Source organism: Capra hircus, chromosome 11 (genome assembly GCF_001704415.2).
Source record: "Capra hircus breed San Clemente chromosome 11, ASM170441v1, whole genome shotgun sequence".
Lineage (NCBI taxonomy): Eukaryota > Metazoa > Chordata > Mammalia > Artiodactyla > Bovidae > Capra > Capra hircus.
This window is the reverse complement of record NC_030818.1, coordinates 3,712,346-3,955,331: the sequence shown is the minus strand read 5'-3', so window position 1 is coordinate 3,955,331 and position 242,986 is coordinate 3,712,346. Positions and strand designations below refer to the sequence as shown.

The following is a 242,986-nucleotide window of genomic DNA, read 5'->3' as shown; positions in this document are numbered from 1 at the left end:
TCAGTTCAGTTCAGTCAGCTCAGTCACGTCCGACTCTTTGCAACCCCATGGACCGCAGCACGCCAGGCCTCCCTGTCTATTACCAGCTCCTGGAGTTTACCTGAACTCATATCCATTGAGTCGATGATGCCGTCCAACCATCTCATCTTCTGTCGTCCCCTTCTCCTGCTTTCAATCTTTCCCAGCATCAGGGTCTTTTCAAATGAGTCAGTTCTTCACATCAGTTGGCCAAAGTATTGGAGTTTCAGCTTCAACATCAGTCCTTCCAATGAACACCCAGGACTGATATCCTTTAGGATGGCCTGGTTGGATCTCCTTGCAGTCCAAGGGACTCTCAAGAGTCTTCTCCAACACCACAGTTCAAAAGCATCAATTCTTCGGTGCTCAGCTCTCCTTATAGTCCAACTCCCACATCCATACATGACTACTGGAAAAACCATAGCCTTGACTAGACGGACCTTTGTTGGCAAAGTAATGTCTCTGCTTTTTAATATGCTGTCTATGTTAGTTACAACTTTCCTTCCAAGGAGTAAGCGTCTTTTAATTTCATGGCTCCAGTCACCATCTGCAGTGATTTTTATTCTGCCATTATTTTTATTGGATGCTTGCTAGCATGTGTGATGGAAGAGGGTAGATGGCTCATTCTCTGATATTCTGATTAAGCCTCAGTCTTAGGAAACACTGTCAAACCTGGTTCTCAGAAGTATAACCTTCAGGAGTATTCCTGTCCCTCCTCCATGGGTAGAGGTTTTGTTTTCTGTTCTTCCCTAGCTGAACCATGTTTCCACTAGTAATCCTGGGGTACAGGATTTGTCACCCTTTTCTCTGCATATTAAGGCTTTTCTTCTCTAGGGAAGTTTTGGGATGTGAGTCTGCCAAGTGTGTCAATGGCTAATGGTCCCCTCTCTCAGCCAGTAATACAGGAAAGTTTTCTCAGAAATGCCTCTAATCCTGTCTGCCATCACCTGGTGGAATTTCCAAGAGGAAATCCTGCAAGAGAAGCCTCTCTTATATTATCCTCCTCTCTGCTGTTGGCAATTTGTTAGGGATTTCTAGCTGAATCATCATATTAACCTACACACTGTTCAATGGCTTCTGTTCTAGATAAACAAATGCTTGGGTCTTGTTCTCCCAGCAAACATCTGTCTCCAGATTTCAGGTAAATTGTTTGTCTTGCAACCTCAGTTCTCTAGCGGCTCCAAGATAAGTCATTAATTTGTAGTCTGCCGTGGTATTTGCTTATTGTGATTGCAGTAACAACTCTATTTCAAGCTGTCTTGAAACTGAGCTGAAACTGGAACCCTCCTTTGGCATTTTAATTAACACAATACTCTGGGAAGAAAACAAACAAATCTGATTTGTTTTTCCTGTTGCTTTCATGAATCAAAAGCCAGAAACTGGGAAAAAAAAAAAAAAGTTCTGTCAGAGTAAAAGCACCTCCAGGGCTTCCCTGCTGGCTGGGTGGTAAAGAATCCTCCTGCCAATGCAGGTTCAATTCCTAGGTCAGGAAGATCCCCTAGAGAAGGAAAGGGCAACCCACTCCAGTATTCTTGCCTGGGAAATCCCACAGACAGAGGAGCCTGGCCAGCAACAGTCCATGGGGTCACAGAGTCAGACACAACTTAGTCACTAAACAACAACAACAAAGGCACCTCAACATAGAGTTAATGCCTCCAAGATTGTTATTTTTCCGTTTATATCTTCATTATGACTTCAGATCATGGTGTAGTGAATCATTTTATCACAGTAAACAAGTGTCAGTCAGTAAGTTGTTAATACTGGAGGCTCTTTTCAGCCACTTGTAAACATTCCTATCCTATGTCCTTAATCTACTGGGTTCCTCCAGTATTTATGATTTGGTTGCTGGACAGTAGTGTCTTATTTACAATCCCTATCTTCTTTAATTTCTCTCACTTGTACTTCCTTTGATTTAAAAAGACTTTTTATAAGATTGTGATGAGGAATGAATCAAAACCTGATTTTCTAAAGACCTGCTGGAAAACTGGGCTTTTTGTTGGGGAAAAAAATAAGCAAACAGCCAACTAGACTCCTGGTTCTGCATGGCCTCATGGCTTCCATGCTAAGTAATCCATTCTCAAGACCACATGCATTGTGATTACAGACAGTGTCATTTAGGAATAAAAAGATTTTTGCTGTTTCTCTTCCCATCGTATTTGAAGTATAGTTGATGTACAATATTATACAAACTATACTTCAATAAATAATTAGTTTAAAAAAGAAAGAAAGAAATATAAATCTCAGAACTCTGTGTGACATTTTCCCCATGAAACTGCTAACAGGTATACCGTATAATGATTCATAATTTTTAAAGGTTATACTTGATAATATAAAATTTATATTTTAAAGGCAAGACAAGAAAAAAGTTGAACATTAAATTCTCTCCCCACAATGTGCAGAGGGTATGTGCATTATATGTTAACCAGAGCTCCCCAAAGATGGGCGTGCCTATTCAACCATAAAGACAATTTTTTGTTTTCTTTCTTCTGAGGCTAGAAATGTAACTTCTTAAAATAGCCTTCTTTCCCAACTCTGTAGGGGTTCATGGTGACTTGCTACTCACTTTATACGTGTTTACCTGGATTATGTATTGTCTGTGACCTTTATGTAAAATATCAGTATGTCATACCGATAAACAACTAAGCCTTTGACTTCCAGCAGCCAGGAACAGGGCTCAGGGCTGTCTGAGAATCTGCTTTCCAGATTGTAATTCTCAGTTTGGCTCAAATTGAATTCTTTTTTCTTCTTAACTTGATAGTAACTGCGTTTTCATCGACATACTTCATGTGCATGCGTGCTATACTGCTTCTGTTGTGCCTGACTCTTTTATCACGCTATGGACCGTAGCCCACCAGGCTCCTCTGCCCATGGGATTCTCCAGGCAAGAACACTAGAATGGGTTGCCATGCCCTCCTCCAGGGGATCTTTCCGACCCAGGCATTGAGCCCACATCTCCCACATCTCCTGCACTGGCAGGTGGGTTCTTTACCACTGATGCCACCTGGGAAGCACATATTCTATTTATGGTGGTGGTTTAATCACTCAGTCGTGTCCAGCTCTTGCTTCCCCACGGGCTGTAGCCCACCCGGCTCCTCTGTCCATGGGATTCTCCAGGCAAGAATACTGGAGTGGGTTGCCATTTCCTTCTCCAGGGGATCTTCCCGACCCGGGGAACTGAACCTGAGTCTCCTGCATTGCAGGCGGATTCTTCACCAACTGAACAGCTATTATAAAAGATTGGCTTGGTTCCCTATGTTGTACAATGCACCCTTGTAGCTTATTTTATACATGGTGGTCTGAAGGTTGTTCCCTGTGTCTGTGAATCTGCTTCTTTTTGGCTATATTCTTTGGTTTCTTGTGCTTTTTAGATTCCACATTTAAGTGATATAATACAACATTTGTCTTTTTCTGGCTTGTTTCACTTAGCACAATACCTCCAAATCCATCCATGATGCTGCAAAGGAGAAATTTTCCTTCTTCTTTTAGGACTTGAGTAGTATTCCATCATCTATCTATCTATCTATCTATATCTCAGATGTGTTATATCCATTCATCATCTATCTATCTATCTATCTACATCTCAGATGTGTTGTATCCATTCATCTTTTGATAGCTACTCAGGTTGCTTCCATATCCTGGCTATTATTAATAATGCTGCCATGTGTGTTGAGATGCACGTATCGGTGTTTTTATTTTCTTCAGATATATACTCAGGAGTGGAACTGCTGTATCATATTGTAGTTCTATTTTTAGTTATTTTCCACCGTGATTGCCCCAATTTACATTCCCACCAACAGTGCACAAGGGTTCCCTTTTCTCCACATCTTCGCCAACATTTGTTATGTGTATCCTTTTTGATGAAAACCATTCTGACAGGTGTGAGGTGACATTCTAATCTTGCTCTGCGTTTCCCTGATGACTAGTGATGCTGACCATCTTTTCATGTGTCTTTTGGCCATCTGCATTTACTCTTTGGAAGAGTGTCTGATCAGTTCTTCTGCCCATTTTTTAACCGGGTTCTTTGCCTTTTGATGGTGAGTTGTATGAGGTGTTTGTATATGTTGGATATTAACCTCTTATTGGTCATGTTGTTGGAATGTTTTCTCCCAATCAGTACGTTGTCTTTTTGTTTTGTTGATGGTTTTCTTTGCTATGCAAAAGCTTTTAAGTTTAATTAGATCTCATTTGTTTACCTCTTATTGTATTTAAACTTCAGGAGGCAGATAAAAAAATATTGCTACAATATATATCAAAGAGTGTTCTGCCTGTTTTCCTTTAGGAGTTTTTCGGTTTCTGGTGTTACATTTAGGTCTTTAATCCATTTTGAGTTTATTTTTGTATTTTAAAAATACACAAAATATACATTAGAGAGTGTTCTAATTTCATTCTTTTACATGTAGCTGTCCAGTTTTCCCAGCACCACTTATTGATAAGTCTGTCTTTTCTCCATTGTATATCTCTCCTCCTTTGTGAGGTTAGCTGACCATAAGCGCATGGATTTATTGCAGGTTCTCTACTGTCTTCCACTGATCTACGTCGAGACTTCCATTTCTTGAACTCTTTCCCCTTCTGCTGGGATCCATCCTCAGGTTCCTCATCTTGGTCCCCTTCTTTGCAGCTGCTGCCTTTCCTCAAGGCTATCTTGGATGTCCATTGCATCTGTGGATGAAAACCAGACTGGTTGATTTAGGGGGGTGTGCACTGTGGACACCTCTGTACATGCAAAACCCTTTCCTCCCCAGACTGTCCTCCCAGAACAGGAAGACCAAGTCCATGGACAGGGAGATTCAACTGATAGGTTCAATTTTAGGAAGCACGGTCCAGAAGCAGATGCTTGGTCCCTCCCACCTCCACAAAGTCCTACACGAGGAGGACTTTGCTCAAGAGTGGGGTGCCCACATCCACACTGGGCCCAACCCTGACCCACCCCCCCACCTCCACGTCATCCTCAGAGGGCAGCTCTGCTGACTTAGCAGGAATAATATCCGGAGTTGGAACTGTGAGGGGATTGCCCAGAGGGGCTGTAGTTCTTCAGAGACTTTTATAGAACTTACTTCTTGGAAGGAAAGCCAGACAGAGTATTAAAAAGCAGAGACATCACCTTGCCAAAAAAGTTCTGTCTAGTCAAAGCTATGGTTTTTCCCATGGTCATGTATGGATGTGAGAGTTGGACCATTAAGAAGGCTGAGCACTGAAGAATTGATGCTTTTAAGTGGTGGTGCCAGAGAAGACTCTTGAGAGTCCCTTGGACTGTAAGGAGATCAAACCAGTCCATCCTAAAGGAAATCAGTCCTGAATATTCATTGGAAGGACTGATGCTGAAGCTGAAGCTCCACCTGATGTGAAGCTCCACCTGATGTGAAGAGTTGACTCGTTGGAAAAGACCCTGATGCTACAAAAGATTGAAGACAAAAGAAGAGGGCGGCCGAGGATGAGATGGTTGGATGTCATCATGGACTCAATGGACATGAGTGTGAGCAAACTGGGAGATATTGAAGGACAAGGAAGCCTGACGTGCTGCAGTCCACGGGGTCACAAAGAGTCGGACATGACTTAGCGACTGCACAAACAATAGAACCAGCTTAATGTCAGCCCCTCTTTTCACCAGTGTGGATTGTGTCTGTGAAATTGGAACCTCATCGTCTTTGGAAGCAAAGATGAGGGCTCTGTTTCCAGGCCGTTTCCTCTGATGCATCTTTTGAGCTGTGGCTCACTCTGCTGTGGGTAAGTCAGCATTGTCAGCACATGCCCTCTCCACCTTCCAGAAGTATATCAGACTCTAATCTGCCACTGGGTACCACTCTCAGCTCTCTCGTGGAATTACTCCGTTTTCAATTCCAATTCATAGCATTCTCAGTGTAACTATGGGAAGGAGGCAACCCAGAAACCCTGAAGCCAGAAAGTACATTTGTCCACTGGATGAAATACACAAGGTCAATTTACCTTTGGCAAAATTTTAAACCAGATAATTCCTACAAATAGACAATATGGATAATCTTATAAAACAGAAATAGCTTTCCATTGGTTGAATATAAGCAATAGGCCTTCTTTTTTTATATAATTTTATTTACTTATTTTTGGCTGTGCTGGGTCTTCGTTGCTACATGGGCTTTCCTCTAGTTGCAGCAAGCGGGGACTCCTCCCACTTGCGGTGTGCAGGCTTCCTCTCATTGCAGATCACAGGCTCTAGGGATGTGGCTAGAGCTCTGGGGATGTGGGCTTCAGCAGTTGCGGCTCTCAGACCCCAGAGCACAGGCTCAGTAGTTGTGGTGCAAGGGGCTAAGTTGCTCCGCGGCATGTGGGATCTTCCCAGATCAGGGATCGAAGCCATGTCTTCTGCATCAGCAGGTGGATTCTTTACCACTGAGCCAACTGGAATAGTACTTCTAAAAAAGAGATTTGCCAATTTGGAGAGGTCTCCAAGACAGAATTTTAACCTAGGTTAAAGAGTAAGTGATTCTTCATTTTCTAGGGGTGTTTGAAAGAATATTATTCATCCATTAGGTAGAACTGGTTTTTCCTCCCTCCCCTGTCTGTGGATGTTACTGATCATTTTATAAGCCTGGAAAGCTGCAACTGAAGTCAACAGTCTCAGTGGCACTGAGTAAGTGTCCCTTAAAAGGTGCTGAAGGAGTTAATCCCTTGACCTTCTGAGTTGGAGAAAACTAGGTTCAAGGGGCTGAACAGGATGCACAAAAATATAAGATGTGAGTCACTGGTTCCAGGAACTTTATGTTCTCAATGAAAATCCATCTGAGCAGCCACCTCTAATGAAGCATCTTTAGATGAATTGGATCACTTCATAAATCCAAAGGATAAATTAAATAAATGAACTATGTGAGGCCAGTTGATTTGTTGTTCACTTTTCTTCTGGAAAGGCTCGACTACAGATTTATTACTGCATTTCTGAAGCCACTCGATTTAGTGCTGACATCTTTTGGAGCTTTTGATATCTGCCACAATGATTGAGACCTTGGAAGGTATGCAAATGTGTTTTCCTCAATATTTATTTATGTCCCCTGTCCAAAAAGCATAAACATGTTGCCGAGAATGTTACTTAAAATAGGAAAGAAACAAAAGTTGCCTTTTTTTTCCCTATAATGCACCACTTGGACTGCAAGGAGATGAAACCACTCAATCCTAAAGGAAAGCCCTGAATATTCATTGGAAAGACTTATCCAATATTTTGGATACCTGATATGAAGAGCTGACTCACTGGAAAAAACTCTGATTCTGGGAAAGACTGAGGGCAGGAGGAGAAGGGGATGACAGAGGGCATCACCGACTCGATGGACATGAGTTTGAGCAAGCTCCGAGAGATAGTGAAGGACAGAGAGCCTGGCGTGCTGCAGTCCGTGGAGCTGCAGAGTCGGACACAACTTAGTGACTGAACAGCAGAAACAACCCACCACTTACAGAGCAGCGGCGGACTACCACTGCTCGGCTTGTGCTTTATTACTCTGGGGGCCAGGGTCACGGAAGGCGGGACACACCAGGCTAGGAAACTGGTTTCAAAACTACCAAAGCATGTGTGTGCTCACTGGGTTGCGTTTCATAACAGTGTAAAGTGGACACAGTCTAACCTTTATTTCAGCCACTGTGAGGGAGAAAAGAGCACCACGGCCTCCGGGAAGAGTGGATTTTATGTGTCAGTTTGACCAGATCACGCAATGCCTGGTTAAATGTCATTTCTGGGCGTGTCTATGAAGACGTTTCCAGAAGAGATTCACATCTGATCTGAATAGCTGACCCCTGGTTTGGGGAACGTGACAAGTTCTGTTCTGCTCTGCACTTAGCACAGCCCTGGACTGTAAATCTGGAATAAAGGGACGTTCTTTCCTGTCACTGTGGTTGTAACTCTCCCGAGGGAACCCTTGAGTTACTCCAGAAGGCCTCACGTATATGCACACATGCTAAGTCGCTTCAGTCGTGTCTGACTCTTTGTGATCCCATGGACTCTAGCCAGTCAGACTCCTCTGTCCATGGGATTCTCCAGACAAGAATACTGCAGTGGGTTGCCATGCCCTCCTCCAGGGGATCTTCCCAACCCAGGGATCAAACCTATGTCTCTTAAGTCTCCTCACTGGCAGGCAGGTTCTTTACCACCAGCGCCACCTGGGAAGCCCAGAAGGCCTTGTGCCAACATCTAAATCCCAAGGTCACTTCCTCGTCTCTCTGCCCAAGCAGTTCGCAGTCACTCCCACTAAGAGGCGCTTTGCTGTATGCAACCAAGCCATAAATGGATGCACGATATAAAAATACTACTAAATTAGAGCCTGTGCTCCAAAGACAATCCCAGGAGAGTGTTGGCAAGTGTGGGGCTGTAGCAGCTGCGTATTTACCCAGGGTGGGGCTGGGGAAGGTCTCACCAAGGGGTCGGGTTTTTGGGACATGTTTGAAATGGGGCCAGAGAAAGGGAGGCTGCCATCGAGGAAATAAGCAGGTACATTTCCTGGCATCCCTGGGATCCTGGCATCTCTGAACACCCTCATGTCTCCTGAGTACACAGTTCTTAGCATCCAGGAGAGACTGGCCGGACTCCAGGCACCAGACGTTTCCAACACCAGCAACACTGGGATTTTCATTCTTTGGGGCTGGTTCCCAAGCCTCAGGAAGCTCATTTCATAACGTCTTCCTTTGACAGATATTTTGCTGATCATCCACCAGGAGCCGGGCACTGGTACACAGAGGGTTGGGGAGGGGGATATTCAGGGAGGAGGTCGGGTCCCATGGCCTCTTGTGTGGTGACTCGATGTGACAACTGCTATGGGCAGATCCCCTGGAGGAGGGCATGGCAACCCACTCCAGTATTCCTGCCTGGAGAATCCCAAGGACAGAGGAGCCTGGTGGGCTACAGTCCATGAGGAGGCTAAGAGTCAGACGCAACAAGAGCCGGACACGACTGAAACCATACGTTTACAAGTTACGTTTGGACCAGCGGGAGAGCCCGCTGAAAAGCTTTTGTTTTAGTCTATATGACATGACCACCGTCCACATGCTGACAGCTCTGTCCCTGCATCCCAGGCCCCTGCTCTGGCCCCACCAACCTCCTCAGCATCTCCAGACTCCCAGTAAACACCTGCAGCTCTAGACCACATCCCTGCACAGATCTGCTCTTCCTGCCATCGTCCCTGAAAGATTGTGAGAAAGAAATAGGTGTATTTGGTCTTTGTCCTGTTTCTGGCACTAGAGCTGCTAAAACCCTTGCAAGTTCCGGATGGGGTAATAGGAGCATCTATCTTTATTCAGAACAAGCCCTACTTCAAAGTTCGTGCTACTAAAGTGACTCTTCGAGGTTTGGGGCTGGAGGTTTGCCAGAGGAATGAACCTTGAGATTCAAGACTGGAGCTTTCAGGACTTCCCTAGTGGGCCAATGGTTAAGACTCCGCAATTCCAATGCAGGGAACGGGGTGGCACAAGTTCAATCCCTGGTCAGGTCAGGGAACTAATGTGCCGCCTGGGATGCAGCCAAAAAAAAGATTGGAGCTTTCAACCTCATCGCCCCAATGCCAGGGAGAGGAGTGGGTGGAGGTTGCATTCAGTCACCAATAGTCAGTGATTTAATCAAACATGGAACGGCCGTAAAACCCTAACAACAAGTTTTGGAGGCTGTCAGGTTGGGGAACACACCAAGGGAAGGGTGGGGTTCAAGAGAAGGCAGGAGAGATCTGTGTGCCCCCTCCCATGCCTCCCCTCACCCCTCTACATACCCCCTCTCCAGGAATCTCTTCCATCTGGTTGTGAGTTGTATCCTTTATAGGAAACTGGCAAATATATGGAACCTGTTTTCCTGAGATCTGCGAGTCAGTCTAGCACTCTGTCAACCCTGAGGAGGCAGTCGTGGGAACCCCTGATTGATGGCTAGTATGTTGGAAGCACAGCAGGCCTGTGACTGGTAACTGGAGTCTAATTGGAGGCAGTCTTGTGGAGCTGAGCCCTGGCCTTGAGGGCTGTGACCCTAGCTCCAGGGAGATAGTGATGGGATCGAAGTGAATTCTAGGATACCCAGACTGTGTCCAGAAAGTTGGAGCATAGATTGCATCCCGCATGCTCAGTTGCTCAGTTCAGTTCAGTTCAGTCGCTCAGTCATGTCCGACTCTTTGCAACCCCATGGACTGTAGCCCACCAGGCTCCTCTGTCCCCGAGATTCTCTGGGACAGATTCTGGAGTAGGCTACCACTTCCTTCTACAGGGAATCTTCCCAGCCCAGGATCCCCCATCTCCTGTACTGGCAGGCAGATTCTCTACCCTGAGCCACTAGGAAGTCATCGTGTCCACAGGGCGAGAATAACACGGATGACACCTTTCTGTGCATCTCTTCCATCTGCATTTAGAAATAGCAAGTTGGGAGCTTGAAATTGGCCATGATGGGAGTATTGACACCACAGAAATCAGGGACCTCTACACATCAGCGCTTTCAATAGCCCCAGAGAGCCAGTTGTTAGACATCTTCCAGCACACTATGGAGAAAGAGGGTGATGCTGTCCTCTTGGCAGACAGAAAGGAGGGAAGGACAGCAAACTCAGGTAGATTTGTGGGCTTCATGGTGAGACAGTGAGGCCTTTTTTTTCCTGTCGACTTCCACTTTTCTCCGAAGTCAGCTGCTTGCATGAAGAAGCGCAACAGGACAGAAGCCTAGCGCCATGGATCCAAACCAGCTCGACTGAGAACCCGAGGTGCTGGGAGGGGCAGAACAGGGCAAGGGGATGCAAGGCCCGCGGGATGGGTAAACAGGAACAGCTGAGAAGGCAGGGGAGGACGCGCACCACCTGCGCAGGGCGGAAGGGTGGGGAGACGGATTTGCGCACGGGCTTTCCGAGCGCTGCATTTTGACAGGATTCGATGCGCCGGCCCCGCGCCGCAGACAGTGGCGACGGAGATACGCTTGCACCTTGTCCTGCATTCTGGTGAGGAAGACAGCACCCCGGGAAGAAACCATTACAGCGTTGCGGGGCGCACTCTAGGACAGGGGTTCCGAAGCTTTTGGGCACCAGGGACTGGTTTCATGGAAGACAATTTTCCCACCGGGTGGGGGTGGGGGTCGAGTGGGGGTGGGGGTGAGCGGTTTAGGGGGTACTGCGAGCAGATGAGGAGCGATGGAAAGGGACTAACAGGCCACAGACCAGGGGTTGGCGACCCCGGGTCTAGAGGAAATAAAAGGAAATGCTGATGCCAGGTCACAGGGGGTTTACTGGGGTGATGGTGGTCAACAGAACTGGAAGCCCAACAAAACTGGTGCTTTTGTTTTGTTACCAATCTGGATTCTTGGACTCTCTGTAAGAGTTAGTGGCTCAGTGCCGTCCGACTCTTTTGGGACCCCATGGACTGTAGGCCGCTAGGCTCCTCTGTCCATGGGGATTCTCCAGGCAAGAATACTGGAGTGGGTTGCCATTCTCTTCTTCGGGGGATCTTCCCAACCCAGGGATTGAACCCAGGTCTCCCACATGAGACTCTTTAATCAATAGAAATTGATAAGTGGGCCCCTAGAGGAATTCAGGCAAGGCTTTATTGAGGCTCAGGGCTACAGTACAAGGCAGCAAAACCAGTAACAGGTGCCCTTGCTTGCTCCCTGAGTGGGGGTGGGCTAGTCCCTTAAACGAGGTGAGGGTGGCTGTGGCTCAGTGGGTCCAGCTGGACGAGTGGCTGAGATGGTCTGCCGGCCCCCTTGGTGGTGCTGTGTGCAGGGGGGCATGCCTAGGATCCTGCTTTTGCTCGGAGTTGGCAGTTAGTTTGTGGCGTTTTGTATCTTATGGTTCATAATTGCCCTGACTCTGCTAAGTCATTTTTAGTTGCTTGTAGTTTCTTTGTATTCTGTTGCTCAAGGAAATGAGTGTTTGTCCAGGTGCAAGCATTTCAATTAGGGCTTCTCTGGGGGCTCAGCCTTAAAGAACCCACCTGCTAATGCCAGAGATGTGGGTTTGATCCTTGGGTTGGGAAGATCCCCTGAGGAAGAACATGGCAACCCACTCCAGTATTCTTGCCTGGAGAATCCCACGGACAGAGGAGCCTGGCGGGCTGCGGTGCATGGGGTCGCAAAGAGTCAAGACACGACTGAGCGACTGATCACTTCCCTTCAGTGAAAACAGCAGCAGAGCCAAGAGACCGCCAGCATCACCAGCCCTAGAGCCTCCAGGTAGGAAAGGCTGGGCAGGTGACTGCCTGGACTGCAGCCTGCCAGGCTCCTCCGTCCATGGGATTTCCCAGGCAAGAATACTGGAGTGGGTTGCTGTTTCTTTCTCAGGGGATCTTCCTGATCCAGGAATCAAACTCGGGTCTCCTGCATTGCAGGCAGATTCTCTACCACTGAGTCCCAGGGAAGCCCCAAGCAGTCAAAGCATTTGCATTTTACCTTTTTTTCTAAATGGAATTTTGTTTTTAGCTGTACAACTTTTAAAAGAACGCTTATCTGGCTGCCTTGGGTCTTAGTCACAGTGCATGGGACCGTCATTGCCTCGTGCAGAATCTCCTGTTCTGATGCATGCACTCTCTAGGTGCGACAGGCAGGCTCTGTGGAATGTGGGATCTCAGTCATCCGCCCAGGGATCAGTCCTGCATCTCCTGCATTGCAGAGTGGATTCTCAACCACTGGACCCCCAGGGAAGTCCCTGGAATTGTTTTCAAAGAGGGGAAGGGCAGGAAGGTGGGTGAGGACCGCACACGGAAGGTGTCTCCTTGGTTTTGGTGAGACTAGCCCAGCCGGTATCACGTTGCAGCTGCCCAGTGGACACCTGCTGAAAGGATAAACCAGACCTGCAGGTCACGCATCACTGCTGGCGTTGGACACCAGCCCCTTCCTGTCCCGTTCCCATTCTTCATGTGGACCTGTTACTCCAATTATCTATTCACTGTGTACCAGATGGGCATTTTCTTCTAATTTATTACTTTTTTCTTGATTTACATGGTTCCATTAGAGTTTTGCACATGGGAGCCTACAGGGGCATCTTTGTTTATTACTTTATAACCTAAAATGGGGGCAGAAAAGCTCTTAACCCAGTTTTATCTTAATGCTAAAATTTTATTATCTTCTAATTCTTGAGCTCTGAGCACCGTGGAAAAACAATCCTTGAGGGACAAGTGTTATAAATTATTAATAACTGTTAAATTAGCATGGAGTTCAGTTCTCCCTAAGCGTGTTTCATAACTGTGGAGCAGGGAGAGGCCCTCGTGGGTCTCCCTCTCATACAAAGCTGAATACCTCATTAACATAACAAAAGACACCTTCACTCCCAATGCTCAGTGGGGGAGCTCTGTGCTCCCAGGGACAAGACCAATTATTTACTTCTTATAAATCACAACATCACACTTCCTTCTAGGATAGTGAGGATTTGATGAGTTAGTACATGATTTGCACACATCGCAATAGTGTTTAGTGGCCTTGTTGCAGTGATTAGCTGTGTGAGTCTTGGTTTCCTCATCTGAGACTTAGAGCTATTGTTATAAGTAGCAAATGAGATACTGAACGTTAAGCACTGCTGTTGCTCAGTCACTAAGTCGTGTCCTACTCTTTATGACCCCATGGACTGCAGCACGCCAGGCTACTCTGTCCTCCACTATCTCCCAGAGTTTGCTCAGACTTATGTGCATTGAGTCAGTGATGCTATTTAACCATCTCGTCCTCTGCCTACCCCCTTCTCCTTTTGCCCTCCATCTTTCCCAGCATCAGGGTCTTTCCCTGATCTGTTGGCTGTTTGCATCAGGTGGCCAAAGTATTGGAGCTTCAGCTTCAACATCGGTCCTCCCAATGAGTATTCAGGATTGATTTCCTTTAGGATGGACTGCTTTGCTCTCCCTGCAGTCCAAGGGACTCTCAAGAGTCTTCTCTAGCACCACAATTCAAAAGCAGTGATTATTCAGCACTCAGCCTTCTTTATGGGCCAGCTCTCACATTCATACATAACTACTGGCAGAACCATAGCTTTGACCATACAGACCTGTGTCAGCCAAGTGAGGTCTCTGCTTTTTAATACACTGTCTGGGTTTGCCATAGCTTTGCTTCCAAGGAGCGGGTTCCTTTCATTTCATGGCTGCAGTCATCGTCTGCAGTGATTTTGGAGCCCAGGAAAATAAAATCTGCCACTGCTTCCCTTTTTCCCTACCTCTTTGCCATGAAGTGATGGGACCGTGTGCCATGATCTTAGCTGTTCTTTTTTAATGTTGAGTTTTAAGCCTTGGCATATAGCAAATGCTCAGCTACTGTTTATTGCTTTCCCTCTTCTTCTGTTTAGGGGAAGCTGGTGATTTAGTAACACCTCAAACTGGCCAGAAGATCTGCTGACACCCGTGTCCTTGCCCATCTAAACACAACCAAGTGGCCAAAATAAGTACCACCGAGGCCATGTTCGGAGGACTCTGGCTTCCTCCGTGGTGACATTTTCCTTAGAACCTGTCGCTCTCTTCTTCCCAGACACAACATTCTTTCAAACACTGGCTGTGAGTCAGACACAAAGCAAGCAACATTCTGAGCTTTACCTCATTTAAGCCTCAAAACAACTCTTTGAAATAGATATTACCCCAATCGTAAGAAACGGGCTTAGAGAGGGTACCAAATGTGTCCAATATCACAGTGATGGTGTCCCAACCCTTCCTGAAACCCAGGTCTTTCTGACTCCTGAGCCTGGCTTTGAACAGCTCTGTAGTTTCCAGAACCAGAGCCAATAGGAAATATCTGATTCCATGAAACTGTCTCAGGCAGGCACAGGGACAGGAAGGCAAGGAGACAGGAGATGGTGCCCAGCAGGATCTCAGGGGGCAAAGGATGCTTCAGAGAGGAGGGGGATCTTAGCATGGCTGGCTCCTCCCCCAGCCCCCTCCCCACCCTACCCTCCCACCCTCCTCAGCCTCCTTCAGAAGTCTCTTCCTCTCCTCAGAACATTGCCAGCCTGTTTGTTTTTTTAGGTACAGCTTTGCCAAGCTGCGCTTCACATAAAGTGTGTTAATGCATGCAGGTGGCATCTAGAAAAATCGTAGAGGTGAATGTAGTTCCAGGGCAGGAACAGAGACACAGATGCAGAGAATGGGCGTGTGGGTACCCCCCTGGGGGTGGGGGAGGAGAGTGGAATGAATTGGGAGATTAGGATTGAGAGAGTGGAATGGATTGGGAGATTAGGATTGACATGCATACACTGCCGTGTGTGAAATAGACAGCTAGTGGGAAGCTGGTGGGAGCACAGGGAGCTCAGCTCAGTGCTTTGTGATGACCTGGAGGGGTGGGGCCCCACTGCAGTGCTCTTGCCTGGAAAATCCCACGGACGGAGAAGCCTGGTGCGCTGCAGTCCATGGGGTCGCTAAGAGTCGGACACGACTGAGCAACATCACTTTCACATTTCACTTTCATGCATTGGAGAAGGAAATGGCAACCCACGCCAGTGTTCTTGCCTGGAGAATCCCAGGGACGGGGGAGCCTGATGGGCTGCCATCTATGGGGTCGCACAGAGTCGGACACGACTGAAGTGACTTAGCAGCAGCAGCAGCAGCAGAGGGGTGGGTTGGGTGTGGGGAGGGAGCTCCAAGAGGCAGGGGATACATGTATACATAAAGCTATTTCATTTAGTTGTACAGCAGAAACTAATACAACATTGTAAATAAAATAATTAGTTATTTCTTTCATCAGGGTCTTATAGTTTTCAAAGTACAGGTCTTTTGTCTCCTTAGGTATATTTATTTTGATGCGATGGTAAATGGGATTGTTTCTTTAATTTCTCTTTCTGATCTTTCATTGTTAGTGTATAGAAATGCAAGAGATTTCTGTGTAGTAACTGTATGATGTAAGTTTACCAAATTCATTGATGAGCTCTAGTAGTTTCCTGGTAGCATCTTTAGGATTTTCTATGTATTAGGATTTTTCTGTGTATAGTATCATGTCATCTGCAAACAATGACATTTTTACTTCTTTTTTCCCACTTGAATTCCTTTTATTTCTTTTTCATCTCCGATTGCTGTGGCTAAGACTTCCAAAACTATGTGTGTGTGTTTTTTTTTTAATATTTACTTGGCTGCGTTGGGTCTTGGTTGCAGCATACAGGATCTTTCATTGCAGCAGGTGGGCTCCAGAGTGCACAGGCTCAGTAATTGCTGCTCTGTGGGTTAGTTGCTCTGTGGCATGTGGGAATCTTTGCTTCCAACCAGGGATCAAACCCACATCCCCTGATTGCAAGGTGGATTCTTAACCACTGGACCACCAGGGACGTTCCCAAAGCTATGTTGAATAAAGGTGGAAAGCTTGTCATTAGTCTCCAGCAGACTCTTGGTGTGGCTGTACCGCAGACCCAGCCCCTCCTCCTCATAGCCTTTCCCGCCCTGAGCTCCTCTCCTGGCTCCTCCAGCCCCCAGGCCCTTGTCTTCCAGCTGCGCACCCCCCAGCCTGGTTTTCTGTTTTTGCGAGCTGCTCTGTTTCTAGCTGATTGCAGCTGGCATACAGCCAGAAGCCTCATCCGCCACGGGCGGAAGTCGTCTAGAGCAAACGTCTAGGGTTCCCCTTAGAGAATTTGAACCGACCCGGCATCTTGCCATTTGTATGGACCGTCCTCATTCTTACTATAATGCTGTGTTTGATCCCAGAGCTGACAAGTGCTTCCCATTCTCAGTGAAGTTCTCATCTCTGGAAACTGTCTGGCCCACTTTCAGTTTTCTGAGCCCTGCATCCCAGTTACAAAAGTTGGGAAATCATATATCGAGCCTCACAGAAAGCTAGAACTCCTGTGCATACCTACAACCCATCCATTCACTATCTATTGCTTTCAAATTGGAGTTGATCATTTGGGTCTGAAGCCAGATGGTACAAGAATGATCTTTCACCCATGGGAGAGTCATCGTCAGTTGTTACATTCTTTCAGAGGGTGATTTAGCGATGCATCTGCTGCTGCTGCTTCTCAATCGCTCAGTCATGTCTGGCTCTTTGTGACCCCAAGACTGTAGTCTTCCAGGCTCCTCTGTCCATGGGATTTTCCCAGCAAGAAGACTGCAGAACCACCAGGAGAGCCCAGTAATGTGTCAGGGCCTCTTAAAAGCCCTTAGAATTTTTCATTCCACTCCTAGGAATTTATCCTAAAGACATCAACAGATGTGCACCCAAATTTGTGTGCAAGAATATCATTCAGACTTTCTATACTGAAGATCTTGGAAACAGCCTACTTTTCCAAAAATAGGGCTAAATAAAATATGGTGCACCCAATAGCGAAATATTATGTAACTATTAAGTCATTTCTCACACAATATTTTTAAAATATGAGAAATTCCAAAACTTTTAAGAATTTTTTAAAAATAAAAGCATACAAGTGAAAATTGGGCTATAACATTTTTTGTAATATTCCAGTTTTGTACAAAGAAATAAAAATGTTTGCATGTAGACATGCTTATGACAGAACCAAAAGTATTAACAGTATGTATCTCTGGGTGGTAGAATTTAAAAAATACATGTTTCTGTATTTTCTAAGTATCTAACAATCAATGTGTTACTTTCCTAATCAGAGAAACAATTATTTCTTTTTATTCAAAGAAATTAAGCCGCAAAAAGGCAAAAGCACTCAATATCGCCAAAGTCTTTGCCTTTTTTTCTTAACTGTTTCACGTCATCTATTCTCAGTAATATAGATGAAAGAGGAGCTAACATTTATCATGCTAAGAATCTAACTTCACCCCTTATCTCTGGAAAGTATATATTTTTCCCATTTTAAAAGTAAGGAAACAAAGTCACGGTGAAAAAGGGGAAAACCAAGACGTGAGGGAATTTGTTTGGTCCAAAGGCAAGTTCTCCTCACTTCTGTGCGATTTCTTCTTGTGATAATTTAAAAAGATTCTTTTTTGGCTTGCACTGAACGGCATGTGGGATTTTAGTTCCCTGACCAGGGGCCAAACCCAGGCCCCCTCTAGTGGACGCACAGTCCTAACTGCTGGGCCGCCACGGAAGTCCCGTCTTGTGATAATTTTAAGTTGCATCTTATTCTGTACCTTAGCAAGCTGATTTTATCAGAATAAACTTCCCCTTTGGTTAACAAAGATATTCTGCTTTTCATCAATTCTCGTCCTAGTTAACTTTCTGTAGCTAAGAGTTTGCATTGTGTGCTGGGCTAAGTCGCTTCAGTCATGTCCAACTCTTTACGACCCCATGGACCGCAGCCCACCAGGCTCCTCTGTCCTTGGGGGTTCTCCAGGCAAGAGTACTGGAGTGGGTGGCCGTGCCCTCCTCCAGGGGATCTTCCCGACCCAGGATCGAAGCCGCGTCTCTTACATCTCATGCATTGCAGGTGGTTTCTCACCGCTAGCACCGCCCGGGAAACCCAAGATTTTGGCTAACTAGCATCAACTCTCTGAATACTCATATTAGAAATGCAGCCTGATTGGTCTGAATAGAACAGGAAAGCTGTTCAAGCAGTCTGCCTGCAGCATTTTTGCACATGCCTTCTTGCTTTGGCAGGTCATCATCATCAACAAATATCGACACATGAATCTCAGAGAAGTTACAGTGTCCTGTGATAAGGTTAAAGCAGATTGTCATTTCCCCAGTGTCTCATAGAAAATGCTTATGGCTGGTGGTGACAGTACCCTCCTGTCCGGGTAAAGGCCAGCTGACAGGTTGTTGGAAGCCCCTTGGGGTCCCGAGGGGTGGAAGGGCTGACCAGGCGTCAGATGCTCTTAGGCATGACCCACTGTCCACATGTTGTGAAAACTGCCTTTCACAAACTGGCACCTAAATTTCAGATACGGCTGGGAATTACGTCACATAAGTCATTTTGCCATTTGTCTGCACCTGTGGTTTCCCTGCCTCTGTGGCACAATGACCACTGTGTCCTGCTAATCTGCTGTCATAAAACCAGGAGGGACTGAGCATACGTATGCGAGCTGGGCAAAGTCCAACTTCTCTCCTTCAGGCTTTATGATAAGGGAACAGGAAGCCCGAGACATTAAGCAATTTGCCCGAGGTCGCGCAGCTTTGAGTGCACCCTCCTGCCCAGGACTGTACTGTTGCATAAACAGTTTCATGCTGCTGCACACGTGGCTTCTAAGCGCTTTTCCTGTGGCCGGTCCACACTGAAAGGTGCCCTAAATGTGAGCTCCATCTTGAACTTCAAAGAGTTAATCTGAAAAACTAAAGTGAAATATCCCAGTCATAATTTTTCACACTGACTATATATTTAAAGGGACTTCCCAGATGGTGCTAGTGGTGAACCTGCCTCCCAATGCAGGAAATGTAAGAAACACAGGTTCCATCCCTGGGTTGGGAAGATCCCCTGGAGGAGGGCATGGCAGCCCACTCCAGTACTCTTGCCTGGGAAATTCCGTGGACAGAGGAGCCTGCAAGGGTGATAGTCCATAGGGTCGCAAAGAGTTGGGCATGACTGAAGTGACTTAGCACGTGCATATTTAAATGAATTATTTGGCATTTTGAGTGAAATAAAATATATCATCAAAACTCGTTTTACTTTTGTTTTTACCTTTTGAAAACGTGCTTACTGGAAAAAAATTTATGTGGTATAGTTGATTTACAATGTGTGAGTTTCAGGTGTACAGTGAGATAATTAGGTTATACATAATGTGTATATTCATTCTTTTTGAGATTATTTTCCCATGTAGCTCATTACAGGGTATTGAGTAGAGTGCCCTGTCCTATACAGTAGGTCCTTGTTGTGGAAAATCTGAAGTTGCAAATGTGATGCACTTTCTATTTCTAGGGATTCAGGTTGGAGGAAGCTGTTTCTTCATCTGTAGAATGCTATCAGTCAGTTCAATCTCTCAGTCGTGTCTGACTCTTTGCGACCCCATGGACGGCAGCACGCCAGGCTTCCCTGTCCATCACCACTATAAAGTGCTATAAGCAATGAGAACACATGTAAAGTGCCCAAGTCAGAGAATGTTCTTGAAATGTTTGCTTTCCTCCCACCGACCCCTCCCCACTTTCTCCCACCAGAACACCTAGGTCTCCTGATTCCCACATGCACACATGTTCAGAAACACTCAAAGAACCACTGTTTCTCCACTTCCATCCAGGCTCCTCTTTAGCAGAGGCAGTTTTAAAGTCAAGTCTTATTAGAAATCTTATAATGTACAGTTTGTAAACGGCAAGTCAGAAATTGGAAGCTCAGGCCAGGATCCTGAGACTGCCTGTCCGAAAGCAGAGGCATCAGAGAATGCACTCATTCATAAGCTCGCCAGAGACACGAGGTGAAAAAGAAACTGCCGTGGAGACAGGAAGTGCACGCAAGGTTAATTCGTTGCCCCTGAAGCTTGCTGAGCGAGGTCTGGCTGTGACGTAAGCTATTCATGCATTCCCCACAGCACCCTTATGAAGGCTGATGTCAGGACAGGATCCCAACTTCCTCTTCTGCCCACCCCGGAGCTGAGCGGCAGTGTACAGGGTTGACACACCATCCATCCTAAAATCCACTCTGTCCTCCAAGGGGGCCCACCGTGCAAGGCTGGCCACTGCAACTAGGCTTCCTTGTCCAACTGCCAGACAGATGGATTCATTCAGCAGCCAGCCCGATACCCCTGAGCAAAAACGTCCTGATAATGTATGGAACTGATATATGGTGCTCCTCTTGCCCTGAGAACGCATGGAGGCTGGACTGCCTAAGTGGCCTCGTGTTTCAGGTACAGAATCATCCTCTAATTGTTCATCTAATGTTTCAGATGTCCTAGTCAGGAATAACAAATTCACGTGCTATAGGGGCCCAGAAGCCACAGTGGTACAGAGCAAGATGAGAGACTTGCCTGGTGGTCCAGTGGTTAAGAATCTGCCTGCCAATGCAAGGCACATGGGTTCAATCCCTGGTCAGGGAAGATTCCACATGGCACAGAGCAACTAAGGCCATGTGCCACAACTACTGAGCCTCGTTCCTAGAGCCCATTCTCTACAACAGAAGAGCCACCGCAGGGAGAAGCCTGTGCACTGCAGTGAAGAGCCAGCACAGCCATAAATAAATAAATTTTATTTTTTAAAAAGTAAGATGATACGGAGTGTTGGGGAATGTCTGAGAGGAGATTGCCTGTCCCATCCTTCTGGACGGCTCAGCAGACCCAGCACAGATTGTTGCCTTCTGAGGACGCATGTCTTGGGTTAGTGCATCTTCTGATTTTTCACAAGAAGCCGGATTTTAACATGGAAATCTCCCAGTTTTTAGATTTAAGTGCTGAATGAATCCTTCCATTGGCCCAGTTCACCTAGACTGTTTCTAATCTCTGATCTTGTTTGTTTCCCCGTGTAAAGGGTAGCCTTTCACAGGAAGGGACATCGCTGTTTCTCCCGTATTCTCTTGTGTCCTCTCTTACACCTCATCATTCCTTCCATAGTGTGTAGCATTTATGTCAATTATGATCTTCAACCTAAGTCACCGATTTACTGCTCTGGAATCGCAGACTCTGTGTTCCAAGTTCCTCTTCATTATTGCTTTCTGTGTCTTCTCGTTTCTCAAAGGCCCCCAGACACCTCGAAAGGAAAGGCAGGGTGAACAGGAGTCAGTGATGGCTGTCTACCGACTACATGCCTTCATCTGTAAAACAGCATTTTCTCTCTTTCGAAGCCGGGTCGTTGCCAAGATGGCAGGAGTTTAGCAGAGAAAAAGGGAGGAATTCCAGGGTAGAGTCCAGAAGGCCTCTCCTTTGGTGTAAGGCGGCGCTAAACAGTTAATGCGTGCCCGACTCGCCTCCTAGCATCCTCCGCCCCTCCCGCTCCCAGGTCCCACGTGCCACCATCTGTGGGAGCACTCTCCCTTTTCCGGGGCTTGTTCTGTGGTGAGGGCCCACTGCTCCCTCACGCTCTCCCCAACTCAGCCCAGTACTTTGTGTTTGATGACAGGTCCCATGGGTCTGAAGAACCCTCAAGTAACCAGAAGCTTCAGGTAGAATTCAGTGACATCCCTGGCTCTTTGGAGCCTAACAGGCCATTTATTTTTTATTTATTTGTTTCTGTAGTATTGACAGTCACAAATTGACTTACTGTCCATAGAGAGCAGATCCAGACCATTTCTTTCTTGACGAAGTCAACATTAGGAGAACTACAAGCTGGAAAAGATACTAAAGCACTTGCGGGACTTCCCTGGTGGTCCCGTGGCAAAGACTCGGCGCTCCCAGTACAGGGGACCTGGGTCCGCTCGCTGCTCAGGGATCTATGGCCCAATTAAAGATCCTGCATGTCACAGTGAAGACTGGAGGTGCTGTGTGCTGCAGCTGAGACCAGTGCAGTCAAATACGTGAATATAAATCAGTATTTTTAAAAAGATACTAAAGCACTTTTTAAGGAACTGGAAGAAGACAGCTGTCTTTTCAGGAAATGAACTGAGAAACACTGGGTGAAGCAACGTGAGCTTCCACTCACGTGGAAACCCAGGCGAGCAGCAGCTTGTCCGCCACGTCTGTGCTCTCTGGGGTTGTGCCAGGCGCACTTGTAATCATGGCAGGGATCAGACTGGGTTCTGCCACAGAGTGTCTACTGGTAGCAACGCAGGAAGAACAGTTTCCTGTAAAATACTCCTTCTTGGTAGAAGAAACGTGACACAAAGCATAAAGTTACACTGCTGTCCACTGAGATCCAGCATGCTCAGAATCTGTTGTTTAAGAATTTTTCATATACATACAGCTGACTTTGCTTCCCCAGGGGGTCAGTGGTAAAGAACCCACCTCCCAATGCCAGAGATGGGGGTCTGATCCCTGGGTCGGGAAGATCCCCTGGAGAAGGAAAGGACAACCCACTCCAGTATTCTCTGGGAAATCCCACGGGCAGGAGAGTCTGGCGTCCTACAGTCCACGGGGTCGCAAAGAGAAAGACACAACTTGGTCAATAACAGCATTAGGTCCTACTGTATGGCACAAGGAAGTATATTCAATATCCTGTGATAAACCATAAAGGAAAAGAATATAAAAATATGCATACATATAATGGAATCACTTTGCTATACAGTGGAAACGAACACAACACTGCATATATCAATAAAAATAAACAAATGCCCTAATAATATAAGTTAAAAAAAAAAAGTTTTATCTACCCAGTCTTGAAGCCTGTGGGATTTTCTGAGATTTCTGCAGCTAATAATGCCAACATAAAGATTTCAAAATTCTCTGTAGGGAACAGAGGAGCAGCCGGATCCCCACTTTTGAGGACACGGGACATTCAGAGACTGGGTTTCATGTCTGCAGGCACACATTTTTGCCTCCCTGTTCTGTGTTGAGCGACATACACTGACTTGCCTTGGGTGTTTGGGGACGCTTTTGCTGCCCCACACTTTGGGCTTCATCTAGCACTTGTTGAGATCTGCCTTGGGGCGCACTGCATGACCCACATGTTCTGATGCCAGGCATATCTTGACGTCTTGACATTTTGTGTTCTGGGCACTCGTAGCTTCCCATGGTTCGAGTGTCAGTGTATAGCTTATGGTGTGTGATAGTCTCCTGTTTGAGGCATCCCAGGCTCTCTGTGGGCACACCTCCAAGGGTACAGTGGTTGGTGGCTGTGGCTGCTGTTCTTCTAACTCTGGTCCCCAGAGAGGCTGCACTGAAGAAAGGGTCCTACAGAACAACACAATCCTATACCTTGGTGTTTAATAATAAAATCTCAATTTCCCTAAAGTGAATATGGCCCACCCCAGGGGCTCCCTGTTCTTGCCATTGCTTCCCCTACGCCCATCCTATCCTCACCATAACTCAGGATTAGGTCTTTGGAAAACCTGCCTCCCAGCCACCGACAAATGGACAGCAATGGACACCCGGGCAGAGGGGAGTCATAACCCCTCCCTTTCTGGAATTTGGAACCTGGAAATCAGAAAGAATGAGTGTCTTTCCCAGTGGAGGAAATTGTAACCTAGGACTCTATTTGGCGGCAGGTATGTCGTCAGCAGGAAGACGGAGTTGGGGAGATGTGGAGCCACCAGGGAGGGCATCCTGGGGGTGTTTGTGTCTTGCTGTTTCTGAGGCTCAACTTCCACAGCTTGTGACCTAGCAATCTCCCCCCAAACCCCTGTTTTTGCTAAATTTTCTTCTAACTGGGTTCTACCTGTTGCTGTGTTTAGTTGCTCAGTCATGTCCGACTTTGCGACCCCATGGACTGTAGCCCACCAGGCTCCTCTGTCCATGGGATTCTCCAGGCAAAAATACTGGAGTGGGTTGCCATGCCCTCCTCCAGGGGATCTTCCTAACCCAGGGATCGAACCCAGGTCTCCCACATTGCAGGTGGATTCTTTACCATCTGAGCCACCAGGGAAGCTGGGTTCTATCACTTGCAATGAAATTGTGCTAATGATTACAGTGAAGTTGGCTCACATGCGGCCCATAGGAGCAAGGACAACAGAGCTGCATTTGATGTTGGGGGTGTGTTCCAAAAGACCTTTCATGGTTTATGCTGGACGGTATTTCCAGTTTCCAGCCAAGATGGCTCTGCAGTGTACCATTGCTATAAGTAGAGTGTACAAATTATTTGGCCCTACAGATTTTACTTATGTCAAAGTTTGCAGAATTTGTCCTCCTCCTTCCGTCCCTTCCCTCCCTCCCTCCCTCCTTTCTTTCTTTCCTTCCTTCGTTTCCTCCTTCCCTCCTTTCTTTAGTATTGAGAATTTGGAGGTGAGGAGGGGAATTTGGGGCCCTTACTGAAGACATTCAAAAATTCTTTCACATTTCTCCCTTCAAAAGATTTAAGACTTAGCTTTTTCTTTTTTGGATGATGTCACACAGTTTTCCAAAGTAATTACCCCAGCAGTGTGGAGATTTCCAGTTACTCCATATTTTCAGCAACATTTGATATTGTCAGTCTTTTTCATTTTAGTCATTTTACACCATTATACAGTGAGTAGAGAGTGGCCTCTCATTATAGTCTTACTTTGCGTCTTCCCAATGACTAAGGAGATTGAGCCCCTTTTCATAAGTTTATGGCCATTTGGATACTGTATTTCATGAAGTGCCTGTTCCAGCCTTTAGCCCATTTTCTTCCTTTCTTTTTTGCCCATTTTCCTGTTGTGCCGTCCCTCTTGCTGACTGATGGATTGAGGTCCGTTGTGTATTCTGAATATCAGGGTTAGTGCAAATATCTTCTCCCACACGTGGTTTTTCTGTCCAATCGCTCAGTATCGTTTGGTGAACAGGAGTTTTTAATGTTAATGAAAGTAAAATGAAAATAGAAATCTCTTGATTGTTTCTCTTATGGCTAGTGCTTTTCATATTTTATTGAAGAAATCTTTGCCCCCAAGGTCATGAGGTTATTCTCTTTATTTTGTCCTCTACAAGTTTTATTGTTTTATTGGCCCTGGTCAGCTTGTGCAACCACCGCTTTTTTCTGTTCTAGGTACTATCTTGTGTGTCCACATCCACAGCACCCAGCTATCATTCTAACTAGAAACACACTGGGAGTCTGAGGGCAGGCAGTTCCCTAGTGAAATAAGCTGATATCTGTGGGCTATTGAATTTGTAAAAAAAAAAAACAACAAAATTTAAAACCAGCAAAAACACAGCATTAAATAAGGCAGGGCAATGGTTTTCACCATTTGCTGCATTCTAGAATCATCTGAAAGCTTTAAAGTTGTTTTTTGTTTGCTTTAAACTGTATGCCTGGACTACACTGCATATCAGTTACATCAGAATCTTTTGAAGTGAGATCCAGGCAGCAATAATTATTTAATCTCTGGTGAGTGCAAAGGGCAGCCCTTTGGGAACCACTGAATAGGGGTGGTTTATTAGGTTCATCTCTTTTAAATGATAATAAAATCTGAAGTTAGGCAATTCAAGCAAGATGTGGCAGCTTCACTAAGTACTGGGGACCCAGGTTCCATCTTGCCTTCAGCTCTCCTCTCTCTGTGGGTAAGGCCTTTGTTCTCAGTTATAAAAATAGCAACAAAAGCTCCAGCCAGCAGACTCACATTCCACACAACAGGAAGGAGGAAGAGTCGAAGGTAAAAGCCTTCCCTGACCATTTCTGCTTGACTGTCAATGGCAGGAAACTCATCATATTGTCATCTGGTTTGTCAGGGAGATTGGGGAATGTATTAATTTAGTTGGGCACATCGTCATTCCCAATAAAATTGAGGTCCCATTAGCCAAGAAGAATGGAGGACATAGAATAGGCAACTATGTGTTTCTTCCCCAAGAGTTCTTGTTAAACAAAACAAGAACTGAGGCCCATTAGAGAGAATTCCTTCATTCCTAGGATCCATTCAGTCTGTAGTGGGAGAAACCTCTATGCCACATAGTCTAATTATAAACTAAAGCATGTTTTCTAGAAAGATTCAGATATATTGTCTCATTTTTACATCTGTCTTATTGAAAAAGAGGTCTTCAACTTAAAGAGAGATATTTTTGTTATCAAGCCTGACTTGGGTCCATTTGCCCATGTGATAGTAAAGCCAGTCTACTGATACCAGGTTGTGATGAGGGAAAGTTGACAGAGTTTATTGCAGGCGCCAAACAAGGAGTCCCGGCAGCTGGTGCTTAAAAGATCTGAACTCTCTGCTGCTTTTAGAGAATAGTTTTTAAAGAAGGGGGTGGAGTTGACCAATCAATCAACTGATTGGTTGGTGATGAGATAACCAGCAGTTAACATTATCAACCTTCTGGTTCAACCGGTCTGGGGTGTATGTGCTTGTGGAAGCGTGGGGTTAACTTCCACCCTGTGGGGTTTCAGTATTTGCAAAACAGCTCAAAGGACATGGCTCAGAATATTATCTATAGTCCTTGAGGAGAAAAAAAGGTCCTTGACTTTGTTTAATGGCTAAACTATTACTATTTCGTCTTGATTGTTTTCCTTTCTTTCTGCATTTTCTCTCTTCTCTGATTAAGATTATTCTTCACAACTCTAGGAAGACCTAGGAGTCTAAAGTTTTCCTACAGACAAGAGGCAGACAGAGGACATTGTGGGTGAGGAAGGGGTCCAAGAGGACCCTATACGGCCCTGCTTGGTTACATTTCTTTTCTGAGACATTTTTACTGCATTAGATCCCTGTTAAATGATAAAAATTCAACTGAGTAAATTTAAAGATCAAGTTGGGTTTATTAAATAATTCACGAATTGGACAACATCCCACCTGGCAATATAGGAAGGCATTCAGGTGAGCTGTAGAAACAGTTTTTAAAGGCATAAATGAGGCGGAAAATGCAAATTATTAGCAAAGAGTGCATTGTTTCAGGCAAGGTTTCCTAAGGAAAATGGAAGGGCCTGTCAGGTGGATTGCCTCACCAGTGCTGACCAGTTAACTCCAAATGGATTGGTTAAAGTTTATCCTCCTGAGTGGTTGACACTGCAGTTAGCTTGGGTGTCGAGTCTTAGATTGTTGACTTGGGGTTTAGTGCAGTGACTCCGCTTCGGGCCTGCTGTTTCCTTTTAACAATTCCTGTGTTTGGTTTCCCAGGTGGCTCAGTGACAAAGATAGCACCTGCCAATGCAGGAGACACGAGTTTGGTCCCTGGGTTGGGAAGATGCCCTGGAGGAGGAAATGGCAGCCCGCTCCAGTATTCTTGCCTGGAGAATTCCATGGACAGAGGAACCTGGTGGGCTACAGTCCATGGGGTCGCAGAAACAGTGGGACACGACTGAGCGACTAAACAATGACTATCTTCTCTCTCTTTCAGACACTCAGCTTAGCTGAGCTATGGAATCAAAATTTAAAGCTTCAGCAGCATTCTTGTCCGTTGCTTTGTAGTTCTCACAGGTTTTGTTGATCCTTTGTGTGAATTCGTAGATCTGGCCCTTTTTCTTCGGAGTCTCTGTGATATTTACAAGCCATGACTTCAGGTTTACAGTGTTGAAGCTGGTCACCGTCTTCATTCATTTTCTGATGTTCCATTCTTAGGGAGGTCACTGCTTGGTGCTTGGCAGCTGCAAACATGCATTTAAAGGTTTTGAGAGACTATGGTGCACCAGAGATTGCTATAGTTTTTATAAGCAGAAGAATTTCCAATGTCTGGAGTGCACTTCAGAGCCATGGTCCTTAAGACCCAAACTGATCAAAGTCACATAAGTCAAAGAAAGACTCGAGTGAAAGTCACCTTTAAAGCCAAGGGGCTGGCTTGGTGATCTTATGTAACTGAGTTTCAAGCTCCCCAGAAGTGTTAATCCAGGTGGAGAAAGTGGTGTTGGTCATGCCAGGAGGAGCCAGGCATGGACAGAGGAGCCTGGCAGGCTATTGTCCATAGGATCACAGAGAGCCAGACACGAGTAAAGCAACTTAGCACCACGCATGGGGGCACAGTTAGAGAACCTCAAGGTCATTACCTGACCGTGCACAGCGTCTAGACATTCATAGGTTCAAGGAGAGTGATAATCACCACTGCTGCTGCTGCTGCTGCTACGTCGCTTCAGTCGTGTCCAACTCTGTGCGACCCCGTAGACGGCAGCCCACCAGGCTCCCCCGTCCCTGGGATTCTCCAGGCAAGAACACTGGAGTGGGTTGCCATTTCCTTTTCCAATGCATGAAAGTGAAAAGTGAAAGTGAAGCCACTTAGTTGTGTCCGACTCTTAGCGACCCCATGGACTGCAGCCTGCCAGGCTCCTCAGACAAAGATAAATCCTGTCAGGGCACAAACCACTTCTGCTCAGGTGACACTGTCAATGGAATCCCCCAGGGATTATTGCATTTGCCCTTTCAAGCCACAGTTCAGTTAGGTTTTCTTCTGGCCTGAAATCAAAAGTTGCCCTAAATTCTGGAGGTTCTGCCGCCCCCTCACTGGCAGCGGTTTGGGAGATGTAGGTAGTGATATCTTTCTAAGCCAATGCCAGTGTAAAGGCAGAAAAGAGAAGAATAAATGGTCTCACGTTTAGGCAAAGAATGAAGTCTAGCTTCCGCATCTTGGGAGGAAGCAGTCTGCGTCGATGCCAGTTATTTCTCCTCCCCATCCATTTGATTCAGAGGTCTCTAGGGTCTGCACAGACCAAAGTCAAAGTGTATATCCGAAGTTCAAATCCCTGAAGCTTGGCTGCCATGTGGGGATGAGGGGGACCTGGTTTAGTCTCTTCCAAGGAAAGCCATGGGCCATCTTGTGTGTGTGTGTGTGTGTGTGTGTGTGTGTGTGTGTGCGTGTGTGCTAAGTCACTTCAGTTGTGTCTGACTCTCTGTGACCCCATGGACTGTAACACGGCAGGCTCCTCTGTCCATGGAATCTTCCAGGGGTGGGTTGCTATGCCCTCCTTTAGGGGAACTTCCCAACTCAGGGATCGAACCCGCGTCTCATGTCTCCTGCATTGGTGGGTTCTTTACCACTAGCACCGCCTGGGAAGCCGATCTTTGTTCTTACCGATCCCAAATCAAGAGTGGGAGAAGACTGAAAGAGTTAGTTTGGAGAGTCCTGGCTGGATATTTGAAGAAACTAGAATTTAGGATCCATTCCAATTTACAGGTGTATATCAAAACCTCAAAGAAAGTTATTAGGCCTAGAATTTAATGTAGACAAAGGTATGAATATAATTTTTCTCTTTACAATTACCCCCATTTCTTTATCAAAGATAATCACCATAAAACAAGTTTGTTTGTGTTAAACTTGGTCTTGCCGCCTAAGTGTGGCAAGAAAAGTGACTGGCCATATAGATTCTCTTTATGATTGCTTCGTCAGAACCTTGTATGCAAGGTATCAGGTCAGTTTTTCCAAGGGTTCTTATTAGCTCCATAAAGTCAATCTTAGTTTCTTAAAGGTCATATCTGAGTCTCTGTGTATCTTTCTCAAATATGACAGTTCTGTGAAAGCTTGGGTAATATAACTAGTATTTCCAATTGTGTCCTGTTACAAGGAGAACAGATTTTTTAACTGAATTTATGCAAATAATTATGTTGCCATGAAAAGGGTATTTAAGAGCTTCCAAATTCTGAAGGTGTCAGGGAGGGACAAAGGTAACTGTTTCAGCTTTGCTTACAAAGATATGGGCTTCCCTGGTGGCTGAGATGGTAAAGAATCTGCCTATAATGCAGGAGACCCATGTTTGATCCCTGGGTTGGAAAGATCCCCTGGAGAAGGGAATGACTACACACTGCAGTATTCTTGCCTGTAGAATCCCATGGACAGGGGAGCCTGGCGGGCTACCGTCCATGGGATCAAAAAAGTTGAACATGACTGAGTGATTTTCACTTTACAAAGATATATGTTATCAAATTGTTGTAAATTATAGATAGCGTGAGAAAAGAACTTTCCTTCAATCCAGAAAAGCAAAACATTAAGGAACCAGTAATATATTAAAACAAAAAGTCATGCAAGTCACAGCCATATTCCTCAGTTCATTCGGTTCCATGTTACCAGCTTTTGTTCTGCTTGAATCCAGTTTGTCTATTAGTTCTGGAGATTCTTACCCAGTTCAGTTTTATGATCTTCCATTTATGAGAGACCTGTAGCTGTCAAAAGTTCTTACCATGAATCCTCATGAAGATGAAGCACTTTTGCAAAAACATCAGAGTAAAGCAATAACTCTTTATAAATGACAAAAGACTTCGCAAAAATGGCCATTGTTAAAGATTTGATGACAGTTCATTGTAGGGGAATTGACAGGGAAAATTTGGTTATTTCTGTAGCACAGCATTTTAAGATAATAACTGGAATTGTGACTAACAGCATTATACCAGGACATAGCAGAATTTTAGAAATTTCATATAATTTCTGAAACATTTATATTAATAACATATACCCCCACAAATATAATCTAAGACGGTTTAGCATTACTTGTCTGATAAAGCTTCCACATAATTTAACAAATCAAATAAGCCTAATTGGTTTAGTATCCTTCTTTTTATCCTGGAGAAGGAAATGGCAAGCCACTCCAGTACTATTGCCTGGAAAATCCCATGGACAGAGGAGCCTGGTAAGCTACAGTCCTTGGGATTGCAAAGAGTCGGACATAACTGAGCGACTTCACTTTCTTTTTATAAAAGAGAACAAATCTTCTGAGATGTTCTGGGGTCCTTCTGGAAAATTCCAAGGTTACTTCTAGGTCAAAAAAGATTTCATTTAGAATTTGAATTTGGGCAGTTTTGTCAAAATTATAAAAGATTCGGACATTTGACTAAATAGGATCACAGATCGTTATGAAGTAACACTTAATTAGCTACTTAACCAAAATAGCAATAAAAGATTTCAAAGACATATGTGGGAGATTACATAATTGTGAGTAAAACTTAGCTCTTTTAATATCAAGAAGACTCAATTTTTTAAATTAACCAAAGACCTGGTGAAGACACTTGGTAAAACATAAAATCTTTGTTTTCTAAGTAGGCTGTCTCGAAGGTGAAGGAAAACCTTTCATAATCTCTTATCAAGCGCTGATCAATAGTCCAAGAAGCATTTGTCCTTTTAGCAAATGAGAGAAACTTAAGCTTTAGCTTTCTATAAGTACACTACTGATATTAAGGTTTATTTTTTTAAACCCTTGTCATAACAATTCAATTTTTAGCCAACTTGACCACACGAGATTTCCTCTTTTCTCCCCCGTCTCTTTTTTTCTTTTTCTTTCTCTCTCCTCTCAACTTTCTGTTTATAGTTTTTCCTTCATTTTCTTCCTTCCCATTCTGAAATAACCAATTTGTTTTAGGGCAAAATTATTTTCATTTTCTTTAACAAGATACATCTCCGTATTTTATATCTTATTTTGGCCAAACACATATTCTACTTTCTTTGCATATACATCTATTGCCCTTATTATTTCTAATAATGAGAAATAATTAGATTCTTTTTTAGATCTTTTTAACCCTCATAAACCTTAATTTCTAGTGAAAATAAAAAAGTAAGCAATTTTGAACTGTTTCTGATCTTTAGCATTCTGTGACTTGGCAAATTCAGAAATAGTTTTTAGAATTTCTACAAATACATCTCTTCATAGTACATTTTTATAGAACATGCTTACTAATAATCCCAAATGTCTTTAATTTTTCTATGAAAGGGAGCCAAAAATGAATAAACCTGTGTTCAGTAATTAATATTTCATTACTTTATCTTACTTGGAAATAATCCAAGTATTCAGTGAATTTCCATCATTTAACTCTGAAAACTCTAATGGTGTAAGTTACGAAAGAGATTTGGGAAATTATGTAAATAGACATGAAACAATTATCACTAAAGAGTTCATCTAAAAACTTTTATCTCATCTATATCTATTGTTCTTAATGAGCATACTTAGATTAATCATGAAAATTTCATGAGACATTAAAGCAGTTAACCATCATTCCAAGTTATATGCATGTTTTTTCTGAAAAATTTTATAGCAGAGATAACATAGGCTTATTTGACTTTTAGTAAACCTAGGTAGAATAAAATCATTATTCTTAATGTTAATAACTCCAAAGACATATCTGTATTAATTAAACCAACAAATATAAACTTGTTTTTATGTATTGAAAATCATCCTGGATCATGTGAACTTGAAAAATATTTGGATTTGTTTCTATTATATTTTTGAAACTTTTTATGAATAGTAAATTTATATAGGTGCTTGCTTGTCTGAGCCAATTAAATAGAGCTCTGTTACAAATTAATTGTAGTAACCATTCAGAAGTAGAAAAATATCATATTGAAAACATTTGTTGTTACTCAGTTGCTAAGTTGTGGCCACTCTTTGCAATTCTATGGACAGCTGCATGCCAAGGGTCCCCTATCCTTCACTATCTCCCAGAGTTTGCTCAGATTCATGTCCATTGAGTCTGTGATACTATTTAACCATCTCATCCACTGCTTCCCTCTTCTCCTTTTGCCTTCAATCCTTCCCAGCATCAGGGTCTTTTCCAATGAGTCCCCTCTTTCACATCAGGTGACCAGAGTATTGGAGTTTCAGCATCAGTCCTTCCAATAAATATTCAGGGTTCATTGCCTTTAGAACTGCCTGGTTTGATCTCCTTGCAGTCGAAGGGACTCTCAACAGTCTTCTCCAGCACCCCAGTTTGAAAGAATCAGTTCTTCGGTGCTCAGCTTTCTTTATGGTCTGCATCTCACATCCCTACATGACTACTGGGAAAACCATCAAAAAACATACATCATAAATGTACAAACAGAGATTTTATAATGCTCATTCAAAAATTTTAGCCATGAACCAAGTATAAGAATGAAAAAACTCACTGATTTATAAATAGCAGTTGGAATCAGCTAAGTTTATCCACTCAGACGGCTAATGTTTTTTGCTGTTCGTGGAGAAGACTTAAGATATCTATTTGCTGTGGACAAGTCATCTTATGGAGGATGTGGCTAGGGAGCATTTACAGCAGTTGGTATTTTTAAAATGCCTCTTTCCCTTTTTGTTTTTCCTTCAGTCTCCAGAGATCATGGACTGTGTTTACATTTCAAAGACATTATAAGATTTACAAGTTCAGGGAACAAAGAATGCAAGTTTTTTCCCTCAGAGTTTTGGAGTGTGCATATATATCATCAGAAACCTAGGATAATTATAGTTAACATTTTTCTTCCTTTTCATAAGGACAGGACAATTTTGTTTCCAATATCCTGATCTTTTATAATGTCTGCAGTCATTTTGAGAAGAATAGATGAGGTTTGGTGGATTGGAAAGATAAATGGGCCGTGAATTGCTTCTAGAGTTGCATTTGTGGTTTTGCAGAGCTTTGCAAGACAGTTGCTTCTAATGCCTCATGGAATCGGATTGTAACTTAAATGACACCATAAATGGTCTACTGGCCTAATTACAGTAACCCCAGTTAGTTTCTTTCCCTCTAGGTAGACTGTTTTATTTTAGCCTAGAAAAAGGCCTGAAAACAAAAATTCCTATCAGGGTCTTAGTTCAGCCAGATCAGTGACCTGCCTTCCATCTGATTGTATTTCTTAAAATTCTATCCATTAATCTTAGGAAGTAATCCATTTACAAATACTTTTAAAGATCCCACCTGAGTTTAAGAAATTTTTAAACTCTGGCCCTTGGTTTGGCCTTTGACCAAGGAGTAAAAGATGAAGAAGAGAATATTCTGTAGCTTCAGGTGGTATTATTTTAAAGGGAGGGGACACATGTGTACGTATGGCCGATTCATGTTGATGTTTGTCAAAAAACCACCACAGTACTATAAAATAGTTATCCTCCAATTAAAAAGTAAATAAAACTTAAAAATAAGTAAAGGTAACCCTTTAAATAGACTCCTGCTGGTGGAAAGGCAGTTTAGGCCAGGGTTACTTACTATTAATAGAATGAGTGTTTTATTAGGAGGCTAGCAGGGAACAATAGGAGTTACTTCAGTCTTACAGTCTTTCTTTTTAGGCATCTCATATACCTTGAATTTAATAACAGCTTTTTTTTTTCTCTTAGAAATTAGGAACTGGGTTTTATTATTTATTTATTTTATTTTAAAGATTTTGGCAGTGCTGGGTCTCTGTGGCAGCATGCAGCCTTCTCTAGCTGTGGTGTGCAGACTCAGCCTCCCCACAGTATGTGGGAAGTCAGTATTCCCAGCCAGGGATTGAACCTGTGTCCCCTGCATTGGAAGGGAGATTCTTTGTTTTTTTTTTTTTATTTTCTTTGCTCTGGGCTGCGCTGGGTCTTCATGGCTGCACACAGGCTTGCTGCAGTTGCGGAGAGCAGGGTCTACTCTCTGGCTGTGGTGGCAGGCGTTCACTGCAGTGACTTCTCTTGTTGTGGAGCGAGGGCTCTGGGTGCACAGGCCTCAGTAGCTGCAGTGCATGAGCTCAGTAGTTGCAGCCCCCGGGCTCTAGAGCACAGACTCAGAAGCTGTGATGCAAGGGTGAGTTGCTCGGCAGCATGCGGGATCTTTGGAGACCAGGGGTCAAACTCATGTCTCCTCACTGGCAGGCAGATTCTTTATCACTGAGCCACCAGGGAAGTCCCATTCAGCCTTTTACAATGAATCTTTCAGTGCAGCTATTTTGGAATCTTGAAGCCTTTTGGAAACTTTTGCATTCCAATTAAAATAGGTAGCTCATTTTGTTCATTTGATTTGGAAACTGTTACTTTTAAATGTACTGCTTAAATGATCTCACCTAATTGGCACGTTCCTCCTGATGGCCACTGTAATTCTAGGGTATAATTCCCCTGAGAGCTGGTAGTAGCTTCTTAGGACCCTTAGCCACAAATGGGGTGCGACCCACATCTCTGTCTGGCCATAATTTTGGGCCCCCAACCTGACAGTTACCAAGTTAAGTTCTTGACACAAAATTCTAGGTTGTCTTTAGTAAGTGTGGGGCCATTTTTGAAGCTGTTTGTAGCTTCTGGAACCACAGTTTTTAGACATAAAATAAGCAGGGGTGCCAGAGAGGGGATGCCTGAGGATCCCATTAACTAAGTCTTTGGGTTATTCAGAGAGAAACTAATCCCTCAAAGGGTTGTGTGACCAGGGGATGGTGTGGTATTTTACAGCACGCATCATCACACACATTTTCTTGAGGTGGCAGGTGACCCAGTGTCTAACCTGTTCTGTGAACAGCCTATCCTGACACAGGTATCTTTGGGCTTGGTGTCAGACTCTCCACCAGCTTTTAGGTGTTTGATCCATGCCCACTGATGTTTGCAGCTTTCTGGCCTCTGAGATCCTTCTTAACACTACAAACTAGTGGTGCCTCAGAGGTAAAGAATTTCCCTGCAGTGCAGGAGACACGGAAGATGTGGGTTTGATCCCCGTGTCAGGAATATCCCCTGGAAAAGGAAATGGCGATCCACTCCAGGATTCTTGCCTGGGAAATCCCGGGGATGGAGGAGCCTGGCGGGCTACAGTGCATGGGATTGCAAAGAGTTGGACACGACTGAGCAAACGAGCATACATTCTTATTAATGACAGCCTTTATCTACACAAAGCAAGGCAAGTGCGCACTTTAACACACCAGCAGTAACCACGAGAAGTTACTGCAGCCTGGCCAAGAGAAGGCCAGGCCCATCACCAGTCATTCCCAGCGTGGACTAACCCAGGAGACTCCAGTAAGCAGGCTAGAACTGGGGAAAGAGATGCAAACACATGAGGGATTGCAGAACGAACCAAGGCTAGCAACTAGGGTCCCAGATGGAACTCTCTGCTGCCTCCAGCTGACCTGCTAAGCCCTGGGCTGGAAAACCAATTAGATGGGAGAACGTGATGCAGAAGGAGCAGAGCTCAGAATGGAGAGGGAGGTTAACCATGGCCCCGGGAACAGTGAGAGAGAGAGAGTGAACCCAGAAGGGGTGTGTTTCTCTCTGTGCTTCTTATTGTCCCCAAAGCCCTTGGAAATCTTTGGTCCCGCTGCTGCCACCAGATCTGTTAAAGAACAGAACTTCAACTGAGTAAATTTAAAGATCAAACTGGATTCGGTATATTTGGTGTGTGTGTGTCTGTATATATATAAATGCGGACTGGGTCTTCACTCCAGCATGCAGGCTTTCTCTAGTTGCAGAGCCCACGGTCTAGAGTGCGTGGCCTCAGTGGTTGTGGCACATGGGCTTAGTTGCCCCACGGTGTGTGGGGATCTTCCTGGACCAGGGATTGAACCCTTGTTCCCCTGCTTTAGAAGGTAGATTCTTAACCACTGGACCACCAGGGAAGTCCTTGGATTTTTAAATAATTTGTGCACCAGGCAGCATCCCATTTGAAAACAGAAAGGAACTCCATCAAACACTGAAAAAGGAAAGATTTTCAAATGTAGAAAGAGGGCAGAAAAAAGAAATCATTATTGAAGAATGCATTGTTTCTGGCAAGGTCTCCATCCTATGGGGATCAAAGGGCCTACTGGGCAGATTATCTCAGTAGTACTAACCAGGTGATTCCAGGTGGACTGGTTAAAGGTTATATTCCGAGGGGAGTTGAGACTGCAATTAGTTATTAAGTTTGCTGACATGGGGCTTAAGAACAAGTGACTCCATTTTGGGCCTGCTCTCTCTTGTTAACACCTCTTATTTAAAATTATAATTTTCTGAATAGTATGAGGAAGGAGAAGCAGGAATGCTCATGATACGTGTTTTTAAAAAAAAATATTTACTTTTTTACTTGGCTGTTTGAGGCCTTCATGGCAGCACGTGGGACCTTTCGTTGCAGTGTGTGGGCTTCCCTCTAGCTGTGACGCATGGGCTTGGTATCCCTGAGTCGTGTGCGATCTTAGTTCCCCACCCAGGGGTGGAACCCGCATCCTCTGCATTGGAAGGCAGATTCTTAACCATTGCACTCCCAGGGAAGTCCCTATTCATGGTGCTTTTGAGGAAAAGTACCATGAGGTGGTGCAGGTGAGGCAGGAGGCTGCAGATCGGGGGCCGGTGCGCGGGCCAGGCTGTGAGTCTGGGGCTCACCCCTTCCCATAGATGGAGCACCCCACATGCCCTCCGCTCCCCAGGTCTCCTCTCCTATAAAGACTAATTCCTTAATTCTGGATGCACCTCAGTTTTTTGTTCTAGTTCTTGGTTTCAATCCCTCACAAAGCCCAGATATTGCCCTCTTTTTACATTTATGTTCGATTGCAGAGGTTTCTGTAACGCTTGAGGCTGAGGTCACCAGGGCTGGTCCTAATGAGGAGACAGGAGAAATGAGAGAAAACACGTGGAGAGTATCTGAAAGGTGGACAGATAGGAGCGGGCAGCAGACCCCAAGTGCAGGGGAGACACGGGGAGCGGGGAGGGACCATGGCTGAGTCTGAGATTCCAGCCTCAGGCCCTGGGAGCAAGAGGGTACCATCTCCTCCACAAGCCCCGCCGTCAGTGGAGACACAGGAGGAGGAGATGAATTTTGGAGAAAGATGATGAGCTTGGTTTGAGAAAGGCCAAGGACAGGAACCAGTTTGTAACACAGACAGAGAGCCCTGGTGTACAGTCAGGGGACAATCAGGTGAAGACGCAGCCAGCTGGCCCAAGTCAGGGTCCCGGCTCACCAGGCGCTCTGCGAGGGGCAGAAACTCAGATGGAGGAGGCGCTGGCAGAAAGGCTGAGGGTGCTCAGGGAGGCGGGGAGGGGGCGGCCAAGGGCCGAGCACTGGACCTTGCGTCCCTTGACACGACAGGGCAGGAGGAAGGTACAGAGTCAAGAGGAAGCAAGGAAGGGGCAACAGGCTCAGAGGAGGAAAGGCGCAGAATAGTGAGATGCTGTGCGAAGCAGAGGGGCTCGCAAAGGGCCAGGCAGAGCTGAAGGCTGCTGAGAGGGGCCGAAATCACACTGGCAAGACCTGTCAGACTTGGGAGTCTGTGGTCCTGGGAAAAACTGTCCATTTGGCAAACATAAAGATACAAGTGGGAACACTCCCCTCCACACTTCAGTGTATTCCACAGAGGATGGTTTTCAGACTTGGCACATATGTATACCCTTTCTTTCTTTTTTAAAAATAGAGCATTATATATATGTGTGTGTGTGTGTGTGTATACATATATTGGCTCAGACAGCAAAGGTCCACCTGCAATGTGGGAAACCTGGGTTCCATCCCTGGGTTGGGAAGATCCCCTGGAGGAGGGCATGGCAACCCACTCCAGTATTTTGCCTCGAGAATCCCATGGATGGAGGAACCTGGTGGGCTACAGTCCATGGGGTCGCAGAGAGTCGGACATGACTGAGTGACATAGTGCATATATTTGTATTTGTAATATATAGAGAATAGATAAAAGATATTCTAATATGTAACATGCACATTATTAAAATAAAGACCACAAATTCATGTATAACACATATACTGAATGGAAACCCTAAATCCAAAGACCACATCCGCTGGTTCACATCAAGGCAATGATGACTAAGAGCGGGTCACAGAGGTTGGAAGCCAAGGTCCACAAACCAAATATGGCCAGAAAATGTGTCTTGTCTAAAATAGGGTCATTAACATGAGAATCAGAATTTCAGCTTCTTGTGAAAAGGTGGGTCCCCAGAAGACAACAAGTGACCAGATTGTGCAGTGACCGCCCTTTCAGACACCCTGGGTGCCCTCCTGTTCGCCCCGCCCCATCACTCGCCCCTGCCTTCTTGCATCAGGGGCTGAGGCCAGCTGTCGTTCAGAATGGTGACTCAGCAGGAAGCGTGCTCAGCTCAGCTCCTGTCACTTGCTCTGATGCCTGTCTGGGTCCACAGACCTATGTTAGTCTTGGTGTAAGGCAGGGTTCTTGCTAGGATCATTCACTTTAAAAGAACAAACAAAAACTTTATTGAGGAATGATTGATGTATAATTGCATACATTTAAAATGTATAGGGACTTCCTTGGAAGTCCAGTGGTTAAAGCTCTGAGCCTCCAGTGCAGGGGTCACAGGTTTGATCCCTGGTCAGGGAGCTAACAACCCACATACTAGGCAGTATGACCAAAAAACCTCCCAAATAAACAATTTAAAAGAAAAATCCTGTTTAAACAAATATAAAAATACAACATATAACATGATTTGATACATATATACATTATAGAATGATTATACATTGTAGAATGATTGTAGAAGATCAAGATAACAAACAAAGGGAAAAATCTTAAACTGAGTAATATGCCATAACAAAGTACTAATCACCAAGAAAAGTATCTTTGTCCCCCAGTGTCCATAAAATCAAGCCCATATAAATAAGGGCCTATTCTATAGAGTCTCAAATTCAAGCTGGAAACAAGTGACATTTTTGTAATGTGGTTTTTTAATATTTGTAAATGTGTTTTTTAAAATATTTTCTATAAGTCATTTAATTTAATCATACAGAAGAGTGGCCTCAACATAGAACCTGTCTCCCGGCTGACTGCCAAAGATGATCTTGAGTAGTGATAACTTCTCCCTCTCCTGCCTCAGATTTAACACCACCCAAACAGCTGTACCAGTTTGGGGAGAGGCCATTATTTTGCAAAATGTGCCTTTTGTTTCCCAGTCTGTGGGTGGGGCCTTTTAGGGAACAGCCATATTTGCACAGTCAGGTTTTTGGTGGAAAGTTGTTTTTGCAGGAGACACTCATTTAGTGTATTTGTAGTACTGTCTCCCTGTTGGCAGCAAGATGAAATGCCATTAGAAGGTGAGAGTTAGCATCTGCAGCTCAGATACTCGGAGCTTCAGTGTGGAAAAGAAGTAGACAAATCCTAAAGAGAACCAGGACCAACACGACACAGTTCAAGTCGCGTGTTTTTGTATGACCATGTGTTTCTGTCCTGTTGGATCCAAGAGGATTCTGCTGAGGTTGTTTTCTTGCTTCCCTAGTGGATCTAGAGGAGATCCATGACACTACTATTCCTGGGCATGTTTGTCCTCTGATTGTTCACTTATCTATAGATCAATTAAATAATATTTATATTGAAGTATAATTGATTTACAAGGTGTTGGTTTTTGAGGTACAGGAAAATGATTCAGTTTTATATGTATATATTCTTTTTTTCATGGGCTTCCCTGGTGGCTCAGCAGTAAAGAATCCACCTGCCAATGCAGGAGACTTGGGTTCAGTTCCTGGGTTGGGAAGATTCCCTGGAGAAGGAAATGACAACCAACTCCAGTATTCTTGTCTGGAGAATCCCATGGACAGAGGAACCTGGTGGGCTAGAGTCCATGGGGCCACAAAAGAGCTGGACACACTTAGCAAGTAAACAACAGCAATTCTTTCTCATTGTAGTTTATTAGAAAATATTGATACAGTTCCCTGTGCTGTACAGCAGGTCCTTGTTGTGTATTTAATATATAATAGTATGTATCTGTTAATCTCAACTCATTTACCCCTCCCCCACTCCCTTTCCCCTTCGGTAACCATAAATTTGATTTCTATGTGAGTCTATTTCTGTTTTGTAAATAAGTTCATTTGTATCATATTTTAGATTCCACATATAAGTGATATCATAATGGTGTTTGTCTTTGGGTTACTTCACTTCCTATGATAATCTCCAGGTCCGTCCATGTTGCTGTGAATGGCAGTATTTCATTCTTTTTTGTGCCTGAGTAATATTACATGGTGTATATGCACCACAGCTTCTTTATCCACTCATCTTTCAATGAATGCTTAGGTTGCTTCCATGCCTAGGTACCTCTATGAACACAGAGGTGCATGTTTCATTAATTAACTAATTTAAAGTCGGTCTTAAAGCATTCATGTGCTGGGGCCTCACCAACATCTGGGCGCAGATCGTGGGACCCAGAGGTAGGGAGAGGGAGTGGGACTGGGGGTGGGAGCTGGAGAGACAGCAAGAAAAGGAGTCAGGCCAAATGGCTGAAAGGAACAGGCAGCCTTAAGGAAAGGCCTGCGGGGGCCGCAGCCTGCGGACAGCTCCGTGCCCGCCACCCTCACTCTGAGCTGGGTTCTGGGGTGCAGATTTGCTGCACCGCCTGCCACTTCCTCCTGTCTCACTGAACCCCTCTCCCCGTCTCCCCCACTTAACCTCCTCTGGGTGCAATGGAAAGACTCGGAACATGGAGACCCAGTCTTGGTTGGCCCTTAGCGGTATATGACCTCGACCCAGATGCTCTTCTACCCTGGATGGTGGTTTCTTTCTATGTTCAAGTAAAAAGAATGATCAAAGGGGACTTAGGGCTCCTCCTAGTTCCAAGAGCCCTCACTTCTGGGCTTATGATATTGGCATATTTTTCAGTTTACCTACATAGCTATTTGCCCCGAAACAAGTGTTGCCAAACTTAGCCTGTGTCATTTGCTAAGATAAACAAAATGTTTTCTACAGTTGTGTTTAGTTTTTGCAAAATTCCTAGGACTCCTTTAAGTGGTTTTGCAGTGGTTGGTGGAGGCCAACATCATGATCAAGGGCACAGGTGCCTGCAGGTTGTCAGGACTGAATCCCAGCCCACTTCCTTACTGTTGTTGTTGTTTAGTCGCTAAGCTGTGGCTGACTTTTTCGAACCCCGTGGACTGTAGCCCTCCAGGCTTCTCTGTCTATGGGATTTCCCAGGCAAGAATACTGGAGTAGGTTGCCACTCCTTTTCCAAGGTATCTTCCCAACCCAGGAATCAAATGTGCGTCTCCTGCATTGGCAGGTGGATTCTTTACCACTGTCACCAGGGAGTTGCCAGGGAAGCCCACTTACTTCCTAGTTTTGTGAATTTAAGCAACTTATTTAAAATCTCTTGCCTCAGTTTCCTCCTGTGTAAAGAAGTAAAATTAGTCTCAACCTTTTAGGGTCATCATGAAGGTTAAATTAATTAATATGTATGAATCTCTTCTTGGGATGCCTGACAGACTGTGAATGTTCTGGGAGTGCTAGCTATATTTACTATTATTTCAATCTTATTTGCAATTATAGAAAAATAGCAGAGGCCTGGAGAATGGTTTAAAGACACTGGGCTGGCAAATCCAGAAGGGCATGTTCAGTAGGAGGTGGCCTGTGATGGGGGGTGATCGTGATTTACCATTTAGATCCCCTTCTTGCTCTCCAGATGTTTCTGATCTTAGAAATAAAACCAGAATTACTTCACACCATGCTGCAAAACACAGTCCTGACTGTCTTCACTTCCTTACCACCCACTCATCCTTGGCAAATGGCCATGTTGCCCTTGCTGACACCACTCCTCTAAAATGTCCCTTGTGAAGGCGGCTGGTGACCTAGCTGACAAACCCCAATAGCTTCTACTCACCCCTCATCCCGCCGATGCCACCTGATCTTTCTCTTATATTCTAACATTCGTGTCCCCTTCCTGCCATAGAGCACGACCTCTGTGTCTCTTAACAACTCCCGTCCAGTAGGGTCAAGTCATCTTCCTCCTAAATATCTCCTTCCCTATGGTCTGTGCTTTGGTTTGGAGAGCTGCCATCAGCCCCATCTCTGGCCTCAAAATCTCAGTGCAACTTTTGCCTTCCTCCACTCACCTCTCCCTGTGTGTGCTAAGTTGCTTCAGTCGTGTCCGAATCTTTGTGACCCTGTAGACTGTGGGCCACCAGGCTCCTCAGTCCATGGGGTTCTCCAGGCAAGGATACTAGAGTGGGTTGCCACACCTTCCTCCAGGGGATCTTCCTGACCCAGGGATCGAACCCAGGTCTCCTGCACTGCCAGCAGATTCTTTTCCCATCTGAGCCACCAGGGAAGCCCCACCTGTCCCTGTAACAGCCTGAAATCAGGACCAATTAGTTCTCACTTGGAGGATCCACCCTCCTTCCCCTGCCACCCACTGCCCTGGCTGCCACCAGGAAGATCGCCTGACCCTTAGCTCTGACCAGTTATTCTCAAAAATGTCCAGTGACTTCACATTATCTACTGAATTAAATCCAAACTCCTTATTTTAAAAACAATTTTTTTTAATGTTTTTAATCGGAAGATCATCGCTTTACAATGTTTTGTTGGTTTCTGCTGTACAACAACTCAAATCAACTCTAAGTGTTTATATAAATACCTTCTTGATCCTCCCTCCCACCCCCATCCCAAACTCCTTATGTGAGCGCTGAATCCTCCCCCCGGGATCCCACTGCGAAAAAGGGGACCCCAAACCCCAGCCTTCTATGCAGTCTCGTTTCTTGTTCTAGCCCCTCACCCCAGACAAGTGGAAGAGCTGAGTTCAGTCTGGGCCACATGGTGCGTGGTGCCAGAACACAGTAAGCCCTCTGCAAATATTTGTCCAACAGGAAGGAAATAGGATACGTTGTCAGATAGCAGCTATGGCAAATGCCAAAATTCACGAGGAAGGAGCTTCCTAAATATTTGTTCTTTTCTGTAGAGGCCAAGATGATGATAACTTTTTCCCCTAGAGCTTGTAAGAGGAAGAAACTGGCACGTACTTTCCCTGCTAAGTTGAGGCTTTCACTTGAAAGGAGAAATTATTTCAGGTTTCTGGGCAGAAGGTATCTTCACAATTACAATAACATTTGACAGACACTAAAATGTAATGTGCCTTTACAGGAGGGCAATGAAATGGTGAATTATAAGGACCATTAGATGATGGGAAAGGAGTTTTTTCCCTCCCTCTTTATCAGATTTTTCTAATAAAGACTCAATTCTCATTTGAGGCAAATTCTTTTGGGCACTTTCCCAATACAATTCCAATTTATTTTTCCATTATCAGGGAGCAGTTCTTTGATTTTTTTTTTTCATTAGAAACCTGCAGTGCCACATCCTGCTGGAAGTGTCAGGGTTCCATTCTCTGACACTGCTGAGCGTCACTCTCCCTGCCTCTGTTGCTGCTGAGTGGCAGCATAAATGTGGCCAGAGAGATAGGATTCAGGGTGGAAAATTAGGAAACTGGTACGTATAGGAAATTGATATATCTATATCTATCTCTATATATATATATGGAGTTCTACAAATGCTGAAATGCAAGAGGATTTATCCAGGTAATCTCATGTCCTGGGTTTGGGGAGGATTAACAGAATGGGGAAACTGTGATCATCATGATTAGAAATAGGTCATTTTTATCCTCTTTAAGATGGTTTAAGACATGTATACCTGTAAGTCATGCATTGATTGAACCTTTACCTTTTTTGCATCTTGGGCCACCTAGATAATGTTTGGCATCTTGGTCTCTTTACCCCTTCAATCCATGCTCAATTGTCTTAAATTCAAGCTTCAGACTGAAAATAAGTATAACTACCTACTTTTCGGGCTTCCCTAGTGGCTCAGTGGTAAAGAATCTGCCTGCCACTGCAGGAGAAATGGGTTCGATCCCTGGATAGGGAAGATCCCCTGGAGAGGGGAACGGCAACTGACTCCAATATTCTTGGCTGGAAAATCCAATGGACAGTCCATGGGGTTGCAAAGAGTTGGACATGACTAAGTGACTAGCAACAGCAATCTACTTTTTTCGGCTAGTAGGTGACAGGAGTATGGCGTAATGGAGAGCAAAACACACGGTGGGTAATCGAAAAAGCCTGTTTATGTTTTTGATTCCAGAATGTTTTAGCTTTTCCATTTGAATGGGCGGCCGCGACCCGGCGCACGAAGCGCCGGCGGCCGCGACCCGGCGCACGAAGCGCCGGCGGCCGCGACCCGGCGCACGAAGCGCCGGCGGCCGCGACCCGGCGCACGAAGCGCCGGCGGCCGCGACCCGGCGCACGAAGCGCCGGCGGCCGCGACCCGGCGCACGAAGCGCCGGCGGCCGCGACCCGGCGCACGAAGCGCCGGCGGCCGCGACCCGGCGCACGAAGCGCCGGCGGCCGCGACCCGGCGCACGAAGCGCGACCGAGAGGAGTTACCCCGCGTCCGAGGTCAGGGGCAGCGGCCGAGAGTGCCAGGCTGTGACGGCGCAGGAACGCCGAGAGGAGCTACCCAAGTCCGAGGTCAATGGCGGCCGGAAGGAGACACCCCGCGTCCGAGGTCAGTGGCGGCGGCCGAGGGTAGCTACCCCACGTCTGAAGTCGGGCGGCCGGGAGAAGCCACCTCGCGCCCGAGGCCAAGGCTGGCGGCCTGGGGTGGGGGCGGGGGGAAGCAACCCAAGGAGCAGTGGCTTCGCAGGGCGAAGGAGGGCCTAGAGGAGCTATCTCAGGTTGAAGGTCAGGAAGGGCAGCGATAAGGAGATACCCCCGTCCAAGGTAAGGAGCAGCTGTGAAGAGATACCCCACGCCCAAAGTAAGAGAAACCCTAGTAAGATGGTAGGTGTTGCAACAGGGCATCAGAGGGCAGACACACTGAAGCCATACTCACAGAAAACTAGTCAGTCTAATCACACTAGGACCACAGCCTTGTCTAACTCAATGAAACCAAGCCATGCCTGCGGGGCAACCCAAGACGGGCGGGTCATGCTGGAGAGGTCTGACAGAATGTGGTCCACTGGAGAAGGGAGTGGCAAACCACTTCAGTATTCTTGTCTTGAGAACCCCATGAACAGTATGAAAAGGCAAAATGATAGGATACTGAAAGAGGGACTCCCTAGGTCAGTAGATGCCCAATATGCTACTAGAGATCAGTGGAGAAATAACTCCAGAAAGAATGAAGGGATGAAGCCAAAGCAAAAACAGTACCCAGCTGTGGATGTGGCTGGTGATAGAAGCGAGGTCTGATGCTGTAAAGAGCAATATTGCATAGGAACCTGGAATGTCAGGTCCATGAATCAAGGCAAATTGGAAGTGGTCAAACGAGATGGCAAGAGTGAACGTCGACATTCCAGGAATCAGCGAACTAAAATGGACTGGAATGGGTGAATTTAACTCAGATGACCATTATATCTACTACTGTGGACAGGAATCCCTCAGAAGAAATGGAATAGCCATCATGGTCAACAAAAGAGTCCTAAATGCAGTACTTGGATGCGATCTCAAAAACAATAGAATGATCTCTGTTTGTCTCCAAGGCAAACCAATCAATATCACAATTATCCAAGTCTATGCCCCAACAAGTAATGCTGAAGAAGTTGAAGTTGAATGGTTCTGTGAAGACCTACAAGACCTTTTAGAACTAACAGCCAAAAAAGATGTCCTTTTCATTATAGGGGACTGGAATGCAAAAGTAGGAAGTCAAGAAACACCTGGAGTAACGGGCAAATTTGGCCTTGGAATACAGAATGAAGCAGAGCAAAGACTAATAGAGTTTTGCCAAGAAAATGCACTGGTCATAGCAAACACCCTCTGGGGATGGTCTTGATCTCTGTCTCCTGTACAATGTCACGAACCTCATTTCATAGTTCATCAGGCACTCTTGTCTATCAGATCTAGGCCCTTAAATCTATTTCTCACTTCTACTGTATAATCATAAGGGGTTTGATTTAGGTCATACCTAAATGGTCTAGCGGTTTTCCCTACTTTCTTCAATTTGAGTCTGAATTTGGTAATAAGGAGTTCATGATCTGAGCCACAGTCAGCTCCTGGTCTTGTTTTTGTTGACTGTATAGAGCTTCTCCATCTTTTGCTGCAGAGAATATAATCAATATGATTTCGGTATTGACCATCTGGTGATGTCCATGTGTAGAGTCTTCTCTTGTGTTGTTGGAAGAGGGTGTTTGCTATGACCAGTGCATTTTCTTGGCAAAACTCTACTAGTCGTTGCCCTGCTTCATTCTGTATTCCAAGGCCAAATTTGCCTGTTACTCCAGGTGTTTCTTGACTTCCTACTTTTGCATTCCAGTCCCCTATAATGAAAAGGACATCTTTTTTGGGTGTCACTTCTAAAAGGTCTTGTAGGTCTTCATAGAACTATTCAACTTGGGACGCGAATCTGAGTGAACTCCAGGAGTTGGTGATGGACAGGGAGGCCTGGTGTGCTGTGATTCATGGAGTTGCAAAGAGTCGGACACGACTGAGCGACTGAACTGAACTGAACTGAACTGATTACCAAATTCAGACTCAAATTGAAGAAAGTAGGGAAAACCACTAGACCATTCAGGTATGACCTAAATCAAATCCCTTATGATTATACAGTGGAAGTGAGAAATAGATTTAAGGGCCTAGATCTGATAGATAGAGTGCCTGATGAACTATGGAATGAGGTTTGTGACATTGTACAGGAGACAGAGAGCAAGACCATCCCCTTGGAAGAGAAATGCAAAAAAGCAAAATGGCTGTCTGGGGAGGCCTTACAAATAGCTGTGAAAAGAAGAGAGGTGAAAAGCAGAAGAGAAAAGGAAAAATATAAGCATCTGAATGCAGAGTTCCAGAGAATAGCGAGAAGAGATAAGAAAGCCTTCTTCAGCGATCAATGCAAAGAAATAGAGGAAAAGAACAGAATGGGAAAGACTAGAGATCTCTTCAAGAAAATTAGAGATACCAAGGGAACATTTCATGCAAAGATGGGCCCCAGAAAGGACAGAAATGGTATGGACCTAACAGAAGCAGAAGATATTAAGAAGAAGTGGCAAGAATATACAGAAGAACTGTACAAAAAAGATCTTCAGGACCCAGATAATCATGATGGTGTGATCACTCATCCAGAGCCAGACATCCTGGAATGTGAAGTCAAGTGGGCCTTAGAAAGCATCACTATGAACAAAGCTAGTGGAGGTGATGGAATTCCAGTGGAGCTATTTCAAATCCTGAAAAATGATGCTGTGAAAGTGCTGCACTCAATGTGCCAGCACATTTGGAAAACTCAGCAGCAGCCACAGGACTGGAAAAGGTCAGTTTTCATTCTAATCCCAAAGAAAGGCAATGCCAAAGAATGCTCAAACTACTGCACAGTTGCACTCATCTCACATGCTAGTAAAGTAATGCTCAAAATTCTCCAAGCCAGGCTTCAGCAATACGTGAACCATGAACTTCTAGATGATCAAGCTGGTTTCAGAAAAGGCAGAGGAACCAGAGATCAAATTGGCAACATCTGCTGGATCATGGAAAAAGCAAGAAAGTTCCAGAAAAACATCTATTTCTGCTTTATTGACATGCCAAAGCCTTGACTGTGTGGATCACAATAAACTGTGGAAAATTCTGAAAGAGATGGGCATACTGGAGCACCTGACCTGCCTCTTGAGAAATCTGTATGCAGGTCAGGAAGCAACAGTTAGAACTGGACATGGAACAACAGACTGGTTCCAAATAGGAAAAGGAGAACGTCAAGGCTGTATATTGTCACCCTGCCTATTTAACTTCTATGCAGAGTACATCCTGAGAAATGCTGGACTGGAAGAAGCACAAGCTGGAATCAAGATTGCCAGGAGAAATATCAATAGCCTCGGATATGCAGATGACACCACCCTTATGGCAGAAAGTGAAGAGGAACTAAAAAGCCTCTTGATGAAAGTGAAAGTGGAGAGAGAAAAAAAGTTGGCTTAAAGCTCAACATTCAGAAAACAAAGATCATGGCATCTGGTCCCATCACTTCATGGGAAATAGATGGAGAAACAGTGGAAACAGTGTCAGACTTTATTTTGGGGGGGCTCCAAAATCACTGCAGATGGTGATTGCAGCCATGAAATTAAAAGACAGTTACTCCTTGGAAGAAAAGTTATGACCAACCTAGATAGTATATTCAAAAGCGGAGACATTACTTTGCCGACTAAGGTCCATCTAGTCAAGGCTATGGTTTTTCCAGTAGTCATGTGTGGATGTGAGAGTTGGACTGTGAAGAAGGCTGAGCGCCAAAGAATTGATGCTTTTGAACTGTGGTGTTGGAGAAGACTCTTGAGAGTCCCTTGGACTGCAGGGAGATCCAACCAGTCCATTCTGAAGGAGATCAGCCCTGGGATTTCTTTGAAAGGAATTATGCTAGAGCTGAAACTCCAATACTTTGGCCACCTCATGCGAAGAGTTGACTCATTGGAAAAGACTCTGATGCTGGGAGGTACTGAGGGCAGGAGGAGAAGGGACGACAGGATGAGATGGCTGGATGGCATCACTGACTCAATGACCGTGAGACTGAGTGAACTCCGGGAGTTGGTGACGGACAGGCGGCCTGGTGTGCTGCTATTCATGGGGTTGCAAAGAGTCAGACATGACTGATCAACTGAACTGAACTGATATCGTTTTTTAAGAGCTCAGTTTCCTTCATGAAAACTATCGAGTCCTGAAGACTTCCCTGACAGTACAGCAGTTAAGACTGCACTTTCCCTGAAGGGGCATGGATTCCATCCCTGATTGGGGAACTAGATCCCTCATCCTTGACTGCACATAGCCACAAAACATTTAAAAAGTGACAACAACAAAGATCAATCCTATTTATGAAGACTTGAGCTGCCTTCCCCAAATGCCTGACCCCTCTGCTCTGCCCTTTGTACAAAGTCATGTGATGGAAAGTTCTGAGAGCAGGAACTCAAACCTCATGGACAAGTTCAAGTCTGTCTGTCCCTGGCCTGTCAGCAGCAGGCACCCTCCCCAGCAGCTGGATCCCAGCTGGCTCCTGCCCCTGCCTCGGCCTCTGCTCCTCCCCCACCTGCTGCTTTGACCCTTTTATGGACTCACTTCTGTTTTGTTGTTTAGTGTCTTAGTCATGTTCAACTCTTTGCAACCCCATGGATTCTAGCCCACCATCTTCTCTGTCCATGGGATTCTCCAGGCAAGAATTCTGCAGCGGGTAGCCACTCGCTTCTCCAGGGGATCTTTCCGACCCAGAGATCGAAACTGTGTCTCCTGCACTGCAGGTGGATGCTTTACCACTGACCCACCTGGGAAGCCCCCACTTCTGTTTACTTTTTATCTTTTGGCTGCTTCTTCCTCTCTGCTCATGGCTTCTGCCTACTTCCTCTCCTGTCTTTCCACTTCTGCCCTGACAGCAAATGAGACCACATGTCTTTGTTTCAAAGATGTTTGAAGAAGAGATTTGATGAGTCCCCTTGGTCTCAGCTCTAAGTCATGCCTACAGAGAGGTCCGTGTGTCAGTGCCCTATATCCTGGGATATTGGCTAGCCTGTAAAACAGTTGGGCCATCTATCTCACTGTTATGAACCAGAACTTTTGATTTTTTGCCTACCCATGTATCACTTGATTAATAATAGGATAATGAGTAAGTAATACTCCTTTAGCTGGTTTGCTGTGTGGAAGCCTTGTTGTTTAGTTGCTCAGCTGTGTCCGATTTTTTGCGACCCCATAGACTGTAGCCTGTGAGTCTCTTGTGCCCATGAGAATCTCCAGCAAGAAAACCGGAGTGGGTAGCAGTCCCTCCCCCAGGGATCTTCCCCAGGCAGGGAGCCAACGTGCATCTCTTGCATGTCCTGCACTGGCAGGCAGGTTCTTTACCACTGAGCCACCAGGGAGGCTTTAGATAAGCTGGAGTCTTTAGGAGGAAAACCAACAGGAACAGAAGATTCTCAACGATAAAAGGATGGGGCACGTATTCAGCTGGTGAAAGAAGTCAACATCTAGGGAAAGGAAGATGGTTCAAGGCTGTGAACCAGGCCTGCCCTGCCTCCCCACAGCAAAAGGGAACAGGAACCCAATTGGCACAGACTCGAGTTCCTTTAGAAGGAGGCCTCTGTGTTCATGCATGTTCAGGCACCTCTTTTAAAACTGTTTCTCTTGTCCCTTAGCCTAGAAAGGATTTACTTACTTCTCCATTACCTCCAGTATAAGACATACACTGCGGCCCCTCCACGCCTTCCCATGCAGAATCAGAGGCGGGTCAGTCTTATGATGTACCACTTCAATAAGCCCTTTTAAATTCACAAAGCAAATTGCTGTCCAAAAGAGTTTTAGAGAGTTCTGACAAAATTAATTTTGTGAAACACTCTGTGGAGGTTGTCTTGGAATGTTTTATTGACATTTCCGTGCACCAAGATTTTCTATTCTGAGGCTATTCCTGATTTCTTACACCATTTCTACTTTTCCGAATGCCTTCTATAGGGACCAACTTGAACAAGGCTATTGAATGGAGTGTTCAGAATTCTGGAAGATGCTTTTCCCTGAAGAGACACCTTAGCTCTCACTCTCTTTCATTTTTGAAGCGATGCAACGTTTTCAGTTGCGTCTGAGACACTAAAGTTAGCTTGTTCAGTGATTGTTGTGTTTCTCTACTCTTCATCTTATCGAAACTGTGATTTTAAAAATAATTTAAAATGTTTATTTACTTATTTATGGCTGTGCTGGGTCTTCGTTGCTGCATGTGGCCTTTGCTCTAGTTGTGGTGAGCGGGGGCTTCTCTCCATCTGCGGTGCGCAGGCGTCTCGTTGCAGTGGCTTCTCATGTTGTGGAGCACGGGCTGTAGCATGCAGGCCTCAGTGGTTGTGGCGTGTGGGTTTAGCTGCTCCATGGGAACTGGGAATTTTAGTTCCCGGACCAGGGATTGAACCCATACCACCTGCATTGGCAGGCAGATTCTTAACCACTGGACCACCAGGGAGGTCCCAAGCCTTGTGATTTTGACCCTAGGCCAGTGTGCAATTTAAAAGAGGAAAAAAAAACAAAGCACTGAGCAAATATTTACTGGGAGCCTCTAGTGAAAGTACGTAGACAGGGCGGACAGTAGCAGCCCAGCAGATATTTGTTGGATGACCATAAGACACATTGCTTTCTCACTCAGGTAAAAGTGCCACAGCAACTTTGTAGCTGGGGCCAGTGACATAAGGACTGGCCTTGAGGATTTCTGTTATAACATTGCCTTTATATTCTGCAATCTTCAGTGTCTTGCTCTCACCAAAGTCTGAGGCTCCGTACAGTCTTCATCTCCTAGCCTTGTTTACCGTGATACCTCTGCTCACTCCCCCTGCCCAAGTGCCAAGAAGACTGGTGTATCGCCCTCTGTATGTGTCCTCCTCTTTCTCATTTAATGCTCACTTCCTTTCCCCTCTTGTTGGTGTTGTTCAGTCATCGTGTCCAGGTCTTTTGGACTGCAGCATGCCAGGCGTCCCTATCCCTCGCCATCTCCCGGAGTTTGCCCAGGTTCACGTCCATTGAATTGGTGATGCCATCCAACCACCTCATCCTCTGCCCGCCTTGTTCTCCTGTTCTCAATCTTTCCCAGCATCAGGGAAGAGTTGGCTTTTCCAATGAGTTGGCTTTTCGCATCAGGTGGCCAGAGTATTGGCGCTTCAGCATTAATCCTTCCAATGAGTAGTCAGGGTTGATTTTCTTTAAGATTGGCTGGTTTGATCCCCTTTTCCCCCTATATCTGCACAAATCCTATACTCTTTCTCCAAGGCTCAGAGCAAGTGTGTTCTCTCCCACAAAGTCTTCCTTCATTCTGTCAGAGACTGCTTGCAGTGGCTCCCATGTGCCTGCCGTACAGTGATGAATAAGATGGTCCCTAACCTCGAGCAGTGTAGCAGCTGAATGAATGAGGCAGATAAGTCAGCAGATGATTATATCTGGTGCTTCCCAGCTTTTTTTTTTTTTTCCTTTCACTGAATAAAACACAGAGATAATGATATTTGCCATGACTCTCAAGCTGCTTGTAACTGGAAGGTTCCAGCTGCCCAGATCTGAACCAAACACTTCAAAAGCTGAGAAGCACTGAAGTGTGCCCGTCCTCTAACTAATACCAGCTTGGGAACTCAGGCTGATACTCCAGTGTGATAAACCCACCAGTAGGAGCAGGAACAGAGTACAGTGGGTCCCTCTCCGGTCTCTGCAGAAAGGGAAATCTTCCAGCAGAGTTGGCATCAAGCTGAAATTTGAAGAATGTTAGCCGTATCTGCGACAACATAGAGGGCTAGGAGGGGGATTCAAGAGGAAGGGAACATGTGTCTACCTACGGCCGATTCACGTTGATGTATGGCAGAAGCCAACACCACGCTGTAAAGCAATTATCCTCCAATTAAAAATGAATATATTAAAAAGAATGTTAGCCATAGCGGGCGGTGTGGTGGGGTTGTGGAGTGAGTTGCTAGGAAAAACCAGGATAAGGTGCAGACAGAAAATGGTCCAGGATGGTGTCACTGGGCTTGCAGGATGGAGGCTAGAATGTGGTTCTTGTGGCAAGCAGGCATGAGATGAGGAGAGTCGTGTGTGTTCCTTCAACCAGACTGTGAATTCCTAGAGCGTCGAGACCACATTTTACAAGTCTGTGTCTTTTAAACCCCTACTCCCAGAAGGGCTCAACACAGCTTCCCCGATTGGTAGAAAAGTCTCCCGTCCCAGGTGACAATATCATGAGACACGGGGACAGGTCTCTCAGAAGACTGTTGTGACTGTGAAAGGCGTTTCCTAGAGTTCCTAAGAGTCTCACTGGGGCGGAAAGACCCGATGGGCTCCATTCCCTCGTTTCCAGGACAAGCTCTGGTTTCACTTTGAAGAAGGCCTAACGCAGTGTTTCATCCTGAAAACCAGGTTGCTTGTTTACTCGTGTCTTGAGCCTCCGGTGTTGCTGCCGTTCTCCCCTCTGCCGTGTGATGCTGGAGCTGCCAGTGGGCGGGCTGCAGTTGCTGGGCTTCCTGGAATGGGCTTTCTGTTAGTATAACAGCTGCCCACAGAAGGCAGTGGCTGGAGGTTAGAAGGCAGAGGAAGGAGAGAAGCTTCCTGCTTCTGCCTGCAACACTGTGGCAGCTGTCGGAAGTTGTTGCCAATAGTCGCAGAACAGTGGGTTGTGGAGTGATTCCTGTGTGCAGCCACCTAGGCTAAGACAGCATCTTTCAGGGTTCCAGACCAGTAGCAACAGTTCTCCAATAATGCATCAGCAGATGCAAGCTCCAAGTGTCCACCCAGGGCCACTAGCAGCCTCTGATCCTTGGGTATCAGTCCTGCATTCTGTTTGCTCTTTGTGACCCTTCTTTCTTCATTCAACCCTTCCAACACCTTTGCAAGCAATTTCCTGTGTAATAGTCCCTCCATCAAAAAAACAAAACAAAACTAGAATAGTTCCTTCCTTCCCTTTGTCCTTCCTTTCTTCCTTCCTCGTCTCTCTTTCCTGTCTGGTCCATGGCTGCTGACACCTGCAGAGTTGTGTTCAGTTGCTACTGTTGCTGTTGCTGTTGTTCAGTCACCAAGTCGTGTCCGACTCTTTGTGACCGCATGGACTGCGGCATGCCAGGCCTCCCCGTCCCTCACCATCTCCCAGTTTGCCCAAGTTCATTTCCATTGAATCGGTGATCCCATCCAATCATCTCATCCTCTGCTGCCTTCTTCTCCTTCTGCATTCAGTCTTTCCTAGTATCAGGGTCTTTTCCAATGAGTCGGCTGTTCACATCAGGTGACCAAAGTATTGGTGCTTCAGCTTCAGCAACAGTCCTTCCAGTGAATATTCAGAGTTGATTTCCTTTAGGAAATCAGTTGATACAAAAAAGGGTAGACAAGCACTAGATCTATGAAAAAGATGACATAGATTATGTTGTCCTGTTATCCAGCACTCCAAATGGCCTAATATTGGACAGTCATGGTCCTGAGTGCATTATTCAAGTACAGGTTTTTATCCCGTTTGAAAGGTATTGATGGAGTCACACAGTTGAGCTGCTCAAATTGGCTTCATGTATGAATGGATTTCAGATGCAGGGCCGTTGATCCAGGATCTTTTCCAAGAACCAAATTCACAGAGGAAGAGTGAGAAAAGAAAAAACCCCCCAAGGCTCTGCAGTCCTCTGGCACACAATTATTTTCCATTTGACCTTTGGAATATACATCAAATATAATGAAACCAGTGAGTCAGCTTTAATGGTGTGGCCAAGTCACTTAGAAGGAAAGCGAGATCTCTCTAAGCCTTCTAAACTTCCTGCCACATGGCATGCTGAGGGCACCACTTCCCAGTAAGACAGTTGGATTCCCTTTTGTTTTGGGATTTTCTTGAAAAAACTGTTTGGCAGTGCCCTGTACACATATGTGAACACCACTGGCCACAACACTTCAGTATGGCTTGCGGGCATGCTAAATCGCTTCAGTTTTGTCTGACTCTTTGCGACCCCATGGACTGTAGCCTTCGAGGCTCCTCTGTCCATGGGATTCTCCAGGCAAGGATACTGGAGTGAGTTGCCATGCCCTCTTCCAGAAGACCTTCCTGACCCAGGGATTGAACCCACATCTCTTAAGTCTCTTGCATTGGCAGGTGGGTTCTTTACCACTAGGGCCACCTGGGAAGCCCGTTCAATATGGCACGGGCTTATAATTCCACAATCCTATAGCCACACAGCCTGGCTTTTGTTGAATAACCTTATAGGTTCATCTACCCTGAGGGGGTGAATGTGGACAAACAGGAAAGGGATCATTCAGGGGTTCTCACACAAAGAGATGAGCAAAGGTGTGGGGAGAACATGTAGAAATGAAAAAATTTTCTAAATCTAGCTCTCTGCTGTCTTTCATCTGGATGAACCTTAATGACCACCTAGAGTTGAATATCAAATATGGTGGTTAGTTCGGTTTGAATTCTCCCATTAATTGCTTGGACCTTATGTGCCCTGTTGCTTTATACAACAGAAATACTGCGTACACTCTGTCTGAAACACTCTGTGGCTGAAGGAGAGTTAATAAACCAGCCGGGTCCTAGTTCCCCTATAGCTTCTGACTAAAGGGATAAAACACACAATTTGTGAAGAAAAATGGGAGGGCTCCTGCCGCTGGTACATGTCGTTCAGTCGCTCAGTCGCGTCTGACACTTTGTGACCCTGTGGGCTGCAGCACGCCAGACTTCCCTCTCCTTCACTATCTCCCGGAGCTTGCTCAAACTTGTCCATTGAGTCAGGGATGCCATCCAACCATCTCATCCTCTGTCGCCCCCTTCTTCTCCTGCCTTCAGTGTTTCCCAGTATCAGGGTTTTTATAAAAGTAAAGACTATCAGAGTCTTTACACCTCTGCATGAACCATTTACAAAAGAGTCAAAACAAAACTGGGAAGACCCTCCAGTGTGATTCTCATGAAGGTTTTACAACTGCGAAAAGAAAAAGATCCCATTTGAGCCAGTAGCCAAGAAACCAGAATCACAGCATTTATCAACACTCATAAAATGATGCAAGTTTTATTGTTCATGCATAGAGGGGACTGGAGCAGAAAAGAACTAAAGATCCTGTGTTTGATTTCTTAGAAGCTGATTGCTACAGGCACTGCCCCACCAAAAACTACTCACCTTCAAAGTGATGAAGGATTAGTTTCCTGTGTGTGCTCTGTTTTTAGGTCGGATATCACCTGCAGGAAGCCTTCCCCCACAGAGAATCTGATAGAGGGCCCCGGTCTGTCTTCTGTCCCAGTAACTAGAGCTTCTGGCCCTGCTTGTGGTCTCATTCCGTCTGCACCTCTCTCACCAGTCTGGAAGCACCTATGGGTAGGCACCAGCTGCCCCCACACATCTGAGGAACTCAGAACAGCCACCACATCCCAGTTCTGTTGGAGGCAGAGGGTAGAATGGTGAAGTTGCAGGCAGAACTTGAGTCTAGATGCCTCCCCAGCTTCCACTGATTGCGTGGCCTTAAAGGCCCAGAGAAGGCAACAAGAGAAGCTGCAGAGTAATGGAACTAGTGAAGCATCACAGGGATGTCGCTGGTGGTCCAGGGGGTAAGACTCTGACCTCCAAAGCAGGGTGATCTGGTTTGATTGCTGGTGGGGGAACAAAGGTCCCACCTGCCTCAGGGCCAAAAAACCAAAACGTACAATGGGAACAATATTGTACCAAATTTGGTAAAGACTTTAAAAATAGTCCGCATAAAAAAATCTTAAAAAAAAGAATCTTTGCAGAAAAGATGAAGAAAAGAACTAGATGAGACTCAGTGGAGTTAGTGGGAAGGTGTTCGTTGCTCAGTCGTGTCTGACTCTTTCGGCCCCATACACTGTAGCCTGCCAGGCTCCTCTGTCCATGGGATTTCCCCAAGCAAGAATACTGGAGTAGGTTGCCTTTCCCTTCTCCAGGGGATCTTCCCAACCCAGGGATTGAACCCAGGTCTCCCACATTGCAGCTGGATTCTTTACCATCTGAGCCACTCGGAACAGAAGTGATTGGAAAATCCAGGATCATGTACTCTGCAAAGTGAAGGTCAATGACAAATCCATTCTAACCCATACCTTGGTGTATATCCTGTGATGTTCTCATTTCTTAGAACAACAAACTGAAATCCAGACTCTGTGGAGCTAAAAGTGATTGGTTTACGACAAGTTTAACTGTAACACCAGATTTCTCCTGAAACCCGTCCTTCTGCTGCCAGGTAGAGTAGTAATAAGCCATCAAGAAGGGCCCCAAAGGAAGGCAGTTCTGTTTGTCCTGCTTTTTGTCTTTTGATGTTAGTTCTCCGCTAACCTTTGTCCAGGGGGAATTCTGCTGTCTTCCTGGATAAGCCCATTGAGTCCATCGTCGAAGCTTGCCCTTTGCAGCTGTCCTTTCTCTCTGACATATGCCTCTGCTTCTAGAATGTTTCTTAATGCTTTCATTTCCTTCCTGAGAGGGGAAAAAAAATGGAGAAAGTGGAGTGAAATGTATCTTTTTAATAGTCATCCACTCAACAAGATTTTGTCAGCTGCTGAAGATAAAAGCAGAGGGGTACAGAAATGCTGCAGGGACTCAAGCCCGGTCAACCAGATCTGGGTTTGAATTCTGATTGGATCGCTTACTAGTGCCTACATCACTATCAGTTTGCATTGTGTCATGTATTTATTTTTGCCTGTGCTGGGCCTTCGTTGCTGCCCACGGGCTTTCTCTAGTTGCGGCGCTGGGGCTTCTTACTGCAGTGTCTTCTCTTGTTGCAGGGCACAGGGCTCTGGACAAGTGGGCTTCAGTAGCTGCGGCACTGTGGCTCAGTAGTTTTGGCGCATGGGCTTAGTTGCCCTGTGGTATGTGGGATCTTACTTCCCAGATCAGGGATCGAACCTGTGTCCCTTGCATTGGCAGGTGGATTCTTAACCACTGGATCACTGGGGAAGTCCTGTATTGTATTATTATTTGTACTGTTAATCTCTCAGGGCCTCCAGTTTCCTTCCCATAGAATGGGGAGCTCCCTGGGCAATTTAATCTTTTGGCCAGTCTTGTGGACATGGCTTTGTTAAATGCTAGTGCTTTCTTCTGTATGGAAATTGCCTGTCATTGAGCATTGTACACCAAATAGAAAGCTTTGGGCTTTCCATTCCCAAGACATATGTCAGGCAAGATATATCAATGTATCAAAGGTTGTATCCGAGTAGGTTTCAGCCTTTATTACTTACATCTGGTCATGAAATTTTTGCCAGCTTGCTACTAGGTATTGTCTTTGTCATAGACTATAGGAAATCTGGCCCTCAAGCCAGTTACTAACCCAAGTCCTAGTACCAAAGGATACTAAGAAAAACAGGCAGACCACTCAGACCTCTCAATAGATGATCATCTATCTGGTTCTCAAGTTAACTTCCAACTTTACAGAAATGGTGATAGATTAGGACATGGAGCTTGCGAGAAAGGGACAGGAGAGCGTGGTGTAGTGGGAAAATCAGCAGCTTTAGCACTCAAATGATCTGCATTTAAACCCTAGTTTATTTATCTTCTTGCTAGTTGCTAAAGCTAGTCCTGGTCTCTTGGTCGGTAAACTGAGGATAATAATGCCCATTAGTGGGGATGTCGCGAGGGCCAGAGACAGTGGGTGAGGAGCCTCGGAAGCTCTTGCTGGATTAGGGCGGGAGCTGGCCCGGGACCGGTCACTGGGAATGCTGCCCAGGGGGGTGCGGCGGGTTGCGGACCGCCGTTGGGGGAAGGCGCTGAGGCCGCAGCAGCCCGGGTGGTCGGGTCGCGCGCCAGGCGGAGGCCGGGGGCTCCCCGGGGCCTTTTGTTGGCAGCCTGAGCTGCCTCCGCGCACACGCCCGAGAGGATTAAAGCCAGATGTGGCGGCCCGGCGCCGCCGAGCGCGTAGAGCCCGGGCCGGAGACGCCGCTCTAGACCCGGCGGCGACAGTGAGTGAAGCGGGGAGATCTCACGAGAACGGTACAGGCTGCGAGGCGGCGCCCCTATAATGACAACCGGGCCGGGCCTCCGGCCGGCGGCTGGGCCGCGCGGGGGCGCCCGGGGGACGGCACAGGCGGCCAATGGCTGGCGGGGTCCCGGGCGGGGCCGCGCGCGGGGGCCGCGGCGCTCCGGCGGCGGGGCGGAGCCGCGCGGGGAGGCGGGGGCGCCCGGCGGCGGCTCGGTGGCGGCTCGTCGGCGGCCGCGGCAGGACTGGCAGCGCCGGCGGCGGGTGAGGGGTTCGCGGCGGCGGCATGCGGGCAGCTGCGAGCTGGGGCGCAGGGCGGCTGCGCGGAGGGCGCGGGATGGAGGGGCGGCGCCGGGTCGCGGGAGATCCACCTGCTGGTAACGGAGCCGCGGGCGCCGCGGCCGGGCCCGGAGCCCGTGCGCCTCCGGCTGCTGCGGGGCCGTCTCGGGGCGCGGGCGGGCTGGGCCTCGGGGGCGGGCGCGGGCCGGGCCGTCCTGGGCGCGCCGTCAGCCCCGCTCCGCCGCCGCAGCCCCTCGGTGCCGCGCGCTCCCTCGGTGGCCGACCGGGCGCCTGGTGCGCTCTCGGCGCTCCGTGGCGCGGCGGGGCTCGCTGACTTTGGGGCAAAGTGAAGGAAAGTGGGGGTTTGGGGGGTGAGGCAGAGTTGCTCGCGGGACTGCCGCAGGGCTCACGCCCGTCCCGGAGTCGGCGGCGTCCCGGGGCCGCGGGGCAGGTGGGGCGGGGGCGAGGCGGGCCGGGGTTGCTGCCAAGGCGTGCACCGTTCTGGCGAATTTTCCTACAAAGTCAAGACCTGGGGGTCCTCTGTGTAAGCGCACCCCCATCCCCAGGCCTCCAGTTCCTCGCTATCGAGGAAGCTGCGAGTGGGATCCTCGGGTCGGGCCGGGTGATTCCACTGAGGGTACCACCAGGTGACAGCGGGAAGGCGTGTTTTATGAGCTGGCAGTCAGACCACTCGCGCGCCCGCTTTTTATTTCTCGCAGCGAGTGTTTCTCTGGATCCCGCTCATTGCTTACAATCCGGATTGCGAAATAGAAGCAGGCGCAGTGTCTGTTTTCAGTCCTCTCCATATATTTTGCTGTTGTGCTTTTGCTGTCGGACGACTTCTGGCCAAAGAAAATGGCAACGTCGTTCGTTTGAATTTAGAAGCTAAATTTAGAAGTGAATAATATGCGTTTAATGGCTTATCTTTCTTTTCCTGAATGTTAAAAAACAACAACACTGTCATTAACAGGTTATCCTAACAAAGGTTTCTTTAGCCGCACCGTGTAAATCTGAAAACGCACAGGACGATGAAGTTATGTAAGCTGTATTAAGGAAAAATAGAAATCCTATTATAAATATAAAACCAATGAATTTTAACAAAACCGCGCTGAATAAAGTTACAGGGCTTACATCATGGTATTCATGAGGGTGCCTTTTCTTCAGGCACCCCTGTTCTGTCTGGAATGACAGTGAAATCATATGTCAAGCATTTTTAGCCGTGGATCATACTATTTCGGAGAACACTTTAAAATCAAAGGTTATGTATCTAATAATAACATAGGACTGCAGCCCTGAAAAGACTGTTAATAAAACAGATTTTTTTCCAGCCTGAGATCTGGAGTTGAAAGTTCGAAACATCTTTGTCAGGATGGAGAAGATGACCAGTAACTTTAGCCACTGCCTTTTTGTTGTCAAGGATTCCGATGTGTTAAGTGATAGTCTCAGAGAGCCTCAAGGTGTTAGATTGAAATTTTTGTGAGCGGGGACGCTGACAACAAATAGGGGTCACTTCTGCCTTAGGCAGTTAGTCAACCCAGAGGGCTCTTGGCTATATGAACTACCTCTCCTGGTTTGAGAGCATAGGGATCACTGGTTTTGCTCTTTAATGATGCAACTAAACTTTATTAGTGTGGAAACCCTGATTAAAAATGTATGACAATATGCTGAGTAAAATGCCCTAGTATTTGTCTTGCTGAATTTCAGGTCCTGTTTGTTGGTAGAGTTTATTATTTGCATTTTCTTCAAACCAGATATGAATAACTTCTGGATCCAATATTTAATATTCCTTATGTTTTTCATGTTACCAATACTGTATCTATAATCTACTTTCATTATAGAGTTCACACACTTTTAGTTGTCTCTCTACCCATTTATGCTGACTTTCATACAAATAAGTATTTAATAAAACTGTGTTTCAAAAAATCTTTCATTTTCTACTTCTTCACTTCCCCTTTCCTGTGATTACTGATTGAATGTTTATTCTAATAATCTGGATCTCTTATCAGGACAGTATCTTTTTTGAAGTAAAGTGGGGCTCAGGTGGGGCTATAGCAACAAAAAGTTACTTGCATCTTCATATAATGCCATGAAAAAATTAAAATTCCATAATTCACTGAGTTAACCCTTCATTTTTTAATAATCAGAATCATTAAGTGCTTTAAAAAAAAATTATCTGGCTGTGCTGAGTCTTAGTTACAGCATGTGGGATCTTGTTCCCGGACCGGGATCAAACCCTGGCCCCCTGCATTGGGAGCACAGAGGCAGCCACTGGACCACCAGGGAAGTCCCTTGAGTGCCTATTGATATGTTAATAAGACAGTATATTAGGTACTTATGGAATTGAGTTGAAATTTTGGGATTTCACCATGAAGACTGTTGACATGGATATGTTAGGTGAATAACTTTGGTTTTAGAAAATAATCATAATTTGAATGCGAGAGTATCTTTGGAAATTCTTGATTGCAGAGAGTAAGGGGAAGCGAGGAAGTAGTAGGAAGTTCAGTGCCTCTAGAATATTATATCAGTACTACAGAGCTGCTGGTCAAGGAGGGTTCACAGGCTGCTTGGGTGAGTAGGGGAGAGGAGGGCCCAGCCCAGGGTATAGGAAGTGAGAAATTCATTCAGGTTTTAAGTTGAAACTGTGAAGTTGCCTGTGAATTTTGCAGTTTATTCCATAATAGATCCGAATTTGTTGTAGTCTAATTTTTTTTTTTTTTAATTCACACTTTAAACTGTTGGGTAAAGATAACACCTCGGGAAGATTCTCCAGTGTAACCTGAGGCTTGGAGTGCCCCTGGAGCTTCTTTTCACGGGACTGCGGTGCAGAGGGGCAGAGGGTGGGGGCGGGATGAGAACTTGGACTTTGGAGTCATGCAAATTAGGGTTCCTTCTCTGGGTTCATTTCATTGTGTGTACGGTAGGGCTAGCAGTGCCTGCCTCACAGGAGTTGGGAAGATGTAGAGCGCGTGAGGAAATGCTTAGTGAGTTGTAGTGTCTCATCATCATCATTAATCCACATGATCTTTTCTCACTAGTGGAGGTTTCTAGCCACGGTCAGTTTTACAAACCAGCTGAGATGGTAATTTCTGAATTGCCTACAAATGGCTGCTTTAGTCAGAGAGAATTGTCCCTCGGGCTTCCCAGGCCTTTTTGGAGTTGCATTAACTCCCCCTACTGGAGTGACATGTAGTGGATTGCCAAGTGCATCTCGTGGTCCCCCGGGGCCACCAGGAATCAATGCACATCTTGTCTGGCCTGATATGCCCTGAGGGAATGAAATTAGTTTTGTGCAGAGAGGCCTAAACCAGTGACTGGCTGCAGGTTTTTGGTTTTATTTGTTTTTATTAATACAGTTAACATTTATTGAGAACCTAGAATTGTACTAGGTGACTCTGCTTAAGTACTTCCAGGGACATGATTTCATTCTATTTTCTTTCTAAAAAGATTTATTTATTTTTGGCTGTGCTGGGTTTCTGTTGCTTCAAGCAGGCTTTCTCTAGTTGTGGCCGGTGGGGGCTACTCCCTTTAGTTGCGGTGTGCGGGCTTCTTGTTGAGGTGGCTTCTGTTGCTGGGGAGCATGGGCTCCAGGGTTCGTAGGCTTCAGTATTTGGAGTGCATGGGCTCAGTAGTTACTGTGGGGCATTGACTCAGCTGCTTTGCGGAACGTGGCATCCTATCAGACAAGGGATCAAAGCCCTGACCCAGATTCTCAACCACTAGACCACCTCATTCCATTTTCTGAACAGGTTTGCTGGATGGGAGGTGATCTCCAGGCCTCCTGAGTTAAAGCAGTGCTCAGTGGTTGGTTAATCCTGGTCCTGTGCTATCCTGATTGGATTGCCATGTTTTCAAAATGCCAAAATAATTCCAGTTTACACCTGGGGAGTAGGTTAATTGTTGGAAAAACTATATTTATCTTATGATGATGATCAGTAGCAGTCATCACTGTAACCTTTTTATTATTTATGAGAACAGGAGGAGCTGAGACAGTTAGCTTTCTCAGTTCCTGGATGAAACCACAAAGCCGAGATAATTGACATGCCTGAAGTCACGCAAGTAATGGTGGGGCTGGATCTAGGACCTAGGGGCTTTTGACTCTTGTAAGTTGTCTGTTTTCTTTAAAAATTTTGAACCATTAACTATTATTGTGCAATAGGAGGATTGTGGAGAGTGAAGAATGTTCCTCAGGAACCATTGTGTGATCATTAGAGTTCTCATGGGCCCCACCACTTCTTCCTTTACATAAGTAACCATGCCTCTCTTTCCACAGACACAACAGAACCAACGAGCAGGGAGTATAGTTGAAAGCTTTTTTCCCCTGGAGAACCGTATCACTCAAGGATATCACATGAGTCATTTGGGTGTGGGGGGTAATCTTTACAGATACAGTGTAGCCCAGCCAAGAATCTGTTTGTAACAGTGACTGATAAATGAAGAAACCTGTATTTTGCATCCTTGAGCAAGTTTTTCTTTCTCTTTTCCCCTTGAATAGGGAGAAAGAAGCATCCACCTATGAAGACCCTGCAGACAGTCCTGAATAGTAATTGTGGATGGTGTGGCTGCCAGACTAGTTCTGCTGAGCATCTGAAATGAACCTCTCCTATTGATTGTTTCAGTTGGCCCCGAGCCAGGAGTACTGGGCTTGCTTGACTTCAGGATAAAAAGAAACGGACTTGGTTATCATCATAAACATATGAACCAGTGTGATGGTGAAATGAGATGAGGCTCCGAAATGGAACTGTAGCCACTGTTTTAGCATTTATCACCTCGTTCCTCACTTTATCTTGGTATACGACATGGCAAAATGGGAAAGGTAAGGAAAACGTCTCCAAAAAACGTGCATGGAGTGTGGTTGGTTTTTTGCTTTGTCAATGGTGCATAAATGCTCTGAGTTGAATGCGCCTACAGGCTGCATGTTTCAAGCTATCTGCTGGCGGCCTGCCAGTTTCTTTCTGACACCGAAATGAAACAGTTGAAACAGTATTCTTGGACAGAGGAGACAAAATTTCTCATTTGAATGGGGTTTGCTTTGTTTCTTGATTTCTTGTAATTGCTCGTGTAGAAACATGCTCATCAGCAGTTTGTATTATAAATGACAGCCAAGTTGAGTAATGAAGACTTTCATTTTGGTGTTTTATTTTTTATTATTAAACATCATCAATGTTTAATAAGCTTCCTTGTACCGGATGTTGTATGAAACACTTAAAAGGACACAGTGGCTTCATGAAATTTATATGCTGATTATCCTAATGATTTGGTGCTGTGTAGTTAATTATTTAAACCGTATGTGTTGATAGGTTGCTCTTTAGGCAAAAGTATTTTTGAAGTGGGTGAGAAATTCCAATCTGAAATTTTAAAAATTAATTCTGTTGAGACTATTGAACTGTGTTTTTAAGGAAGGTTATCTGTTTAGAGATTGGAACTGTATTGAAGGATAATGTGTTTCTTTGCTTTTTTTGGAAAATATTTACAGTAAATTCCTACCCCATTTTTATTATTTGTAGACTTTTAAATAAATAGTTTGTTTATGGCTGCCCTAGTTGCAGCCATGTAGACTGCAGCCTGTGGGCTTTCTCCAGTTGCAGTGAGCAGGGGCTCCTCTAGACGCAGTGCCTGGACTTCTCTTGGAGTGGCTTGTTGCAGAGTGTGGGCTGTGGGTGCACAGGCTTAGCTGTACCGCAGCATGCGGGACCTTCCCAGACCGGAGGTTGAACCCCAGTCCCCTGCGCTGGCAGGTGAATTCTTAACTACTGGACCACCAGGGAAGTCTCCTACCTCTTCTTTTTACATATCTCTTTTCCTCATGTTAATCTAGGAAATATTAATGGCAAGAAGAATGGAGATCTGTTAGAGTCAGGGTAGAGTAGTAATCATCACTTGGTTATCAAAAGGTGCTATTGTTGGCATTATTGACTTGCATGAAGGTAACTTTATTCTCTATTAATTTTTCTCTGGTGTGTGTGTAGATATGTATATATCTGTATCAGTGTGCATATATTCATGAAATAAGCTGATATAAGCAGGCAAATGTACTCTGTGCTTTGAGCAAATTTAATATTGTTTTTCTCTTTCTTTGCATTGGGCTCTAATTTTGGAAGGCATTCTTTGGGGGGAAAATGAATGAAACACTTACTGAAGATCGTTCTTCTTTGCAGACAAATATATACATTTTAGATTTCATTTTTTAATCATACCAAAAGGAGAAGACTTACTTAGGAAGAACTTAGAGTAGTTAATCAAACTATTGCTTGGCCCTGACGTGAGCAGAACAGATGACTTGCTTTAGTGGTCAACTTAGAAAATAAAAGAGTTAATCATAAGAGTATATGAAATTTTTTCTTATCAGGGAACTTATCTACCCAGAAAATTATACTAACAGAAACTTGACCCTTTTAACTGTGTCTTATTTAAAGCGTTAACACTTTTGGAATCTCCATTCCATTTATCTTATTTCTTAGGTAAAGCCATTAATAAGCACTGTTTTTGTGTGTGGTAGGCTGTCTTTAGAATCAATATTGATTGAATGTACAGGTTTTGTCCCCAGAATGGGAAGGAATGTGGTGTTAGAGACACACACAGTCTCTGCTTCAGCTCTCGCTCTGGGCAGGGCTGTAATCCTCCTGTGCATGTTTTTCTGCTCTGTTTTTCTGCTTGGTGTTTTGTCTGAACTCTTTCAGTTATCAACAGAGGTCTCCTGTCGTGCTTATGTAAAATCCCCTGTGCTTTAATGACATCGTTTATGTAACCACTCTAACTGCTGAGCATTTGGATTCTTTCTAGATGGTTCTGGCAGTCAGCCTGGATTTTCCAGAGCCGGCCTCATTTCAGATGTTTAATTCTTGTATGCTCATAAACCACATGCTCTGCTTTTTATGTTGAAAGCGTGGTTTCCGTAATCGCTAGATGTTGCTGGACTCAGAGTTCTTATTTTTCATGTATGCATCACTCCCTTTCCTGTACCTACCTCATGCCTATCTCTGTGTTACAGGCTGTAAATATGAAAAGGAAGGAGAAACTACGCATCTTTGGAAATCCCAAGAACCAGTAGGGGAAGGTGCAAGTAAAAAAATGTGATACCATCTGATAGATAGAGCAGTAACACAGTGCATATTATATGTTATGAAACAATAACATAGTCTCATTTAATCCTCATAACAACCCTAGGAAGTATGATTACTCACTTCCTATAGATGAGGAAACCAAGGCTGAGTGTAAGAAACTTGTCAGGGTCGTACATTAAGTGGAAGAGTGGAGTTTAAACTCGGTCAAGCTGGTTCCAGAGATGATTCTCTTAGCTATTGGTCTGCTGCGCAGAAGAGCAGAGACCAGGCGGATTAGGGGAGAGTGGGCATGGCAGGTAGAGGGGGCTGCCTTTACTTTCATGAAGCTCTGAGGGAGTGTGGAGTATTTGTGCTTTGGAATTGTAAGGTATTCATTGTGGTTGGCAGATAGGGTTCCAGGACTATCCCAGGGTTCAGCTAGTGATCCCAGTGTTCTCCCTATCATATTCATCCTAGGTCTTCATTTGCCACTCAAAAGAATAAATGAGCTGGTCCATGGGATTGGCATAATTTGGAGAAGATATTAGTAACTCCACTAGGAAAGCTGGCGTTCAGGCCAGGGTACAAGTTTCTGCAGGGTATACTGGACTCTCACATTAAAAAATGAGACAGAATTCCAAATATGTGGAAAGCACAGTGGGAAAGTTGTGAGCAGGTGTGAGGGTGGGATGAGAATAATTGCATGTCTTACACGTGTGTGTGTGTTGAGGGGGGATGGTTCTCCTGATGAATTTCCTATTTTGGTCAAGCACAGCCCAGAAACTGGACATCTTAGACCCCTGTCCTAAGGAATACCTAACATTCATGCACGTGTTTCTCTGTGGACATGTATTTTCATTTCTTTTTATCTAGAAGTAGAACTGCTGGGTCATGTGGAAACTCTATATTTAATCACTTGAGGAGCTGCCAGACTTTTTTCCCAAAGAAGCTGGACCATTGTGCATTTCCTCTAACAGGATATGAGGGTTACAATTTCTTTACATTCTTGATGATACATGTTTCCTGGCTTTTGGATTCTACTTGACTCAATGGACATGAGTCTGAGTGAACTCCGGGAGTTGGTGATGGACAGGGAGGCCTGGCATGCTGCGATTCATGGGGTCGCAAAGAGTCGGACACGACTGAGCGACTGAACTGAACTGAACTGTCCTAGTAGTAGTGAAGTAGTTTATCATTGTGGTTTTTATTTGTATTTCTAATAATATCTAGCATCTTTTTATGTACTTATTAGCCATTTGTATATCTTCTTCAGAAAAAAATGTCTATTCAGGGTCTTTGCCTATTTAAATTTTTTTTAAAAAATTTAAACTTTAAGAATTCAGTATCTATTCTAAGGCAAAAATACAGTAAGGGTAGTGGATCAACCACCTATATATCTAATATGAAGGTTAAAAGACAAAGCTAGTAAAATCATATAACTATCAATAAAATATGGACACAATAATTAGGAAGTGGACAAAGTAAAAATATATAAAAGATGAGATCAAAAATGTAAAATGAGGGAGTGGAATAAAAAAAAGTGTGCTGTCATTTCAGTCATGTCCAACTCTTTATGACCCTATGGACTGTAGCCTGCCAGACTCCTCTGTCCATGGGGTACCCAACATAGGAACACCTAAATACATAAAGTGGTTATTAACAGACGTAAAGGGAGTAATTAACAATATAGTGAGTAGGGAACTTTAATACCCCACTTAAATCAATGTGGATAGATCATCCAGACAGAGGATCAATAAGGAAACATTGGCATTAAATGGCACATTAGGTCAGATGGATTAAATATATATAGGACTTTCAACTCCAAAAGAGCAGAATACTCATTCTTCTCAAGTGTGCGTATAATCAGTATTCTCCACGACAGATCATATGCTAGGCCACAAAGCAAGTCTCAGAAAATTTAAGAAGATTTAAATCATATTAAGCACCTTTTCTGACCACTGCAGTATGAGACTAGGAATCAACTACTGGGAAAAAAAAAAATGCGTGGAGTCTAAACAATATGCTACTAAACAATCAGTGGAAACAAAAACAGGAAATAAAAATATACCTTGAGACAAATGAAGATGGAAACAGAGCATTCCAAGATTTATGGGACACAGAGAAGACATTTCTAAGAGGGAAGTGTATAGCAATACAGGCTTACCTTGGGAAACAGTAACAATCTCAAACAATCTAACCTTACACATAAAGAACTAGAAAAAGAATAACAAAGCCCCAAGTTAGTACAAGTAAGGAAATAATAAAGATCAGAGTGGGAGTAAATGAAATAGAGATGAAAAAAGCAGCAGCAAATATGAATGAAAGAAACTAAGATCTGGTCCTTTGAAAAGATAAAATCAATAAACCTTGAGCTGGACTCCTCAAGAATAAAAGAAGGCCCAAATAAAATTAAAAATGAAAGAGAAGTTACAACTGATAATACAGAAATATAAAATGTAAGAGATTGCTGTGAAAATTTGTATGTTAGCAAATTGCACAACCTAGAAATAATGGATAAATTCCTAGAAACATCCAGTCTTCCAAGATTGAATCAGGAAGAAATAGAAAATCTGACCAAACTGATTACCTTAATGAAGTTAAATCAGTAATTAAAAAAAAAAAAACTCCAGAAGAACAAATGTCCAGGATCAGGTAGCTTCACAGGTGAGTTCTACCAAACGTTTAAAGAAACATTTAAATACTTCTCGAAGTATTCCAGAAAGTTGAAGAGGAAGGAACATTTTCAAATTCAGTCTATGAGGCTAGTACTACCCTGGTACCCAAACCAGGCAAAAATATCACACACGCAAAATTATAGGCCAGTATCCTGGATGAACATAGATGTAAAAATCCTCAACAGATTATTAGCAAACTGAATCAACAGTACATTAAAAGTTTCATACATCATAATCAACATGATAGACCACATTAGAAACATTAAGGATAAAAGTCATATGATCATCTCAACAGATACAGAAAAATATTTTGATAAAGTTCAACATCCATTTATGATAAAAACTCTCAACAGAGTGGGCATAGAGGGAAGATACCTCAGTGTAATAAAGGCTGTACATGACAGACAGCCAACATACTCAGCAATGCTACAAGCTTACAGTTAAGTCACAGGAATGTAACATAGCATAAGGAAAATAGTAATACTCTACTGGTTTTGTATGGTAGTGTCATAGACTTGTCCTAATTATTATGAAATAATAATGTATTTGATTGTCAGATCCCTGTGTCGTACGTCTGGAACTAACATACTGTACATTGGCTATATTTCAGTATTTAAAAGGGGGAAAAAGAAAAAGTCCTTTCTAGATACAAGTTCCTTGTAAGAAATGTGGTTTACAAATAGTTTCTATGATTCTTGAGTTGTCCTTTCATATTCTTGATGGTGTTCTGTGAAGTGCGGAAGTTCTAAATTTCGATGGAGTCCAGTCTGGCTTTGTTGTTGTTGCCTGTCCTCTTGGCACCATATCTGAGAGTCCACTGCCGAATCTAAGAGCATGAAGCTGCTCCGACGCTTTGCTGTGCTCTTCCGCTCAGCTGCTCAGTCGTGTCCGGCTCTCTGCAACCCCACGCGCTGCATGCTTTGCTCTTACATTAGGGCTTTAATCAATTCCAAGTTAGTTTTTGTATGTGGTGTAAAGGACCCATTCCATTCTTCTGCATGTGACTATCCAGTTGCCCCATAACCATTTGTTGTGTCTACTGTAAATGACAAATAGTTGGATCGTGCTTTTTCAAAAATCCAGCCTAATAGTGTCTGCCTTTAGACTGGACTGTTATTCATTGACATTTATATGATACTGACGTAGTTTGATGTGCAGATGCCATCTCTTTAGTTTTCATGCCTCATGTCTTTCTTGTTTCTGTATTCCCGCTTTACTTTTTTTTTTTTTTGCATTGATTGAATATTTTCTAATGTAGCACTTTCATTTCGTTAGTGACATTTTTCGCTATTTTTTGAGTATTTTTAGTGATGATTCCAGAGTTCAGCTTATTGGATTCAAATTCGAGTTTATACTAGTTAACAATAGTAACATACAGAATATATAGAAAGTTACTCCTAATTAGCTCTATTCCTTTTCTCCTTTGTTTCCTGGCACTGTTGTTACACTCCTTACATCTGTTAATGTTATAAACCCAGGAATACATTGTTACAATTATTAATTATTACACCACCTGTTATTCTTTCCTTAGCACATAGCAGCTTTTTTTCCCTCTACCTTTTTTTCTGCTGTTTCTTAGCAACTTTATTACATTCCCATGTATTACAGATTCAGCAGTGCATTATATACATATCATTTTATGAAGTTTATAAATCAGTTGAGGGAAAGGAGAAAATGGGCATCAGCAATTATATAATTGCTGACTGTTTGTGTGGATTTGAATCACTCGTATCAGTTGTTTTCAGCCTGGTGAAATTCCCTTCCTTTTTCTTATGAGGCAAGACTGCTAGCAATGAATTCTTGACAATTTTTGTTTATCTTATAATCTGTGAAGTTTATTGTCATTTTCTAAAAAAAATAGCTCTCCTGGATGTGGGGATCTTCGTTGACACGGTTTTGTGTGTGTGTGTGTGTGTCTGTGTGTGTGTCTGTGTGTTTGTTTTTTAGTACTTTGTGTTATCCACTGCCTCTCGCCTCTGTTATTTTGGCTGAGAAGTCAGCTTCTAATCTATTGGGGTCCCCCTTGTAAGTGATAAATCATTTTTCTCTTGATGCTTTCAAGATTGTCTTGTGTTTGACTTTCATCCTTTTTACGATGATGTATCTGTTTATGGGTCTTGCCTCCTAGATGTGTTCAGTTCAGTTCAGTCGATCAGTCGTGTCCGACTCTTTGTGACCCCATGAATCGGAGCACACCAGGCCTCCTTGTCCATCAACAACTCCTGTCCAAACTCACATCCATCAAGTCGGTGATGGCATCCAGCCATCTCATCCTCTGTCGTCCCCTTCTCCTCCTGACCCCAATCCCTCCCAGCATCAGAGTCTTTTCCAATGAGTCAACTCTTTGCATGAGGTAGCCAAAGTATTGGAGTTTCAGCTTCAGCATCAGTCCTTCCGAAGAACATCCAGGTCTGATCTCTTTTAGGATGAACTGGTTGGATCTTCTTGAGGTCCAAGGGACTCTCCAGAGTCTTCTCCAACACCACAGTTCAAAAGCATCAATTCTTCGGCACTCAGCTTTCTTCACAGTCCAACTCTCACATCCATACATGGCCACTGGAAAAACCATAGCCTTGACTAGACGGACCTTTGTTGGCAAAGTAATGTCTCTGCTTTTGAATAGACTATCTAGGTTGGTCATAACTTTCCTTCCAAAGAGTAAGCATCTTTTAATTTCATGGCTGTAGTCACCATCAGCAGTGATTTTGGAGCCCCCAAAAATAAAGTCTGACACTGTTTCCACTGTTTCCCCATCTATTTCCCATGAAGTGATGGGACCAGATGCCATGATCTTAGTTGCTTGAATGTTGAGCTTTAAGCCAACTTTTTCACTCTCCTCTTTCACTTTTATCTACAGGCTTTCTAGTTCCTTATCACTTTTCTGCCATAAGGGTGGTGTCACCTGCATATCTGAGGTTATTGATGTTTCTCCCGGAAATCTTGATTCCAGCTTGTGCTTCTTCTAGCCCAGCATTTCTCCTGATGTACTCTGCATATACGTTAAATAAGCAGGGTGACAATATACAGCCTTGACATACTCCTTTTCCTATTTGGAACCAGTCTGTTGTTCCATGTCCAGTTCTAACTGTTGCTTCCTGACCTGCATATAGATTTCTCAAGAGGCAGATCAGGTGGTCTTGTATTCCTGTCTCTTTCAGACTTTTCCACAGTTTATTGTGATCCACACAGTCAAAGGCTTTGGCATAGTCAATAAAGCAGAAATAGATGTTTTTCTGGAACTCTCTTGCTTTTTTGGTGATCCAGCGGATGTTGGCAATTTGATCTCTGGTTCCTCCGCCTTTTCTAAAACCAGCTTGAACATCTGGAAGTTCACGGTTCACATATTGTTTAGCCTGGCTTGGAGAATTTTGAGCATTACTTTACTAGCATGTGAGATGAGTGCAATTGTGTGGTAGTCTGAGCATTCTTTGGCACTGCCTTTCTTTGGGATTGGAATGAAAACTGACCTTTTCCAGTCCTGTGGCCACTGCTGAGTTTTCCAGATTTCACAGCATCATCTTTTGGGATTTGAAGTAGTTCAACTGGAATTGCATCACCTCCACTAGCTTTGTTCGTAGTGATGCCTTTTAAGGCCCACTTGATTTCACATTGCAGGATGTCTGGCTCTAGGTGAGTAATCACACCATCGTGATTATCTGGGTCGGGAAGCTCTTTTTTGTACAGTTCTTCTGTGTATTCTTGCCACCTCTTCTTAATAGCTTCTGCTTCTATTAGGTCCATACCATTTCTGTCCTTTCTGGAGCCCATCTTTGCATGAAATGTTCCCTTGGTATCTCTGATTTTCTTGAAGAGATCTCTAGTCTTTCCCATTCTGTTGTTTGCCTCTATTTCTTTGCATTGAGCGTGGAGGAAGGCTTTCTTATCTCTCCTTGCTATTCTTTGAAACTCTACATTCAGATGCTTGTATCTTTCTTTCTCCTTTGCTTTTCTCTTCTCTTCTTTTCACAGCTATTTGTAAGGCCTCCTCAGACAGCCATTTTCCTTTTTTGCATTTCTTTTCCATGGGGATGGTCTTGATCCCTGTCTCCTGCACAATGTCATGAACCTCCATCCATAGGTCATCAGGCACTCTGTCTTATCATATCTAGTCCCTTAAATCTCTTTCTCACTTGCACTGTATAATCATAAGGAATTTGATTTAGTTCATACCTGAATGGTCTAGTGGTTTTCCCTACTTTCTTCAGTTTAAGTCTGAATTTGGCAATAAGGAGTTCATGATCTGATCACAGTCAGCTCCCAGGCTTGTTTTTGTTGACTGTATAGAGCTTCTCCATCTTTGGCTGCAAAGAATATAATCAGTCTGATTTTGGTGTTGACCATCTGGTGATGTCCATGTGTAGAGTCTTCCCTTGTGTTGTTGGAAGAGGGTGTTTGCTATGACCAGTGCGTTCTCTTGGCAAAACTCTATCAGTCTTTGCCCTGCTTCATTCTGTACTCCAAGGCCAAATTTGCCTGTTACTCCAGGTATCTCTTGACTTCCTACTTTTGCATTCCAGTCCCCTATAATGTAAAGGACATCTTTTTTGGCTGTTGATTCTAAAAGGTCTTGTAGGTCCTCATAGAACTGTTCAGCTTCTTCAGCATTACTGGTTGGGGCATAGACTTGTATTACCGTGATACTGAATGTTTTGCCTTGGAAACGAACAGATCATTCTGTCATTTTTGAGATTGCATCCAAGTACTGCATTTTGGACTCTTTTGTTGACCATGATGGCTTCTCCATTTCTTCTGAGGGATTCCTGCCCGCAGTAGTAGATATAATGGTCATCTGAGTTAAATTCACCCATTCCAGTCCATTTTAGTTCACTGAATCCTAGAATGTGGACGTTCACTGTTGTCATCTCCTGTTTGACACTTCCAATTTGCCTTGATTCATGGACCTGACATTCCAGGTTCCTATGCAATATTGCTCTTTACAACATCGGATCTTGCTTCTATCACCAGTCACATCCACAACTGGGTACTGTTTTTGCTTTGGCTCCGTCCCTTCATTCTTTCTGGAGTTATTTCTCCACTGATCTCCAGTAGCATGTTGGGCACTTACCGACCTGGGGAGTTCCTCTTTCAGTATCCTATCATTTTGCTTTTTCATACTGTTCATGGGGTTCTCAAGGCAAGAATACTGAAGTGGTTTGCCATTGCCTCCTCCAGTGGACCACATTCTGTCAGACCTCTCCACCATGACCCGTCTGTCTTGGGTGGCCCCAGGGGCATGGCTTAGTCTCATTGAGTTAGATAAGGCTGTGGTCCATGTGATCAGATTGGCTAGTTTTTTGTGATTATGGTTTCAGTGTGTCTGCCCTCTGATGCCCTCTCACAACACCTACCATCTAACTTGGGTTTCTCTTACCTTGGACGTGGGGTATCTCTTCACGGCTGTTCCAGCAAAGCGCAGCTGCTGCTCCTTACCTTGGACAAGGTCGCCTCTCCTGACCTTGAACGTGGAGTAGCTCCTCCCGGCCCTCCTCCTCCCACGCAGCCGCCGCTCCTTGGACGTGGGGTTGCTCCTCTCGGCCGCCGCCCCGACCTCGGGCATAGGATAGCTCCTCTCTGCTGCTCCTGCGCTGTCACAGCCTGGCACTCTCGGTTGTATACTTGAGCCTGCGTACTAGTTCTAGCATAGCTATTCCAGATGACATTACTGAACAGGAAAAACTTTCTGGAAATTGGTGGAAGCGCTTGGTGGCAGGAGGGATAGCCGGCAGCGTTGCAAGGGCGTGTACGGCACCTTTTGGCTGCTTGAAGGTCATGACGCAGGATTGCTGCAGCCTCAGTAGCAGGTGGACATGGCCACGGGTCAAGCCACCGCACTTAATGGAGGAAGCTTGTTTGTCCTTCCCACCACCGATTCGGCCCACATAACCCTCCCATTCTGCTCCCAGAGCATCAGCAGCAGCTTGTATGTCCATATGCTTCCCTCATAAGATTCGTAGTTTTACAGTGAGGGAAAATGAGATTGCTGGATGGGTTTAAGCAGATGGTAAAAGAAGAAGGAATTCATTCTCTTTGGCGAGGAAATGGTGTAAATGTTTTAAAAATTGAACCTGAGACGGTGCTCAAGGTTGGGACCTATGAACAGGTTATAAAGACCAGAGTGGCTGTAGGTAAAAGTGGACAGTACTCAGGGATTATTGATTGTGGCAAGCAGCTTCTGAAGCAAGAAGGTGCTAGAGCCTTTTTCAAAGGTTATATTCCTAACTTGCCAGGAACCATACCTTATGCAGGCATCGATCTTTGTGTGTATGAGCATTTGAAGAATCGTTGGCTAGAACAACACGCAAGAGGCTCTCTAGACCCTGGAGTAGTGATTTTGCTGGGGTGTAGTACACTGTCTCATGCTTGGCGTCAGATGGCCGGCTTCCCTCTGAACCTAGATGTGTAGGTTATTGTTTTTTCAGTCATTTGTTTCTTTGAATCTTTTTCAACCTTTCCCCTGCTTTTGGTATTCCCATTCCATTTAGGATGATATGTTTAATGGTGTTCAGTGTTTGTCTGAGGCTCTGCTCTTTTTTCCCTCTTTCTTCAGCTTGTATAACGTGTTGATCTGTCTTCAGGTCTGTTGGTTCTTTCTTTCGCTGGTTCCAGTCTGTTGAAGCCTTCTGGTGACTGTTTCCTTTCTGTCATTGGCCTTTTCCACTCCAGAATTTTCATCTGGTTCTTTCTTAAAATTGCTGTTTCTTAATATTCTTTATTTGATGTAACATTGTCATGGCTTCCTTTATTTCTTTAGTGGGGCTTTTTTTTAGATCTCTGAGTATAGTTATAATGCCTGCTTTAAAGTACTTATCTGGGATCCTGTATCTAGTTGTGCTCGCAGGAGTTTCTGCAGCCTGCTTTTTTTCTGGTGTACAGGTCCTTCTTTCCTATATTTTTGCACATCATAATTTCTTTTTTTGACACTGGACATTTTTTAGGTAACATATTTTAGTAACACTGGGTACTTCCTCACCTCAGGGCTTGTTTATTAATACTTGTCTCTTTGTTTAGTGACTGGCTGGATTATTTCTGTGAAATCTGTCCTCCTCACCGCCTCAAGGTTAAGTCTCTGTTGGTGCCTCCTTGGGGATGGGGGTGCGTGAGTTGGGTGTGCCCACCGTCATCCTGGGATGACTCCTCCCGTGACCACTATACCAGTTACTGGCTAATTGTTTATCCCAGTGCACTGGAACATACATTCTGCTACAGACTAATCCAACTGTGGCTCCCTTGGAGAAACTTCCTGAGTTCAGTGTCTGATACTTGTTCTGACCCCAGGAATGCTCCTCCTAGCTGTCGCTTTCCTTGGTTCTCTTTAGCCAGCTAGCCACAAATGCCTGCAGCACAGGCTGCCTCTTTATTCAGTCCATGCTTCTCTCCATTCCCTTCACCCCAACCTCCGCTGCCTTTCAGAGGGCTCTTAGTTTGAACAGCTCTGTGCTCTGCCGCAAATGAAGCTGATTTCCTTTGGAAAAATTAGGAGCTATTTGTTTTATGGCCTGCTTTTCCTTCTGGCAGAATTTCTAAGCCAGGGATCTGGAGATGGGGTGGGGACAAAAGACAAGCTTCTGTCTGGGTGGCACCCCCACTTTAGGAGCTGAGCCCTAGTTAAGGAGAAGGGGCCCATAGCCTTGGGTCTGCCTCACTAGCTGGAGGAAGGTCTGTGGGGACCCCAGTGTTTTCAGCACACTGAACTGAAGGTGGAGCCTTGGAACCTGAGAGGGTCAGAGGTCATATCTTGTTTGCTGTATCTGGTGTCTGTGTTTTTATATAATTTTATTTAAAATTGTGATTCTCATTGGACACAAAACAGTGAACCAGAGCTTGTAGATTTTTTTAGCTTTTCTTTATGGAAGAGCAAAGTGAAAGTTGCTCAGTTGTGTCTGACCCTTTGTGACCCCATGGATTATATAGTTCATGGAATTCTCCAGGCCAGAATACTGGAGTGGGCAGCTGTTCCCTTCTCCAGGGGATCTTCCCAGCCCAGGAATCAAACCGGGGTCTCCTGCATTGCAGGCGGATTCTTCACCATCTGAGCTACCAGGGACGCTTGGAAGCTTGCTTATGCAAAGCTTCTTTCAAATAGAATATAAAGAAAATTAATGGAAAATCTAGGATTTGGAGCATGCTTTTCATGGTTCTGTGTGTGTTTTGTGTTAGTCTCTCAGTTGTGTCCAACTCTTTGCCACCCCATGGACTGGAGGCCCTCCAGGCTCCTCTGTCCATGGAGTTCTCCAGGCAAGAATACTGGAGTAGGGGGCTTCCCTGGTGGTCCAATGCTAAGATTCTATGCTCAGTGCAGAGGTTTGGGGTTTGATTCCTGGTCAGGGAACTAGATCTCACATACTGCAACCAAGACCCTTTGCAGTCCAATAAAAGAAAAAAAAAAAAAAGAATACTGGAGTGGGTTGCCATTTCCTTCTCCAGGGGATCTTCCCAACCCAGGAATTGAACCTGGGTCTCCTGCATTGCAGGCAGATTCTTTACCGTCTGAGCTCTCAGGGAAGCCCTTTCATGGTTCTGGCTCACCAAAATCGTGTAATTGTGCTTGTTGAGTGCTTTCTGTGTATCAGGCATGGCTAGAAGTTTGGGTTACTTTAGTGAGAATATCAGAAATATTCCTGCTGTAGTGTAAGGGAGGAGAGGTGGTGGTTCTAGTTGTTCAGTCATTTCCGACTCTGTGAACCCATGGACTGGGAGGAGAGGGAAGACAGCTAAAAAAAAAAAAATTAAACAATAAGGTAAAGAATAATGTGTTTTTTAAACTTTCGTATTCTGAAATTTAGATTTTCCAAAAATTTACACAGTAGTATGCAGAGTTCCCTTATGCCCTGTAACGTGAACAGCTTACATAAACACAGAGTACAATTTTCTAAGCCAAAAAATTCACCTTGATACGAGACTGTTAACAGTCTAATTCGCAAAGCTCATTTTGCTTTCACCAGTTTTTCCCCATTAATGTCCTTCTTTTGTTCTGAGATCCGGACCAGGACCCCACACTGCATTTAGCTGTCATCTTCCTAGAAGCCTCCTCCTTTATGGAAACTTTCCTTAGTTTGTTCTCGGCGTTTCTGAAGTGATTTGGTCAGTTACCTGGTAGAATGTTCCTTAATTGGAACTCGTCTGATTCTTCCTCGCGATTAGACCGAGGTAACGCGTTTTTGGTGAGAAGACCAGAGAAGTGACACTGTGTTCTCCTTAGTGCCTTACATCAAGGGGTGCCTGAAGTGCGCAGGTCTTCCGTTGAGCCTGCTCACATGGTTAAAGTGCAGTCTGCCAAGCTTCTCCCCTGTGACGTTGCTGTTTTTCCCTTGTAATTAATAAGTATTTTGTGAAAGCGTCTTTAAAACCAAGTAGATGTCCTGTTTCTCATCGCACGTTCACTCAGATCTGAACAAGTATTGATGGGTTTTGTCTGCAGCAGTCACCACTGTGCTCTCTGCCAAATATGATTTTCTGTCTCCATCACTCCTTCTGTGTTTATTAACTGGAACTTGACCAAAAGGAAGAGATGTCTATTCTCTCTCATTTATTTATTTCTTGTTATATGAGTGTGAACTCATGAGTATGTATTTTGTCCTATGGGTTATAATCCTTAACAGTCATTGATTATTTTATCGTTAGATTGTCCAGAGGTGGCCATTGGGAGCTCTTTGAGTTGGCTTCTGTGACTTAAGCATTGCCTCAGTTTCAAATTTGTTGAGGTGAAATTCATACAACAAAATTAACCTTATTAAGTGAATAATTTAGGACATTCAAAATGTGCAGCCACCATCTTTAGTCTCCATTCATTTTTTGAGCAATTTTTAATTTTCTATTGCCACAGTATGGTCCAGGATCACCTTGTGTTTTCTCTGCCCCAGCCCTGGAAGTCATCATTTCTTTAAGGAGCCTCTAGTGTCTTGAGGAATGGAGTCTTGGTGGACTTGTTCCTTTGTGGTACCAGCACTTCTTGTCCCTCTTAGTGGACAGTGCAAGGCTATTTCTATATGCGTCTGTGCATGCTAAGTTGCTTCAGTAGGGTCTGACTGTTTGTGACCCCATGGACTGTAGCCTGCCAGGTTCCTCTGTCCATGAGATTCTCCAGGCAAGAAGACTGGAGTAGGTTGCTATGCCCTCCTCTAGGGGATCTTCCTGACCCAGAGATCGAACCTGAGTGTCCTGTGGCTCCTGCATTGCAGGCGGATTCTTTACCACTGAGCCACCAGGGAAACCTATATATGTATATATGCTGCTAAGTCACTTCAGTCGTGTCCGACTCTTAGTGACCCCATGGACTGCAGCCCACCAGGCTCCTCCATCCATGGGATTTTCCAGGCAAGAGTACTGGAGTGGGGTGCCATTGCCTTCTCCGTATATGTATATATAGAGAGGCTATATCTATCTATCTATATAGACATATATATATATAAAACCACCATGAGTTCATACTGGTCCCTCTGACTTTAATCTAGTGCTATAGCATTTATTCTTGTCTCCACATTTCCCTGTATCCATAAAAAACATGGCTGTTAATATCCCAATATAGTAATGATTAGCTAAATCTCACGGTGTGTGTGTAGTTTCAAGGATTTCCCCGGTAGCTCAGCTGGTAAAAAGTCTGCCCGCAATGCAGGGATTGCAGTTCCCAGCCCCAGTTCGATTCCTGGGTTGGGAAGATCTGCTGGAGAAGGGATAGGTTACGAATTCCAATATTCTTGATCTCCCCTGGTGGCTCAGACGGTAAAGAATCTGCCAGCAATACAGGAGACCTGGGCTGGGAAGATCCCCTGGAGAAAGAAACAGCTACCCACTTCAGTATTCTGGCCTGGAGAATTTCATGGACAGAGGAACCTGGCGGGCTACATGAGGTTGCGAAGAGTCACACAATTGAGCCTCTTAACACTTTCTTTTCTTAGTAGTTTCAGAATTGCTAACCCATACCCAAGTGAAAAGTAACATCATTCGCACATGGTTCTTTTTGTATTTACTTTCGCAGTTATATAGTCAAATATTTTGCAGAGTTCCTTATTCCTTGTTTTAGTCATTTCCTCTTCGGGGTGGTTATACTGTTTATTTATAACACACATAGGTCCATTTATTACTGTGAATATTCTATTTTGGATTTCCCCCATATCCTGTGTAATTGCAGGCATGTACATTTTGGATATGTGAAACATTTTCTTGGTTCTGAGACTCACCAGTTGCGGGAAAAAATGTGTCCTTAGAGAAATGTTCCCATTCCCTCTGCCCCATTTCCATCCTTTCCTTTTTTGTCCACTGCTCCCACCTGTCCTTTGCAGGTAAATAATCTCATTATATTCTGGCTTTTTCCTTCCTGTATTTCTTGGGGCACCCGTGAGCAGATACACAGACATTTTCCATGTCCTTTGCTTTCTTCCATGAGGGATAACACACCATAGATAACGCTTGCTTTTTCACTTAGCAGTGTATGCTGGAAATCGTTCCATGTCACTTCATTTCATAGAAATAATCTTCACTGCTCTTTTTTCTTTAAACAATTTCATAATACTCCATTGTGTGGATGAACCATAAGTTTTCCAGCTGCTCTCCTCTCCAGGGACATATGCATGTGGTTTTTACACATCTCCCATTCATTCAGTATTTGTGTGTGTGTGCGCATGCTTTCTGCCAGGCATTGTGCAGGGCCTTGAGTAGTGGAAATCTAGCTTACAGAGGCTTTTATTTGTTGGTTTAATTTTAGCCTTAATTTTTTATCCAGATCATGGGAAATCAAGATCTTAATTTTTTGGAAGAAAACTGGAGTTGTCATCTATGTCATAAACATGAAAGTCTGAGGGTAGAATAGTTTTGATTAACATTTAGATTTAAATACCTTATTCAGGCAGGAAACTTTCTTTTTTTTGGCTGAAGTATTTTTTGTTTGCCTATCTAACTTAATATTTAGTTTTCAAAACTAGAAGACAGAAGGTAGGCCAGTTTTTTTAGAGGCTCCATTCCGTACTTTTTCAACAGGAACCTGAAAGGTGACTTAATGCATTATTGACCGAAGACTTATCACAGCCACAGGCATTAATTTCTGCAAAATCCCCCAGTCAATAACATGTTAAAGCAAATTTCAATCATTGTTCATTTTTTAAAGTTTATTTCTGCAGTTTAAAAAGTAGTAAATATTCACATCAGACATTTTACTTTCTCCCCATTTGAGATGATAAGATATTTTCTAGCCACGAGGAAGCAGAGGTGGCACGTGTATCCCATCTTCATTTCAGTGGATTTCAGTATTTATTGTCTTCAGAGCAGTTTCCTATCAAATAGGAGTTGGATAACAGGAGGATTGGATTCCCTGCAGTAGTGGAGAGGGTGGATGTTGGGTTGAACCAAGGTGTGTGCAGGTGGCAGAGAAGCCTTGGCTGGCAGTAGCATGTGACCTGCTGGATCAGAGGCCCAGATGCATGAAGGATGGCAGGCAAGCAGGAGGAGGTGGAGGGAGTGGGAGAGTCTGGGGACTGGAAGCTTCTGACAGATCAGAAGCAGAGATGGCAAGAGCTGGTGTGGTAGCAGGAAAGGGGGTGAGAGAGCTGAAGGGCCGGGGAGGAGTTCACGATGAAGAGTATCATGGTTCTATTACGTTCTCTAAATTTTTCTTCCAATAAAATGTCCTATTTCTTTAATGTGCTTTTGCTCAGTCACTTCAGTCGTGTCCGACTCTTTACGATCCCATGGGCTGTAGCTTGCCAGGCTCCCCTGTCCATGGGATTTCCCAGGCAGAAAGAGTGGAGTGGGTTTCCATTTCCTTTTCCAGGGGATCTTCCTGACCCAGGGATTGAACTTGCGTTTCTTACACTGGCAGCCCTGCTTGCCTCTCTGAGGATGCTTTATTTACACCCGAGATGCTTATGATCCTCTTGGGTATTTTTTGCAAGGAAATATACTTTGTTTGGTTAATAAGGCCTTTTAAGCACCCTTTGTTCATGGTGTTAGTTTTTTCCATGCTGGTATTTTCCCTCTGCAGTAGGATTCTTGATTGTCCTCCTGGTAGACATGTCGTAAACGTAAGCATGTTTTATTAGTATCTTCCGATTATAAGACCAGCTAGAGTTTTTTCCTCTGAGGTGAGAGAATCTAGTCTAGAAGTGTGATCATTTTAGGACAAATCATTCTTCTCTTGATTTTTTGTGTGACCGTTGTTCTGATCATCCCTTCCCCTCTCCCATTCTTGTTATACTTCTTAACATTGATTGAAGACTCTTGGGCTTGCACAAAATCTCCCCCTGCTGCATTTCTTGGTATACACAGATAGATGCAAAATTATGTACATATTTTATAAGGAGATATGCTTTATTAGAAACAGCACATACTCAGTTTTATTGACAGTCTCTTACTTATTTACATTAACAAAAAATTAACCATATATTCTTTACCTCTTTTATCATCATAGCAACCTTTTTCTGAAGATTTTTCTTTTTTAGTACTGTTTACAAAATGAGTTTACATCCACTTAATATTTTTTTTCCTTTTATTGTCACAGCTTGTCTACTGAAGGTCCTTTTAAAAAGGCTGTTGTCTTAAAACGTCCCTGGTAGCCAGTGGTTAAGACTTGGCCTTCTAGTGCAGGGGGTGTGAGTTTGATCCCTGGTCAGGAGACTAAGATCCTACGTACCATGCAGCATGGCCAAAAGATTTAAAAAAAAAAAAAAAGAAGAAGAAGCTGATGTCTATCTCTTTAAAACTCTCTCTGACAACTTTGGAAGCTTGCTTGCTTTCTTAATCCAATTTCCAGGCTTGCAGACAATCCTAATATTTTTCTGAAATAGAAAGTGTGGAATAAGTTGTGCCTTTAGAGTGCTAATTCCTGTCAGGAGGGATCATATTAAAGACCAGTGTTTGGGTCGTCTTAGGACTTCGTGGAGGAATAGCAACCCACTCCAGTGTTCTTGCCTGGGAAAGAACTACTACATGGGCTACTCCCATGATGAAGAAAAGTGTTGCAGTTGTACTTAGGAGATGGTCTGTGTTGGTTTTCCAGTTTAACGCATCCTCTGCTTTCTCTATGAGATTTTCTTGATCTCTAAGACTTTGTTCTATGTTCATGAACTCCAGCTCTCAAAAGAGGCATTCTGATAGGACTGGAGTTTTGTAGGGCAACCAGGCAGCCTGGGACTTGTTGCTTAAAGGAGAATGTGAAAAGTCATGTGTGGGATAGGAAGTGTGTGTGCGCGCTTGGTCACTTCAGTCCTGCCCGGCTCTCCTGTGACCCCCATGGACAGCCTGCCAAGCTCCTCTGCCTCTCCTGTGCCTCCTGCATTGGCAGGTGGATTCTTTACCACTGCGCCACCTGGGAAGCCCCCTCGGAGAAGTTTGCATCCTGTCAATAGTTTATCTCTTTCCTCACCTGGTGGTTACTTGAATTTACTTCTTTGTTAATCCTGGGCATCTTCAGTGTAAAGAAACTTCTGTTGATGACTTGATTACTATTTCAAAGTACTACGAAAAAAAACTTAGAGAAAAGTTTCTTCACAAATCCTGTGTATGAGTTATGGAAAAAGAACCTAAATGTTCCAGGAAATATGATATCCCTAAATTGCATGTCTGGTGGCTTACAGCAATGATAGAGTTTTCCCTGGCAGCTTGTGGTTGATTAATTAAGTCAGTGGAGGTTAAGTTTAAAAACCTGACCTTTAAGATTTGAAAGTAAACTTTACAACAAGATTTGTTGTGAAGTTTTTGTTGTTGTTGTTGTTGCCTCTCATAATTTGAATTTATCTCAGATTGTCTCACAACTGCAACATTCCTCCAGATCTTTTATCCATTCCTATTTTTCCCCCTTTAATCAGTGGGCTTCCCTGATGGCTTAAATGGTAAAGAATCCACCTGCAATGCAGGAGACCTGGGTTCAGTTCCTGGGTCAGGAAGATCCCCTAGAGAACGGAATGGCTACCCACTCCAGTATTCTCGCCTGGAGAATCCCATGGACAGAAGAGCCTTGTGGGCTACAGTCCATGGGGTCGCAAAGAGTAGGACATGACTGAGCAACTAACACAAACCCAAGGTTCTGTTAATTTGTAAGCAGTTTGCAGAGAGATAATAATACTGATTAGATCTCTGTTACTGCTATTTCCTGGGCTTTCCAGGTGGCTCAGTGATAAAGAATCCACCTGCAGTGCAGGAGATGTGGGTCTGATCCCTGGGTTGGGAAGATCCCCTGGAGAAGGAAATGGCAACCTACTTCTCTAGTCTTGCCTGGAAAATCCCATAGACAGAGGAACCTGGTGGGCTGCAGTCCCTGGGGTTGCAGAAGTGTCAGACATTACTTAATAGCTAAACAACAATTGCTATTTACTGCTGCTGTTTCAGGAGAAATAAGCCTGTAGTTTCAAAACTGAAGATAAGCATAGAATTGGCATTTGGGAATGGTAAAGAATGCCATTTGATGGTCTCATTCAGTCCTCACCACAGCTCTAGGGAAATAAGTGAGCATGAAATCCATGTTTGACGTGAAGGCCTCAGGCAATTAGTAAATTACTTCATCCCATACTGTTATGTGATTGGAGAATGTTAGCATCTAAGCGCAGGTGGATCTGATGCCGAGGCTTGTACCACCTGAAGCCAGCGCCCACTGCAGCAGAGAACAGTCTCCACAGAGGAGCTTCTGGAAGTCCCGTTTTGTTGGTCACCTAACATGGCTTCTTTCATATGGTTTTTCTAAAATAATACGTTCTTCGATAGTATTTAATCATGTTCTAGCCCTATTCATTTATGTTGTGATTTTCTTTTAGAGTATGAGATTTCGATTTTAAGAAATTTAGAAAAAACTCAAGTTTAATTTGATTGTTTTTCAGCTAAAAAGTCAGTTCACTCTGCCTTTAGTTAAAGGGTTCTTAGGTCATGCAGATAATCTGTTGCAAATTCCCTTTAAATTGAAGTGTCTGTGTTATTGGTTGCTGAAGAAGTATGTGTTCATTTGACTGATGATGGTGGGGTTTTATTTTTAAGTCTTCCTAGCAACATGTTGCCATAGTTTAGGATGGTTATAACCTTTTCTTTTTCCCCAGATATAATTATACAGAATCTTAAACTTTCAGAGTTTAGGTTTATTGGTCTGATGCAGAGGACACATAAATCTGGGGAATTTTGATGAAAATAAAACACATAGTCAATGTGTTTTATCAAACATCAAATTTAGTATGTTTCCTTTTATTATGCACCTAAAAAGCAGGCTATTTCAGTTGTGCTAACTGAAAGGACGTTGACATTGAGTAAATCACCGAGGAGAATGTCCTAGACTTACATAGTTTGGTTTATAACAGTTGATTAAGGTGAACGTAAGGCAGCTGGCAAAAAGATCTATAGGTATTTAGAAAATGTAAGTTTGCAGTGTGGAACTTGTTACTTTGAAACCGTTTTCGGGGATTGAGTTATAATGAAGGTCAGGTGTATCATGGAATGTGTGAAATTTTTGACTTGTAACAAATGTTTAAATATTTGGATTAACAGAAGGTCCGGAAAGAACTCTGGAGATGACAAATGACCAGCCTTCCTCTGGCAGAGTAGGACTTGATTCCTTTTTAGAAGTGAAAGGCAAGATGAATGTAGAGAATATTTAAAAAGCCTTAAGATGCTGTTGATAGTATTTTCTTTTCCTGAGGAACGATGGCAGTAGTATCATTGGGTAAAAACAAGAGCCTGGGCCTTTGGTTCTCTTAGAGCTTGCTCTTGGATTTTGGAAAAGTCACGTTAGCTTTCTGGCTTTGTTTTGGGTTTGAGTTTTTCTTTTTGCCTTTCATTTTCCTGTTAACGTCATGGAGGAATTCTGAAGACTGGGTGCTTGAAGGTAAAATGTAAGCAAACAGGTTTTTTGTTTTTTTACCCCCTCCAAGGACAAAAAGGTGGATCCTGTGAATTATGGAACTTGCCATTTGGGGACATGTTAATTGAGTAGTTTCAGAGCATGAATATTTATAAAAAGAAGCAGTGACTGCTGGCAGCCAGCAAAAATGAACTAGGATTGAGTCTAGACAGTGAGCCTCTTACAGGACAGTGACCTTGTCCCCACCCTACCTGACCCCATTTTTGAAAATTTCAAAGTATAGAGAAAAAGTATAATGAATGACACAGAAGTATCCCCCCAGCTTTCTGTACTTACTTCCAATCTTCTAACTGTTAATAAGTGAAGCGTGGCATGCTTCTCTTTCACGTATTTTTGCCTCTGCCCCCACCTTGACCCCGGCAGACTATGCCATGTCTGTGTGCCCTTCTAGTCCACTGTTTATACGTTAATTTATGCATGCTGCTGCTGCTAAGTCGCTTCAGTCATGTCCTACTCTGTGTGACCCCGTAGACGGCAGCCCACCAGGCTCCCCTGTCCCTGGGATTCTCCAGGCAGGAACACTGGAATGGGTCGCCATTTCCTTCTCCAATGCATGAAATTGAAAGTGAAGTCACTCAGTCGTGTTGGACTCTTAGCGACCCCATGGACTGAAGCCTGCCAGGCTCCTCCATCCATGGGATTTTTCAGGCCAAAGAGTACTGGAGTGGGGTGCCATTGCCTTCTCCATTATGCATGCTAATGCCCATAAATTATATGTATGTATAGACATAACTTTTTTGTGTTTTATAACATTTACACAAATTGTATGGTGATCTGTGTAACAGTGCTACGCAAGTATTATTCTACAGGTATAATAGCATCTTGTCTTTTTTTAATCACATCATTTCAGTGTTTCCGAGGTCCGTAAACACCGGGAGCCCCCTGCTCCATCATTTTTGCAGAAGTTACTCTACAGTCATTTTTTACACTGTTCTGTTCTTAGTAAGGTTGGTCCAAGTTCTTCTGAATGAGCTGTGTAACATTTTCATCCTTGTTCATTCAGCAGCTTGCCTTGACTCTTTCGTCCCTTGATTCTTTCGTCCCTGTATACATGGTAGATAATGTTTAGCACATGATAACAAAACCTCTGAGTTATTAATTTTATTGATGTCTTCACCATGCGCACGGTAGCACTCATTTCAGTGTTTGCATACACTTTGTTCTTGGTATTGAGTCATAGGAGTTTTATTGCTAGTTGATTTTCATTAAGGTCAGAGTGTTCCAAGATTACATATCAGTTGTTCAGCTGTAGATAATATTCTTAATGGGCATCATTTATTTCCTCAACAGTTAGGGTGATCATATAATTTATTGTCCAAACCGGTGAACTAGAGAGTAATTATTATTACTAGTAACAATTAGGCTGGGATAAGAGTCGTATCTTATCCCAGTATTCTTGCCTGGAGAAGCCCATGGACAGTGAAGCCTGGCAGGCTACAGTCCATAGGGTCACAGAGAGTCAGACGTGACTGAAGCGACAGCACACGCAAAGAAAATGACTGGCCACGTTTGAGCAAAACAGGGAAATCGATTTGCTCATGATGGGAAGTGAAGTTCCCAGTGGTTCTCAGAATCACTGTGAACCTGTGTACCTGAGAGAGTATGTGATCCAGTGCACTCATTAAACACTGCATGGAACCGACCCAGGGTTGCAGTTAATTCCAAAGAAGGAAATATAACCAGCAAGAAGGGGAAATTGTCCCCTGGGTGGTGGCAAGCTTGTGCTGATGCAGTCATGAAAGGAAGTTACTTTTTAGTGTGTTGATTGGAATTTAGAAGGTTAATCAACTCTCTTCTCAAGGGAAATAAGCTGTACCCTTTCTCACCTGATTGATAAAAAGAGTAAAGGTCACTGGAGTTTCCTTATCAGAAAGCTTAAGATAAAGGTAAGGTAGAAATAGAACACTGTAGATGCCCTCGTCACCTTCTGTAAGGGACATTTCTTCCTGCTTGTGAACTATGCCTCTTGTGTTATTTTGATACACTGGCCAGGAGTTAATGTCCAAACTGTCGCTGAGTAATTGAACAGTGCACCCATGAGTGTTACAGCTTTCTCTGCTTGGTGATAAATTCAGTCTGGAAGGCAATGTACTAGCCCCAGTTATAGGATAATGGTGGTTTCTTGCCACAGCACTCTTTGGTTTGAAAGTATCTTTCTTTAGATTGCTCATTTTTGTCTCTTTAGCTCAGTTAACTTATTATTCACCTCGTTTGCTGACTGTGGACAAGGCAATGTTTCACCAGGTGCTGGCAGTGTGGTGGCCAACATCCTTGCTACCATAGTGCCTGTGGATAATAGAGAGGGTGCACAGTAATAGCCGAGCAGCTGACCAGACCCGATGGCTTAAGGCTGGCAGTAGAACACGCGATTGGGATGGGCAGTGACAGAGGTGGGCCTAAGGGCCCACCTGTTTACATACAGGTAGTCAGACAAGGCCTCTCTGAGGAGGTGAGTCGAGGCCTGAGTAATAAGAGGCCAGAGAGGCAGGCAGAGGGGAGGCCCAGCAGGAGAATCAGGATGTGTACAAGTCAACAATGAGCTTGGCGTGTTGAAAGAGCATCAGGGAAAGTGAGCCCAGGTGAGGCATAGTGCGAGGATGGGGGCGTCGGGACGAGGGTAGAGATGCCATTGTGAGTTCTGTGATAAACGCGAGGTGCTTAGGGCAGAGATCGAAATTTGGGTGTTACTGGCAGTTGCGTGGTGTGGCTGAAAAGAAAAATTTTTTTTTTCTGTATAGATACCAAGAGGGATGAGTTGGGAAAGTGAGACTGACATGTGTATGCTGTTGATCCTATGTATAAAACAGATAACTAGTGAGAAGCTACCATACGGCACAGGGAACTCTACTCAGTGCTGTGTGGTGACCTGAATGGGAAGGAAATCCCTGGAAGAGGGGATAGATGTGTGGATTCGTGTAGGACTTCCCAGGTAGCACTAGAACCCGCCTGCCAATGCAGGCACCAGAGACGCAGATTCGATCCCTGGGTCAGGCAGATCCCCTGGAGGAGGAAATGGCAGCCCACTCCAGTATTCCTGCCTGGAGAATCCCACGGACAGAGGACCCCACAGACAGAGGCGGGTTGCAGTCCGTGGGGTTGCAAAGAGTTGGACACGACTGAAGCGACTTGGCACACACGTGCATACCTATGGCTGGCTCACTTTTCTGTACAGCAGAAACTAACACAGCATTGTAAAGCAACCGTGTTATGTGTGCTAAGTCGCTTCAGTCGTGTCCAACTCTTTGCAGCCCAATGGACTGCGGCCCGCCTCTGTCTGTAGGCTCCTCTGTCCATGGGATTCTCCAGGCAAGAATACTGGAGTGGGCTGCCATTTCCTCCTTCAGGGGATCTTCCCAACCTGTGTCTCTGGAGTCTCCTGCATTTGCAGGTGAGTTCAAGCGCCACCTGGGAAGCCCTGTACACCTATACGCCTATTTAAAAAAAAAACCCAAGCCAAAAAATCAACTACACTGCTATACAAAAGCTAAAAATGAAGAAGTGTGAGTGTTATTGGCATATAGACAAACAGAGAGTCCTGGGGATGGACGAGAAAAGTGAGAGGGTTGAGTCCTGGCACACTCCATCATTGAGGTCATGTGGAGCAGGAAAAGCGGAGAAGCAGGCAGGACGTTAGCGGGCTGTGGTGTGAAAGATTGCCTTGAGGGGAGTGCTTTCAGGTGGAGAAAAGTCATCAGCCACTTGGAATGCTGCTGAGAGGTTGTGTAAGGTGAGGACAGACCCGTTTTCTGTGCAGTTTTGAGCTTCTCATCCTGACATGTCAGAGGTCTCCAGGATCGAGTTCATCTTCATCTTCCATCCTGAGTACTTGATATTAACCGTGAATTGTTGACTTTCTTTACTCCTGTGAATGTCCCTCCCCTAGCTCCCTTTGCCACAGCTGTATCTGCCGCATGCGTTCTGGCTGCAGTGACTCAGCAGTCCCATAATCTCTGGCTGCCCACCCTCGTGGCACCTTCCAGCCGGTATGTCAGCGTGTGGCCTGATCTTAGAAGTTGGTGCACGGACGCGCGCAGCCTCCCAGCAGCACCTCCCAGGGCGTGGCCTGCTGACCCTCCTCGTGCTCCTCTTCCCCACGGGCTCTGCTCCCGACTTCTGCCATCTCTTGGCTTCCTCAGGGTTTCGTTTCTTCTCATCCTCCTGTACTGCAGAGTGGCTCTTCCAGTCGTGGTTTCTAGGTCCTCCAGGGACAGCAGTATTATTGCTGCATGTTTATGTGTTGTGTGCTTTCAAATTAAGTCAAATTTTTTATAAAGTAAAATATGCCCATAGTTAAAATTTTGTTTTGATAACTCTGAAAGGTGATATTGGAAGACTAACATCCAGCTTCCTTCCTTTAGTCTCTCAGTTTCTGAAATCTTCTAAATCTTAAAAGAACCTATTATCTATTCAGTTCTTTCGGCAGTTCCATATTTATAAATTTATGTATGTGTGTGTATACTACTTTCTTAATTTTTTTAGACATCTTTTAGATATCATCTGCTGCTAAGTCTCTTCAGTCATGTCCAACTCTTAGCGACCCCATGGACTGCAGCCTACCAGGCTGCCCGTCCCTGGGATTCTCCAGGCAAGAACACTGGAGTGGGTTGCCATTTCCTTCTCCAGTGCGTGAAAGTGAAGTCGCTCAGTTGTGTCCGACTCAGCGGCCCCATGGACTGCAGCCCATCAGGCTCCTCCGTCCATGGGATTTTCCAGGCAAGAGTACTGGAGTAGGGTGCCATGGCCTTCTCCTAGATATCATCTGAGGACTTCCTATTATAGGTGAAAGTTTAGCTCTGATTTCCTCTTTCCTTCTCATTCTTTCAGTGTAATCACATCACAGTTTTTAGCTAAATCATGACACCATATTTACATTATTGTGAGTGAACAAGTATACCTTACTTGTGAGCCACGTATTGTTTGTGTACCTTTCCTTTAGTGCACAGCTTTTTGTTTCCCCGATATTAAACAGGCCTTATTCTGGTATCATTTTCTGAGTGCCTGTTTTACTCCAGTTGGTCCTCTGTGCCATATGTCTGTCAGTACTTCTCTCCAAATCTTTTGGCGCACCAGATAACTTACCAGTTTTATTTTCTTCCCAGTTACTTCCTTCCTGAGACTCCCTGTCCTTCTCCACTCTGGACGGTCACACACCAGGCCTCTGCAGAGCTGTCTTCTGGGTTTGCAGTCACTGTTACCCCTTTGTCTCTATCTTGGGAAGGGCTTCCCTTGTGGCTCATTGGTAAAGAGTCTGCCTGCTCTCCAGGAGACCTGGGTTCAATCCCTGGGTCGGGAGGATCCCCTGGAGAAGGAAATGGTAACCTGCTCCAGGATTCTTGCCTAGAGAATTCCATGGACAGAGGAGCCTGGTGGGCTAGAGTCTGCAGGGTTGCAAAAGAGTTGGACACGATTGAGGGACTAAAGAAAGCATCACCACCTCCATCCTCTGGGGAGTGTTTTCCAGATCCCGAGTTTTTCTTTTTCTTGGCTTTTTTCCTTTGCATGTTCTCCAGCAGCTTCCTGAATAGGTCCATGTTTGAATATTTTAAAATCCTAGTTTCACACTTCATTGATGACTGGGTAAAGAATTTTAAGTTGAAAGTTATGTTTTTTCTGAATTAAAAGAAAAATGCTCTTACTATCTTCTAGCAGCCAGTAAGGCTATGGAGTCCTATATTCTTGGTATATTACCTGTTGCCTTTATCCCTTTAGAAACCTTTGAAATGTATTTTATCTTCCTTTTTCTCTTTCTCCCTTCCCCTCTCCCCCAGCTCTCCCTTTCTCTGTGTTGCAGTGGTGAGACAATCCAGTGCAACATTGAACAAAACTGGCATGGTCCCATTAAATACGATGTGAATTACAGTTTTTAGAATCATCAGTGTTGGATTTTTAAAAAATACTTTATTTTTCTGTGCTGGATCTTAGTTGCAACATGCAGGGTCGTTAGTTGCAGCATGCAAACTCTTTACTCTTAGCTGGGGCAAGTTGGATCTAGTTTCCCAACCAGGGATTGAACCCCCAGCTTCCCTGGTTTGGAAGTGTGGGAGTCTTAGCCACTGGACCACAGGGAAGTACCGATTGTTAAATTTTATCAATTGTTTTTTAATGCATCTGTTGAAAACCATGTTCTTTTATCTTTTATTCTATTAATATGCTGTATTAATTGATTTATGATATTGAACCCACCGTGCATTTATTACCATCTGAGCCTGGGGTTTTTTTCCTTTGGGAGGATTTTTACCAAAGAAGTAACTTCTGGCTTTATTGATTTTTCTTTGTAGATAAAGTTGGGGAGAACAGACATCTTACTGTGTAGATTAAATTTGGAAGAACTGATATCAGGAAATATCAATTTAGATCCCCTTTGATTTCTTTCAGCAAAGTTTTGTAGTTCTCTGTGTAGAGATCATGGACATAATTTGTTAGATTTATATATTTTGGGGACTGCTAATGTACATGGTACCGTGTTTTGAATTTCGAATTCCAATTGTTGATGGTTTATAAGAATGCAATTGGTTTTTGTATGTTAGCCTTGCGTCCTGAAACCTTGCTATAACTCCTCATTATTTCCAGGAGTTTTTTTGTTGATGTTTGCAATTTTCTACATAGACAGTTGTCATCTGCAAACAAAGCCACTTTTCCTTCTTTCTTCTCAATTTATACAATTACCTTTATTTAAATACTCATTTCTATTTATTTGGCTGTGCCAAGTCTTAGTTGCAGTGTGTGAGGTCTTGGAGCTTAGCTGTGGCATGCGATCTCTTAGCTGTGACATGCAGGATCTAGTTCCCTGACTAGAGATTGAACCCAGGCCCCCTGCATTGGGAGCGTGGAGTCTCAGCCACTGGACCACCAGAGAAGTCCTTGTACACGTGCTTTTAATTTCCTTTTCCTGTTTCAGTCCAGTATGATGTGGATAGGAGTCGTGAGAGCAGACATCCTTCCCTTTTTCCTGATCATAGTGGTAAAGCATCTAGTTGATCACCGTTAAGTGCAGTGTTGGCTGTAGAATTCTTGTAGATGTTCTTTCTCAAGTTGAAGAAGTCCCCCTGTGTCCCTTAGTTTGTGGGAAAGCCATTGGTTTTTCCACATATTTTCTCTCTCCATCTGGGTGTGCTTGGTGATATCTCATAAGGCTTTCTTCAGTTTTCTTTAATCTTTTTTTCCTCTCTGTTCTTCAGATTGGTTAATTGCTCCTGCTCTGACTTCAAATCCACTCATTCTTTTGCCACCAGAAATCTGCTGTTGAGGCCCTACCACGAATTTTTCATGTTAGTCACTGTTCGACTCCAGAATTTCCATTTTGTTCTATAATTTCTTCCTCTCTGTTTTCTGTATCCATAGCATCGGTTTCATCACACTTCCCTTTAATCCTTCAGATGTGGTTTTGTTTAGTTCTTCGATAGTAGCTGTTTTGAAATCTTTATCTGCTAAATCCAGCATCTGGGAACACTCCGAGACATTGCCATTGGCTGCTGTTTAGTTCCACCCAGGCTTCCATGGTGGCTCAGACAGTCAAAAAAAAATCCGCCGGCAGTGCAGGAGACCCAGGTTTGACCCGTAAGTCGGAAAGATCCCCTAGAGAAGGGAATGGCTACTCACGCCAGTATTCTTGTCTAGAATTCCATGGACAGAGGAGCCTGACAGGCTATAGTACATCGGGTTGCAAAGAGTCGGATACAGCTGAGCAGCTAACACTTTTCACGTTCACTGTGGGTCACCCTTGCTTTCTTCTTTGCTTGTCTTCCATGTATTTTTTGACCACTATATATTTCACTTGGGGTTCCCAGATGGTTCAGTAGTAAATTATCTGCCTGCCAGTGTGGGAGTCAAAGGAGTTGTGGGTTTGGTCCTTGCTGGGTCGGGAAGATCCCCTGAAGGAGGAAATGGCAACCCACTCCAGTATTCTTGCCTGGCAAATGTCATGGACAGAGGAGCCTGGTGGGCTACAGTCCATGGGGTCACAGAGGAGTCGGACACGACCAAGCAACTGAGCGTGCATACATGCTTTTTTTTTTTTTTTTTTTAAGTATATTGATGCAGCTCTAGATTCTTTCTTTTTACCTTTGACAGTGGCGGTAGTGGTTTTGTTCACTCATTTGTTCAGTACCTTGACTGGACTGAATCTCTCAAGTCTGTCTCTCCACCGTGTGATTACGGATGCTCTACACTTTTGTCTTGGTGTGTTTTTATTTTTCAGCCTGATTTCCTTGAGGGATTGCAGGTATGTCTGCATAGCACTGTGCCCAGCTGCAGGCAGCTCAGAGGTTGTGATCAAGCGCTTGGAGCAGTAAGGCTCCCTAGCCTGCTGGTGGTGCATGTGGATGGTGGGGCAGTCAGACTTGAGGCTCTCCTCTCCTCCTCTGGCCTCTTTCTGTTCCTCTGGGTGCAGGTGTATGTGGGTGCCCAGGCCCCTCTCTGGTCTCTGCTGTGCATGCTTACAGTTCCCCGTCAACCTGGGAGATGTGAAGAGCCTTGTAGGCCCCCAGAGCTCCCTGCCCCACCTCTGGCTGGTCTGCAGTCTCCAAGTCCAGTGCTCTCCCCGAACAGAACAGCATCTCAGGCTTGCATGGCCGCTGGCCTTCCTTGTGCGTCTGCCTCGAGATGACACTTTGACCAACAACACTGAATCTAATGAGTCGCTATCCCACACCCACCCGCCACACCCCAGGGAACCGGCGCGTGTCCAGACCTACCTCTGCCCTGTTGAACCTCTGAAGTTGTATAGCTGGGGAGACAGGAGAGCAGCTGCTGCCAAGACAGTCACAGACTTAGGCTGTTCTTCCCCCGAAGTGCCATCATCTTCATGAATAAAGTCTTCGCAGCCTGCTCTGTCTTTAGTTGATTTCCCATAGCACTGAAATGGTGGGATTTTCCCCCCACCCCTTTTACCTTTATAGTTGCTTTTTGGAGAAAGCGTTGAATTTGTGGGCTCCCTCAGTCTTTTATGCCATAAGTTAAAAATCCCCTGAGCATTTAAGAAAAAAATTTTTTTTACTTTAATTAAAATTTTTTTTTTTACTTTCTGGCTACACTGAGTGGCGTGTGGGAGCTTAGTTCTCTGACCAGGGGTTGAACCTGGGCCCCCTGGAATAGAAGCAGAGTCTTAGCCACTTGGCCACCAGAGAAGTTCCGCCCCGAGCATTTGTTAAATGTTCCCTCAGCCAGCATAGAGAACCACCGTACCTGCGATTCTTCAAGTTCTAAATTGTTGCTGTTGTTTAGTCACGTAGTCGTGTCCAACTCCTTTGCAAACCCTTGGTTTGTAGCCCACCGGGCCCTTCTGTCCATGGGATTCTCCAGGCAAGAATACTAGAGCAAGTTGCTATTTTCTTCTCTAGGGGATCTTCCCGACCCAGGGATGGAACCTGGGTCTCCTGCATTGCAAGCGAATTCTTTACTGTCTGAGCCAGCAGGGAAGCCCTCAAGCTCTAAATACATACACATAAAATCATAGCATAACAAAGTTTTTTGCCATATTGAACTTTTTTTAAAAAAAAGTCTTTAACATCTGAGATTTTATAAATAAGGACCTAATTTTAAAATAGGAACTAAAGAGGGCTACAGTATAGACCCATTTTCTGCCTAGTTGGCCAGTAGCCTCTCTTGTTTATATATTAAAGTTGGCACATTTGGCCCTTGGACTTGGCTGGGATATTTATTTTATGTTCAGCTCAGTTGGCCAGCATCCATTTCCTAAAACAGTTTCCTAATCTAAGTTTTCCAGGTTGGAAAGCAGGAAATGTATTCTGCTCAGAGGTTGTCTGGAATCTGTGCTTGAGGTGTTCTTAACTCTGAAAGGATATTATTCATGGCTGACATATTAGCGGAGACTAAATTGAGAACACTGGGTTATTACAGAACGTTAGCTAACTGACTTTTTTGCATGTGTGTGCTGCTTTAGAAATACTGCCAGTCAGACTTTAAGGATGTGAGTAATTGTCCACTTCCAGACTTGATTGTTTAATGAAGTACACAGATAAAGGTGCCCTGGGCCCTTTAGCCAGTAGTGGAAAAGAATAGCTTTAAAAAAAGGAGATTAATAGATCAGTCTTACTTAATAGAATGTAACTGCATGAAAATCTTAAATAAAGTGCTAATCAATGGAATCTGGCAGTTAGAGCAATGTTAACTTTTTGGGTACATAAGCTTCCATGTTCCTGGACTAGTGGTTCTCAAAGTTTGGTTCAAGGACCCATGAGGGTTCCTGAGACCCTTTCAGGAGATTTACGAAGTTAAGACTGTTTTTCTAATAACACTGATATGTTATTTGGTTATATCCGTTTTTTGCTCTCATAAGAAATAACAGAAACAGATACAAGAATTCAGCTGTATTTTAAGCCAGATATTAAAGACATTTGAGCAGATTTCACTCTACCAAATTTTTTATTTTGGAAAATATAGTTATTTTTGATATAGTGTTTTTTATGTTAACACGCAATGGGTTATAATTCATATAAACGGAAGGTCTTTAGGGGCTTCCCTGGTGGCTCAACGATAAAGAATCCACCTGCCAGTGCAGGAGATGCTGGTTCGATCCCTGGGTTGGGAAGATTCCTTGGTAAAGGAAATGGCAACCCATCTTAAGTATTCTTGCCTAGGAAATCCCATGGACAGAGGAGCCTGGTGGGCTACAGTTCATGGGGTCACAAAGAGTTGGACATGACTTAGCGACTAAACAACAATAAACCGTTGGGGTTCTGAGACCAAATAGTTTGGAAGCTACTGAACCAAGTATAAATAAAATGTAATTGATATACTGTGAATGATGTATAATGTACATTTTTGCTTAATATATCACCAGTGTTTCCCATGTCGTGATTTTTAGTAGGTCCATAATATTCCATTATATAATAACTATCAGTTCAGTCGCTCAGTCGTGTCCGACTATTTGCAACCCCATGAATTGAAGCACGCCAAGCCTCCCTGTCCATCACTAACTCCCGGAGTTCACTCAGACTCACGGCCATTGAGTCAGTGATGCCATCCAGCCATCTCATCCTCTGTCGTCCCCTTCTCCTCCTGCCCCCAATCCCTCCCAGCATCAGAGTCTTTTCCAATGAGTCAACTCTTCGCAAGAGGTGGCCAAAGTACTGGAGTTTCAGCTCTAGCATCATTCCTTCCAGAGAAATCCCAGGGCTGATCTCACTTCAGAATGGACTGATTGGATCTTCTTGCAGTCCAAGGGACTCTCAGTCTTCACCAACACCACAGTTCAAAAGCATCAATTCTTCAGTGTTCCACCTTCTTCACAGTCCAACTCTCACATCCATACATGACTACTGGAAAAACCATAGCCTTGACTAGACGGACCTTTGTTGGCAAAGTAATGTCTCTGCTTTTCAACATGCTATCTAGGTTGGTCATAACTTTTCTTCCAAGGAGTAAGCGTCTTTTAATTTCATGGCTGCAGTCACCATGTACAGTGATTTTGGAGCCCCCCCAAAATAAAGCCTGACACTGTTTCCACTGTTTCCCCATCTATTTCCCATGAAGTGATGGGACCAGATGCCATGATCTTCGTTTTCTGAATGTTGAGCTTTAAGCCAACTTTTTCACTCTCCACTTTGACTTTCATCAAGAGGCTTTTGAGTTCCTCTTCACTTTCTGCCATAAGGGTGGTGTCACCTGCATATCTGAGGTTATTGATGTTTCTCCTGGCAATCTTGATTCCAGCTTGTGCTTCTTCCAGCCCAGTATTTCTCATGATGTACTCTGCATAGAAGTTAAATAGGCAGGGTGACAATATACAGCCTTGACGTACTCCTTTTCCTATTTGGAACCAGTCTGTTGTTCCAGGTCCAGTTCTAACTGTTGCTTCCTGACCTGCTTATAGGTTTCTCAAGAGGCAGGTCAGGTGGTCTGGTATGCCCATCTCTTTCAGAATTTTCCACAGTTTCTTGTGATCCACACAGTCAAAAGCTTTGGCATAGTCAATAAAGCAGAAATAGATGTTTTTCTGGAACTCTCTTGCTTTTTTGGTGATCCAGCAGATGTTGGCAATTTGATCTCTGGTCCCTCTGCCTTTTCTAAAACCAGCTTGAACACCTGGATGTTCACGGTTCACATATTGCTGAAGCCTGGCTTGGAGAATTTTGAGCATTACTTTACTAGCATGTGAGATGAGTGCAATTGTGCGGTAGTTTGAGCATTCTTTGGCATTGCCTTTCTTTGGAATTGGAATGAAAACTGACCTTTTCCAGTCCCATGGCCACTGCTGAGTTTTCCAAATGTGCTGGCATATTGAGTGCAGCACTTTGACAGCATCATCTTTCAGGATTTGAAAGAGCTCAACTGGAATTCCGTGACCTCCACTAGCTTTGTTCGTAGTAATGCTTCCTAATGCCCACTTGACTTCACATTCCAGAATGTCTGGCTCTAGGTGAGTGATCACACCATCATGATTATCTTGGTCTTGAAGATCTTTTTTGTACAGTTCTCCTGTGTATTCTTGCCACCTCTTCTTAATATCTTCTGCTTCTGTTAGGTCCCTACCATTTCTGTCCTTTATGGAGCCCATCTTTGCATGAAATGTTCCCTTGGTATCTCTAATTTTCTTGAAGAGATCTCTAGTCTTTCCCATTCTGTTGTTTGCCTCTATTTCTTTGCATTGATTGGTGAGGAAGGCTTTCTTATCTCTTCTTGCTATTCTTTGGAACTCTGCATTCAGATGCTTATATCTTTCCTTTTCTCCTTTGCTTTTCGCTTCTCTTCTTTTCACAGCTATTTGTAAGGCTTCCCCAGGCAGCCATTTTGCTTTTTTGTGTTTCTTTTCCATGGGGATGGTCTTGATCCCTGTCTCCTGTACAATGTCACGAACCTCATTCCATAGTTCATCAGGCACTCTGTCTATCAGATCTAGGCCCTAAAATCTATTTCTCACTTCCACTGTATAATCATAAGGGATTTGATTTAGGTCATACCTGAATGGTCTAGTGGTTTTCCCCACTTTCTTCAATTTCAGTCTGAATTTGGCAATAAGGAGTCATGATCTGAGCCACAGTCAGCTCCCAGTCTTGTTTTTGCTGACTGTATAGAGCTTCTCCATCTTTGGCTGCAAAGAATATAATCAATCTGAATTCGGTGTTGACCATCTGGTGATGTCCATGTGTAGAATCTTCCTTTGTGTTGTTGGAAGAGGGTGTTTGCTACGACCAGTTCAATTTCTTGGCAAAACTCTATTAGTCTTTGCCCTGCTTCATTATGTATTCCAAGGCCAAATTTGCCTGTTACTCCAGGTGTTTCTTGACTTCCTACTTTTGCATTCCAGTCCCCTATAATGAAAAGGATATCTTTTTTGGGTGTTAGTTCTAAAAGGTCTTGTAGGTCTTCATAGAACCATTCAACTTCAGCTTCTTCAACGTTACTGGTTGGGGCATAGACTTGGATTACTGTGATATTGAATGGTTTGCCTTGGAAACGAACAGAGATCATTCTGTCATTTTTGAGATTGCATCCAAGTACTGCATTTCAGACTGTTTTGTTGACCATGATGGCTACTCCATTTCTTCTAGGGGATTCCTGCCCGCAGTAGTAGGTATAATGATCTGAGTTAAATTGACCCATTCCAGTCCATTTTAGTTCTCTGATTCCTAGAATGTTGACGTTCACTCTTGCCATCTCCTGTTTGACCACTTCCAATTTACCTTGATTCATGGACCTGACATTCCAGGTTCCTATGCAATATTGCTCTTTATAGCATCGGACCTTGCTTCTATCAGCAGTCACATGCACAACTGGGTATTGTTTTTGCTTTGGCTCCATCCCTTCATTCTTTCTGGAGTTATTTCTCCACTGATCTCCAGTAGCATATTGGGCACCTACTGACCTGGCAAGTTCCTCTTTCAGTATCCTATCATTTTGTCTTTTCATACTGTTCATGGGGTTCTCAAAGCAAGAATACTGAAGTGGTTTGCCATTCCCTTCTCCAGTGGACCACATTCTGTCAGACCTCTCCAGCATGACCCGCCCATCTTGGGTTGTCCCTGCGGGCATGGCTTGGTTAGACGAGGCTGTGGTCCTAGTGTGGTTAGATTGACTAGTTTTCTGTGAGTATGGTTTCAGCGTGTCTGCCCTCTGATGCCCTCTTGCAACACCTACCATCTTACTTGGGTTTCTCTTACCTTGGATGTGGGGTATCTCTTCACTGCTGCTCCAGCAAAGCGCAGCCGCTGCTCCTTGCCTTGGACGAGGGGTATCCCCTCACCGCCGCCCCCCTCGTAACCTTGAATGTGGAGTAGCTCCTCTAGGCCCTCCTGCGCCCGTGCTGCCACAGCTCCTTGGACGTGGGGTTGCTCCTCCTGGCCGCCACCCCTGGCCTTGAGCGCGGGGTGGCTCCTCTCAGCTGCGCTTTGTGCGCCGTCACGGCTTCCCGCGCTCTGTGCGCCATCGCTAATAACCATCTGGCTCAGTCTTAATACTATGATAAGATTTTGTGCATATCATTGATTAGTTTCTTATGAATTTTTTTTTTTTTTTTAATTTTAGAGGATTTGCCTTAGTTCACTAGCATTCTGCTAAATACCTTCCCTGGGTTGGGAAGATTCCCTAGAGAAGAAATGGCAACCCAGTCCAGTATTCTTGCCTGGAGAATCTTATGGACAGAGAAGCCTGGTGGGCTACAGCCCATGGGATTGCTGAAGAGTTGGGGAGAGCTTCAAGGAGAAGATAACAGAGGGTATTTTGAAGGATGAATGGAATTTTATCAAATGAAGATAGAGTAGAGTGGGTCTGTTAAACCTGAGCTATAAGAGCTAAAACTCTTAGTGTGTTGGGAGAACTCCAGGCAGTATGAGAATGTTGACACAGTACATAATTTTGGGCAAGAGTAAGAGAGACTGTTGGAGAGTTAAGCAGAGAGTGATTTAAGGGTTTTTAGTTTAGAAAAAATGCTATGTGATAGTCCAGGGATGCAAGAAGGCATGGGGAGTAGTTGTGTTCTGATCCACGTGGGGAATAACATGAGGGCTTACAATGGCATCTGGGTGAAGACGAGGATAGGTACTTACCTTACACTAAGGTAAGCAAAGGTGATGAAATTTCAGAGCCTATGAAAAGCTTCAGCATTCCGAAGCGTGGATGAGTGGTGCCCAAGGAATTTACGAGAGGTATTGTCAGCCTATAAGTGAGAACTTCAAGATGTGGCTGTTTTTCTTAGGAGCTGCTGCCCCTGCTATTTCTAAGAGCACGACCATCCCCTTCATCCCCTTTACCTCCCCAGATGTAGGAGATGTCACACTGGCTTCACCGTGTGGCTGACCTTGTAGGAACTATTAGAGTGGGTGGGGTCATGGGAAACTTGGTGAACTCACTGGTCCTTTCTGTGTTGTCCAGTGTGATTCTGAAGACTAGACGCCCCCCCGCCCCATCCATTGAGGTTTGCTCTAGATAACGTGGTTGAACTGTGAATGGAGGGAAGTGGTCATTTCCTTAAACTCAGTTTAAAAGTCCTCATTCTACCAGGAAAGATAGACATCGGTGTTTACCATCTGGGTCCTGTGGACATCTTTACTTTTATTGGAAGTAATTTTATAAATAATACATAAATAAGAATAAAAGGACAGTGAAAAACAACTCTGTTGTAAATTTTAACAAGAGATTAAACATGGCAAAGCCAAATTTTTATTCTCCTGTTTCTACTTTGCTAGGTGTATAAACTGAAATGGACGATATCCTTTGAATGCTAATAAATTCTAATTCCAGATTTCAGATACATATCTAATGGGTTCTAGTTCATCATTAATTGCTTCTAGTTCTTCTGGACCTCTATTATCAAAACACAAAAATTTTGAAAACATTTGTAGCTCAGTATTTTGTTGAAGAGAGTATGGCCATCTTCTTTGCATCTTGATTGTAAAACTTTTTCATTATTAAATTTAGAATGATTAGTCCAGTGAAGTTTTTTTCATTTCAGAATCTCTCTTTCTGATCACTCTAGTATGCCCACAAGCCTTTATCATTTATCTGCTTGTGAATCTATTCAGTAAATCCCATTGTACAGTCACATCATAGACAAAATAATACTGTTACCCATCCTTTTAGCAAAACAGGATGTTCTGGGTTCTTATGGTTCATTGTGATGAAGTCCTCCCAGATGTATGACTAACATGATGAAAATGCTGTGCTTCCTTTTAGTTTTCAGAACTGATTATTCATTGATTCTTTTTTGTTTTGCTTTTAAAAAACGATTTAAAATAATTATAGAAATACAGGCAGCTGTAAAGACAGTTCAGAGAGATGCAAGGTAACTTTGACCCATTTTCCTCAAATGCCACCTGAAATGTCACTTCTTGTGACAGTTACGTAGAATAATGTACAGATTCAAAATCAGGCAGTTGGCATTGGTGTGTATGATTCTGTGTCACACTGTCACGTGTGCAGATTCTCACAACCACTACTGCCAACAGTTTTATTATCACAAAGCTCCCCCTTCGTGCCGCCTTTGTAGTCTCACCTGCTCCTCCATCCCCCACCATCACTGACTCTTGGCAGCAAGTAATCTGTCATCTATCACTATTATTTTGTCATTTTGGAAATGTTATGTAAATGGGATCATACCGTATGTAACCTGTTGAAAGTGACATTTTTCACTCAGCATAATTGAGGTCTGTCCAAGCTGTTGGCTGTTTCACTAGGTCGTTCCTTTTTCTTGTTGAGTAGGATTCCATGCTATGGATGTCAGCTTTATAGACAGCGTATAGTAGGATCATGTATTTTAATTCACTATCCCAATCCCTCTTTTAACTGGTGCATGTAGAATATCTACATTCTATGTGACTAGTGAGGTTAGGCTTAAAGTCCGCCATTTTATTTTGTTCACTGTTTGTCCTCTCTGTTTTTGTTGTCTTTTTCCTGATTTCTTATGGGCTACTTGAGCATTTTTTAAAATTCCCATTAATACTTTTTTATAGTGTTTCTGAATGTGTCCCTTTTGTACAGAGATTTTGCTGGTTGCTTTAGGTATACAGTGTCCATACGTGACATCATAGTCTACTGCCATTGGCATTTTATCAGTTTATGTGAAATGTAGAAACCTTATCTCCTTTAAAACTCCTTTTCCCTCCCCAGTTTATAATTGGTTTAACAATTTCTTCCACATTGAGAACCAAACCAGATGTTTTTGCTTCAGTCATCAAAAATAGTTAAGAAAAACTCAAAACCAGAAGAAACATCAATTGTGTTTCCCTGTATTTTTACTCTTTTTGGTCCTTCTTTCATCTTGATATTCCAAGATTTCTTCTGTCATTTACTTTCTCTTTCAAGAACTTTCTCTAGCAATCATGTCAGGGTAGGTTTACTGATGACAGATTCCACTAGTTTTTTTTGTCTGAGAGTATCTTGATTTCTCCTTCATTCCTTAAGGATAATTTTTCCAGATATGGAAACTGTAGTTGATATTCTTTTTTTTTTTTCCAGTAAAGATGGTCCCCAACTTATGATGGTTCTACTTAATGATTTTTTGATGTTGTTGTTGTTCAATTGCCCAGTCATGTCTGACTCTTTGTGACCCCATGGACTGTAGCTGGCCAGGTCTCCCTGTCCCTCACTATCTCTGAAGTTTGCCCAAATTCATGTACGTGTATCGGTGATGCCATCCATCCATCTCATCCTCTAATACTGCCTTCTCCTGCCCTCAGTCTTTCTCAGCATCAGGGACTTTTCCAATGAGTTGGCTGTTTCCCTCAGATGACCAAAATACTGGAACTTCAGCTTCATCATCAGTCCTTCCGACAAGTATTCAGGGTTGATTTCCCTGAAGATTGACTGGTTTGACCTCCTGTCCAAGGGACTTTCAGGAGTCTTCTTTTTGATGTTATGGTGGTGCAAATGCTATACTCATCCAGTAGAAGTCATACTTTGAATCTTCATCTTTCCTGGGCTAGGAATATGCAGTGTAATACTTTCACATGATACTGGGCAGCGGCAGGAGAGTGAACCACAGCTCCCAATCGGCCGCGGGATCACAAGGGTAAATAACCAATATACCTACAACCATGCTGTATCCATGAAGAGCATCCTGTTCTTCACTTTTAGTACAACATTCAACAAATGACCTGAAATATTCAACACTGTTAAAAAATAGGCTTGTGTTAGATGATTTTGTCCAGTTGTAGGCTAATGTGTTTTGAGCACACTTAAGGTAGGCTAGACTAAGCTATGATGTTCGGTAGGTTAGGTGTATTAAGTGCATTTTCTACTAATCATGTTTTCAGCTTACACTGGCTTTATTGGGATGTAATTCCGTTACAGTTCGAGGAAAATCTGTGCTTGAAAATGCAGTGCCACTTCCTTCTGGCTGCCATGGTTTTTGATGAGAAATCTGCAGTCATTCAAAAAAAAATTTTTTTTTTTTTCCTAGCAGATAATGTGTTGTTTTTCTCTGACTGCTTTCAAGATGTTTTTGTTCCTAGTTTTTTGATGTTTATTTGTAGCATTTTTTGACGTGGGTTTCTTTGGCTTTATCCTGTTTGGGATTTTCTCAGCCTTTTGAATCTTTATGAAGGTTTGTCTCTTGCCAAATTTGGGAAATTCTAACCATCATTTCTTCTAATATTTTTCCCACTCTGCCCTCTCTCTTTTCCTTCTGGGACTCTGATGATAGGAATGTTAGATTTTAGATCTTTTGTTTTACTTCCAAAGGTTTCTGAGGCTCTGTTAATTTTTTTTTCCCAGTCTGTTTTCGCTTTGTTGTTCAGATTGGGTTATATTGATTATTTTTCTCAAGATTCACCAATATTTTGGGGGGCCCTCTCCATTCTTCTGTTGAGCTCATCCATTAAGATTTTTGTTTCAACTATTGTATTTTCTGTTCTAAAATTTTCATTTGTTTTTATAATTGATGTCTTCTGTTTCTCTGCTTAAGGTTTCTATTTTTTCCATTTATTTAGTTTGCCTGTTGAAGCATTTTTACAATGGCTGCTTTAAGACCCTTATCAGATAATGCCAACATCTGTGTCATGCTTAGTGTTGGCATATATGGATTGTCCTTTTTCATTCAAGTTGAGCTTTGTCTGTTTATTAACATAAGTGACTTCAGTTGTATCCAGGGCATTTGGGGTATTATGAGAATCTGGGTCTTACTTAATTTGTCCATCTTCACTGACCCCCTTCTGACACCATTCTGGCGGGGAAGAAGGGAATGTTACCTCGTTACCACCAGGTGAGGATAGAAGTCCAGTCTTCTTACTTGGCCTCTTCTGATTCTGCTCTAGCTGGCAGTGGGAGAGGTCCCACTAACACCTCAAACGGGTATTCATTACTGCTGCAGGTAATGAAAGTCCTGGCCTCTCACTCAGGTGTGTGTGTGTTTGTGTGTCTGTGTGTGTCTGTGTGTGGTGTGTATGTGTCTGTGTGTGTGTGTGTGGTGTGTGTGTGTGTGTGGTGTGTGTGTGTGTGTGGTGTGTGTGTGTGTGTGGTGTGTATGTGTCTGTGTGTGTCTATGTGTGTGTGTGTCTGTGTGTGTGTGTGTCTGTGTGTGTGTCTGTGTCTGTGTGTCTGTGTGTGTGTGTCTTTGTGTGTGTGTCCTTGTTACAGTTAGGCGGGGGTGGACGTCTAGGCTCCCTTCATGGCCTTTGCCTGTAGGGCAGAGATGGGACCTTTTTTTTTTTTCATAGTCTTTGATTGAAATAGAACAGTTATTGTAGAACATCTTTTCTGTCTTGCTAGGCCATCCTTGGACTTTGGCTAGACAGAGTGAGACTTTCTTGGGGCATTTTTGTGCCCTCCTGTTGGTGTTTCCAGGATGCTGGCTTCTCTGATGCCAGTCTGGAATGTAAGAAGCAAAAAGAAAACTCAGGGCGCTTGCTGTTATGTAATTCCTTGGGTGCCAAGATCTCTTCTGGCTGCTGTCTTCTTCCTGCTGTGTAGAGTTTTCTGTACGCTTAATATATAATGTGCAGGGTTTTCTTTGCACTTGGTGTGAAGGATGGGGAGAAATGTGTCTACTCTGTTTTGGTCTGTAATTGGAAATCCTGATCTTGAACCTGAGAAAAGTCATTTAGGATATTGTCATCTGAAGACTTGTAGTATGAGATTTCACTTTTATGATTGAATTGACCAACACTGTCAAGTTTAGAGTTCCACATTCATGTTCTGATTTATCTTAATCATTATGAAACATTTTCCTCTGGCAGTTTTCTTCTCTTTGCCATGATGAGTACAAGAAGGAAAAATCCTAAATTTTCATTTGTATTCATTAAAGATTACAAAAGACTACAAAGTTAGGGTCTCCAGGCAAGTGGCCTATTTACGTCAATTGGAGAATAAAGTGCTTGGTAATTTGAAACAGGCAACAGAGAAGGATCTCGTGGAGTGGATGGGGGAGCATAAATATGTGAAAGAAGAAGTGAGAGGTGTGAAGCTTGTGGTTGAAAATGAAAAGTCTGAAAAGACACAGAGAAGAAGAATTTGAAAAGAGTTTTACAGAAGAATAGAAAGGGGAAACGGTGGAAAATGAGGAAAAGAGGAAAGTGAGGAGATGGAAGAAAGAATCATGAAGTTGGTCATAAAAGGAGTAGTCATGTCCAGCTAGCGCGTTCATTAGTAGAGCCAGTCCACTGGGTAGAATTGATTAATTACCAGTATTATTCTTTTTAAGTAAAGATGATTCTAATGAATAAAATGCTCTGTCGTGAAAGATTCTTTGTAGAAAAATATATACCGTTATATATTTCACTAAGTCGTGTCTGACTCTGTGAATTCTCCAGGCCAGAATACTGTTGTGGGTAGCCTGTCCCTTCTCCAGAGGATCTTCCTGACCCAGGAATCAAATCGGGGTCTCCTACATTGCAGGTGGATTTTTAACCAACTGAGCTATCAAGGAAACCCCTATATTTTAGAATACAATTTTTTTTTCCTTTTGGGAGCAAAGTGACACCTTTATGGAAAATGTCTGCCAATAAGTTTAAGTTCTTAAGGAAAATAGTTAATAATCATCTGGTGATTTTTACACTGAGTTCCTTAGGGCTTATTGAATTTGACAAAATCAGGTTGCATAAAATCATTTATATTTTTTAGAAGTAAAGAACTGTTGTTATGGTTAAGTACCTTTATCCTAGGTTATGCAAAGTATTAATTTTCTTCTCATTTCAAAATGATAATGGACTTTGGGACTTGATAGTAAAATTCCTAAAAAGAGACTACCCTGTCTTCAAGGGAAATCAAGGGAAGTGATTGCAACTATTTAGATGAAGATAATATTTCTAAGAAAGTGTGGGTTATAGGTATATGCAACATCATTTTATATCTTAAAGTTTTGTGCTTTACAAGGTCAGTGGATAGATTTTTACCTGTTAACCTCTACTTGGAAGTTTGTTTTGTTTTGAATGACATCGTTAATAATTATATTACTTTAGGGGACAGCTGACAAATAGTGATCATGTTCCAGAAGGCTCTTCAGCCGTAGCATATCTGTTATTCACTACTTAGGGTCCTGTTGTGTAAGAATAGTGAAAACATCGTGTAAGGGAACAAATTGAATTATATTCTTTGTTTTAATATAAAATATATGATTCTATATATCTGTGAGCCCCATTTTCCCTTTCTGAGTTTAGAAGGGTACAAGTTCTCTTCACAGTTCATGTTTATATCATGGGTTCTGACTGAAAGACTCCAGAAGTAGGCAGTGATCTTGTTCATTCCTGTAACTCTTAAAAGAGACCTTGGAAATAGGTGTTGGCTGAATGTTTCAAAATCCTTTCTGTCCCCAAGTGTAACTTCAGAATTTTTTTTTAGAACGGTGTATTTATTTAGCTGCGTCAGTCTTGGTTGCAGTGCATGGGGTCCTCGGTGCGGCCCGTGGGCTCCTTAAGCTGTGGTGCTCAGGCTCTCTAGCTGCGGTGCATGGGGTTAGTTGCTCCCTGTCATGGGGCATCTTAGTTCCCTGACCAGGGATCAAACCTGCATCCCCTGCATTGCAAGGCGAATGCTTAACCACTGGACCACCAGGGAAGTCCCTGAATTGAGGATTATGGACCTAAAGTTTTGGATGAACCCCTCTTCTCCTCGGAGCTCTTAGCATCGCATCTCTTGATTACTTTTGATTACTCCTGCTTACTTTTAAAAAACGTCTTATTTTTTAAAAAGTTTCAACTAAGATGGAGTTGTAACTTTTCTGTGCCTTTTACGTATTGTGAACGTGTTGCCTCTTATTGTTTTATCTGTCTGTAGAAACTTGTTTCTTTTCAGAACCAGGTGAAAGTACATTACAGAAATCATGCCTTTTTACTCCTGAATAATTGGATTTCCTAAGAACAGGGAATTCTCTCACTTTGCTACAGTCAGGTGTCAAGTTTTAAAAATTTATGCACCATGTTACATACTCTGTAGTCTTCTTTTTTAAAAAAAATCTTTGCGGCACACCATGACGCATGTGGTATCTGAGTTCCCTGACATGGGATGGAGCCTGCATCCCCTGCATTGGAAGGTAAAGTCTTAATCACTGGACTGCTGGGAAGTCCCGGTAGTCTCTCTCCTATTAGTTTGTCCCAAGAGTGTTCTTTATAGCATTTATTTATTTATTTTTTTCTGTTCCAGATCCCATCCAGGACTGTCGTTTGTATTTAGTTGTATCTTACAGTGTTTGTCTTTCTTTGTCTTGCATCCATGTTTGATTCTCACTCAAATCTGTTATTGCTTGGACAGTTGCAAAGGGGTGATTTTCTAACATTCATCCGTTTTTCATAATTTAGAAGCTGGCATTCCATTGTAAGAAACACTTTTCTGTCATCTGTTGATTGTTATTTATTAAAATGGACTCACAGATTCATACTTTATTTAGGAAGTTAAAAGTCATTCAGTTCAGTTCAGTCACTCAGTTGTGTCCGACTCTGCGACCCCATGAATCGCAGCACGCCAGGCCTCCCTGTCCATCACCATCTCCTGGAGTTCACTCAAACTCAGGTCCATTGAGTCCGTGATGCCATCCAGCCATCTCATCCTCTGTCGTCCCCTTCTCCTCCTGCCCCCAATCCCTCCCAGCATTAGGGTCTTTTCCAATGAGTCAACTCTTCACATCAGGTGGCCAGAGTACTGGAGTTTCAGCTTTAGCATCATTCCTTCCAAAGAACACCCAGGACTGATCTCCTTTGTTCTGATACTTAAATTGCCCTGAATTTGGCCAGTGAGAGCCCCTCAGGGAGCTTCCTGTGTCCTTTTGACATATCCTGTCTTGTTTTTTAAGTTGAAGTATATTCTTTCTTTATTTATTTGGCCATGCTGCAGAGCATGTGAGATCTTAGTTCCCCAACCAAGGATCAAACCCCTTGCGTTAAAAGTGCAGAGTCTTAACCACTGGACCACCAGGGAATTCCCTTGGCCCGCTTTTCTTTTTTAAATAACATGTTCTTACTTGACCCAGGTGTGCGCCAAGTTTATCTTAAAGTTATTTCTTCAAAGGGTTCTAATCCTTTATTAGTGGCAGGTGTCTAGAAGCCACTCTCTTGGCACCTTGTAGGTGGTAAGAGGTAAAGAGGGAAGAGCTCACAGGACAGTTCACGCAAGCTAATTTTGGACACAGTCTGCTTCGTGTGGTCAGCCTTGGTCCCCACTGTCTGCACCTGGCAGTCAGCGTGGTTTTCATTTCTAGAGCCATATAGGGCATTCTGATCTCAGAGTAAGTTCCCTGTTACTGCTTCTAGATTTTTTGGACCTTTTAAAAACATTCTTCTACATGAAGTTTAGAATGACATGTCAAAAGTGAAGTTCCAAATTCTTTTGCTATTTTGAAAGGCTTTGCATTTATTATTTAGCTTAGGGTAGGGCTTATCTTTTTTATTTTTTTGCGAGATTAGGTTTTCCCACTTAGCATTAATAACTGAGTTAATTTTTTTTCTTCCATTACAGACTCTAGGAAAAGGCTTATAGATTTTTTTCAATTTAATTTTTTAGGCATATCGTTTTTTATCATATAACCCTTGCCTCTTACAGTATAATTGTTAATAGTTTTGTGTTTGTGAATAGTATTTGTATAACAGTTCTTTTGTTGTGAATGTACATGTATGGAAAAGTACCTAGACCATGAATGTATCGTAATGAATTTTATATAACCACTAGCCAGGCCAATGACTAGAACCTTGTTGGCACCTTGAGACTCCCCGTATACCCTTTCCTAATCACGACTCCTGCCTCCTTCCTTCCCTCCTACAGCTAGCAAATTAAGGAAACTAAAGCTGTTTACATTGTTCAATACAAGGAAACATGACAGTTAAGCAGGAAGACCTTATTTGCCACAAAATTCTTACGTAATATTTACTGTGTGGTCCTTTATGTAAGGGACAAGGAATAAGGCAGTTGACTGTTTTTAAGACTAGCTTTACGAAACAGGAAGATTTCTATTCCTTAATTCTCTTTCTTACTGAGTCCATCCTTAAGTAAAACTGAGATTACAATATGAATTAAAAGTAGTCTTTCCAAGATTTGTTTCATTTAGATGTCAAATTAGTAGTAGCCTTAGATTATCTAGCTTGATAGAGATACCAAACCGTTCTGGTTTAATGAGGTTGTGGAAATTGCTTCACCAGCCTCCGCTCCCTTTCAGCATGGCTGATCAAGATAAATGCATGGTTTCTTTTCTGCGATCTCGTAGATTTTGGTGTCCAGTTCTGTCCTGGGGCGTCTATACACAGTGTACTTCGTATATAAGCTGTCTTGTTCTGTTATTTCAGTGTTTACATTTACCCCCTTGTATTTCCCAGAGTAGGCTTTCCTGATGTGCGATTGTCTCAAATTCAAGTAATTGACTTTTAAAAAAAATTGTATTTATGTTTTTGGCTATGCCTCTTAGTTGCCACATGTGGGATCTAGTTCCCTGACCAGGGATCAAACCCAGGCCCCCTGCATTAGGAGAGCAGAGTCTTAGCCACTGGGTCACCAGGGAAGTCCCTGAAATAATGGACTATTGGCGTCTTACATCTACCTGAGTGATTTGTTAGGCATTAGGAATTTGACGCCAGTCTGGCCTGTGGAAATTTTTGCTGAATAGAAAGTACAGAAGAAACAGCCTATGGATGTGGATGGTTACGCTATAAATGTTATATTCATTATATTATCAGATATATTATCATCAGTTTCAGTGATTCATCTCTACTTTCTTACAAATAGGGTCTTTATGGTCGTCTGTACCTTTTAAGAAATGATGTCGGTATCATGTGTGAAGTGTTAGTTCCAAAAACGTTCTTTTTCTCCCTATCTTCAACTTTCCAAAGTGCTAATTAGAAAGTGCTCACATTCTTACAGGTATTGATAGCACTGTGTTACTGGTGGCTTTGTCACTACTTTGTTAGCTCAGACTCTTTTATTTTCAGTTCTGTCTCAGTGAATTCAAAAATGAGTATCTGTTTCTGAAAAGTGCAGCTTTAAAATTTCTGCTGTTACAGTTCAGTTTTGATTATAATGGTGTTTTTATGTTTTTTTTTTTAAGAAATGCACTAATAACGTCTAGTTTTGTTTTTAGAAAAAGTGATTGCTTATCAACGAGAATTTCTTGCCCTGAAAGAGCGTCTCCGAATAGCTGAACATAGAATCTCTCAGCGCTCTTCTGAACTCAGTGCCATTGTACAGCAATTCAAGCGTGTGGAAGCAGAAACAAACAGAAGTAAGGATACAGTGAATAAGTTTTCAGGTACAGGCACTATTTTTGTTTTATGGAAAGATTATGTTTTCAAAGAGTTATGTGAACTATTCTCTTTGAAAGCTGTCTACAGTTGCTTATCAGCCAGCATTTGTTAACCTCTGCAGAGAGAAAAATCACCATGCAAAACTCTTTCTGTTGTTGCTAATTATAAAACAATTTTATTAATTGCTAAGTTTGATTTAAAGAGAGTAATATTGTTAAATTTCAGTTATATATGTTTTATTAACAATAGTGAAGAAACAGCATCTTTTTAAAAACATGCAGTATGAGGCTAAAATTTGACTCGGTGTTTATGATCCTTTCTGTTGTGACTTGTATGGACTTCAGATGAACTCCGGGGAATCTTTGAGCTATTTGAAGCAATTAGTGCTCTTAAATATGACTTACAAGAAATAAAAAAGACATAGTTTTACAATGGGTACTTTGAATTCATAAAAGTTAAATTCCTAAAAGGGAAATTACCGAACAATAGGATAAAATGTTTTCGGGTTTTTTATGCTGTTCTGAATAGCTGAAACATTTATTATATTATCACCACAATTTAATATATTATATAATCTGCTAATTTAATTTGAAGGTGAATATTGTTGTCTCGTGATTTGTAGTTGTTGCTTTAACATAAGATTAAAGTTGGATTTCATGTAAGATAGTCCTTTTGCATTTCTTCTGTGAATTTTTGGTTCTGAGTTTTGGGGAATATTTTAATGGAGTTTTCATATTGTTCTATATGAAATTATTGTCGAGGCTACCAGTCCTTACTGCTTACTTTCTTATGTCAAAAGTTAAGTTCTAGTTCAGTGGAATTTTAAAACAATATTCCTTATCCTATCAAGGTTTTATTTTTATATTATATTAAATGGTTCATTGGTTCCTCTCATAAGAACTGAAAAATGATTTAAAAGTTATGAACAGTACCGAAGATTCTCAACTTCTGTTGTTTAAATTATTGTACTTGAATTAAAAGAAAAATCTTCCATGTGAAATTTTGGGCAAATGTAGTAGCATAAAAAAGTCGAAGCTACTGGTGGTGGTTGTATTTATTATTATTACATTTTATGAATGGGTCACTTGTTTAAAGTCTGTCCCCCTGGGCTCGAGTTCTGACATATTACAAAGATGAGGAGTTCATGTCCCACCTTCTGATAGTACTTTAACTCACATTTTTAGCTTTATTTAGGCTATTCTCAACATCATGACTCTGTGAGACTCTGGTTGCAAGTGCCATGGAAATCTGACTCACCACAGCATGAGAGGAAAACTTAGGAAAGAAAATTCGTTTAGTTTTCATATATTTTTACTGCTGTCGTGGTAGCACCCGTAACATCTAAAAGTAAGGTATTACCATGGAATGATTATACTTCTGTGTTTCAGATGATACCCTAAAGATATTAAAGGAGTTAACAAGCAAAAAGTCTCTTCAAGTGCCAAGTATTTATTATCATTTGCCTCATTTATTGCAAAATGAAGGGAGCCTTCAACCTGCCGTACAGATTGGAAATGGACGGACAGGAGGTATGTTTATTTCGTTTCCTACTGTAGTTGCGTTGCTGGTCAGAACTGTGTCTTGGAGTGTTATGTGGTATTAACTTTACTGAGGCTTTCAACGGCTAAGTCAAATATCTCTTTGTAAATGTCACATTGCACTTGAAAATATGCAGGTTATTTTCAAATATCTTCTGATACTGATTTCTAACATTAATCCACAGTGATAAGAACACACTCTGTGTGATTTCAGTGCCTTTAGACCATAAAATTGTTTTTAGCCCTGGATATATTCCAGTGTCTCCTAGTTTATAGTCTATGGGAACTTGAATTTGTATCCTACTATTGTGTGAAAATTGTATAAATCTTAATTATGTTCAGTTGGTTCATGGTGCTTTTCAGGTCTACTATATCCTTCTACATTTCTGTCTCTTCATTCTGTTAATTTTTGAGAGTTTGATATTGCAACTCCAACTAAAATCTTAATTTATCTACTTAAAAAATAATTTAAAAATAAGAGGAAAAGAGAAAAATGCACATTAGTACTCTTAGTTGAATAGTCTCCATTTAAATAGTTATAAGCAAATTAAGTATTTGTATATTATATAAATAAAATTAATTTATACCAGCATCCTTGTGCAAAAGAGCCGTTTGTGAATCTTGTAGCATTCAATATGCTTACTAATAAAACTTGAATAAAAGTTTTAGTTTATTAAAAAAAAATCACCATCTGGGTAAGATGCCATAGCCATTTCATGCATTTGTTGTTTTAGACTATTTATTTATTAATAAGAATCAAATCAAAAGAAAGTAGAAGTATTTTTAAAGTTATTTAAAACCTCTAAGATCTCTTATAGGTTCTTTTATAGTCAGTTCTTCTTGTTTCATGAATGTGACATTCTCTCTCTTTTTTGAAGTTGCTTTTTCTATCCCATTTGTTAAAGATGTTTTCGTCATAAATATAATAAAATCTTAGTCAACCAGCCTCTCAGTAGTTAACATTCTTATTAAGCTGAAACTGTTTTCTAAAGATAGAAAAAGCAGACAACTTGGGGAAAAACAACCAAGAAAACCTGCAGATTTTCTTTAAAAATTTTTCTTCCTAAATCTTTAGGCAATGGTTAATATTTTTAAAGTAATATAATCCTTTAGTTATGTTAGGAAAGCTATTAACCTTCTACTTAGAAACATTCTCCCAGAAAAGTAATTTTATATGTAATTTCTGGGGTTTTGTGGAACCCTAAAGCCTATCTAGGCACTGTACATGAAAAACTTCAGTTTATTTATTTAAATTATTTTTTTGTGAACTCCCCAGTGAGCCTTTCTTTTTTTAAATTTTTAAATTTTTTGCCCACACCGCTTGGCGTATGGGACTGAACCTCCTCCCCATGCGTTGAAAGCACTAAGTCTTAACCACTAGACTGCCAGAGAAGGCCCCAGGGGCTTCAGTTGTTCCAGATCAAAGAAAACTGCTTTTTGCTTACAATTCTGTTCTTCCGAGGTCAGGCTGATTAAGGATCACTACTCAGACCAGCGCATCCTTCTCAGAGTAAAGGGGGAGAAGATGGTCAGGGCAGCTACTGACCTCCTCAGGAAAGGAATTCTCACATCCACCCATCCTCCCGCAGATTGAGATCTGCAATAAACAGGCACAGCGAGCACAGATGGGTCAAAGGCCCTGTTGTATAACTAGGGTTCCCAGATAGTTAAGAAAACCAACACCATGAATGACTTAATGACTCACAGAGCAAGCAGACTGTAATATTAAGACATATTTTCAGAGGGATTAGAGGTGACAGCTCATAAGGGACTATTTATAAAAGCATCGGTTAGCCATCTTTGTGTTTTTATTTTGACATTTGTATTTTTAAGTTTCCATATTGTAAGGATAGTTATAGCTGAAGATCAAATTAGTGATCAGAAAGATGGAGCTGGCTGTGGAGTTCTTCTGGAATGCAACAGAGAGGATACAAAGAGTTCAGACAAACATTCTGACATTTACCTAATAGGAACATGAGAAAGAGAACAAAGAGAGTGAGGGGGAGAAATAATCAAATAAATAGTAGAAGAAAATTTCTTTGATTGAAGAAACACACACATCTTCAGATGGAGGACTCACTGCTGGGCAAGGAGGTTGAAACAAGACCCTCCACAGGTTACCTATCAGCATGGCATTACTGATTGGTAGAGGACAGTGGGTAATTCTTTAAATATTTGCTGAAGTTAAAAGGGAAAATGGGGAGACTCCTCTCGCGGTCCAGTGGCTCAGACTGTGTGCTCCCAGTGCAGGCAGCCTGGGTTAGAGCTAGACCCCACATGCCTCAACTAAGGGTTAGCATACCACAGCGAAAGGTTGTGGCAAACGCAGGCTGCAACCAAGACCCAGAGCAGCCAAAAAAAAAAAGTCCATGCACTTGTGTGAGTTTTGGTACACAAAATCAGATGTGATTCCTAGTCTTGTGATCCTCATTCTGCTAAAGGAAGAATGCTTTAGTCAAATAATCAATTATATAAACAGTTGTACAGTTAAACAGTGTTAATGATGTGAAGGATGATTTGAGAATGAATAGAAAGAGTATTAATTAAAGAGTTTAGTCTTGAAAACTACATTTGACCTGAGATCAGAGGAATAGGTTGTTTACTGGTAAAGATGGGTGAGTTAGTTTCCTGTTGCTGTGGAGCACCTTACCACAAGCTTGGTGACTTGAGACCACACGAATTTATTATCTTATAGTCCGGGAGGTCAGAAGTCCTAAAATCAGTGTGTCAACAGGAGTGTGTTTCCTTTGGAAGCTCTGGAGGAAAGTCCTTTTCTTTGCCTTTTCCAGCTTCTAGAGACACCTACGTATTTTAGTGAGTGGGCCCTTTTATCTTCAGAGCATAGCATCTTCAGATTTCCCCCAGATCTGACCCTTTAGCTTTATTGCCACACCTTAGAGCAGCACAGATCATTGGGATATGCCAGTACCTAAGCTAAAAACTGTTCGTTAGGGTTTTCACAGTTTTCTTGGCAGCTCGGTCGTGTAGTCTTTTCCCACAGATCTAACTGGTAGTTCTGTGAGTAAAGGAAACCACACAGTTGCTCTACGATGCGTTTCCAATGAGTCATTTAGTTTTTAACAAAGATAAACTGAGTAATTGGAGAAATGCCAAATTAAGGTTGTTCTTGATTTTTAAAGGAAGTAAGTACTCGATTGAAAACTTGCTGGAAAATTGAAGAAAACTGATACAACTGTTAATATCTCTGTCAGTTTATAAACTCCATGAGGCAGTGGCCTTAGCTATCTTATGACGGTGTTTTATTTTATTTTTTTAGACGTTTTATTTTGTATTTCAGTTCAGTTCAGTCGCTCAGTCATGTCCGACTCTGTGACCCCATGGACTGCAGCAGGCCAGGCCTCTCTGTCCATCACCAACTGCCGGAGTTTACTCAAACTCATATCCATTGAGTCAGTGATGTTATCCAACCATCTCATCTTCTGTCATCCCCTTCTCTGCCGGCCTTCAGTCTTTCCCAGCATCAGGGTCTTTTCAAATGAGTCAGCTCTTCTCATCAGATGGCCAAAATATTGGAGTTTCAGCTTCAACAACAGTCCTTCCAGTGACCACCCAGAACTGATCTCCTTTAGGATGGACTGGTTGGATCTCCTTGCAATCCAAGGGACTCTCAAGAGTCTTCTCCAGCACCATAGTTTAACAGCATCAATTCTTCGGCACTCAGCTTTCTTTATAGTCCAACTCTCACATCTGTACATGGCTACTGGAAAAATCATAGCCTTGACTAGATGGACCTTTGTTGGCAAAGTAATGTCTCTGCTTTTGAATATGCTATCTAGGTTGGTCATAGCTTTTCTTCCAAGGAGCAAGCATCTTTTAATTTCATGGCTGCAGTCACCATCTGCAGTGATTTTGGAGCTCAAAAAGATAAAGTCTGACACTGTTTTCACTGTTTCTCCATCTGTTTGCCATGAAGTGATGGGACTGAATGCCATGATTTTTGTTTTCTGAATGTTGAACTTTAAGCCAGCTTTTTCACTCTCCTCTTTCACTTTCATCAAGAGACTCTTTAGTTCTTCTTCACTTTCTGCCATAAGGGTGGTGTCATCTGCATATCTGAGATTATTGATATTTCTCCCGGCAATCTTGATTCCAGATTGTGCTTCTTCCAGCCCAGTGTTTCTCATGATGTACTCTGCATAGAAGTTAAATAGGCAGGGTGACAATATACAGCCTTGACATACTCCTTTTCCTATTTGGAACCAGTCTGTTGTTCCATGTCCAGTTCTAACTGTTGCTTCCTGACCTGCAAACAGGTTTCTCAAGAGGCAGGTCAGGTGGTCTGGTATTCCCATCTCTTTCAGAATTTTCCACAGTTTATTGTGATCCACACAGTCAAAGGCTTTGGCATAGTCAGTAAAGCAGACATAGATGTTTTGCTGACACTCTCTTGCTTTTTCCATGATCCAGTGGATGTTGACAATTTGATCTCTGGTTCCTGTGCCTTTTCTAAAACCAGCTTGAAACAGCTGGAAGTTCACGGTTCACATATTGCTGAAGCCTGGCTTGGGAAAATTTTGAGCATTACTTTACTAGCACGTGAGATGAGTGCAATTGTGCGGTAGTTTGAGCATTCTTTGGCACTGCCTTTCTTAGGGATTGGAATGAAAACTGATCTTTTCCAGTCCTGTGGCCACTGCTGAGTTTCCCAGATTTGCTGGCATATTGAGTGCAGCACTTTGACAGCATCATATTTCAGGATTTGAAATAGCTCAACTGAAATTCCATCACCTCTACTAGCTTTGTTCGTAGTAATGCTTCCTAATGCCCACTTGACTTCACATTCCAGGATGTCTGGCTCTAGGTGAGTGATCACACCATCGTGATTATCTTGGTCATGAAGATCTTTTTTGTACAGTTCTCCTGTGTATTCTTGCCACCTCTTCTTAATATCTTCTGCTTCTGTTAGGTCCCTACCATTTCTGTCCTTTATGGAGCCCATCTTTGCATGAAATGTTCCCTTGGCATCTCTGATTTTCTTGAAGAGATCTCGGGTCTTTCCCATTCTGCTGTTTTCCTCTATCTCTTTGCATTGGTTGGTGAGGACGGCTCTCTCATCTCTCCTTGCTAGTCTCTGGAACTCTGCATTCCAGTGGGTATATCTTGCCTTTCCTCCTTTGCTTTGCTTTTCTCTTCTCTTCTTTTCTCAGCTGTTTGTAAGGCCTCCTCAGACAGCCATCTTGCTTTTTTTGCATTTCTTTTTGTTGGGGATGGTTTTGCTCCCTGTCTCCTGTACAGTATCATGAACCTCCGTCCATAGGTCATCAGGCACTCTGTCTGTCAGATCTAGTCCCTTAAATCTATTTCTCACTTGCACTGTATGATCATAAGGGATTTGATTTAGGTCATACTTGAATGGTCTAGTGGTTTTCCCTACTTTCTTCAATTTCAGTCTGAATTTAGCAATAAGGAGTTCATGATCTGAGCCACAGTCAGCTCCCAGTCTTGTTTTTGCTGATTGTATAGAGCTTCTCCATCTTTGGCTGCAAAGAAGATAATCAATCTGATGTCAGTGTTGACCATCCGGTGATGTCCATGTGTAGAGTCTTCTCTTGTGTTGTGGGAAGAGGATGTTTGCTATGACCACTGTGTTCTCTTGGCAAAACTCTATTAACCTTTGCCCTGCTTCATTCTCTATTCCAAGGCCAAATTTGCCTGTTACTCCAGGTATCTCTTGACTTCCTACTTTTGCATTCCAGTCCCCTGTAATGAAAAGGACATCTGTTTTGGTGTTAGTTCTAGAAGGTCTTGTAGGTCTTCATAGAATCATTCAACTTCAGCTTCTTTAGCGTTACTGGTTGGGGCATAGACTTGGATTACTGTGGTATTGAGTGTTTTGCCTTGGAGATGAACAGAGACCATTCTGTCGTTTTTGAGATTGCATCCCAGTAGTGCATTTTGTGATGGCTACTCCAAGCACTCTTGTGATGGCTACTCCATTTCTTCTGAGGGATTCCTGCCCATAGTAGTAGATATAATGGTCAGTGTTATGTGGCAGCCTGGATGGGAGGGGATTTGGGGGGAAAATGGATACATATGTCTGTATTGCTGAGTCCCTTAGCTGTTAACTTGAAACTATCACAACATTGTTAACTGGCTATACCAAAATACTGTTCATGGGGTTCTCAAGGCAAGAATACTGAAGTAGTTAAATTCACCCATTCCAGTCCATTTTAAGTCGCTGACTCCTAAACCGCTGACATTCACCCTTGCCATCCCCTGTCTGACCACCTCCAGTTTGCCCTGATGCACGCAGCTGACATCCAGGTTCCTGTGCAGCATTGCTCTTCACAGCATCGGACCTGCTTCCACACCAGCCACGTCCACAGCTCGATGGTGCTTTTGCTTTGGCTCCATCTTTGGCTCAGCCTTGTTTAACTCGATGAAACTATGAGCCATGCCATGTAGGGCCATCCAAGACGGATGGGTCATGGTGGAGAGTTCTGCGAAAATGTGGTCCACTGGAGAAGGAGATGGCAAACCACTTGAGTATTCTTGCCTTGAGAACTCATGACCAGTATTTTGTATTTGAGTATAGCCAGTTAACAATGTTGTGATAGTTTTAGGGGAACAGCAAAGGGACTCGGCGATACAGACATATATGTATCCATTTCCCCCCAAACTCGCCTCCCATCCAGGCTGCCACATAACACTGAGCAGAGTTCCCTGTACTATACAGTAGGCCCTTGTTGCTTATCCATTTTAAATGTCGCAGTGTGCACATGTCCATCCCAAACTCCCTCTCTCTCCTTCCCATCCTTCTCCCCAGCAACCATGAGTTGTTTCTCTGAGAGTTTCTTTCTATGTTGTAAGTTACAACTGTGGTTTCAGATTGCCTGGTACATTACAGATGTGTTACAGATGCACAGCTCATACTTGAATGGGAAATATTGGACAGTGAATCAATGGAACAGAGTGCTTAGTCCAGCCCTTGGGCTCTATTTCTGTTTGGCTACTCGATTCACCTTGCTCCTTACGTCAGGATGACGTGTGTGCTCAGTTGCGTCCGACTCCTTGTGACTCCATGGACTCTAGCCCACCAGGCTCCTCTTGTTCATGGGATTCTCCAGGCAAGAATACTGGAGTGGGTAGCCATTCCCTTCTCCAGGAGATCTTTCCATCCCAGGGATTGAAACCAAGTCTCCTGAGTCACAGGAGGATTCTTTACTGTCTGAACCATGAGGGAAGCCCCCACTAGGAGGATGATATGGCCTTATTGTTCATGTTCCTGACGTTTTTCTTCCGAACTCTGACCCCTTAGAATCCTTTCATTTTTACCTTGTAAACCGTAGGAGAAGAATTGTAGCAAACAGGGCAGGCTGGGTTATGTGGTGGTAACTAACAGCTCCCCAAATTTAATTAATTGAAGGTTTATTTATTTCTGCTCAAAGTACATGTTCATTAGGGTTAGCAGGGGATTCATGCATCACTGACCACTCAGGATCCAGACTGATGGAGCAGTTGCCGTGTTAAATGTTACTGGCTGCTCTGTTGAGCAGAAAAGATTTCACACTACAGTTCCAGGTACCCAGGACCTGAGTTACACATGGTGGTGATTCATTGTTACTAGTCATGTCCTCTCCCCCCAAGTTCCCCAGCCACTCAGCTGGTGCTAGTGGTGAAGAACCCTCCTGCCAATGCAAGAGACATAAGAGGCATGGGTTGGATCCTTGGGTTGGGAAGAGCCCCTGGAGGAGGGTATGATACTCCAGTATTCTTGCCTGGAGAATCCCATGGACAGAGGAGCCTGGTGGGCTACAGTCCGTGGTCCTGTCCATTGAGTTGGTGATGCTGTCTAACCATCTCATCCTCTGCTGCCCCCTTCTCCTTTTGCCTTCATTCTTTCCCAGCATAAGAGTCTTTTCCAATGAACTGGCTCTTCACATCAAGATTATTAAAAATTATTTATCTTTTTCCATCCTCTAGAATGTGTTCAGTAAGAAAGGTCCCTTGAAGGCAAGGACCTTATCTATGTTGTTCACTCTTATATCCCTAACACCTAGAATAATGCCATGCGTTTAGTGTGTTCATTATGTGTGTTCAAAACAAATATAGCACATCCCTTTTTTGAGTCCTTGAAAACTCTTCAGCCCAGAACGAGAGAGGGGATTATGATATTCACACTTGGGGGTTTCCCTTAAGCTATTTGGACCTTAGTATTCTGAACTGCACAATCCTGGTAGTAAAATCATGGATCCATAATCTTCAAGCCTCCTTCTAGCTTTAGAAGTCTATGACCTCTAAGTATTGGGTTGGCCAAAAAGTTCATTTGGGTTATGGAAAAAGCTGATGTTTTGTAGCACAGTATCTCCAATAAATTGTTACATTATTAAAACTTCATTTAAAATTTTGCAAGCTACTTCTCCACTGATATATAACACTTAGGATACTAAGACTTTGAAAGATGTTATTTTTAAAAACATTGTGAAATACTGTAATATATGTGTTCCTAAATACTACTGTGCTATGCAGAATTGTGTCATAAAATGCTAAAAATGGGGTTAGGAACACAATACTCAAAAACACTGTCAGTTGCACATGAAGAAAAGATAAGCTAATAAAAGCAGTGGCACAGTGTCGCACATGTTCAGTGAAGAAGTGCATACACACTACAAGAAATAGATATTCCATCAATGCCTTGTGAAAAAGACTTGAGGTTTGCTTGTTAAAGTGGGCTTCAGAGGGACTGCAGCTTGGAAGGTTTTTGTGAAGTGGTGCAAAGTGGGTGGACTGAAATCTGGTGGAAAGTTGTAGCACCAGAAATAGACGGGTGTGGTTCTCAGCGTGCAGTGAAGTGAGACAGCTGTTCATTATTTTTACCCGGCTTGGTTTGCTCTTCTGAACACAGTCCAAATGGGTACAGTTTTCTGTGCTCACCTAGTAAGTGTCTGTCCCAGGGGGAAATTGCATACAAGCCAACAGAAAATCCACATCACGCTCAAATTGTTCTCTAGTGTATTCATCATGTCGGGAGAATGCTTCAAAACAAGCATTATGGTAGACTGGACTGTAATTTGAAGACTTAAAGTTGCACAAAAAGTACACAGTTTCCGCATTACCTCACCTGGTTTCTGTAAATATTCACACCTTAGGTAGCTGTCGTATAATAACCAGGAAATTAGCATTAATGCTGTTAACCTTGGCTCTTACTCAGATTCCGTCATTTTATTACTGTTGTTGCTGTTATTACTGTTGTTACTGTTATTCTGTTCCAGGATCTAACTCAGGATCCCGTATTTCATGTACTTGTCAGGTCCCCTTAGTCTTCTCCAGTCAAGGACAGTTCCTCATCCTTTCTTTCCTGGTCTCGGTGGAGTATCCCGAGTTTGTATCTGTCTGACATTTCTTCATGGTTAGATTGAGGTTATGAATTTGGAAAAAAAGCCACAGAAGGGCTGTTGTGTCCTCCTTAGGGCGCCTCATACATAACATGTGAGACATTAATTTTTAGGATGTGTTTAATATTTCTAAGTTTTAGTTCTATAATAAAATCTGTTTATGCTTTACTGTCCATTTTTACTGTGTGGTTTAATGTCTTTCATCTTTATCAGTTCTTTGACATTATTGCTTTTCTTATGAAGAAGCCATATGGAAAAGAATTCCTGTGTAATAGGTATACCTCGTATCTTTGATTATTTTTCTTTCTGAAATGTAGTATATTTTGATCACCCAATTCTTTCTATCAATTTGAGAGGGTACAATTTTGCAATAGTGGAGTTTTTCTGCATTGTCTTTGTGACATCTTTTAATATAATTACTATCATTTTTTTTGTTTCAGTTTCAATAGTAATGGGAATTCCCACAGTGAAGAGAGAAGTTAAATCTTACCTCATAGAAACTCTTCATTCCCTTATTGATAATCTGTATCCTGAAGAGAAGTTGGACTGTGTTATAGTAGTCTTCATAGGAGAGGTAATTATTTGTTATATATATATATATTTACCACATATAATCTATAAGAATTGAGACCATGTTTTGAATATGCTCTTATAAACTTTCTGTATAAAATGTGATGAGCAGCAGTAAAGGTTAGGTGGTCTATTCCATCTGACAGGTAAATATAAATCTAACTTGCAATGTGTGCATCCACTCCCTTTCTGTGTTCACAATCCAGGAATGGTAACATCTGTCGTCAGTTGGATGGGATTATAAATATAGGTCCTTTACAAACGAGTCTCCATTTTTAGCTCCAGGACCTGAACTTGGAGATTTGCATTGATGTCTTTTGGGAGCTTTGAAACCTGAGAAAGGTTTCGCCGAGGCTGGGCTTTCTATCATTTCTATCCTCTCTACCCCTTCTCTGTACTCCCAGGATGTAGCCACATTTTTATAAACCTGTGGCTGATTCATGTTGATGCTTGGTACAAGCCACCACAGTACTGGAAAGCAATTGTCCTTCATTTATAAACAAATGAATTTTAAAAAGTCAAAAAATGAGAAGTCAAACATCATGTTAATGATAAATACTCTATTTATTTTAGTCTCCTCAAAAGATATGGGGAAAGAGTAAATCTGAGGAAGAAGCACCCTGGAATAAAAATTTCCTTAATTATTATATAGAATTTCAGAACATAAGGTTTTATAACTTCATCTGATTCTGGCCACTGATTCCCAACTTTTCAATGTCTCCTATCTCTTTTTAAATGAAAATGTTCTTGTTTATATATAAAGAATAAACACATGTATATTGTTCAAAACATTACAGAAATGTATATTGAAAAATTGCCTGTAGTTCCTCCATATAGATATAACTACTGTCACTATTTTGAAATACATATATCTTGAGGTATGAAATATGAAATACAGATATCTTAAATTTTCCCCTGGCTGTATACATATATATAAATGGAATTGTTCTGTATATTTCTTAGTATCATGGACATTTTCCCAAGCTAAAACAGATAGCTATCACACCATCATTGTTATGGCTTTAAAACATTCCACTGTATGGTTTTTAACATTCTTGATGTAATTTCTGATTGACAGATTTAGACCGTTTCACACCTTTGCTATTTTCACACCGTACTGAACATGACTATAAATAAATGGTTGTGCGCTTGGCTGGTACTGATGCAGGATCAATTCCTAACTAACTATCAGTTCCTAACTAACATGGAATTACTGGGTAGAGTCCACATGCATTAAATGTTCATACCTGGGCAAGACGCCCTGCAGAAGTTGAGCTGCTCATGTCCCTTTTCAGCAGTCTGGGAGAGAGCTTGGTACCCTGTCCCCAGGCTCTGTGAGATAATATTATTATTCTTTAAGTATATTTTGGCTAATTTGATGGGTAATGATAATACATTGCTTTTGTTTAATTTGGATTTGTCTGTTGAATGGGATTAAATGGTTTATATATATTTGGACCGTTTTGTATTTATAATATTATTATTTTTTAACTTATTTATTTTAATTGGAGGCTAAATATTTTACAATATTGTGGTGGTTTTTGCCATACACTGACATGAATCAGCCACGGGTGTACATGTGTCCCCCTGTTCTGAACCCCACTCCCACCTCCCTCGCCCTCCCATCCCTCTGGGTTGTCCCAGTGCACCGGCTTTGAGAGCCCTGCTTCATGCATCGAACCTGGACTGGTCATATCTCACATGTGGTAATATACATGTTTCAATGCTGTTCTCTCAAATCATCCCACCCTTGCCTTCTCCCACGGAGTCCAAAAGTCTGTTTTTTACATCTGTGTCTCTTTTGCTATCTTGTATATAGGGTCATTGTTTCCATCTTTCTAAATTCCATATGTATGTGTTACTATACTGTATTGGTGTTTTTCTTTCTGACTTTCTTTCTTACTCTGTATAATAGACTCCAGTTTCATCCACCTCATTAGAAATGACTCAAATGCGTTCTTTTTTATAGCTGAGTAATCAGGGAAGCCTGGCGTGCTGTGATTCATGGGGTCGCAAAGAGTCGGACACGACTGAGCAACTGAACTGAACTGAATATTCCATTGCATATGTGTACCACAACTTTCTTATCCATTCATCTACGAATGGACATCTAGGTTGCTTCCATATCCTAGCTGTTGTAAACAGTGCTGCAATGAACATTGGGGTACACGTGTCTCTTTCATTTCTGGTTTCCTCGGTGTGTATGTCCAGCAGTGGGATTGCTGGGTTGCATTCTATTTCTAGTTTTTTAAGGAATCTCCACACTGTTCTCCATAGTGGCTGTACTAGTTTGCATTCCCACCAACAGTGTAAGAGACTTCCCTTTTCTTCACACCCTCTCCAGCATTTATTGTTTGTAGACTTTTCGATAGTAGCCGTTCTGACCGATGTGAGATGGTTCCTCATTGTGGTTTGATTTGCAGTTCTCTGATAATGAGTAATGTTGAGTAGCCTTTGCTCATTTTCATTTGTAAGTTTTGATTTATAAGAAATTTTCATATAAATGAACTCTGACTGTTTAATGAACTCTTGTCCAGTTTTCTTTTTGCGTGAGCTTTGTTTATGATGTTTTTGTCTGTTATAGAAATTCTACATTTAAATTAATCAAATTTGTCAATCACATATTGTATATCAGTAGAAATTGGTACAACCTCTTTAGAAAGCAGTTTGTCAATCGCTGTTAAAATGTCAGGTCTCCTCTGTGAGCTAACATCCTGCTTCTAAAAATTGATCCAGTACATTTTGAGTATTTAAATATATTCCAGCACATGACACATTCATACAGCTCTTAATGTACATTGACAAAATGAATAGAGAAAATGGTCTCGTGAAATAGACTGGGAACCATTTTTTAAAATTAATTCTTATTGACGTCTCACTGCTTTACAACGTTGTGTTAGTTTCTGCTATGCAGTAAAGTGAGTCAGTTTTATATATGTGTATATATTTATATATCTCCCCTCTTTTTTAGATTTTCTTAGACTTGAAACTGTTAGTAGCAGATATCTTGAGAACGGGGATTATGGGAAGATACCACTTTATATTCCATGTAGTTTTGTAAAATTAAAACTGAAGAAATTGCTAGTTCTTTGTTTTTGACTGTGCTGGGTCTTTGTTGCCGTGTGGGAGCTTTCTCGAGTTGTGGTGCCTGGGCTTCCCATTGTAGTAGCTTGTCTTGTTGGGGAGCATGGGCTCCAGGGCGTGTGGGCTCAGTAGTGTGAGGACAGCTTAGTTGCTCCACGGCATGTGGGATCTTCCTGGACCAAGGATCAAGTCTGTGTCCCCTGCATTGGCAGGTGGATTCTTATGCACTGTACTGCCAGGGAAGACCTAAGATTAGAACTTTTTTGCAATGAGCTTGTATTGATTTTTATCAGGAAAAAAAGCCTTAAAATTTAAAAACTATAGAATAAAAAACTATCCTTATTCATTTGAAAACTTGTACTCAGCTTATAGACAGAGATAAACGCTTGCTGTTTTTCAGTTGCTCAGTCGTGTCCAGCTCTTTGTGACCCCATGGATTGCAGCACACCAGACTTTCCTGTCCTTCACTGTCTCCAGGAATTTGCTCAAGTTCATGTTCATTGAGTTGGTGATGCCATCCAGGCATCTCATCCTCTGTCTCCCCCATCTCCTGCCTCAATCTTTCCCAGCAGCAGGGTCTTTTCCAGTGAGTCAGCTCTTTGCATCAAGTGACCAAAATATTGGAGCTTCAGCTTCAGAATAAGTCCTTCCAATGAATATTCAGGGTTGAGTTCCTTTAGGATTGACTGGTTTGATCTCCTTGCAGTCCAAGGGACTCTCAAGAGTCTTCTCCAGTGCCACAGTTTGAAAGCATCAATACTTTGGCACTCCGCTTTCTTTCTGGTCCACCTTTCACATCTGTACATGACTACTAGAAAAAACATAGCTTTGATTGTATGGACCTTTGTTTGCAAAATGATGTCTCTGCTTTTTAATGTGCTGTCTAGGTTTGTTACAGCTTTTGAACACTATGAAGATTCAGGACCCTTTTGCTGTAGCTGTTTGTCTGATCACTAAGATGTAATAATGCTCGGTTTGGAGTCACATGACCTGTGTTCAGGGTCTGGATTCTGCCACTGGAGCAGGTAGTTTTTTTGGTCAGCCTCAGTTTCTTCATCTTTAAAAGGAGAGTAATGCCTTTGAGGTCAACACTGTTGCAGGGAGGTGCACTGAGATCACACTTTGGGGACATACTATAACACCAGGCAAGTCCCAGTATAAAATTATTAATCGCCACATTTGGTTCAACATTGATGAAGAGTTTTCACCTAGGTGTCTGGTAGCCTGGGACTCATTTAATGCTATTCCCAGATGCGTGTTCTGTGACTCTGACCGTGATCTTCGTGTAGGAGGTTCCTAATCTAGATCTCTAGCTGCTTCTTGAGCCTCTGCTTTCAACTGCTGCCTTGATAGCATTGTTTGAAGTATTTTATGGGCAACTCTTAATCTGTCCATAACTAAATTAATCTGGTTTCTCCACACTGCCTCTCTTCCAGGTTTCTGGTCTGTTTATTAAAGGTTCTTTACATCATAGTGTGGGCTGCCCTTGTGGCTCAGCTGGTAAAGAATCCACCTGCAATGCAGGAGCCCTGGGTTCGATCCCTGGGTTGGGAAGATCCCCTGGAGAAGGGAAAGGATACCCACTCCAGTATTCTGGCCTGGAGAATTCCATGGACTGTGTAGTCCATGGGGTTGCAGAGAGTCAGACCCTACTGAGCGCCTTTCGCTGCTGCTTGACACCATAGTGTTGGCAGGGCTGGGCTGTAGTCATTCCGCTGTCAGTTTCTTACATGGACCTTGGATGCTCCTGATCCCCTTTGTGCTATTCCTCACCCTAAACGTTGCTTCTTCCTTTTCCTTCCTTATTCCTCCTCCAGCTCCCAGCTCATCCCTTTTATGAAAGTTTCCCCTGCCCTCCCATTTGAAATTAACCTAGAGTAAATTGGCCAAAGAGAATTTGTGTTTTGCTCACATTTTCAGCTTTTATAAAAGTATGAATTACCATGGGTCTCCTGTAACATGTGAGGAGAAAATTAGAAATGAAAAAACACGACAAGAACACACATAGACAGTGAAGGAGGTCATGTCTCTTCATCCTTGCTGGACTTTCTGCTCTTTGTGTTTTTTCCTTGAAGTGGGGAACCGGAAGATGCCCCTTGGGGAAGAAAGGAGAGTCAGAAAAGTAATCATTTGCTGTGTCTCTGTTTCTTTGTCCCTCTCTGATGATTTTTCCTTAAATGTCCATTGGTTTAACTTGATGAGACATTTACAGAAAATTCAAGGTTTTGAACAGTTGGCTGTTGGGGCATTACTGAGAGCTCACTAACTGCACTCTGAAATTGCAGGAGGAGTGGAGAGGAGTGAATTCCACGTGCTCTGAAGGATCTGTGATGCCAACCAAGGGTGGTATTCCTATTTTAAGATTGCATCATTCTTGTGTTTCCTTTTACTTAGAAGATAATTCTTATTTTTGTATCTCAATGATCCTTGGTTGTCTGTATGCCTCTTTATTTTTATGTATATATTTTATTATTAATTTATAATATTTCCTATTTCATAGGCATTTCTATAATATTTTTTCTGTCACCATCATTTCTGACAATATTTTCCTACAGTATATGCTGAATTTTAGCAAAAATTATTTTTTTATGCTATTCTCTTATCTTTGGAGAATTCCCCATGTAATGAATCTTGTTGAAAGAAAGTGTCTTCCTCCTACTATGGAAAACTAAAAAATGCCAGATATTTGCTTGATCCGTTCAGTCATGTGACCTAAGCTCAGCCATGTGGCTATTCCTTTCCCAGATTTTGCATGGAGCTTCAGTTTTTTCAGATGACGTGGAAAACCCCTCCGAAACAGGCAGATTGCTCGGAGTAAGACGGGAATTTATTAAGGTGGCTGGATATAGGATCAGTTTATACTTCTAAATGCCAATAGCAAAAAATTGGAAAATGCATTTAGCAGTATTTTTCTAAAGAAGCAGAGATCGTGGACAGTGCATTCTGGTGATGGGCAGTGGTGGTATTGGGGTCTCCAGGGACTACAGGGGCAGAGTCAGAGCACCGACTATTGATGGATGGCGAGGACTTGAAAGCTTTGGCATTGTGACTATTCTGTGATTTTTGGCTCTGGCCCCGCTTTATTTCTGCTGCCTTCCTAGCCTGGTTCCTCAAGCTCACTGGAGGTTCTGTGAATTCTAGCCAGTAATCTTCAGTAAACTGTTTTTCTAATTGTTCTACCTGAGTCAATTTCTGTTGGTTCCAACTAAGATCCTGTTTGCCTATAAACAATCTGAAAGCCATATTTAATTTTTAAGTTCCTAAACAATAGATTTCAAGTTGTGATTCTACAGTGAAATAACAAATTCATCATGTTGGAAAAATACCTAAAAGTAGTCTCTGAAAAGTTGAGTTTAGAGAATTTCTGGCTCTTTGGAGTGTTTAATATTTGGCGTGAGAACAGTTTTGCTTTTTATTCAGTTTCCGGTTTTACTGTTGTGTATATCCTCGTTTGTGTTTTGCAGTGAGAGTGCTAGAGACCTTTAGTGTGCTTTCTTTAAATCCTTTGACTTAAATTGAGTTAATAGTGCTAGTTGGTTAGCAGGCCTATGGGCAGGATTTGCAGAGCAGGTAAATTTATAAATGAAAACAAATTGAATAATAACCAGAGAGAATTGATCCAGTTGCTGTGGATTTTTATTTTTTGTTCTATATTTTATTTGCAAGGGAAAATTATTTGCTACTTAGTTAATTTTTTGGTCAGGTAATAGGATCATATGGTTTAAAAATTATAAATGTGTGTTAGATACCTCAAAAAGTCTCTCCTGTAAGGCTGTTCCCCTTGCCTGTTAGATTTTTTTAAAGCTTTTATATTGGACATTAGCCAGTTAACAATGTTGTGATATTTGCAGGTGGACTGCAGAGGGGCTCAGCCACGCACATACATGTGTCCATTCTCCCCCAAACTCCTCTCCCATCCAGGCTGCCATATAACATTGAGCAGAGTGCCCTGTGCTGTAGCTCCTTGTTGGTGATCCATTTTAGACAAAGCAGCGTGTATGTGTCTCTCCGTGACTATCCCTTCCCGCCTCCATCCCCCCTACCCCACCCCTGGCCACGGTAAGTTCATTCTCTTAAGTCTGTGAGGGTGCTTCTGTTTTGTAAATGCATCCGTCTGTATCATTTCTTTTCAGATTCTGCGCATAAGGGGTGTCGTGTGGTATGTGCCCTTCTCTGCCTGCCTTCCTTCACTCAGCACGACGCTCTGTACGTCCCCCTCGCCTGTTATGGTTGTTTACCCATTCAGAGATATTTCACGAGTGTAGGCGTGGATGTATTATTTTTCTCCCCGTTTCTACATAGATGATAAAATACTAACAGATTTTCGTATTAGAACAGTAGGAGCTACTTAGGTTTCTTGTCAGTTTTGATAAAATGCCTTCCTAGAAAGTGGTTCGTTTTATAAAAGTTTGAAAATTTACTTTATATAGAGTAGAGCAAAGTACTTGTTCTTTTTGTGATGATTTCACACACCTTAATTTCTTTGTTTATGAGTTTGTATTTGTATGCCCTTTCCCTTTAATGGGTTAGCTAGTGGATCTGGTTTTATTTATTATCCTCTAGACCATCTTTTAGGTTTATTATTTCTCTTTTTTGTTTTCTAATTTATTATTGTCTGCTTTTAACACTATTAATTGTTTTTGCTTTTGTTTGTTCCATTTTATAGTTTGCAAACATCTTGACCCAGATGCTACACTGATTTGTTATTTGCTATTTATTATTTCCTTTTGCTAATAGAAGAACTAATATCCCATAGGTTCTAATGTGAAATGTTTCAATTCTTATTAGTCCATGATTTTTTAAATTGAAGTATAGTTTATTTATAGTGTTATAGTTTTAGGTGTACAGCATAGTGATTCAATGTTTCTGCAGATTATCATCCATTTAAAGTTATTATAAATGGCTATGTTCCTTGTATCTATTAATTTCCTACCCCTACCCTGCACCATCTGTGATTTTGGTTTGTGTTTCCTCTTTGACCAAGGAAATGACCAAGAGTTTTCTTAAATTTTCTTGTTGGTAGGGGCTTTTTGTTTTTGCATTGGTTATTTTGGGGGGAAGTTTCACATTTCATTTTTTAAAACTATTTTGAAATAATCTTCAACTTGTAGGAAAATTGCAGAAGTTATACTGAGTTCCCAGATACCCTGTAGCCGATCTCCCCAAATGTCAGCATCTTACATGGCCATGATGTACGTCTGTGTACATCCTGTGAGTCTATTGGTAGGTACAGCCCAATACCACAGGGTTTATTCTAGCCTCCGAGCTCATTCCTTAGTTTAATCTCTTTTTCTCCAGCGATGAGAAGTTTGGTCCTCATGCTTCACAGTGTATCTGCTTACTTGGTGTGTGTGCTCAGTTGTGTCCGACTTGCAGCCCCAGGGACTGTAGCCCGCCAGGCTTCTCTGTCCATGGACCTTTTCAAACAGTACTGGAGCAGGTTGCCATTTCCTGCTCCAGGGGATCTTTCCAACCTGGAGATTGAACCCGTGTCCTTCACATCTTCTGCACTGGCACATGGGTTCTTCGCCACTCGCTCCACCTGGGAACCCCATCTACTTACTTGCTTAACCTACTTAAATCTGTTGATTGAAGTTCATTTTCTCGTTTTCCTTAAGAAAGGTTCTTGTGAGGAATTTCTTTTTTTTTCCTGAAGAAGTTATAGTGCTGTTGCTGAAACTAGATGGATGTTATTCCAGCTTTCTTATTTTTTGCTACAAGTAGTCCATAATTAGTCTAATTGCCCAAAAGATTCTTTTTCAGTTTTAAAGCCTACATAATTTTGCTATAATATGTCTTGATTTTAACCACTCTTTGTGGATCATTTTTCCTGGCACACGATATATTCTTTAGGTGTATAGAGTCAAGTCTTAATTTCAATAAAGAACTTTTGAATGGTACCTTTTATTATAAAAACTTTAAGACATACAACAAAATTGATAGAATTTTATAGTAAATACCTATTTACATACTACCTAAATTCTGCTAATGTTTTAGTGTTTGTATTTACCACGTCTCTATTTATCCATCATTATTTGAACCTTGCCCATTAAAAATTTGGATGGTGGTATTGAGTTTTTCAGAGTTCTTTGTAAATAGTGGATGCCATTCCTTTGTCAAATACGTGATTTTGTGAATGTTTCTCCCAATCTGTGGACGCCCATGCATCTTTTTGCCTTGTCTTAGTGAGCACAACTTTTTCATTTTGATGAAGTTTAATTTGTCAATGTTTTTTGTAACAACTGTTGCTCTCCATGACTTAAGGAACCCTTGCTTCCCCCTAAATCATAAAGATTTTCTTCTCTGAAAAATTCACGCTTCAACTTCTGCTTTAAGTCTGCAGTCATGTTAAAGTTCACTGTTTTTTATGTGGGTGTCCTTTACTCTTGTACCAGGTATTGAAACACTTTCCTTTCCCCATTGGATTTCTTTGGTGCTTTGGTTGAAAAGCCAGTGATCCTATAAGTGTGGGTCTTTTTTTTTTGTTTTATTCCATTGATCTGTAGCTTGATCCTTATACAAACTCCTCACTATCTTAATGACTATAATATTGAAGTGTTGAGGTCAGGTAAGATTAAGTCCTCCAATTCTCTTCTTTTCAAGATTATTTTAGATACTTTAGGTCTTTTGCATTTCTGTGTATATTTTAGAATCATTCCAGTCATTTCTACTATCTGCAGTTGCTTCACAACAGCTTCAACTGGGTGTGTTTTTCTTTTAAATTAATGAAGAAGTATTTGGTCCTTATTTCTCACCTGTTTTGTGGCTATTGACGTAGTTACTTTTGTTTACAGGTTTTGTTGAAGTTCTTCTTTATTTCTTGTATTTTTCCGTAGTTGCTGTGTTGGTTCCTTCTTTGTGAGTCCTCATTGAAGGAAATGGTTTTTCTCTCTAGACTCCTGATTTATGGGAGGAGGCGGCACAGGCTAGTTGGTGATTTGTTTTAGTTTTTGATCAAAGACCATGCCTTTGTAACTGCCACAGAGTCTGGCTGCTTCCTGCAAATATAGCTAGCCTTCACGATTCTGCATGTTACCTGGGGTTACTGGAATCAAACTGGGTTCCTTCTGAGTGTGAGGATTTTGGTTGCTAACTTTGGTTTTACTGAAAATGGAGTTTGCAGTCATAACTGTTGCTCAGTGGTGAGCGTGTGTGATGTGCGTGCGGAGTTCCCGTGTGACCTCTGTGTGAATGCTTTAGTCTGTGTTGGCTAGACCCTTCAATGTGCTTTCAGCCGGGAGTTCTGACCAATGCTTCGGGACTTTCTTCCACCCCAAAGCATCTGACAAGTGCAGTTTCCTCAGAAACAGTGGCCATCGCTAGACGTAGCATTTTCTCAAACTCGCGTCATTACCTGTTTGTCACCTTTTTTAATAGAGGCAAAAGAATAGATTTCATTCTAAGTATGCTTTCACTCATTGAACTAGTATTTATTGAAGTACTAAAATGAGGAAGGTACTGGAGGAGATTAAAAAAAAAAATCCATTAGACAGTAGATGGTGCCCTTAACTTGTAGTCTGGAATTACACAAGAATAATTTTTTCTGTACGCTTTTCTTTTTTTGAAAAATTTGTGTTAGTTATATATGCACAAAGCTAAGTGCATTCAAGTTATACATGCACAAGAGTCCAGTGGTACCTCAAGGTTTATTAGACTAAACAGCAGCCTCCTGTCTTCATTCTTCCTGCCCCACCCCTTTCCCTTCCCTTCTGTTCCCCATCTCCTCCCCCTCTGAGGTCTCCAGCTCACTGGCCATCAGGGAAAGTAGAAATACTTCTTGTGATGCTGTTCAGTTGCTCATCATTTTTTATCTTTTCAAAGAACTGACTCTTAGTTTTCTTGCCTTTAGCATTTCTATATTTTCATTTTATTTTTATTTATTTGATTAGTTTTTATTGAAGCATAGTTGAATTATGTTAATGACTGCTATGCAGCAAAGTGACTCAATGATACGTATATTATATATTCTTTTTCACAATCTTTTCCATTATTGAATATAGTGCTCATGCCTTTTGCAGACTTGCTGATGATCTGTCTAGTTATTAGTTGTTTCTGTTCTTGAATTTAAATTACAGGTAACTGTCTTGGTGCTTCCGAAGTATTTTTGACCTGTGATTTTTTTAGCAGCTAGATTTTAAGATGTTGGGCTTCCCAGGTAGCTCAAACAAGTGAAGAATCTGCCTGCAATGTGGGAGACCTGGGTTTGATCCCTGGGTCGGGAAGATCCCCTAGAGAAGGGCATAGCATCCCATTCCATTATTCTTGCCTGGAGAATTCCATTGACAGAGGAGCCTGGTGGGCTAAGTCCATGGGGTCGCTACTAGCTGGACACAACTGAGCGACTTCACTTTCACTTTTCTCCTTCATGCCTTGGAGAAGGAAATGGCAACCCACTCCAGTGTTCTTGCCTGGAGAATCCCAGGGATGGTGGAGCCTGGTGGGCTGCCGTCTATGGGGTCACACACAGTCGGACACGACTGAAGCGACTTAGCAGCAGCAGCAGTTATTTACCGAAACAGTGGTGTTAGACATATCATTGAATGAAGCAAAGCCTCTGCCCAATGAAACTTACATTGTCAAGAAGGACAGATAAAAAAGCAAATACATATCAGTAATATGTTAGATGGTAGTGAATAATATATGTTAGATGGTTCAGTTCAGTCGCTCAGTTGTGTCCGACTCTTTGTGACCCCATGAATCGCAGCACGCCCAGGCCTTCCTGTCCATCACCAACTCCCAGAGTTCACTCAAGACTCACATCCATTGAGTTGGTGATGCCATCCAGCCATCCTATCCTCTATTGTCCCCTTCCCCTTCTGCCCCCAATCCCTCCCAGCATCAGAGTCTTTTCCAATGAGTCAACTCTTCACATGAGATGGCCAAAGTACTAGTGGAGAATAAATCAGAGTGAATAATAAAGGAAGTACCAGGTTGCCAAAGGATGGTTTATTTGAGTGATCAGGACCTTTGGGTAAAGACCTGAAGGGTGCAGCGGCTGAACAGTCCAGGTGGACTCACAGTGTGTGCAAAAGCCCTGAGGTGAGAGCACTGCTTGGCACATTTTGTGAACCAGCAAGGGGAGGCCTGTGTGACTGGAGCAGAGAAGATAAGGGGCTCAGCAAGGGGCAGCAGGTGGAGGAGTCGGTTGGTCCAGATCGCTTTGGACTCTCCAGGCCATCACGAGAATGTGACTTCTACCCTCAGTCAGAGAACTGACAAAAAGTTTTAATTTTTGGTAAAGAGCCACATGACAAACGTTTTAGGCTTTGCAGGACGTTCAGTCTCTGCTGCCGCTGCTCAACTCAGCTGTTGTAGCCCCCCAAACAGCCAGAAACAATATGTAAATAAAAGGGTGGGGTTGTGTTCCAGTAAAGTTTTTAGTTTATGAAAACAAATAGTGGGTCTGTTTTGCAAACTGCTGATGTAGAAAGTCATTTGAGAGCTTCAAGTAGAAAAGATGCCTGACTGGCTTTTTTTTCTTTGAAGGCACTTTTGTTGGTGTTCAATTGCTCACTCGTGTCTGACTCTTTGCCACCCCATGGACTGCAGCATGCCAGGCTTCCCTGTCTTTTACCATCTCCCAGAGTTTGCTCAAACTCATGTCCATTGAGTCAGTGATGCCATCCAACCATCTCATCCTCTGTCACCCCTCTTCTCCTCTTGCCCTCAGTCTTTCCCAGCATCAGGGTCTTTTCCAATAAATGACTTTAAAATACTTTATTTGGAAATAATTTTAGAATTACAGAAAAGTTGGAAAAGTGATGCAGAATATCCCCTTCACTGCACTGACTCTAATGTTAATAACTCACGTAGCCATATTTGAATGGTTAAGACCAGGAAATTAACGTTGACATAATGCTATTAGCCAAACTGTAGACATGATTCAGACTCCATGTTTTTCCACCTAAGGTCATTTGTCTATTCCCGCGTACAAGCCAAAGTATCACATTGCATTTAGTTGTTCTGTTTCCTTACTTTTCTCCTATCTATGACAGTTCTTCAGTCTTTTCTTGTGTTTCATGAACTCGGAGACTTCTCGTGGGTTGTTCAGTTGCGTCCAACTCTTTGTGACCCCATATACTGTAGCACGCCAGGTTGCTCTGTCCTCCACTATCTCCCAGAGTTTGCTCAAATTCATGTCTGTTGAGTCAGTGATGCTACCTAACCATCTCATCCTCGGCTGCCCCCTTCTCCTTCAGTCTTTCCCGGCATCAGCATCTTTTCCAGTGAGTCAGCTCTTCGCATCAGGTAGCCAAAGTATTGGAGCTTCAGCTTCAGCAACAGTCCTTCCAGTGAATATTCAGGGCTGATTTCCTTTAGGTTAGCTTGACTATTTCAGAAACTACAAGCTAACTGTGGTACTTGTTACCTTCATTGGTAGGTCTGCAATTTATTATGAGCTGCCAACCCCACTGTGGCACATGCCTGTCATTTTAATCCTTTTGTCACGTGTACACGCTATCTTTCTGGAATTCTCACTGGGTCCCCACCCAACACACATGCAAGGGCACCATCATTTTCTGTGCAGCAGTCAGTCTCCTTTTGGCAAGTCTGTTCTGCACTCTCCAGCTGCTGTCTTCAGATTTCCCTTCCTGCAGCGTGATCTGGAAATGTCTCCAGGCGAAAGTCGGGACAGTCGTGATGCTCAGTTCTCTCTTGGAGAATGCCATCCTGCACAGCCTGCTGGCCACTGTCTGAGAAGAACTGGATCATATATTTTGCCCAGCTTTTCAGTTGTTTATTCTTGTTGTTCAGTCACTAAGTCGTGTCGGACTCTTTATGACCCCATGGACTGCAGCACGCCAGGCTTCCCTGCCCTTCACTATCTCCCGGAGTTTGCTCAAACTCCTGTCCATTGAGTCAGTGATACTATCCAGCATCTCATCCTCTGTTGCCCTCTTCTCCTTTTGCCTTCAATCTCTCCCAGAATTAGGGTCTTTTCTAATGAGTCAGCTCTTCATATCAGGTGGCCAAAGCATTGGAGCTTCAGTATCAGTCCTTCCAATGACTATTCAGGGTTGATTTCCCTTAAGATTGACTGGTTTGATTTCCCAGATTTCCCAGACAAGAACACTGGAGTGGGTTGCCAGCTCCTTCTTCAGCTGATCTTCCCAACCCAGGAATTGAACCCATATCTTCTGCATTGGCAGGCAGATTTTTTTTTTTAAACTACTTAGCCACCGGGGAAGCCCTGTCCATTTGTGATGTCCAGTATCAAGAATTTATTATTGTTATCCTGCATGCCAAGGAGCCAAAAAAAGTGACCTATAACTGGAAGAAAATGTAGCCACTAGGAACAAAGATAGAGGACTTCAGCAAAGCTGTCAACGGAATGATGGAGAGCTGTCAGGAAGCATTTAACAGGAGGCTTCTTGTGTGCTGTTTTGGATCTATCAGGAATTCTCTGTTCCTTATTAATTCCTGAATATTCAGGAATTAAGAGGAGAGGCAAGCCTCTCCCAGGGGCTGAGAAATCCAGGCATTTCCTTCATTAGTTTTTCTATACAGTGATAAGTACCCTCTTCCTTTTTATGAACCATATGGTAAAAGTGATTATTTACAACCCTCTCTCTTTCATATGGATGACCTCATGTTTCCTTGATAACTTATAAGTTTTGATTTGATCTCTGCTGATAATGGCTACCTTGTAAGACAGTATAAATAACCACACAATGTTGAATAAAACACCTTTGCTCCATCAGAGCTTTGGTCCCCATGTCTTGTGTTCTTTGTCTCTCTCTGTCTCTCTTTGTCCCTCTCTCTCAGGCTATTTCCTTGGAGCACAGAGGTCCTCTGGGTTCACATTCCTGCCTGGGCTTCTAAGACCCTCTTGAGAAGGCGCTCTGTGCCTTCACCCTATTGCAAGGGCACCTGAGGCCTTCGTGAACAGAGCAGGCCCTGTGCAGGGGCTTTATTTGCTTTCTGCGTAAACCAAGGAATATCAGCCTCTTTCTCTCTCCTTTACTTTCTTATTGGTCGACTCCAGACCACCAGGTTCTGGTCCATTAAAGGACCTCAACAAGTGGCACCCAAACAGGGACTTGAGGCCATCCAGCCCCTGCGCGATGTAAGCCAGGCTCTGTTCCGCCACCTTGTTGCAGAACATGTCCAGCCCCGAGAGGCACAGGCTGCCCATGGCCAGACGCATGAAGCCCGTGTCGCTGATGTTGTCCCAGGAGCTCAGGTTGAGGCTGCGCAGGCTGTCCATGTGTAACAGGTGCAGGAGGCCAGCGTCAGAGATGCCCCCGCAGAAGCTGAGGTTGAGGAGCCTCAGGCCGGTCAGTCCCCAGGAGATGTGCTTCAGGGATAGGTCCATGAGCTTCTGGCAGTCCTGCAGCATGAGCTGCTCCAGGCCCAGGCAGCCCTCGGCCACGCTGAGTGTCATGCTGGCCAGGTGCCCGATACCCACGTCCGAGAGGTGGCGGCAGCTGCGGAGATTGAGGCTCTTGAGGCGCTGCAGGCCCCAGGTGATGAGCAGGAGGCCGGTGTTGGTGATGTTGCTGCAGCCGCCCAGCTCCAGCACCTCCAGGCCCTTGAGGTACTGGGCGATGTGGCCCAGGCTGCTGTCAGTGATCTGCTTGCAGAGGTTCAGGTTGAGTGCGCACCGCGAGCCGATCTGCACAAACACGTGGCCCAGCCCTTTGTCGGTGAGGTTGTAGCAGCCGCTGAGGTTGAGGCTCTCAATGTTGGCCATACCCTGGATCACATAGCTGAGGCTGCGGCGCAAGCTCAGGATCTGTACCTGGCGAATGCCCAGAGCCTCCGGGCTGAGCCGCGCGCCCCTTGTCGCGCACGTCCAGGTAGCCGAAGATCATGGCCAGCAGTTCGGGAAACAGGCACGCGATGTGCGTCTCCATCTTCCTCCCCGGCGCGGGCCCGCTCCCGCCCAAGCGACGAGGCGGCTGGCCGGTGGCCGCCCCACGGGCCCAACGGACGCGCCTCCCGCCTTCCGCCTAGGCGCCGCTCCTCCTCCCGTCCACGCGTCCTTCCTGCCCGTCCTCCCCTCCCGGCGTGCTTGGTGCTCACATCCCGGGCGGGCGCCCCCCGCGGCCTGGCCCTTGCTGGGCTCAGCCCCACCCCCCCGCGCCGGGCCGCACCACCCCGCCGCCGCCACCATGCCCCCCGCCGCATCCTCCGGTGCCGCGGGGCCCGGCTGCGCGCTCTTTACTTTCTTCTCGGTCGACTGTGGACCACCAGGTTCCAGTCCATTAAAGGACCTCAACAGAGAGCCAGCAGAGGTTATTTAGAAGGTAACCGTAAGAGGTGAATGATAGCATCCTTGTTTCTGTTTCTTGGCCTATTTTCATTACCACCTGGTGGCCTGTTTGGCTACTTCAACCTTCCTATCTCACCAGGACTCACCCAGTATAGCATTGCGAACCCAGCCTTCCTGCTCAGCAATTCATTGATCCCATACTCCCAGGCTGTACACGTGTATACTAATAATAGTATATTATACCCTCAATCTGGAGAAGGAAATGGCAACCCACTCCAGTGTTCTTGCCTGGAGAATCCCAGGGACGGGGGAGCCTGGTGGGCTGCCGTCTTTGGGGTCGCACAGAGTCAGACACCGACTAAAGCAACTTAGTAGTAGTAGTAGCATACCCTCTATCATTGAAAAAGCAAGAGAATTCCAGAAAAGCATCTATTTCTGCTTTATTGACTATGCCAAAGCCTTTGACTGTGTGGATCACAATAAACTGTGGAAAATTCTGAAAGAGGGGCTGGTGCATGGGGATGACCCAGAGAGATGTTATGGGGAGGGAGGTGGGAGGGGGGTTCATGTTTGGGAACGCATGTAAGAATTAAAGATTTTAAAATTTAAAAAATAAAAATAAATAAATAAAATTAAAAAAAAATTAAAAAAAAAAAAAGAAAATTCTGAAAGAGATGGGAATACCAGACTACCTGACCTGTCTCTTGAGAAACCTATATGCAGGTCAGAAAGCAACAGTTAGAACTGGACCTGGAACAACAGACTGGTTCCAAATAGGAAAAGGAGTACATCAAGGCTGTATATTGTCACCCTGCTTATTTAACTTATATGCAGAGTGCCGGGGTCCAGCCCCGGTGGATCCAGGGAATTCGAAGGGTGGACGGCGTTGGCGTGGAAAGACTTGTTTATTTATTAATGTAAGATTAGATTAAGAAACTGTAGCGTAGTAGGAAGATTAAGTGGAGGAAGAGGGCTGAATAGCTTAGTTTACGCGGAAGGCCAATAAAATTCCAGACAAGGAATTTGCACCATCTACGTTGGGCCACCGGCGCCCGCTTGAATATCTAAGGGTGCCTCGCCTTAAGCTCCCTTTCGTGCGGGTCTTAACAGCCAGGGCAAGTAAGTAGACCTGGCGAGCCTCCGCGCCCCAGGTGGAGATTCAGCCTGAAGTTAAAGTAAAGAGCAGAGAGAAGGAAAGGGAGAAAAGAAGAAAGAGAGAAAAAGACACGGGGGGAGCCAGAGTCCCAAGAAACCAGGCCGAGAGACTAGTTCGAGAAGCTGGCCCGAGAAACTGGCCCCCGGCCCCTGGCCCCCATCCTTTATTGTTCAGAAGGCCTTTTATACTTTTGATAAAATATGGAGATCAATGGGTAACACAGAATTATGTAGCGTTCGCAGCCCAGACTCTTTCTATACATCATTTTGTATACAAAAGGTCTCAGGTGATTTACATTATCTTCTGGCCAAGAGGCTTGTTAACACTTTTTGGCTCTCTTCTTTAATGAATGTTAATTTTGTTTCCCCTGAAGTGTTTTTCTTTAATCTGCATCTCCTTAAAGCATTAAAGTTACATCTCTATGGAACAAAGGTGCAGTGGGTTATAACAAAGGTACTTAACTCAAATATCTAATGTTGCTAATACCAGGTCTACTACTTGTTTTTCTATATACCAACTATATCTAAAAATAAAGGATATGAAAATTTGGCAGCAAGCATTGACCCAAAAAATGAAACTTTTAATCAGTCTTATTCTAAAGATTTTGACTCCTCGGAAGCTCCTACATTCCTAGGATGTTTTAAGCTTCCTGTGCCTCCTGCGGTCAGGAGGCCTCAAACAATCACATGCGCAGCTGTACGAGTCCTGCAGGCAGGCTAGAAAGCCATCAGAGGGGGTTTTGGATTGAAACATTCTTTCAAATGCAGAAGACTAAAGCCCTGAATTGACTTTTTCCAGAAAATGTCAGAAGAGTGGAAAAGCAGAGCACAAAAGCCGGCAGATTTTTGTTGGGGTACATGCTTAGGAATTTCCAGAGGGGTCCCTGAAGTCTGAGCACGCCTTGCGTATGTCAGCTTCCTTCCTCATGACCTTGTCACGGGCGGGCTTCCTCACACTGGCTCCCGGCAGCAGAGTACATCAGGAGAAATGCTGGGCTGGAAGAAGCACAAGCTGGAATCAAGATTGCCGGGAGAAATATCAATAATCTCAGATATGCAGATGACACCACCCTTATGGCAGAAAGTGAAGAGGAACTAAAGAGCCTCTTGATGAAAGTGAAAGTGGAGAGTGAAAAAGTTGGCTTAAAGCTCAACATTCAGAAAACGAAGATCATGGCATCTGGTCCCATCACTTCCTGGCAAATAGATGGGGAAACAGTGGAAACAGTGTCAGACTTTATTTTTTTGGGCTCCAAAATCACTGCAGATGGTGACTGCAGCCATGAAATTAAAAGACGCTTATTCCTTGGAAGGAAAGTTATGACCAACCTAGACAGCATATTCAAAAGCAGAGACATTACTTTGCCAACAAAGGTCCGTTTAGTCAAGGCTATGGTTTTTCCAGTAGCCATGTATGGATATGAGAGTTGGAGTATAAAGAAAGCTGAGCGCCGAAGAATTGATGCTTTTGAAGTGTGGTGTTGGAGAAGACTCTTGAGAGTCCCTTGGACTGTAAGGAGATCCAACCAGTCCATTCTGAAGGAGGTCAGTCCTGGGTGTTCTTTGGAAGGAATGATGCTAAAGCTGAAACTCCAGTACTTTGGCCACCTCATGCTAAGAGTTGACTCATTGGAAGACTCTGATGCTGAGGGATTGGGGGCAGGAGGAGAAGGGGACGACAGAGGATGAGATGGCTGGATGGCATCACTGACTTGATGGACGTGGGTTTGAGTGAACTCCGGGAGTTGGTGATGGACAGGGAGGCCTGGCGTGCTGCGATTAATGGGGTTACAAAGAGTCGGATATGGCTGAGCAACTGAACTGAACTGATACCCTCTAAAATATATCCAAAATAGAAAAATTTACACTGTGACGTATTCCAGTGGATTATCTTACACATACCCTGTCTAAGGGTTTCCCTTGTGGCTCAGAATCTTCCTATAATGAAGGAGACCTGGGTTTGATCTCTGGGTCAGGAAGATCCCCTGGAGAAAGGAATGGCTACCTACTCTAGTATTCTTGCCTGGAGAATCCCATGAGCAGAGGAGCTTGGCAGGCTGCAGTCTATGGTATTGCAGAGTCAGACACAACTTAGCAACTGAGCATGCATGCACTCAGAGCTTGACAATATGGATATGCTGTGGATATAAATATCCCTGCTTATGGCATAGACACCAAGTAAATATTTGTGGAATGAAATGAGGAGAAAGAAGATAGTAAATTTACTATCTTATGTGTGTGTGTGTAATAAGTTGTTTTAGTCATGTCCAGCTCTTTGCAACCTGATGGACTGTAGCCTGCCAGGCCCCTCTGTCCATATATAAAAGACGTTTAAAAAATGTTCTTTAAACATAAAATCAGTTTTTTAAAGACAGTTGTTATCTTCAAGTTATTTAAATTCAGTCTTTTAAATTTTATGTTCTTTTTGATCTACTGCTTAACATTTCTTCTTTTCATCCAAGTAACTGTTTTACAGCTGGTATCTGTTAAAATTCTCTGACATTTGCAATATTTATTTTTCATAGGAGGTTGCCTCTAACATTCTGTTTTATTCATTAGACCATTAGAAATAAGTTTCTATAATTTATTTGTAGAAGTATCTTTTTACAGACTTTTGTTTCACATATTTGTTCTTTGCAGTATTATAGAACATAACACCTATAGCATATTGAAAAGTGATATGATATTTTATATATTAATTGAGTTTAATCAAAAGCTTTTTTGAAATATTTTGACTCTGTTGCAATTTCCTGACTGCCATGACATTTGGCAAAGAATTATTTCTTTTTAAATTGAGCTTTATAAATTATTGATTTAAGATAAAGATTGGAATTTGTTACTTTCATTTCCTCTAATTTATACACTACTGGTAAAATTGATTCTTAAGCCAAGCACATATGTTGATGCATTGTTACGTCTGTGTGACTTTACAGTGGTGAATTGTCAGTATTAGTGACTTACTTGAACCTGCTTCTATGCTTCTTAAACTTTTCCTTATATATCCCTAAGAGAAGCTGACCCACAGTTTGGTATGCACAGTCTGAAGTCCTTCTTTTTCTACATTTAACTTTTCTCTTGGTTTTATGTTTTTGATTTTTATTTGGAATTCACATAGCATACAGTTCACCTATTTAAAGTCAGAGTTCTATAGCCATCATCTCAATCAATTTTAGAAGATTTTTTATCATCCAAAAAAGAAATTTTGCACCCCTTAGCCATTACTCATCAATACTGCTTTCCCTCTAGGCTTAGACACTAATTAGTAGACCACTATGTCTCTGTAGATTTAAAAAAAAAATTCTGGACAGTTTTTAAAAGTACAGTTATGAACTGTATGTGGCCCTTTGTGACTGGCTTTTCTCACTTAGTCTAGTGTCTTCAGGGTTCATCCGTGTTTCAGTATGTATTTATACATCTATTTAAAAGATAGTAATTTGCTTAACCATAAAAAACACTTGATATTCCAAGGGGGGGAAATGCTCTTTCTTCTTTTCAGTGTATGTGTACTCTTTTCCCCACCTATCTCAATCATATCATATCGCTTACATGCCCTTGGAATAAACATACTTCAGTCACAGATTCAGAGATACATTCTGATAATCGGGTAACAGTATTACCTTTTTAAAAGTCTTCATGTAGGACTTCGCTGGCAGTACAGTGATTAAGACTTTACCTTCCAGTGTGGGAGGTGTGGGTTCGATCCCTGGTCTAGGAGCTAGATCCCACAAAGCCTCTCAGCTTAAAACAACAAAACTGAAGCTGTATGTAACAAATTCAATACAGAATTTAAAATGGTCCACATAAAAAAAAGTCTTAAAAAAACTCCACAGACCTTTATAAAGAAGATTTCAGGAAAAAAGGTTCTTTAAAGCAATGAAACCTCCAAAATCTCAAAGGCTATATAGTCCTTTAAATGAATATTTTGCTACTTATTGTCAGTTAATGTGCAGCATAAGGGTTATGTGTACTGTTAGATATGGATCACTTGCATTTTATGTTTTATTATACATTACATGATAGCTCTATGTTCACATAGGCCTATTCTTGGCCAGTCTCCTGGGATAGGAAGCTGCTCTTCTTTGTCTTGTATTGCCATTTCCTTGGATAGGCAAATCACTGGCTCTTAATAAATGCTTATCAAATTGAATTTCAGGTATTAGTAAACTCACTAAAGGTTATACAAACCAGAATTGATTGTGTTCTCCAAGATCATAGCCTGATGAGTGGTGAGATGTGTTTGAGATGGGTTTGTGTAGGGGAAGGATGGGAGGTTTTGAGTTGTGTGTTAGTTGTAGTCCCATAATTCTTTGTTAAGAATTTGAAGGCTACGTTCTTAATAAGTTGCCTCACTCTTATGTCTTTAACAGTAAAATAGGAGTTACTTTCAATGAACAGAAATTACAGTTGAAATACTTTTTCAAAAAGACTTCCGCTAAAACAATTTCTAAAAAAAAATTCAGTGGTTTTGTAATATCCAGGCTTAAAGCTTTATCTTTTTTGGTGTGTTTTGTTTTCCTCAAGTATGAAGTGTTTTGGCAGTCTTTGTAACATAGAGCATAGTATATATATCATTGATTCCTTTTAACAATGGAGCATTTTAAGCTGTCACTGTGGTTAAAATTGTTTGGGAGTATTGGCTGTCCACTTGTATATATTCTAGAAGTTGACAGGTTTGTTAAAGTTTTTTTTTCTGATTTGTTAACATGCTCTTGACTTGGATTCTCATTATCAGCCTAAAAATAAAATAATAACAGTAATAAAGAATAACACAACTTTTTATTACATAGCTTTATCATTTAATGCCATAGTCTCTGAGATATTATCTCCTCCCACCCTTTTTCTTTTAAATAGTATAGGAAACTGAGGCTCAGCATAGTGACTTTAGATTACACAGACCAGTAGCTCAGGACAAATCTTGAACCTAGATTTTATGATTCGAGGTGGAAATTCTTTCCCTACTGCATGCTGTGTCTGGTATTTATTCACTACTTATAGTTTGGATGTTGCAGAAGTAGAAATAGTTTCTGTGCTCACTTTTTTCTGCTGAATTGAATGGAGACAGAGACAATTGAAAGCAATATAAACTTGAGAATCAGCTTACTGTGTTGGTAAGTACTCAGTGATATATGGCAGGGCCATAAAGTAGAGTACAACATATGGAAATCCCATAAGTTGTCTGAAAATTTCATATTTCCAATGAATGTTTTAATCTTTTATTTAACTTTAAGTTCAGATTTAAAAGTTAAATCAAATATGAAATAAAGATATAAAAACACAGAAACATGAATGTTGGTGTAATTTTTTTTTTCTCTCCCAGACAGATACTGATTATGTAAATGGTGTTGTAGCCAACCTGGAGAAAGAGTAAGTTGTTAATTATGGAATTGAAAATATTTTAGTTACTATGATCTCTTGCTTTTTGTGAAAAGAAAATGCTTTCTTTTATAGTTCATTTTTCTGTGGAGTTCAGTGTTCATTAGATCACCTACCACTGGTCTTTTATATATAAATTATCATAAAGTATACGTATGTATATCAGGTTACTTGATGGGATACATTGGTGTATTTCATTGTAGAAAAGACTTGAATGTCATATATAACACTATCAAATAATAGTCTTTAACCTCGAAGACAGTGAGTAGAGAGAGAGGCAACATTTAAAAGAAACTAAGATCATGGCACGTGGTTCTACCACTTTATGGCAGATAGAAGGGGGAAAAGTGGAAGTGGTGACAGATTTTATTTTCTTGGGCTCCAGAATCACTGCAGATGGTGACTGCAGCCATGAAATTAAAAGACACTTGCTCCTTGGAAGAAAAGCTATGACTAACCTAGGCAGCATATTAGAAAGCTGAGACATCACTTTGCCGACAAAGGTCCATCTAGTCAAAGCTGTGGTTTTCCCAGTAGTCATGTATGGATGTGAGAGTTGGACCATAAAGAAGGCTGAGTGCTAAAGAATTCATGCCTTGAAACTGTGGTGTTGGAGAAGACTCTTGAGAGTTCCTTGGACTGCAAGAAAATCAAAGCAGTAGATCCTAAAAGAAATCAACCCCAAATGTTCATTGGAAGGACTGTTGCTAAAGCTCCAATACTTTGGCCACCTAATGCAAAGAGCCAGCTTATTGGAAAAGACCCTGATGCTGGAAAAGATGAAAGGCAAAAGGAGAAGGAGGTGGCAGAGGATGAGATAGTTAGTTAGCATCACAGACTTAATGCACATGAACTTGAGCAAACTGTGGGAGATAATGGAGGACAGAGGAGCCTGGTGTGCTACAGTCCATGGAGTCACAAAGAGTTGGAAATGACTTAGTGACAATGATACTAAATGAGATCACTTAAATCTTTCACGCTCTGTTTACCAAGAGAAAAATTTTCTGCTGTTAGGGCAGCTAGTCAGGGAGCAGTTTCAAACCTCAATGCTAAATAATATCTAAAAATATGCAAAGGTTTATTAATAGTTTATTGTGAGTGGAGCCCATAGCAGGTAATAGGTGGACAGCTCGGTAAGTTGCAGATACCATTGTTGTTCTTGTTCAGTCGCTAAGCCATGTCTGACTCTTCGCAACTCCATGGACTGCAGCACACCAGGCTTCCCTGTCCTCCGCTATCTCTCTGAGTTTACTCAAAGTCCTGTCCATTGAGTCGGTGATGCTATCCGACTCATCATCGCCAATACCATTAGTTTTTATAATACTGCCCTTGTAGATTTCATAGTGATATCATAAAATTAGTCCTGCTATGGGTTTCTTGATTGAAATGTATCTGTTGTTGCCCCCAAAAGACATATTTTTTAATGTAAATTAGGCAAGACAAAAGAGAAGCCAAAGAGTTTGCCAACTCTAGGATAATGTGGCTCTATCTTTGTCTGTCAGTATGCCAAAACCAGCGATTTTTATAAATATATGCATAGTTCAGGATTAAATTGTGCATTTGTTGGATTTTCCCTCAATTGCTCAATTTCTTGGCAGCCTTTGTACAAGCACAAATTGGTGTAGAATCCTTAAATATAGGTACCAGACAATCATTGGTCCCCCTTCCCACAGACCACATGGGCAGGTCTGAGGGGCTTATGCAAGGATTCTGCTGGTTGCTTTCTTCCTCAGTGTGCAAGAAAACCAAGCCCAGGAAAAAGGGCGGTGAAGCGCCAGGAACCTTTGTGTAAAGGCAGGTAGTTGTATTTTGTGGAGATTCGCAAACCTGAAGTAAGGAAGAAGGCAGATGCGAAGCAAATTGCATTTGAATCAGTGAGGATGGGTTTTAAAAACTTCAGAACAAGTTTTCCTGTCCTTGCACAACCTGCAGACATCGAGACATAGTTTGATGTATCCTCACAGGACAAGATCACCCCCAGGTGAGAAATACTATTTTAAAATGACATACACTCTGTATCCCACAACTAAGCCTTCCTGAAAAAAAAAAAAAACCAAAAAAACTGGTTTTGCTAAAATATATATGTATATTGGTATACGTACACATTTATTAGGTTGTTTTTCTTTCTTATTTTCTGCTCCACCTTGATTGCTTTTTAAGAATTCTGATTTTTTTTTAGGACTTCAGTCCCTGCAGTTGGCCTAGAATTTCAATGAATCAGAGTGATGAGCTGCTTCACTTAACACGTTGTAACTGTAGCAGTATACTTTACTGGTGTATTTTTCTGTTAAATACCTAAGTTGATCATTAAGATAAAAAATCCCACAGAACTTCTATAACTCAGCCCACTTATCTCATGACAGGTTTTCTAAAGAAATCAGTTCTGGCTTGGTGGAAATAATATCACCTCCTGAAAGCTATTATCCTGACCTGACAAACTTAAAGGAGACATTTGGAGATTCTAAAGAAAGAGTAAGGTGAGCCTGTGGTGTTTAAAATCTCCCACCTTTGTGAGTATAATATGTAATAACTGTCATCCTTGTTTATCAAAACTTTACTCATTTTGAAAGTGCAAGTCACTCAGTTGTGTCCAGACTCTTTGCTGCCCCATGGACTATAACCTGGCTCCTCTGTCCTTGGAATTCTCCAGGCAAGACTACTGGAGTGGGTAGCCATTCCCTTCTCCAGAGGATCTTCCCAATCCAGGGATCGAACCCAGGCCTCCCACATTGCAGGCAGATTCTTGACTGTCTGAGCCACCAGGGAAGCCCTCATTTTAGGGTTGAACTAATTAGTGAGAGCTAATGCCTTTTTGATGATTTGGTCGGAAATTCTGTGGTGAGAGGTTGAATTTGGTCAACCTAATGAATTTTATAACCATGCTGCTCTGTGCTGTTATAACTTTTCTTAAGAGTATATTCAATATAACTCAAAAGTTAGTCCAGATAGAAATCTCGTGTCTATATGGAAGATAAATGAGAACTGATTCAATAAAAGTGATAAAAACAATAATAGTCTTCTGCAGGATCATATTGTAATAAAATAGTCCGTTAATTTATTTATCTCTAAATCTCTAACATTGAAGGAGTTAGAAGCTTTCCTTGTGTTGTTGTTAAAGACAAAGTAATCTAAGAGATATTAGCATCATTTTTGGATTGTCTATAACCAGAATAAAGGACAAAAATGGTGATTTGGGAAGAGATTTATTATAGTTCTTGAGTTGTTAATTTGTCACAAAGACAGATATGTCTCTATAATTGGTTAATTGTCTCTCAATGAATATGTTACTTAAAACATTTAGGATTGAGTTTGTTTTAAAAAAAAAGTAAATAGACTCATTAAATTCAGAACAGCTTATAAGGTATTTTCTAGAGAAGTTTACTTAGTGGTTCAGAGCTTTAGTTCTGTTTGTGTGTGTGTGTGTGTGTGTGTGTGTGTGTGTGTGTGTTTTAACTGGCTTTTAAAAAACCGCTTCTCTATATTCAGCATTGGCACGTGTGTGTGGCAGATTCTTTACCACTGAGCCACCAGGGAAACCAACATATAACTGTACATTTTGTATAATATCATATTATCATATATACAATATATGTGATATTATATGTAGTGCATATATTATAGCATTGTTACGTATTATAAAATATACATCTAACCTTATTTTGCTAACTTTGAGTCCGATTCCTAACTTACTTTTGAATATTTTTATTTCAGATGGAGAACAAAGCAAAACCTAGATTATTGTTTTCTAATGATGTATGCTCAGGAAAAAGGCACATACTACATCCAGGTAAGTTTTTCCTTTAGTTTTTTTTCCACACTTTTTTAAAGAAAAAGTAATATCAAGGGTATATCTTCATTAAAATGAAGTTTCAAAATGTGCCGGAGCAGAAGGGCTAGTCACATCACTAAGAGCATGGGCTCTGCAGCTGCACTCCCTGGTTTATCTCTTAATGATTTAGTGGTCTTAAGGCAGACAGTTGTTTTGTGCAGTAATACATTTACGTTTGAGTTCAGGATTATAAAGCCAACATCTATTGTAATGTTCTTGGCTGTGGAATCCTATGAACAGCGGGGCCTGGCGGGCTACAGTCATGGGGCCGCAAAGAGTCGGACCTGACGGAGTGACTGTCACATACACACACACACACACACACAGGTGCAGCTTTCAGTAGCATGGCTAAAACAGTAAGTCCATCGTGATGCAGACTTTAAGTGAGCCAGGTGGGCAACAGCTTAAGTAATTCTAGGAAGCTCTTATTTCTTCCAAGTATTCTTCAGTTAATACTTAAGCTTAAATTCTGCTTTGGGATTTCGCTTATTCAGTCAGATATCTTTATCCCTGTTCAAAATGCAGATACCCCTGAGAGGTATATAGCACATGAAGTGTGTCAGGTTTTGTTGTTGTTGTTGTTTTCAGTATAAAAAATTTATTAGGTGCTGGGAGGATGTGTGGATAAGAGTGGCAAGAAGCAGCCCTGAGTCCCTGAATTAAGAAGGAAATGGTTAGGCGGCTGCTGGCAGGGACTGGGGAGGGAAGGAAAGGAGCTGGCATCCCGTGGAAAGGTGGACTTCTTGAGGGCAGACTTTGTCTCTTGTGATACTGTACGTTGGGCCAGCTGTATTCAAGTGGGCGTGAACCCTTCCTTGAGTCACAGGATGAAAAATAGAAATGGTGATAAGGTATGACATGTCTATTACAGGATACAACAGCTGTGTGTATAAAAACACGGTATCCTAGATATAGGTAGTGTGTTTCCTCCAAATGCTTCAGAGAAGTCTGATTTTAAAATAATAATGATAATTTTGAAGCATTTTAACATACCCCCGATATTATTGTGGGTTTCCCTGGTGGCTCAGACAGTAAAGAATTTGCCAGCAATGCGGGTAACCCGGATTCAATCACTGGGTGAGAAGATCCCCGGGAGAAGGAAATGGCAACCCCCTCCAGTATTCTTGCCTGGGGGAAATCCCGTGGACAGAGGAGCCTGAAGAGCTATGGTCCATGGGGTCGCAAAGAGTAGGACACGACTGAGCAACTGACACACACACACAATATTACTGTGGTTGACCCTTGCTGTTTGTTCCAGGCCCAGTACATAAATATTCACGTTATGGTCAAGAACTTTATACACAGCATTACAAAGTGCAGCTGTATTACTTTTGAAATTTGTTTTCAGTTTTCTTCCAGGGGAACAATTAATGGAACCAATAGAGCTCTTGGGAGGGAATGTAGGAAAAGTTCATGTTTAAGAAATTGAGGAAAGGACAGGGTTAAGAAAGAGAGTGGTTAGGAAAATTCCCCCTAAGCAAGGTCAGTATATGAGGTATTACAGTATTATATGAGATATTATAACAAGAGCTGCTAGGAACTAACATTCACTGCACACTTATCCTGTCAGGCATTATCTTTTATACTTATGCTTTCCACGTCCTAACTCATCTAAGATGACCCTTTAGTAACAGGAATGTGCTGTACATGCTGTGTCAAGCTGGGTTTTGCTATCACTTAGTGCACAATTGTTATTTAGCCGCTCAGTCAGGTCCGACTCTTTTGTGGCCCTGTGGACTGTGGCCCACTGACAGGCTGCTCTGTCCATGGGATTTTCCAGGCTGGCCTGGGTTGCCACGTCCTTCTCCAGGGGATCTTCCCGACTGAGGTATCCAACCTGTGTCTTCTGCGTTGGCAGGCAGATTCTTTACCTCTGAGCCACCAGGGAAGTTAACATGCTATAGTCACCTTTCCTGAGACATAATTTTTGAACAAATAGGGTAATTTTAAGAATGTCCAGTGGGTCTATCTTAGACTCAGTGGTTACTCTGTGGTCATCACAGATGTACATCTAAAGGGAAAAGAAAATGCCACCTGCCTTACTGTTTTGCTTGTGGCTTGTAACGAGGTTTTCCATGACAGCAGCAAACCCGGATTCATAAGTGCTCTATTGCAAGTGGCTTGGACTTGAAGACAGTCTTCCGGAACACTGTTGGGTGATGCAGACACTTCGTAGGTGGTACTGCATTGTTCTTCCTGTATCACTCCATGATGCGTGCTGTGTCAGCTTGCCCCACTTTTAGTGATGCTGAGATTTAATCCATGGCTGTAGGGGTGTCAGTCTCATCTCTCCTTCATTAAAAAGCTACCCAGCAGCCATTTCTTGCATGGTTTGAGCTTCTGTAATTATTTTCCCCCAGCTTGCTTTTTTTTTGTTAGAGGTTGCCAACTGGTAATTTTCTAATTCTATAAATTGTAATGTTCTTATAAATAGAGCTCTTCTGTAAAAGGACTCTCCTTTCTTAACTGTTTGATGATGTTGAAAAATAGTTTACAAAGGAAAAGATGATTAAGTGCTTGATTCTTTCTCTTTATTAATTTTTAAGTTGACACCTTAGCAGTCTGCAGTGGTGACCATTTTTAAAGTATTGTTGTGAACTCATGGATTTTTAAAACTAGATTTGGTTTGCCTCAGGCTTTCCATCATTATTTCTAAATGTTCATTTATTTATTTATCTGGCTCCACCGGTCTTAGCTGTGGCACATGACGACTTTTGGTTGTGGGCATGCAGGATCTAGTTTCCTGACCAGAGATGAGGCCCGAGCCCCCCTGCATTGAGATCACGAAGTCTTAGCCACTGGACCACCAGGGAAGTCTCTGCAGTCATTATTGATATTGATGCTTGTATTGGCCCATCCTAAGCCAGTGAGAATTTCTTCAAATGGGCTTTTGTATTCGTTTCATTTAAGCCCAGTAATCACCTGGATCACTTCCTTACTGACTGGCCCATCGTGCGCATTTCCTGTCCCAGATGTAGAACCAGCCATTTCTTTAAGGAGTCCTGTTTGTTTTAGAGGTGTACAGTATTTAGAACCACACTGTGCGCTGGAGATGCTCATGGCTACTGTCTTTGCGTCTATGTATTTTAGTAAGGAAAGAAACATCTTATTTCTCAGAGGACAAAAAAAAAAATCACATTTATTTTGATAATCCCAATTCAAGTGTAAGATTATAATATTTTTATTTAACTTTTTTGAATTTTATGTATATTTTTTTCTCTTACATCCAAAGTCTTGGTTTTAGTAAAATTATCTAAATAACATAATTCTTTTAATCTATAGTATACCTAGAATGGGCTTTTCTGGTGGCTCTGTGGTAAAGAACCTGCCTGCAACACAGGAGACGTGGGTTCAATCCCTGGGTCATGAAGATCTCCTGGAGAGGGAAATGGTAACCCACTCCAGTATTCTTGCCTGGGAAAGCCCATGGACAGAGGAGCCTGGTGGGCTACAGTCCAAGGGGTCACAGGGTCAGATACAACTTACTGACTAAACAACAACAATAATACCTAGAATAGTTTCAAAATAACAGTATCAATTAAACTACTAAATGCAATTAAAAATCTTTTATTCTTGTTTCCCTCCCCAAGAGTATATCCTGATGTGGATATATAGTCAAAATTCCATGTTTGAAAGTCAGTTGATAAAATTCTTCATATTATGTCACCACATTAATAATAACCTGATATGAAAGTAGGTTCATTTATTTCTATTTGTATTCAGTGGTTAGCATTTTTTTTTAGTTGTAAAAAGTATAATATTCCCAAATCAAAACTTATGTAAAACAAGATATGTTTACAGAGGTCTCCTTTTTATCCCTGTTGTTTTCTCATGTCTCCTCCCTCCCCCATGGGCAACCAACATGAGTTTTTGGTTTCTCCTTGTACATTTTAAAAATTCGAACAAAATATTCCACCTCTTTCAGACTTTGCAGGTATGTAGTGCAAACGCAGTGTTTAACACCTTGTATTTTCACTTCCCTGTATAAACTAGTGATCACTAATGAGGTATATGTTAGATTTTCCAAGAGTGGTTCTTGCTGTGATGAAGCATTGATGTCAGAGAAGCACATATGTTCACTGAAAGACCTATACATGAAGGTTCATAGCAGCTTCATTCTTCATAGCAAAACCTGGAAACAACCCATATGTTCTTTGGCAGGTGACTGGTTAGACAAACTGTGGTGCCTCCATACTATGGACTGCCCAATAATGAAAAGAGAGGAACTGTGATACATGGCATTCTGGATCTCAGGGGAATTATGCTCAGTTTAAAAACCCAGTTTTGGGACTTCCCTGGTGGTCAAGAATCTGCCTGCCAGTGTAGGATACACAAGTTCAATCCCTGATCTGGGAGGATCCCACCTGCTGCAGAGCGACTAAGCCCACGTGCCGCAACTACTGAGCCTGTGCTCCTGAGCCGGCGAGCCGCTGCTCCTGAGCCGGTGTGCCGCAACTGCGGAAGCCCCTGCTCTGCCACAGGAGAACCCACTGCAGGGAGAGACCCATGCACCACACCTGGAGAGGAGTCCCACAGCTGGAGACAAGCTTGCACGGCAGCGAAGACCCAGCACAGCCAGAAACGAGTAAAGTAATAAGAACCCAGTCTTTATTAAAAACAAAAATACGTTTGGCTGCACCCTGTGGGCTGTGGGATCTTAGTTCCCCAACCAGGGATCAAACCCACACCCCCTGCATTGGAAGGCAGGGTCGTAGCCACTGAACCACCAGGGAAGTCCTTATATAGCTTTCTTGAAATGACAAAATTATGGAGATGGAGAACAGACTCTTGGTTTCCAGAGGCTTGGAAGGGGGGAAAGGAGGGGGAGGTGGCTGTGAATATAAAGAGCAGCGTGAGAATCCCTGTGATGGAACTGTCCTGTATCCCAGCTCTGGTGGTGCTCCTGCAAACGGACACACACATGTTCAGAGTGCATGGAACGAAACACAGAGATGCACAAACCACACCCACACACAACTAAGTCTGTGTAAAACTGCTGAGATTTGAATAGGTGAATGAGTTGTGTCAGAGTCAATTTACTGCTGGTGATATCATGCTGTAGTTTTATCAGAAGATGTATATTGGGACTGCTTGGGGTCTCTCTGTATTATTTTTTCATAGCTGTATATGATATACAATTATCTTTAAAAGTCTTTTAGAAAGCAAAGTTGTTTGCTAAGAGTGGAACAAAGCAATATTTCTAATTTTATATAAAAGTGAATTTTTTTTGTGATAGCCAAGTTTAGTGTACTAAATTTAAATAGGCATTTAATTATTTCATCTACACTTCTGTATATGTCAATCAGTACCAAGCTTGTTTTTTAATCTGCTTGTTGGGAAAACTTGGGATTGCCTGGCATTTGGGGGCATCTTTTCTTTGGGCATCCACAGTCAGCGTTTGGTGTGAGCGTGGGCATCTCTGGGAGAGCAAGGTTAAGTGCTAGTGGGAACTCTGTGCTCTCGTTTTCCCTCAGGCTTCCCTACATGCTCTGAGTGTATAAAACTTGTGTTTGTGTTTACTGATGAGTTCCCAGACTTTAGGATTGTGTCTGGAACATAATCAAAGCTCTGTAAATACTGGTGAGTCAAAATTGTATGCGTGCGTGCCAAGTCACTTCGGTCACGTCCAGGCTCCTCTGTTGGTGGGATTCTGCAGGCATGAATACTGGGGTCAGTTGCTCTGCCCTCCTCCAGCGATCTTCCTGACCCAGAGATGGAGCCCACACCTCTTGCGTCTCCTGCACTGGCAGGCGGGTTCTTTACCACTGTGCCACCCGGGAAGCCCAGTCAGAATCATGCCTTTCCAAAAACCGCTACTGTTTCTTCAGACAGGAAGAAAGCTAATAGGACTCAAATCTGTGAAAAACCCAAATACTGAAATAAGGAAAACTACTTAGCAGATAACTGAAAATGATAACATGTCATTAGAAAAAGGAAGAGTTTTCCTGGGATATTAAAATCATCAGTGGTAAAGAATATTTTTTAAAGAATGTATGCATAGGTAAAATAATCATCTTGTGAGTTTAAAATTCTCTGAACACTTGGAGGAAGAAGTCTTTGCAGACACTCATGAGCCTCAATCTCTGTCAACTCCCTGTTGAACTGATAAATTTGCCAGTAACACATGTGGTGATGCCAGAGCACATGGGGTTAACGGCTGCACTGAATTGCTGCTGCTGCTGCTAAGTCGCTTCAGTCGTGTCCGACTCTGCGACCCCAGAGACGGCAGCCCACCAGGCTCCCCCGTCCCTGGGATTCTCCAGGCGAGAACACTGGAGTGGGTCTCCATTGCCTTCTCCAGTGCATGAAAGTGAAAAGTGAAAGTGAAGTCGCTCAGTCGTGTCCGACTCCTAGTGTGACCCCATGGACTGCAGCCCACCAGGCTCCTCCGTCCACGGGATTTTCCAGGCAAGGTACTGGAGTGGGGTGCCATTGGAAAAGAGAACTTTTAGGAACCAGTCCTACAGAAATGAATAGCACTGATGTGAAATGTGAGCGTTGTTTGCATTGACAAAGAATGAGAAACAGCCTGGGCGTCTGCCTGTGAACAAACATGATTTGTCATGGATCCCCGGGGGTAGTATACATTTATTGAAGAGACTGCTTTAAATATATCCTTATTAACCTGGAAAGATAGTCATGATATATTAGGAGGAAAAATCCAGCTTAACAGAAATCTGAAGGTGGGTGGGAACCTTGAGGTAGGTTGCCTGTCTGGTCCCCCTGTGTTGTCTGCATTCTAAAGGTGGCCAGTGGGTGCACACCCAGCCTTGAACTTGAGTTGCCTCCCCGAGAAGGGTGGGCGGTGAAGGAGGAAGACCAGGTGTTGTTTTCTTTTAATGACTTGTTACGTGTATTATGTAAAAAGAAAAAAAATGTTTTTTTAAAGGCCTGTAAAATTCTTTTCCTTTGAAAAGAAAACAGGTGAGTGTGAAATCCTATTGGGAGCCATAAAAGGGCCAAGATGAGTAATTCATGGAATGCTCTGTCATTTCTCATAGTGAAGGCGTGGTTTTATTGATTTGCTGTATGCATCTGTCACTTTATTTCCTACGTTTCCCTTTAATAACATTTGTTTTTATTTTTTAGTTTTTTTCCTTTTCATTTTATTATTTTTTTAAATTATTATTATTTTGGGGGGGCCACACTACAAGACATGTGGGATCTTCCCTGACTGAGGATATAACCTGGGCCCCCTGAGTTGGGAACTCAGAGTCTTAACCACTGGACTGCCAGGGAAGTCCTAAAATTTATTTTTATTTTCATCATTTTTGACCATTGTTTTCTTGATTGCCATTATAAAAGTGTGCTTGAGTTTTTCCAAAGAGTGTCCCATCTAAATCTTCCCTTCTCTTTCTGATTCATTAATATGATTATTCAACTTTCTTTAGCTTGAAGATGATATTATTGTCAAACAGAATTACTTTAACACCATAAAAAATTTTGCACTTCAACTTTCTTCTGAGGAATGGATGATACTTGAGTTCTCCCAGCTGGGATTCATTGGTAAGAAAAGTGGCAGATTTATCTACTTCTCAGAAATAACTGTGACTCTTAGAATCTTGAACTGTTTTTTCACCTTAAAAAGTTTGTCTCTTTTTTTCTCTGGAAAGGGATTGCTTTTAAAGAAATTTACTAATAACTTAAGTAGTTGTGATAACTACCTAATAAGTTAGGTAGACTTCCATGTATAAAATGTTGAAGTCAGCTCAGAGTAGTATTTACAGAGGTCTCACATGGTAGTATTTACTCTGGAGTTCTGCAAGGCAGCCCTGCTGACTTTCCGTGCTGACAGAACCAGCCACGGTCCTCGGGAGTACGTCTGGTTCCTTCTCTGACGTCTCTAGCTCCTGTTTTAAAGCCCAGAGCTTTTGCAAGATTGAGGTCCTTTTAAAAAGAATGCTGCATTAATGGCTTTTTAATAGGAATTCCTGGTAGTCAGTGTAGTACATGAAGTTCTTGTTAGTCATTAATTTGTATTCATGGGTGCTTTCGTGGGCTAGTCAGGGTGCTTATTTTAGAAGGTTTTTTTTGTTTTCATTAAAATTCCTAAATCATCCAACTGAAGAGAATATCTTTAAAGTTGAAGATTGAAGGAAATTTATGGGTTTTAGAAAACACCCCAGAGGATAATATTTTACTTCCTATAATGCTTTAAATCTGTAAATATTAGAGGCTGAGGCTTTGACCTTGTTGATCATTTATGTCAAAACTCAAAAAATATTTGTGAAGGTTTCAGTGAAGACAGAATCAGGAGTCCTTGTGTTTTGCTTTTATTAATTTAGTTAAAAATTTGTTTAAACTTAAATTTATCTTAAGTTCCTTTTTTATGAAGAGCACTTGAATGAGACATGAAGGAAACATCTCCAGTCTTTTCTTGAATCCTTTGAGCTGTTGGTGGTATGATAGATTTTGTAGTAGAGAAAATCAAGGGCTCCATTTATATCAGGTGACAGCTAAACTTAGCTAAAGCAAATTTGGTTTTGGCAAGAGAGTTGGGACAATTATTGATAAGGATTTATAGCTGAAAGCACACGCTGCAGTGTATTGGTTGCATGGATTTCGCTCATTGAAGTCGTTCTGATGGTTGGCTTCTTACTACAGCTGCTGATTGGGACTGTCTTTTCAGGTAAAATGTTTCAAGCACCCGACCTCACTCTGATTGTGGAATTCATATTTATGTTCTATAAGGAGAAACCCATTGACTGGCTCTTGGACCATATTCTGTGGGTGAAAGTCTGCAACCCTGAAAAAGATGCAGTAAGTCTTATCTCTTAGGAGAATGGAACAGGCTTATTTTATGCATTTAGTGAAAGTGGTGACTCCTAGGGAACCAGATTTTATAAAGGAACAGTTAAATAGGTAGCTGAAAACAAACAATGTTTGTAAGCTATTGTTGCATTCTCTCTTTCGAAAAAATAATCACTTTCTTAGAGCAACTCATAGAATGTAGCAAAATAGCAGAATGCCTACTTTCCAACAACGACTGAACATAGAAATTGATTCAATCAACTCATTTTTATGATGTAAGCCCTTACTTGTATTTCCCTTGCAGATTTACAGGAATTTTTACTGTAGGACACAGAACCGTTAATGTCATCTTCACGTTCATACAACATAATTGCATTTAATTGCCTCCATGCAGTTTTACCTAATACATGGTTAAGTTCTAAAATGAGCTTGTGAGGTAAAAGTCTCTGAAAATAAAAATTAAAACCATGAGGACCCATTCTTTCTTCTTTCTGTGGCCCACGGCATGTCAGTTGCTTCCACTAGGATGTCAAGGAAACTGTCGCCATGCACTTGGCTTGCTCCAGAATCAGTCCCTCTGAGGGTGGTCTAGGAGACTCTTCCAAGCGCTACACTTATTTCACCAAGCATAATATGTTCAAGGGCCAACCTTGTTGCAAATGAAGAGATTTCACCTTTTGTATGTCTGAGTAGTACTCCATGTGTGTGTATATACACAGCACATCTTTGCCCATTCACCCATTGATGGGTACTCAGGTTACTTCCATATCACGCCTATTGTGAATAATGTTGTGATGAGCATAGGGCTGCCTCTGCTTTTGCTGATGAGTGTTTTTGTGTTCTTTGGATAAGTACCCAGAAATGGGATAGCTGGGTCACGTGGAACTTCTGTTAATTTTTTGAGCAGTCTCCATACTGTTTCCATAGTTGGTGCACCAGCTTACATTCCCACCAGTAGTACCAAATAAAAGCATGCTGATACAGGAAAGAGAGTAGTTGTTACCAGAGGGGCGAGGGCAGGGGGCAAGGGGAGGTAAAATAACGCAAATACAATGTTCACACATGAAACTTATATTATTATAAACTAGTGTTACTGTGAAAAAGAGATAAAAACAATTCACAGATTCTTCCGAAGGTTTATGGACCTGCTCTGACTCTTCAGCCCCAAATGTGTTATCTGTTTGCCTGTGTGTTGAGTGATGGGGTTGGGCTCAGACCCTGCTCCCTCCGCCCACCTCCACCATCCCTCATCTCCCCACTCCTCCCCTGTCCTTGCCTCCCTCCCTTTCCTTTCCTCTCCTTCCTCGTGACTGTGTTTGTATAAACAAATTTTTTTAATGTTTGTGTAAATAAAATTTATTTTTATAATTTATAAAATTATTTTATAATTTTAAAATAAAATTTTATTAATCTTAAATTTATTTTATTAAATATATAAAATTTAATAATTTATAAAATTAAAATAAGTAAGAATTTATAAAATTTTATCTTACAAAATGTTTGTATATATAAAATTTCACCTCTACTCTCCCGTTAGCAATAATAAAGCTCTTGAGAAAAATTAGTCATTTTAACACCCAGAAAGTTATCAAGAGGTTTTTCAAGACGAAATGCCATATACATTTGTCTTCTTCATTATGTTCTTGACCCAAAACTTATAAAAGTCATTGAAAATGGAAAGAGTTTATGAAATTCTTCAGAACATACCTGTCCTGAAGCACCGAGCTAGTGAACACACATGAGCCCGGCCAGCACTGTGGGTCCGCTAGGTGTGATCACCATGCCAGCAGCTTGTAATCTGAAATCGGGGCCACGGGACACTTGGAGCTGAAATTTAGATGTCCCTCAGCTGTGTCGAGATGGATTTGTCTGTTTTGACTGTTTCCTTGCTTGTAGTCTACTTACTGCCTCCCATTTTCACATTGCTTTGATGCAACAAAATGGGCCTTATCCACAAATTCTTCATTGTGTTATTTTGGGTAGCTGTTTTGTGTATTTGAACCAAGCCTCTAGGGTTGGTGCATTTTAATATTAAAAGCCAAATTGATATTGACACTTTGTAAAAGGTGATTGAAATTAAATCCTTATCTCTTCCCTTAGAAGTGCTTATGTTAAATTTCTCCTTCATGTCTATTTATTAAGTTGGTAGAAAATCTATTAACTTCTCGGAAAGGACCCTAAAAAAAAATACCCATGACTTGGAATTATGAGATGCAGTTGGATTTCCTTGTTAATATTTACTCTTCTAAAGGATGTCTCGGCTTTCAGAGGAGGACAAGATGTCACTTTCTAGTGTAACACTAACATTCCTCTTTAATATTTAGAAACACTGTGATCGACAGAAGGCAAATCTGCGAATTCGTTTCAGACCGTCCCTTTTCCAACACGTTGGTCTGCATTCTTCACTCACAGGAAAAATTCAGAAACTCACGGTTAGTGATTTACTTTTGTTTTTCTCATGCACAGACAGTTTGCTATTTAATGTATAATCATTGTTCTTCTTAAATATAAATAAGCTGTAAGTTACAGCTGATCCGCTGTTGTACAGCAGAAACTAACACACATTGTAAAGCAGTTATACTCCAATTAAAAAAAAACAACAAAGCAGATAACTAATAAGGACCTACTGTATCGCATCGGGAGCTCTATCCAACATTCTGTAAAGGCTTAGATAGGAAAAGAATCTAAAAAGAAGTGGATATATGTATATGCATAAGTGATTTACTTTGCTGTATACCTGAAACTAACACAACATTGTAAATCAACTATACTCCAATAAAAATTAAGTAAATGAAAAGAAGCGATTCTGAACAAATAAAAAAATAAGCTGTATGTTGCTTAATAGCATATATGTCTTTCCTCCTAGGATAAAGATTACATGAAACCATTACTGCTCAAAATCCATGTAAACCCCCCTGCAGAGGTATCTACTTCTTTGAAGGTCTACCAAGGTCATACACTGGAGAAAACTTACATGGGTGAGGACTTCTTCTGGGCTATAACGCCAGTAGCTGGAGACTACATCCTATTTAAATTCGACAAGCCAGTCAATGTGGAAAGGTAGGTCCTTATTGAAATAAAATTTAGTCTTACAATTTAGACCTTTACAATTTAGACCTTTTCTTCACAATGTGATTTGTGGTAGAATTTTTTTTTTTTTTTGTATATGTAACACATACAAGGAATCAATGAGTCCTAAATGTTAGATTATAAAATATGTGGGGTTTCCCAGGTGGTGAAGTTAATAATTCTCCTGCCAAGGCGGGAGATGTAAAAGATGAAGATTCGATCCCTGGGTCAGGAAGATCCCCTGTAGAAGGAAATAGCAACCCACTCCAGTATTCTTGCCTGGAGAATTCCATGGCCAGAGGAGCCTGGCGGGCTGCAGTCCATGGGTTCGCAATGAGCACTCAGGCACGCACGTGAAATACATTTCCTACAACTCAGTAATATCATGGGTGGGTTGCTTTCAGATAGAACACTGGCATTTATTTAGTATGTTAGATAAATTCTATTGGTATTTCTGAAAGCATGTTTAGTATAGATTTTTAAAAATATACTTGTTTTTATTTATAACTTACCTGGTCACACTGGGTCTTAGTTGCAAGATGCAGGATCTTTTGGTTGTGGCCTGTGGAATTGCAGGGAGCATGCAGTCTTAACTGTTGGACCACCAGGGAAGTCCCTAGTAGAGATTTCTAATACTTTTATGTGGAACTCTTCCTCAGAATCTCCAATTCGTCTTCCTGCCCTTACCTTAGAATATCCCTTAAGATTTGACTGTGAGCTGGTGGATGGCCCAGCAATCGGCTGAAATGATAAAATTTATCAGAGTATGACTATTCCTAGGTAGTGATTTTGCACGTGCTGGATGACTTTTAGTATATGCCATGGAGGAATTTACAGCCTTTTTCTTTTTCTTTCTTTAAAATTAGAAGATAATTACTTTACAATATGGTAGTAGTTTTTGCCATATGTCAGCATGAATGAGCATTAGGTATATAGATGTCCCCTCCCTCTTGAGCACTCGTCTCCCCACCCCACCCCTCGAGGCTGTCACAGAGCACTGGCTTTGGGCTCCCTGCATCTGCACTGAACCCCCACTGGCTGTCTGCTTTACACGTGGTAATATGTATGTCTCAGTGCTGTTTCTCCCGTTTCGTCCCCCCTCCCCTTCCCCCACTGTGTCCCAAATGTCTGTGTCTCCTTTGCCGGCTTGCAAATAGGATTGTCAGTACTATCATTTTAGAGTCATATGTATGCATTAATATACGATATTTGCCTTTTACTTTCTGACTTATTTCCCTCTGTATAATAGGCTCTAGGTTCATCCGTCTTACTAGAACTGACTCAAATGCATTCCTTTTTATGGCTGAGTAATAATCCATTGTGTATATGTACCACAACTTCCTTATCCATTCATCTGTTGGTGGACATCTAGGTTGCTACCATGTCCTACCTATTGTAAATTGTGCTCCAGTGAACATTGGAGTACATGTGTCTTAGAACCCTTTTCTGTGATTTGGGGTTTATGTTCACTTTGAAAACGTTGGGGCTTTTTCTTTCCCATTTTTCACCTAACGGTCACAATTACTTCAGTCTTTCCCCTGTTTTGGGTATGTTCCCCAGACTGTCTGTGGCATACTTACATATAATCCCCAGAATAGAATATAATTTCCTAGCCTGTGGCATATGGTGTTATGTGTTTTCCTGTGAAGGCCATTTGATTTTTAGAATTTGTCAAATATTTGACCACCTGAATAATTCTTTTTAAGGTGGTCAGTAACAATGCATAGCTACGTGTAATGCTATTAATTTTCTTTTCTTACTCTAAGCTGATTCTAAAGAGTAATTTAAGCATAAAAATGTTATAAGCAATGGGAAGATCACTGGCAAAACATATTAAATTTATGAGTAGTATTTTTCACTTATATGAGTATTTAATATTGGTTTTGTTGTTATTTAATGTTCAGTTTATACTGTATAGTGGAACTCTGCCCTGAGAGGTATTGTTTACCACATTTTCATGAGTCATCCTACAATCAGAAACAACAGTTTTCACTTCAACAAGAATAGCCTGAAACCAACTTATGGGTTTATTTTTAGCACATAAAAATAGTTCCATCAAAGAATCTGCTAAAGAGCTCGTATATTGGAGATCAAACTTAGTAACAACAAATATATTTACAGTAAACCTCTGTGAAGTAATATTTACGATGACTCTATTGAGGGCACTTTTCTAGTGAAACACAAGCCTTCTAAAATCACAGTATATAAGAATTTTCTTGACCTTTCTAGGACAGGAAAAAGGGATTACTGGATTTTTGCCATAATTTACTCGCTGAGAGGGGAAGTAGCAAAATTTATTAATACAGAAAAAAATATTCTTTCTATAACATATGTGTGCATTATACAAAAATTTTAAAGTGTGAAAATGAGGAAAGGACTTCCCTGGGGGCCCAATGGTTAAGATTTTGCTGTGTGATGCAGGGGCTGTGGGTTGGATCCTTGGTCAGGCAGCTAAGATCCCACAAGCCCTATGACCAAAAACATAAAACAGAGGCAGTGTTGGAACAAACTCAATAAAGACTAAAAAAGGTTCACATAAAAAACAATCTTTAAAAATACCGAGGAAAAAATCATAACCCCAAGGAAACCATTATGACCATATTGGCACCTTTTTTTCTCCATAATTCTGTGTATTTTCGACATTAAGACCATGGTCTACATGTAGTTTTATATCTTACGTTTTCCATTATACTCTGTTGTGACTCACAAGTATTGAGCTGGTCCAAACGTCTATTCAGGTTTTCCCATAGCATCTTGTAGGAGAACCCAAACGAACTTTTGGGCCAATCAAGTATTTTGATGACTGCACAGTATCTCATTGCGTGGTTCTACCATCGTGTACATCTTACAGTGTTAAACTTTTTAGGTGATATGGAGGTTTTCACTATAAATAATTACATAGTGAACACCTCTGGATCAGTCTGTCTTAACTCCAGATTATATTCATGGGCTCTTTTCTAAAAAGTGGCTTCCCTGTCCTATGATTTGGCATTTATCGTTGAGTTATTGAATGGCCTGTGGTTATATGACATTCTGAGTCAAAGATGCCTTTAAAAAAATGTATCTCATCTGGAAACTCTGGGAGTTAGTTTTGGTATATTTAGCTTAGAAGCAGCTTCTTATTAGGGTCCCTGGTCTGTGTGACATTTGAAAACCAAATTCTTGCCCACAAATACCATACTATAAGGGTATCATAACTATTCTGTGACTATTACTATTTTTAACATATAAGGTAGTTTTAGTTAATTCTCAGGAACTTTCTGGTATAACTGCGAGATAGATGGAAATAGCTGATTGTATTGAGGAGACACGGGCTCAGAAAGCTTAACAAAACTTGCACAAGATGAGAATTCCAGGAAATGAGAGATCCAGGGAGGAGCCTCTGACTCCTTACCATGAGCTTTTAACCAATGAGCTTCACTAAACTCAAGTTTTAGGTTTAGGCTTAGGTATGCTTTGCACCCTATCCAGCTTCCACCCTTTCTCACACACTTTGGACGTACACACTAGTTTTCAAAGTATCAAAACACTAGAACATTATACCCATAGAGTATTTGAAAGGGTTGGATGGTATCATCAGCTCAATGGACATGCATTTGAACAAATTCCAGGAGATACCGAAGGTTAGGGAAACCTGCCATGCTGCATTCCATGGGGTTGCAAACAGGACTTAGCGATTGAACAACAGTATCATGTAATCAGTCATGATATCCAAAGACTTGTTAATGTTGACAAATGGAGTGATTCTGATATTTGGAATTGGTTAATTCACTTTTTCTGTTCATACCAAAATTATTTATATTGGCTAAAACTAGTCTGAACTTGCCACAACTCCTTGCTGTCCTAGTGAACATTTTGTCTGATAACAAGATCCAGTAGTGGGACTTTCCCGGTGGTCCAGTGGTTTAAGAGTTTGTCTTGCAAGGCAGGGGGCACAGGTTCGAACTGTGGTCAGGGAACTAAGATCCCACGTGCCGTGGGGCAACTAAGCCTGCGTATCACAGCTACTGAGGCCGCGTGCCACAATGAAAGATCCTCCATGCTGCAGCTAAGGCCCAATGCAGCCAAATAAATAACAAATAAATATAGAAAAAAAGATACAGTAGTGTTCTTTAGCGGCTACAATTGTCATTTTCCATCAAGAAGTTTATATACTTAAAAGCAGCGTAAACAGCAACAAAAAACTGTTACCATTTTTTTGTTTTTTGGTCTGTTAAGTGCATTATTATGTTAGCAGCAAGCATGCCCCTCTGACAGAGGAGTTGACATATCGTCCTTAGTTTTTTAATATCCATGCAGCTATTCAGAACACATGATGTGTAGTTACAAATTCTAGTGTTGACCTTACGCTAAGGTAAAGGCCATCTTCCTGAATCTTGGTCAAATCTGATTCATATTCTTATTTTTATGTTTGTCTTTCCAGTTATTTGTTCCATAGTGGCAACCAGGAACATCCAGGGGATATTCTGCTCAACACAACTGTGGAAGTTTTGCCTTTGAAGGTATGACTATATTTCCCCCTCAGTTTCCTTTGAGAACTAATACTGATAGACTTGATTTGAGGCTCTTCTTGCTTATGAAAGAAAATTCTCATGATTGCAGGACCTTGGTGGTGAGTCATACTAATTCTTGGGAACTATGAAACACCTAGTATATTGTCCTGTGTGCCTTATTCATAGAAAGAGCCTTTATTTTGTTTCTGATTGGAAGATTACTTGGACATTTGTACTGGGAAAATAAATGAATCGTTATTTGATGTTAATGCTTACTTGCTGTTTGTATTTTGAATCCCAAAACACCATGTAGTTTTAATGCCTGTTGAATAATACAGAAAATTATTGGTCTTTTAGGAATGCTTTGGAGAAGGAGATGGCAATCCACTCCAGTAGTCCTGCCTAGAGAATCCCATGAACAGAGAAGCCTGGTGGGCTACCAGTCCATGGGGTCACAGAGTCAGACACGACTGAGTGACTTTCACAAGGGATGCTTAACATCTTTCTAGTTAACACACAGTTCTTTACCTCTGTCTGTTTTTAATAGAATACTGCATTCTATTAAATTGATCTAAATTGGGAAATAATTAAAATCTAAAATTCCTAGCCAACAGTATATTATATACAGAGTCAGATGATGGCTTAATACAAGAGCACTTAACATTAATAAGCCTTTTGAGGTTCAAGACTGAAATGGCATTTTCTCTTCAGAGGTAGCTGTGCCACAGATGTCACTTTTATGTTTATAAAATGGATTAATGACTTAGATTTATTTTAAATAGAAGTAATTATTCATGTCTTTGTTCTGTTTTAGAGTGAAGGTTTGGAAATCAGCAAAGAAACCAAAGACAAACGATTAGAAGATGGCTATTTCAGAATAGGTGAGACTCACTTTGTACTGGGAAAATGTCCTGTCCTTTGCTGAACCTAGTCCTAAAGTAATTTTAAGTTCTTTTCAGATGTTAAGCAGGTTTAGGATTATATATACCAGTGTACTCTTTTTATTGTTCTCATGTTCTAGTACATTCTTTTATTGTTATCTTGACCCAACTAGGATTTCAGAGCAGTGGTTCATTTCCTGGTTCCTCTTTCTCTCTCTCTGCTGTTTCATTGTCGTCACTGGCAGATAATCCATCTTCAGCCGCCTTCTGCAGGCTCATACTGGATGCCCTTAGCAGGCTCCTCTCGTGGTCTCAACAATACCTGAGGGCGGGAATCCATGCCTTTAGCCCTGCCTCCCCCCTGAGCTTTAAGGCTGTACTGAGATACCCGCTGGAAAGCTCCCTGGAGGCCACGTGGCCATCTGCCCTGGCGTCTGTAGTAGGGACATTCCTTTATTGATCACCGTGGTGTGTGCCATCAGTGTTCATCTAGCCGCCTGGTCTAATCTTGGGAGACCCCCGAAATCCCACACCCCTTCAGTGTCCATTAGCAAAAAATATCTGTATTAAGGCCCCTACATGTGCATGAGTTCTGTTCTGAGAGTGCGTTCCTAAGTCCAGTTTCTTCGTTAAGTCCAACAAAGTTAGCCTAGGTGCCTAACACAATCAGCTACATAGTTGTTGCTGTTCAGTTGCTAAGTTGTGCCCGACTCTTGCGACCCTGTGGACTGTAGCCTACCAGGCTCTTCTGTCCATGAGATCTCCTAGGCAAGAATACTGGAGTGGGTAGCCATTTCCTCTCCAGCGGATCTTCCCCACCCAGAGATCAAACCTGGGTCTCCTGCATTGCAGGCAGATTCTTTATCACCTGAGCTACCAGGTATATAATAATAGAGCCCGTCCCTTGATAGACATCAACTCAGTGAATGATTAGATATATTCTTTTACTTAAATTAATGCTTTTCCTAGTGGTATGCAGAAGAGACTATATTGGTTAATTACTATTGTAGGTATACAGAACAGATACATTCTTATAACTCTCCAGCAGTTTTATTTTGTTAAAATAATTTTTTAAATTTATTTTTGGCTATCTGGATCTTTGTTCAGAGAAGGAAACGGCAACCCACTCCAGTGTTCTTGCCTGGAAAATCCCGGGGACGGGGAGCCTGGTGGGCTGCCGTCTGTGGGGTCGCACAGAGTCGGACATGACTGGAGCGACTTAGCAGCAGCAGCAGGGTCTTTGTTGCTGTGGGGGCTTTTCTCTGGCTGTGGAGAGTGGAGGCTACTCTCTAGGTGCAATGTGTGGGCTTCTCATTGTGGTGGATTCTCTTGTTGTGGAACACGGGATCTAGGGTCCTTGGGCTCAGTAGCTGCAGTTACTGGGCTCGAGAGCACAGGCTCAGTGGTTGTGGCACACGGGCTTAGTTGCTCTGGGGCATGTGGGATCTTCCTGGACCAGGGATCAAACCTGCGTCTCCTGCACTGACAGGTGGATTCTTTACCACTGAGCCATCAGGGAAGCCCTCCAGCAGCTTTATGTTCAGTGAATATCACTCAGTTTTTGCTACAAGGCTTGTGCAATAACCCTGACTAATTTCTATGTCATTTTAGTGGATTAATGAGTTTAATTATTTTTATATTTGGGTTATATTTTAGCCCACTCTAGAAATGTTCATAAAATTAGCTGTGTATGTGAGACATTTATTAACCCTATTACCTGTCAGTTATTTAATTTCTGAGAGTGTTCCAGGTTATGAGAGTAGCATAGAAAATAGAGACATTTATGATTAAATGTCTCTGCAGTAATTTGAAGGTAACGGCCATCTAAAACATTGACTCATACATATTTAGAACCAGAAGAGAACTGTTGGGTGATGAGATCTAGGAACTGGTAGAACAAAAGCATGCATCAGAAGCAAAAGCAACTGATATTTTTTTCAACCGAATATAAAAAATCTGCTGCCTTAAGAAGCATGCTTTAGTGGAATAATGTGTGAGGGGCTTCACAGACCTTCTTCTAGTGAGTCTACCATAACTGGTAACAGTTATTTTCCATAAAAGCACACCAAATGAAGAACCATTTACTTATAACATCTGAATCTCAGTAAAAACATTAAGAGTCTGTGGCATTAGAGGGACTTCCTCGGTGTTCCAGCAGTTAAGACGTTACCTTCCATTGCAGGGGAATAAAGGTTCGATCCTTGGTCAGGAAGCTAAGATTCCACATGCCTTTTGGCTAAAAAATGGAAACATAAAACAGAAGCAGTATTGTTACAGATTTCAATAAAGACTTTATTTTTAAAATGGTCCACATCAAAAAATCTAAAAAAAAAAAAAAACAGTTTATGGCATTGGAGCTCTGACCATTGCCTACTCTGGCCAAGCTCAGTGACACAGAAAATCCTCTCTGCTTGTCCAGCCATGATTGCTGGGTCCGCCTCCTGCCAGTTCCTGCTCCAGGGCAAAGGTAGGCCACCAGCACCTGTCATCTCCCTGCGCCCAGCTCCCTGTTGCAGAAGTGCTATCCAGATCCTTGGAGACCTGAGGGTCCCTTCCTCCACCCCACCTCCATTCCTAGGGCAAAGTTTCACTGCAGGCCTGGCAGGGCGTGAATTCTTGGTCCCCATTGCCTCTTCCTGCCCACTGGGCCCCTCATGTTGGGAGAAGTCAGCAGGACATGAAGGGCTACTGCTGCAACCCAGAGGTTGTACACCTCTGCTTGAACAGCAGGAGTGTCATTTTCCCCCAGCTGCTGTCCTTGCCAGGGACCCTGAGCAGTGATGCAGAGGTATGCTCCAGGGGAGAGGCAGCCCATCAGAACAAGGAGCTCCGTAGCTCGCCCTAAGGGGACTGACTTGGAACAGAGCTTGGGGAAGTTCACGCCCAAGGGTGCTGTGGAATATGATGGAGATTATGGTAAACAATTGGGAGGAAACTGGTAGCTACATTCAAGCTAAACTGTAGCCCATACAGTAGGTCATGACAGAGAGAACCAGAGAAAGAGATGGGTAATAAGAACCCTCTTGGGACTTTCCTGGCCATCCGGCGGCTAAAACTCTGCCTCCCAGTGCAGTGGGGACAGGTTCGTTCCCTGGCCAGGGAATTAAGATCCATATGCCGTAGGGTGCAGTCGAAAAGTTAAAAGGAAAAAAAGAAGGTAACTACTGTCCTAAATTTTGTGGTTACTGTTTCCATCTATGCTTTTAATATGCATGTAATATACCCCTGAATAATGCATAGTCTTATTTTGTTTATTTTAAAATAGAAATGATTGTCATTTTGTAATCTACAGTTTTTTGTCTCTCACCATTGTGAGATTCAACCATGTAGATCTGTGTATCTATGGATCATTCATTTTCACTGTTGGATAGATCTCCAGAGATGATTACATTACTGTCTGTTCTGTTTGGTCATAAAGTTTGTCTTCATCTTTTTGTTGGTCTAAAAACTTATGCACATGTACTAGAGCTTCTCTCCAGTGTATGCTTAGAAATGGAAGTAACTCACAACTTCATCATCTACAACTTGACTTCATTCTCTCTATTCTTTCTTCATTCTTTTAATTGGCTGCCTAATATTCCCTTGTATTAGCATGTCCTAATTTAATTAGTCAGTCTGCTAATCATTGCTACTAAAATCGTCTGCAATTTTTGCTACAGTCTGTATATGCTTTCTGCACATGCTAGAGTATTTCTTCGGTATAAAATTGCTAGGTGAGAGGGTTTTAATGAAGCCAGTCTTATCATTTACTAATTATTTTTCTAATTAAATGAACTCATCAGGTGACAGATTCAGGTATCTCATAAGTTAAAATGTTTCAAGTTCCACAGTATTTTTCAGCCCTGAATCCACTTCCTAACTAAATATTAAATAGTACTGTTTTTGAAGCAAATGTTCCCTCAGTTCAGTTCAGTTCAGTCGCTCAGTCGTGGCTCAGTCGTGTCTGACTCTGCGACCCCATGAATCGCAGCACGCCAGGCCTCCCTGTCCATCACCATCTCCCGGAGTTCACTCAGACCCACGTCCATCAAGTCGCTGATGCCATCCAGCCATCTCATCCTCTGTCATCCCCTTCTCCTCCTGCCCCCAATCCCTCCCAGCATCAGAGTCTTTTCCAATGAGTCAACTCCGCACATGAGGTGGCCAGAGTACTGGAGTTTCAGCTTTAGCATCATTCCTTCCAAAGAACACCCAGGGCTGATCTCCTTTAGAATGGACTGGTTGGATTTCCTGGCAGTCCAAGGGACTCTCAGGAGTCTTCTCCAACACCACAGTTCAAAAGCATCAATTCTGTGGACATACTTTTATGAAACAAATATTATTAATTTTTAATAAAAACATTACTTAGGAAGTTCATATGTTGAATATTTCCTGTGCAAATGATACATGTAAATGTGTAATTGAATCACTATGCTGTGCTCCTGAACACTGTAAATCAACTATGCTCGTGTGCTGTGCTAAGTGGCTTCAGTCGTGTCTGACTCTGTGACCCTGTGGACTGTAGCCCGCCAGGCTCCTCTGTCTATGGGATTCTCCAGGCAATTAGAATACTGGAGTGGACTGCCATGCTCTCCTTCATTGGGTCTTCCCAGCCCAGGGATCAAACCCTCATCTTTTACATCTCCTGCGTTGGTGGGTGGGTTCTTTACCACTAGCGCCACCTGGGAAACCCAAAAACTATACTCCAATATAAAATAAAAATTAAAAGCAAGAATAGACATGATTATTCAAGAAAATGAGTATAAACTTTACCTGTATGGTTTTCAACTTAAGTGTGTCTTATCTTATTTTGAGCCTGGTCATTATGTTTTGAGACTTGATAATTGACACATCATTTAACAGCACAAGGGTTAGCTGCTTGTTTGAATGGCCTGTGAGCAAAGAATGTTGAAATTTTTTCATTGTTTATTCTCATTGTTAAGTGGTTGAAAAAATAAGAATAGTACTATGTCATGATATTTAAAAATTAGAAAATATTCCCATTTCAGTGCCCATAAATAGTTTGTTGAGAACATAGCTGCGCTCAGTTGTTTCTGTGTTGTCTGTGTGTGTCTTTTTGCTACAGCAGCAGAGATAAGCGGGCGGTTGCCAAAGAGATGGAGGTGGTGCTCCCATTGCTTTGAGTTGCTGCTCAGGGTATGACCAATAGCGCTGATGCATTACAATTTGGCAGGGTTTGATGTGCCACACACATCACTCTATTGTGACATTAAAAAAAAAAATTACCAGTGATTACCCTTCAGGTACAAACAAGAGAGTGGATTTTGAATGTTGTGCTTTTTAACACAGTGGAATATGGGTTCTTTTTACAAAGTTAGATGGCACATCATTGTGTTGACTTTGTAAAGGAACTGTACTAAAGAGTATGTTACCAAACTAACCACTCGCAAAATATCCCCAGCTCACAGGAAAGCAATGGTCAGAAAAACTAGAAAGTTTAAAATACATCTCCTCACTGAGAGCTTCTTCACAAAAATAAAAGATTCTAATGAGGCTGTAACCAAAGTGGCTTACATGTTAGCAAGCAAGAAATCCATTCACCACTGTTTAGCTGTAACAGCCAGAGATACGTGTACAGAGAAAATAATCTTATTTCAGACCATTAGACTTTCAGTAATAACTTTTGATTGAGGAGTTGAGGACCTTGAGAGCAATGTCAGTAATCAAAAGGCAAGCAAATTATTTGAGTAGTTTTTTTTTTTTTTTAGCTTGAGTTGATAGATACTACTGCCTTATCTGTTAGTAACTGCTGCCTTGCTATTTGGAGTCAATGCCAGGTTTGAAGTGACTGAAGAATTGGCCTCTGCGAATAGTCTGTAGAGAACAAGGGCAGGCAAGAGTTTTCAAACAAGTTGAGAAGACAAAATTTGTACAACCTGAAGCGGCATCTGCTAGGATGTGTTGCAGTGAATGGTGGTGAAAATGATATTTGTGTAGAAGGGTTTGATGGACAGAGTTACGAAGCTTGCAAAACTAAGTGTTTGCTGCTGTATTTAAATGGAGAACCAACAAGGACCCGCTGTATCGCATATGGAACTCTGCTCATTGCTAGGTGGCAACCTGGATGGGAGGGGAGTTTGGGAGAGAATGAATACATGTATATGTATGGCTGAGTTGTTCTGATATGCACCTGAAACCATCACAGCATGGTTAATCAGCTATAAATGTAAAATAAAAAGTTTTAAAAAGCCGTAAGGTGTTTCAAGCCCGTGGTTATCTTATTATGTGTCGATAGATGCTTTACAGAGTGTTTGAATCTGTCATGTATGATTAATTTATTGAACTAGTAGTATTGCCAGTGAATTGTATTCACTCTCATTGACTTCATCAACATCAGTTCTGTGAATTTTTGTCAGAAATAAGAACTGAATATTCTGACTTGCCCTACCAAACAGCAGTTCTGGGGCTTAGCAGTGATAAAACTTTATTTATTTATTTTTAAGCTCTGGAATAAGAATTGAAAATTTTCCAAGTGAGAAAGTTTTTGAGTGCCTTCGACTATGGTTATCTTTTTGAAAATAAGTTTTTGCTTCAGACCTGATAATGTTTCTTAGTGAATTCAACCTAAAATTATTAAAACAAAACAATTCTTATGTGTAAAACTTATATTTCATTCAAGTCACTTTGGTGACACCAAACTGCAGGAAATATCAAGCTAATTGAGGAGGTTCCACCTAACCTTTGATTGGAAGTGATTCATCTGTAATGTTATGATAAGGTAGATATCTTTTGAAGAAAAGACTCTTAATAGAATTTGACGCAGATACCTTCCAAGTCATGGATATGCTCCATTAAGTCTTGTGCTTATGGATTAGTAACATTATTTGGCAGTATCTTATTTAGGCTGTGTGAAAGGAAAGCTCAAAGGTATATCAAAATCTCATATGTTATGTGGCAGTTTGGAGGGGAGGAGAGTCTGGGGGAGAATGGATATATGTACATGTATGGCTGAGTCCTTTTGCTGTTCACCTGAAGATATCACAACATTGTTTATCAGCTATACTCTAAAATAAAAAGTTTTTTTTTAAGTCAGTGGATAAGCCATATCTTTTAATGCTATACAAATTATTTCAGGACTTTTTTTACTTTACCAAAGAGTGTTGCACAAATGTTTAATAGTAAATAAATATGGATTGAGAAAAATATTTTAAATTGAAAAATAAATCTCTTCATAAAAAGAAGCCTCATTATAGATCCACATTAACAGATTAATGTTTGTGATCAATTTTAATAAGGAACATTGAATTTGAGTACCAGTTAATTTAAAAAAAAGATACTGAGTTATTTTGAATTTCAAAATAAATAAAAAAGATAAAATACTTAGTTGAAAGTTTGAATTTCATCAATAAAAATTTTATGGAAATTAGTTTTTCTCTTTTCCTGTACAAGTACCTGTGTGATATTATCAAATGCCCTCTTGACTCACAAAGCCTAAAATATTTACTATCTGCTAGTTTAGGAAGTTTGCCGATCTCTGGCTTAGAGCAGTGTGACTCAGAACAACCATTTTTCTGACACTTTTTCAACAGTGTTTTTGTTTTGTTTCCTTGCTGTTTCCTCACAGCAAGAAAAGTAGAATAGAGAGCTTATTATCTTTTCTAGAAGATCTTGGTCCTTATCCTTACAGGAGAGCTTTATGAGCTTGTCATTTATAATGGAGTTTTATATTAGACCTGCCTTGAGGATGTATCATCTCTTAATTCCTCCTAGATTTGACCTTGGAAATCACTCAAGGCCAACCATTGTGTGTGTGTCTAATTAAGCAGTGAAATTTGTTACTATTGACTCAATCCTCAACGTAGACTGAGAAATGGGAAGGAGTATGTTTTGTAAGGCTTGTTAAGTCATTTTACTAAAAACTTGTGTTAGTTGATGTCAGAATAAATATATTTACTTTTTAAAAATTTGCAATAAGAAAATGTGCAGCTCTGCCTGTTAAATAGGTTGCTGCTCATGGTTTAAAGCATGTACTACTTTGTGAAACATTTAAACCTGGAATAAAGGGAGTAGGAAGAAAACAGACTCACCCATCCTTTGAGTAAAAACATCTATGGAAATATTTCTTTGGTGTTTTCCTTCCCTGCTTTAAGTCAGTGATAGTTTGTTTGTGCTTGTTTCGCTCTTACCCCAGCAAGTGTTGATTTTTCCTTTGCAGGGAAATTTGAAAACGGTATTGCGGAAGGGATGGTGGATCCCAACCTAAACCCCATTTCAGCCTTCCGACTTTCAGTTATTCAGAATTCCGCTGTTTGGGCCATTCTTAATGAGGTAAGACAATACATTAAATCAGTGAAACAGCTTAGATTCTCCTTTTTTTTTTTTTTTTACAACATTTGGATTTCATACTTAAGGTTTTTTTCGAATTGAAAATTGATTGCCATATCATGCTGTTCACTATCTTGTATTTCAGATCCATATTAAAAAAGTCACAAACTGACCATCTCTACTAAGAAACCAACACATTTTTTCCCCTGTGAATTTGTTGATTAAAGACAGCTGAGCACGTACCTTTTTTTGGTAACTTGAATTCTACCTCTCGTGAAATCTACTGTAGATAAATGATTGTCATATTTCCACTTGGAAAATGAATCTCCCACGGATTATTGTATTCCTTTGAATCTAAGCTGTCCTCCAGTTTTAACTCAACTCAAAACGTTTTACAGTTACGACAGCCTGTTAATATGACTTGTACTATTTTGGTATTATACTAATACATAAGAGTTGTACATATTGTTACATTCATTAAATTTGAGAAAAATTAATGTTAAATACATTTTATGAAGGGGGTACTTTTGAAGTTCATTTATTTTAGTATTATAGACCCTCTTTTATAGATGATCAGGGATTATATATATATAAATATATAAATATACATAAAATGTTATGGAGTTAATTTATTAGAAATACTTAAGAAGTACATATTTTTGTGCAGTAAATTTTTGAATCAATACTTTTTTTGAAAACCAGTTACCTTGCTTTTTTAAGTTCTTTCTATATTTTTCTTTGGAAATGCAAACATTACAAGTTAATGCCATTTTTCAAATGCACTGCCATTTAAGAATGATTCTAGATTGATTTCCTAACTGAAGTACTTTTATAATCACAATGATTCTGAGCAAAATATTTTCAAAGTCGTTTGTCATTCCTTAAAGCCAGGATTTTAAAGACCAATGTCCTTCTTGAGGGTTATTTTACTATACTATGTATGGTGTATAGCCACAAAAAAATCAGTCTGATAAATTTTAATGTGTAAGGGTGATGCATTTCTACCCAAATTACCATACACTGAAGTCATTACATTTCCTCTGATATGTAAAATCACAAACTCTTCTTTCTGTATTAATCTTTGTCTAAAACCCATGAATTAGATCCATTTTCTCTTGATGCTCTTATATCTGCACTCATTGTGAGTTCTGACAAAATGTTTTCTAGGTAATGCTGTTGTACGAGTCACAGTTGGTTTAATTCTAAAGAAAAATGTGATTGTAATGGTGGGTTTTTGGTGAAGGGTATTGTAACAGGTATCTGTTTTTTAAAATAATTTATTCTGTTGTAGTATGAACTTGAAAGTAAATTCACATCCAAAGAGTATTTATTACTCTTAAACCTGCAATTCCACATGATGTCACTACTGTAGACAAAAATATTATCAGCCTTAGCAGTCAGTGATCTTAACAGAAGTCTTTTACAAAATTATGAATTATCAACATCAGTTCCCAATCACTGTGGTGTCCTCAGGTGGGTTGCAGGCAGTCACAGGTGTGCAGAGGTTAAATCCTCTGGGCTTTCAGAATAGCCCGTGGCTGAGGCCTTGGGCACTGGAGGTTCTAGCTGGTTGCCTTTAGCTTGGAGAAGTGTCACCTGTAATACCCAGCAGGCTGAACAAATAGCTTTCAAACAGCCTTATTTTCTGTACAGGGTCATGCAGTGAAAAAGGATGGAAAACACAGATAGGGTACAATTTTTTCCACTACTTGAATGGTTCTTGATTTAAAAGTTACATGTTGCCAACAATGATTATTTTTATGTCAAAGTCCAGTTAAACATTTCCCTCAAGGTTTTTAAAATTTATTTCGTATTTTCTTTAATTTACCTTTTCTTCCCAACTTCCCTTGACCCAGTGCCTGGCAGGGAAATTTCACTGGAAAAGCATAGCCTCTCATTATAAAACATTGGAACCAGCTTCACATTCTAAATTGCTGCTCCAACAACTAAGTGTCAGGAGGTAAAAATCTAGAGGTGAGTTTAGAACCCCCTTGTTTGTCTGCTTCCCAAGTAGCAGACTTTGACTTGAGGAAGAAAGGCCATGCTCTGAGAGTCCAAAGAGGTGACAGTAACTGCAGTTCCTGGCCCTTTGTCAGGGTGTATGTCTTGAGACTGAGCCTTATCCAAGCAGCTCTGCAGAGCTGAGGGTGAAAACTTATTAGCTCATCCCTCCTGTTCCTGAGAAGAGTTTTAGCCACATCTTATCTTTCAAGGACTCCCTTGTGCACCCCTTTCTTCCTGTGAATTTGTTACCAGTGCCTCATTGAGCCCAGAACACTGCCTGACACATGGCAGGTACCCAGGCAGGGTCTGGGGGAGGGGACCAACTCTGCCAGCCCACACTCCTCTTCCTTTTCCTGAACTCTCTTCAGCTGCTGTCCTTGCCACACACTTGCATGCATGCGTGCACACACACAGTCTCAACTGTCTAGTTTCTGTTTGTGGGGTGTGTGTGTGTGCACAGACATGCACTCACTGACCAAATGTCAAGCTCCTGTGGGCAAGGGTGTACATCGTGCTTCCTGTCCATCCCCTGCTGTACAGGTGTCCATGGAGCCTCTTGTTTGCTGAGCTCCCCTCCCCTGATTTCCACTAGACAATTAGAAGCTTGCCAAGGACAGGCAATTCTAGTGGTTGCCCTTAAGAATCATGTTAGGGACTGAAGTACTGGGACAGAAGATTAGGGAATCTGGAACAGAGAGGAAGTAAATACTTGACCTTGAATGGATGCTGAACCACTTTTGCCCAAAGCAGGAGTGGGGAAAAGTGTGTCAAGTGGTGGGACTAATGTTGCTTTTCTGTGTGTCTTTGGCATGGTGTCTCTGGAGCTCTGCTGTCCTCTACAGTAGCCGCTGGACACCGGGCAGCTACTTAAATTAATAAAACATTCAGCTCTGTAGTCACATTGGCCCTCCCTATGGCTGGTGGCCCCTGGATCAAACAGCACAGATACAGAACGTCTCCATCATCCCAGAAAATTCTATAGGACAGCACTGTGTCAAGAGTGCTAATATGAACATTTTAGAATTCAGAATAATGAGTTGCAGTCATGAAGCTGAAAGCACACATGCAGAATATGTCCTAGTATAAATGATGAGTATTTGCAGGGAGAAGAGAAAGTTGAGGACCCATTTCCAGGTGTCTGAGATCCAGCTCTGAATTCTTTGCTCTCAGTCTCATGCGTTCTTCGCGGCGTTCACTGTTTCTGCTATTGGAGTCCAGTAAGATCTACAACTTGAAGTTGAGGTTCCAAAGCTTGTGATTGACAAGCTTTGGAAAACATGAATGCACGTGGATTATTTAGCACGCAGGCTCTAGACATGTGTGTATAGGTTAATTCAACTGTTGGAGATGTCTTTTATAGCTTTTTTAGATCAACAATTGCATCAGTAAATAATTAGAAAACCGTCAGCAGTGCTGTGAAGTCGTCTCTTAAACGTGTCCTAGTAATGAAAAAATTGTCTGCTAACAGTGCTGTCCACGGAGCCAAGTGTGATTATATGCAAACAGCATGTTTGGAAAGATTGCTCTAATTGATAGCAGTGTGTATTTGTAGCAGCCAGACTTCTGTGGATGACCCCCAGTGACTTTGTAGATTTTGAGTGTATGTGAAACCTGTGAGTATGATCCATAATTATGTTGTACAGCAAAAGGGAGATTATCTGGGAACAGCGAACCAAATCATGTGGGCCCTGAGTTTTCTCAGGCTGTCAGCAGAAGTCAGAGATTCAAAGCAGGAGGACTTGAGACACCATGGCTGGTTTCAGATGGGGGCAGCCACATGAGGAGAAATGCCTCTGAAGGAGCTGAGAGGCCCCAGCCGGCAGCCAAGGGAATGGAAACTGCGGTCCTGCAGCCACAGGAACTGAACCCAGCCAGCAATCTGAAGGAGTCTGCAGATGGACTCTGCTTCAGCAGCCAAGAGCCTGGTCCCCACCAGCACCTGGATGCAGCCTTGTGAGACCTTGAGCAGAGAGCAGTCCTGTCTGCCTGGACTTCTGGCCTACAGACCTGTGAGATAATAAATGGGTATTGTCTTAAGCTTTTAAATTTGCCATGATTTAATGCAGCAATAGAAAATGAATATGATATTTAAAAGAGGTGAAGCAGAAAAGTCTTCCTATTTAATTCCTTCTGGTGTATTTCTTTTATTTTTATATTTTTTAAATTGGAAGATAACTGCTTTACAATATTGTGTTGGTTTCTGCCAAACATCAGCATTAATCAGCCACAGGTACACATATGTCCCCTCCCTTCTGAAACCCCCTCCTGCTCTATTCCCCTAGGGATAGAGCACTGGGTTGAGTTTCCTGAGTCATACAGCAAATTCTCACTTGTTGTTTTACGTACGGTGATGTATGTTTCCATGCTATTCTCTCAATCCGTCCCACCTCTCCTTCCCCAACTGTGTTCACAGATCTGTTCTCTATGTCTGCATCTCCATTGCTGCCCTGCAAATAGGATCATCAGTACCGTCCTTCTAGATTCCATGTGCATGTGTTAATATACAATATTTGTCTCTTTTTGACTTCACTCTGTATAATAGATCCATCTCTAGGACTGACTCAGACGTACACTTTTTTATTTAACAGCTGAGTAGTATTCCACTGTATATATGTACCACAATTTCTTTATCCATTCATCTGTTGATGGACATCTAAGTTGCTTCCATGTCCTAAAAAGTGCTGCAGTGAACATTGGGGTTACACGTGTCTCTTTCATTTATGGTTTTCTCAGGCTGTATGCCCAGTACTGGGATTGTTGGGTCATGTGGTAGTTCTGTTCCTAGTTTTTCGAGGAATTGCGTTACTAGCTGTATCAATTTACATTCCCACCAACAGTGCAAGAGCGCTCCCTTTCTCCAGATCTTCTCCAGCATTCATTGTTTGTAGGTTTTTTAGTGATGACCGTTCTGACTGGCATGAGGTGATACTTCCTTGTAGTTCTGATTTGCATTAATAATGAGCTATATTGAGCATCTTTTCATGTTTGTTGGCCATCTGTATGTTTTCTGAGAAATGTCTGTTTAGGTCATCCGTCCATTTTTTGATTGGGTGGTTTTTCTGTTTTTGAGCTACATGAGCTGCTTGTATCTTTTGGAGATTAATCCTTTGTCAGTTGTTTTGTTGGCTTATTGTTTTGTTTATTTTCTCCCATTCTGAGGGTTGTCTTTTAATCTTGTTTATTGTTTCCTTTGCCATACAAAAGCTTTTAATCAAGTCCCATTTGTTTACTTTTGTTTTTATTTCTATTGCTCTAGGAGGTGGGTAACGGAGAATCTTGCTATGATATATGTCAAAGAGTGTACCATGTATGTTTTCCTGTAAAAGCTTTATGGTTTCTGGCCTTACATTTAAATCTTTAATCCATTTTGTTTGTGTATGGTGTTAGTAAGTGTTCTAGTTTCATTTTTTTACACGTAGTTGGGTTATTTCTTGATAAACACATGAATAAAGTCTTGTCCTACCAGATTATATATCCAAGTCTCATCTGGGATTCTCTCCCGAAGACCTCAGTTAATTTTCATTGGAAGGTTGTGGGCAAAAATTTGCAGCAGCTTAGTAGCACATTTCATAAAGGAATTGCTAGCATGACATTGCAGGAGCAGGATCCAGTAAGGCATATTTTTCCTGGAATCAGCGTCACTCTATGTTGATTTTGATTGTTCTGTCAGTTATTATTAAGAATGGACAGTGCTATTTTAAATAAGCTATTAAGAGGAAAAAAAGTATGCCTTTGTGTAGAGATCAAATAATCTAATCCGTATTACTTTATAATCTAAGCACAGATCAAATCCTATATGTGCTAAGCAAAGTTTTGTAGTTCACATTTATTTTCCAAAATACTTTTGCTCCCAAATTGTTAATTGCTGGTTTAATTTTGGTTTATCCATATTTCTTGTGCTTCTTTGACTATATTGCCATAGCCCTGATATAAGGAAAGTTGAATGAAAAGAAAGAAAATGAGAGGCTAAGGTGATCAAAAAGTCAAGAGATTTGAGTCATAATCGTATCTGAAGTCCTAAAGAAAAGGAAACATTTCCAAGCTATGGAGCAGTTTAGTGTGAGATTTTGTTTGAGAATTGTGTATCTTTAATTATTAATCTTAACATATATGTGGCCTAACTAATATGCTTCACTTCTTCAATGCATGTGAACCTACAATGCTGAAGAGACCACTACAAGAATATTACTTAAAATAAATAAATAAATAAAAGGCATTTTTTATATTTATATACCTGTATCATCAACATCTATACAGAAACTTGACTCTTCTTACCTGAAACACTCGCTTCACCTGTTAGGGTGCTAGCTAGAGCATTTCCAGAGGAACAAACCAGAAAGGGCTGGAGCTTCAGAGCATAAGTGGGCAATTTAGATGTCATTCAAAACATGTAAACTGAGTGTTGGACTGGAAACAGTTTGTGTGGAAAAACGTTAGAACTGTGGTGCTAAAACTGTTCTAGAATAAGGATTGTCTGTTGTGGGGAACATTCCATACTCTTGGAATCGAGGAAGGCTGTTTAATTCACAGCATTAGTGATTAGCAAATTGCCCTGGAATCAAAAAGATTTGGTACTTGAGTTTGCTAAGCATTCCATTATTTGTTCGAAATGCTCTGTTTGCTGAAATTTGGGTGAAAATACCTTTTTAAGACAGTCTCTGAGCCTTAATGATGGCCAGGGTCGACGGTACTGTAAGATGCACTGCCAGCAGATTTGACGTTTTCAGTGTAGTCGGTCGTGTTTTCTAAGCAAGATTGTAGAGATCAGCTGATTAAATGTAACCATTGCTTCATTTATGGGATGAAAGACTAAAGCATTTCTCCTTGTTGGAAAGGCTGTCTTTGTGATTGGGGGTGTTTCTGGAAGCACCCCTGGGAGAAGCTGCCTGAAGAACTGCTTTTCCAGGTTGTACCAATGTTGGTTTTTTTTTCCCCCTGAAATATATTGTACATAGTTTCCTTATAACATCTTCATTGGTCGGATTGGTAATAACTGTAGTAATATTTTAGGTCCTGTTGGATTTTCAAAGGCAGATTATTTATTTTCTAATTTGCTGCTAAAACTGAAAACCTGATAACTGGTCCCGTTGACTGTGCCTTCATCACTGTTTCTCTGTGCCACAGCCGTTCATGTGTATTTGAAATAAAGAAGTTTAAAAAGCCATGTTGAATTCAAGACTCCTTCTAATAAAAAACAGGTAAAACTTCATGAGTACCAAGCTTTTTTATTATTATAGTTTTGTTTAACACTGATATATAACAGCTTACCGGGACTATCTTCTGTTAGAAAACAATAGATTTGTGTGTTTTGAGAAGTCTTTAAAGAAAAAAAAAAGCCTTCGTTAAGACCATGACTATCAGTGTTACACAGAGGTTCACTCCCACCTTAAGTGTGCTATGCAGCTCCCAGAGTAAGAAAAGCTTCTGGGGCAGTCTTCAGTTGGGTATTTTTTTTTTTTTTTGCATAAACAATGGCTGTTAGTGACATTTACAGCCTGTAGTTCAGTGATTCCTAAGGAGACTTTTAAAGCTTAAATTAGGACCCTGTGGCTTATATAAAAGTTTAAAATGCAGCCTGTTAGAAATGGGGGTGACTCTGTACCTTGTCAGTAACAGCTGGGGAGGGGATGGCACACATATGACTATGTGGATACGCTTTCAAAAATAATGTTAAAAAGTTTTACCTTTTTATTTTCTTTATAGCCTTAGTACTTTGTATATCATTCTGTGTGCAAATATTTATGAATAAAAGGTAACACTTTAGTTTAAAAAATATTTATTGTAGAAATGTACATTTAATCAGTTTTAAGGAATGTACTATTAACATTTATAGTTCTTCAAATTTGCAAACTTTGTACCTTTAAGATATCTACAATGATAGTTTATTTACAGGTTTCACAGGCAATCACCACCTCACCAATACTGTTGCTGCTGCTCAGATGTAAGGGGCCCCCTGGCTCACTTCACTCTGTACTTGTAGAAGGAGCAGAGCGTGTGGGTGAAGTTCCAGCCCAGGGCTAGTGAGAGTCCGTAGAGCAGGATGAGAGGCGCAAACGGGTAGAGAAGGATCACCGTGTTTTTCAAAAATGGCAGTGCTGGAAAAGGCCAGGATTCAGGTTAAGGGTGAGAGTCAGTATCGCCAGTTATTCATGGATCAAGTGGTGAATTGAAACCTGTGATGCTTCAGAAGCTTCCCATCTTAATGTACCAGCAGACATGGGTGACGTTATAGGAGAAAAACAGCTTTTAGCCATTTGAGATTTCCCAACCGAGGGAGTGTTACACCTCCACTTGGAGAAAGTGAGCTCTCAACTAGTATCCCAGACTTTAGGAAAGAAATGAAGCTCTCAAATATAAAACCCACCCCCAGATATCTGTGTTTCCTTCTTTCTCACTTGCGGCTTCCTGTTAGTGGGTCTATAACCCATGCATTCAAAACTAAGTATTTCTCATACAAGTAGTCCCCAAAGTGAAACTGAGCTATGCCCAAAGAATCTTCTAAATTGTAGTGAGTTACCAGGACAGTGCTCCAAAATCCACTTCCATCTCCCCCGAACGAGAGCCAGGACCTCCCCAATGCCCAAAACAAGGTGTTACAATTCGGAGGTTGGGGGGGGCAAGTGGTTCCTGACAAAGTCAAGGGGACTCTCTGACCAGTGGAATCAGTCACATGTGAGTCCAAGTGACCTAGGTTTACAGTAAGATTCTAATCATCTAGAGGGACAATAAAGGAAAGGGCTACAATACATAACACTAACAAATCATAAGATCTCTAAATTTAACTCTTAACAGCAGTCATTTCTTTACATGAAGAAAAATAAACATGGTTCTCATTCATACTATGAAAGACGAACCGATAGCAGGATTGAATAATGAATTTATAAACATGTCCTGAGTGCAGCAGAAGCTGGGCTTGATCTTCTGTGATTATCCCCAGTATCTCCCACCCCTAGGCTTCTCCAGTCCAGCAGGTGGCCTGGGACCAACACAGATGTTTACAAAATGAAGAGTATTTCAGAATCGCCCCCCAATCATAAAACAGAAAATACGGCAAAGGTTTTAAACATGCCCATACACTGGACCCAACCCTTTCCTCATCTGACTGACTGCTGGTAACCCAGAACCCAAAAACCTGGGAGAAAAGAAACTTGTCATGGGTTCCTGCAAGAAACCTGGAGAGCATCAGATGGTTTAACATGGTTCCTTGAAATGATAAAGTTTGTTACGTACCAGCTATGCCACTTTGGAGCTATGGGACCATGGACAAATTACTTAATCTCTCTGGGCTTGTCTCCTCATTTGAAAAATGGGGAATAGTAAACCTGTATCATATAACTAAAGATTAACTGGAAGAATTTATGTAAAACACTGGCTCCATAAAAGCTCAGTGTATTACTGTTACAACTTCTCCCCTCCCTGTAGTGTCGTCAAGGAGAAAAATCAATTACTTACCACTGTATCCTAAGAAAGTTACATAGATATAGTAGCCAACGGCAACCAACCATAAGGTATTTCCCACTAAATATCCAATAAATGTGTCTGTTAGGATGACATCTGCCAAAGAGACACGGACAATGAATCTTTTTTCAGTGGATACAATGAAGACTTTCTGATGACAAGTTTAGAAGAAACTGCTACTTACGGTTGATGAAAAAAAGCTGTATAAAATGCAGAATGACCAAGAGAGGATAAAAAGCATTCAGATGCACGTCAAAGGCATAGCCCCACTCCACATCATAGTCTCTGCTCTGCCGTTTCACTAAATACTTATTGGAGATAAACCTGAAAAAAATGATAGCATTTCTTTCATAATACAATAAAATTAACCCCATGCGTATTTACTGGCTGTCTTCTATAGCTCAAGCATTATTCCATACACTGGAGAGATGGTGGTAAGCAAACTTCTGCCTTCAATCTAGTGGGAGTGGACTGACAACAACACAGTCAGACGGCCCTAGGATAAAACTGAGCAGGACAGCAGGGCAGGGGCTGCAAAGGTGACATGTCAGCCACGACGAGAGTCCCGAGAGAGTGACATCTGGGCAAAGAACCAGGGGCAGCGATGGGAGCCCCTGGGGCAGAGCCCTCTGAGCAGGGAGGAGTCTTGAGCACGGGTGGGGGAGGGGCTCAGAGTGCCTGCAACTGGTGAGAAGACAGCAGGGAATGAAATGGGAGAAGAAAAGGGAGCATCTTATAGACCCTGTGGCCACTGTCAGACGTTGGGCTTTTACTCTTGGTGGAATAAGAAGTCACTGTGGAGTTCCCAAAAGGACGTTTGGCTTACTGTTTTGACGGGGTTCCTCTGGCTGCGGTCTGAGAACAGACCCTGGGGACAAGAATGGAAGCGAAGAGGCAGGAGGGGGAGGTCACTGCGAGGAGGAGAGGAGAGGGTGGCGGCAGCGGGGGCCCTGGCCTGGGGGTAACTACAGCTGGGAGGCCCGAACAGCGAGAGTGGAGTACGACACAGTGGGTGCCAGAGGAAAACGTTAGTCAAGGACAACTGAGAGACTCCTGCCTTAAAACAAGTGAAAGATGGAGGTGCCACTGAGGCAGGAGTGGCTGCACCAAGAGTGATCTGAGTGCAGGAAGGGGAAGAGTACAGGAGTTTGGACCTGGCCCTGTTACGGTGAAGAAGTAAGAAATATGGAAAGAAGGTCTAGAAGCTTAGAGGAGCAGTCCACACAGGGGATATACAGATTCATGTGTGCAGATGGTATTAAAAGCCGTGAACTTCAATGAGCTCACCCAGAGTGAACACATATAGAGAACAGGTCTGCAGCCTAAGACTAGGGTCACATACCCCCCACCAACCCCCGCCCCACTGTGGAAAGTTCAGGGAATCCGGAGGAACCAGTAAGGAAAGAGTGGCCAGTGACATCTCCAGCCACAGCTTGAACAATCACTCGAGCTCATGCCTCTGTTCCGCAGCATGGCCTCATGGTTCCTTTAAATGATGAATAAATGAAAAGGCAGACATCCAGGTAACAGACAGGTCTTCAAAGGAAAAGAACAAAAAGGATTGTAAACAGTTATGGAAATTCAATGGTTGCTTCTACATGTGATTTCAAGGATACCGTTAAGAAAAATGCTATGCCTACAGTGGAAATAAAAACAGAAAAAGAAACGAGAGGTGCTATAGTACTAATAAAATAGTCCTATACTCAATTGTCTGAGAATGTCAAGATCCGAGTGCTTTGCTAGAACAAACTGGAACTTACCAAAACACGTTCCACTTGAGCCAAGACTATACGATAAAATGGACAGAGTAAGAAGCATTTAGCTCACCATCCGAGGGCTCCCATTCAATGGTCCTGCTGCTGCCCCCACCCCTCTGCTCAGCCCTTAAACAGGTGCTTCCCAGGCTTTTGGCCTTCATCCAGGTCTCACCTCTAGAACACTGACACTCCTCCCGGGAGAGCTCAAAGACAGCTGAGGCCTCCCCTCCCACCTTCAGATTAAGAATGCCAGTCACATCCTCATTTTGGCCAGACTGCTGCAGCCTCCAAGTTCCCTCCCCCAGTATCTAATGAACCTTTATTTCATTATCAGCATGTCTCCTGAACTCAGCATGTCCCACATGGAATGCACCGGCACCCGAAGCCCACAGCCTGCAGGCCACCCTAGAGGCCCTGGGCTCCCCCTCTTCCCTACCATCCTCTACTTTTAGAATCACCACACTAGTCTGGGGTTCCGCTGCTCAAACGCAGATCACACAATTGCACCCAGCCTCACCACTCTCTCCAGCTCCTCCTCCTCCACAGTCAGAAGATTTTTCATTAGTTCAGTTCAGTTCAGTCACTCAGTCGTGTCCGACTCTTTGCAACCCCATGGACTGCAGCACGCCAGGCCTCCCTGTCCATCACAAACTCCCAGAGCCTACCCAAACTCTCGTCCATTTGAGTTGGTGATGCCATCCAACCATCTCATCCTTTGTCCTCCCCTCCTCCTCCTGCCCTCAGTCTTTCAAATGAGTCAGCTCTTTCCATCAGGTGGCCAAAGTATTGGAGTTTCAGCTTCAACATCAGTCCTTCCAATGAACACCCAGGACTGATCTCCTTTAGGATGGACTGGTTGGATCTCCTTGCAGTCTAAGGGACTCTCAAGAGTCTTCTCAAACACCACAGTTCAAATGCATCAATTCTTCGGTGCTCAGCTTTCATTATAGTCCAACTCTCACATCCATACATAACTACTGGAAAAACCATAGCCTTGACTAGACGGACCTTTGTTGGCAAAGTAGTATCTCTGTTTTTTAATATGCTGTCTAGGTTGGTCATAACTTTCCTTCCAAGGAGTAAGCGTCTTTTAATTTCATGGCTACAATCACCATCTGCAGTGATTTTGGAGCCCCAAAAATAAAGTCAGCCACTGTTTCCACTGTTTCCCCATCTATTTGCCATCTTAAGTTAGCAGTATCCTTTTTAGGCCAGATTTTAGAAATTTATCTTGTGGCTCAGGTGGTAAAGAATCTGCCTGCAATGCAGGAGACCTGGGTTCAATCCCTGGGTTGGGAAGATCCCCTGGAGAAGGAAAAGGCAACCCACTCCCGTATTCTGGCCTGGAGAATTCCACAGACTATGGGATCTATGGGGTCGCAAAGAGTCAGACATGCCTGAGCGACTTGCACTTAGAATTTTAGATTACTGGTGTGTTGCATTTTCTGACTATCCAGCACATACAAAACCTATTGGACTGGTCAGGAGTTACAAAGCAAAATAACAAGTTGGTATCATCAGAGGTCAGCATCTCACAATCTTGCTCAAAATGTTAACAGCTACCATTTATTGAGCACAGACTGTATGGCAGGTGCTTTTCATAGTACAAGCTTTTCAAATACCTCACAAATAGATGATTAACTTCCATCTTCCAAGAAGGACAGGGTAAATGGCTGAGCTGGCATTTGAACCCAGGTATCTCTGCCAACTCAGGTTCCAGTGTTTTCTCTGATACACAACAGCAACCACAAGCCCCGTGCCGAGCTCACCCTCATGTCCACCCCTTCCGCCAACCACACAAGAGCACCCATCAAAACACCAAACGCCAAATTGATACTCAGCACACTGGTACTGGTACAGCAAACTGAGAGAGTCAGACTGAGAACTCAGATAAAACCTGCTCAAGTGTTTCAGCAGGAAGGAAGCTTAACCAAAACAATTCTTTTTCATGTGCTTCATCTCATGTCAAAGATTCAAAGTAAGATTCCATGACATAACCCTCCACGTTTTACCCGTCGAGAAATGAGCTCCTGACCAAGGCAGCAGAAGGCTGTGCCGTCACCCAGACAACCTCAGCAGAACTGGCTGTGAAACGTTTTTGCAAAATCAGGGATTTTGTTAATACGACATAATCATGACTTCAATTCACTCATTTGGTGCAGTTTGACAAAGCGGACCATCCCCTGAAGAGTATTTTCTGCTCTAGGTGCCAACACAGGAGAATGAGTTACGGTAATCCTGGCAGACAAAACCAGTGCTTTCAGTTCGTATAGTTTCCGTTTCCATCAGCTACTCTCTGAAGCAAACAGAGGGAGGCTCTACAGCAGCATCTGAAAACCCAAAGCTTCTGTACTTACCACATTAAGGTTGATATGAGAAGACCGACGCCTACGCAGTCTATGAATACCACCCAAAGGAGCAGCTTTATCGTCTCAAAAAACCCCATGTCCAGCACAAAGCCAAATCCTATCGTGGACACTGCAAGAAAGATTTACAAGATGCATTCAGGCACTTTGCTGGATTCTAAGCATACAGGTCAGTTTCTGCCTTTCAGATGCCCACTCCAGAATGGGATGCAGGTATGTAAACAAAACCCCTAAGCTATCTTATTAATAGATGTAACTGATTAAGAAATGCAGATCGCCCTGGAACACACAACTACCACTGAGATACCTGACGTTTACTGAGGAGGCCCCTGTGTATCTGATTCACCAGGGTAGCCCCAGCATTCAGAATACGACCACTACTGAGAAGGCACTCACGTGTTTAAACCCAGTTAAAGGTGGGCTTCCCTGGTGGCTTAGATTGTAAAGAATCTGCCTGCAATGCAGGAGACCCAGGTTTGACTCCTGGCTCAGGAATATCCTCTGGAGAAGGAAATGGCTACCCACTCCCGTATTCTTGCCTGGTGAATTTCACGGACAGAGGAGACTGGAAGGCTACAGTCCAAGGGGTCACAAAAAGTCAGACATGATTGAGACACTAAAAGTGGTTCAGACCCTTTCACTGCACTATTGGAGAGCTTAGAGCAGTTTCTCAAGATCACATTAGTACTTTCAGAACCCTCACTCTGGATCGGCCTGATGAAAGTGAGAAGTGAGAGTGTTAGTCCCTCAGTCATGTCTGACTCTTTGTGACCCCATGGACGGTAGCCCGCCAGGCTCCTCTGTCCATGAGATTTTCCAGGCAAGAATACTGGAGTGGGTTGCCATTCCCTTCTCCAGGGGATCTTCCTGACCCAGGGATCGAACCTGGGTCTCCTGCACTGCAGGCAGGTTATTTACCAACTGAGTCACCACGGAAGCCCTGGCTCAGCCTGAGGGTGAAATGTAACTTCCAATCTCAGTAGTCCTTTTTCACATTGTTTGCATTTGGGTATCAATGAATTTATGAAAAATGTGAAAGTTTAATCGCTTGGTTGTATCTGATTCTTTTGCGACCCCACGGACTGTAGCCCACCAGGCTCCTCTGTCCATGGAATTCTCCAGGCAAGAATACTGGAGTGGGTAGCCATTTCCTTCTGCAGGGGACCTTCCTGACCCAGGGATCGAACTCAGGTCTCCAGCACTGCAGGCAGATTCTTCACCGTCTGAAGCACCAGGGAAGCCCTACATATTTATCACAGCAGTTGAAAGACATGGAGTGACTCTGTCCTGTGCTTTTTAAAGTTCCGAGGAACCAGTTTCCTCTGGCATCTGCTTGGGACCTTTAAAGTCAGGAAGAATACCACTCTCTTTCCTGGGAGGAGATTTTGGAGACTTCAGAAAGGAAGACAACAGCTTCAGAGAACCCCAAATTATGACCCATAACACGCTGACAACAGGAATCTCCAAATGACAAGTCCAACCTGAAACAGTCAACTGATTTCTCAACTCTCCTGCAGATAAACACTTACCACAGAGCCAGATACTTAACAGGACCAAGAAAGCTGGGTCATCCCTGGCCCACTGATCTTTCGTCTGCTTCCTATAGTGAAAGTTTCTATAAACTCTCTGTGGGGAAGTGAACAGGTAGAGCATCTGCCAGGCAGCAAACTCAAAGTCCATCTGCCGGAAACGGAAAAGCCTCCTCAGGTATTTGTAGCGTTTTGCTCCCGCTGTGTGTCTGGCTGCATCCCTGGAACTCAACACTCCGTTCCCCTGCACGGGGGAAGTCACCGAAGTACTTGGTAACATCCTCCTAGATAGAAGGGGGGAAATTTTTATATTATTAATACAAATCATCAGAAGAAACTGCCAGCCCCTAGCACCCCTCTTGTGAGTTATTTAGGAGAGAAGTCACCTTACGTTTTGGCCCCAATCCCTGAGAAGAGGCAGGACTCAAAAGAGAGTAAATTTGGTTTTGAGGCTGATTTGGGAGCTGGAGAACTGCCCACTGCACTTCAGGAAAGGGCTGCCCCGTGGCCTTCTGAACCTTCACAATAACGCTTTTACAAGGTCCACCCATTCTCTGTACTTCATTTCCGTCAATCCTCAGATCTGCTCCACCTCTCCCCACCTCCTCCCACCCCTTCTCCAGAAGCAGAGATAGTGATGGAGCCAAAATTTGAACTCAGGCAGTCTGAAGTCCACCTGTCATCTGTGCTAACAATCAAGACTTTAAGCAAAAGCCTTTGCTGAAGCCAAACAGAAACGATGTTCCCGACGACGTAAAGTAAATGGCTTATCACACAAGTCCATCAGCGCCTCACCAACAAGCAACTCGTTCACTAGCATGGGATGTAAAAACAAGGCAAAACTCAAACGCATAGTGTTTTACTTCCTGAATAGTTCATCAGGGGAACGACAGCGTGGGGGTCCAGTCCAACCAGTCTGAAGCCAGGGAGGCGCTGGTCATCTTCCGGCCTCCATGTCCCGCCCCGGCAGCCCAGTGTCGGGCTCCACTCCCCAGGCCTCCAGGACGCCAGCTGCTCCCCGCCGGCTCGGGGCCTCCGGTAAGGCGGCCAGATTGAGCATAAAAACACAGGACGTCCAATTACAACTGCATCGCAGATACAACAATAATTTGTAATATAAGCAGGTCCGAAACACTGCGTGAGACCCGCAGCTATGCAGACATCATTCGCTGTTATCTGAAATTCGGCTGTAACCAGCCTCCGCGATGGTGTCTGGCAGCCCCACCGCAGGCCGAGCAGCCGGACCCGGGCGCGGTCACTGCAGGGCCGGGTGATGTGGGGCCTTAAGTTGCCAGATGAAAAGGCCGACCGGCGAGCCCGAGTCGCGCGTAGATGGGGCTGTCGGCAGGCCTCACCTGGAGCCCCGCGGCGGCGTCCACCGGCTTCACATACACCCGCCACCACCGCCCAGCAGCCGACCCAGCCGCCGCTGGGCCAACTTCCCTCCTCGCTACGTCAACCACATAGGGGGCGCGTCGCGTCCCGTGACCCACAAACGCCGCGCGCGATACCTCTCGCGTTACGTCTCTCGCCGCGCGCCCACCGGAAGTGGTTGCTACCGGTCTTTTTCCGGTTCCGCCCGCCGCGGCGTCACTGGCGTCCTGAGGAGTCTGGGCCGTCTCGAGAGGAGAGGGTGGAGGCCGCGGCCAGCTGGAGGCGCAGTCATGCCCCGGTATTACGAGGACAAGCCTGAGGGCGGCGCGTGCGCGGGCGTGAAGGAGGATCTGGGCTTGTGTCTGCTGCAGTCTGACTGCGTGCTCAAGGTAGCCCGGCCGGGTGCTCGGATGACCGAGGCCCGAAGCGGGGAGGCGAGGCTGGCGGAGGGTCCCTGGCGGGCCCCAGTGATGGCTGAGTCGTGCCTCCGAGTTCGCGGTCCTAGTTCTCCACCGACTTAATGAACTTGGGCGAGTCCACTGTCGGAACCTGACTTCCCAATGGTGAAATTGGAGAAAACCGTGCTGCCCCGTTGGGTTTTTGTAAAGTTTAAACCATCTCGGGTGCAGAAACACGAAGTGCTGCTGCTCTCCTGGGTTCTGGAGGCATATAGGAGAGAATCACAGGTTTCTGGAGCCCTCGAAAATGAGAACCAGTAAATTAGCACATAATTACATGAACCTGCCATACTGTGTTGCCTCGTGAAACCTCCTTTCTCACTTCAGTTGTGGCTGAATAGATGCTGTATTTACTTTGTGCTGGTCTGAACTTGCTGAGTTCTGTGTATTCCAGGATAAGCTGTAAAAGAGGCAGCTTTTTTATTTTCACCACTTTGTATCTCGCGCCCCCTACCGTTGAACTTGTGGTTTTAGGTGCTGTGATGGGAGACATGAATTTGCTATCTTTCCCTCAGTACAGCCACAGGTCTTCTCTGGAGCCAATCTGATATCATGCGTGCCTTAAGTCGTTTCCTACTTTTTGCGACCCCGTAGACCCGACCCCTCTAGGCTCCTCTGTCCATGGGATGGTCCAGGCAAGAATACTGGAGTGGGTTGTCGTGCCCGCCTCCAGGGGATCTTCCCGACCTGGGATCGAACCCGTGTCTTTTGTATTTCCTGCGTTGGCAACTGGTTGGCTAGTGGTTCTTTACCGCTAGCGCCATCTGGGAAGCCCAGTGAAGTTCAAAGTCGACTGACAAACCTGGATTCTGGCGTTCAGTTCAGTTCAGTCGCTAAGTCGTGTCCAACTCTTTGCGACCCCATAGACTGAAGCACTCCAGCCTTCCTTGTCCATCACCAACTCCCGGAGTTTACTCAAACTCATGTCCCTTGAGTCGGTGATGCCATCCAGCCATCTCAACCACTGTCGTCCCCTTGTCCTCCTGCCTTCAATCATTCCCAGCATCAGGTCTTTGCCAGTGAGCCGGTTCTTCTCATCAGGTGGCCAAAGTATTGGATTATCAGCTTCAGCATCAGTCCTTCCAATGAATATTCAGGACTGATTTCCTTCAGGATGGACTGCTTGGATCTCCTTGCTGTCCAAAGGGCTCTCAAGAGTCTTCTCCAACACCACAGTTCAAAAGCATCAATTCTTTGGTGCTCAGCTTTCTTTATAGTCCAGTTCTCACATCCATACCTGACTACTGGAAAAACATAGCCTTGACTAGACGGACCTTTGTTGGCAAAGTAATGTTTCTGCTTTTTAATATGCTGTCTAGGTTGGTTGTAACTTTCCTTCCAAGGAGTAAGTGTCTTTTAATTTCATGGCTGCAGTCACCATCTGCAGTGATTTTGGAGCACCCCAAGTAAAACCTGTCACTGTTTCCATTGTTTCCCCATCTATTTGCGATGAAGTGATGGGACCAGATGCCATGATCTTAGTTTTCTGAATGTTGGGCTTTAAGCCAACTTTTTCAGTCTCCTCTTTCACTTTCTTCAAGAGGCTCTTTGATTCTTTGCTTTCTTCCATAAGTGTGGTGTCATATGCATATCTAAGATTATTGCTGTTTCTCCCAGCAATCCTGATTCCAGCTTGTGTTTCATCTAGTCTAGCATTTCTCATGATATCCTGTGCATAGAAGTTAAATAAGCAGGATGACAATATATCGCCTTGATGTACTCCTTTTTTGACTTGGAACCAGTCTGTTGTTCCATGTCCAGTTCTAACTTCTTGACCTGCACACAGGTTTCTCAGGAGACAGGTTAGATGGTCTGGTATGCCCATTTCTTTAGAATTTTTCAGTTTATTGTGATCCACCCAGTCAAAGGCTTTGGCATAGTCAGTAAAGCAGAAGTAGATGTTTGTCTGGAACTCTCTCATTTTTCCATGATCAAACAGATGTTGGCAGTTTGATCTCTGCGTTTTCTAAATCCAGCTTGATCATCAGGAAGTTCACAGTTCACGCACTGTTGAAGCCTGGCTTGGAGAATTTTGAGCATTACTTTGCTAGTGTGTGAGATAAGTATAATTGTGCGGTAATTTCAGCATTCTTTGGCATTGCCTTTCTTTGGGATTGGAATGAAAACTGACCTTTTCCAGTCCTATGGCCACTGCTGAGTTTTCCAAATTTGTTGGCATATTGAGTGCAGCACTTTCACAGCATCATCTTTTAGGATTTGAAATAGCTCAACTGGAATTCCATCCTCTCCACTAACTGTGTTTGTAGTGATGCTTCCTAAGGCCCATTTGACTTCACATTTTAGGATGTTTGGCTCTAGGTGACGGCAATGGCACCCCACTTCCATGGACGAAGGAGCCTGGTAGGCTGCAGTCCATGGGGTTGCTAAGAGTCGGACACAACTGAGCGACTTCACTTTCATGCATTGGAGAAGGAAATGGCAACCCACTCCAGTGTTCTTGCCTGGAGAATCCCAGGGACGGGGGAGCCTGGTGAGCTGCCGTCTGTGGGGTCACACAGAGTTGGACACAACTGAAGCGACTTAGCAGCAGCAGCAGCAGCTCTAGGTGAGTGATTACACCATCATGATTATCTGGGTCGTGAAGATCTTTTTCGTATAGTTCTTTTGTGTATTCTTGCCACCTCCTCTTAATATCTTCTACTTTAGTTAGGTCCATACCATTTCTGTCCTTTATTGAGCCCATCTTTGCATGAAATGTTCCCTTGGTATCCCTAACTTTCTTGAAGAGATCTCTAGTCTTTCCCATTCTATTGTTTTCCTCTATTTCTTTGCACTGATCAGTGAGGAAAGCATTCTTATCTCTCCTTGATATTCTTTGGAACTCTGCATTCAAATGGATATGTCTCCTTTGCCTTTTGCGTCTCTTCTTTTCACAGCTATTTTTAAGACCTCCTCCAACAACCATTTTGCCTTTTTGCATTTCTTTTTCTTGGGGATGGTCTTGATCACTGCTTCCTGTACAATGTCACAAACCTCCATCCATAGTTCTTCAGGCACTCTATCAGATCGAATCCTTTGAATCTATATGTCATTTCCACTGTATAATCATAAGGGATTTGATTTAGGTCATACCTGAATGGTCTAGTGGTTTTCCCTACTTTCTTCAATTTCAGTCTGAATTGGGCAATAAGGAGTTCATGATCTGACCCACAGTCAGCTCCCAGTCTTGTTTTTGCTGACTTGCTAGAGTCAGAAGTCTTGTTAGAGCTTCTCCATCTTTGGCTGCAAAGAATATAATCAATCTGATTTTGGTGCTGACCATCTGGTGATGTCCATGTGTAGAATCTTCTCTTGTGTTGTTGGAAGAGGGTGTTTGCTATGACCAGTATGTTCTCTTGGCAAAACTCTATTAGCCTTTGCCTTCTTCATTCTGTACTTCAAGGCCACATTTGCCTGTTACTCCAGGTGTTTCTTGACTTCCTACTTTTGCATTCCTGTCCCCTTTAATGGAAAGGATAACTTTTTTGGGTGTTCTAGAAGGTCTTGCAGGTCTTCATAGAACTGCTCAACTTCAGCTTCTTCAGCATTACTCATTGGGGCATAGGCTTGTATTACAGTGATATTGAATGGTTTGCCTTGGAAACAGGGATCATTCTGTCGTTTTTGAGATTGCACCCAAGTACTGCATTTCGGACTCTTGTTGACTGTGATGGCTACTTCATTTCTTCCAAGGAATTCTTGCCCACAGCAGTAGATATAATGGTCATCTGAGTTAAATTCACCCATTCCAGTCCATTTTAGTTTGCTGATTCCTAAAATGTCAGTGTTCACACTTGCCATCTCCTGTTTAACCACTTGCAGTTTGCCTTGATTGATGGACCTAACATCCTGTGTTCCTGTACAGTATTGCTCTTTACAGCATCGGACCTTGCTTCTATCACTAGTCACATTCACAACTGGGTGTTGTATTTTCTTTGGCTCCATCCCTTCATTCTTTTTGGAGTTATTTCTCCACTGATCTCCAGTAGCATATTGGGCACCTACCAATCTGGGGAGTTCATCTTTCAGTATCCTATCTTTTTGCCTTTTCATACTGTTCATGGGGTTCTCAAAGCAAGAATACTGAAGTGGTTTGCCATTCCCTTCTCCAGTGGACCACATTTTGTCAGACCTCTCCACCATGACCTGTCCGTCTTGGGTGGCCCCACAGGGCATGGCTCATAATTTCATTGAGTTAGACAAGGCTGTGGTCTATGTGATTAGATTGGTTCATTTTCTGTGATTGTGGTTTTCATTCTGTCTGCCCTCTGATGGAGAAGGATTAGAGGCTTATGGAAGCTTCCTCATGGGAGAGACTGACTGAGGGGGAAGCTGGGTCTTGTCCTGTGGGTGGGGCCATGCTCAATAAGTCTTTAATCCAATTTTCTGTTGATAATCGAGTCTATGTCATTTGACCTGAGGCCAAACTGTGGTGGAGGTAATGAAGATAATGGCAACCTTCTTCGTACAAAGGTCCCTTGCACACACTGCTGCGCTCACTGCTGCCAACCCTGCAGCAAGTTGCTTGTGGTTATTCTTGCATCTGGAGATGTAATTTCAGAAAGTTGCCCTTATTTCAAAGGAAAGACAACTACCCATATGGACATCAATGATAGTGCTGATTCATGATTTACGTTTGGTTCACTGGTGATGGCAGGGGCTGTGTGACGTGAAAGTCGCTGAGTCGTGTCTGACTTTCTGCAACCCCATGAACTGTTCAGTCCATGGAATTCTCCAGGCCAGATTACTGGGTCCTTTCCCTTCTCCAGGGGATATTCCCAACCCAGGGATTGAACCCAGGTCTGCCACGTTGCAGGCAGATTCTTTACCAGCTGAGCCACAAGGAAAGGACTGTGTAAGCTTTGGTAACTACTTGTTTAATGAGTAGAGGAGCAAAGTGCCTTGGGTGTTCAAGGGAGAGCAGCTTATTTTGCTTGAGAGTTTGGAAACTTCTCAGAGGAGGTGACCTTTGCTCTGAGTCTTAAAGGTTGAGTAGTAGTTCATGACAGAAAAGGCAGTGGCAGCCCACTCCATTGTTCTTGCCTGGAGAATCCCAGGGATGGGGGAGCCTGGTGGGCTGCCATCTGTGGGGTCGCACAGGGTCAGACACGACTGAAGCGACGCAGCAGCAGTAGTTGATGAAGTAAAGGAGTGGAGGCTCTGGTGGTTGTGGGGAGACTCTGAAAGAACAGCATGTACAGAAAAGTCAGGGAGGTGTGGGTGGGCCACCCAGAAGCTGGGCTGGAGGAGGAGAAAGGTTGCCATGGATGATGGCCCTGGTGTGTCGGAGTGAGGAGCTTGGGCGCAGAGGAGGACTGAGGAAAGAAACTCTGGAAGGGGAAGAGGACACTGGTGATAAGGAGAGCACTGAATTGGTTTTTGAGGTGATGGGTTGATTTAGCAAGCAGTTGAGTGCTAAGTCTGATTCCAGGGACATAGAGATAAATGATCTCTGGGAAGCTGGAAAACTGTAGGCAGAAATAATGACCCGGACGTTCCTTGCCCCCATAGAGTACCCGGCCTTTTTGTTGCTGAATGTGGTCAACTAGGAGAACCTGTTATTATATTTAGAAACAGTCTTTTAAATGGAAATGAGTTTGTAGTTTGTGTTAAATCCATCCTGAATGGTCACTTCAGCTGGGCTGTGAAGGGGCAGCAGTGAGGCAAAACACTGAGTCATGCAAACCCAGGAGCCGCCCTCCCTTCCCCCATGGCGTCACTGGCAGCTCCACCCCTCCCCATGGGCACTCAGAACAAGGGAAATTCTGCTGAGTCTGTGCCTGCTCTCTGTGGCAGCCACATTTGTGATATGGTTCTTGATTTCTCTGCTCCTTGAGGAACGAAGTTAACCCAGTCTTTTGACAGATAGTAAGCCGCACCTGAAAAGCTTCTGGACCTCACTTTAGGGAAGAATTCAACATAAAATATTTAGTTTTGGGGCTGCAGTGAGATAGTCCAGCAACTGTAGGGGCTCAGAGAAATGCCGGGTAATGATGATAAGGATGTAAACTCCAGTGGGGCTGGAGAAGAGACCAAGGAAAAAGCAGATTCAAAAGGCATCTTTCAGGTAAACTTCTTAGGATTTTATGATTCCTGGGGGATCAAAAAGGTTGAAAACTGTGCCCAGGAAGCTCATCTACAAGTTATCTCCCTTGTGTCCCTGTTAACAGCTTCCTGATTGCTGGCTTTTTCTCAGAATCACCTGGTGTTGGGGATGGAGCCCCTTAAAAGTACAGATTCCACTGCTCTCCTGTTTCCCTTATAAATGAAAAGTGTCCCAGCTTGGCTTTTGGACACAGCCATGTTTGGGAGTCAGCAATCTTGACCTCAGAAGGCAAATAAGCATGGGAGTATATTAATTATTTATAGATTCAGGTAAATGTTACAGAGATGGGAATAACACTGGCTTAAAATACCACAGAGAATTCTCTTTTTTGGTCTTGTGCCTGTAATTGGGGTCCAGTTTGATCCTGCCTTTCATGGATCTAAACACTGTTGATCTGTGGGGTTAGGTGCTGTGATGAGAGAGAGGACGTTGCTCTCACACTCACGGTCTGAGGATGTCATGCCGCCCCGTCGTCAAGCCTGGTGGCGTGGTGGAGTGAGTTGGGGGAGCGGGCAGGCCACTTTCCCTTCAGGACAAGCCCCGGAGTGTATTCCATTGGCTAGAACTTAGTCACGTGACGCTGCCCAGCTGCAATATGGCTGGTTAATCCAGCTCAGCCATGAAAGAGTGATTGTTAAGGGGCTGGAGGAAGATGAAGTAACATTTCTCTCCTAGCTGTTTTATCTAGATGGATCTTCCCACTAGGTAATTGGCAGTATGGGTTGAAAGCTTGTGAAAAAGATGGCATCTTAAATACGTTTTAAGGAAGCGTCAGTTTATAGATTACAGTTTTTTGTATAATTGTAGTCCTTTCTCTCCACATTGTTCGTGTTTGCAGCCTCATTACAGAGTCTGAGGGAGGAACAGTGCAGAGAAGCTTACTACTCGGTTCTGGTTCGCTTTTGAGGTTCACTGTGGTATCTATTGAGTTGGCCAAGAGCTTGGTCCAGGTTTTTCCATACCATTCTATTGCAGAACCTGAACGAACTTTTTGGCCAACCCAGTAAATGACCATTCAAATCTAGGGCCCAAGCAGCCATGAAGACTGGAATGTGGCCAAGATTCCTGGGATCGGGAATGCCGTAGATGTATTATCCTGTGGCTTTTTTCACAGAGAAGGCTAGGAGTGTGACTGGCACTTGCAAAATAAAGGTTCTGGGGAGTGACTGTGGTGGTGGGGTTATGGTGTCCAAACCTGCTTGAGGGGAGGCCCTGATGATGGACGAGCAGGCAGAATTTAAACACCAGGGGTTTCTACTAAGCAGTACTCCAGCCAGCCTCAGTAACATTTTTCTGAAGTGTTGAGAACTGGCATTAAAGCTGTCCAGTTCTTAGAGCACCTGATTGTAGCTGTCTGGGCTTTTAAAGTTACCTTTGAACAGAATCGTGTTTATTCTCAGACATAGGTGCTTGATTCATGTCGCATTGGAACTCTCTTTGATGAGGAAGATTCCATGATCTTCCTGTATATTGTCAAGTAATGCATGAAGCTAATGTTCATAAGCAGTACATGTTTTATTTATTTTTATTTTTGTAATAGTAACAAGGTGTTAGGTTTTGATATTTTTCCCCCCATGAATTGACAGATTAATGTCATTAATCCTCCTGTGATGCAGAAAATCCAAGTTCAGTCTCCTTTTTCTGGGTGGTATTGCATGCATTCGCGCTCCCGGGAAATGGGCCCCCTCAGCGCTGCCCCCTGCTCCCCTCTGTCACCTCCCCCCCCACGCTGTGTGACTTGCTCCCAGTGCAGGGAACACTGGCGTGGGCACACCCCCTGCCTGCTGTTGGAGGCGCATGTAGACAGGAATAGCTTCTTTAAAACCGTTTTATTTGTTTATTTTTGGCTGGGCTGCATCATCTTCACTGTGTGGGCTTTTCTCTAGTTGTGGCGAGCAGAAACTGCTCTCTAGATGCGCTAGCTTTAGACTGACTGGGCTTCAGGAGTTGTGACGGGTGGGCTCTGGGACACGGGCTCCAGGAGTTGTGCTTAGCTGCTTCTCGGCACGTGGGGTCTTCCTGGACCAGGGTGGAACCCTTGTCTCCTACATTGGCACCAGGGAAACCCTGGCAGGAATATCTTGTATTTACTTTCAACCTCCTGCTAAACTGATCTGGGGCAGTTCTGATTTTTTTTTTTTAATGGAGTAGTCCTTATGGGTGTTTAGTTACTAGACAAATTAGAGGGTATGGCCTTCAAAAAGAAATTTTACAGTAGTTAAATTTTAGTCTTGCCTCTCTGAATTGTAAGATATACTTTCTGTAGGTGCTTCCACGTGTCCCATATGTTTAAGTGCCTTTGTGTTAAGTTCAATTCATGGCTGTATATTTGTTCAAAATATTTTAAGATAATGAACACGTAATATTAGGATTTATATCCGACATTTGTTGTTGTCCAGTCACTGAGTCCTTTCTGACCCCATGGATTGCAGCATGCCAGGCTCTACTCTCTTCCCATATCTTGCAGATTTTGCTTCGATTCATGTCCAATGAGTTGGTGATGCCATCCAACCATCTTATCCTCTGCCGCTCCCTTCTCCTTTTGCCTTCAGTCTTTCCCAGCATCAGGGTCCTTTCCAGTGAATTGGCTGTTCATGTCAGGTAGCCAGAGTATTAGAGCTTCAGCTTCAGCACCAGCCCCTCCAACGTCCTTCCAGTCAGGGCTGATTTCCTTTAGGATTGGCGGTTTGATCTTGCAGTCCAGGGGCTCTCAAGAGTCTTCTCCAGCATAAGAGTGTGAAAGGCTCGGTTCTTCGGCGTCAGCCTTCTGTGGGCCAGCTCTCCCATCTGTACATACCTAGAGGAACCATAGCTTTGGCTGTATGGACCTTTGTCGGCAGAGTGATGTCTCCTCTTTTTAATATGCTGACTAGGTTTGTCATTGCTTTTCTTCCAAGGAGCAAGCGTCCTCATGGCTGCAGTCACTGTCCACAGTGATTTTGGAGGCCAAGAAAATAAAGTCTGTCACTGCTTCCACTTTTCCCCCTTCTATTTGCCTTGAAGTAATGGGACTGGATGCCATGATCTTAGTTTTTTGAATGTTGAGTTTTAAGCCAGCTTTTTCATTCTCTTCTTTCACCCTCATCAAGAGGCTCTTTAGTTCCTCTTCACTTTCTGCCATTTTTGTGGTATCATCTGTATATCTGAAATTGTTGATATTTCTTCTAGCAATCTTGATTCCAGCTTGTGCTTCATTCAGCCTGGCATTTCGCGTGATGTACTGTGCAGAGAATTTAAATAAGCAGGGTGACAGTATACAGCCGTGTTGTATTCCTTAACCAATTTTGACCCAGTGTGGTGTTCCATGTCCAGTTCTGTTTTGTTTTGTTTTTAACTAATTAATTTTTAAATTGAAGTATAATTGCTTTACAGAATTTTGTTGTTTTCTGCCAAATATCAACATGAATCAGCCATAGGTATACATACATCCCCTCCCTCCTGAGCCTTCTTATCTCCCTCCCCATCCCACCCCTCTAGGCCTTTATAGAACCCCTGTTTGAGTTCGCTGAGTCATATAGCAAACTCCCGTTGGCATTCTATTATACACATGGGAATGTAAGGGAGAAAACAATGGCAAATGAAACATTGCCATTGTTACTCTCTCCATACATCTCACCCTGTCCTTCCTCTCCCCGCCCCTTGTGTCCATAAGTCTGTTCTCTATGTCTGTTTCTCCACTGCTGCCCTGTAAATAAATTAATTGGTACCATCTTTCTAGATTCCATATATATGCCTCAGTAGACAATATTTACCTTTGTGTTTCTGACTTAACTTCACTCTGTGTAATAGGCCCTAGTCTCATCCACCTCAGAGCTGACTCCGATGTGTTCGTTTTGATGGCTGAGTCACATTCCATTGTGTATGTGTGCCACAGCCTCTTTACCCAGCCATCTGTCTGTGGACATCCAGGCTGCGTCCATGTCCTAGCTACTGTAGATAATGCTGCGGGAACACTGGGGCACACGCGTCGGTGTCTTTTCCAGTTTTGGTCTCCTCAGGGTAGATGCCTAGTAGTGGGATTGCTGGGTCATACATTGGTTGTATTCCGAGCTTTTTAAGGGCTCTATAGCATCTTTGACAGTGGCTATATCAGTTTACATTCCCACCAACAGTGCAGGAGGGTTCCCTTTTCTCCACACCCTCTCCAGCATTTATTGTTGGTAGACTTTTGGATGGTGGCAATTCTGGCTAGTGTGAGGTGGTATGTCATTGTGGTTTTGATTTGCGTTTCTCTAATAATGAGTGATGTTGAACATCTTTTCATGTGTTTGTTAGCCATCTGTATGTCTTTGGAGAAATGTCTGTTTAGATCTTTTCCCCACTTTTTGATTGGGTTGTTTGTTTTTCTGGCATTGAATTGTATGAGCTGCTTGTATATTTTGGAAATTAATCCTTTGTCGGTTGTTTCATTTGCCATTGTTTTCTCCCTTTCTAAGGGTTGTCTTTTCACTTTGTTTATAGTTTACTTTGCTGTGCAAAAGCTTTTAAGTTTAGTTAGATCCCACTTGTTTTGATTTTTATTTCCATTACTCTAGGAGGTGGGTCATAGAGTATCTTGCTTTGATTTATGTCATTGAGTGTTCTGCCTATGTTTTCCTCTAAGAGTTTTATAGATTCTGGTCTTACATTTAGGTCTTTAATCCATTTTGAGTTTATCTTTGTGTTTAGTGTTAGAAGTGTTCTAATTTCATTCTTTTACATGTAGCTGTCCAGTTTTCCCAGCACCATTTATTGAAAAGGCTGTCTTTGCCCCATTGTATATTCTTGCCTCCTTTGTCAAAAATAAGGTACCCATAGGTGCATGGGTTTAACCTCTGGGCTGTCTATCTTGTGTCATTGGTCTATATTTCTCTTTCTGTGCCAGTACCATACTGTCTTGATGACTGTAGCTTCGTAGTGTATTCTGAAGTCAGGAAGGTTGATTCCTCCAGCTTCTTTCATCTTTCTTAAGACTGCTTTGGCTATTCGGGGTCTTTTGTGTTTCCATATGAATTGTGAAATTTTTTGTTGTAGTTCTGTGAAACATGCCTTTGGTGATTTGATAGGGGTCTTGTTGAGTCTGTAGATTGCATTTGGTAGTTCAGTCATTTTCACAATATTGATTCTTCCAACCCAGGGACATGGGATATCTCTCCCTCTGTTTATGTCATCTCATTTCTTTCATCAGTGTCTTGTAATTTTCCGCATGCAGTTCTTTTGTCTCCTTGCTGCTGCTGCTGCGTAGTCGCTCAGTCGTGTCTGACTCTGTGCGACCCCACAGGCGGCAGCCCACCAGGCTCCTCTGTCCCTGGGATTCTCCAGGCAAGAACAGTGGAGTGGGTTGCCATTGCCTTCTCCATTTGTCTCGTTAGGTAGGTTTATTCCTAGATATTTTATTCTTTTTGTTGTAGTGGTGAATGAGATTGATTGCTTAATTTCTCTTTCTGATTTTTTTTTGCTGTTGTTAGTATAGGGGAATGCAAGTGATTTCTGTGTATTGATTTTGTTTCCTGTGACTTTGCTAAATTCACTGATTAGTTCTAGTAATTTTCTCATAGTCTCTTCAGAGTTTTCTACGTATAGTATTATGTCATCTGCAAACAGGGAGTTTTATTTCTTCTCTTCCGATCTGGATTCCCTTTATTTCTTTTTTTTCTCTGATTGTCATAGATAGGACTTATAAAACTATGGTGAATAATAGTGGTATGAGTGGAACCCCTCGTTTTGCATTTGATCTTAGAGGGAATGCTTTCTGCATTTCACCATTGAGAATAGTGTTTGCTATGGGCCTTTATTAAGTTGAGGTAGGTTCTTTTCTGCCCATTTTTTCAAGAGTTTTTATCATAAATGGGTGCTGAATTTTATCAAAGACCTTTTCTGCATCTGTTGAGATTATCATATGGTTTTTATCTTTTAATTTGTTAATATGGTGTATCACATTAATTGATTTGCATATATTGAAGAATCCTTGCATCCCTGGAATAAACCCAACTTGATCATGGTGTATGAGCTTTTAAATGTGTTATCGAATTCTGTTTCCTAGAGATTTGTTGAGGATTTTTGCATCTATGTTCATCAGTTATATTGGCCTGTAATTTACTTTTTTTATGTTGTCTTTGCCGGGTTTTAGTATCAGGGTGATGGTGGCCTTGTAGAATGTTTTTGGATGTGTTCCTTCCTCTTCAGTTTTTTGAAAGAGTTTTAGAAGGATAGGCATTAGCTCTTGTCTAAATATTTGATAGAATTCACCTGTGAAAGCATCTTGCCATGGGCTTTTGTTTTTTGAGAGGTTTTTGATCACAGTTTTGATTTCAGTGCTTGTAATTGGGTGGTTCATAATTTCTGTTTCTCCTGGTTCAGTCTTGTATGATCAAACTTTTCTAAAAACCTGTCCGTTTCTTCCAGGCCGTCCGTTGTATTGCCGTATAGTTACTCATAACAGTGTCTTAGAGTCCTTTGTATTTCTGCATTGTCTGTTGTAACCTCTCCTCCTTTTCTAATTCTGTTGATTTGATTCCTCTCTTTTTTCCTTGATGAGTCTGGCTGAAGCTTTGTCAATTTTGTTTATCTTCTCAAAGAACCAGCTTTTAGTTCTATTAATCTTCACTATTGTTTCTTAAATTACCTCCTCGTTTGTTTCTGCTCTGACCTTTATGCTTTCTTTCCTTCTGCTAACTTTGGTTTTTGTTGCTGTTCTTTTTCCAGTTGTTCTAGGTGTAAAGTTGTCTACTCACTGTTTTTCTTGTTTCTCGAGGTAGGGCTGTATTGCATAAACTTCCCTCTTAGAACTGCTTTTGCTGCAGCCATAGGTTTTGAGTTACCAAGTTTCCATTGTCATTTGTTTCTAGGAATTTTTTATTTCCCTTTTGATTTCTTCAGTAACCTGTTCGTTATTTGGAAGCGTATTGTTTAATCTCCATGTGTTTGTGTTTTTAGTCATTTTCTTGTAATTGATATCTAGTCTTAAATTTACTGAGGCTTGACTTGTGACCCAAGATGTGGTCTATCCTGGAGAATGTTCCATGTGCACTTGAGAAGAAAGTGTATTCTTCTGCAATTGAATGGAATGTCCTGAAGATACCAGTGAGATCCACCTGGTCTAATGTGTCATTTAAGGCTTGTGTCTCCTTATTAATTTTCTGTTTTGATGATCTCCATTGGTGTGAGTGGGGTGTTAGTCTCCTACTATTATGTGTTACTGTCAATTTCTCCTTTTGTGTCTAGTTGTGTTTTGTCTTATGTATTGAGGTGCTTCTGTATTGGGTGCATAGAAATTTACAATTGTTATGTCTTCCCTTTGGACTGATACCATGATCATTATGTAGTGTCCTTTTTTATCTCTTGTAATATTCTTTACTTTTAGGTCTATGTTGTATGATATGAGGATCGCTTCCCTAGCTTTCTTTTGATTTCCACTTGCATGGAATATATTTTTCGATCCTCTTCCTTTCAGTGTGTATGTGTGTTTAGGTCTGAAGTGGGTTTCTTGTTGACAGCATATATATGGGTCTTGAATGTATCCAATCAGCCAGTCCGTGTCTTTTGGTAGGAGCATTTAATCCATTTACATTCAAAGTAATTATCGATATATACGTCCCTATTGCCATTTTCTTAATTGTTTGGGGTTTGTTTTCGTAGATCTTTCTCTTCTCTTGCACTTCCTGTCTGTATAAGTCCTTTTAACATCTGTTGTAATGTTGGTTTGGTGGCACTAAGTTATCTTAACTTTTCCATGTCTATAAGGTTTTTGATTTTGCCATCAATTTTGAATGAGACCCTTGTTGGGTAGACTAATCATGGTTGTAGACGTTTCCCCTTTCGTTACTTTAAATATATCACTTCTGGACTGCAGATTTTCTGCTGAAAGATCAGCTGTTAAACGTGTGGGATTTCCTTTGTATGTTACTTGTTGCTTTTCCCTTGCTGCTTTAAACATTCTTTCTTTGTGTTTAGTCTTTGTTAGTTTGATTAGTATGTGTCTTGGCGTGTTTCTCCTTAGGTTTATCCTGTATGGAACTCTTTGTATTTCTTGGACTTGATTGACTATTTTGTTTTCCATGTTCGGGAAATTTTCAACTAGACTCTCTTAAAAAATTTTCTCATACCCTTCCTTTTTCTTTTCTTCTTCTGGATTCCCTATAATTCGAATGTTGGTGTGTTTAATGTTGTCCCAGAGGTCTCTGAGACTATCCTCAATTATTTTCATTCCTTTTACTTTATTCTGCTCTTCGGCAGTTATTTCCACAATTCTGTCTTCCAGGTCACTTGGCTGTCCTTCTGGCTCAGGTATTCTGCTGTTGCTTCCTTCTGGAGTATTTTTAATTTCAGTAATTGTGTCATTTGTCTCTGTATGTTCATTCTCTATTTCTTCTAGGTCTTTGTTAATTGATTCTTGCGTTTTCTCGATTCTACTTTTGAGGTTTCGGATCACCTGTGCGGTCATTATCCTGAGTTCTTTTTCAGGTAGTTTGCCTGCTTTCTCTTCATTTATTTGGACTTGTGTGTTTCTAGGTTATTTCTTCATTTGCACAGTACTTCTCTTTCTTTTCTTTTTTTTTTTTTTTTTTAACTTATTGTGTTTGAGGTATCTGTTTTTGAGACTTTCAGGTTGAATTCTTTCTTCCTTTTGGCTTCTGCCCTCCTGAGGTCGGTCCAGTGGTTTGTGTAAGTTTTGTGTAGGGCGTGACATGTGCTCGTGTTCCGGTGGAGGGAGGTCAGTTGTCTCCCCACCCACGGCAGGGCTGAGTGAGGTGGTTTGTATTTCTGTCCTGTTTGCTGTTTGGATGAGGCGTCCCGCGCAGGGCTCTGTTGGCAGCTGGGTGGTGCTGGGTCTTGTGTGCACGTGGCTGGCCTTGTGGGAGCTCTCAGTGTTTTTTGCTCCCTGGGGTCACGAGTTCCCTGGTAGTCTAGGGTCTTGGAGTCAGTGCTCCCACGCCAAAGGTCAGGGCTTGATCACTTGCTGGGAAAGGACATTCCACAGGTAGTTTGTTATGACATTAAATGGGATTAAAACAACACAAAGACGAGAAACAAAAGACACACCACAGACAAAGGTCAGTTACAAAATCAGGCAATTGATAACTAAAATAATGGAATATACATACATAAATATACACCCATAAACAAAGCCAAACGGTCCAAAAAAAATAAAGTACAATGGATTGACCCATGAACAGAGGAAACCAAAAATAATATCCATCGGTTAAGAACAAAAGTAACCTAAAGCACAGACTGGAAAACAAAACTAACGCAAGGTGCAAACTGGGGAGTAAAGCAACAAAAACTAACACGTACGGTGAGAGAGAAAGAATAGAAATGCAGGGTTAGATAGAGGTAGATGGAGAAGATGTGGGGACAGAACAGGAGGAAAAGCAAACGGAGGAATATGTGTAGAGAAAACAGTAATATTTTAGAATTTAAAAGCTGAAATTAAAGAAAGGAAAAGGATAGGGGAAAAAAAAGAAGAAAAAAAGAAAACTCCACAGAAGCATGAAAGGCCAATGTAGAGGCAGAAGTATGTAACAAATAGAAAGTGTGATTTTAAAAGTTCTAAAAAGCTTCAATAGATTTAATAGTGCTAATAAAGTCAAAAGATAAAACAGCAGATGAAAAATTTTTAAAAAAATTCAATGAAAAAGAAAAAAAAATCCAGAAGCAACCACAGAACAGTCAAAATATAAGAATAATAAATGTCTTTCTTGAGTCTCTGCCGTCAGCATCCTTTCCCTCGTTGGGAGTCACAGCCCACCTTGCCTCCCTAGAATGCACGCCAGCACTGGGCTGGTGTCTGGGTCTGCTGTGGGGGCAGCTCAGACTCGCATCTGGTCCTACTCCTGTGTGTTCTTGCCTCCAGTGTCCACAGCTGTCAGAACGCACATGCATTTTCTTCTGTGAGAGTTCTCAACGTCCTTTTATATATTCCATAGATACAGAGTCTGCGTAGCTGATCATATGGATTTAATCCACAGTTTGTACAGCTAGTGGGAAGGCTTTGGGTCCTCTTCCTTAGCCATGGTGCCCTGGTTTCAGTTGGGTTTGATCTCCACCTCTGCATGTGGGTCGTCTTAGAGAGCTCCCTGGCTTGGGTCCTTTTCTGTAGCTCCCCAAGTCAGGCACATAAAGGGACTCCCCTGGCTGGAGTCCTTCCCTTGTTTCCCGAGTCAAGAGCTTGAAGGGCCGGTGTCTCTATTGTTCAGCTACTGGTGTTGGCACGTAGCGAGAGAGATGCTACGGTGATGGCTCCATCCCCTACACATGACTGAGCTTATTGCGTTCCCTCAGTGGCTGGTTTTGCTCCACAGGCTTTTCCCACCACAATCTCCTCACCTCCCCTCGGGCTGTCTCCCCACAGTAAACAGAAATCCGCGCCCTGGGATTGCTCTACAATCCCTGCGCTCCAGCTCCCAGCCACTGTGCCTTCTAGGGGTCCTGTCTGGGGTGTGTATGGCTGCAGCAAGTCTGTGCAATTCTCATTCTGTTTAGACTGTCACAGATCAGCTGCTCTCAGCATCAGATGTTTCTCCTCTGACACAAAGAGTTGCCCTGATGTGGGGATCAGACCCTTGCTTCAGTTCCCCCACCCACTGAGGGCAGGTCCAGTCCTGCTAACTCTCCTGACTCTCCTGTTTCCCCCTCCTTCCTTCGTCCTGCTGAGTTTTGCGTGGTTCTGTGTATTCTTTCCCAGTGGCAGGCACTCCTGCCCGCTCTCAGCTGGTGTTCTGCACGTGCTTCTGTGTCTGAGGGTGTGTTCCTGATGTGTCCATGGAGAGAGATGGACTCCACGTCCACCTATGCCTCCACCATCTTTTCTCCCCTTGGCTCGTTCTAACTGTTGCTTCCTGACCTGCATACAGGTTTCTTAGGAGACAGCAGAAGACAGGTAAGTGTTATGCCCAGTGTCCGAGTCCCCAAAACTGAGAGAATAAGACATCCACAGCAAAGCAAAAGCATAAAGGGGTTTATTGCTAGCTTGAGCCAGGGCTCCCGTCACATCCAACACAGTGGAGCAGAACAAGAGCCCTGAGCCCTGGATTACAGCAGTATTTATAGGTTTAGGACAAAGACAGGGAGTTGGCAAGGGCTTATTGGCTGCAGGAGTTTCCTGGTCTTTACTAATTGGCTAGATTTTTGGAGGCGTGGCCTTTCTTAGGGGAGGTTCATCCCCATCCTGATAGGCTTGAACCAGGCTACTGGGAGCATACTGATTGGCCAAGTCTTTGGTGTTGGCAGGAGATGATCTCAGTTCCTCCTGGGAAGTGACTCGTCCCTTCTGTGAAGGAGACTTAGGCCTACTGTGGCCCCTGAAGCCTGTCATGGCACCGGCTAGGTCCTAACATTAAGGGGATTTGGTATTCCCATCTCTTTAATAATTTTCCACAGTTTGTTGTGATCCACACAGTCAGAGGTTTATCATAGTCAATGAAGCAGAAGTAGATGTTTTTCTGGAACCCCCTTGCTTTATGAGCCAACGAATATTGGCCATTTGATCTCTGGTTCCTTTTCTACACCCAGCTTGTACATCTTGAAGTTCTCGGTTCATGTAGTGCTGAAGCCTAGCTTGAAAGATTTTGAGCATAACCTTACAAGCTAGTGAACTGAGTGCAATTGTTTGGTAGTTTGAACATTTTTGTCATTGCCTTTCTTTGAGATTGGAATGAAAACTGATCTTTCCTGGTCCTTTACCCATTGCTGAGTTTTCCAAGTTTGCTGACATATTGAGTGCAGCACTTTAATAGCATCATCTTTTAAGATTTTAAATAGCTCAGCTGGAATTCCATAACCTCCTCTAGCTTTTGTTTGTTTGTTCTTTGCTTCTTATGTTTTTATTTTTATTTTTAAAAAATTAATTTAATTGGAGGATAATTACAGTATTGTGATGGGTTTTGCCATACATCAACATGAATTGGCCATAGACATACATGTGTCCACCCTATCCTGAATCCCCTTCCCACCTCCCCACCCTGTCCCTCTAGGTTGTCCCAGAGCACCAACTTTGGGTGCTCTGCTTCATGCATCAAACTTGCACTGGTCATCTGTTTTACATACGGTAATATATATGTTTCAATGCTATTCTCTCAAGTCCTCCCATCCTTGCCTTCTTCCATTGAGTCCAAAAGTCTGTTCTTTACATCTCTCTCCTTTGTTGCCCTGCAGGTAGGATTGTTGGTACCATCTTTCTAAATTCCATATATATGTATTAATATACAGTATTTGTCTTTCTCTTTCTGATGTACTTCACTCTGTATAATCGACTCCAGCTTCATCCACCTCATTAGAACTGACTCAAATGCATTAGTTTTTATAACTGAGTAATATTCCATTGTGTATATGTACTACAACTTCCTTATCCATTCATCTGCCAGTGGACATCTAGGTTGCGTCCATGTCCTGGCTGTTAGAAACAGTGCCACAGTGAACACTGGGGTACTTTCAGTTCTGGTTTCCTTGGGGCTTATGCCCAGCAGTGAGATTGCTGGGTTGCATAGCAATTCTATTCCTGGTTTTTGAGGAATCTCCACACTGCTCTCCACCAACAGTGTAAGAGGGTTCCCTTTTCTCCATATCCTCTACAGCATTTATTGTTTGTAGACTTTTTGATGATGGCCATCCCGACCCATGTGAGATAATACCTCATTGTGTTTTTGATTTGCAGTTCTCTAATAATGAGAAACGTCAGGCATCTTTTCATGTGCTTACTAGCCATCTGTATTTCTTCTTGGAGAAACGTCTGTTTAGGTCTTTTGCCCACCTTTTGATTGGGTTGTTCATTTTTCCTTTATTGAGCTGCTAAATATATTTTGGAGATTAGTCCCGTGTCAGTTGTTTCATTTGCTATTGCTTTCTCCCATTCTGAGGGCTGTCTTTTCACCTTGTTTATAGCTTCCTTCATTGTGCAAAAGGTTTTACGTTTAATTAGGTCCCATTTGTTTATTTATTTTTTATTTGCATTACTCTGGGAGGTGAGTCAGAGTGTTCTGTTTTTGTCTAAGAGCTTTATAGTTTCTGGTCTTACATCTAGGTCTTTAATCCATTTTGAGTTTATTTTTGTGTGTGGTGTTAGCAACCATTCTAGTTCATTCTTCTAAACATAGCTGACCAATTTTCCCAGTTCCACTTGTTGAAGAGACTGTCTTTTCTCCATTGTATATTTTTGCTTCCTTTGTCAAAGATAAGGTGTCCATAGGTGTGGATTTATCTCCGAACTTTCTATTTTGTTCCATTGATCTGTATTTCTGTCTTTGTGCCAGTACTGTCTTGATGACTGCAGCTTTGTAGTATAGTCTGAAGTTGGGAAAGTTGATTCCGGTTCCATTCTTCTTTCTCAAGGTTGCTTTGGCTATTTTGGATCTTTTGTAGCTCATACAAATTGTGAAATTATTGGTTTTAATTCTGTGAAAAATACCATTGGTAGTTTGATAGGGATTGCATTGAATCTATAGATTGCTTTGGGTAGTATATTCATTTTCACTCTATTGATTCTTCCAATCCAAGAACATGGTATTTCTCCATCTATTTGTGTTATCTTTAATTTTTTTTCATCAGTGTTCTACAGTGTCTGTATGTCTAGATATTTTATTCTTTTCCGTGCAGTGGTGAATGGGATTGTTTTCTTTATTTTTCTTTCTGTTTTCATTGTTGGTGTATAGGAATGCAAGGGATTTCTGTGTATTCATTTTATAGCTTTTGAATTTACTGCATTCATTGATTAGCTCTAGTTATTTTCTGCTGGCATCTTTGGGGTTTTCTATGTAAAGAATCACGTCATCTGCACACTGTGAGAGATTTACTTCTACTTTTCCATCCTGGATTCCTTTTACTTCTTTTTCTTCTCTGACTGCTGTGGCTAGGATTTCCAAAGCTATGTTAAGGAGCAGTAGTGAGAGTGGGCACCCTTGTCTTGTCCCTGATTTTCGAGGAAATGCTTTCAAGTTTTAGCCGTTGAGGATAATGTTTGCTGTGGGTTTGTTGTATACAGCTTTTATTATCTTGAGGTATGTCCCTTCTGTGCCTACTTTCTGGAGAATTTTTATCATAAATGAGTGTTGAATTTTGTAAAAGGCTTTCTCTGCATCTATGGAAATAATCATATGGTTTTTATTTATCAATTTGTTGATATGGTATATCACATCGATTGATTTGTGAACATTGAAGAGTTCTTACATCCTTGGACTAAAGCCCACTTGATCATGATGTATGATCTTTTTAATATGTCATTGGATTCTGTTTGCCAGAATTTGTTGAGGATTTTTGCATCTATGTTCATCAGTGATATTGGCCTGTAGTATTCATTTTTTGTGTGTGGCATCTTCATCTGGTTTTGCTATCAGAGTGATTCATGTGGCCTTGTAGGATGAGTTTGGAAGTTTTCCTTCCTCTGCGATTTTCTGGAAGAGTTTGAGAAGGATAGGCATTAGCTCTTCTTGAAATTTTTGGTAGAATTCACCTGTGAAGCCATCTGGTCCTGGGCTTTTGTTTGTTGGAAGATTTTTGATTATAGTTCTGTTTTCCATGCTTGTGAATCTCTGTTTCTTCCTGGTTGAGTTTTGGAAGGTTATACTTTTCTAAGAATTTGTGCATTTCTTCCAAGTTGTCCATTTTTTTGGCCTATAGTTGCTCATAGTAGCTTATGTTTGTTTGTATTTGTGTGTTGTCTGTTGTAATCAATTTCTCCATTTTCATTTCTAGTTTTCTTGGTTTGACTCATCTCCCTCTTTTGTATCTTGGTGAGTTTGGCTAACGGTTTGTCTGTTTGGTTTATCTTCTCGATAGCTTTTTCATTTATTTCTGCTGATTTTTATGATTTCTTTCCTTCTGCTGACTTTGGGGTTTTATTGTTCTTTTTCTAGTTTCTTTAGGGGTAAGGTTAGGTGGTTTGTTTGATTTTCTCTTGTTTCTTGAGCCAGGCTTGTATTGCTGTGAACCTCCCTCTTAGCACTGCTTTGCTGAGTCCATAGGCTTTGGGTTGTTGTGTTTTCATTGTCGTTTGTTCCTATGCATATTTTGACTTCCTTTTTCATTTCTTCAGTGATCTGTTGGTTATTCCGAAGCGTGTTGGTTAGCCTCCATATGTTTGTGTTTCCTTATAGTTTTCTTTTCCTGTAGTTGATATCTAATCTTACAGTATTGTGATCAGAAAAAGTTCTTGAAATGATTTCAGTTTTTTTTAAACTCACCAACTCTTGATTTGTGGCCCAAGATGTGATCTATCCTGGAGAATGTTCCATGCACATTTGAGAAAAAAGTGAAATGCATTGTTTTGGGGTGAAATGCTCTGCAGATATCGATTAGGTCTGTGTGGCCCAATGTATCATTTAAAGCTTGTTAATTTTCTGTCTGGACGATCTGTCCATTGGTGTGAGTGGGATATTAAAGTCCCCCAACATTTTTGTGTTACTGTCAGTTTCCCCTTTAACAGCTGGTAGAACTTGCCTTATGTATTGAGATGTTCCTATGTTGGGTGCATATATATTTATAATTGTTACCTCTTTTTTCTTGGACTGACCCCTTGATCATTGTGTAGTATCCTTTTTTGTCTCTTATAACAGTTTTTATTTTGAAGTATTTTATCTGATAAGAGTATTGCTACTCCAGCTTTCTTTGGGTCTCCATTTGGGTGAGCTATCTTTTCCACCCCCTCACTTTCAGTTCGTATGTGTCCCTTGGTTTGGGGTGGGTCTCTGGTAGGCAGCATCATATAGGGGTCTTGCTTTTGTATCCATTCGGCCAGTCTTTGTCTTTGGTTGGAGCATTTAACCTACTTATGTTTAAGGTAATTATTGATAAGCATGATCCCATTACCATTTACTTTATTGTTTTATAAACCTTTTCCATGTTTCCTGTCAAGAGAAAACCTTTTAGCATTTGTTGAAGTGCTGATTTGGTGGTGCTGAATTCTGTTAGCTTTTGCTTGTCTATAAAGCTTTTGATTTCTTCTTTAAATCTGACTGAGATCTTTGTTGAGTCAAGTAATCTTGGTTGCTTTTTCCTTTCATTACTTAAATATATCCTGCCGTTTGTTTCTGGCCTGCAGAGTTCCTGTTGAAAGATCAATTGCTGTCCTTATGAGGATCCCCTTGTGTGTTATTTGTTGCTTTTCCCTTGCTACTTTTAACATTTATTCTTTGTGTTTAATTTTTGTTAGTTTGATTAATATGTGTCTTGGTGTGTTTCTCCTTGGGTTTATCCTGTATGAGACTCTGTTCTTGGAGTTGGGTGGCTGTTTCCTTCCCCATTTTAGGAAAGTTTTCGACTGTTGTCTCCAGTACTTAATCATGCCCTTTCCTTTTATTGTCTTCTGGAATGCCTATGATTCGAATGTTGGGGCACTTAACATTGTTCCAGAGGTCTCTGAGGCTGTCCTCATTTCTTTCTAGTCTTTGCTCTTCTTTTGCGCTATTTCGTTTATTTATACCGTTCTATCCGCCAGCTCACTTATCCTTTCTTCTGCCTCAGTTACTTGACTGTTGGTTCCCTCCAGAGTATTTCTCATCTCAGTTATTACATTCTTCATTCCTGATTGGCTGTTCTTTATTCCTTCTAGGTCCTTGTTAAACATTTCTTACGTCTTCTCAATCTATGTCTCTAGTCTGTTTACCTGTATCTCCATTTTGTTTTCAAGATTTTGTATCATCTTTACTATCATCATTCTGAATTCTTCTTCAGGTAGACTCCCTGTTTCTTAATCTTTGGTTTGGTTTGGTGGTTTTTTCATATTCTTTCACCTGGTGGGTATTTCTTTGTCTTTTCATTTTATTTAGTGTGCTGTGTTTACGGTCTGCTTTCTGCAGGCTAGAGGGTCATCGTTCCTCTTAATTGTGGAGTCTGCTGCCAGTGGGTTGGGTTGGCCCAGTGGCTTGAGAAGGTCTCCTGGTTGGGGAACTTGTGTCTGTTTCCTGGTGAATGAAGCTGGATGTTGTCTCTCTGGAGGGCAGTGCAGTGTCCAGTAGTGAGTTTATGGGTTTGGTATACCTTTGGGCAGCCTTTTTTTTTTTTATGTTCAGCATTGTGTTCCTGCTTTGCTAGAGGATTAGGGTGGGGTGTGCTTGCACTGGAGGTTGCTGGCTCTTGGATGGAGCTTGATCGCAGTGTAGTATGGAGGTTTGGGGATAGGCCCTTATCTATTAATGTTCCCTGGGGTCAGGAGTTTTGTTATGGTCCACAGTTCTGGAGTTGAGCCTCCTGCCTCTGGGTTTCGGTCCCCCCCTTTTACAGTAGCACCAAGACTTCAACCACACAGCACAGAAGATAAAACCACTAGGTTAATGGTGAAACAACCCTCCACAGCCAGAAACAAAGAGATTCACGGAGTTATACAGAGAAGAGAAGAGGGAGAAAGCAGATAGAGGTGATCAGGAGGAGAAAAGGGAGAGTCAAAAGGGAAGGGACCAGTCAAGCCAGTAATGAAATCCCCAGGTGAAAATAGACACTGAAAATTAGACTCTTAAAGATACAAAATTAATAACAAAAGCTCAAAAAGCAAAAATTAAAAAACTAAAGTAAAAATTAGACTCTCAAAAGTACAATATACAAAAAGCCAGAGTCAAACATAAAAATAAAGAATGTGGAATTTATTTTAAAAGTTTTTTTAAAGAAATATATAAGTAGGCTATTAAAAACAAGTTAAAGGAGTACTAAAGAAGCATATTAGGACAATATGAGGGAAAAAAGAGTGAAGGAAGGGGGAAAAAGGGAAAAAAAGATAAAAATAAGAAATTTAAAAACTAATAAAAACTTTAAAAATAATGACAAGAAAAACGCATCTAGAAATGTCTCTGGAGCTGTTGTGGGTAGCGTGGGGTCAGTTCAGTGCCAGACATGCCCTTGTTCCAGCTGGTACTTGTTCTCAAGTCTGCGGTTGCCCCTCAAATGTGCCATCACTGCTTAACTTTAGGCTTGCAATCCGTTGCACCTGCCAGTTCTGGAACGGCTCCCCCTTCTTTTCATTGCAGGTCTCTCTTCAGTGTCTGGTTTCCGCCCTGACACAAGAGGGTGAAAACGCCCACCAATTTGGGCTCGCTTGCTCAGCTGCGCTTTGGAGGGGGAGGGGCACTACAAACGAAACGCCACCGCATGTGTGGGGAGCACTTGGCAGCGGACGGACCACATGGGGGCTGCCACAGCCCAGGCACCTCCCAAGCCCAAGCTGCTCAGGCTCCCGGGTGCACTGCGAGGGCACAGTCCCAGGTGGGCTGTGCATTTCCTCAGGGGAGCTGGGCTCAGGCTGTGACACTGCCGGCAGATGTGAACCATCCGGGATCCCAGGAGGACGCGGTTATCGGTTGGCAGCCTGCTCAGTGCTTGGTGGGAAGTTCGCTCCCTGGAGCTGAGACTGCAGTGGTCCTTTGCCTTTCGCCTCTGGCTGCCCCGCCCCTGTCTCTGCCTCCAGGGAGAGCCACAAACAGCAGCTCCCCTTCGATATTTGCGAGGCTGCGACCTTCTGTCCTGTGAGTGCACCAGGGGTCACGGTGCGGCCTTAGAGCCTTCCCGAGGGAAAGGTCCTTTGTTTTTCTTTGTTTCGCGGCCTTCCCGCGGTTTGGGTTTTCGCCATTCCGTCTGTGCTGCGTCACATTGGTCCCCTCATTGAGTCCTCATGGCGTTCAACCCTGGTCTTTTCCCTAAGGACCAAGTGCAGCACGCACCTCTGCGCCCAGCCCCACTCACTGTGGGCGGTTGCAAGCGTGGGAGCTGCTGCTTGGCTGGTAATTGCCTTTCTGCAGGATTTCTGTGGTGATTTTTAATGCCGCCTCTGAGATTCCAAAGCTCCCCACTGATCCCACCTATGAGAGGGTTTCCTGTTGTGTGGAAACTTCTCAACTCCCTCCCCAGGATGAGTCTCCGTCCAAAAATCCTTGGTCTCCCTTTTTGCCTTTATCCTTTGTGCTACGTAATTTCAGAGAAATTGGTATCTGGGCTCCTCTGCCCGCGTTCAGACGCTGTTTAGTGGAAGTTGCTCCACGCGCAGATGATCTTTTGATGTATTTGTGGGGAAGAAGGTGGTCTCCGCCTCCTGTTCCTCTGCCATCTTGGAACTGCTCCCCTCCTCTAGCTTTGTTTGTAGTGATGCTTCCTCAGGCCGACTTGACTTCACATTCCAGGATATCTGGCTCTACGTGAGTGACTACGCCATCATGGTTTTCTGGGTCATTAACACCTTGTTGGTACGGTTCTGCTGTGTATTCTTGCTACCTCCTCTTAATCTCTTGTGCTTCTGTTGGGTCTTTAGCATTTCTGTCCTTTATTGTACCCATCCTTGCATGAAATGTGCTCTTGATATCTCCGATTTTATTAATGAAATCCCTAGTCTTTCCCATGCTGTTATTTTCCTCTCTTTCTTTGCATCATTCATTTAAGAATCTAGTAGGCACATCTAATCCCCTGAATCTATTTGTCACCCCCACTGTATAATCATAAGGGATTTAGGTAACACCTGAATGGTCTAGGGTTTTTCCCTACTTTCTTCAGTTTAAGCCTGAATTTTCCAGTAAGGAGCTTATGATGTGAGCTAGGTAAGAGCTAAAATTTAGTACTATTTCAGTAGGTAAACATTCTGTTACCTGCACCAACTTTGTTCATAGTAATGCTTTGTAAGACCCACTTGACTTCACACTCCAAGATGTCTGGCTCTGACTGGCCACACCACTGTGGTCATCTGGGCCATAAAGACCTTTTCTGTATAGTTCTTCCACATGTTCTTTCCACCCTTTCTTAATCTCTTCTATTTCTGTTAAGTTGTTACTATAACATTTTATAGGAGACAGTGACCAAAACATCCAAAAGAAAAAATAATGCCGAAAAGGAAAAGTTCAATTCAGTCACTCAGTTGTGTCCAACTCTTTGCAACCCCATGGACCACAGCATGCCAGGGCTCCCTGTCCATCAGCAACTCCCAGAGTTTACCCAAACTCATTGAGTTGGTGATGCCATCCAGCCATCTCATCCTCTGTCGTCCCCTTCTCTCCCTGCTTTCAATCTTTCCCAGCATCAGAGTCTTTTCAAATGCGTCAGATCTTTGCATCAGATGGCCAAAGCACTGGAGTTTCAGCTTCAACATCAGTCCTTCCAGTGAACACTCAGAACTGATCTCCTTTAGGATGGACTGGTTGAATCTCTTTGCAGTCCAAGGAACTCTCAAGAGTCTTCTCCAACATCACAGTTCAAAAGCATCAATTCTTCAGTGCTCAGCTTTCTTCATAGTCCAACTCTCACATCCATACATGACTACTGGAAAAACCATAGCCTTGACTAGACGGACCTTTGTTGGCAAAGTAATGTCTGTGCTTTTTAATATGCTGTCTGCTGCTGCTAAGTCACTTCAATTATGTCCAACTCTGTGTGACCCCCATAGACAGCAGCCCACCAGGCTCTCCTGTCCCTGGGATTCTCCAGGCAAGAACACTGGAGTGGGTTGCCATTTCCTTCTCCAATGCGTGAAACTGAAGTCGCTCAGTCGTGTCCGACTCTTAGTGACCCCATGGACTGCAGCCTATTAGGCTTCTTCATCCATGGGATTTCCCAGGCAGGAGTACTGGAGTGGGGTGCCATTACCTTCTCCCAATATGCTGTCTAGGTTGGTCATAACTTTTCTTCCAAGGAGTAAGTCTTTTAATTTCATGGCTGCAGTCAGCATCTGCAGTGATTTGGGAGCCCCCCAAAATAAGTCAGCCACTGTTTCCCCATCTGTTTGCCATAAAGTGATGGGACCGGATGCCATGATCTTCGTTTCCTGAATGTTGAGCTTTAAGCCAGCTTTTTTACTCTCCTCTCACTTTCATCAAAAGGCTCTTTAGTTCTTCACTTTCTGCCAAAAGGGTGATGTCATCTGCATATCTGAGGTGATTGATATTTCTCCCTGCAGTCTTGATTCCAGCTTGTGCTTCTTCCAGCCCAGCGTTTCTCATGATGTACTCTGCATTTAAGTTAAATAAGCAGGGTGACAATATACAGCCTTGACGTACTCCTTTCCTGATTTGGAACCAGTCTGTTGTTCCATGTCTAGTTCTAACTGTTGCTTCCTGACCTGCATATAGGTTTCTCAAGAGGCAGGTCAGGTGGTCTGGTATTCCCATCTCTTTAAGAATTTTCCGCAGTTGATTGTGATCCACACAGTCAAAGGCTTTGGCATAGTCACTAAAGCAGCAATAGATGTTTTTCTGGAACACTCTTGCTTTTTTGATGATCCAGCGGATATTGACTATTTGATCTTGGTTCCTCTGCCTTTTCTAAAACCAGCTGGAACATCTGGAATTTCACGGTTCACATATTGCTGAAACCTGGTTTGGAGAATTTTGAGCATTACTTTACTAGCGTGTGAGGATGAGTGCAATTGTGTGGTAGTTTGAGCATTCTTTGGCATTGCCTTTCTTCAATTTAAGTCTTAGTTTGGCAAAAAGGAGTTCATGATCTGAGCCACAGTCAGCTCTGTCTTGGGTGGCCCTACACGGCATGGCTTGGTTTCATTGAGTGCGACAAGACTGTGGTCCGTGTGATCAGAGTGGCTAGTTGTCTGTGATTGTGGTTTCAGTCTGTCTGCCCTCTGATGCCCTCTCAGCGTCTGCCATCTTTCTGCCGTCTTACTGGGATTTCTCTTACGTTGGACATGGGGTAGCTCCTCAGCCACTCCAGCGCCGTGCAGCCACCGCTTGCTGCAAGTAGTTGTCTGAAAAACCAGTGGTTGGGATTTACCTACTAAAATACTACTAAATTTTAGCTCTTATCTACTTTCACAGTTACTTTATCAAGTCAGAAATAGCACTAATCTTATAGCAGTACCGGCTACTGAACTTCAACAATATCCTGTCTTGTTGGCAGAAAGGGAATGGTTCAATCCAATTTTCTTAAGCTCTTATGAGCTTTCACTGCTTAAAGACAAGTTAATTACACATTGAGCCCAGGAAGATCTTCCCTCACCAGTATATATAAATTCTGTTAAAAATTTCACTTTCCTTTTCCAATTCTTACTGAGTGAGCTTCTCAGAATAGAGAACTTGACTGTGAAGGTAAGGGGTGGGAAAATGCAAAGATGTGTTCCAGGTAGACTTGCTTGTGTAAAAAGATAATGTAATTGGAGACTTTAAAGCGACCTGATCCTGGCTTGTAGGACAGACGCCTCCCCTGTGCTCCCACAGTGTTGCTGGAGTCTCAGCTGCATGTTCTCTTTCTCCCTCTGCTGCTGTGTCATACACAGTATCCTCCCTGTCTTCAGGACTCCTTGAGTGTCTGAGTTTGGAAAACACTGAAGAAACCCCATTACTACTTTCACCTCCACTCTCTTCCTTTCTTACACATAAGGAGCTAGAGATCTCAGTTTCTAGATTTTTATATAAACATTTTAAAGAAAAGTGTCTCATGGAAACCAGTGTTTTCAAGAATTCAAGGGTATCCTTAAAGTGCCCCCAAATTATTTTACACATTTCTTATTTTACCCTTTCCTCCTTAGGTACCAACAGTTAAAATGATTTATGAATTATTTCTTATATAAATTACTGTTTTCTCCTTTTGCTTAGCTTAAAAAAAAGATTGGACAGTTACTTTGTACTTTGTGAGAGAATTTCCCTTGTATTTATATTGTTTTTGTGTCATAGGAAGGAAAATCCCCTCGGCAGTGTCTGAAGGAAGGAAACTGCAAAGCTTTGAAGTACTCATTTTTTGAGTGTAAAAGATCAATGGTAAGTGGCTAAAGATTTTTAAAAGCTTATGCTCAAAATCAGCTCTGTAGAGTTAAATATGTGCATGACTTAGTAATTATAAATAGGTTGCAGTGATGTCACTTGGAAAAAAAGATGTATATTTTCTCACCCAGTGAATTAATGTGAGGTTCATGGAAACCCACAGCTGATGGTTCTATTATGCTGACCACAGTAGCTGAACTTCATGAATTTCTAAAAAAGAGTTAAGACCATGGTCTTGGCAAGTATAAATGGGAAAGAGTTGATGTTGGTCACTGTATTTGGGCCATTTGGCGATTGCACAGCCATAATGTGGGGTCTAAAGGGTGCACTGTGCCTTACATGTTGATGTGATTGGAAGGAATGTTGGCATCTGTGTCTGAATCTGTAGTGATGGACTGTGGAGAGACAGCCTGAAGGACATTACAAATCTCATGGTTTCTACTCTAGTGTTCTTTGACTCAAAGATTCACAAAGGTCTTTGGAATAGAAACTAGGAGCCTTGTGTTTGTGAAAAGAAAATAAGAAGTCACAAAAATGAACATCCCTTTAAAAACAGCAGTAACTGTAACTTGCTCTCGATTGGTCAGCAGCACTTAAACCCCTTTCCTTTTGTTGACAGGAGAAGCCGAGCATATAGGATATTATGATCTGGGAGGCCAGAGAAAAACTTTGCTAACTAATCAGATCCAGGGAGATGTGAAGTGAGATTAATATTGGCAATGCTTTCTCAGGTGACACAGTTCTTTGCCATATTTTCCTGTCATTCAATGTAGGAAAAGAGGATTTTCTTTCTTGCCTTCTCCCACACAGTTTTGTTACCCTTGTAAAATGGAAGCCTTTAGACCTTTCAAGAATGTTAAATCATGTTTATATAATTGAGAAGTCATAAAGAACAGTTAGTGTAGGAGGCGATGAGGTGTCCTTATTAATCACAATGACTGGATTTGTAATAAACTCCCTGTTAATTCCCATCCTGAAGCTCAGGTTTTGATCTCCAAAGAACATTAAGAAATCAGAACATATAAAACTTTTCCACAGTTTTATCTGCCTTCTGCAGACATTTGTAATAATCTTGAGTAAAAAGTTAGCATGCTTCTGACCATTTCTAAATATCAGTATGAGGCAGAACTTCACTCACACTTTGACTCCAGAAAGAGCAGTATTGGGAACTTTATAGCAGATTTAAGAGATCCTTGCAACCTTTCTTCAAGACTAGGACTCACTGTTAGTCCTCCAGTGTGAGGAACTAAGTGTTGCAACTTCAGTTGGCCAAAACCTGAAATAAAATGATTTAAATTGTGCTGGTAATTTTGCTTAATATTTCAAACAATGAGTATGTAACTCAGAGTGAAGGTAAAATGGTAAGTTTGAATTGGCTGTGCCCTCTTAATAATAGCCTCTCATCATCCTGATCATGATTCCCCTGTTTGAAGATTACTTGCTTTCTGAAAATGTGGCTCTTAGCTACTATATCTAATGCTCAGATGAAGAAATAGTGGTTTATCCCACACTGGCTGTGTTGTCCTCATTAATAGGGTTTAGCTCTAAACTAATTCATTCCTCTGAGATGTCTGTGGAATGGTATCACCTTCTGTACTAACTAGGACCCTCCATCCTGTGGCTTCACTTAAGAAGTGGCTGTATTGTGAGGCTTACGTCAAAGAATATGCTGTTGACCTATGAGTAGTAATTTAAGGATTTGTAATCTCAAAATGGCTGTGTGTAACATATATTTCAAGGCTCTTTTCTCAGTTACTATTTAAAGATTCTAAAACACTTGAATATTAACCCAAATAAAGCTTAATTAGAAAATCAGCTTTGTTAGAAGAATAATGTATCTTGAATGTACTCCAGAAAAAAAGATGAATGTAAGTTGGACTCAGGAAGAAAATTCTTACTGTGACTGTAAATGGAACTTGTGTTTTTAACACCTTCTTTTCCTCTTTGTTATTTTTTTTCCTCCCCCGAGCTGTGACAGTTTTTAATTATGCTGGAAGCTGGTTTATTCCTCGCATGTAGTAACACCTGTTACCAAAACTGTGTTTGATTATGGTGTCCAAAATATGATTTACTTGTGTATTTATTTTCAGTTGGATGCCAGATCAAGATTCAGGGGAAGAAAAGGATATTGATACTACTATGTTGAAACCAAGATGAAAACAACAAAGGACTCTGGTCATTAATCCAGAGAAGCCAAAATAAGAAACATACTTTTTGTTACATCTGTTCAGGTGGACCAGTTTTTTCCTCCATGAAACAAGAAAATGGATGAGTTCTGGTTTTCAGTAGGTATAAATGATTCTCTTGCTCTAAGTTATTCTTAGAATAAAAATTTAATTGAATAGTTGTGAGCTGAGAACATAATAGATGTGTGTTTTAAGAATTTTTCTGAAGCACAGGGAATGGAAAGATTGTTAGTTTCTAGCTTGACTTCTCTACTAGATGACACAGATTTGTGCATCCTTTGTCAATACTGTGGAGGCCAGGGATGGGGCTGTGAAGATGAACATGCAGCCTGATGGAAAATATCCATCTGGAAAGTTTAGGGTGAAACTTTCTTTCATTCAGATTGTACTCTTCAGCTCTAAAATAAATTGTGTTTGACTGTGTGGTGAAGACATGCTTCCCCTGCACTGGTTCATTCAGTAACAACCTAGAAATGTTAACGCCACTCATTAGGCGAAGCTGGATCCACATCTGGGGCTGTGCTGCCAGGCCTTCTGGCCTCCTCTCCTGAGTGTTTTTCTGTTCCCTGACCTCATTTCAGGCTGGCCCTCTCTCCATAACGGGGAAGAGGCCAGTGTCCTCCCAAAGCACACATCCTTAAAGTCTGTGATCCCAAAAGAAGAAAAATAAACTCCTTTTCTGGGGTCCACTAATCAGATTCCACAAAAGGACTGTTGTCTTCTCTGGAACAACTGCCCTTGAATTGGGCCAGTCCCTGTGGGAAAAGGGACAGGACCCCATGATCTTGGCCAGGGCTGGGTCTTAGGCACTGTATTTGGTAATTCATGTCAGAATCACCTTGGTTGAGTGGTGGGCCTTATCCTAAAAGGAAAGGATTCAGAGCAAACTGAAACAGCAGGTGTTGACTTTAGAAGGCAAGACTGAAAATTATGAAATACTTGAAAAAGTTTACAATCACAGTGATTTTATTCCAGTCCCATAATACAGTAGAGCCAGATATGAATCCGAGTTTCCAGTTTTATTTTCAGGATTGAAGAATGATAGAAGAGCCATTGCTTCTTCATAGATCTGCAGTTCACTGGAGTTAGAACAGTCAAGGTATTCTGTGGCTCTTTGCTTTCTTAAAAGTTCACCCAAAGTGAAAATTCTACATCAGCACTGGTCCTTGTTGCAGAACATCACTGAGGTCTATTTTATATATTATTCATTGGGAAAGAGAAAATGATAGATTTTTTTCAATAACTTTTTGTATATATCTAAGTGCCACAACTTTTATTAAAGGTTAAGTTTGTTAAGAAACTCAAATTATGTTTTAGAGCCCTATCTTTTCTTAGCTACAGCTTTTTTGAGAGCTTCACTGGGAGAAATTCAAATATCTTAAAATTCACTCTTACAGATTCAGCTTTTTTTTCTCTTAGTAGTCACAGAGCCATGAAGCCATTGCCACTGTCCAATTCCAGAGCACTTACACCACTCCAGAGAGAAGCCCTCTCTCCATTAGCAGGCACTCCCTTCTCTCCTTGGGCACCCCAGTTCCTAGCAACCACTTACACATTTTCTGTCTATGGATTCACTTATTCTGGGCATTTCATAAACTTAGAATTATGTAACATGTGACCTTTTGTGACTGGATTCTTTCTTCATGTTTTCAAGGTTCATCTATATGTAGCATCCATCTGTACTTCATTTCTTTTTATTGCTGGATAATATTCCGTGATATAAATATACCACATTTTATTTAACCATTCATCAGTTGATGAATATTTGGGTTGTTTGTACTTTGGGGCTATTATGACTAATGATATGAACATTTATGAATGAATTTTACGTGGACATGTTTTATTTCTGTGTCATATGATAACTCCAGCTTTAACTGATGAACTGCCAAACTTTTCTACAGTGGCTATATCATTTTATATCCCCACCAGCAATGTATGAGGATTGCAGCTTCTCCATATCACCAGCAGTTGTTAGTTTTCATATTTTTGTTTGTTTTTTATATTATAGCTATTTTTGTCATTTTTATTTTTTGAAAATTTTATTGGAGTAGTGGTGTTAGTTTCACGTGTACAATAAAATGAATCAGTTGTGAGTGTGTGTGTATATATTTCCCTTTTGTAGGTTTCTTTTTCCATACATGCCATTACAGAGTATTGAGTTCCCGGTGCTGTACAGTAGGTCCTTATCTGTTTTATATATAGTAGTGTATATATGTCCATCCTAATCTCCCAGTTTATTCCCTCCCCCTCTACTCCCTGGTACCCATAAATTTGTTTTCTACATCTACAACTTTCTTTTTTTAAAGATAAGTTTATTTGTGTCATTTAAGATCCCACATACAAGTGCCACAGGGTTATTTGTCCGTCTCACTTCATCCAGTATGACAGCTTCTAGGGCCGTCCATGTGGCTGCCGGTGGCCTAATTCTGTTCTTTTTCTTTGGCTAAGTAATATTCTATTGTATATACGTGTCTCAGCTTCTTTATCCACTCCTCTGTTGATGGACATTTAGGATACTTCCATGTCTCGCCTATTGTAAATAGCATTGCAATGAATATTGGGGTGCATGTTATGTTTTTGAATTATGATTTTCTCCAGATATATGCCCAGGAGTGGGATTGCTAGGTCATATGGCTGCTGGTGGTGGTTTAGTTGCTAAGTCGTGTCCAACTCTTGCTTCCCCTCTGTCCATGAGATTCTCCAGGCAAGAAAACTGGAGTGGGTTGCCATTTCCTTCTCCAGGGGTTCTTCCTGACCCAGGAATTGAACCCAGGTCTCCTGCATTGCAGGCAGATTCTTTACCAACTGAGCTACGAGGGAAGCCCTGCTAGGTCATATGGTAGCTCTGTTTTCAGTTTTTTAAGGAATCTCCATAGTAGCTGTACCAATTTACTTTTCCATCAACAGTGTAGGAGGGTTCCCTTTTCTTCAGACCTCCTCCAGCATTTATTGCTTCTGGATGGCCATTTTGTGATACCTCATTGTAGTTTTGATTTCATTTCTCTAATAATTAGTGATGTGTTGAGCATCTTTTCATATGCTTTTTAGCCATCTATCTTCTTTAAAGAAATGTTTATTTGGATCTTATGTGCTTTTTTTTTTTTTTAACTGAGTTGCTTGCTTTTTTAATATTGAGCTGTTTGTACATTTTGGAGATTAATCTCGTTGGTTCCTTCATTTGCAAATATTTTCTTCCATTTTGAGGGTTATCTTTTCATTTTGTTTACGATTTCATTTGCTATACAAAAGCTTTTAATTAGGTCCCTTTTATTTTTATTACTCTAGGAGGTGGATTGAAAAAGATCTTACTCTAATTAATGTCAGAGTGTTCTGCCTGTGTTTTCCTCTAGGAGTTTTTAGTATCTGGCCTTGCATTTAGGTCTCTAACTCATTTTGAGTATTTTTGTCCATGGTGTTCATTCTTTTACATTTGCTGTCCAGTTTGCCCAGAACCACTTAGTGAAGAGACTGTCTTTTCTCCATTGTATATTGTTGCCTCCTTTGTCATAGATTAGATTGCCATAGATACATGGGTTATCTTTGGACTTTGTACCTGTTCCATTGATCTATATTCCTGTTTTTGTGCCAGTACCATACTATTTTGACTGCTCTAGCTTTGTAGTCTGAAGTCAGGGGGCCTGATTCCTCCAGCTCCATTTTTCTTTCTCAAGATTACTTTGGTTATTCATGGTCTTTGATGTTTCCATACAAATTGTAAAAATGTTTGTTCTAATTCTGTGGAAAATGCCATTGTTAATTTGATAGGGTTTGCATGGGATCTGTAGATTGCTTTGGGGGGGGGTGTCATCATTTTCACAATATTGATTCTTCCAGTCCAAGAACATGGTATATCTCTCCATCTAAGAACATGGTATATCTCTCCATCTAAGAACGTGGTATATCTCTCCATCTGTATCATCTTTATTTCTTTCATCAGTATCTTATAGTTTTCTGAGTTTATAGTTTATCTTCTGCTTCCTTAGGTAGGTGTTTTATTCTTTTTGATGTGATGGTAAATGGGATTGTTTCCTTGATTTCTCTTTCTGATCTTATTAGTGTATGCGAATGCAAGATATTTCTGTTAATTATCAAATTCACTGAAGAGATCTAGTGGTTTTCTGGTAGAATCTTTAGGATTTTCTGTGTATAGTATCATGTTACCTGGAAAGAGTGAGTTTTACTTTTTCTTTTCCAGTTTGGATTCCTTTTATTTCTTTTTCTTCGATTGCCATGGCTAGGACTTCCAAAATTATGTTGAATAAAAGTGATGAGAGTGGACATCCTTGTCTTGTTCCTGATCGTAGAAGAGACGCTTTCAGTTTTTCACCGTTGAGAATGAGGTTTGCTATGGGTTTGTTGTATATAGCCTTTATTATGTTAAGGTAGGTTCCCTCTATGCCCCCTTTCTGGAGAATTTTTATCATAAATGAGTGTTGAATTCTATCAAAAGCCTTTTCTGAACCTATTGAGATGATGATGTGGTTTTTATTCTTCAATTTCTTGATGTTGTATATCTCACAACATTTGTATTTATACAACAATGTTGTGTATCTGGATTGATTTCCAGATATTGAAAACTCTTGGCATCACTGGTATAAATTCTACTTGATCATAGTGTATGATCCTTTTAATGTGTTTTTAGATTCAATATGATCATATTCTGTTGAGGCCTTTGCTTCTGTGTTCATCAGTGATATTGGCCTGTAATCTTTTTTGTGATATCTTGGTCCGATTTTGGTTTCAGTATGATGGTGGCCTTGTATTGGTAGAATGAGCTTAAGAATGTTCCTTTCTCTGAAATTTTTTTGGAAGAGTTTCAGAAGGGTAGCTGTTAACTTTTCTCTATATGTTTGATAGAATTCGCCTGTGAAGTCACCTGATCCTGGATTATTTGTTTGTTGGAAGATTTTTAATCAGTTTCAGTACTTTTGATTGGTCTGTTTGTATTTTTTATTTTTTCCTGGGTTTAGTCTTCAAAGGTTGTAACTTTCTAAGAATTTGTCCATTTCTTCTAGGTTGTCAATTTTATTGGCATGTAGTTGCTTGTATTATCTCTTAAAATGCTTTGTCTTTATGTGGTATCTATTGTAACTTCTTTTTCATTTCTGATTTTATTGATTTGAATCCTCTCCTTTTATTCTTGGTGAGTCTTGCCGTATTGTTCAGTCACTGAGTTGTGTCTCTTTGCGACCCCATGGACTGCAGCATGCCAGGCTCCCCTGTCCACTGTCTCCTGGAATTTGCTCAGATTCATGTCCATTGAGTCAGTGATTCTATCTAACCATCTCATCCTTTGCTGTCTCCTTCTCCTTTTGCCTTCTCTTTTCCAGCATCAGGGTCTTCTCCAGTGAGTCAGCACTTCACATCCGGTGACCAAAGTATTGGAGCTTCAGCTTCAGTTCTTCCAATGAATATTCAGGGTGGTTTCCTTTAGGATTGATTGTTTTGATCTCCTTGCAGTCCAAGGGATTCTCAATAGTCTTCTCCAACACCACAATTCAAATGCATCAATTTTTTAGCACTCAGGCTTCTTTATGGTCCAACTCTCACCTCTGTACGTGTCTACTGGAAAAACCATAGCTTGGACTATATAGGACCTTTGTTGGCAAAGTGATGTCTCTGGTTTTTAATACACTGTCAAGGTTTATCATAGCTTTCCTTCCAATGAACAAGCATCTTTTCTTTTTTAAAGTGTCTTTTAATTTCATGGCTGCAGTCACCATCCACACTGATTTTGGAGCCCAAGAAAACAACAGTCTGTCACAGTTTACACTTTTTCCTCTTTTGTTTGCCATGAAGTGATGCCACGATCTTACTAGTTTTTTGAATGTTGTTTGAAGCCAACTTTTTTACTCTCCTCTTTCACCCTCATCAAGAAGCTCTTTAGTTGCTCTTCACTTTCTGCCACTGCAGTGGTATCATCTGCATATCTAAGATTGTTGATATTTCTCCTGGCAGTCTTGATTCCAGCTTCTGCTTCTTCCAGCCTGGCATTTTGCATGATGTACTCTGCATGTAAGTTAACTAATCAGGGTGACAACTCCTTTCCCAATTTTGAACCAATCTATTGTTCCATGTCTGGTTCTAACTGTTGTTTCTAGACTTGCATATAGGTTTCTCAGGAGACAGGTAAGGTAGTCTAGTATTCCTGTCTCCTTAAGAATTTTCCAGTTTGTTGTGATCCACACAGTAAAAGTCCATGAAGCAAAGGTAGATGTCTTTCTAGAATTTTTTTGTGTGATCCAACAGTGTGTGCCAACAGTGGACATTGGCAATTTGATTTCTAGTTCCTCTGCCTTTTCTAAACCTAGCTGAAGGTTTATCAGTTTTCTGGCTGAAGGTTAAATTTCATCTTCTCAGAGAACTAGCTCTTGGTTTCGTTGAGCTTTACTGTTTTCTTTGTCTCTCTTTCATTTATTTCCGCTCTGGTCTTTATGATTTCTTTCCTTCTGCTAATTTGGGGTTTTGTTCTTTCTCTGGTTGCTTCGGGTGTGAGTTTAGATTGCTTATTTGAGATTTTTCTTGTTTCCCGAGCAACATTATATTGCCCCAACTCTCACGCCTGCTTTCGCCGTGGCCTCTGGGTTTCGGATCATGTTTTTCTGTCACTTGCCTGCATGTTCTTTATTCCCTTTGGCGTCTTCAGCGATCTGTTGCTTATTCTGTTTAGCCTCCATGCCTTTGTGTTTTTTGTTTTTCCTGTAATTGATTCCTAATCTCATAGGGTTGTGGTCAGAAAAGATGCCTGATACAATTTCAGTTTCTTTAAATGTACCAAGACTTGATTTGTGACCCAAGATGTGATCTGTCCTGGAGAATGTTCTGTGTGCACCTGAGAAGAAATTGTTTTCTGCTCCTTTCAGATGGAATGTCCCATAAGATATCAATTAAGTCTCTCTGGTCTAGTGTGTCATTTAAGGGTTGCATATTTTATTAATGTTCTAGCTGGATGGTCTGTCCATTGGTGTAAGTGGGGTGTTAAAGTCTCCCACTATTAATGTGTTACTGTTGATTTCGCCTTTTATGGCTGTTAGCGTTTGCGTTATAATTGAGGTGCTCCTATGTTGAGTGCAAGAAAAAAACCCATATGTATGCTGTGTACAAGAGACCCACTTTAGACCTAGGGATACATATAGACTGAAACTGAAGGGATAGAAAAAGACATTACATGCAAATGGAAATCAGAAGAAAGCTGGAGTAGCAATACTCACATGAGGAAAAACTAAACTTTAAAATAAAGACTGTTACAAGAGCTAAAGGTCTCCCTGGTGGCTCAGACTCTGGTAAGGAGTCTGCCTGTAATGCAGGAGACCTGGCTTCGATCCCTGGGTCGAGAAGATCCCCTGGAGAAGGGCATGGCAGTCCACTCTAGCCTGGAGAAGTCCATAAACAGAGGAGCCTGGTAGGCTACAGTCCATGGGGTCACAGAGTTGGACACAGCTGAGTGACTAACACGCGAGAGAGAAGGACATTACATAATGGTCAAGGGATCAGTCCAGCAAGAAGAAATAACAATTGTAAGTGTATACATGCACCCAGCATAGGAGCACCTCACTGTATTTTTCACCCTTTTGATTGTGGTCATTCTACTAGATATGAAGTGGTATCTAACTGGGATTTTGACTACCATTTCCCGAATGGTTAATGATATTCACGTTTTTGTGTGCTTATTGGCCATTTGTATGTTTTTGGGAAAATGTCTATTCAAATCCTTTGCCCATTTTTCAAGTGAGTCTTTTTATTGTTGAGTTGTAAGAGGTTATTTTATACATTAGGTATACAAGTTACTTAAAGACAAATGATTGGCCTTTGAAAACCACATGTTTTCTCCCAGCTTGTGGTTTATCTTTTTAATCCTGTCTTCTGGAGCACATTGTTAATTTTGATGACTTCCAGTTTCTCTTTTTGGTGCATCTAAAGGAAGCCTCTGCCTATTCCAGGCTTGTGAAGTGTATTCCTGTCTTCACCTGAGTGCTTCATGGTTTCGCCTTGCGTATGGGTCTGTGATGCATTTAAGTACTACCTAGTACCTATATTTTACTGTGGTGGGATGTACATGATGGAAACCTCACCATCTTGGTCTCCTTTTTTAGCGGTTTTATTTCTTGTTGGCTGTCCAGGGCCTCCGTTGGTGCCGGGCTTGTCTCTAGTTGCGGCAAGCACGGTCTGCTCTCTAGCTGTGGCACAGGGCTTCTCGTGGCCATGGATTTTCTTGTGGAGCACAGGCTCTGGGGTGCGTGGGCTTCAGTAGTTGCGGCTCCCAGGCTTAAGTGTGGTGCACTGGCTTAGGTTCCCGAGGCATGTGGGGTCTTCCCTGACCAGGGATCAAACTCGTGTCTCCTGCATTGGCACTCGGATTCCCCACCGCTGAGCCACTAGGGAAGCCCTCGGGCATGTTTTAGATTCTAGCTTTTTACACACATATCTAGTGAGAGAGGCCAGGATCAAGAGGCCTGGGAGCTGGGAGCCCTCAGCCACAGTTCTGGCTCTGCCGTCAAAAGCTCTGGGGCCTCTGGCAAGTGCCTTCTCTGCCTCAGTCTTGTCCAACTCTGGCGACTCCATGGACTGCAGCCCACCAGGCTCTTCTGTCCATGGGATTTCCCAGGCAAGAACACTGGAGTGGACTGCAATTTCCTTCTCCAAACCATTTTTAAGGATACAGTTCAGTAGTGTTAAGTAATTCACCTTGTTATGCAACCAGTCACCAGAACTCTTCTCATCTTAGAAAACAGAAACTCTTTACCAACTAAACAATTCCCCACTTCCCTGTCCTCCGAGTCTACTGATGTTGAGCACTGTTTTGTCATTTCAAGTGTGTGTTAGCTGTTTGGAGATCTTCTCTGGAGGAATGTCTAGTCAAGGTCTTTGCCCACTTTATATAAAAAGCATTGCTTGATCTTTTAATTAAATTCTAGTTCTTTTCATTTTCTAGATATTAACTCCTTACCACGTATATGATTTGAATGTATTTTTTCCCACTTTGTTTCACTGTTGAGTGTGTTCTTTTGATGTGTAGTTTTTTGATATAGTCCAGTTTATCTGTTTAATACTTTTGTTGCCTGTGCCAAGAAATAATTCCAGTCCAAGAAAGCGCTTCCCCTAAGTTTTCTCCTGGTTGCATCATCATCTTATGTTTAGGTCTCTGTTCCAGTCTGAGTTGATATGTGTAAGGTTAAGGGCCAGTCTCAGTCTTTTCCATGTGGATGTCCAGTTTTCCAAACACTGTTGACAAGATTGTTGTTTCCTTACTGAATGGTCTTCTTCCTTATTGAAAGTAACTGCCCATCAATGCTAGGGTTTATTTCTGGGCTCTTTATTCCTTTGCACTATGTGTCTGTCTTTCTGCTATTGCCACACTGATTTGATTATTGTAGTTTTCTGTTAAGTTTTGAAATCAGGAAGTACAAGGCCTCCAACTTTGTTATTTGTCAAGACTGTTTTGGCTGTTCAGAGTCCCTTGAGATTCCATGTGTATTTTAGAATGGACTTTTCTATTTCTTAATGAATTCCAGTGGGATTTTGATAGGGAATATTTTGCATCTTTACACTTTGAATAGTATTGGTGTCTTAACAATACAGAGTTTTCCAGTCCATTCATATAAGATGTCTTCTCATTTATTTCTGTCTTTAATTTCAGCAACATTTTGTAGTTTTCAGAGTATAAGACTTTTATGTCCTTGGTTAGGTTTATTCCTAATTATTTTACTCTTTTTGATGCTATTGTAAGTGGAATTAAAAAAACTTTTCAAAGTTTTCAGTAAACGATGGATTAACAGGTAATTTTTACTGTTAAATATATCAGAAAAGTCAATAAGATGTTGATTTCTTCACTAAGGTGTAGTTGATTCACAATGTTTTATAAGTTTCAAGTGTATAACACAGGGATCAGAATTTCTATAGATTATAATCCATTAAAGTTTTTATAAAATATTGGCTCTGTTCTCTATGCTATCCTTGTAGTGTATGTATTTTATACATAGTAGTTTGTACTTTTTAACCCACTACCCATCTCGCTCCTCCTCCTCCTGTCACCCCAGGGATAACCACTAGTTCGTTCTCTATTATATCTGTAAGTCTGGTTGTTATATTAATTCATTTTATTTTTTAGATTCCACATATAAATTATATAGTATTTCTCTTTGTCTTATTTCACTAAGATTAATACCCTCCAGGTTCATCTACCTTGTTACAGATAGCAAAGTTTCGTTGTGTTTTTATGGCTGAGTAGTATTCTATTGTGTATATATATCACGTCTTTATCTATCTGTTGATGAACACTTAGGTTGCTTCCATAGTTTGGCTATTGTAAATAATGCTGCTAAGAACATTAGGGTACATGTATCTTTTCAGGTTAGTGTTTTCATTTTCTTTGGATATATACTCAGGGGTGGAATTGCTGAGTTATGTCGTAGTTCTATTTTTAGTTTTTAAGCAGTCTGCATACCATTTTCCATTGTGATTGCAGCAATTTACATTCCCACCAGCAGTGTACAGTTCCCTTTTTTCCACATCCTCACCAACATTTGTTACTTGTGTTCTTTTTGATGATGCCAATTCTATCTTAAGGTTTTGATGTGCCTTTCTCTGATGATTACTGATATTGAGCATATTTTCATGTGCCCATTGGCCACCTGTATGTTGTCTTTGGAAAAATATCTATTCAGGTTTTCTGCCCATGTTTAAAGCAGGTTATTTGTTTATTTGATGCTGAGTTGTAGGAGCAGTTTATATATTTTGGATATCAACCCCTGCTTGGGCATATCATTTTCAAGTATTTTCTCTTGTTCAGAAGGTTGTCTTTCCATTGTGTCGATAACTTTCCTTTGCTCTGCAGAAGTTTGACTGGGTCCTATTTGTTTATTCTTATATTTGTTTCCTTTGCTTTAAAAGGCAGATCTAGAAAAGTATTGCTGCAGTTTGTCAGAGAGTGTTCTGTGTTCTAGGATTTTTGTGTATGTGTGGTTTCCAGTCTTACGCTTAGGTCTTTAATCCATTTTTATTTTATTTTTGTATGCAGTGAGAGAAAGTGTGCTGATTTCATTCTTTTACATGTAGCTGTCTGGTGTTCCTAGCACCACTTACTATCTTTTGCCCATTGTGTATCTTGCCTCCTCTGTCATAGGTTAGTATGTGTGGGGGTTATTTCTGGGCTCTCTTTTCTGCTCCTTTCTGCTGTGTATGTTTTGTGCCAGCACCGTAACATTTTGATGACTGAATCTTTGTAGTATAGTCTGAAGTCAGGGAGTATAACTCCAGCTCTGTTACTCTTTCTCAAGATTGGTCTGGCTATTTGGGGTCTTTTGTTTCCCTACAAAGTTTAGAATTGATGGTCCTAGTTCGTGAAAAATGCCACTGGTATTTTGATAGGGAATGGACTGAGTGTGCGGTTGCCTTGGGCAGTGTGGTCACTTTAACAGTACTCTTCCAGTCCATGACCACAGTGTACTGTTCCGTCTGTGTGTCGTCTTCAGTTTTTCTCCTCGCTGTCTCAGTTTTCTGAGTAATGGCCTTTTACCTCCTTAGTTGGGTTTATTGCTAGGAATCTTACTCTTTTTGATGCAGTGGTAAATGGAATTCTTAAGTTCTCATTCTGAAAGTTCACTGTTAGTGTAGAGAAATATATTTCTGTATGTTTTGTCTTGCAGCTTGACTGAATTCATCGGTGAGCTCTAGTAGTTTTTTGGTGGTGTCTTCAGAATTTCCTATATATAGTGTCGTGTCATCTGCAAACAGGGATAGCTTTACTTCTTCCTTTCCAGTTTACTCTCTTTTTATTTTCTGTTTCTTGTCTGGTTGCTGTGGGTAAGGCTTTGAATACTATTTTGAGTAACAGTTGTACATTTTCCTATTCCTGATCTTAGAGGAAATACGTTTAGCTTTTCACTGTCAAGTGTGACGTTAGCTTACTGTATGTGGCCTTTATTACATTGAGGTTATTCCCTCTGTAGCTACTTTCCAGAGTATGATGAATGATGTTGAATTTTGTTAAAAGCTTTTTCTGCCTGTATTGAGATGATCATGATTTCTTTGTTTTTTGGTCATGTAATTTTTTTTTCCAGTCTGTTAATGGGGTATGTTACCTTGAATGATTTGCAGATAGTGGACCATCCTTGCCTCCCAGAGATAAACTCCATATGATCATGGTGTGTGATCTTTTTAATGTGTTGTTGAATTCAGTTTGCTGTTTCGTTGAGGATTTTTACATCTGTTTCAGTCAGTGATTCTGACCCGTAATTTTCGTTTTTGTGATAGCTTTGTCTACCTTTGGTATCAGGGTGATGCTGCTGGCTAGAATGATTCTGGAAGCATTCATTCCTCTGCAATTTTTTGGAACAGTTTGAGAAAGATGGGTGTTAACTCTCTTCTAAATAGCAGAATTCACCTGTGAAGCCATTTGGTCCTGAACTTTTATTTTTTGGGAGTTTTTAATACTGATTCAACTTAATTACTGGTAATTGGTCTATTCATACTTTTCATTTCTTCCTGGTTCAGTCTTGGGAGATTGTACATTTCTAGGAAATTTTCCATTTCTTTTAGGTTGTCCATTTTATTGGCATATACTTTGTGGTATAGTCTTATGACCCTATGTATTTCTGTGGTGTCAGTTGTAACGTCTTTTTCACTTATAATTTTATGATTTGGGTCTTCTGTCTAGATGAATCTGGCTAAAGGCTTATCAATTTTGTCTTCAAAGAACCAGATCTTAATTTTATTGATAATTTGTTTTTTCTTAGTCTCAATTTCATTTATTTCTTCTCTGATTTTTATGATTTCTTTCCTTCTACCAACTTTGGGTTTTGTTTTTTCTCTAGTTCCTTTAGGTGTAAGGATAGATTGCTTATTTCAGATTTTTCTTTTTCCCTAAGATAAGCTGTTGCTATAAACTTGCCTCTTTAGAACTCCTTTTGCAGTAGCCCATAGATTTGGGATCACTGTGCTTTCTGTTTGTTTTCATTTATGTTGTTGGTCTCCTCTTTGATTTCTTTAGCCAGCCATTGCTTGTATGGCAGCGTATAGTTTTGCCTCTACATGTTTGTGGGTTTTGCAGTCTTCTTGTAGCTGATTTCTAGTCTCATAGAATTGTGGTCAGAAAAGATGTTTAGGGGTTTTAATTTTCTTACATTTGCCAAGCTTGCTTTATTGCCTAGCATATCATCTGTCCTGAAAAATGTTCCATGTTCTCTTGAAAAGAATGCATTCTGCTTCTCTTGGCTAGAGTGTTCTAAATATATTGTCCATCTGGTTTAATGTCATTTAAGGCCAGTGTTTCCTGATTTTCTTTCTGGATGATCTGTTGATGGAGTTGAGATATAAAAGACCCTAATGTTATGTTACTGATGGTGATTTGTACCTTTTTGTTAGATACTATCTTGGGTGAAAAGTGAAAGTGTTAGTCACTCAGTCGTGTCCAACTCTTTGCGATTCCATGGACTGTAGACCACCAGACTCCTGTCCATGAGATTCTCCAGGCAAGAATACTGGAGTAGTGGGTTGCCATTCCCTTCTCCGGGGGATCTTCCCAACCCTGGGATCGAACCTGGGTCTCCCGCATTGCAAGCAGATTCTTTACCATCTGAGCCACCAGGGAAGCCCCTCTTATCTTAGGTGCATATATAACAGTTGTTCTATCTTCTTGGTCTCTTTGTCATTATAAATGTCCTTCTTTGTCTCGTTAGTCTTCATTTTAAAGGTTTTTAGGGGCCTGGTGTAAGCATTGCTACCCCAACTTTGTTTCGATTACCATTTGCATGAAATATGTTTTCCCATTTCCTTTCTGTCTGTGTGTGTCTATAGTCAGAAGTGTGTATCTTATAGGCAATGTATATATATTGGGTCTTGTTTTTCTATTACTCAGCCACTCTTGTCCTTTGAAATTGGAGGATAATTGCTTTACCATATCGGTTTTTCCTATAGCAGTTATGAATCAGCCATAAGTATACATGTGTCCCCTCCTGTTAAACCTCCCTCCCACCCTCCACCCACCTCACCCCTCTCGGTTGTCACAGAGCACCAGGTTGAGCACCCTGTGTTACACAGCGACTCCCCTTGGCTGTCTGTCTTACACGCAGTGATATGTTTCAGTGCCCTTCAGCTTGTCCCACCCTATCCTTCCCCTGCTGTGTCCACGTGTTTGTGTCTCAGTGTTCCTGTTCTGCAAGTAGGTATGTCAGTACCATTCTTGTAGATTTCCATATGTGTGTGTGTGTGTGCGCGCGCGCGCGCACGCAATAATATGTTTCTTTCTGATTTACTTCACTCTGTATAGCAGGCTCTAGGGTTATACACCTCACTAGGACTGACTCAAACGTATTCATTTTTATGGCTGAGTATTCCATTGTATATGGAATCTTCATTCATATGTTGACGGACATCTAGGTTGCTCCCATGTCCTGTTGTAAACACCCCTGCAGTGGACATTGGGGTACATTGATCTTTTTGAATTATGATTTTCTCAGGGCATATGCCCAGTAGTGGGATTGCTGGGTCATACGGCAGTTTCAGTTCTAGTTTTTAAAGAAATATCCATCACTGTCTTTTGATTGGAACACTTAGCTTATTAGTTGTTTGGGGGTTGTTTTCGTAGTTCTTTGTTCCTCGTCCTCCTTTTGTTTTCTTCCCTTGTGATTTGATGACTGTCTTTAGAGTTAGGATTCCTCCGTTTTTGTGTGTATGTACATTATTTTATATATGCTTCTAATCTCATAACTTCAAATACATTGTAATTAACCCTACATTTTTGCTCGTCTCCGTCAACAACTACCAGTTTTCATATTTTAAATATTTATGTAACCAGTAACTACTTATTGAGGATACAGATGGTTTTACTACTTTAAGCTCCTGCTGGCTTTGTACATGGTTAACACATTATTGACTAGAGACACATTAATGTCTTTTGTTACCCAAAGGTTACGGACTGGCCAGAGACAGTTCAGCATTTACTTACATGACCAATCACCAGCCACAGGCGCTGGTTTCTGCAGAATTTCCCTGGTCAGTAAGGTGTTAATTTACTGGCTTTAGCAGCGAGCCTTTTCCTTTCCTGACTCATTTTTCTCCTCCTAGCCTTTTCTTTTTCACTTAGAAAAGTTCTTTTAACATTTCTTGTAAAGCTGGTTTTGTGGTGCTTGAACTCTTTAAATAGCTTTTGCTTGTCTGTAAAACGTTTGATCTCTCCATCAAACCAGAATGAAAGCTTTGCTGGGTGGATTATTATTAGTTTGTAGGCTTTTCCCTTTTATCACTTTAAATATATTGTGCTACTGCCTTTTGTCTTGGAGAATTTTGGGGCCTGTCCACTGGGTGTGTCAGGCTGGTCCCAATAAGAGTATTTTTATAATTTATGAATTAACTATAAAGTAAGTCATGTGTAAGCAGCATCCAGATCAGTGGCATATTGTCTGAACCCTCGATAATGCCTGACTTTCTTGAGAGACCCTCTTGCTCACCCCCAGAGGAAAACCACTGTCCTGGCGTTTGTCATGTGTGCTGTTAAGCATGCCTTCTCCCTTGAGCCTGTTGAATTTGAGTCCTTATAATGCATTTAGCTGATTATATAGAGAAAAGTAATAGTCTAGTAATGAAACAGGTAAGAGTTCACTTGATCAAAAACATCTTTCCCTTCAGTAAACTTTTTTGAGTAGCTCCTGTGTGTGGCATTATACTTGCTGTTGTAACTCAAAGTAACATGCTAGACAAAGTAAAAGGTAAGTAATATGATGAATGTGACATCATGAACGAGATATGCATAATATAATAGGTATATGTTCAAGACTGACTAGAGGAACTATTTTTTTAAGGGTCAGCTCATTTTGTGGATAGAAATTACCATAAAAGAGGGCAGTCTGTCTGAAATGGGCCTTGAAAAGAGGAATAAGAAAGCTGAGGGGAAGTGGTCTAGATCAGAATAAACTCAAGACAGGGACCAGGGCTGTGACTGTGGATGGAAATTATGGGATGGGTTGAAGAGACAGGCTCTTAGTGGCTGATGGGAAGGGGAGGTCATTTATCCTAGGAGAGCTCAGCTAGTCTGAAGGACAGAATGTGAGTTTGGTGCTGACATGCTGTGTTTGGGACACCGGCGAGACACTCGGGTAGAATGGCTGGCATGTGGTTGATACTCAGATGAGTCTGGGCAGAGTGTAGGATGGATCTGGAAATTTAAAGGTCATTACCAAATTATTTGGTAACTGCTTACCAAATACTTGGTAATTTATTCTATATGAATGACTAACAAGATTTTTCAGGAGGAGCATATGAAGTGTGACAGAAGAAACCTAGGGACCCCTACAGTGCTGGTGATAGGTGGAGGACAACAGCCGATGGAGTGAAGAGGGCTGGCCAGAGGTCGAGAGGGCCAGGAGCCACAGAGGCCCAGAGCGAGGCGAGCATTAGGGAGGCGGGGTGAAGTGCCACACCCGGCCTTCCTCTCTGACACAGACAGGCTCCTCCTCACCGAGAGCAAGCACATTTCCTGCTCTCAGCCTGGCTGGTGGGTGTTAAAGGGTGCAACAGAGAGTACTTAAATGCAGGCCTGCCTGGACTGGCCAAAAAGGCCCCCTGGAAGCCTGGTGCAGGCAGCATCCATGCGGAAGCCCAGAGGGGGCCCGAGGCGGGGGACTTGGGAGTGTGGGACCCGTGTCACAGCCCAGGTAGCGAGAGCGGTAATAAACAGAAGACAGAGCTGTTACCCATTTGCCCAACCTCAGACTGGGGAGAGGGTTCTCCCCTGAGTGGCACAGGCCAAGTGGTGGGCACGGGAGGCTCCCTGTGTGGCTCCCCTCACAGGGCCCTGCTGCCGTTCAGGACACAGCAAGGCCCCCACCTGCACGCTCCACTGGACGTCACCACCTGACGCCCAGACACACTGTGGGCTGACCCTTGGGCCGACCTGTGGCTGTCAGCACCCACAGTCAGTGTAAACCAAGCGCTGGATGGTCTATTCTGGCCGATGCTCTTCTGCTTCCAGGATCCTGTTGGGAGCAATCACTCCCCCTCTGGTGCCTGTGCTGCTGGGTGCTCGTGGGAATTAAAGGCAGGTCTCACCTCTGAGGGACTGCATTTTCATTTCTGTTTTCCTTACTCAGATACTCGATTTGATCCACTGTAAATGTAATTACTTCCTACTTTGGGAAAGGGCTTCTGAGAGGAGGTGTAAGTATATAGAGAGTCATCACCAGCTGTAGGGCAGCCCTGCCCTCCCTCTGGGCAGCTCCCATGAGCAGTATGGGGCATGTCAAGCACCCTGAGCTGTGCTGTCTCGGGGAACTTTGTGCTCCTGGACTAGGGTTCATATAATGAAGAGCAGTACCTGCAGTAAAAACAAAAACTTCAGAGAGGCTTGTCAGGGAAGACTTTTGGAGGAAGGAAGAGTTGGTTCACCTCCACATGGAGAGTTTCACAAGGGCTTCTTGCTAGAAGGTGCTGGCCCCCAGAGGATGTCCAGACGTGAGGCCCGGCCCTTCTACTGGCGCAGCTGCTGGCACTCGCCAGCCCACAACAGAAGGCAGCGCTGGGAACTCTGCCACCTGACGGGGGGTCACCGTGTGCAGGAAGCGCAACCTCAGGACTGCAGCACAGGAGGGCGAGGCTGCGGGTGGGCAGTGCAAGGAGCGGCCGAAAAGGGTTCCAACTCTCTGGCTGTTTCAGCAAAGAACATAGCATGTAAATTGGTGCAGCCGCTGCAGAAAGCAGTGTGGAGGTTCCTTAGACTAAAAATGGAGCTACCATGTGAGGCAGCAATCCCACTCCTGGGCATCTATCTGGGAAAACGAATTCAAAAAGATGCATGCATCCCAGTGTTCACTGCAGCACTGTTCATGATAGCCAGGGCAGGGAAGCAGCCTAGGTGTCCATCAGCAGACGAACGGATAAAGATGGGGGGGGGGGGGTGTATACACAATAGAACACTACTCAGGATAAAAAAAGAATGGAATAATGCCATTTGCAGCAACATGGGTGGGCCTAGAGATTATCAAAGTCAGACAGAAACATTTATCACCTATGTGTGGAGTCTAAAATATGACAAAGGAACTTACGAAACGAAAATAGGAACTTCCCTGATGGCCCAGGGGTTAAGGCTCCATGCTCCCAAAACAGGCCGCCCAGGGCTGGATCCCTGGTCAAGGAACTAGACTCCATGCTGCAGGGCAGGCATAATTCAAAAAGCGCACACACACAAACTCTCTCTCAGACACAGAAAACAGACCTGCGTCTCCTGTGGGAGAAGTGGGGTGGGGACAGAAGCTTGGGATTAACACACACATTACTACTACATTCAGTAACTTGTGTAAACCGCTGGTGGAAAATATGAAAGAATATATATACCCAGACACAGTCACTGCTGTACACCAGAAAATAACACATCGTAAGTCAACTGTGTCAAAAAGTTTTTCAAAAAAGGAGACTGGTTAGAACAGCCTTCAAGAAAGTAACAAAAGTAAGGGCCCTTTCAAAAGCACTGTTTCAACAGGATTGTTTTTGTCCTCAGCAAAGTTACAAACAGGGGAACTCCCAACAGCCAGTTCCTCTTAGCTTCCTCAGATCAGAACCTCCCTGGTCACTGCCCCGGGAACCAAGCAGCCTGGCTGAACCAAGTCACCCACTGCAGGCTGGAACTGAAGCCTGGGGTGGCACTGAGGAAGGGCAGCAGGAAGTGCCTGGTGGCCGTGGCCAGTGTCTTCCACCTTCTCTTTAAAGCAGCAGCATTCGGGCTGGCTTAGAGGAGGGCGTCATGCTGACTGCGCAGATATAACTCACGCCTTGTGCCAGAAATCGTCCCAGGTGAACTGCTCTAAATGTAAAGCAAACCATCAAAGTTCTAGAAGGGAGAACAGGCGAATATTTTTCACATGACCTCAGTATCAGAGCAAAGGCAGGAACCATAAGTGGATTTCAGCAGTGGGTGTGCAAGGAGACGAGCACACTGCCCTCCCGCAGTGAGGACACGGCATGACAGCCTCTTCATGGACGAGGATGGGGCCAGTGGCCACCTCCACTGGGGGAGCCAGGACTCATTTCAGAATAAGCAGCAAAACGAAAAGACAGGTGTGTACATCATCACACACTATGTTTCCACTGCTGTAGACCCCTACCTGGACGACCCCAGTGCCTCAGCAGTAATGAATCCACCTGCAGTGCAGGAGACATAAGAGCTGGGGGTTCGATCCCTGGGTCAGGAAGATCCCCTGGAGGAGGGCACGGCAACTCACCCCATTATTGCCTGGAGAATCCCGTGGACAGGAGCCTGGCGGGGTATGGTTCATACGGCCAGAGAGAGTCAGACACAGCTGAAGCAACTTAGCACGCAGACCCCCTACCTACCATCAATGAAACCAAAAGACAAAACTGCAAAATATGACATGAATATAGTATTAAAAACAGCCAAGTGAAAAAGACCAGTCGAAGTTAAAAAAGTAGAAGCATGAGTGTAGTATAAAAGCTGTTCAGTTTCAGAGTAATCAAAGAAATAGAAGTGAAACAAGGTGCCATCTCCAGCTCCGATGAGAAAGGGAAAGGCTGGTGTTCCAGGTGGTAGGCTAACATTCCGTGAGTACTGTGGTAATATTAAAAGTCCCAAAATTTAAGAACGTTTAAATTATCCTTTAGCTGTACATTTCTACTGCTAGGAATCTGTCCGAGGGAGATCCCAGTCAGGTGTGCCAAGCACAGGGTGCAACAGTGAGCAACGAGACCACGGGGCAGCATTTCGGTGAGTCACAGACGGACAGCCAGCTGCCCACACTCGTGGACATGGGAGGATGCGCGGCAGAGCTAGCTGGCACTCAGGTGTGACGCCAGCCCCTCGCCTCTGCCCGCTGTGTCCGCGCTGAGCACAGATCTGAGGAGTCCTCCTGTCTTCTGCTGGAGGCATAAGGGGCTTTGTCTCTCATACTTACTGTGCACGCATGGTCCATCTTGTGGAGGGCACAGTGGTCTTGGCTTACATGGCCTCAGTTTCCGGGACAGGAGGGCAGAGTAGCAGGGCCTTGAGCCCGCCTCCTCTCATGAGCACACCCAGACCACAACTGCCTGCTGAACAGCCATCAGTAAAAAAGACCAGAACCTAAAAAAGATACTCCACAACCAGAGTCAAAGAAGGAACCAGCAAGATAGGCAGAGAGGTACACTAGCAATACAATTAAATCACGTATCCCCAGTGGTCAGCCCACAGTGTACACAGTGCAGAGGTTCCCCCCGTAAGAGTGAGTGCTGAGCCCCAGGTCAGGCTCCCCAGCCTGGGT

The 242,986-nt window shown here is 42.5% G+C and overlaps 4 protein-coding genes across 10 annotated transcripts; 2 read left to right on the top strand and 2 right to left on the bottom strand.

Moving 5' to 3' along the window:
- On the top strand, nucleotides 59,055-178,985 carry MGAT4A (mannosyl (alpha-1,3-)-glycoprotein beta-1,4-N-acetylglucosaminyltransferase, isozyme A). 2 transcript variants are annotated; one of them, XM_018054899.1, is made up of 16 exons: nucleotides 59,055-59,114; nucleotides 63,622-63,942; nucleotides 111,120-111,287; nucleotides 112,671-112,811; nucleotides 122,617-122,750; nucleotides 145,519-145,565; nucleotides 147,938-148,051; nucleotides 149,286-149,361; nucleotides 156,795-156,909; nucleotides 158,033-158,163; nucleotides 160,479-160,586; nucleotides 161,021-161,214; nucleotides 165,647-165,725; nucleotides 166,531-166,597; nucleotides 174,753-174,865; nucleotides 175,008-178,985. In XM_018054899.1, the coding sequence occupies exons 2-16, from the start codon at nucleotides 63,849-63,851 to the stop codon at nucleotides 175,032-175,034; spliced, it is 1,608 nt and encodes a 535-aa protein (XP_017910388.1). In that variant the 5' UTR covers nucleotides 59,055-59,114; nucleotides 63,622-63,848; the 3' UTR covers nucleotides 175,035-178,985. The 2 variants fall into 2 exon arrangements, with proteins under 2 accessions (XP_017910388.1, XP_017910389.1); XM_018054900.1 differs by having other exon boundaries at nucleotides 59,082-59,114; nucleotides 63,746-63,942.
- On the bottom strand, nucleotides 137,561-138,638 carry LOC108637129 (F-box/LRR-repeat protein 14-like; the record flags this gene model as incomplete). Its single annotated transcript, XM_018054902.1, has 1 exon — nucleotides 137,561-138,638. A coding segment is annotated over one exon (867 nt), but the record flags the coding sequence as incomplete, so codon positions are not given.
- On the bottom strand, nucleotides 182,626-191,576 carry UNC50 (unc-50 inner nuclear membrane RNA binding protein). 6 transcript variants are annotated; one of them, XM_018054898.1, is made up of 6 exons: nucleotides 191,488-191,576; nucleotides 189,977-190,260; nucleotides 188,439-188,559; nucleotides 184,509-184,648; nucleotides 184,319-184,420; nucleotides 182,626-182,961 (listed from the first exon to the last, which is right to left on the bottom strand). In XM_018054898.1, exons 2-6 carry the CDS (start codon nucleotides 190,254-190,256, stop codon nucleotides 182,825-182,827), a joined length of 780 nt encoding a protein of 259 aa, XP_017910387.1. In that variant the 5' UTR covers nucleotides 190,257-190,260; nucleotides 191,488-191,576; the 3' UTR covers nucleotides 182,626-182,824. The 6 variants fall into 6 exon arrangements, with proteins under 6 accessions (XP_017910387.1, XP_005686328.2, XP_005686332.2 ...); XM_005686271.3 differs by having other exon boundaries at nucleotides 191,332-191,495; XM_005686275.2 differs by lacking the exon at nucleotides 191,488-191,576 and adding an exon at nucleotides 190,840-191,302.
- On the top strand, nucleotides 191,581-223,176 carry LOC102182511 (cytochrome c oxidase assembly factor 5). Its single transcript, XM_005686277.3, has 3 exons — nucleotides 191,581-191,739; nucleotides 220,474-220,557; nucleotides 222,651-223,176. Exons 1-3 carry the CDS (start codon nucleotides 191,641-191,643, stop codon nucleotides 222,690-222,692), a joined length of 225 nt encoding a protein of 74 aa, XP_005686334.1. The 5' UTR covers nucleotides 191,581-191,640; the 3' UTR covers nucleotides 222,693-223,176.

Coding starts and splice junctions, on each gene's coding strand:
- LOC102182511 (XM_005686277.3), top strand. CDS start 191,641: ATGCCCCGGTATTACGAGGACAAGCCTGAGGGCGGCGCGTGCGCGGGC. Junction 191,740..220,473: donor AGTCTGACTGCGTGCTCAAG/GTAGCCCGGCCG, acceptor TTTGTGTCATAG/GAAGGAAAATCCCCTCGGCA. Junction 220,558..222,650: donor TTGAGTGTAAAAGATCAATG/GTAAGTGGCTAA, acceptor ATTTATTTTCAG/TTGGATGCCAGATCAAGATT.
- MGAT4A (XM_018054899.1), top strand. CDS start 63,849: ATGAGGCTCCGAAATGGAACTGTAGCCACTGTTTTAGCATTTATCACC. Junction 112,812..122,616: donor TGGAAATGGACGGACAGGAG/GTATGTTTATTT, acceptor TTTTTGTTTCAG/TTTCAATAGTAATGGGAATT. Junction 149,362..156,794: donor AAGGCACATACTACATCCAG/GTAAGTTTTTCC, acceptor AACTTTCTTTAG/CTTGAAGATGATATTATTGT.
- UNC50 (XM_018054898.1), bottom strand. CDS start 190,256: ATGTTACCAAGTACTTCGGTGACTTCCCCCGTGCAGGGGAACGGAGTG. Junction 188,560..189,976: donor GTTAAGTATCTGGCTCTGTG/GTAAGTGTTTAT, acceptor TCTTTCTTGCAG/TGTCCACGATAGGATTTGGC. Junction 184,649..188,438: donor CTCATATCAACCTTAATGTG/GTAAGTACAGAA, acceptor CATTTTTTTCAG/GTTTATCTCCAATAAGTATT.